We start from the raw sequence: 288,358 nt of genomic DNA, 5'->3' as shown, positions 1-288,358 counted from the left end.
TGGTTTCAACAGCATGGGTGGTCTTAATAACAAAGCTGGAGGGGATGAGCAAGAGCGAGTAAGATGTAGAGATCGAGAGCTAGCTCCAGCTTTGAATTTCCTGTGATATCTGTGTCACAAATTGGTAGAAAATCGAGCAGTCTTACCGTCAGAGGGAATGTGGATGACAAAGAACGTGTACTGACTGTATATACGGGCGCATCTCATTCCTTAATCCGATCTGACTTGGTCAACAGGAGAGTTGGTTGACCATGACATCAAGATCGATAAGCAGAGAAGGGTGATGCGTTATGAGAACCAGGATGTGCCACTTAACTTCAGTTTGGAAAAAGGGTTCAGCATTAATCAAGTGCTGGTGAAAGAGATTCGACGAAAACCGCAAAAGTCAAAGGCAGCAGATCGGGAATTCAGTAAATTCGTTACAATATGTACAATTACTAGAATTACTAGCAGAAAAAAATTCAAAAAGTTGATGTTGATGTTGTTGTGGTTGTTGATGTCCTCTGACGTTGCAGTCGCAAAAAAAATGTTGTTGAAATTATAGATGTGGCGTTTGATAGAAAAAGAATGATATGATCAGTGGTCGTAGGTGTTGCTGGTGAAAAATCCTCAATCAGGTGTTGTAGTTGTTGCTACTGCTGGGACTGCGTTTCGCCCAAAACACGCATCGCAGTTGTTGGCGTTGCGCCGCCAAATAAGAAAATGCTATATTTGTTGCTGCGCAGGTTCTTGCGTTGCAGTTGTTGTTGTTGTGTCGGATGCTCGTAATGAAGACGAATGTAGTTGTTGTTGTTGGAACGTTTTACCCCGCCAATGAAAAAAAGTGTTGCAGCTGTTATTTCTGCTACCAAAATTGTGTATCGCAGGTGTTGTTGTTGGGGCGGTTGGCCGTCGAATAAAAGAACGCCGTGGTTGTTGTTATTGGCGTCGGTCATCCAAGACTGGTGTTGTTGTTGTTGCGGCCCAGCGCCGCCGTTGAAAAATGCTATGGTTAAGGTTGCCAAGTTCTTGTATTGCAATTGTTGTGGTTGTGGTGTGCGCAGGCACGTGGGCTGTGTCCAGTGGATCCTTCCCAAGGAAAAATAAAGCGTGAAGTGTGCTCTGGTAAACTATATTTTGCTGAAAACCGCTTGCAGCTCTTGGACTCATTAAACGTATCGCGGACACTTTCGACGCGCACTACTTTTTTAAAAATCCTGCTAATTCGTGAACTATAATAATTATTTACTCTGCCACTTTCGGGTAGAAGCGCGCACTTCACTTTTACCTATCACCACTTTCACTTGACTTGCAGTGGGCACCGTTGAAACGAGACTTTGGCCCGTTGACTTATTTTTCCCCTTATTATACCCGACGCCGGGGCAAAGAACGTTACCCAGAAACGGAAAATTTTTACCCATACATGCAAAACTTTCTTTTCGGCTTTACCGTATTTTTCATCTATACGTTCGTACAATCATCACTCATACATTCACACGCTTACCCCTCCAACAAACAATTAAATACGCATACCCTCTATTTTTTTCTATTTTATCTCAAAAGCTCATACAATAAATAATTTTGTATTCGGGTATGGATAACCCGTGCCGACTTGACTAGAAACGTAAGATATAAAAATTTGGGGTCTGTTAGTATGCGAAGATAGTATAACCAAATGTAAACAAACAAAAATATGTCCAACTAACAATTGTTTATATTTAAGTTTTTTTTTATATATTATTTGTAAATTTTCTTTTGAAAGTTTGCTTTTTACAGTCGGGGTAAATCTTGCGATGCTCCTGTACACAACGTAATAAAAATTGTGTCTGTTCCTCCTGAACCGTGATCATACCATGAAAATCTTGCATCAGCTTGACCGCTCTTTCTGCTGAATCGCTAACCGCTCTAAGCGTTGAAACCTTCTTTTTGGCATCTTGATATGAGGGATTATTTGGCCACTTAGTAAGAGATTCGTGGAGAAAACTCGCAGCAATCTTAAAACGTTCGAAAAAGGACATGCTTTTTACCGATATAAAGTACGATATGTGTTTTTATGGCACAAAAAAGAAAAGTTAATGAAAAAATTGTAATAACTACTGAAAATGGAAGAAAAAACTTCTATATTTACTCGTCAACCTCACCGTATAAAGGACCACAAAGTTCTTCTTGCGATGGAACGTCACGTTTGCCATGGGAGGATACACTTTCATTGTTTAAATTTGCAGCCATTTTTGCTTTGGTTTTCAGGTCCACAGTACCGTCAAACAATGCCAAGATAGATATTTCATTAGTCAAAACCCATAAATTCAGGCTGAACTCCTGTAGAGCTGCTTTCGAGAAGCTTTTATCAATGCTCTCGTAAGCTTTTATTGACTTTAAAAAGCACAAATCTTGGTAAAGTGTTTTTACTGCCAAAACGCATTGAATCCAAGGCTTGACGTAGGACGTCACGATAAACAGTGACACGCTTAGCAGTGCTGAGTTATCCTTGCTCGTAATTTTCAATTGGTCACTATGTAATACCATTTTCAGGGAATAAATTGCTATTGCCATCCATCGTGCATGGTGCATTGCACCTGGAAGTGGAACTTTTAATTCTCGTTCTGGATCTCCTCCTAAAAATTTCACTGAAAACCCTATCAGCTCTCGATAGTCATCTCTGGTTGCTACTTTGGTCAGTTCAGCTGTAGAAAAGTCATCTAAGTTACTAATTTCGGAAACAGTGAGACACGAATGAGGTTCTTCTCTATAGCACTGTATTTTCTCAGGGTCGACACTTTTCCCGTTATCTCGCAACTTTTTGAAGAACGGACTATCGGGACTTTTGGTCACGTGACTGAATTTCGCTTCGAATACACTTTTTAACACCAATTCAGAGACATGATGACAGCAACCAAAAACTAACACCTCTTTATTAAGTTTTTGCTCAAGAAGTACACAGCCACCATTGAACGACCTGTATTTGAAGCTGTGGTATCACGGCAAAGAACTTGCGTTTTGTTTTCGAGGTGCCAGTCCACAATCGCGTTCCAAACAGCATGTGCGTGTTCACTTCGCTAAGAGTTTTCTAACCTCGAAACTGCAATGAGCTGCTCTTTATTTCCATAAGATATTACTATAGGAAGACGTTCTTCTTTATAACTTCGGGCATCTAAAGAAGGCAACAGTTTTCCGTCCCAGTGAACTATTACAACACTAGTACGTCGTTTTGAAAATCGACTTTTAAAGCTTCAGCACGTTCTTTTCTCTTTTCGAGACGAATCTTTTAAATTTAGGACTTATTAACTGAAAATTCATCGGTGTTATGTCCAAATGCCTCAATAACAGCTTCCGGAATAAACACAGCATTTCACATACTTAACTGGCACCTATCAACTGCTGCTACTAGCTTTGGACTAATGAAATTCATTCGATGCATTTTACTTGTTCCCGGTTGTGTGTCTTGGTTCAGTGTAGGCAAATCTGTTTCCACATCTATATCTGAAGTTGAATCGGAAAATGTATTATTTTGAAGTGGTTCAGATGGTAGTGCCAAAGCAGTTTTCGCGTTGATATATTTCGAATTCATTTTTTTCTCCTCAACAGCTCTAAGGCGTGCCTTTATCAGAGAGTTTCTGTCCACTCCAGATAGGTGACCAGGTCGACCTTTCTCCCTTTGGCTTTCCAAAAATGCTCTATCTTCAGTTATTTTAATTAGCAGAAGTGCGTCAGCGTGGGAAATATCAAAAAGATTATCTAAACTATTTACGAACTCTTGCCAATGCTGTTCAAATAGGTACGTTTAGCGTATTTTGCGCATTTTTTTGCAAGTCCCTCCAAACATGGTATAAATTCACAAGTTTTTTACACAATTCGGCAAAGATTTGGTGGGTATTCCCGCCTTTTCCCAAAATATGATTCACTTCACGAATATTATAAAATAAAACCGACAGAACTTGTCCATTTGAAGAAAGTTTTGAACCCATTATTTGATGCATTACATCTCCTATTAAATATAAATTTTTTTAGAGAGGCGCAATACCACTGACATGTTGACTAATTGATAAAGACGTTCTAAATGAAAAAATACCAAGAATTTGCAAGCACCCTAGCATGTCATGTCACATGCTGTTTGCCTCTCCAAATTCTCATCCAATGCGCTAACGCAATACATTTTTCCGCTGTTTCCAGGAAATAAAAAGCCTTTTGCGTTTTTAACCTTTCAGCATGTTATAAATTTTAAGTTTCAATTTCTATTATGCTTTAGCAGTTCACGTTTTATAACTTTTTACACTTTTACTTTTTACAAAGATAATATCACTTTATTTAAAAAAGACTTTGATATTCACAATGTAAATATACACATATATACGAGCGCGTCCACGGTTGCCGGATAATAGTTCAAGACTAGTTGACTGCGATCATGTTGGTGCCGATGGCTGTTCGGTGTTCGTTGACGCCTTTCATTCGCCGCGCACGGCTGCGCATAGGAAATGCCGCTGTCTAATGGTGATGGAGGCGGCTTAAACACCCTGCCCGCCCTGCAGGGAGGTGCTGGTAAGCACCTTCTGTAGTTTTTATAAGGCGCGGATAGTGGTATCTAAAGCGCCACTGGCCGTATTGCGCCGTTTGCAGACTTTGTGGGGTACGCGCGCTCGTGCGGTTAGCCGTCCTTGTAACTTTGGGAGATGCCGCTGTTTTCCTCGGAGTGTGCACCTTTTGGACTCTACAGGCGCAGGTAGGATTCTTCTTGCTCGGTCCGTAGCGCGTGGTAGCGGTGGTAGAGCCGACACTGAAGGCAGTTGTCGGTCTCTGCCGTGGAAGCCAGCTCGGTGTCGTCCTGAAAGTATAAGAACAGACAGAGAAACGAGAAGTAGTTGGATACAGCGGATGATAAACGGAAAGTTAGTTATACGAGGAAAACGTATATAAGTTATAGCGCTATGCGCGAAGAGTGCTCCATTATAAGAAAGCACAGTTTAACTAAGGGCGCATAACAGGCCCATTTTGAGTCCGAACCTCTACAACCCGAATATGGCTGTCAGGTCCGAGGCGAACGTTCTCGATTCGTCCCAGGCGCCACTCGGTGGGATAATGAGGTTAGAGGCTTCGAATTTCGAACTGCTTCGATACGCACCAACAACGTCGTGAATTCTTCGAATGTAAACTTGTGGGATGAAGCGGTTTTGTTGAAGTGAGTTTTAAAACTTTTTACTGCGGATTCCCACAGACCGCCCATATGAGGGGCACTGGGTGGAATATACTGCCAGTTTATTCCCTGGGAGGCATATTTCTGCACAATGTCCGCGGAGCATCCGTTAAGAAATTTAACGAAGTCTCGTTCCAGTGCACGTTGAGCGCCAATGAACGTTTTAGCATTGTCGCTCATCATCAGGGATAACCTCGTCTGCCAACGAATCGGACGAATACTACCCCAAAGGTTTCTATGGTAAGGTCCGAGCATAGCTCGAGGTGTACTGCTTTGTGGTAAAACAGACGAATACAGCCACGTACCCTTTTATGATAGTGGTCGACCTCAGAACCGATGCTTTTATTTGGAATGGACCAGCAAAGTCTACTTCTGTTGTGGAAAAGGTCAGGTGGTAGCACTGCCATTATTTGCGTTCGCGTTTTCTGTTTGAAAAGCGTGCACGATTTGCGTTGAAAAATGCGTTTCTTAATAAGAGGCTTTAGTTTTGGTATGTAGTACTCTTGCCTCACCATATGAAGCACCAACCTTCTTTCTGCATGAAGAATCAGGCGGTGAAAAACTCTAGATACAACTGGCATAGCCGGAGGAAGGATTACTGCATGCTTCTCGTTGTATTGTAATGTAGAATGTTCCAATCTGCCACCGATACGTAGGAGTCCGTCTCCACCTAGAAAGGGGTTAAGAGCCGGAAGGGAACTCTTTTTGCTAATTGGCATTTTGTTTTGTAGGGTGCTCTTTCCGCCCCGAAATGGCGAGATTGTGCCGTTGCAACAAGCCGCGTTTTTGCATGTTGCAACTCTTTGTGTTTTAGATGGGGATTATGTGTAGTTGCCACCGATTTGGATTTGTTGCAGGCATTGTTCGCAAAGCGGAACACATTTGCAATCACACGGAGAGCACGACAATATGAGGAGAAACGTTGAAGAATATCGTCCTCTTCCTCGAGTGCGTGATATGCGTCGACTTTGCGTTTCTCGGGTGGAGAAGCGCTACCTGCTTTCGGCTTTGGCCATGCCGAAATGTGTCAAGAAAGGCATTGTACGTGCCACGAAAGTGAGGAGCCTATCAAATCATGCGGCTTACAACCACGTGTGCCAAGATCAGCAGGGTTGTATTGGCTAGGCACATGGCGCCAGGTGCCGCTAGGAAGATATTCTTGAATTTGAGAGGTACGGTTGGCCACATAATTCTTCCAGGTCCATGGAGATTTTTCTAGCCAATGTAGTACAATCTCAGAATCTGACCATAAGAATGTGTTGCATGCTTGTAAGTCGAGCTGGTTTCGAACAGTTGAAGCCAGTTTGGCGAGTAGGACTGCACCACATAGCTCTAAGCGGGGTAAGCTTATAGTTTTTATGGAGGCAACTTTGCCTTTCGCAACCAAAAGTGAAGATTTTATTTGGTTGCCCAAATATGTGCGGATGTAAATCGCTGCGCAATATGCCTTTTCCGAGGCATCACAGAACCCGTGGATTTGGGTGTCTTGCCCTGGAATGACATTAACCCATCGAGGGATTTCGATGTGGCAAATGGCTGGCAGATTTTCTGAGAAATGTTGCCATTTTGATAATGTTGCGGGCTTGGCGCTTTCATCCCAATCGCTGCCATCCAGCCAGATTTCTTGGAGAAGCATCTTGGCCTGGATCATAACTGGCGACAGCCATCCTGCCGGGTCGAAAAGTTTTGCAACAGAGGATAAAATTTGTCGCTTTGTGACCGCATTTTGGGTGTGTTTCGGCAGAATGGTGTATGAAACTTTGTCCGTGAGCGCGTTCCATCGAATGCCAAGAGTTTTGGTATTGGAAGTGCTCTCAAATTTCAAGAAGTTGGGGTCTAGAAGATCCTCCTTCGGAAACTGTTCTAATATGGCCGGGTGATTAGCCGTTAGTTTCTTTAGTATGAAACCAGCTGATTTTAGGGCTTTAATCACTTGAACGAGTGATTCAGTGGCGTTATCGATGGTGTGACTTCCTGATAGGATGTCGTCAACATACGTCTGCGTCTTGAGAATTGTTGCAGCCAACGGGAATGTCGATTTCGTGTCATCGGATAGTTGATGCAAGGTACGAATAGCGAGATATGGTGCACAATTGACGCCGAATGTAACCGTTTTCAGATTGAAATCGCTAACAATGGAGTTGGCCGATTAGCGAAATAGGATTCGCTGAAAATCTTTATCGTCCTCGTGTATGAGGATCTGACGGTACATTTTTTCAATGTCTCCATTGAACACGTACTTATTCATACGCCACTGTTGAATTAGTAGCATGAGATCTGGTTGGAGAGTTGGATCTGTGTATAGCACGTCATTCAGGGATTTTCCTGACCCAGATTTTTTAGAGGCGTTGAAAACCACACGACCTTTGGTGGTGACCTTATTTGGTTTGACTACCGCATGATGTGGCAAGTAAAATGAGAAGACCTTGCCATTCGAAGTTATTTCGCATGGGTCGGTAGATTCCATGTGATCAAGGTCGAGAAATTCTTGCAACACATTGTTGTACATTGTACCTAACTCCCCCTTTTTCTGAAGCGATCGCTCCATGCTGAAAAACTGTTGCAGAGCAGCCGGGCGGGATTTGCCGAGGGCGAGTTTTTCAGGAAACTATTCCTTGAATGGAAGTCGCACAATGTATCGACAGTTTGGTGCACGTGCCGTGGTTGTTGCGTATATCTGCTCACACGCTTGATCCTTGGGGGATATCTGTGGAGGTTGTGGAATTTCCTCCTCTTCCCAAAATTTTCTCAGCTGAGAACTGAGTGTCTCGTTTGACGCTTGGACTTGCGTCGAGAATGACACAACATGTTCAAAATGGTTTGTCACGCAAGTATGCTACCGCACACCTTTTTTATACCTTCCAGCAGAATTTGTGGAAGTATGTCGCTGCCAATGACCATGTCAGTCTGACCTGGTATGTGGCAACTGGGATAAGCGAGCTCAAGGAATTTGAACTGCTGCCAGATTTTGCGACTAATGGTGGATGTTGGCAGATTTTTTGTCAGTTGCGGCAACACAATGGCATGAGCGTTTATCCTTTTCATGGCCTTGGATGGAACCAGTGTCAAAGGACAAAGCTTGGAGGACTTTTGTACGACTTGTCCACCCATGCCAGAGATTTCGAACTTTGAATGTTCGAATGGAAGTTTCAACCGTTTTTGAACTTTCGAGGAAATGAAAGTTCTTTCCGAGCCCTGATCAATAAGGGCTCTCAGTTGAAATAATTCCCCTTCGTGTTCGACTGCGACCATAGCAGTAGGAAGGAGAATTTGGTTATCATTGCCTGCATGCAATGATTGAACCGGTGCGTGTTTTGAACAACACGGTAGCTCGCTAGAATCGGAGCTATTCTGGGTTTGTCGAACGGGAGATGCTGACTCAACAGTTGTGTGCTGCACGTTTGGTGCATTCGTTCGCGGGGTGGAACGTTGAGCTTGTGGGCTCGCATGCAACAGCGTGTGATGCCGTTGATGACATGTCGAACATGACCACTTGCTCGTGCACTCATTGATGATATGAGTGCTGCTACGGCAGTTTTTACACAGCTTAGCTTGTTTTAAGAATTGTGTCCTGGTTTGCACAGACATTCGTTTGAATCGTGGACAGAATCTAATAAGGTGCGGGGAGTTGCAACATTGGCAAGTTTCCTTTTTAGATTCTGCTACAAGGGTTTGCGTCCTGTTGAAGGACCTGTTTTGCGCAGAATTTTGATGAGCGACTGATTTTTGTTTGCTTGGTTGAAGCCTATTGACCCTTTCAACGACTTCATATCTCGAGGTGAGAAAGTCGTTCATTTGTGACCATGAGGGTAGATCTCTTCGAGAAGAGAGAGATTGTTCCCAAAGTGACAGGGTTGTTTCTGGGAGCTTTCATGAACAAATGTACACCAGAATCGGATCCCAACTGTCTGTCGTAACTCCTTGGGAGTGAAGGACGGATAGGCAGTTGTTGATTGTATTTTGCAATTTCTGAAGTTGCTCACTGTTTTCGGATGGAATAGTGGCAAGAGTCAGTAAGGATTTTATCTGGTTGTCAACCAAGATACGCTTGTTTTCGTATCGTGACCGTAAAGCTTCCCAGGCAAGGTCAAAGTTATCATCGCTCAACGCATATTGTTTGACGATGGAGCCGGCTTTGCCTTGCGTTTTGTACCGGAGATGGTACAATTTCTGAGCACGGGAGAGCCTTGGGTGGTTAAGGTACACCGCTGTGAACATGTCACGAAAAGCGGGCTATTCTTCATATCCACCATAAAAGGTCTCCGTGTCGCATGCTGGGACTTTGAGGTAAATATTTGCCTCAGCCGGGGGTTGTTCCACGCGGGGTGGTGGACTCGGCGTTGCCATCATTTTGATCAAGGACAGTTGATCGGCAATCTTTGCTTTTGTCACTTCATACGTATCAAGGCAGGCGCATTGTTTGCCTTGTACTGAACTCTTAAAGTCTTCAGGGAAACTTTCGTCTGGTTTCGAAAATACCAGACCGTAAACCGATTGAAGTCGTGCCCAATAATCATCTAGTGATTTGTACTTTATCATGCGATACGATTCAGTGTGATCCTGAATCGGTGCTTTGTTGAATTTTGCACAGTATCTCATCAGATTGTCACTTTCCGCGATGAACTTTTGCGCGGATGGGTCAACTGATTTGGATTTCCGGCGGGGGATGTTGACCTTCTCTTGGCCGTTTCTTCCTTTGGGCCACCTTTTGGTTTTGTTCCGGTTTCGGACGTTTTTGGGGGACTGAGAGGCATTTTATGCAAACTTTTGGGTTTTCACCAAAAAAAAACGAATGAAATATTTGTCCGCTCAGAGAACGTTCGCAAAATTCGAAGATGGAAAACTCTTCGTGTCACAGAAATTTAAAAAAGGGAATTTAAATTGGTGGCGGTGCTTGTGTTTGTGTTTTTTTTTTTTTTTAAATAGAGTCAAGCACGGACAACGGGACGTTCCTTAAATGATTTAAATCCGCGAAATTCGGAATTTAATAGTATGTATAATGTTTTGTAAAAACAAAAAATATAAAATAAAAAAAAAATCACAAACACTTTTCACTTATATATACGTGTAAATATAAGTGTGGAAATAAACGTGTATTTGTAAATTACTGGTATATAATAGGTATGTATATATTAGAAAATAATAATATGTACTTGAATTTTGTATGGATATTTTTTTTTAAGTTCCTATAGGGACGAAAATATCTCAAACTTAGTTTTGTACCAGAATAAGTACAAATGTACGTGCGCAATATACAAACGTATGTATGTATATATTTGTTTGTGCGAACGTATGCACGAGAATCAGATGAGCTTTTCTGTTTATGTTTACAAACAGAAGAGTTTGTTTTGATTCGCTTCTTCGTCGCTTTAATGTCGCGTTTCTTTTGTGAAGCTGAGTGCGCTTGATTGCACTGTTGGAAGACTGCAGCAAAGAAAGATGAAAAACTTGCAAATATGAGCGAGGTTGAGAAATTTGATCAGCAGTACACAACTCTCGTTGCTAATGTAGCTATATGTGCCGGGAGAATGTCGCTGGAAGAGCGACTTGAACGTGTGAGTAAACACGTATGATGTTCTCAGAGTGGAGAAATAGGAATGTTGGAAAAGCAACTTGAAATTATTTGTACATGTATGTAGGTATGTACCTATGAATATTATGATTTTTATATATGCTTACAAGCAAGAAAAAATGACTTGGAAGAAGTTGAACTGTATCGACAATACATATATATATATATATATAATTGGCGGATTTTGCCTATTGGTATAGCGGAATATTTTCTACCAATTTTTGGTTGAAAAAAAGTTGCAGTAAAACCAACGGTAAGAAAATTTCGCAATATTCATGTATATATGTGGATATATATATATGCTTTTGCAGTTTACAAAAATAATATAACTTTTGTGGAAAAAAGTTGTATTATTTTCTATGTTTTTTATGAAAAATAAAAAAAACTGCCTACTCACCGATTCCTGTATTCTGTTCCTTATGGGGTTGTTGTTGCTGCCTGGTCGCTTGTTGTTGATTCTGCTTAGCTGGCTGTTGTTTTGTATATATATATTTTTTGTATGTTTTTGTATATAGGTAAATTTATTTTTAAGCACCCCTTATTTCACTTTTATGTTAAGTTTTTGTTTTAAATTGAGTTCTTTTTTATTTACGAACGAATATTCGATTAATAGAAAAAAATTTTTTTGTATTAATTTTTAGGGCGGGCCAAAGATGGCTGCGAAGGACCATGAATAAAACTTGGGTCTCTCTTCGCTACAGCCGGTCAATAAATTATTGTAAATATTTTTGTGTTATGATAGGCTTTTCTTGACCATAATGTTGCTTTTAGTGCAAGTAAAACTCCACTATTACGTCCCAACGTTTCGCTAAACACCTTAGCTTCCTCAGGGGCGAAACTGCATTTATTTAAATATTTTTTCAATTTACCAACGTAATTCTTATTTATTTATTTATTATTTAAAGTCGACGACAAACTATGGTCGACTGCATAATATAAAAGATATATAAATATACAACTCAAAAGATAAAATTTAAGATATATCGAGCTTTCAACAATGTTATATAACAAACAAAGAAATATTAATGAACATTACTATTTAATTTCAGAATATAATAATAATAAGAAATATGAGCAGAAATAAGATCTTATGCCGAAATCTTATACTGGCGGAATGCATCAGATTCCGCTCAGCATGATTTCGGAATGCAGTGGATTCCAATCTCCCTGTTGGAATGCAACAAGATTCCAATCAGCATGTCATGGGAATCCGGCAGTGCTAAGAGTAGTGTAATGAGGATACGCCATCACAAGGCATAAAAAAGTAACATGACCTGTGTTGTTGGAATGCACCGGATTCCAATCAGCTCGATGCCTGACCCATAAGATTATACTGCCGGAATGCATATGATTCCGGTCAGTGACTCATGAAAAAGTATGTTTTTTACGTTGTTGGAATGCACCAGATTCCAATCAACACAGTACTGTCTTGTTCCTTCTTAATGATACATGTTGATAAATGTTCCTCCATCCTTAAGCGAGATAGTTCCTGTGTTTTATCGAAGGAATAAAATGCCGGCAAATTAAATTAGCTTGTATCTCTTAAATTAGATAGGCAAGTATTGCATTACGTATAGTGGCAAAAGTACATTCAAGACTGATGCAGCTATACAAGTCATTGTAGTGCGCGCACCAGATAAGAAGAGGATTATTTTTAGCAAAGTTTCGTCGACAAAGTGGTAAATAGAAAGGAACGTAGTGTCTGGATACTCTAGGGGGAACCGCAAAAAACAAGCGGCTGAGGAGGTCCGCGGAATCAATTTCTCCAATAATGAGCTTATGGATGAACAATACCCCCAGTAATATTCTCCGATTTTCCAGATGGGTAAGTTATTAAGAAGAAGTCTACTTCTGTATGGAGGAAGGTGGAGACTTGAGTCCCAATTAAGGCCGCGCAATGCAAATATCAAAAATTGCTTTTGAACTGACTCAAGACGCTTTATATGCTTTTGAGAAACAGGGGACCAAACGCATGAGCAATACTCGAGTATTGGACGAACCAGCGATGTGTAAAGAACCTTAGTGAGGTACGGATCATCGAACTCTTTAGCCCATCTTTTAACAAATCCAAGTAAAACCAACGCTTTGTTGGCTATAGATGAAATATGCATGTTGAAATTCAATTTCGGATCAAAAAGGACACCTAGATCATTTGCAATAGATATACGCTCCAAAGGCGTACCATCTATTACATAAGATTTCAATGCTGGCTTCACTTGGTGAAATGTCATATGCTTACATTTAGAGCAATTTAAAGCTAGTAAATTTGTTGTGCACCAACATTGGAACGAGTCCAAGTCGGCCTGAAGAAGATCCAAGGAACTCAAATCGGTAGGACAGTAAGTGTAGCAAAGTTTTACATCATCCGCATACATTATAGTATGGGAATATAATATTGTCTGTGGCAAGTCATTAATGAAAAGGGCAAAGAGCAAAGGGCCTAGATGACTTCCCTGGGGTACGCCGGAGGAAACTCCGAACGATTCCGACAGATTGCACTTGAACAGGACTTTTTGGGTCCGGTTAGAAAGATAGCTTTTCAGCCACATTAATAGGTGAAACGGAAAGCCCAGTAAATCAAGCTTATGAATAAGCAACTCGTGGTTGACGGTATCAAATGCTTTGCTGAAGTCCATGTAGATGACATCCGTTTGCTTGTTCGCTAAAAATCCTTCCATAACTATAGAGGTGAATACAAGCAAATTTGTAGTGGTAGACCTTTGACGAATAAAACCGTGTTGACATGGAAATAAAAGACTAGAACACTGATATTGCAGTTGATTGGTGACAATCTGTTCAAAGACTTTAGGAATGACTGAAAGTTTAGCAATAACCCTGTAGTTTTCAACTTTTGACCTACTACCTTTTTTATGCAGGGGTATAATAAAAGACTGTTTCCAAAGTGCCGGGAATGACGCAGATCCCAGAGATAGCTCAAATAATTTTAAAATAGGCTCATACATGTTTTCGGCGCAGTACCTAAGCACGCAACTAGGAACACCGTCCGGTCCCGGAGAAAAGGTGGGCTTCAAAGATTGAAGACTCTGAAGAACAATATTACCATCAATAGCAGGATTCCTAATGTAATTCGAGCTATCTAAGCGATAGGGATATTGACCAGAATGAAAACCACTGGATGAATACGTGGACTTAAAGAACTCAGAAAATAGTTCAGCAACGTCGTCATCAGTGCAAGCTTTTTTACCTCCAAAGGTTAATGAGGAAGGATACCCAGAAGTTTTCCGCTTTGAATTTACGAAACTGTAAAACTTTTTGGGATTTCTAAAAAATTGGGCTTTACAACAACTCAAGTAATTTTTATAACAAAGCTGATTAAGACGGTGAAATTTAGAACGAGCTATTAGATATTTAGAGGGGTCTGCAGATGCTCCAGATTTCTTGAACCTCTTATAAAGCCTAGATTTGATGTTATTAAGTCTGATAAGTTGCCTTGAAAACCAAGGGGGCTTATTCGAACATAGGGTATAGCGAGTAGGAATGCAGGTATCAAAGAAGCTATCAAGCGTACTGTAAAATATAGAGATAGCCGAATCGACATCAGTGCAAGCATAGAGATCCGACCAATCATGAGAAGCCAACAGGTCATTGAGCATAATGAAATTCGCATTGTAGAAGCATCTAGATCGGGGACGAGACTGTACTTGAATCCTACGGGGTAGGCTGATATCAAGTGATATCTCTAGCGTAGGGTGAAGAGGGTCCTCTGGAAGGGATAAAGGTGGTATTTGCGTAAGGGCAGTACCCACCGAGCCATCCACAAATACTAAATCCAGCATTTTATTTCCACTATTTGGAACATTGTTAATCTGTAAAAGAGATGAGTCTAACAAGCAATTGAGAAACTCATGTTGAGCAGTGGGAGTTAAAAAGTTTGAATCACTTATATTAACCCAACTAACTGTTGGCAAGTTAAAGTCACCAACAACAACAAGTCGATCGTTATCTCCCAACTGCGAATGCAAATCACAGATGGCCGAGCTATGACTAGCATAAACATCCATATCCGAACGAGGTGGTATATACGAACAGCAAACAATTAGGCTATAGCTACCGAATGAAAGCCTAACTGCTATGAATTCGATATGAGAGATATTGTCCAGCGAAATCAACTCAGACGATAGGTTAGATTCAACAGCAATAAGGACACCTCCCGCTCTAGAGATGCGATCACGCCGATAAAAGCTCGCATGTCATTTTCTACGGAACGACAATCATGACATGTCCAGTTCAGTCCAATTTTGCTGGATATTAGGTCAACCACCCGACCACCTATGTGAGAGAAACCGGCACAGATAACATGAGCCATATTATCACAGAGCCAACAACAAACATAAGTATCACCACGGGAAATTTTCTTTTGATTGGTGCACTTCTTGACACAGCAATCCAACATAATTGCAAAGTTAAACAAACCCAAAAGAAAAATAGGCAAAAGAAACTATAAGTATAAGATAAATTGAACAGCTGTTCAAAAATTATGGGCAAGAGTTATTTTGGAGCACTGGATGCAAATCGCAAGACAGCGTATAGCTAGCAGCGAACACAACACAAAGCAAAAAGGGCACACAATGACTTGCTAATAGCAGCTACCAACAAAAAGGTATGCAGTTATCACAAATTTTCGTGAAAATCTATGATATATGAACACACAGACTGAATGTTTAAATTGCACAAAAAGCCACTATGTATATTGCACTGTGTAAAGGTTTAATACGAAATTAAACTTATAAACTGTTTTCTATTATATGAATAAATATTTATAAAAGACAAAACTTGTTTACAAAGTAAAAAGAATAACAATTCGAAGAGCGATCAAAAACACGTCCGCGCACGGCAAGGTTACCAGATCAATTTGACATGAAATTATAAAAATAGTTGTTTAAAATTTCAACAATGTCCAAAAATTAAAACCAAACAAAAAACAATAAACGAAAATGGACTTATATACATATACATATATGTTAAATTTTCTATTATAAAAACATATCGCTAATACCATATATATGTGGTACAATTGTCAAACTAAACAACAGAATTTAAAGGCATAACAAATAAGCCGCGGAAATGCAATTCGTGTCTTCTTTTATGTTTACTGTTTTGTTCCTTTTCTCCATTATTCGTAAGCTCTCTATAGTGTAGTGGCTAATAGTTAAGACTTTGTTGATAAGATTTTTTGCGGTATTTATTTTGTATTTGAAGGATTGGGCTGATAGGAAGTTTATCAGGCGGCCAGACGAGGTAGGTTTTGTGTGCCAATCTAATGTCAGAATGTTATTATATCTATGAACCCGTGTATCTAAAAAGGGTATGCTAAAAATCGTTTCGGTTTCAAGAGTGAACTTTAATTTATTGTGGTACTTATTTAGTGTATCTAGGATAGTATCCACATCATCTCTTTTCACTATCGCGAAGATATCGTCTACATATTTAACCAATAATTTTATCTCGATGTTGTGTAGTGTTTTTAGTTTAGATATGGATTCGTTGAGTAAGTCGTCCATGCCTATATCTGCGATGGTTGGTGACAGAGGGTTGCCCATGGGCATCCCAAATGTTTGGGCATACAGTTTTTCACCCCAAACGAAGGCGTTGTTTTCTTTAAGACAGAATTCTAGCATTTGTTGGAAATTTCTCTTTTGTATGTTTGTTGTTTTTTCTATTTCCCCCCACTTTTTTTAAATTATTTTTGTAGCAAGAATAGTTGGAATGTTCGTAAATAGTGATACTACATCAAAGGAAACTAATATATCTTCGTCATTGACCTTTATGGCATTCAGCCGTTCTTTAAACTCGAAGGAATTTTTAATGTTGTGCTCATTAGATACTAAACTTTTAAGTATATTTCCTACATACCTAGACATGTTGTAGCATGCAGCGTGAATTGATGATACAATTGGACGAAGTGGAATATCACGTGTGTGTATTTTAGGAAGCCCATAAATTCTTGGGGCAATTGCAGTGGAACATGCTAATAGTTGTTTTTCTTTTGAATTGATTTGTTTGTTTTTGTGAAGCTCTTCTACTATTTTGTTATTCTTTTTTTGGAGCTCATTCGTGGGGTCACTCCTCATCGTTTTATACGTACTTTTGTCGTCTAGTATTGTTTTCATCTTTGTCATGTAATCATCTTTATATAGTGCCACTGTTTTATTGCCTTTGTCTGCGTCGGTTATCACGATATTTTTGTGTTGATTTAAAAAGGTTTTTGCTTTATTAAAGGCATGAAGGATGAATTTTTCTTTTTCATTGTGTCGGCCATTTCGTTTAAACTGCAATACCCTATTACTTAATTTGTTACGGGCAACATCCTTAGCTTTGTCGTCTTTTATATTTTGTATTACCTGTTCCATTTCAGCTATGATATTTATCGGTGTGAAGTTTGTTTTTGTAGTAGGTATTGAGAATTTCCTACCTAGGGAAAGTAGCCATCTAACTTCGTCCGGAAATTCAATGTTGGTTTTGTTTACAAAAAAGTCGTTGTTTATGTGGATACCAATAGCGCATATTTGTTGGTATTTTAGTCTATTTAATTTTGATTTGTGTGTTTCTTCTCTTTCTTTTGTTATTCTTTGGCTTAAGAAGTTTTGTTTTTCGATAAAATTTTGAAAAATCTGTATTATTTAATTGTCGTTTTAACCTATTTTCCGCATGGTGTATGTTGTTGTTGGAAATTTGTATGTCTATATTTGTTTGTGTAATTTCGATGTTCAATACTTTGTTAAGAAATAGTTTTTTGGTTTTTTCTAGTTGCTTTTTTACTTGGTTGGACGTGGTGTTGATTGTGATATTTTTGATGGCATTGTTGAGATAGGTTGGCGTTATGCTCTAGCGCTTGCATTCTAATAAAAACTTGAGTTGACATTTTAAGTTGGCTAACTTTTGTTTTTGCTTGCTAAGATGTTTTAAGGTAATGCAAGTGGCTTCCCCGTATTTATACTTCATGTGTAGGTAGTAGTTCTTCATCTTTTTGTTGTTGTTGGTTCTTGAAAAACGTTTAAATTTATGCTGTATTCTATCGGCAGGCCTTCCGTGATGATTAATATTAGTTGTAGCCGGTCAATAAATTATTGTAAATATTTTTGTGTTATGATAGGCTTTTCTTGACCATAATGTTGCTTTTAGTGCAAGTAAAACTCCACTATTACGTCCCAACGTTTCGCTAAGCACCTTAGCTTCCTCAGGAGCGAAACTGCATTTATTTAAATATTTTTTCAATTTACCAACGTAATTTGACATGAAATTATAAAAATAGTTGTTTAAAATTTCAACAATGTCCAAAAATTAAAACCAAACAAAAAACAATAAACGAAAATGGACTTACATACATATACATATATGTTAAATTTTCTATTATAAAAACATATCGCTAATACCATCTATATGTGGTACAATTGTCAAACTAAACAACAGAATTTAAAGGCATAACAAATTAGCCGCGGAAATGCAATCCGTGTCTTCTTTTATGTTTACTGTTTTGTTCCTTTTCTCCATTATTCGTAAGCTCTCTATAGTGTATCTGATTTTTGTTCGTTTCTCTTTGCTTAATATTTTGACATTTTTCATATCAGCTGAGTGACCGCTTGATGTGGTGTGTTGCGATAGCGCTGTGTTGATTTTCTTTTTCCTTATGTCTGCTTCATGCTCATTTAGGCGTACTCCTAGACTTCGCTTAGTCGTGCCTATGTATATTTTATCGCAGCTTTCGTTTTCTTTACCTTTGCATGGTATTTCATAGACAATGTTATTTTGTTGTGAAGTTTTGAGAGGGGTTTTGGTTTTTGTGAAGATACTAGATAATGTATTATTCGATGTGTATGCTAAACATATGTTATTGTTGTCAGACGTAATGTGCTTGTAGAAGTATTCGGTTAATCTAGGTATGTACTTAACACTGTAATACTGTTTGGGTTGATCAGTTGTGGTTCTTGTTGTATTTGTATTGATATTATTTTCAACATTTGACATTTTCTCTCGAATTAGGCTGTCTATAAGTGTTTTTGGAAAGTTATTGTTTGTAATAATTTGTTTAATTTTTCTTATGTTTGCTTCCCAGAAGTTTTGATGGCTAATAGTTAAGACTTTGTTGGTAATGTAGGCGGCTTAAACACTACGTTACTAATCTAAGCTTTTTATGCTCTAATTAAAATAATATTCAACAATCGCACAAAGTTTGCAAAGATTTTTAAAGCAATTTAATTGCAATGTATAACAAAAAAGTATTTTGAATATTTGTGATGAACTTACCTGAAATAATTCTAAGTTTTTTCCTACGTTACTAATCTAAGCTTTTTATGCTCTAACTAAAATAATATTCAACAATTGCACAGAGTTTGCAAATATTTTTAAAGCAATTTAATTGCAATGTATAACAAAAAAATATTTTGAATATAAATATTTGTGATGAACTTACCTGAAATAATTTTAAGTTTTTTCCTACGTTACTAATCTAAGCTTTTTATGCTCTAATTAAAATAATATTCAGCAATCGCACAAAGTTTGCAAAGATTTTTAAAGCAATTTAATTGCAATGTATAACAAAAAAGTATTTTGAATATTTTGATGAACTTACCTGAAATAATTCTAAGTTTTTTCCTACTTTACTAATCTAAGCTTTTCATGCTCTAATTAAAATAATATTCAACAATCGCACAAAGTTTGCAATATTTTTAAAGCAATTTAATTGCAACGAATTTGTCAATAATTTTTAACCAAAAATTTATAAACTAGATGTATAACAAAATAGTATTTTGGATGTAAATATTTGTGATGAACTTAACTGGAATAATTCTAAGTTTTTTCCTACGTTACTAATCTAAGCTTTTTATGCTCTAATTAAAATAATATTCAACAATCGCACAAAGTTTGCAAAGATTTTTAAAGCAATTTAATTGCAACGAATTTGTCAATAATTTTTAACCGAAAATTTATAAACTAGATGTATAACAAAAAAGTATTTTGAATTTAAATATTTGTGATGAACTTAACTGAAATAATTCTAAGTTTTTTCCAACGTTACTAATCTAAGCTTTTTATGCCTAACTAAAATAATATTCAACAATCTCGTAAAGTTTGCAAAGATTTTTAAAGCAATTTAATTGTAACGAATTTGTCAATAATTTTTAACCAAAATTTATAGAATAGATGTATAACAAAAAATATTTTGAATATAAGTAATTGCTGATGAATTTAACTGACAGTACCAATTCCATCAACTATATTAAGTACTTATAAATATTGTAATCACATAATTCAAAAAAAAAAAATTACTATGAGTACCTACGTTTATTATTGCAAAATCACGAAGAAAGAAAATTGCATGAAGTACCCTCAATCTAAAATTATTCCACTGAATGTATATATCGCATTTTAAACTAAAAAATGTGAAAACTTAAAAAAATTTTAAATCGGTATTTAAGTGTAAATCGATCCGTGAAATCATAGTAAAATAACTTATGTTTTTTTTTGGTAGTTAACGTTATCGTTTAGCCTGGTTTTGTTAAGAATTTTGTTATTTTTGTGGTATAAATCAACATTCAACACAAAGTTACTCTGATTATGAGTTGAAATACTTTTTGGTTTAGGTTGCGATATGTACCTATTTATGTGATTGTCCATACTGCTCACACATATGCGGTATTAGGTTATCGAAATGTAAACAAACTATAGTGCTGTGCTGTACTTACATTCACGTTATGGCAGTAATTTTTTAAGTAATATACCTGGAACTTTACGAGTACTTTTACAGTATTTTTACGTTAATATGACAGCCTTTCCACTAGTATTATGACCGTTTTTTACTTGGATTATACTGCTATATAAATAAAACATTTCTTTAATTCAAATCCATTAACATTTCTTTTATTCAACATTTTTATAATATATTAGATTATTTATAATAGCTGTAAATTATTAACTATAAGTCTTAAGAAAGGAATAGTTTTTCAGTCTTGTTGGTGAGCCACAAATACAAATTTTATTGTATGCGATTGTATGCATACAAAGTTAAGGGAAACTTAAATAAATTAATTAATGATATATAAAACAAAAGGGAAGAACTATTGGTTGCAGTAAACCATCAAATCGCGAGTAGGCAATTCACAATTTGAGTAAATTGACTTGTAATTCGCCAATTTTAATACTATACCTATTTTATTTTAGTTCAGAAAGCTGCAATTGAGGTTCGAAAATTACAATTGAAGTTCAAAAATTTCAATTCAAGTTCAGAAAATTTAAATTCAAGCTCAGAATTTTTATTTGTAGTTCAGAAAATTAAAACTGAAGTTCAGAAAATTATAATTGAACTTAAATTGTAATTTTCTGAACTTCAGTTGTAATTTGCTGAACTGCAGTTGAAATTCCTGACCTTCAATTATAATTAACTGAACTTCTATTGAAAATTCTGACATCAATTGTAATTTTTTGAACTTCAATTCCCGAGCTTTCAGAGCTTCAATTGCAACTTTCAAAATTTTTTTACATAAAATGAACAATTTAACATTTTTTCTGACAATTAAAGTGGTGAATTGCCTACCAGAGGTTTGAAACCACTTGCATTCATGTTGGCGCTTCTCTATATCATTAATATAACAATATCTTTTTAATAATTTCATTAATAGACAAATATAAATTTTTTTCCTTTAGACTTTAGAACTGTGTACAAAAATATGTAATTTTACATATCGCAACCTAAACCAAAAGGTATTGCAACTCATAATCAAAGAAGCTTTGTGTTGAATGCTGATTTATACTACAAAAATAACAAAATTCTTAACAAAACCAGGCTAAAAGATAACGTTAACTACCAAAAAACATAAGTTATCTTACGATGCTTTCATGGATCGATTTAAGTTTTGACATTTTTTAGTTTAGAATAATTTTACATTGAGGGTAATTTATGCTATATTCGTAATTTTGCAATAATAAACGTAGGTACTCATGGTAATATTTTGTTTTAAATTATGTGATTACAATATTTATAAGGACCATTTAGTTGATGGTATTGGTACTGTCAGTTAAATTCATCAGCAAATATTTATATTCAAAATATTTTTTTGTTATACATCTAGTTTATAAAGTTTGGTTAAAAACTATTGACAAATTCGTTGCAATTTAATTGCTTTAAAAATATTTGCAAATTTTATGCCATTTTTGAATATTTTTTTTTAATTAGAGATGAAAAGCTTAGAATAGGAACGTAGGAAAAAGCTCAGAATTATTAGATTCTTAGATAATTTTTAACCAAGATTATTTCAGTGTGTGTTGTTCGTTTGTTGTACAAATTCGTTGCATATTAATGTTCAGATCAAGAATACTCAAAGGTGTCGTAGCATCGCCTTGTTGGTCAATCGCGCGCCGCAATATCCATTGATAGGAATTGACATTCATTATAAAGTAGCGAAGGCACGGTCCTGCGCAAACACATCGCCAACCTGTGTTGGCAAAAGATATGCTGAACTGTAGAGGAAGAAACATTTTTAAAATTTAATAAAATCAAAATTGTAGTTCTGCTAAAAAAGGGGTAAAGTATTGTATGTTAAAGTATAGCAAAGTCTCAGCGACCTTGTCCTGGTAAAAATTGAGTTTGAATAGGTCTCATTCTTCATTCTCAGAAACATGTACGAAGGTACCTGGTAAGATATTAAAAATACTCAACGCTTCTTTTGCAATAAATTCAAAAAAACTCACATTCAAACCGGTGTCCTATCCCTACTTCTGTTTAACTTCTACATATCAATAGCTATGTTCACCACCAGAAGGAGTCACTATTGTTTCCTACAACATATGGTCGCCAAGCCTAAAGATTACCCACTGGAAGAAGCTACAGGCCTGCCAAAATACTGCTCTCAAAATACTGCCGCCACGGGTTGTCTCCTTATGTCCCCAGAACACCATCTACATAATGAGGCGAGAATACTCCCAATAAGTGAAAGAAATGGAATGCTAACCGAACAGTTCCTGTTGGATACCCAGGAACCTGGGCATCCCAACAGACATCTGATTGATGAGCCAACACCGCCCAGGGTCTTAAGGAGTCACCTCCGTAAGCACTATGAGGAAATACGGCACCTGAGAACTCAGCCGTATGAAGCAAGGAAACACAAGCAGGTCCTTGGTAAACTCCATAAACAGGCGCCGGACCTCTATGTCAGGAATTGCCCGGTGAATTCAGTACTCAAAGAACAATACCCTAAACTTGCAGAATAGCAACGCACGATATCTAGGGAAACGCAAGTCACTCTAGCCCAACTTCGATCTGGATACTGTAACAGGTTAAACTCTTACCTATCCAGAATCAACCCCGACATACAAAATGTCCCTGCTTGCAATGTGTCCCCACATGACACCAACCATCTCTACAATTGTAATGTGTAACCAACTCCTCTAACACCCCTATCAATATGGTCCACCCCTGTTGAAACAGCTAGTTTCCTCGGACTCCCGTTAGAGGAAATTGACGACAATTTGTGATTGGTCAGACCTATTGGATGGGGCGAAGCACTGCTACAACAACAACATCAGAAGGCATTTGAAGACGATGCCTCAAAACTAACAACCAAAGCAAAAATTATCATTTCACTGTCACAGATTTTATAGTTTTTTCATCCGTAGTTGGACACAATCTTTTCATAATATTACTTAACAATTTCAGATTAGAAATTTTTTTCAAGTTGTATTTTGACTTACCAGCAACAACAGAATCATGTTTAATTGTACGCCGCACAATCACTATAGCATCATGTAACGAAGCTCAGTTTCTTCCAAAAATTGTTCGGCACTGTCACGTAAAATCAATGTACATGTTCTAGCATTAACGCAACCTTTAAATAGTTATAAACTATAAAAATAAAATTTATGTCAAACCCACTATCAAACCTTGGAAAATGTTGAAACGTTCACCGACGTTCTTCAAAGTAATCACATTGACCCAAAACACTTGAATAAATATCATTAGGTGAAGTCATAACAGCACCACCACAAGCTTTCATTGTACGTTTCAAATCTTCTTCTGGTACACTAACAGAACATATCACGATCTGCAAAATACTGTGTACCAACGTCACAAATTGGTAGTTAACACAACATTGGCTCCTTACTTAGACGGCCCATACATGACACAAAAACCATGCGCAAATATAAAACGACGAAATTTGTGCAAATGGAAATTTTGACATACACGGCTCAAAAACACTGCGCAATATTCATTTTTAAAGTAGCGCAACAAATGAGACATGTGTTTTAATTGTATAAAAAAGGCACTAATTGTATACAAAACCACTCTTTATTTTCCACAGTGCTGGTAATTCACAGTATAGGTCGAAAAACTCGCATCAGAAGCGTTTATTTTCCATGGTATTTATAAAATATATATTTTAATTGCAAGACCAGCTCAACTCATTGCAGCACTGCGCAATATTCATTTTTCAACTAAGACAACAAATGAAATGGTTCTAATTGTATAAAAAATTATTATGTATTATTGAATTAGTGTGAATTCCTGTTACAAGCTAGAGATGGTCCTTACGCCTTCGATATTACCATTTTTAAGCAAAATTTACTGATGTTATATTATTAGAAACCACAGGTAAACTCTGTAACATTCACCACACACGAAGAAAAAAGCATGCGCAATATTTGCAGACATGCGTAAATATCAAAGTCGTTTTGATTTTAGCGCAGTTCTCTGCGCAAATCAGGCATGCTTAACCAACGAAACCATATCATTTCGTTACGATAATGACTTCGTTTCGTTTATTAACGATAAGATCGTCAAATTAACGATGATGATATCGTTTCGTTGGTTAAGCATGCCTGGCGCAAATAGCGCAACCAGTGCACACACCGGGCAAATCCTTGTGCAAATTGGTAATTGGCACAAGGATACTTGAGCCATGTAATTGGCGTATTAGCTAGTTTATTGTACAGAATATGCCATTCATCATAAACAATTTTCTGATACTCTTGAACATTATCAACACTTACTTCAGCATTATCACGCTCAGCCTTCAATTCCAATTCTATATTTAATAATGCGATTTGAATTTTTTTGTGTGAGTTTGGGTCCATCAAAGAAAAGTACAGTGTCCAAAACCATTTTAGAAAAGAAATCTTTTTGTTGATGAATAAGTTTGGAGGACATTGCTGTGGCAGCGCGTTTTTCCAATAAAGCACGTTGATGTTCCTTTGATTGGCGCTTCGACATGTACAGCCTTTGGGCATGCATAATTGTAATGCTTTACGTATAGCTTTAATGATGATACGTGCATGCACGCCTTCCTCAACCTATGGCTTAACTTGTTTTAAGATTTCACCTGCTTAAAGTTCTACTGAAGTGGTGCCATGGCCGACCTGATAAGAGAAACATTTTTATTCTACACATTCTAATATAACAAAAAACTTACCTCAGCATCTTGAGATTTGGCGATGTCGACTAGAGTTTGACGGCTGGATGCACAATATCCAATAGTTTCATACTGGTTGCACGAACATTTGAAATTGTGGCCCTAACACTGCAATTAACAATATGCTTGTCCATACTGCGTTAACCCAATGTAGTGCGTACAGCGTCCACAATTGATTGCGAGGCATTGATGTCATTGTGAATGATAACTAAGTGTGATATCTTCTGCATAGACGTCAGAATTCCAAAGTGATTGGATCACCTGATTTGTATTTGACTATCGCTCTCTCATTCTGTATCTCTTTCTATCACCCGCTGAAGATAGGCGCCACCATATTGAACACCCTGTCAAAACGCTAAAAAGTAGCCATATTGAATAAACTGTCAGGCATTTGACAGATAAGATATCACACTTAGTTATCATTCACAATGATTGATGTTGGATATGAGTTGAGGTTTACCTTGAGAGCTATCGGTACCCACACATTTTTTACCTAAAAACTCATATGTACCCAATACAAGTTCAGGACGTTCATATTTATAGACACGCTGTCCGGTGTGGCCCGAATGCTGAAAATATTCAGTTGGCACTGTTGAAAAAAAATATGGATGAATGAACACAAGTAAAAGTGAAAGATTTCTTTACCATCTGTTGTTACTTTACACATTAGACATTAGAAACGACGACCAGTATCTACAAATCGCATTTTAGCCTTGCAAATGATTACATCTAATTGGACCTGATTCAGCAAAATTTACAATGGGTGGCTCATATTCACCCTCAACCGTTCGTGCCATTGGTCAGACGGTAAGTGTTATGGACAAAGCTGTTGTTTTTAATAAATCAGTTGTTGCAGGTATGCAATACAAAGAGGGCCTGCAAAGAAGAAAGATCAATGTAATTGCAAAACAAAACATTAATTTCGAATAGCGATACCTAGCGTAACGTGGCGTTACCCTGATCTTGTACCACATATTTTGTGGTCACCAATGGTAGCAATAAACCTTGTTGATTAGTAATAAAAGCACAACAAGCGCTGATTTTCAATGATAACACTTATCGGATTTGGCATCTGCTCGGGATCTAAACGGCGTCTAAACCTCTGTTGCGCCTGTTGATATATACCAGTACCAGGTGCAGGTGGTAGATAAAGAAAATAATACAAAAATAATCATCAGCAATATGAAGTACCAGTTACTTGAAACTTGTTTGCCAAATTGCGTTTTGATCATTATTTTTATATGAATGCAATCAAATTTACTCTGTATAAATTCTATTCTGTATATATGTTATCTACTATTAATTTGCTTTATTGTCAATTTCATAAATTAGAGCTTTTATGGTCGTTTTAAATAAGTGCACTTTGTTGTTTTTGTATTCTTTGACGCGTTTCGACGTTTACTGCGTCATCCTCAGAAAGCTGTTTTATTTGAAAATATATAAAATATATAAAAATAACTACTTTTTCCAACAATAAACATGAAAATTCAATCTTGACAATTGTTACTTACATTGATTATTTAACTAATTGTAATTTCATAGTATAAATACAAACAAACATATTTTCATATTATCAACTAGCACTAATTTGCGATTGTCTCTTCGCTCTTTGTACAACTGCGGTATAAATGTTGCTTATATTGTTAGCGTCCTCTTTGAAATTCCTAACCTGGTGTATTTTTTTTTGTATTCTTAAGCTCTCTAAAGTTAGTCGTGTTTTTTCACCTTTTTCTATGTCTAATATTTGTGCATGGAAAAAATCCGCTGTATGGTTACTCTTTGTAAGGTGCTGTGCGAGTGCCGTTGTCATCTTCTTATTTTTCGCATATATTCTGTGTTTATTTAGCCGTATACCCAGTTGCCGTTTTGTTGTGCCTATATAGTATTGATCACATTTTTCACCCACTTTGTCATTACTTTTTATTTGATATACTACGTTGTTCTGTTGCTCTTTTTCCACCGGATCCTTTGTTTTTGTAAAAATATTTCTTAAAGTGAAGTTTGGCTTGTGTGCATAGTTCACATTTTTAATTTTCATTATTTTATGCAGATTTTGGTTGTCCGTTAAACCCGGGATAAATGTTACTCCGATGTATTTTTGGTGAATTTCTTCGGATTTTTGTGTTTCCTTTTTATCTTCGCGAATTTTGTTTGTTACATTTTCTATCAATTTATCAATAAGCTTGTGTGGATAGCTGTTTTTGTACAAAATGTTTTTAATCTTGTGTTTGGTATCTGGCATAAACTCGTGGTCAGTGAGTAATATTGATTTTCTAATTAGGTTCTTCGCTGTGTTTAACTTTTGCTTCCATGGATGGTTCGAATGGTAATTAATTATTCTCCCCGTTGCAATGGTTTTCGTGTACCATTTCGTTGTACATTTTCTATTTTTATGGATTACTTTTAGGTCTAGGAAGGCTATTTTCTTTTCTTGTTATATTTCCATTGTAAATTTTATTTTAGCATGCTGTGCGTTCAATATTTTCAAGATGTCTTCCGCGTCCTTTTTCTTTATAATTGCGAATATATCATCTACATACTTTTTTATGTATCTGATATATATGTCATGGGTTTTAAGTTCAGCTATGCTGTCGTCAAGTATTTTGTCAAGAACTATGTCAGCTATGGTTGGCGATAGGGGATTGCCCATGGGCACGCCGTATATTTGCTGATAAAAAGTCGAGTTGTACATAAAATAATTATTTTCTCTTAGACAAAACTCGAGTATAGTCTGGAAGCGTTTCTTTGAAATTTTTGTGTGTTTTTCCAACTCTGGCCACTTTTTCATTATTGTTTGTATTGCTAAATGTATTGGGATGCTTTTAAATAATGAAACTACATCAAAAGATATTAGAATTTCGTCATCTTCCATATGGATATTTTTAAGATTTTCTTTTAATTGGAATGAATTCCTTATATTATATTCTTCAGATATTATATTCTTCAGTACAACTCCAATATGCTTAGATAAGTTGTAGCATGGTACTTTTTTCGACGATACAATTGGCCTTAAGGGCATGTTTTTCTTATGTATTTTTGGAAGACCGTATATTCTAGGAGCGATGGCTGCAACACTAGATAATTGAAATTCCTGTTTTAGCTCGATTTCGTTTTGCTTAAACATTACATTTATAATTATGTTGTTCTTTCTCATAAGCTGTTGTGTGGAATCTTTCTGTATCTTTTTGTATACTTTACGGTCATCTAACAATTTGTTAATTTTTTCCTCATAAATATTTTTGTACATCAAGACTGTCTTGTTTCCTTTGTCAGCCTGAGTTAAAACTATCTCATCTTTGTATTTAGATATGAACTCTTTTGTGTTCTCAAAAGTTTTTAGCAAAAGTTTATCCTTTGCATTATTGTTGCGCCTACTCTGGTAATTATTTATCTTCATTGCGATGTGGCTTCTTACACTGTCCTTAGTTCTGTCATCTTCGATTTCTTGTTTTCCTTGTTCCAGTTCCGCGATAACTTGCAATGGTGAGAAATTTTTGTTTGAAACCGGTAGCGAGAATTTGGTGCCTAGCGAAAGCAACCAACGATATTCTTGCGGTGTTTCGATTTTCGTAGTATTTATGAACCAGTCTTCATTGAATCGGATCCCAAACTTTTGAATGTTGCTAGATATTTGCCTTTGAAGCTTTTTTTGATGAGTTTTTTCCATGTGAGTGCCGATGTGTTTTATAAATTGATCTCGTGTCTCTACGATATTACTGTAATCTTCTTCTCCAAGTACCGCTATTAGTGTGTCTTTGATGCGTTTCAAATCTTTTTCTATTATTTTTATGGTTACATTTGTTTCTTTTGTCATATTCTTATTTTTCGCATCTGTTCTGTGTTCATTTAGCCGTATACCCAGTTGCCGTTTTGTTGTGCCTATATAGTATTGATCACATTTTTCACCCACTTTGCCATTACATTTTATTTGATATACTACGTTGTTCTGTTGCTCTTTTTCCCACCAGATCCTTTGTTTTTGTAAAAATATTTCTTAAAGTGGTTTGGCTTGTGTGCATAGTTCACATTTTTAATTTTCATTATTTTATGCAGATTTTGGTTGTCCGTTAAACCTGGGATAAATGTTACTCCGATGTATTTTTGGTGAATTTCTTCGGATTTTTGTGTTTCCTTTTTATCTTCGCGAATTTTGTTTGTTACATTTTCTATCAATTTATCAATAAGCTTGTGTGGATAGCTATTTTTGTACAAAATGTTTTTAATCTTGTGTTTGGTATCTGGCATAAACTCGTGGTCAGTGAGCAATATTGATTTTCTAATTAGGTTCTTCGCTGTGTTTAACTTTTGCTTCCACGGATGGTTCGAATGGTAATTAATTATTCTCCCCGATGCAATGGTTTTCGTGTACCATTTCGTTGTACATTTTCTATTTTTATGGATTACTTTTAGGTCTAGGAAGGCTATTTTATTTTCTTGTTCTATTTCCATTGTAAATTTTATTTTAGCATGCTGTGCGTTCAATATTTTCAAGATGTCTTCCGCGTCCTTTTTCTTTATAATTGCGAATATATCATCACATACTTTTTTATCATGGGTTCATGTCATGGGTTTTAAGTTCAGCTTTGCTGTCGTCAAGTATTTTGTCAAGAACTATGTCAGCTATGGTTGGTGATAGGGTATTGCCCATGGGCATGCCGTATATTTGCTGATAAAAAGTCGAGTTGTACATAAAATAATTATTTTTTCTTAGACAAAACTCGAGTATAGTCTAGAAACGTTTCTTTGAAATTTTTGTGTGTTTTTCCAACTCTGGCCACTTTTTCATTATTGTTTGTATTGCTAAATGTATTGGGATGTTTTTAAATAATGAAACTACATCAAAAGATATTAGAATTTCAATCAGTTTCTCCAACCCTTCTGTAATTTCAGACTTTTTTTCGCTTCCCAAGGCAGTCGGTTCTATGTACCGGAGCGACTCGGGATTTTTCCCGACCAAGGACTGTCATTTCAGTGTGACCCCATTTAATTTGTTTCGTCCCTCCCACAAATTGTCATCCTCCCAGCAGCTCCTTGCAGCAGGACTGCTACATATTCTCTTACTCCGGGAAGGTATCGAACCCAATCCGGGTCCGTCTCCTGACCCCGGTCCTGAGAAATGGTTTTGCTGCATTTGCCAGAAAAGAATCTTTTTAGGACGGTCATACTCTGTTCAGTGTGTCTCGTGCAAGGGATGGTTGCATCGGACAGGTTGTTCTGGGCTTGATCCCAAAACCCGACGTCCACGTAACTTTTATAAATCTTTTGTGGCTCCTTGCTGCTCACGCCCAAGGGCGTCCCGTAGTCTACGCCTAAGCGTATCCCCACTACCTTCCAGCAGCTTCGCTGCTCAGCAAGCCACAACAAGTACCCGCTGCTGCTCGCGCCCCACGGCGCCAGCAACTCAAACAGCTGATACCACTCATAACTACTACCTTCGTAGTAGAGCTGGTAGCAATGCTGAGCATCAGCCCCTGCCCCCGTCTTCTTCTCCCCCCTCTTTTCTGGCAGCAATCGTGCAGGTCAGGGAAACAGACTCTTAGTCCCTGCCTCCGTTTGCACCGTCTGCCAGCACAGAATATACAGGTTTGCGACATCCGCTCAATGCAGCTCCTGCCTTGGTTGGTGCCACTTTCCTAGATGTTCTGGTCTCCGTGACGGCAACCCGTCGACGGGTTTCATCGCGCCATGTTGCCAGGTCGCAAACCCAAATCATCCGGGTACCCCAATGCTTGCCCAAGGGCGCCCAGTCCCAAGGCCACAACAGCAATTGCGTCCTGGCCTTCCACAACCTAGGCGTAGTCACCCCTCACTTACCCCTAGAGTGGCGGCGTCACCCCTCATGCACTTCAGAATTCTGCAGTTCAACTGTAATGGACTAACTGGGAAGATTACGGAGATAGTCGATTTCATGAAGCGGCACAACATCCGCATTGCTGCGATTCAAGAGACTAAACTCACAGCAAGATGTGCATTGCAGACCTGCTCTGGTTATAATGTCCACAGGAAAGACCGCGAGAGCGGAAATGGAGGCGACCTCGCGTTTATTATACACCACTCTGTGCAATATCATATATTTGATCCTGGCATCGACCGCAGTGTCTTAGAACGTCAAGGCCTATCTGTCCGGTCAGGCGATGCAAATCTAGAAATCATCAACATCTACATCCCTCCTGTCACCTGTTGCCCCAGTGGATACCGCCCTAATATCGAGGCCTTACTCACTGGCAACAATCGCATTATCTTAGGCGATTTCAATGCCCATCACGACCTATGGCATTCAAACTTGCGGGCGGACGGTAGGGGTGAGATGTTGGCGGATCAAATAGACGAAACGACGTTCTGCACAATAAACGGAGACGCCCCCACACGTATGGTAGGAAGCTGTCATAGCTCGCCAGATATCTCAATCGTGAGCGCAGAACTCGTAAACTGCGTCAACTGGCAGCCGATGGTAACATTGGCATCCGACCACCTGCCCATACTTATTTCGTTCGAGCGTACCGCCGACTTCATCGTCACCGAAAAACGCACTTTCATAAACTTCAAAAAAGGAAAGTGGGAAGAATACAAATCTGCAACAGACAACAGCTTTGCTGCCCTCCCTATCCCGACTGATGCCCGCCAAGGGGAGCGTGCCTTCCGTAAGGTCATTGAATCCGCCTCGGCACATTTCATTCCCGCCGGGAGAATTCCCGAAATCGGGACCTTATAAGACAGCTTGATCCAGGCGACCCCCAAATAAGGGATATAAACCAACGCATCAGATTGCTTGTGGACGAACACAAGCTGGCGAAATGGGAAGAGCACCTAAGAGGTTGTAACCTCTCTACCGGTGTAGGTAAACTTTGGTCCACCGTAAAGTCCCTATCGAATCCGACTAAGCACAAAGACAAAGTTTCCATCGCCTTTGGCGATAAGGTGCTGTCGGATGCGAAAAAATGCGCGAGCGCTTTCTGCCGACAATATATAATGCATCCTACGGTCGACAAAGATAGACGGAGAGCCAATAGACACGTACATAAACACAAACTCAGCGCGTCACCAATCACCATCACCGCTAGAGAGGTTGAGGACGCCATTGGTCGCGCTAAACCATCCAAAGCAGTGGGCCCAGACGGCATAGCCATGCCGATGCTTAAAAACCTAGGGAAAGAGGGTTTCAAATATTTAGCGCATGTCTTCAACCTGTCTCTTTCCACCTTTGTCATACCCGAGAAATGGAAAATGGCCAAGGTGGTCCCGCTACTAAAGCCTGGGAAACCAGCTAACGTAGGTGAGTCATATCGTCCGATATCTCTCCTATCGCCAGTGGCAAAGACGCTTGAAGCCATTTTGCTCCCTTATTTCCAAGCATTTGCAGCTAGCCCCTCATCAGCATGGCTTCAGAAAACTCCATAGCACTACCTCCGCGCTAAATGTCATTAGCACCCAGATAAATTGCGGTTTGAATCAATATCCCCACCATAGAACAGTACTCGTAGCGTTAGACCTATCAAAAGCTTTTGATACGGTCAACCATGGCTCGTTACTGCAAGACCTGGAAGGGTCTACCCTTCCCCCATGCCTTAAAAGGTGGACCGCAAATTATCTGGGTGGTCGGCAGGCATCGGTGCAATTCAGAAACGAAACATCAAAACAAAGGAGAATTAAACAAGGGGTGCCACATGGTGGTGTCCTATCCCCGCTTTTGTTTAATTTCTACATATCTAAGCTACCTTCACCACCGGAAGGAGTCACAATCGTTTCCTACGCCGATGACTGCACAATAATGGCTACAGGCCCAGGCCCAAAGATCGATGAGCTATGCAATAAAATAAACGGCTATCTCCCTGATCTCTCCAGTTTTTTCGCCTCGCGAAACCTGGCATTGTCACCGACTAAATCTTCCGCGACCTTATTTACAACATGGACGCCCCAAATGTCGACCATATTGAACATCCACGTCGATGGCACTACGCTACCGACTGTCCTACACCCCAAAATCTTGGGTGTGACGTTTGATCAGGATCTACATTTTGGTGCGCACGCAACCGCAATTGTTCCAAGAATTCAGAGCCGTAATAAAATACTCAAATCCCTTGCTGGCAGTACCTGGGGAAAAGATAAAGAAACGCTCTTGACCACATACAAAGCAATTAGCCAGCCGATTACGTGCTACGCGTCACCCATATGGTCGCCAAGCCTAAAAACCACCCACTGGAAGAAACTACAGGCCTGCCAAAATACTGCTCTCAGAATCGCCACGGGCTGTCTTCTTATGTCCCCAGAACACCATCTGCATAATGAGGCGAGAATACTCCCCATCAGGGAGAGAAATGAGATGCTGACCAAACAGTTTCTGTTGAATACCCAGAAACCTGGGCATCCCAACAGACATCTGATTGACGAACGAGCACCGCCTAGGGGCCTAAGGAGTCATCTCCGTAAGCATTTTGAGGAAATACGGCACCTGAGAACCCAGCCGTATGAAGCGGAAAAACACAAGCAGGTCCTTGGTGAACTCCATAGACAGGCGTCGGACCTTTATGTCGGGAATTGCCCGGTGAATCCAGTACTTGAAGAAAAATATCCAGAACTCGCAGAAGAGGAACGCATACTCCCCAGGGAAACGCGTGTCACTCTTGCTCAACTTCGTTCTGGATACTGTAACAGGTTAAACTCTTACCTATCCAGAATCAACCCCGACATACAAAATGTATGCCCTGCTTGCAATGTGTCCCCACATGACACCAACCATCTCTGTAATTGTAATGTGGAACCAACGCCTCTAACACCCCTTTCCTTATGGTCCACCCCTGTTGAAACGGCAAGTTTCCTTGGACTCCCGTTAGAGGATATTGATGACAATTTGTGATCGGTCGCGGCTATTAGGTGGGGCGAGCATTGCTACAACAACAACATATTAGAATTTCGTCATCTTCTATATGGATATTTTTAAGATTTTCTTTTAATTGAAATGAATTCCTTATATTATATTCTTCAGATATTATATTCTTCAGTACAACTCCAATATGCTTAGATAAGTTGTAGCATGATACTTTTTTCGACGATGCAATTGGCCTTAAGGGCATGTTTTTCTTATGTATTTTTGGAAGACCGTATATTCTAGGAGCGATGGCTGCAACACTAGATAATTGAAATTTTTGTTTTAGCTCGATTTGGTTTTGCTTAAACATTACATTTATAATTATGTTGTTCTTTCTCATAAGCTGTTGTGTGGGATTTTTCTGTATCTTTTTGTATACTTTACGGTCATCTAACAATTTGTTCATTTTTTCCTCATAAATATTTTTGTACATCAAGACTGTCTTGTTTCCTTTGTCAGCCTGAGTTAAAACTATCTCATCTTTGTATTTAGATATGAACTCTTTTGTGTTCTCAAAAGTTTATCCTTTGCATTATTGTTGCGCCTACTCTGGTAATTATTTATCTTCATTGCGATGTGGCTTCTTACACTGTCCTTAGTTCTGTCATCTTCGATTTCTTGTACTCCTTGTTCCAGTTCCGCGATAACTTGCAATGGTGCGAAATTTTTGTTTGAAACCGGTAGTGAGAATTTGGTGCCTAGCGAAAGCAACCAACGATATTCTTGCGGTATTTCGATTTTCGTAGTATTTATGAACCAGTCTTCATTGAATCGGATCCCAAACTTCTGAATGTTGCTAGATATTTGCCCTTGAAGCTTTTTTTGGTGACTTTTTTCCATTTGAGTGCCGATGTGTTTTATAAATTGATCTCGTGTCTCTACGATATTACTGTAATCTTCTTCTCCAAGTACCGCTATTAGTGTGTCTTTGATGCGTTTCAAATCTTTTTCTATTATTTTTATGGCTACATTTGTTTCTTTATTTCCAATTTTAAAATTTTTTGTAGAAAATATTCCTCTATTTTATCAAATTGGCGACGTGTAGTATCAAGTTGGAAACAATGTAGTAATGCCTTTGTCTTGCCGCGTAGGTGTGGTGGTGTAATTCCATAGTTTTTACACTTCTGCAAAAATTTCAGTTTCCCCTTTTGTTTAACTATTTTTTTCGAGTTTTTGTTAAATTGCTTGATTGTATACTGTGTTTCCTCATTGTATTTTAGTTTTATGTGTCGAAAAAACTGTTTCATTGTTATGTTTATTGTTGGTTAGGTATTAATATTATTTCGGATTTGCTCACCGATTTTATACTTTTAGCTTTTTTGTTTAGACCAATTTGAAACTATATGGTTTGCTGGGTAGAGCTTTTATGGTCGTTTTAAATAAGTGCACTTTGTTGTTTTTGTATTCTTTGACGCGTTTCGACGCTTACTGCGTCATCCTCAGAAAGCTGTTTTATTTGAAAATATATAAAAATTAACTACTTTTTCCAACAATAAACACGAAAATTCAATCTTGACAATTGTTACTTACATTGATTATTTAACTAATTGTAATTTCATAGTATATGTAAATACAAACAAACATATTTTCATATTATCAACTAGCACTAATTTGCGATTGTCTCTTCGCTCTTTGTACAACTGCGGTATAAATGTTGCTTATATTGTTAGCGTCCTCTTTGAAATTCCTAACCTGGTGTATTTTTTTTGTATTTTTAAGCTCTCTAAAGTTAGTCGTGTTTTTTCTCTTTTTTCTATGTCTAATATTTGTGCATGTTCAAAATCCGCAGTATGGTTGCTCTTTGTAAGGTGCTGTGCGAGAGCCGTTGTCATCTTCTTATTTTTCGCATCTGTTCTGTGTTCATTTAGCCGTATACCCAGTTGCCATTTTGTTGTGCCTATATAGTATTGATCACATTTTTCACCCACTTTGCCATTACATTTTATTTGATATACTACGTTGTTCTGTTGCTCTTTTTCCACCGGATCCTTTGTTTTTGTAAAAATATTTCTTAAAGTGAAGTTTGGCTTGTGTGCATAGTTCACATTTTTAATTTTCATTATTTTATGCAGATTTTGGTTGTCCGTTAAACCCGGGATAAATGTTACTCCGATGTATTTTTGGTGAATTTCTTCGGATTTTTGTGTTTCCTTTTTATCTTCGCGAATTTTGTTTGTTACATTTTCTATCAATTTATCAATAAGCTTGTGTGGATAGCTGTTTTTGTACAAAATGTTTTTAATCTTGTGTTTGGTATCTGGCATAAACTCGTGGTCAGTGAGTAATATTGATTTTCTAATTAGGTTCTTCGCTGTGTTTAACTTTTGCTTCCACGGATGGTTCGAATGGTAATTAATTATTCTCCCCGTTGCAATGGTTTTCGTGTACCATTTCGTTGTACACTTTCTATTTTTATGGATTACTTTTAGGTCTAGGAAGGCTATTTTATTTTCTTGTTCTATTTCCATTGTAAATTTTATTTTATCATGCTGTGCGTTCAATATTTTCAAGATGTCTTCCGCGTCCTTTTTCTTTATAATTGCGAATATATCATCTACATACTTTTTTATATATCTGATATATATGTCATGGGTTTTAAGTTCAGATATGCTGTCGTCAAGTATTTTGTCAAGAACTATGTCAGCTATGGTTGGCGATAGGGGATTGCCCATGGGCATGCCGTATATTTGCTGAAAAGTCGAGTTGTACATAAAATAATTATTTTCTCTTAGACAAAACTCGAGTATAGTCTGGAAGCGTTTCTTTGAAATTTTTGTGTGTTTTTCCAACTCTGGCCACTTTTTCATTATTGTTTTTATTGCTAAATGTATTGGGATGCTTTTAAATAATGAAACTACATCAAAAGATATTAGAATTTCGTCATCTTCTATATGGATATTTTTAAGATTTTCTTTTAATTGAAATGAATTCCTTATATTATATTCTTCAGATATTATATTCTTCAGTACAACTCCAATATGCTTAGATAAGTTGTAGCATGGTACTTTTTTCGACGATACAATTGGCCTTAAGGGCATGTTTTTCTTATGTATTTTTGGAAGACCGTATATTCTAGGAGCGATGGCTGCAACACTAGATAATTGAAATTTCTGTTTTAGCTCGATTTGGTTTTGCTTAAACATTACATTTATAATTATGTTGTTCTTTCTCATAAGCTGTTGTGTGGGATCTTTCTGTATCTTTTTGTATACTTTACGGTCATCTAACAATTTGTTAATTTTTTCCTCATAAATATTTTTGTACATCAAGACTGTCTTGTTTCCTTTGTCAGCCTGAGTTAAAACTATCTCATCTTTGTATTTAGATATGAACTCTTTTGTGTTCTCAAAAGTTTTTAGCAAAAGTTTATCCTTTGCATTATTGTTGCGCCTACTCTGGTAATTATTTATCTTTATTGCGATGTGGCTTCTTACACTGTCCTTAGTTCTGTCATCTTCGAATTATTGTTTTCCTTGTTCCAGTTCCGCGATAACTTGCAATGGTGAGAAATTTTTGTTTGAAACCGGTAGCGAGAATTTGGTGCCTAGCGAAAGCAACCAACGATATTCTTGCGGTGTTTCGATTTTCGTAGAATTTATGAACCAGTCTTCATTGAATCGGATCCCAAACTTTTGAATGTTGCTAGATATTTGCCTTTGAAGCTTTTTTTGATGAGTTTTTTCCATGTGAGTGCCGATGTGTTTTATAAATTGATCTCGTGTCTCTACGATATTACTGTAATCTTCTTCTCCAAGTACCGCTATTAGTGTGTCTTTGATGCGTTTCAAATCTTTTTCTATTATTTTTATAGTTACATTTGTTTCTTTTATTTCCAATTTTAAATTTTTTTGTAGAAAATATTCCTCTATTTTATCAAATTGGCGACGTGTAGTATCAAGTTGGAAACAATGTAGTAATGCCTTTGTCTTGCCGCGTAGGTGTGGTGGTGTAATTCCATAGTTTTTACACTTCAGGAAAAATTTCAGTTTCCCCTTTTGTTTAACTATTTTTTTCGAGTTTTTGTTAAATTGCTTGATTGTATACTGTGTTTCCTCATTGTATTTTAGTTTTATGTGTCGAAAAAACTGTTTCATTGTTATGTTTATTGTTGGTTAGGTATTATTATTTCGGATTTGCTCACCGATTTTATACTTTTAGTATTTTTATTTAGACCAATTTGAAACTATATGGTTTGCTGGGTAGAGCTTTTATGGTCGTTTTAAATAAGTGCACTTTGTTGTTTTTGCATTCTTTGACGCGTTTCGACGCTTACTGCGTCATCCTCAGAAAGCTGTTTTATTTGAAAATATATCAAATATATAAAAATTAACTACTTTTTCCAACAATAAACATAAAAATTCAATATTGACAATTGTTACTTACATTGATTATTTAACTAATTGTAATTTCACAGTATAAATACAAACAAACATATTTACATATTTTCAACTAGCACTGATTTGCGAGTGTCCCTTCGCTCTTTGTACAACTGCGGTATAAATGTTGCTTATATTGTTGGCGTCCTCTTTGAAATTCATAGCCTGGTATATTTTTTGTTGTATTTTTAAGCTCTCTAAAGTTAGTCGTGTTTTTTCTCTTTTTTCTTTGTCTAATATTTGTGCATGGTCAAAATCCGCTGTATGGTTACTCTTTGTAAGGTGCTGTGCGAGAGCCGTTGCCATCTTCTTATTTTTCGCATCTGTTCTGTGTTCATTTAGCCGTATACCCAGTTGCCGTTTTGTTGTGCCTATATAGTATTGATCACATTTTTCACCCACTTTGCCATTACGTTTTATTTCATATACTACGTTGTTCTGTTGCTCTTTTTCCACCGGATCCTTTGTTTTTGTAAAAATATTTCTTAAAGTGGTTTGGCTTGTGTGCATAGTTCACATTTTTAATTTTCATTATTTTATGCAGATTTTGGTTGTCCGTTAAACCTGGGATAAATGTTACTCCGATGTATTTTTGGTGAATTTCTTCGGATTTTTGTGTTTCCTTTTTATCTTCGCGAATTTTGTTTGTTACATTTTCTATCAATTTATCAATAAGCTTGTGTGGATAGCTATTTTTGTACAAAATGTTTTTAATCTTGTGTTTGGTATCTGGCATAAACTCGTGTTCAGTGAGCAATATTGATTTTCTAATTAGGTTCTTCGCTGTGTTTAAGTTTTGCTTCCACGGATGGTTCGAATGGTAATTAATTATTCTCCCCGATGCAATGGTTTTCGTGTACCATTTCGTTGTACATTTTCTATTTTTATGGATTACTTTTAGGTCTAGGAAGGCTATTTTATTTTCTTGTTCTATTTCCATTGTAAATTTTATTTAAGCATGCTGTGCGTTCAATATTTTCAAGATGTCTTCCGCGTCCTTTTTCTTTATAATTGCGAATATATCATCTACATACTTTTTTATGTATCTGATATATATGTCATGGGTTTTAAGTTCAGCTATGCTGTCGTCAAGTATTTTGTCAAGAACTATGTCAGCTATGGTTGGCGATAGGGTATTGCCCATGGGCATGCCATATATTTGCTGATAAAAAGTCGAGTTGTACATAAAATAATTATTTTTTCTTAGACAAAACTCGAGTATAGTCTGGAAACGTTTCTTTGAAATTTTTGTGTGTTTTTCCAACTCTGGCCACTTTTTCATTATTGTTTGTATTGCTAAATGTATTGGGATGTTTTAAAATAATGAAACTACATCAAAAGATATTAGAATTTCAATCAGTTTCTCCAACCCTTCTGTAATTTCAGACTTGTTTTCGCTTCCCAAGGCAGTCGGTTCTATGTACCGGAGCGACTCGGGATTTTTCCCGACCAAGGACTGTCATTTCAGTGTGACCCCATTTAATTTGTTTCGTCCCTCCCACAAATTGTCATCCTCCCAGCAGCTCCTTGCAGCAGGACTGCTACATATTCTCTTACTCCGGGAAGGTATCGAACCCAATCCGGGTCCGTCTCCTGACCCCGGTCCTGAGAAATGGTTTTGCTGCATTTGCCAGAAAAGAATCTTTTTAGGACGGTCATACTCTGTTCAGTGTGTCTCGTGCAAGGGATGGTTGCATCGGACAGGTTGTTCTGGGCTTGATCCCAAAACCCGACGTCCACGTAACTTTTATAAATCTTTTGTGGCTCCTTGCTGCTCACGCCCAAGGGCGTCCCGTAGTCTACGCCTAAGCGTATCCCCACTACCTTCCAGCAGCTTCGCTGCTCAGCAAGCCACAACAAGTACCCGCTGCTGCTCGCGCCCCACGGCGCCAACAACTCAAACAGCTGATACCACTCATAACTACTACCTTCGTAGTAGAGCTGGTAGCAATGCTGAGCATCAGCCCCTGCCCCCGTCTTCTTCTCCCCCCCTCTTTTCTGGCAGCAATCGTGCAGGTCAGGGAAACAGACTCTTAGTCCCTGCCTCCGTTTGCACCGTCTGCCAGCACAGAATATACAGGTTTGCGACATCCGCTCAATGCAGCTCCTGCCTTGGGTGGTGCCACTTTCCTAGATGTTCTGGTGTCCGCGACGGCAACCCCTCGACGGGTTTCATCGCGCCATGTTGCCAGGTCGCAAACCCAAATCATCCGGGTACCCCAATGCTTGCCCAAGGGCGCCCAGTCCCAAGGCCACAACAGCAATTGCGTCCTGGCCTTCCACAACCTAGGCGTAGTCACCCCTCACTTACCCCTAGAGTGGCGGCGTCACCCCTCATGCACTTCAGAATTCTGCAGTTCAACTGTAATGGACTAACTGGGAAGATTACGGAGATAGTCGATTTCATGAAGCGGCACAACATCCGCATTGCTGCGATTCAAGAGACTAAACTCACAGCAAGATGTGCATTGCAGACCTGCTCTGGTTATAATGTCCACAGGAAAGACCGCGAGAGCGGAAATGGAGGCGAACTCGCGTTTATTATACACCACTCTGTGCAATATCATATATTTGATCCTGGCATCGACCGCAGTGACAATGTCTTAGAAAGTCAAGGCCTATCTGTCCGGTCAGGCGATGCAAATCTAGAAATCATCAACATCTACATCCCTCCTGTCACATGTTGCTCCAGTGGATACCGCCCTAATATCGAGGCCTTACTCACTGGCAACAATCGCATTATCTTAGGCGATTTCAATGCCCATCACGACCTATGGCATTCAAACTTGCGGGCGGACGGTAGGGGTGAGATGTTGGCGGATCAAATAGACGAAACGACGTTCTGCACAATAAACGGAGACGCCCCCACACGTATGGTAGGAAGCTGTCATAGCTCGCCAGATATCTCAATCGTGAGCGCAGAACTCGTAAACTGCGTCAACTGGCAGCCGATGGTAACATTGGCATCCGACCACCTGCCCATACTTATTTCGTTCGAGCGTACCGCCGACTTCATCGTCACCGAAAAACGCACTTTCATAAACTTCAAAAAAGGAAAGTGGGAAGAATACAAATCTGCAACAGACAACAGCTTTGCTGCCCTCCCTATCCCGACTGATGCCCGCCAAGGGGAGCGTGCCTTCCGTAAGGTCATTGAATCCGCCTCGGCACATTTCATTCCCGCCGGGAGAATTCCCGAAATCCGGCCCCACTTCCCGGCGGAGGCCGCGAGCTTAGCGAGGGAACGCGACCTTATAAGACAGCTTGATCCAGGCGACCCCCAAATAAGGGATATAAACCAACGCATCAGATTGCTTGTGGACGAACACAAGCGGGCGAAATGGGAAGAGCACTTAAGAGGTTGTAACCTCTCTACCGGTGTAGGTAAACTTTGGTCCACCGTAAAGTCCCTATCGAATCCGACTAAGCACAAAGACAAAGTTTCCATCGCCTTTGGCGATAAGGTGCTGTCGGATGCGAAAAAATGCGCGAGCGCTTTCTGCCGACAATATATAATGCATCCTACGGTCGACAAAGATAGACGGAGAGCCAATAGACGCGCACATAAACACAAATTCAGCGCGTCACCAATCACCATCACCGCTAGAGAGGTTGAGGACGCCATTGGTCGCGCTAAACCATCCAAAGCAGTGGGCCCAGACGGCATAGCCATGCCGATGCTTAAAAACCTAGGGAAAGAGGGTTTCAAATATTTGGCGCATGTCTTCAACCTGTCTCTTTCCACCTTTGTCATACCCGAGAAATGGAAAATGGCCAAGGTGGTCCCGCTACTAAAGCCTGGGAAACCAGCTATCGTAGGTGAGTCATATCGTCCGATATCTCTCCTATCGCCAGTGGCAAAGACGCTTGAAGCCATTTTGCTCCCTTATTTCCAAGCACATTTGCAGCTAGCCCCTCATCAGCATGGCTTCAGAAAACTCCATAGCACTACCTTCGCGCTAAATGTCATTAGCACCCAGATAAATTGCGGTTTGAATCAATATCCCCACCATAGAACAGTACTCGTAGCGTTAGACCTATCAAAAGCTTTTGATACGGTCAACCATGGCTCGTTACTGCAAGACCTGGAAGGGTCTACCCTTCCCCCATGTCTTAAAAGGTGGACCGCAAATTATCTGGGTTGTCGGCAGGCATCGGTGCAATTCAGAAACGAAACATCAAAACAAAGGAGAATTAAACAAGGGGTGCCACAGGGTGGTGTCCTATCCCCGCTTTTGTTTAATTTCTACATATCTAAGCTACCTTCACCACCGGAGGGAGTCACAATCGTTTCCTACGCCGATGACTGCACAATAATGGCTACAGGCCCAGGCCCAAAGATCGATGAGCTATGCAATAAAATAAACGGCTATCTCCCTGATCTCTCCAGTTTTTCGCCTCGCGAAACCTGGCATTGTCACCAACTAAATCTTCCGCGACCTTATTTACAACATGGACGCCCCAAATGTCGACCATATTGAACATCCACGTTGATGGCACTACGCTACCGACTGTCCTACACCCCAAAATCTTGGGTGTGACGTTTGATCAGGATCTACATTTTGGTGCGCACGCAACCGCAATTGTTCCAAGAATTCAGAGCCGTAATAAAATCCTCAAATCCCTTGCTGGCAGTACCTGGGGAAAAGATAAAGAAACGCTCTTGACCACATACAAAGCAATTAGCCAGCCGATTACGTGCTACGCGTCACCCATATGGTCGCCAAGCCTAAAAACCATCCACTGGAAGAAACTACAGGCCTGCCAAAATACTGCTCTCAGAATCGCCACGGGCTGTCTTCTTATGTCCCCAGAACACCATCTGCATAATCAGGCGAGAATACTCCCCATCAGGGAGAGAAATGAGATGCTGACCAAACAGTTTCTGTTGAATACCCAGAAACCTGGGCATCCCAACAGACATCTGATTGACGAACGAGCACCGCCTAGGGGCCTAAGGAGTCATCTCCGTAAGCATTTTGAGGAAATACGGCCCCTGAGAACCCAGCCGTATGAAGCGGAAAAACACAAGCAGGTCTTGGTGAAATCCATAGAAAGGCGTCGGACCTTTATGTCGGGAATTGCCCGGTGAATCCAGTCCTTGAAGAAAAATATCCAGAACTCGCAGAAGAGGAACGCATACTCCCCAGGGAAACGCGTGTCACTCTTGCTCAACTTCGTTCTGGATACTGTAACAGGTTAAACTCTTACCTATCCAGAATCAACCCCGACATACAAAATGTATGCCCTGCTTGCAATGTGTCCCCACATGACACCAACCATCTCTTTAATTGTAATGTGGAACCAACGCCTCTAACACCCCTTTCCTTATGGTCCACCCCTGTTGAAACGGCAAGTTTCCTTGGACTCCCGTTAGAGGATATTGATGACAATTTGTGATCGGTCGCGGCTATTAGGTGGGGCGAGCATTGCTACAACAACAACATATTAGAATTTCGTCATCTTCTATATGGATATTTTTAAGATTTTCTTTTAATTGAAATGAATTCCTTATATTATATTCTTCAGATATTATATTCTTCAGTACAACTCCAATATGCTTAGATAAGTTGTAGCATGATACTTTTTTCGACGATGCAATTGGCCTTAAGGGCATGTTTTTCTTATGTATTTTTGGAAGACCGTATATTCTAGGAGCGATGGCTGCAACACTAGATAATTGAAATTTTTGTTTTAGCTCGATTTCGTTTTGCTTAAACATTACATTTATAATTATGTTGTTCTTTCTCATAAGCTGTTGTGTGGGATCTTTCTGTATCTTTTTGTATACTTTACGGTCATCTAACAATTTGTTCATTTTTTCCTCATAAATATTTTTGTACATCAAGACTGTCTTGTTTCCTTTGTCAGCCTGAGTTAAAACTATCTCATCTTTGTATTTAGATATGAACTCTTTTGTGTTCTCAAAAGTTTATCCTTTGCATTATTGTTGCGCCTACTCTGGTAATTATTTATCTTCATTGCGATGTGGCTTCTTACACTGTCCTTAGTTCTGTCATCTTCGATTTCTTGTACTGCTTGTTCCAGTTCCGCGATAACTTGCAATGGTGCGAAATTTTTGTTTAAAACCGGTAGTGAGAATTTGGTGCCTAGCGAAAGCAACCAACGATATTCTTGCGGTATTTCGATTTTCGTAGTATTTATGAACCAGCCTTCATTGAATCGGATCCCAAACTTTTGAATGTTGCTAGATATTTGCCCTTGAAGCTTTTTTGGTGAGTTTTTTCCATGTGAGTGCCGATGTGTTTTATAAATTGATCTCGTGTCTCTACGATATTACTGTAATCTTCTTCTCCAAGTACCGCTATTAGTGTGTCTTTGATGCGTTTCAAATCTTTTTTATTATTTTTATGGCTACATTTGTTTCTTTATTTCCAATTTTAAAATTTTTTGTAGAAAATATTCCTCTATTTTATCAAATTGGCGACGTGTAGTATCAAGTTGGAAACAATGTAGTAATGCCTTTGTCTTGCCGCGTAGGTGTGGTGGTGTAATTCCATAGTTTTTACACTTCAGCAAAAATTTCAGTTTCCCCTTTTGTTTAACTATTTTTTTCGAGTTTTTGTTAAATTTCTTGATGGTATACTGTGTTTCCTCATTGTATTTTAGTTTTATGTGTCGAAAAAACTGTTTCATTGTTATGTTTATTGTTGGTTAGGTATTAATATTATTTCGGATTTGCTCACCGATTTTATGCTTTTAGCTTTTTTATTTAGACCAATTTGAAACTATATGGTTTGCTGGGTAGAGCTTTTATGGTCGTTTTACATAAGTGCACTTTGTTGTTTTTGTATTCTTTGACGCGTTTCGACGCTTACTGCGTCATCCTCAGAAAGCTGTTTTATTTGAAAATATATAAAATATATAAAAATTAACTACTTTTTCCAACAATAAACACGAAAATTCAATCTTGACAATTGTTACTTACATTGATTATTTAACTAATTGTAATTTCATAGTATAAATACAAACAAACATATTTTCATATTATCAACTAGCACTAATTTGCGATTGTCTCTTCGCTCTTTGTACAACTGCGGTATAAATGTTGCTTATATTGTTAGCGTCCTCTTTGAAATTCCTAACCTGGTGTATTTTTTTTTTAAAGTTAAAGTTAGTCGTGTTTTTTCTCTTTTTTCTATGTCTAATATTTGTGCATGGTCAAAATCCGCAGTATGGTTACTCTTTGTAAGGTGCTGTGCGAGAGCCGTTGTCATCTTCTTATTTTTCGCATCTGTTCTGTGTTCATTTAGCCGTATACCCAGTTGCCGTTTTGTTGTGCCTATATAGTATTGATCACATTTTTCACCCACTTTGCCATTACATTTTATTTGATATACTACGTTGTTCTGTTGCTCTTTTTCCACCGGATCCTTTGTTTTTGTAAAAATATTTCTTAAAGTGAACTTTGGCTTGTGTGCATAGTTCACATTTTTAATTTTCATTATTTTATGCAGATTTTGGTTGTCCGTTAAACCTGGGATAAATGTTACTCCGATGTATTTTTGGTGAATTTCTTCGGATTTTTGTGTTTCCTTTTTATCTTCGCGAATTTTGTTTGTTACATTTTCTATCAATTTATCAATAAGCTTGTGTGGATAGCTATTTTTGTACAAAATGTTTTTAATCTTGTGTTTGGTATCTGGCATAAACTCGTGGTCAGTGAGCAATATTGATTTTCTAATTAGGTTCTTCGCTGTGTTTACCTTTTGCTTCCACGGATGTTTCGAATGGTAATTAATTATTCTCCCCGATGCAATGGTTTTCGTGTACCATTTCGTTGCACATTTTCTATTTTTGTTGATTAATATAATAGCTCCTTTATGAGTACATTTTAACACATTTACAACATTTTAACTTTTGCTTACTTCTAAGTTTTTAATTGAAATTGTCAAGCGTTTAATTAAATACTGTTTAAATATTACTTTAAAATTGATGTCTGCTTATGTTGTTTATATCGTGTATTACATCTGAGAATTAAGTGTCGGCATATTTGGTCTTTTTTATTTTTTTTATTTATATTTGGTCTGTATAATTGTTTAATTTGTAGACTGATAAATAAATAAATAAATATTTGAAATGTATTAGTTGTATTAGCATACATTATAACCAGGACGTGCGGGTATTGGGGGTTGACCCGGCATGAGTGGCTGACTGGGCATTGGCGCCAGTCCAGGTTGTGTTGGTGGCATCATTTGAACCATGTACCCACCTGGTGCACCTGGTTGTTGTAGAGGATAACCTGGCTGTTGAGGTTATGGAGGACAACCAGTTGGACCAGTTTGTGGTGGATAGCCCGACTGTTTTGGCATTGGCATATAGCTTGTTGCTGCTGCTGTCGTGGCATTGCACAACCCGGTTGCTGTTGTGGTATATACCTTGGCATAACTGGATGTGGTGTCATTACCCCACCTGGTCCAGTAGATGCGGGCGGCATACCTGGAGGACCATCCCAGCAAAAATCTAGTGACCGAAAATTGCGACCAACAACAGCAGCTTGGATAAGCTATATATTTTGCGCTGGCAACCCCTTGAATCAATTTGGTATTTTAATCGCCTCTTTCGACAGGCATACCTGCCGCGGGTATATTCTTAGCCCCTAACCCACTGGGGGTGTACTTCGCGTCTCTCGGCCGTCGGTGGAGAGTCAGAACGAAATCATCCAAATAAACAAGTAGGCGGAAGAACAGTATTTATTTGGGTAATAGTATAGTTGAGGGGTCGACTGCTAATACGCGTCCAAGAATATCGAGAGCTGTGTCAAACGTCGCGTCTTGATATCAGTATTAATAATCCGAAGGCGGAAAATAAAAAATTTGACTCGTTAAAAAGATATTAACGAAAAACCGAAAAATTACCCGTTGGTACCTTCGTAATCATAGTATTTTGGCGTAAAACACCTTTCTCCGCTGGCGACCTTCGGCCGCGGTTATAATAAATTACCCTGGGTGGGTCCAACACCGGTGTGGAGACCAAAACTAAATCCGCGTAAAACACTAATGCTCACAATTTTTTTTGTGGGTACTACAACATTACAACAACTACATTAAAATCGCCAACTTCAACCGCAAATATCTCCGGATAGAGATTAAATTTTTATTTTCCGCCTTCGGATTATTGTTCTGGAGATTAATATGCGTCTTTTGACACCTCTTTCGTTATCTTTGGTAGCTTATTAGCAGTCGACCCCTCAACTAGACTATTACCATAGGGAAAAATATTCGCAACGACCACCTTCATCAAAGCAGCGATAGTCACATTTTTCGCAATGTTCATTGACATACAAAAACAATTACGCCACCTGATGCTGGGCGACTATTTTTTCTTGGCTTCCAATAAACATGCATTAAAAGACAACACAACAGTAATTGAAACATGTTATAACATATCTTTTCCGCAATCACAAAAGAAATTGCATGCACGAATTGAATTATTCACTGTGACGCAGATGCTACCAAAAATGCAATAACCTACATCCATTAAAACTTACTCGATTTTGGTTCCTTTGTGGAAAATATAAACACAACACTTAATTTAAATTTAGTTTTTATTATATCCGAAATTATTTGTAAATCAATTTTTATTACTCTGCTGTTGCTGCGCTTGTGGTTTCAAGCTGAAAACAATAAATGGCGGATTCGCAGAAAATTGTTGTGACGTATTTGAGGGTACATAGCATGTAAGAAAAAGGCAAGCATATATGGATCGGACATTTCAATTAAGCCATCTCATTCTGTCATACTACCAATTGTGGAACAATGTGGGATATTTTGTTGTTGGTCGCCATTTTCAGTCACTAGATTTTTGCTGGGTTGTTCTTCATGATGGAATCTTAGAAGGTGGCGCATTGCGCATGTTCGGCTATTTTTTATGAGCAATTTTTACGTCATTTTCCTTCAGCTCTTGTTTTTTTTCTCTCTTTCTTTCATTCGCTGAAGCAGTCAAGTGTGACGTAGATGCGAAGAACGAAGCAATTTTGAACTCGTGAATGCAAAATCTTCTGTGTGTGATTTGTGCTTGTTCTTGCATTCCACTACTATCCCGCAGTTGTTGATTTCTTTCACTGCTGTTACATGACATTCTGTTGATTCAATCACTGTTTTTAGCGCCACTTTCGTATGTTTGTTTTTCTTAGCTTTATATTTTGGTTTAATAACTATCCTATTTTAATTTAGTGCGGCTGCTTGTGCATATGTAATTTTGTTTTTAACATTTGTGTTGCTGTTGTTGCTTGCATTATTGCCCGATAAAACTTCGCTTAATTTTTCGTTATTTGTTCCTATTGTATGTGCCAACTCTGCTAATATGTCTTTTTCTCATTTCATTTATTTTAATTTCCACATTATGTTCTAAGAGTGAATTGAAGTCCGTCATTAGACTGACTTGCAACTGTTGAATCTTATTAAATAATGCTTCTTCAATAATTTCCTTCATTTCTACCTTTCCGAACCTCTTTTGGTCACAATTTTGTATCAAATGTTTGATTTCAACGAATTTGGTGTTTGTATCACATAACGATCATTGATTGCAAAACCACTTTATATTCGCATTTTCACTCAACAATTTAATTTCTTGTCTTTTCATATTGCTGAATTTTATGCAGAAAAAAGAACCACAGCCCCCGAACATGAAATTGAATCGTCTATTTGCACTAATTTTACCATGCACTCTTTCCACTCGGATGGCGGCATTTTGTCATCAATTTCTTAATAAATTTATTTAAATCACTGTCATCGCACTTTTTTACTTTAACTTTAGATTGATTGTTCATTTATTGCATGGGGAACCCCATTTTTGGTGCCAACTGTTGAAGCCACCGGTGATAATGCTGGGTATCTGGTTTGAACTGAACGCGTTGAATAAGTCTGATGATACAAGTCTCATATTATATGAGATGTATACTGAAAAAATGGAGAATTTAATTTTGGAATAGGTTATTGCTGATATTGATTAGAGGCATGTGTTTGTGTTTACTTCTTCATATTGAATTTTGTTATGGACCAGGAGTGCGACTCCTCCGTACGTAGTTGAGGAAAGATTTTTGTGCAATAAGGAAAAGTTTATGGGAATAGGAATATTATTTGTGGATTGAAGATGAGTATCCTGCCGAGATAGTATGTGTGGCTTATGTTTTTTAATTAAGATAAGTAGTTCATTATAGTGGTTTATTTTCCACTGTATTACTTTGAGTTAAATCAAAATTTAACAATAATTTAAACTAAGATGAATGTGGTTTTAAGATTAGGGGGTTTGATTAATGCTATTAGCGCGTTTGGGTTGATTGTTGATCTTTGAGTTGTTTATGCTTTTCAGCTGAGTACGAAGGCGTCTCGATGATTTTAGAGGAAGTAATTTGGCTGAAGATCTAGTTGGTTTTGACTCAGGTACGGTTTCTGAGTTCGACTCGCTTGGTGCATAGGTAACTTGATGTCGCCTTTCTTTGAACGGTCCCGGTAGATGTGCTGTTATTGTTTATGTGTTGTTAGTGATTGTTTTGTTATTGCTTGTGTCTTTTCCATTTATTGTAGTAGGTTGTTGTGTAGTTTGGTAGTTATTGCGGGCTATTGTAGCGTATTGCTGCTGCTTGTGCTGGTGTTTTTCTTTGTAGATGGCAACTGCAGTTTTGGAATCGACTTTTTGTATGACTTTTATTGCCTTTTGTTGTAAGAATATTGGGCACTTCTTGTCATTAGCTGAATGATTTTGAGGCTCTAGATATGATATGAGATGCAGTTAATGCAGGCATCTTCATTGTTGCACTCATCCATATTTCCTTCAAGGTGGTAAATAAATAAAAAAAAAAAAACTGGCGGATTTATTACGTATTTTTTCATTTTTGCATATTTTTGCTGTGTGGCCGAACCTAAGGCAGTTTTTGCATTTTAACGGGAGTGGAATATATGGCCGGATATTAACTTTTTCATAGCCGATGTTTAGCGTTGCTGGTAGAGTAGTGGTTTCGAACGTTATTATAAGTAGTCCTGTTTCGACGAGATCGTCGTTAATTTTCTTCAATATTTTTTTTATTTCGGTAACATTTTGGGGTTTCAATTCTGTTAGGATGAGTTCCTCTGACAAGCCTCTAAGGGCATTGCAATAGGTAACCCCTTCGGAATGGATGAGTGTTTTTTGTTGTGTAATTTCCACACTTGTGTTGTTTTCGAGTTGTGTTAATGTTACTAGCCTATTTGCTTGCAAATCGTTTGTTTTAATCAGGATTTGTCCACTTCTCCTTTTTTTCCACTCATCAATGTTGCTGCCGCATGTTGCGTCGATCGCTTTTTTGACTAGGAAGGGAGAAGTGTTTGCTAGGGTTTCCTCGCTGTTTATTCTTGCCATTATTAGATATACGTGCCCGCTGGTAGTTAAATTTAATGCTTTGGTTTTGTCCCATTTTATGAGGGTGTTATAATTTTTTTTGTCTGAGGGTTGCCCCTCTTAACCCTTCTTTGCATGGTGCTGAAAATTTCCATCACAACATATAGCGATCAAAAAATTTAGCACCAAACATATGTATTGTAGTTTTTTTGCATCAGGCATGTCTGTTGACATCTTATAAACAGTTGGTAACATCCCTGTTAAATATAAAGCTATCCACGCCATCAATATAACGGTTTAAGGTTGACATTCTATAGTTTTTTGTGGTTGGAAGCAAAGTGCAATTTCGTGAATTTTTTTTTAAAATAATTTGAAAGATATTTTCATAAAAAAAGACAATTATGAATGTGAAAAAGGTTTGTGTTTATGTTTTCATTACTTTCTGTAAATTATATAAGGCGTATCGCACATAATCTGACCAAAAAAAAAAGTTATTATATATATATATAAATCGATCACGTGAACAGGATTAGCCTTTAGTGCGAGTGAAATTGTGGTGTGCTATTATTATGTTTTATTTTTTTATTTTAGAGAAACCTAACCGATCGGGAGATTGAACTTTATTTTAACTATTTAGAAGACGGTGGGCTATCAGAAGATGATCTGGATGACGAAAATTCTGACGATGAGTGTCGCGATGCAGATGATGTAATAAGAGTCTTACAAGAGGAGAGCGACGATTGTGACGAAGCAGATGAAATTCTTGACGATGATCCCTCTTTTATACAGGAGAACAATTCGGAAGAACAAGAAACTATTCCTTCATCTTCATCTCTGACTAATTTGGCCATTTTTTCTTTTGATAAAAGGAAGTTGATATGGAAAAAGGGAAATATGATGCATCATAGAGATAATATCAATTTCTCTGGAAATTCTTCTGTTTCTAATGAGATATCACAACTGGAAACCCCATATCAATGCAGATTAGTAGAGCAAACAAATTTATATATAATTCAATGTGATCCCAATTCCACTACATCTGTCACAGACTCAGATTTGAACAAGTTCCTCGGCATTCTTTTATACATGTCGGTACATAAATTTTTTCAAACAGCATCTAAATGAGAGATTTAGCACAGTGCCTATGGATCAAAGACTATGTGTGGATGAACAGATGTGCGCCACAAAAGTAGGGTACTTTCTGAAACAATATATGCCCAATAAACCCCACAAATGGGGTTTTAAATTATATGTGCTTTGCGATTTGATGGGATATGCCCATAAATTCGAAATATACTCCGCGAAAGAAAATGCTGTCAAACTTGCTGGTGAGCCCGATCTTGGATCAACTGGAAATGTTGTTATTCGCTTGCTTCGTGAAGTACCAAAAATGATTAACGACATTATCTACTACGATAATGATTACACCTCCTTACCATTAGTGCACTTTTTAGCAAAACAAGGCAAACACACTGTTGGAACTGTAAAATAGAACTGAATTCCAAATAATAAATTGCCAGATCGCAAAAGTTTTATGAAGAAAGAGTATCTACAGTAGATGGTGTTGATCTGAGTTGCGTGGCGTGGAAGGATAACAAGGTGGTAACGCTATTATCCACATATGCTGGATCCTTGCCAGTCACTGAAGTTAATAAATATGATAAGTCAAAAAAGGAGAAAATTGGTATTACTTGCGCGTTCATCGTTCAATAGTACAATAAACATATGGGAGGAGTAGACCTTATGGATAGCTTTCTTGGAAAAAACCATATCACTGTGCGGTCTTAAAAGTGGTACCTGCGTATATTTTTTTATTTACTGGATCTTGCGCCAACAAATTCTTGGATTCTTTACAGAAAAAACTCTTTTCTTAGGAATGTACCTAAGAAAAATTTGCTTACATTGGCTCAGTTTCGAAATGAAGTCGCCTTGTGTTATGTAACAAAATACCCTATACAAGTGCTAAAAGAGGGCGCCCAAGCAACAGTACTCTTGAAGTGGAATTAACAACAAAGACAAAAAAGGGTTCTCCAGCTCCCCACCCCCAAAAGATATAAGACAGGATGGTTTCGATCATATGCCGAAAGTATGTGGCTCACTTCGGTGCAAATACCCTAAATGCAAAGGTTATTCTACAAAATCTTGCAGCAAATGTGGTGTTAATTTGTGTCTTAATAAGAAAACCCATTGTTTTGATAATTATAATCATCAGTAAAATGTGATACAAAAATATATTGGATACATAAGTTTTATATGTTTTGTACTAAGGTTAACATGCTTATTTGCATGATGATAGAAATTTCCATCATACAGTTTTTTTGTTATTTCAGAAAAAAAAATACACTAGGATTTTTTAAACATTTTTCCGTGAATATAGAGCTGGAATTATATCACCCAGATTTTTTTCACATAACAATAAAAAATCATGCAAAGAAGGGTTAAGGGTCTTAAAGCTTTAAAGGCCTTTTAGCAATTATTGGATATATCAATTACCAGATGTGAATTGAAAAAAAAAAATAAAATAAAAAATATCACACGTGGTTTATACATAATTTATGTATGTATTACGCGAATGTAGGTCAATAGGGAGTAGGTAAATTTTATAAAGTGTATAGGCACAACCGTTCAGTATGCTTGCTAGTTATCAAATAAATGAATAAACGATTTAAGCAAAGATCATTGTAGTTTTTTATCTTAAACAAATAACATAATAACATGTTTTTTATTTTTAAATAACAACAAATTGTTTTTGGCAACTCTGGCTAAGCAAGTTGAAAGTGTATTCGCTCGTCTATTTGAAAATTTAATTAATTAATTTAAAGAGTCAAACAATTGTGAGAAGTGCTAAATATATGGTTATATCTTTCCTATTGATCGGAAGTTAATGGACGTATTTTGATCTCTGGCGTTTTTCTTGTAAAATAGATAATCGTGAATCTAAAATTAAATTGCGTTGCAACAACAATAACTAGTGCTTTTAAAAACTGAATTGCACTGCAACAACAACTAGTTCAAGATCAATTTGTTTAAAATGGATGACTCTTGTGGTAAATGCGATAAGAGTTTTGGCCGGAATGACACTACTGTTGTACCGTGCAGTGGCTTCTGTAAGAAACGTTTTCACCGCGCCTGTTGTGAGGGCCAAATCACCGAATACGACGTGAAGATGATTAAGGCTAACTACCACATTCGATATTGGTGTGCTGAATGTGTGAATGTGCCTGATAAAATATCTAAGGCATTCGAATCCGTGCTTGCCTCGCAAAGACTTGGGCTGGAAGCCATCATGACCGCATTTGAGGGCAAATTCAAGGATTTGTGCATGCAGGTGGACGATTTGAAGAATATAATTGCAAGTAACAAATCATCAGCGAGTAGTGAAAAAGTGAAGAGTCGAAACAAAAACAACGCTAAAGAAAAGGCAAAAGCAAACTCTAACAGAGCCAATACTGAAAACAATAATAATATTGATGTACTCGCTGCCGAAATAAGTGCGCTCAAAACAGCTGTTAATTCATATGCATTCATTTCGGACAACGGCAACAATAATAACAATTGCAATGGTGCATTAGATTTAGTTGCTTTCTCGCCTTCACCTATTCCTCGACGTTCGCAGTCTGCTGTTCTTCCCCTCAACAGTTCTCGGCCTGGGTCGGTGGTACAGACAGCTAATAACACATCGTCTTTAACAACAACAACAACAGCTCCCGCTGCACCTATCCCTCCTTCATTTGCGTCTGTCGCTTCGTCACCGTCCGCTACCACCAGTGAGCGTGCTCGTGATAAATCTGCCACTGCTAATACCAATACCAATGCTTTTGAAAATAATTCTGCTGCCGCTAACACCAATAATGCACGTAAAGTTGTTGTTGGTACAAGAACAAGTTGTGAGCTTGATGTCGCTGCTCGTCTGGAATGGTTTCATGTAGGATCGTTCAAACCGTCCGTAGAAACTACTGACATCGCCACGTATATAGCAAAACATACTTGCATCAAAGAAAACTCTATATCAAAAAAGATGTAGCGGTAGAGACAGTAAGTAAAGTAAACTTCAAAATTGGAGTTCCGTCCTCAGATAGAGCAAAAGTTATGGACTCGGGGCTGTGGCCGTCAAATGTCAAAATCCGGCCGTTTGAGTTTTTTCAAAAGTTTGTCTCGACAGAGGGAGGACAGTGAGTGATGCGCCTATCACAAATCCAAAGCTCCTAATATATTATCACAATGCCGGTGGTCTGCGTACAAAAACAAATGAGCTATTTCAATCGGCAGCAACCCACGACTTTGATGTCATCATACTCGTGGAAACTTGGCTGACTGCAGATTTTTTATCATCAGAGCTTTTTGATCGTTTTTATAATGTCTATCGAAGGGACAGAGTACTGCAACCGGGGGTAACAAGAGGGGACGGTATTTTGGTGGCTGTAGCATCTTCTCTGGCAAGTCGTGAAGTGCAACTACAAGTTAATGATGCCAACATTGAGCAAATTTGTATTTCTGTAAATATAGGAGAAACGTTCCTTGATAGTATAAATGAAATTTTCTTTATTGCTAGTTACATCCCACCAAATAACAATTATGGAATGTACAAGTCACATATTGATAATATCAGCTTTATTATTGATTCTCTATTACCTCACCAAACGCCCTGTATTTTGGGTGACTTTAATATGGGTTCTATTCAATGGGTGAGAGATCCTGATGACGGATTTTTAACCCCTTTACATCTAAAAAGGATGTCGAGGACTTACTTTGTGATACATTGTACTCCTTTAACCTATCTCAAATTAACGACATTGGAAATGATTTAAACAGAGTGTTAGATCTAATTTTTATAAACAATGATATATCCTGTGATATTTATAAGTGTGATATGCCACTCACCTGTGAATCGGTTCATCACAAAGCAATCTCTATCCAGTTCTCTTTCTATAAATACGTTAATAACTCCATTGAACCCGAGTACTACTTCAATTTTTATAAGGCGAATTTTACGGCTCTGAATGCGTTTTTCGACTCCATTGATTGGAATTTAATCTTTGAGCAATTAGACTTATCAAATATGTATATAAAGTTCAAGAGCGTAGTAGAAGAAAGCCTTAACTTATACGTCCCAGCCCACAGAAAAAAGAGATCTTTCAATCTCCCATGGTACACAAAAGAACTTTTGAGGTTAAAAAACCAACGAAACAAAGCGCATAAAAAATTTAAGAAAACTGGCTCTGCTGATGACGAAGCAAATTTTGCTGAGTGCAGGAAGAAATTTGAATGCCTATCCAAGTTCCTTCATGATAAATATATTAATTCGCTTGAGACTAACCTAAAAGCCAACCCGAAGTCTTTTTGGGTTTTTGTTAACTCAAAACGAAAATATAACGGTATGCCGAAATCAATGGAGTTTGGAGGCAAAGTTGCTTCCTCAACCCAGGAAGCATGTGAGCTCTTTGCCGACTTCTTCGGGTCGGTATTTAACAGGTTCCGGACAGTTAGTACGTCATGTGATACAACTGCCATAGCGGAGTCTGTAAATATTGGTCAGTTCACGGTTACAGAGGAAGAAGTCCTGGAGTCCCTTATGAACCTTGATGTATCTAAGGGGGCTGGATACGATCTTCTGCCACCCTTGTTCTTAAATAATTGTGCGGTTTCACTCTATCCGCCTCTTACTAAAATCTTTAACAAGTCCCTTGAATGTGGTAATTTCCTTGACGAATGGAAAGTGGCATTCTTATCGCCAATTTATAAGTCTGGCCCTCGAAACAAGGTAGACAACTATCGACCCATTGCCAAGCTATCCATCATCCCAAAGCTGCTGGACAAAATTGTAAATGACCAGCTATTTGCAGTTTTTAAAAACTATATTGTTCCTCAACAGCATGGTTTTTATCCAGGGAGATCCATCAGCACAAATCTCACAATATTTGTTAATTTTGTGGTTAATGCGATTGAGGACGGCGAACAAGTGGACACTCTGTACACTGATTTCGTAAAAGCTTTCGATAGTCTCAATCATAATCTTTTACTTAATAAACTCGAGAAACTCGGAATCCACTCCAACGCCCTAAGTCGGCTTGAGTCGTATCTCCAAAACAGGAAATTAATAGTAAAGATCGGCAGCAATCTCTCCAAGCCTATAATCGTTACATCAGGAGTACCACAAGGTAGTCATCTGGGCCCTTTACTTTTTTCTTTATTTATAAATGATATCTGCCAATGTTTTAAATTTTGTAGTTGCCTGATGTACGCTGATGATCTAAAACTTTATTACAGAGTTAAACACATTAGCGACTGCATAGAGCTACAGCAAGACATTTTGGAATTGATAAAATGGTGTAATAGTAACGGTCTTTTCTTGAACTTCTCCAAGTGTAACATTATCACATTCACTCGGAGAAACGCATGCATAATGAACAGCTATTACTTTAACGATAGCGACTCATTCAATCGTACAACTACTGTTAAGGATTTAGGAGTATACTTAGACTCGAAGCTTAGATTCGACTTTCATAGGGAGTACATAATCAGTGCTGCCAATTCAAAACTCGGCTTTCTCAAACGTAATTCCAAAGACTTTTTTGATCCGCTAACGCTGAAAAGTCTTTACATTAGCCTTGTAAGATCCACTTTGGAATATGCCTGCATCATTTGGGACTCAGACTTTGTAACACATTCCAGCCGGTTAGAAAGAGTTCAAAGGAGATTCACTAAATTCGCGCTTCGACGAATGTTCACTTTTGAATCGATGCCATCTTATGCACTAAGATGTAGAATTTTAAATATTCAGTGCCTTAATACTCGAAGGAAAATTTGTGGTATTTTCTTTATCAAAGACATTTACGACAACAAAATCGATTCTCCGGAACTACTTTTTCTTCTCCCCTTCTATGCACCTGAAAGGTGTCTAAGGGACAAATACATTTTCTACGTCCAAACGCGTAGAACGAATTTTGGAAATAATGAACCTATTCACAGAATGATCTCCTTATGTAACTCTGTTTGCAATCATGCCGATTTTAGCTCATGTAAAGAACATTTTAAAGCTGGTGTTATTGATTACTTTCTTTTCAATTAATATGTTTCAGTATTCCTATTACTATATAAATGTTTTTACGTGTAGTTTTATTTAAGCCGTAGCGAATTTTTTACAAAAATTTTTGTTATAATGTCGTTGTATTTATAAATTGTTACCATATATTTTTCTATCTCGATAATTTTTGTTTAAGTTGTTACATATCTGTGAGGACTATGTCCGGTAGATAATAATAATAATAAATAAATAAATATTAATTGACATCGCCGTCACATGTGTGCGAATAAAATAACATACATAAATTTGAGTATACATTTTTACATTATCAGGACACAGGATCACTGTCAATTAAAAGTGTGTGCGGGTTAGTAAAAATATCAGCGTTTCTTGTAGGGGTACTTGCCAGCCCTGATCCAAGAAATTTTGTGGGAGTGAGCAGTACAACTCTATGCTTAATTGTTGCGCGATTTCACTATGTAATAGAGATACCAAAACTCACACATTTGAGCCATTCCCCTTAAACTTGTGATAGAAAGTTTGTTCGGATTGGTGATAGTTAAGTTGACAGTAATGACTATCTGATGTCGTCTCAAATGATAGCCTGTTATGATAACGCATCTTTGATGGAAGCAATGAGGAAGGCGGTCGGCATGATGTGGTGGTGCACAGTGGCTAGTTATTGTCGGCTGGGGCGGGTCCTTGCCAACCTTACTGTTCCTGCGCCATAATCAGAAAAAAATCCTATCATGCCTATCAAAACCAAGAGCTGTCAAATTCAAAAAAAAACCGACAGAAGCGCAGAGACCGACTCAAAACGCTTATCAATACAAATTAAAATGATATCCGGTCGAACCGGATGCCACGGACAGACCGTTGACATATTCAAAAATTTAAATTCAAATTCAAAAAAGACTGACGCAAAAAAAAAAAAATTACCGAACCGGACATGACCGGTTACCACTCTGAAATCAAGATTCAAAAAAAAAAAAACTGCTGAGAATTAAAATAAAAAAGCTGAAAAGGAAAACAACAAAAAGGCCGAATATACAGAGGGGCGCCGCGGGTGTTGTTGCGACGCCCGGTGCATTTGTCCCACCCTCAAAAACCATGGCCACCGACGCACCTAAATTTCGTTGGCCCCTTGCCTTTTAACCCTACGTGCCTTCTAAATGAGCCAGAACACCAGCATTCCCATTTTATTTACACATTTTATTTACAATTCATTTCTATTAACGTATGTATGCAACTTAAAAAATACGATAGTGCAGGTTTCTTAACCAGGGGTCTACAGCATAGGCTCCAAAGCCAAAACAAGGCTGCTTATAGCATCGTCCCAAGACAAATTCAGAATGAAAAAAAATGTTGAACTACGAATAGCTATTTTCACTATGAAAATGTATATAACTTAGTGTGGTGTATAAAGTGAGAGAAAAAAAAAATTATCCAACAGTTCACACTTTATTGGGCAGAAATCGAAGATGAAATCCTGGTTTTACCTAAACAGTGAAAATCTTTAATTGGTATAATTTACCATGATGACTCACAGGAACATTTCATCTTGACCTTGATTATTTAATGTATGGATATATGTGGGGACAATGGGAATATGAATACTTAAGTCTGGCTAAGCTTGTTCTGTTGGGTGTTTTTTTTTCTCTGATAATCGGTATAAACACTTTGTGTGAGAAAAAATATGTAAATAAATGTGTTTATGTATGGTAAATATACTACCTACAAAGTAAGAATTTGGTTGAATTTTTTTTCCATTCACAAAACATATTTTAGGACTATAAAGTTTGAATACAAATTTCGATAATTGGGGCTCTGCTGGGGTTTTGTTTTTTGTTATTAATTTTAAGTAAAATTTAATTTTTCTAAAACAAAATTTTTTTTTTCTTCTTTGTAGCCACGTATATTGTTAAATAATTTACTGTTTATTTCTCGTATTTATTTAGTTAATGTATTTATTTATTATAATTTAATTTTATTTTATTACAGTTGATTTGGATTAATTTAAAATTTTATTCTATTTTTAAATCTATTGTTTTATGAACTCTATTATTTCATTACATCTTATTTTATTATAGTTTAATTTCTTTTTTGGTATATTTATTTATTTTTTTGCAATTTCGTTTATTTCATTTCATTTCATATTAGTTTAAGTTGGTTTTATTTTTATTATTATTAGTATTATTATTTTTATTACTTTTATTATTAACTTTTCTTTGTTATTTCCCAAAAAAAAAAATGAAGTAATTATTTTTTGCCTTGTTTATAATTCATCTTACTTTAGTTTTCTAACCTCTACTCCCTTTCCTGTTTAGTTGAAATTAATTAGGTTTAACTATTTTCCTATTTCAAGTCTATTTTGAGCTTTAGTTTCATCACTTTAAATTTTCATTTTCTATGTATTTAATTAGGGTTACATCTATTTTAAATTTTAGATTCTAATTCTAAATTTTTCCATTTAAGTTTTACCAAATTAATGCTTGCTTTATCTTTTGTAACTATTATCATTTTGCAGATATTCGTTAAGTAACTTATACATAGCAAGTAATTACAAGTTAAATTTATAGGTATTTTATGTACGTATATAGGTATATACTAATTAGACAAAATCTTGGAAAGGCGCATTTTATAAAAATCCAATTATTACACCTTTTTCTTGAACACTTCATATGTAGGTACGTATGTATGTATCGTGGATATACCCCTTGACACGATAACCTTAATAGGAGGTTCTTACAAAATTTTTTCAAACAATAATTATATAGTATTTAACAGCTTTTAAACAAATGTAACAGTGCAAACTCAAACATTTATTGATTTGTGTAATTTTCGTTTGTGGGGAAGTGCATTTGAGTAATTATTGTAACTACAATACAACATTGAGTAAGGAAATGAATCTTATTAAGATTAAAAAAAAGAAATAAGTAAAATTCTAGAAGCATCTACAGAAAATCTGTTTCAAAAGCACCTACTTTAAGAGATATTTTCCGTATCCGGAACGAACTCACCGACTTCGTGCTGGTCTTGGTGTCACGGCTGGTCTACTGGTTGCTGTTGCCACGGTCGATACTACAGCAGGCCTATATGGGTTCGTTGCAGCAGGCCTATGGATGGGGCCCTGCTGTTGTTGTCTTTGCCAGTGGTTGATGGTTGTTGGCGCTGTTGGATGACTCAGTCGATGATGATAGCACGCTGGTTGTTGTTGCGCTCGAATATGGCGCCGTCGAGTATGGTAGCGTGCGCGAGGTGGTGCGCTGGTGGTGGTTGCGCAGTGGGTGGTTATTGTGGTCGCCAGTTATTGGAGATTCTTTCCCTTTTGCAATTGTTTATAAGCAGTACGACTTAGTGATTTCTCAATTTCGCGTTTCAAAATTTCTGACTTTCCATGCGAACTGTGTGGAAGGTGGTGCGTGGTTCTTTGGAATACCTTGCCACAAAAACCGGATGCATGTCCTACCAAACGACCGTCACAACAAAGTAGTCATATTTATTGCCAAATTTGCGTACAGTTTCAAACGGCTTGCACTCATTTCACAACTTACTGAATGGTATAATAGTTAGGCCTTCAATGCCGGCTTCACGGAATATATCCTCATAATGTTGAATTGTGGGACCATAATCAACTTTGGCGCCACGTTGCAGATCGGATACAATTATAGCTGCGTCATCGTCTTTATCCACCGAAGAATGCTTCAAGTTTGGCTTTACAACTCGTTTGGGTACATTGGGGATTTTAAAGCCAGCCACATTTAAGAAGTATTCTTAAGACCCTTAGCAATTTCCTTTTCTTATCCTCGTTTACAGTAGCATTGAATTTGTCTTCATCAAAAGGTGGGGCTTCATGTAAACGTTTTAGCGGCGACTTTATGGTTCCCTTTTCGTTACCCTCGCGTTTTACTTTAAGTTGGTGTCTTTTTTATAAGCCCGTTTTGCAGCGGCCTTCTTCCTCCAAATTTTTCCGGAAACTCGTGGCTTTTTTCTCCTATCAGCCCTTTTTGCAGCGGCCTCCTTTTTCGACGTTTTTCCCGGAAACTCGTGGCATATTTTTTTCTGGTGATCGCAGATCTTTTCTTTCTTGTTTTCGATACTTTTGCATCGCAACTTTTTGGTCCCATCACTAGTCACTAGGTGTGTTCGCACGAAAACGCTTCCAAGTGGACCGTAACCGTAGACCATAACAGCAGACCGTAACAAGCCCGGGGGTCATTTCACTATCTGTGAGTTTGAAAGTGTACACAAGAAATTGCATAAAGTTTGAAATTCTGATTATGTAAAGAAAAACTGTGAAAAAGAAAACTCACTTATAAAAACTTCTTGAGTTTTCTGGAAAGCCAGTGTACACTATTGTGATATTCAAAACTCATACGCAGAATTAATTGTTTCCTTTTATAGCGTTTGATAAGTATTTTCTCACTGACATATGACTGTTACTTTCAGCAAAACAATGTGCTCAATACTTTACAGAATCGCATACAAATTTAAAGCATAAATTTTGTGTGCAGATGAGTTTCCAATAACGGCCCTATGCTACGCGTAACCGGTAAAATTGTTATCGGCAAACAAAATTACCAAAAGTCGTAACCCCCAAATGAAACCGCGATTCTGAGCAGATGGTAACGCTGTCATGACAAAGAAACTCACCAGGATGTATGGTGGAATTGAAAAACATATGTTTTTGCAATCAAAAGAAGAAAAGAGGAAAATGGAAATGAACAAGTAAGTAAATTTTGGTAAATATTTTGTTAAAATCATTATTAATTGTTTATTTTAATATAGAAAATATGCACGCACCACCCCGTCCAGTTGTGACTATATGTGGCGTATTGTAGGGATCATCCCGAGCTCCTGCAGCGTAAAAACTGCCCCACATCGACAAATCATATTCAAAGGATGTGGGAGGGGCTTACATGCAAATTGAATGCGATGGTGGGGCCATCAAGAACGTGTGATACCTGGCGAGAGGTAAGCAAATTGATTTTTATATAATTAAGAGTTTTGTGTTGTTTTGTGTGTCAAAAATTTACTCCGGCTACAGCGTGATTGTGCGTTCAAACACGTAGCCGGGGTAATGCAATTTGCAGGATTTCTGTGTCTAGTACACATTTTAATGTCCAATAACATAGAACAGCGCACCTGTGTAATTAAATACTAAAATTCTTATTTATAAGTTATTAGTTGTTGAAATTTGTACTTGGCATAGCAAAGCATGTATGAACGCCACAAACACCAGAATAATACCATACATAACTACATACTACTATATTATTATTGGAAAGAGGGTAAGAGCTGATTGTTTTTCTTTATTTATAATTTCAGAGTATGCGAAACTGGCGAAAACAGTTGCGTTCCCGGGCCCGAAAATTTTCTGCCGAGAGGAGAAAGACAGGTGGTGGACAAAATCCTGTGGCAGAGCTGACTGACTTCGAGCAGCAAGCGTTAGACGTGTTTGGGATTGCTGCTGTGGAGGGCCACTCAACCCCAAGGTTCGGCTTCCAGGTAAATATATTTGTAATAAACTTGTGTAATACAATAGTAACCGCTGGTAGTGCATGTGTGTAATTATTATGCCCATGTACATATATGCATTTCTTGCATTTTTATTTAAGAATTGAAATATGTTTTCATAAACTTAAAATATACTGCCGATATTGTAGTATTACATTTTTATATTGTAAAAAAATGTTTGACGATAATACTTTTTTTATTAATAGAACGCCAACAATGCCGAAAATGTTCCTCCAACGCCAGAGGAATTACCACTAGAAATTCCACCACCTGCTTTTGCGGAAGATCCGAACGAGTTTGCCTCGTTTTGCTTAGTGGTAAGTGAATCGCCCAGTCGAACTTCCGCACGTCCTGTTACTCCCAATCCCGTGCCACGTAATCCTGCTGCGAGCAATTCTGCGGCGCCGAATGCTGATACGCCCAGACAAGTTTTGTTGCCAACGTCACGCAACAGAAGAAGGGGCGCTAGGGATGAAATTTTGGAATTGGTGCAACAGGACATGAGGAACAGACGTCATGAACAGTCAAGACTGGCTGAGTCCCTAGACAATTTGGGAAATGGGTTGATGTCGTTGGCTGCGGAAATTCAGGAGATGATGGCATTGCAAACACAACACTGGGACTAATAATTAATTTTTATTTGTTTTATATTATTTAATTTTTATTTCATTTGAAACGAATTTCTTTTAATTTTAAATGTATCAAATTATTACAGTTATTTTTGCTTTTTAAATAACCAATATGAAATGTGATAAATTATTGAGAAATTTAAAAACAAACTATTCTGTACTTTTGCTGTTTTATTTACTTTATAAACAAATGTATATTAGTTTTTAACTTAGCAATATGGAATGTGATAAAACTCATTACTATGAAACAAAATTATCAAAGAAGATACTCAGTACTATTTTTTTGTTATTGACTTATTTAGAAATAGATTAGATCAGATTATGTATTTATTACGGCCAGAAGCCTAATTCGTAAATTAGAAAATATTACAGTTGTTTATCTTATAGCTAAGGTTTTACAATATTCATACAATTTTGTTTTAAATACTGTTATTTGGTTGCAACTTTTTATATCCATAGGCAGATCATTGTAACTTTTCAGACCCTTGTAGAAAATGTTCTGTTGATCAATTTCAGTTCTAAAAAACGGCAATTTGAAATTATGTTTGCTCCTCGTATTTATGTTGTGAGTTTGCTCAACTAATGCTATATTTTTATTTAAATACTCAGGTACATTTCCATGTTTGATATTAAATATGAATTTCATGGAGTGGAAAAAAATCTTTTGTTTCACACTTAGTCGAAATTCTTCAACATGTCAGCCGTTCGTGTATCTCTAGGTTTCTGAAGAATAAATCTCATTCATCTATTTTGAAGCTTTTGGAGCTTGTCTACTTCTTTATCCGATATTATGAATAGAATGGACGGGCAGTACACGAAGTGCGGTTCTATAACTGATTTATATAAGATTATTTTGTACTTTTTTTGAATGAATTTAGCTGTTCTCTGCATCAATCCTATTTTAGTAGCAACTTTTTTAATGGTATAATTTATATGATCTTCAAATTTGAGTTTATTATCAATTATTATTCCTAAGTATTTTATACTGTTAATTCTTTGTATGATTTCATTATTTATTTTTAGCTCGGCTATATCATCCTCATTGATAATCCTCCTTGTTATTATCATATATTTAGTTTTATTTACGTTTAGTTTCAGTCTATCTATGGTTGTGTGGCCATTTATACAAGCTATTTAGTTCATGTTGCATTTTGGCAAGTGCAGTATTAATATTATTTTCACTTATCATAATTAATGCATCATCCGCAAAAAGTCTAATTTCACAACCTTCGATAGCATTTATGTATATAAGAAATAATATAGCTGCCAATACTGAGCCTTGAGGTAACCCTATGGGTACCTCTAATTCATCCGACGTCACAGCATTTATAACTGTTTTCTGCTTTCTCTGCTTCAAATAGTTGCGGAACCATTTAAGTTCAATATCAGTTATACCAATCCGCTGCATTTTTTTTATTAATATCTCTCAAAAGCTCTTTTGTGGTCAAGGAAAACTGAAACCACTACTTTTTTGTTGTTTAGCTCTTCTTTCCAATCAGATATCACCAAGTGCAGCGCTGTCTCACAGGAATGTTTTTTCCTAAATCCTGACTGTTGGTAGACTAGTATATTATTTACTTCAAGATGATTCACCAACTGATTCTTAACGACGACTTCGAGAATTTTAGCATCACTTGGCAGGGTATTTAGCTGTTATTGATTATTTGAGCATAGAAATATCCGGTATACGATATAAAATCTTTTAGTACACCTTCGGATAGCAGTTTTCTTCCACCTCTTTTATATTTAAAGTCTGTTAGGATATTAATAACATCATCGGTGGTTATTTCAGCAAACTTTAATTTTGAATGGACTTGTTTATCCTCTAGTGCTACTTGACAGATTTCGATGTTATTATTAATTTCAATCACACTGTTTACAAAAAATCTATTCAGACCATTCACCAGATCGGTTTCGTTTTCAACCAGTATGCCATCCAGTATCACCTTTTTTATCCCTTCGTTATCTTTAGTTTGGTTAACCGTTTGTTTGAGATATTTCCACATTTCTTTAGCATTATATTCATTCAAAATGATTTTATTCTCCATATACTTTATTTTTTTTAATTTGACTAATTTTTTGTATGACCTATTTATATTTTTATATTCATCCCACTCTCCAGTTTGTAACGCACGCGTGTACATATTGTATTTATATTTATTCATTTGTGCCAATTCTCTGTCATACCATTTATTCATTAACTTGATATGCACTTCTTTCTTGTAGGTTAAACTTTCCATAGCCTGAATCATTATATTATTAATTAATTCGACTTTTACATCAATTGATAACTTTATAGTAAAGTTGAAGTTAAATGATCTAAGGATGCTTATTAAAATATCACTATTATATTTGTCCCATGCTATGATTTTCTTGGTCAGTCTCATCTTGTATACTTTCGACGTTTTAATATTAAATTTTATAGTTTCATGATCAGATATTTTGTATTCCTGCAAATTATTACAGAGAATTTCATCCGAGTTTGAAAATAATAAATCAATTTTCGATTCACTTGTATCTGTGATTCGCGTATTAAATTCTATTTTTTGGCTCATCCCCATCACAGCAAATATCTCATTTAATTTAGTACTATATGTTGAAATGCAGTTCATGTTAATATTAAAATCACCGACTACTATATTATGGTTCCTTTTTTCATATTTATCAATTAGAATTTCATTTAGGTATTCAACAAAAGCTGCATCACTAGTGCTCGGCGAGTGGTACAGAACTCCAATCTGCCACTTTTTATCAACCTTATTCAGTTTTATTGCAATGCACCATACGTTTTGATTTATGTTATCATTATAGATTACTGATTCCAGGTTCGATTCGAGCTCAAGGCCAGAACAATAATATTTTTATAATGATAATTATTGTTATTTTTTAATTTTTCTAAATTTCAAAAATTTTATTTTGTTTTTGGAATAGTAAGTAGAAAATTTTTCAGACAACCTGCCATAGCTGCGCAGATAGATCCATTTCGAAATGTGCTAAGCCTTCATCATCAGTACGCTTTAGGCATGCTGCGCTAACCATTTAGCTATACATCCGTGGTTTGTTTGACTGGCAAATTTGCTACTTCTATTCCTTTTTACCAACTATATTTATTCAGTGTTGCGCCATCTGGTGCAAATCACTGATAATGCTGAATTTTTTTTGTTTATTGTCAATTACTTTGTTTGACATTCCCAAGTGCTCATGGTTTATTAGCAATTGTTTTTGTTTTTATCGGCCTATTGATAAATGATTCCAGGTTCGATTCGAGCTCAAGGCCAGAATAATAATATTTTTATAATGATAATTATTGTTATTTTTTAATTTTTCTAAATTTTAAAAATTGTATTTTGTTTTTGGAATAGTAAGTAGAAAATTTTTCAGACAACCTGCCATGGCTGCGCATATAGATCCATTTCGAAGGGTGCTAAGCCTTCATCATCAGTACGCTTTAGGCATGCTGCGCTAACCATTTAGCTATACAGCGGTGGTTTGTTTGACTGGCAAATTTGCTACTTCTATTCCTTTTTACCACCTATATTTATTCAGTGTTGCGCCATCTGGTGCAAATCACTGATAATGCTGAATTTTTTTTGTTTATTGTCAATTACTTTGTTTGACATTTCCAAGTGCTCATGGTTTATTAACAATTGTTTTTCTTTTTATCGGCCTATTGATAAATGACTCCAGGTTCGATTCGAGCTCAAGGCCAGAACAATAATATTTTTATAATGATAATTATTGTTATTTTTTAATTTTTCTAAATTTGAAAAATTGTATTTTGTTTTTGGAATAGTAAGTAGAAAATTTTTCAGACAACCTGCCATAGCTGCGCAGATAGATCCATTTCAAAGGGTGCTAAGCCTTCATCATCAGTACGCTTTTGGCATGTTGCGCTAACCATTTAGCTATACAGCGGTGGTTTTCTACTTACTATTCCAAAAACAAAATACAATTTTTCAAATTTAGAAAAATTAAAAAATAACAATAATTATCATTATAAAAATATTATTGTTCTGGCCTTGAGCTCGAATCGAACCTGGAATCATTTATCAATAGGCCGATAAAAACAAAAACAATTGTTAATAAACCATGAGCACTTGGGAATGTCAAACAAAGTAATTGAAAATAAACAAAAAAAATCCAGCATTATCAGTGATTTGCACGAGATGGCGCAACACTGAATAAATATGGTTGGTAAAAAGGAATAGAAGTAGCAAATTTGCCAGTCAAACAAACCACCGCTGTATAGCTAAATGGTTAGCGCAGCATGCCTAAAGCGTACTGATGATGAAGGCTTAGCACCCTTCGAAATCGATCTATTTGCGCAGCTATGGCAGGTTGTCTGAAAAATTTTCTACTTACTATTCCAAAAACAAAATACAATTTTTCAAATTTAGAAAAATTAAAAAATAACAATAATTATCATTATAAAAATATTATTGTTCTGGCCTGAGCTCGAATCGAACCTGGAGTCATTTATCAATAGGCCGATAAAAACAAAAACAATTATAGATTACTTTAACATCAATTGTACTATGTACATAAACTAACACCTGTCTGCCTGCTATGGGAATCACATCTTATCATTTTATAGGTTGCTATTTTTAATTTATTGTCTAGAATATCTTTGGTTGTCTGATGCCTGGTCTATGAACTTCCGCCAACACTTCCAACTCTGATTTGTTAGCTACTAGGCTATTTTTGTTTAAATAGATGCATTTAAAGTCATTGTTGATGTCCTTTGTGGATCTTTTTTGGTACTTTGATACTCTACGTTGCATAATATTAGCATGGTCCAGGTGAGCCAGTGGCCTGATTGTTCGTTGCTAATATCCTAGCCTTTGTTTTTTTACATTTAAGTGTTTTAAGTAGAGAGGGCAATGTCTGCTATTGCACGGGTGATTTGTATCAAGCCCTAGATTTAATTTCTCATTAGCTCTAATACAATTTATGCACATGTTTTTAGGTTGTTCCTTGCACTCCATGGGTTTATGTTTACCCAAGCATTTGCTACAAACATCTTCATTTTTGCATTCACTAGCTTTATGGTTGTATCCTTTACTTTTAAAACACATTGTTATCAACACCATCGTATAATTTGCACCTTTCCCATCATATATTCAGTTTATCTAATTTTAACGCTTCAGTAAATATTTCCACATCCACCTCAACATATAAACAACATATAAATTATAATAATTTTTGTGACTAACTTTAACATTATATTGCTTAATAATTTTTACTTCACCCTGTTCAAAGCATTTATTTTGTTTTCGTAGACATTTAGTTAATTCATCACCATTCTTTTCAAATTGCATACCTGTTATAAATAGTCTTGGTTTATATTCACGAGGTATCTTTATCTCATATTCATTGCTAATTTCTTTTCCATTATTTCTTTTATTTTGTCTCTTTCATTTTCATCAACACTATCGATCACCATAATACCATTATTACCAGCTTTAATATCTGTTATCTTTAGTTCCTTAGGATTAATTTTATTGTTTAGATCTTTCTTGGTTTTTTCACCCGATTGTTTTACTTTCGGTATAACAATAATAGGAGTACGTTTCTTTAATTCAGGCACTGTAGTATCTTTACTTTTGTTTTCACCTTTTTTATTATTATTTTCATTAATTCTGCATATACAGCCCTTTTTCCTTATTATTACTACTAATTTTCTTTATTTCGTTACATACCTTTTCATTGTCTTTACCAATTATTTCAGTTTCATTTTTCACTTCTTCTATCATTTCATATAAGCTTTTTATCTCACCATTTTTTTTTTTTTTCAAAAAGCTTTTATGATCTTTCCATAGTTGCTACTCTTTGAGTATATCGACCCTCTACAGCTTCCAATAAAGCCTTTATTTCATTTTGGCTTTTCTTCATCACCTCTTCAAACTAATATATATACTCATTTAATATTGTATTGTTTTTCTTCACACTCATTTGCATTTCTTGTAGCACCAAGTCTACATTTGTTATGGATTCGCATTTTCGATGGAAGCAGTAAGGAAGGTGGTCGGCATGATGTGGTGGTGCACAGTGGCTAGTCATTGTCAGCTGGGGCGGGTCCTTGCCAACCTTACTGTTCCTGCGCCATAATCAGAAAAAAGTTCCTATCATGCCTATTGAAGACTCAGCTGTCAAATTCAAAAAAAAAACCAACAGAAGCGCAGAGACCGACTCAAAACGCTTATAAATTCAAACTAGAACAACATCCGGCCGAACCGGATGTCACGGACAGACCGTTAAATATTAAAAATTTAAATTCAAAAAAACAACCGCAAAAAAAATTTACCGAACCGGACATGGCCGGTTACTAGCGCTGAAATGCAAAAAAAAAAACGCTGAAAATTAAAATCAGAAAAACAAAAAGGGCCGAATATAACTTGGGGGCGCCGCGGGTGTTGTTGCGACGCCCGGTGCATTGTCCCACCCTCAAAAACCATGGGCACCGACGCACCTGAATTTCGGTGGCCCCTTACCTGGTAACCCTACGTGCCTTCTAAATGAGCCAGAACACCAGCATTCCCATTCTATTTACAAATTTTATTCAATACTAATTTCTATTAACGTATGTATGCTACTAAAAAAAATTACGATAATGCAGGTTTCTTAACCAGGGCTATAGCATAGACTCCAAAGCCAAAACAAGGCTGCTTATAGCATCGTCCCAAGACAACTTCAGAACGAGAAGAAAAAAAAATGTTGAACTACAAATAGCTATTTACACTATGAAAATGTATGTAAGTGTGTGTAGTATATAAAGTGAGAGAAAAAAAAATTATCCAACAGTTCACACTTTATTGGGCCGAAATCGAAAACGAAATCTAATATGAATGCTTAAGTCTGGCTAAGTTTGTTCTGTTGGGGGTTCTTTTCTTATCTCTTACTTTTGCTCGTAATATTTCAAGTTATACATATATTTATGTCTCCCCTTTTTTTTGATAATCGTTATAAACGCTTTGTGTGAAAAAAATATATAATTAAATTTACTTATGTATTGTAAATATACTACCTACAAAGTAAGAATTTGGTTGAATTTTTTTTTTTTCATTGACATTCACAAAACATATTTTAAGACTATAAAGTTTGGATACAAATTTCGATATTTGGGGCTCTCTTACAAAATTATTATGTGGTCGTAGTAGAACTTACTTTTGAATGTACAAAATATCAATTTGGTGTAATGTGCATAGTATAATGATACTAATATGTAATATGTACTAAGAAAAGTGGTTACAAAAGCAAAAAGGATGACATTGCGATAGCAAAATTAATTACGTGCACGTATATTACTTTCGTCTTGTTGTTCGAAAGACATTGCCCGCAATAGGGATTAATATGTATATATATATATATATATTGCATTTGTATGATATAAGAAAAAAATTAAAGTCCTTTTGCCAATTTTTGCATAATCGACGATTGGCTGCTGTAGCAAAAAAATGTTTCTTTAAATTTATAGTTGAGCTCCAAAAATGCAACGCTAAAACTTTTCAAATGATACAGACCGCTTTTCTTATGACTAAAAACTTATCGAGCTAACTTCAATCATTGTGAAGCCAGAAAAAATATCATTAAAATGAAAAAAAAAGGAAATGTATGCTCCTTGTTGTATAGCTAACAATTTCGAGTATTCAATAATATAATTTGACAAAAAATCCACCCTTGTTAAATAGTTCAACCGGACTGTATAAAACTCTCTAAGTATTACTTAGAAGTTTATTTAACTACCCTGCAAAAAACGCTCTCGTCATTCCACGTCATTTGACTAGACTGTCATAGGTTATATTCATAGTCACATTTGCATGGGCGTGGGTAAGTTTTATGACCAAATTTTTTTGTAGGGTGATTATTTTGAAGTTCATACATGGCTGGTACTTACATGGCCGCCAGAGTACGTACCGTGGGCCTCTGCCGGCGTGGTTACTGGTGATGTTGATTTTGCTGGTGAAATTGACGCTGTTCTTGGTTGTGGTGCGCGGTCTTGGGCGCGCTGTGTTGGTACTGTTGGTGGTTGTTGCGCTCTGGTCCGAGGTGATCGAGTGAACCTGGTGGAAATAAAACTTCGTGTTGACTTTTACGACCTGTATGACTTGGGGCTAATTTTGCGCTTTCGTTGTATTACGCTGCAGCGTACTGCTGGCCCTGGAGGCGGAGGTGTTGGTTTAAGGGTCTTCTAGCAATTCGCTTGTGCCTGTACTACTATGAGATTGGTATGTGAATTCGGACTTGTCGATGCTGTCGTATCAGCAAGATTCGTTAAATGTTTCTTAAAATTTTTTTTTTTTTGGGTCCGCAGGAAATTTCAAAAACGAAGGTTCCAACCTGTTCAATACTAGTTAAAAGTTTCGCCACAATTAGAAGGCGTAAAGCTATTCACGAAAATTATTTTGCCAGTGTGCTGACCGGGCAGTTGGTTGATAAGTACGTGGGACTCAGTTAAACAGCAAGCAGTTTGCAATTAATAGGAGCACCTTACAATTCCGCATGGGTGGTTTTCACTGCTGCCGGCTTTATGGCGCTTCTCTTCCTTTTTTTTGGTGAATGCAGCTTTTCTCGTTACAATTTAAGGTTTCCTTGTCTTCTTCGTTTTTTTTAAGCCCGGAAACGCATGGCTAACTTTACTTTTCTCGTTCTTTAAAAATTTTCTCGTTCTCGTTTTCGCCTTGTTACTTTTTTTTTTGTTTGCCCGAAACTCATGGCAATTTTTTCGCTAGTGATCGCCGGTCTTTCTTTCATGTTTTTCGATACTTTTGTATCGCAACTTTCGCCCCATCACCAGTCACTAGGTGTGTTCGCACGAAAACGCTCCCAAGTGGACCGCAACCGTAGACCATAACAGCAGACCGTAACACATTCTGAATATATGTAACACATTCATGACACATAAATCGTGCCATAGGTTTTTCCTCAAACATTTTACAACAATATTTATCAACACCTGCACAAGCAAGGCTTAAATGGTACACTTTATTACACACACCCTCGCATCGTATACCTGTCTCTCCTCATATAGAGTGATTGCATTTCGCGCACATACTCATTTTGCTTTTGCCTTATTTCGAATTACTTCACCGTTTATTAGTATATGTATGTGTTTAAATTTGTTTATTAAAGAAATTTATTTGAGTCTTTTTCTCAAAGTTAACTCCTATTATATTAGGAATTCAATAACGTATTATTACATTATTTGTTACATTTTGTGAAGCTCGAACAAAACACTTTATTTTGCACAACTTTTTATTAATTTTTTAAAATGTTTTACCGCAATTCTCCTGCTCGAAAAATGTGTACAAAGCCTTCACGTCTGCTCGCTATATAGACCAATGGTCGCACTCCAGCAAACGCACAAATAAGAAACCTGCAAGTCAATCAAATAATTAATAAAGAGTTTTGAAAATTTTAAATTTTGTCTAAATTTTTATTCATTCTGCAGTATTTGTTTGTGTTTTGTTTACATATGTATATTATTTTATTATCCTATTCGAGGCACAGTCAGGGTATATGGTGGATTAACTGCTGGCGAATCCTTTCGCCTTGACGGTGAAGATGGGTGTTGGAGGCATTTTCTGGTGCAGTCGTTTCCTCGTCTGGCTCCACTTCTTCAATTTCCACTTCGTCACTCGGAAAATTTTTTCTTACAACATTGTGAAGGCGTTTACAATTATAGTTACTCTTTCGGGACTATAATTTAAAGTCCGTTGTTGTGCCAAGCATCGAAAACGTGACATAACCACTCCAAATCCTCTTTCAATAACATTCCTTGCCTTACAATGTACTTTATTGAATTTTTGTTCCCGAGGATTTGCAGGCTGAGCTAAGGGTGTGATAAGCCAAGGCTCTAGGGGGTAACCCTGATCACCTAGTAGAAAGCTTCCTCTCTGCCCGCTCATAAACGCACGCACGTTTGATGTTGTCCATATACCTGAGTCGTGGCATGACCCAGGAAAAGTTGCATCAATTGCCAGAAACTTTAAGTTGTCGTCGCAAACAGCTTCAACATTGACGCTGCAGTATCCCTTGCGATTCATGTAGAGGCTACACGGTCTGGCCGGAAAAGTTCTTGGTGGACAAATGAGCGCCACATGTGTGCAATCGATTGCACCGATAACACCCTGCAAACCAAATTTTGCGTAGAACCTAAACCACCCTACAAGAATACTGACTATCATATGACTATCATCTGATTGTCAGCAATGTCAACCTAACGATCAGCGCCTTATACAAACTTTCTATCACAAACTTAAGGGGACTTGCGCAAATGTGATGTAAACAACTGTGTACGTGTGTGTTTATGTCTCCTTCTTATACACCAACATGGCTTTATCAGTAGTATATAGCCGTACTGCTCACTCTCATTCCTTTTCCTGGATCAGTGCTGACACTATAACTATCAAAAAGTGTCATACATGATAGTTTACTGTAGATATCAGGTTTGACTGTTATGCTATCATAAATGACCATTGTTATATTCCGCCAAAAATGAAACAATGCTTTTTGCTTTTTATTTACTTTATTTCATTACGTTTTTCATTTTGTGCGTCATAAAAGCATACGCGTTTCTTATTTGTTTAAAATAAATAATTTTATAAGAATTCGACTTCAGAATGTTCAATTTAAATTCAGAAAATAATAAAACAACAGAATAGCGATTTCCTCATGCGGAAACACATTTAAAAATTAATCACCACTAACCACTATTATTTTTCGCGTATCAATTTTTTGATACATTCCGACAGCTTTTGGTATTTTTTAATATTATTTTCGATTTTTTTTCTTTTAGCATGGAGCTTTGAAATGCTCTCTTTTTCATTTTTTAAACTTATTTTTTATATGGTTTTCGTCGGTTGAAAATGGCCGAATTTTAAAAATAACAAAACAACCGTGATAATCATTTGATTGTCATATGACAGTCAGTAGTGACAACATGATTAAATCGGATAAACTGTTCTCGCATACATAAAATTCCGTTGAGAATTATGTATCTGTCCATGTGGTAGGAAAACTTACTTCAGATGCTTTTTCTTTCACAATTAAATTTGTAATGTATTTGATAGCTCGTGATGCAGAAGATTGGCTGAGCGCAGCATATATATTATTAGCAACACATTTTTGATACGATCCATGTGCTACACAAAAAAATCGTACTCCAAAGGGCGGAGAAGTAGGTTGGTCATCCTTTGGTCACAACTCTTCTATAAGTATTTTACAGGCTTCTTTTGGTAAACGAAAATGCTCTTTGAAGATACTACAAGGAAGGTTCAAAGGGTCACTACTGTCCCGAAGACTCACCTTCGCTTTATTTATTTTTTAGAGTAAACATCAGCGGTTTTATGTGGTTACGTCGAGTTTACCACCTATTTTAGTGGTTACGGTGTTATCCGGCAACTTTTGCCTTTAGAATACCAAAATGGTGTAAAAGTTGCCAGAAGATTTCGTAAACGGTAAAAAATTAAGTTGTTACCACTGTAGAATAGGGCCGTAAGTGTACATTTTTCAGGTTTTCACAGTTAGGGAATTGACACCCTGTGTTCTGTAGGGTACCTATAAACCTATATATACGATACGCGGTACAAAAGTATGTATAGAAAATAATAATTTTCTATTTAATTTTGATTAATATATTTTAAACTTTATTTTTTTTAAAGATATTTTTGATGACTTAAAATACTTTCATTTTTAATAATAATTTTCTATTTAATTTTGATTAATATATTTTAAACTTTATTTCTTTTAAAGACATTTTTGATGACTTAAAATATTTTCATTTTTTGATTATAAAAAATAAATAATATAAGAATAGATTTAAAATATAACAAGTATATTTGTTACAAGTAGATAAAGTATATCAACATTCAGGTTGATATTTAAAATTTATAAATACACTGACATTAAAATTTTCTTTATGAAATAATATTCAAAAATAAAGTAATTCAAAAAATAATTTATAAAAAAAAGTATATTTAAATAAAGTAGATAAAGTATGGACTACGAATTTTCTTGATATCTGGGGCCCTATTCAGTAACTGTGAGTTTTAAAATGTACACTTTTTCTTCATATAATTTGTATGAAAGAAAAATGTACATTTCAAAACTCATAGTAGCTATCACCCGGTGGCAAAATCCTGAGCCAGATAAATAATTTTGCATGTAAATGCAACAACAACGATTTGAGCCAGATAAATCCAGATAGAAGAGTGGTTCAATTTGTGAGCCAGATAATTTGTTAATTACTTCTTTTTAGGTTGGTAACGCGGCCTTTAACATACCTACTTTTTCAAAAATAGATGTCGCTGCTTAGCTTTTCGCCGTATGAGTTAAATGAAAAACAGCGTATCACATTTCGCGTGTGCGAAAATTTCACGACATCTGCTTCTCAAGTCTCTCTATGATCAGTAGCATTCCCGTAAGAATTGAGCGTGAGCCGGAACTGTAAAACTCACGGAAAGACGGCAAGTTACTGAATAGGGCCCATTGTTCAATTATGTACAGGTTGGCTCATCTCATCAGCTGATTTTATTTATGTCATTGCATGATCGAAGGGATTGTCATAAGGAGATGGCAAACTCAAAATGAAACCAACACATTGGCAAAATTTTACTTACACATACAAAAACTGCTAAGTTTTATGTTTCCATTCCATACCATTCGCACCAACCCCAATACACAGATTTTGACAATTTGAACAGACATATTTTGTTGCTTTACCGATGAGCCAACCTGTATATAGTTGAACCATGATAGGGCCCCAGACTATGATGGACTTATAGGAGGTGGCGCATTGCGCATGTAACCATTGGTTCAGCTGTTTTTTATGAGCAATATTTACGTCATTTTCCTTTAGCCCTTTTTTTTCTCTCTTTCTTTCATTCTCTGATGCAGTCAAGTGTGACGTATTTGCGCAGAACGAAGCAATTTTGAACTCGTGAATGCAAAATCTTCTGTCTGTGATTTGTGATACCAGACATAAAGCACAAATCATTCACAGAAGATTTTGCATTCACGAGTTCAAAATTACTTCGTTCTGCGCATCTACGTCACACTGGATTGCTTCAGCGAATGAAAGAAAGAGAGAAAAAAAAACAAGAGCTGAAGGAAAATGATGTACAAATTGCCCATAAAAAACCGCTTAACTAATGTTTACATGCGAAATGCGAGACCTTCTAAATTCAATCATGGGCCCAAAGTCTTGATAGCTACTATCGTGACATCCCTAATAAAAACACCAATATATGATGACGAAGTTTATGTCATTTTTCAATTTATCAAGAATCAATGATTCAAAAGAACTGCTGGGTGTATCTCCAGATTGTATAAAAGGAAATTTGGTAGTGACTTTAAGCCGTAATATTATAACTGTTGTCAAGGTAATAAGAAAAGAATTGGCGCTATCTTCTAAGCACATGGTTTTTAAATAATGTATAACGATTTTTAAATTTTTGGAGATTTTTATGCGCAGAATTAAAGAAAATTCTACGGCTCTTGGAAACCTTTAGTGAAAAAAGCTTGGGTAATAGTCTAGTTGAGGGGTCGACTGCTAATATGCTACCAAAAATATCGAGAGAGGTGTCAAACGACGCGTATTAATCTCGAGAACAATAATCGGATGGCGGAAAAGAAAAATTGTATCTCTGTCTGGAGATATTTGCATTTGAAGTTGGCGATTTCCATGTGGTTGTTGTGTTAGTACCCCCAAAAAATTGTGCATCACCGTGGCGGTAGCCACGGTTATACCACACACCAGGACTTCGCATGGCGTAGCCCAGGGTTATGTTTTATAATCGCGGCCGAAGGCCGCCAACGCAGAAAGGTGTTCTGCGCAAAAATACGGTAATAGTCTAGTTGAGGGGTCGACTGCTAATACGCTACCAAAAATATCGAGAGAGGTGTCAAAAGACGCGTATTAATCTCGAGAAAAATGATCCGAAGGCGGAAAAGAAAAATTTTATCTCTGTCCGAGGATATTTGCAGTTGAAGTTGGCGATTTCCATGTGGTTGTTGTTGTGTTTGTACCCACCAAAAAAATTGTGCATCACCGTGGCGGTAGCCACGGTTAAACCACACACCCGGACGTGGCATGGCGTAGCCCAGGGTTATTTTTTATAAGCGCGGCCGAAGGCCGCCAACGCCGAAAGGTGTTCTGCGCAAAAATACTATGGATCCGACCCCCGGTTTCGGAGGTACCCGCGGGTCTTTTTTCGGTTTTTCGTTAATATCTTTTGAACGCGTTAAAATTTTTATTTTCCGCCTTCGGATTATTAATACTGATGTCAAGACGCGCCGTTTGACACCTCTCTCGATATTTTTGGTAGCGTATTAGTAGTCGACCCCTCAACTAGACTATTACCAAAAATACTATGGATCCGACCCCCGGTTTCGGAGGTACCCGCGGGTCTTTTTTCGGTTTTTCGTTAATATCTTTTGAACGCGTTATTTTTGGTAGCCACGATGATGCACAATTTTTTTTGTGGGTACAGACAACCACAACCACTTGCAAATCGCCAACTTCAACTGCAAATATCTCCGGACATAGCTAAACTTTTTCTCTTCCGCCATCGGATTATTGTTCTCGAGATTAAAACGCGTCTTTTGACACCTCTCTCGATATTTTTGGTAGCGTATTAGCAGTCGACCCCTCAACTGGACTATTACACTGTCCGCAAATATTTACAGTTGAAGTTGGCGATTTTAATGTGGTTGTTGTTGTGGTGTACCCACAAAAAAATTTTGCATCACGGTGGCGGTAGCCACGGTTATACCACACACCCGGACTTGGCATGGCGTAGCCCAGGGTTATTTTTTATAAGCGCGGCCAAAGGCCGCGTCTCTTGGATCAAGCCGTCTTATAAGGCCACGTTCTCTCGCTAAGTTTGCGGCCTCCGCCGGGAAGTGGCGCCGGATTTCGGGAATTCTCCCTCTAATGACCTTACGGAAGGCACGCTCCCCTTGGTGGGCGTCAATCGGGATAGGGAGGGCAGCAAAGCGGTTGTCTGTAAAGGATTTATATTCTTCCCACTTTCCTTTTTTGAAGTTTATGAAAGTGCGTTTTTCAGTGACGATGAAGTCAGCGGTACGCTCGAGCGAAATAAGTATGGGCAGGTGGTCGGATGCCAATGTTACCATCGGCTGCCAGTTGACGCAGTTTACGAGTTCTGCGCTCACGGTTGAGATATCTGGCGAGCTGTGACAGCTTCCTACCATACGTGTGGGGGCGTCTCCGTTTATTGTGCAGATCGTCGTTTCTTCTATTTGATCCGCCAACATCTCACCCCTACTGTCCGCCCGCAAGTTTGAATGCCATAGATCATGATGGGCAATGAAATCGCCTAAGATATGCGATTGTTGCCAGTGAGTAAGGCCCTGATATTAGGGTGGTATCCACTGGGGCAACAGGTGGCAGGAGGGATGTAGATGTTGATGATTTCTAGGTGTGCATCGCCTGACCGGACAAATAGGCCTTGACGTTCTAAGACATTGTCCCTGCGGTCGATGCCGGGATCAAATATATAATATTGGACAGAGTGGTGTATGATAAACGCGAGACCGCCTCCATTTCCGCTCTCGCGGTCTTTCCTGTGGACATTATACCCAGAGCAGGTCTGCAATGCAGACCTTGCCGTGAGTTTAGTCACTTGAATCGCAGCAATGCGGATGTTGTGCCGCTTCATGAAATCGACTATCTCCGTAATCTTCCCAGTTAGTCCATTACAGTTTAACTGCAGCATTCTTAAGTGCATAAGGGGAGACGCCGCCACTCTGGGGGTAAGTGACGGGTGACTACGCCTGGTTTGTGGAAGGCCAGGACGCAATTGCTGTTGGGGTCCTGGGACTGGGCGTCCTTGTGCAAGCATTGGGGTGCCCGGATATTTGGGTTTGCGACCTGGCAACATGGCGCGATGAAACCCGTCGAGGGGTTGCCGTCGCGAAGACCAGAACATCTAGGAAAGTGGCACCACCCAAGGCAGGAGCTGCATTGGGCTGATGTCGCAAACCTATATATTCTGTGCTGGCAGACGGAGCAAACAGGTAGGGACTAAGAGTCTGTTTCCCGGACCTGCACGATTGCTGCCGGAAAAGAGGGGGAGAAGACGGGGCAGGGGCTGATGCTCAGCATTGCTACCAACTCTACTACGAAGGTAGTAGTTATGAGTGGTATCAGCTGTTTGAGTTGTTGGCGCCGTGGGGCGCGAGCAGCAGCGGGTACTTGTTGTGGCTTGCTGAGCAGCGGGGCTGCTGGAAGGTAGTGGGGGCGCTTAGGCGTAGACTACGGGACGCCATTGGGCGTGAACAGCAAGGAGCCACAAAAGATTTATAAAAGTTACGTGGACGTCGGGTTTTGGGATCAAGCCCAGAACAACCTGTCCGATGCAACCATCCCTTGCACGAGACACACTGAACAGAGTATGACCGTCCTAAAAAGATTATTTTCCAGCAGATGCAGCAAAACCATTTCTCAGGACCGGGGTCAGGAGACGGACCCGGATTGGAACCGATGCCTTCCCGGAGTAAGAGAATATGGAGCAGTCCTGCTGCAAGGAGCTGCTGGAAGGATGACAATTTGTGGGAGGGACGAAACAAATTAAATGGGGTCACACTGAAATGACAGTCCTTGGTCGGGAAAAATCCCGAGTCGCTCCGGTACATAGAACCGACTGCCTTGGGAAACGCAATTCTCATCTTCTGGCCTTGTGCTTTGTTGATTGTCATAGCATAGCAAAGGCTCACCGGGAATTGAAGACGTTTAAATCTAAAGGGAAAGTTGTTTGGTATAAGGGGTATAAGTGGTATAAAGACTCTCTCTCCTCTGCCACTGCCTGTCAAAATTTCTGCTTCAATTATATTTTGTTTTAGAGAAACAACTTTGAGCCTCGTTCCATTGCACAATTTTGGTGGGCTTAGGTTACGCAACCGAATAATTGGTGCGCCGATGGAAGTCCAGGTGCACTAAGGCTATTTAAAAACTCCACAGGGAAATTTGTTGAGTCATCTTGCTCCAAAACTCTTTTGATTGAAAAGTATTCGACCTCCTCTTCCTGAAAATCGTTGAGTATATACGAAAAGTTATCATGACAGACCCCTAGATCATTATAAACAGTAGAAATTAGTTCTTGCAAAGAATGTACGGTACGGCACAAATTATCGGGCAGTGTAATTTTGCCCTCTTCTTCGGGGTATTTACCATTTCCAATCTTTAGCAAAGTTTCGGAGAAGTTCTGCGCATTTATGTTGCCTCCGATTCGAGCGCGCATATTTTCTGTTAAATGCATTCTTTTAATGTCACACCATAAATATGAGCTCTTCAAACACGCTCGTATTTCATCTGCTCTTGTACCGCGTGGTATGACCTCAGCGTTCTGTTCACAGCTTCTACGGCTGTCCGGTTCGCCATGGTGCATTCATCCCATATTACTAACACACAGTCACGAATAACTCTGGCTTTTTCGCAATTTCTTGCTATGTTGTACATTGGATATTCATTGATATCTACGTGCATGGGGATTTTGAACATGGAATGGGCAGTTTTAGATTAGATTAGATTATTTATTTATTACGGCCAGAAGCCTAATTCGTAAATTTGAAAATATTACAGTTTTTTATCTTATAGCTAAGGTTTTACAATATTCATATAATTTTGTTTTAAATACTGTTATTTGGTTGCAACTTTTTATATCCATAGGCAGATCATTGTAACTTTTCAGACCCTTGTAGAAAATGTTCTGTTGATCAATTTCAGTTCTAAAAAATGGCAATTTGAAATTATGTTTGCTCCTCGTATTTATGTTGTGAGTTTGCTCAACTAATGCTATATTTTTATTTAAATACTCAGGTACATTTCCATGTTTGATATTAAATATGAATTTCCTGGAGTGGAAAAATATCTTTTGTTTCACATTTAACCAGTCTAAAGTCTTCAACATGTCAGCCGTTCGTGTATCTCTAGGTTTCTGAAGAATAAATCTCATGCATCTATTTTGAAGCTTTTGGAGCTTGTCTACTTCTTTATCCGATATTATGAATAGAATGGACGGGCAGTACACGAAGTGCGGTTCTATAACTGATTTATATAAGATTATTTTGTACTTTGCAGCTATACCAGATGAAGGCACTGCCAGAGCTATTTTGCCTTGAGCTCGCACCTTTGCCAAAACAATTTTAGTTAGGAAAGTTTTTCCTGTCCCACCAGGGGCATCTAAAAAAAAAAATATCACCTTCTTCATTATCGACACTATAACAAACGCGTTCGAATACTCCTCTTTGCTCATCCGTTATACGCTGAAAGCCATTACGTAGAGTGCCGCAAGTTCTGTAGGATTATACGAAATTTCGCTTGCGTATTCCCTGTTCACGCGTTCACCGTCTATAGATGGTTCGGGTAAGCCGTATTGGGATAGTAAGTAGACGATCGTCATGAGTGCGCAAAACAATATCGCGCCTTTCACATTCTTGGTCAACTAAAACAACTGCAACTTCATTTGTAGTAGGAGGATTGTACCTTCTTGGATGTTCTGTTGCGGGCCTTTTATCAGCACATATTACAAATTTATAATTATTATTTTGCTCTTCGGGAACGAAATCAAGGGCATTTTTAAAATCGCGAACGTAGCATATTTTGCAGAATAGATATCAGACTACGATTAAGTTGTGGAAAGTTTTCGTTTCTAATAGCCGCCTGATCTTCATAATTCGCTACGAAATATATTTGCAGGAACTTTGGCTCATTCTCGGGTAACAATGGACCAATAAGGTGACAAACCTGCCCTTGGACTTTGAAGGTAGGCATAAAAGGTCCTTCCGTCACTTGTTTTGCTCCAAAAGATGTCATTTGAAATGCACTGTTATACGCACGAATGTTTTCTAAAAAGTGCTTTGACTACGAGTGATCACCGTTGAGCAGAGCTTTCAAAATTTCAGGCGGATTTAGAAAAATTTCGTAACTGACCTTTCCATTGGAACAACACATTCCAACCGATTCTTTTTGGAATTTACTCGCCAATTAATGAGTATTTAGCATAATCTACTAAAGGGTTATATGCAAACGCACTTTTGTCTTAGTAATCCAGGAGAGTAAGCCGTTACCTACATCAATATTTGGGGGAAGCTCTTCAGAGTCATTTTGTTCCCTATTTAGCGTATGTCGCACGCGGCCAACATGCAGGTGAACTTGGCGATTTTCCTCTGCCTCCAACTGCCGTATTCCGCGTATTCTTTCCCTCTCGTTGGCCCTGTATGTTTCTTGATCTTCACGTAGGCGTTCGTAATTTTCTGCAGTCATAACTATACCGCTGTGTTGTTGGTTGCTACTTTCCAGCATTCTAGTAATGTTATGGCGATGTCGATCATTTATCAAACGGTCCTCACGATGCGAAAACGTTTCGGATGTCTTATGCTCACAATCGGCGTTCAACATATCGACCCTTTCATTACTTGTTTGGCATAACCTTGGACATGCTGAGCGGATGCGCTGCTCATTTAACCCGGACTCCCTTTCGACAACAGGTTCAGAACCTCGAGACAATATGTGGCGCTCTCGGTCATTGCTGAGTCGTATATGTTGTTCTTCATTTTCAAAGAAGCGATTTAAATTTGTCCTCATTTGCTGCGTACTTAAACGAATTTCTCTCTCAGGGGAGGTTTCTAACTCGCGCGACAGCGCGTGACGTTCATGATCAGCCAATTGCCTATTGGCCCTTTGGTCACTTGCTTCCTGTGACCTTAAGTTTGCTGAGCGGATGCGTTGATCATTTAAACGGCATTCCCTTTCGACAACAGGTTCAGAACCTCGAGACAATATGTGGCGCTCTCGGTCATTGCTGAGTCGTATAAGTTGTTCTTCTTCATTTTCAAAGAAGCGATTTAAATTTGTCCTAACTTGATGCGTACTTAAACGAATTTCTTTCTCAGGGGAGGTTTCAAATTCGCGAGACAGGGCGTGACTTTCACGATCAGCCATCTGCCTATTGGCCCTTTGGTCACTTGTTTCCTGTGACCTTAAGTTTGCTGAGCGGATGCGTTGATCATTTAAACGGCATTCTTTTTCGACAACAGGTTCAGAACCTCGAGACAATATGTGGCGCTCTCGGTCATTGCTGAGTCGTATAAGTTGTTCTTCTTAATTTTCAAAGAAGCGATTTAAATTTGTCCTAACTTGTTGCGTACTTAAACGAATTTCTCTCTCAGGTTTCTAATTCGCGAGACAGGGCGTGACTTTCACGATCAGCCATCTGCATATTGGCCCTTTGGTCACTTGTTTCCTGTGACCTTAAGTTTGCTGAGCGGATGCGTTGATCATTTAAACGGCATTCTCTTTCGACAACAGGTTCAGAACCTCGAGACAATATGTGGCGCTCTCGGTCATTGCTGAGTCGTATAAGTTGTTCTTCTTCATTTTCAAAGAAGCGATTTAAATTTGTCCTAACTTGCTGCGTACTTAAACAAATTTCTCTCTCAGAGGAGGTTTCTAATTCGCGAGACAGTGCGTGACTTTCATGATCAGCCATATGTCCCTTTGGTCACTTGTTTCCTGTGACATTAAGTTTGCGGAGCAGATACGCTGATCATTTAGCCGGGACTCTCTATCGACAACAGGTTCAGAACTTCGAGATAATACATGGTGCTCTCGGTCAGTGCTGAGTCGTGTATCTCGACCCTCACTGCTTTCAAAAAATCGATTGAAATTAGTCCTAACTTGCTGCAAACTAAAACGAATTTCTCTTTCGTGTGGTGCTTCCAATTCGCGCGGAAAAGCAAGGCGTTCCCTATCAATATGTCGGCGAGCATCACTTTCGGAAGGAGTTTCCATAGACCTGATAAATGCTATACGTTCTCTATTTGCCGAAAGCCTCGTTTCATAATTTTCAATCGATTCTTGTGATCGCATTAGTCTTAACCTCTTAGCAGCTTTAGTGCGTTTAGATAAATTTGAACGCTTTTTGGGCATATTGTTTCTAAAAATAATGCAATGAAAATTAAATGGGCACATAACAAATAACCTTTCCGACATTTGGCATTACAGCATTTACGAAAATTTTATTTAGTGTATGTGTACGACAACCAACTGCACACCTACCAAAGCATCGCAGTACACACGAAAACTTTGCGCCACCTGTCAGCGAATAGATAAATCGAATTGCACCAAAAGGTTTGAGTCCCTAATTGACGCGTGTAAAAGGTTTAAAATCTTAGCTAAAAGTATTTCATATTGTAGGTAAATTTATAGATTTTGGAGCAAATACATTTTGACCGATAACTCAGTTATCGATTAATTTATCGAAATATCACAAAACTCAAATGAAACCTGTGACCTTCCTCTATTGTTTGATGCCCATATTGTCGGCATATTTAGAGGTTTTAGGTAACCTCATTTTAACCGATTATCGTAATATGGCAGCATGAAATATTTTTTTTTGGTACGCCACTGTATCTATTCATGAATTTGATTTTTAATTCATATGAAATTGAAAAAAAACTTTGCAAAGGCATTCTTTGATATTTGTTTGGAAACTAAGTGCATTTTCCTTCGTTTTTCAAAAAAAAAAAAAATCCTTAAAAGTAGCATAATTATTGCTTAAACAACTATATCTTTTTTGTTTCTCACGCGATTTTAATGAAATAAGTTCTAGATTCCCTTCTGGATTACAGGCTATCCATCTGTGAAAGTCCCATAAAAATCCATTCGTTAGTTTCCGAGATTATCGATATCATACAGACAAACAGACAAGCCGACAAACAGACAAACAGAAAAAAGTGGTGCCGATGGATTCTACGACATTCCAAACGTCAATTACACTCATTTTTTTTTAGAAATCTTGGATGTACAGACACGATTTTCTAAAGATTTATTATAGTATAGATAAGTAGATAACTCTACATATACTCGATATAGATAAAGAAAATAATAATTTTCTATATAATTTTCAATAATTTATTTAAACTTTATTTTTTAAAAGAATATTTTTGATGACTCAAATATTTTCATTTTTTGATATAAAAAATAACTAATATAATAATAAATTTAATATATAACAAGTATATTTGTTATAAGTAGATAACTCTACAAGCACTATTAAATCTATCAAGTCATCATTGTAAAAACCCACTCCACGGGGCTCCTAAATCGTTGCGAAAGTCAGGCTCACTCCAAACTTGCTTTTCATATGTTGGAAAGTCTTTGTTTTTTACCATTCCCCCTCTAGAGGTGGTGTTTTCTATAACTTTATTACTTGGTCTTGATAGTATAGCTTCAATTGTGATAGAGATCGTTTTCATCACTATTGTGGCGTTCCAAACAATGGAAGCCTTCTTCTTCGTACGCCTTTACAACGCTCCTTCATTTTTGGGAGGACGCCGCCTCCAAACTGTTGCCATTTTTTTGGTTTTGGCAATTAAATCAACCAAGGGGGCCTTCTTTTGAAAAGCATCAAATATTTGTCACTTTAAATAAAATGAAAGAACTTAAAAATAATCTTTTTTTAATTTTTAATTTATTCACGAAAAGTTTCAGCTATACACGATGTCGGTCAAAATTGGAATCGCCGCTCGTATTTTATTTTTTCTTTCTTTTTCTTTTGTGTGACGTTGGCTGCAGTTGTACTTGCCATGCGTGTTGCCACTGCGTGTGCCTGTCAAGTACAATTAAAGCCCCAACCACATAAGATACCTTACTATAATGTTGCTAATGCTATATCACCCTTCCTTTGAAAAAAGAGGAATTTGGCAAATTGATAATTTTTGCCACATTCTTCTTTTTGCATTCTATAAGTTAATTGGTTCCAATGAACGAATATATTAGGGTGCACCTTCCTTTTGAATTCGTTGTTGTTGTTGTTGTTGTAGCAATGCTCGCCCCACCTAATAGCCGCGACCGATCACAGATTGTCATCAATATCCTCTAACGGGAGTCCAAGGAAACTTGCCGTTTCAACAGGGGTGGACCATAAGGAAAGGGGTGTTAGAGGCGTTGGTTCCACATTACAATTAAAGAGATGGTTGGTGTCATGTGGGGACACATTGCAAGCAGGGCATACATTTTGTATGTCGGGGTTGATTCTGCATAGGTAAGAGTTTAACCTGTTACAGTGTCCAGAACGAAGTTGAGCAAGAGTGACACGCGTTTCCCTGGGGAGTATGCGTTCCTCTTCTGCGAGTTCTGGATATTTTTCTTCAAGTACTGGATTCACCGGGCAATTCCCGACATAAAAGTCCGACGCCTGTCTATGCAGTTCACCAAGGACCTGCTTGTGTTTTTCCGCTTCATACGGCTGGGTTCTCAGGTGCCGTATTTCCTCAAAATGCTTACGGAGATGACTCCTTAGGCCCCTAGGCGGTGCTGGTTCGTCAATCAGATGTCTGTTGGGATGCCCAGGTTTCTGGGTATTCAACAGAAACTGTTTGGTCAGCATCTCATTTCTCTCCCTGATGGGGAGTATTCTCGCCTCATTATGCAGATGGTGTTCTGGGGACATAAGAAGACAGCCCGTGGCGATTCTGAGAGCAGTATTTTGGCAGGCCTGTAGTTTCTTCCAGTGGGTGGTTTTTAGGCTTGGCGACCATATGGGTGACGCGTAGCACGTAATTGGCTGGCTAATTGCTTTGGATGTGGTCAAGAGCGTTTCTTTATCTTTTCCCCAGGTACTGCCAGCAAGGGATTTGAGGATTTTATTACGGCTCTGAATTCTTGGAACAATTGCGGTTGCGTGCGCACCAAAATGTAGATCCTGATCAAACGTCACACACAAGATTTTGGGGTGTAGGACAGTCGGTAGCGTAGTGCCATCGACGTGGATGTTCAATATGGTCGACATTTGGGGCGTCCATGTTGTAAATAAGGTCGCGGAAGATTTAGTCGGTGACAATGCCAGGTTTCGCGAGGCGAAAAAACTGGAGAGATCAGGGAGATAGCCGTTTATTTTATTGCATAGCTCATCGATCTTTGGGCCTGGGCCTGTGGCCATTATTGTGCAGTCATCGGCGTAGGAAACGATTGTGACTCCTTCCGGTGGTGAAGGTAGCTTAGATATGTAGAAATTAAACAAAAGCAGGGATAGGACACCACCCTGTGGCACCCCTTGTTTAATTCTCCTTTGTTTTGATGTTTCGTTTCTGAATTGCACCGATGCCTGCCGACCACCCAGATAATTTGCGGTCCACCTTTTAAGACATGGGGGAAGGGTAGACCCTTCCAGGTCTTGCAGTAATGAGCCATGGTTGACCGTATCAAAAGCTTTTGATAGGTCTAACGCTACGAGTACTGTTCTATGGTTGGGATATTGATTCAAACCGCCATTTATCTGGGTGCTAATGACATTTAGCGCGGAGGTAGTGCTATGGAGTTTTCTGAAGCCATGCTGATGAGGGGCTAGCTGCAAATGTGCTTGGAAATAAGGGAGCAAAATGGCTTCAAGCGTCTTTGCCACTGGCGATAGGAGAGATATCGGACGATATGACTCACCTACGTTAGCTGGTTTCCCAGGCTTTAGTAGCGGAACCACCTTGGCCATTTTCCATTTCTCGGGTATGACAAAGGTGGAAAGAGACAGGTTGAAGACATGCGCTAAATATTTGAAACCCTCTTTCCCTAGGTTTTTAAGCATCGGCATGGCTATGCCGTCTGGGCCCACTGCTTTGGATAATTTAGCGCGACCAATGGCGTCCTCAACCTCTCTAGCGGTGATGGTAATTGGTGACGCGCTGAGTTTGTGTTTATGTGCGTGTCTATTGGCTCTCCGTCTATCTTTGTCGACCGTAGGATGCATTATATATTGTCGGCAGAAAGCGCTCGCGCATTTTTTCGCATCCGACAGCACCTTATCGCCAAAGGCGATGGAAACTTTGTCTTTGTGCTTAGTCGGATTCGATAGGGACTTTACGGTGGACCAAAGTTTACCTACACCGGTAGAGAGGTTACAACCTCTTAGGTGCTCTTCCCATTTCGCCCGCTTGTGTTCGTCCACAAGCAATGTGATGCGTTGGTTTATATCCCTTATTTGGGGGTCGCCTGGATCAAGCTGTCTTATAAGGTCGCGTTCCCTCGCTAAGCTCGCGGCCTCCGCCGGGAAGTGGGGCCGGATTTCGGGAATTCTCCCGGCGGGAATGAAATGTGCCGAGGCGGATTCAATGACCTTACGGACCCCATTTTTGAATTCGTTCATTAGAAGCAATTTTAAATTTTTATTGTTATCTAAACTTTACATTAGGGTTTTTGAATTTTCGTTTTGTTTTTTTTTTTTTTTTGTTTTTTTTTTGTACATACAATATAAATCTTTTTGTATGAATTTCCTCTTTTTACATTTATATTAACATATATATTGGAAAAATTTTACAAATTGTACATATTCAATTTAGTATAACGATTTGGTTCATATTAAATTTTTCATTTTCATAGGAAATAAATTTCTTAGATACTATTTAAATAGTTACCATTACATTATACATTAGTGATTATTTTTTTTGTTGTCATTTTTGTTAATACAATTTAACTTTGAATTTTCATTTTCTTGATTTTACATTAGAAAAATATAAGTATATACATTTTAAATTAGTTTTGTTTTTGTGCCTTCTTGGCTATTTAACAGTGCCTATGTACCTAGCAATTAAATTATTAGAATATTTTGGATTTTTTTTTTTTTTTCTTTTATAAAATATTACTTTATTTTTATAAGTGGGTTTTTGTGTACTTCTTTTTCCTTTTTATTTGTTTCATCAAAAATTGTTGCATTAGGCCCGTCTATTTTAGTTACCGTAAATGGACCTTGATATATATTTTCGTGTTTTTGATGAGGCTCTTTTTGTAAAAGAACTTTGTTGCCTACTTGGATAGATAACGGACGTGCCGTTTTATCAAAATGTGTTTTAGTTTGAATTTTATGCTTATTTATTAAATGTTTTGCCAATTCATGTGATTTTTGCATTCTAAATTTGACTTCTTTACTATAGTTTTCCACGTTATAAATGGGATCTATTTGTTCTTTTTTTAATTCGTGTGGCAATGTAGCCTTTTTCCCAAATACTAACTCAAAGGGAGTAAATTGGTTATTGAAAGCTGTATGTGTTGTTGTGTTATGGAAAAATGTGAAGTATTTCAGGTATGTGTCCCAATCGGAAAATGTTTCATCTAGGTATGCCCTTAAATATTCATTAAAAACTCTATGATTTCTTTCAATTGAACCAACCGTTTCATGGTGGTAGGCCGTTGAAAAATCATGTTTAATATTTAAAAGTTTGGTTAATTCGAAAAATACTTCATTTTTGAACTCTGTTCCTAAATCAGATCTAATGGATTTCATTATTCCGTAATTTAAAATGAAAATCTCAAAAATTGCTCATGCTACTGTTTTAGCTGATTTATCTGGTATTGCAACTGTTACCAGATATTTACTTAAATCACAAATCATGGTAACTGCGAACCTGTTACCATATTTGGATTCTGGTAAAGGTCCTATTGTGTCTATTATTAAAATATCAAACGGTTTGCAAGGTGTAGGTGTAATAACTAATTGTTCATTTGTTTTAGGTTTCGCTTTATTTAAAAGACATTTATTGCAATTTTTTACGAATTTAACTATATCACTACTCATATATTTCCAATAGTATTTAGTTCTCAATTTTGCATATAGTTTTTTCGTACCGCAGTGTCCGCCTAGAAGTGGGTCATCGTGAAAAATTGTCATCAGTTTCTGTTTTTTGTCGTTCTCTGTTACTGTTTCTACTGGGTCTGTTAGTATAATTTGTAAACTTTTTAAAATTTGATTTCCTCTATCTTTTAAATTTGTGATTGTGAAATATTTGAAAAATATATCATATTTTGGCCATTCTAACTGCTTAATCTTGTGAATGTCGGCTACTTTTTCAAGCCTCAAAAGTAACTCATCTAAATTCGTTATTTCGTTGGCATTCGCAAAATTAAGTAACTCGATTTTTTTGTGTTTTAAATGTGCACATAGTTGAAAATTTGAAATTTGGTCGCTTTTATCGTAGGTTATTTGTGTTTTCACTCGCGGTATTTTCTTCGAGAAGTCGTACGAAAATTTGTCGTAAACCTGTACTGCTTGTGTTTCACTACTTTCGTCTGTCTTGGGTTTGTCGTAATTTTGTGGTTTTGTCTGTCTTGACTTTGACCTTGTTGTAACCGCTAAAACATGTTTCGTCGAGTCTTTTATTTCGTCTATCGTTATTCGTGAAAGCGCGTCAGCCACAACGTTCGATTTGCCTTTAACGCATACTATTGTAAAATTATATTCTGCAAGTTCTAATCTTATTCTTGTAAGTTTGGATGACGGATCCTTCATATTAAAAAGATAAACTAATGGTCGATGGTCGGACTTTACTATAAAATGTGTACCGTAAACGTACGGACGAAATTGTTTAATTGCGAAATATATTGCTAAAAGCTCTAACTCAATGATAGGTTTTTTCTGTTCTGCTTTGTTGAAAGATTTTGAAGCGAAACAGATTGGTAAGTCAGCGTCTTCATGCTTTTGACTTAATATAGCACCGCATCCAACTTTTGAAGCATCAACTGTAATTATGAACTCTTTACTCAAATCAGGATACTGTAAAATTTGAGGAGACATTAGAGCTGATTTTAATTTCGAAAAAGCAACTTCACAAGCTTCGTCCCAAACAAAGTGCACTTTTTTTCTACTTAAACGATTGAGAGGTGCTGCCAGCAATGCGAAATTCGGAATAAATCGTCTATAATAGTTTGCAAAGGCGACAAAGCGCCGAACGGCATCTTTGTCAGTAGGCTTTGTATATTTTTTAATCGCATTTATTTTAGAATCGTCTGGCAACAATCCTTTCGAGGAACATTTGTGTCCTAGGAAAGTTACCTCGGAACGAAGAAAATTACATTTGTTGGGATTCAGCTTTAAGTTGAATTTTCTACAAGTTTCAAAAACGTTCTCTAAATTTTTACAATGATGTGTTTCGCTACACCCTATGACGATAATATCGTCGATATACATGAATGCTTGATTAGGCGCGATGCCTGAAAATGCTAGTGACATCATACGCGAAAATGAATTGGGTGCTACATTTAAACCGAAAGGTAAGACTTTCCACCGAAAAGCTCCTCTATCAGTACTAAAAGATGTTACGTCCCTGGAGTTAGGATGCAATGGAATTTGATGGAAACCAGAAAAAAGATCTAAAGTTGAAAAATATTTTGCCCTACCAAGGTTGTCAAGTATATCGTCCACGCGTGCTAACGGAAATTTGTCAGCGATAAGCTTTTTATTAACCGCTCTAAAATCTACGCAGATACGATATGCCTTTTGACCTGTGGGATCTTTTTTTGGAACTAAAATTAGTGGGCTATTGTAATTTGAAAAACTTGGCTCTATTAAATCGTTCTGCAGTAAATTATCAACCTCTCTATTTCTTCCCGTTGTGAATAAGGCAAACGATAGTTTTTAATGTAAACCGGATTTTTGTCAGTCAATCTAAGTTTCTGTTCGTAAAAGTTGTTAAGAGTCATACGGTCCATTTTTAAAGCAAATACATCGGCATATTTTAGGCATAAATCAAGCAATTGGCATTGGTCATATTTTGGCATTTGTTTTTGTAGAACACTTTTTAATTCTTCCAGACGTTTTGTATTTTCTGAAGTTTCACTGATTTTGTATACGTTGAAGTTGGTAATTTCTTCGGTTACTATATTGCATTTGTTGACATATTTTACCTCATCGGTTATATTTAAAACTTTTAAAATTGGGTTATTTGTGTCAACAATGCACTTTGCGGTAAAAACACCACTACAAATTTCTTGCGCGTCTACAAAAACAGGATTTTTAGATTTCTCCAAATTAAACAACCGATAAACTTCACATCTTGGAGGAATCACTAAAGTGTCTGTGGTCATACCATGTAAAATTTTTATACTATGAGTTTCTGTGCCAATGCTAATTGTTATGCTATTGTTTGCGTAGTCGATTATGCACTTATATGTTTTTAGAAAATTCTTGCCGAGTATTCCGAAGGTATGTTAAAATCGTCACTTACTACGTGTAATTTATGCGGAATGAAAAAATTTGATGCAATTAAATTTGTATTTACTGTACCTAACGTTGAAACCGAATCTGTTGTTACACCTGTTATGTTAATAATATCTTTACCGTTGATTTGAACTCTATTTGTTAAACTTGAAAATTTAATTAAGGAAATATCAGCTTGAGAATCTACGAGAAAAGTGCATGGCTGATGAGAATCACTACATTTTAATTCGATGAAATCGGAATAGTTGAGATTCAAACAGTAAACAGCGTTTTTAGGAAAGTTTTCATCTAGTATTCTAGCTCTTGCTCCCCCAGTGTTCGCTCCTGAGGGGTATCCGCGTTTAAAGCACGCACATTAGCATTATTACTCGCATTTCCACGTCTGTTACTATTGTTTCCCCGAGAACTAGATCGATTGCCCGAATTATTGTTATTAGAATTATTACTGTGGCCTCTTCTACTATTGTTATTAAACCTATAACTGTTTCCATTATTATTGTATCTGCTGTTATTGTTATTGAAACGGCTGTTATTATTATTGAAACGACTGCTATTGTTATTGAACCTATTACTGTAATTATGTCCCCTAAATCCGCCTCGAAAACTATTTGGCCTATTAATACGCGACTGAAACGCTAGCACTTGACGTTCTTTAACTTCATTATTACGCTCAACTATCATCTTTGCAACTACGTCCTTTGAGTCGCTGAAAGTAGTTGATGCTAAAATTGACTTAACTAATTCTGAACGAGTGTTCAGCCTACATACGTTAACTGTTTGCTCTACAGCCATTTCGTGAGCTTTCGCTTGCGTCATACCTTCAATGATCAGGGAACGTTCTAATGAGTCTGACAATTCTTCAACACGCTTGGCAAATTCCGAGTAGTTATTGTTTACCACATGTAAAGACGCGATTTTACCCGCGACAACTTTTGAATTGTCGGGTTTAATTCTACTTCGTAACGCGGCTTTAATTTGACTAACGGAATTTACCTCAGTTGGAATTGCTTCGCGTGCTTTACCCTCGAGTTTCGATTTTAGAAATGATATGAAAGTACCAGTTAAATTTTCATCAGCGAACTCTTCAAGTAATTCAATTTTGTCTATAAAGGACTCAAGCGCTAACGGATCGCCGCTGTAGTTTTCTCTAATAGAAGTAGCACACATGGTAATGAAAGATCTCTTTTGCTCGAGTGTTGCCATGATTTGATCGTTAAGATCTCAAGCTGAATTATAAGAAGTTGAGGCAATGTTTGGACTAATTGGATCGTTTAGATCTGGGTTTAAGTTAGAAGAAGTTGAAGTTAATTTTGCACTATTGGAATCGTTGAGATTTGACTCTAAATTAGAAGTTAAATTTTTGTTAGGAGAATCTTCGAAGCCTTGGAAATCTGATGATAAAGATAATTTATTTTCCTGTCTTGTGAATTTTTCGGTCGACGATGAAGTTAAGCTTTCCGAGCTTGACGTTAATTTGTTGGAATCTGTTTCTGAGTCTGAAGTTTTGTGGGCTCGCTTCCTATCTCTAAGGTTGTACATGTAGTTATAAGAAGAGCAAAAGAATTAAGTTTTAGCTACTATGAAATTAATGAAGGATGTATACTTGAAGTTGAAATCTCGAAAGGAGAGAAAAAAAAAAATTGGAAAGGGAACTGGTTTACAGTGAATTGTCGCTAACGAAGTATTTGTAATTTACTGGAGAATCTAATTGAAACAAAAATATTGATACTAGAAAGCTGAAAGAAGAAATTGAATTTAGAATGGGCTCAAAAATTTAAAAGTATGAATGGCAAAAAAAAAAAAAAAATCTCGGTAATGTGGTAATCACGGACGCACCGCTTTGTGAAAAAAAATCTCATTTGGTTTTTTTACGGGACCACCGTTTTTAAAAAAAATCTGAATTAATTTTCCATAAACCAATGTTTATATCAAAATTCCAAAATTTATGGATTACACGTGAACTGCTTATCCAGTTCACTTATATAGTGAAAAATAATTTTGGATAATGTAAGTATTAAAAAACTGAAGTATAATGAAAATTTGAAAAGTGGAAATATAGACATGTGCAACTTTGAAAGAAAAATGTGTGAAATGATTTGAAAATTTGAAATTAAAATTGAAGCTTGAGAGTATGGGAATTTGTGAAATGTGTTGAGAATCAGATCGCGGGTTCGAATCGAGCTCAAGGCCTAACAATAATTTTTTATCATTATTATTGTTATGATAAATTTTTTCTTAATTGAAAAAGTTTTTAAATTAGAATAGAAGAAAGAAAAAATTTAGACAACTGCCAAAGCTCGTTGTATAGATCCATTTCGGGAACTGCTAAATTCCTTCATCGGCAACGTTTAGGCGCCGCTGCTATAACCATTCAGCCATCACAGCGGTTTTTTGTTTGTCTTCATTAATCCTACTTCTATTCTGGTTCGTGCCAATTGATATTCACAACACTGCGACATCTGTTGCAGAATGGATGTGAAAATTTGACTTGTTTGATGGCAATACCGCCATAGTGTCATATTTTATTGACACTTTTTCCCCGTGCTCTGGGATGTATTAACAATTTTTGTTGTTATATCGGCCTACTGATTTTAAGATCGCGGGTTCGAATCGAGCTCAAGGCCTAACAATAATTTTTTATCATTATTATTGTTATGATAAATTTTTTCTTAATTGAAAAAGTTTTTAAATTAGAATAGAAGAAAGAAAAAATTTAGACAACTGCCAAAGCTCGTTGTATAGATCCATTTCGGGAACTGCTAAATTCCTTCATCGGCAACGTTTATTATTGTTAGGCCTTGAGCTCGATTCGAACCCGCGATCTTAAAATCAGTAGACCGATATAACAACAAAAATTGTTAATACATCCCAGAGCACGGGGAAAAAGTGTCAATAAAATATGACACTATGGCGGTATTGCCATCAAACAAGTCCAATTTTCACATCCATTCTGCAACAGATGTCGCAGTGTTGTGAATATCAATTGGCACGAACCAGAATAGAAGTAGGATTAATGAAGACAACCAAAAAACCGCTGTGATGGCTGAATGGTTATAGCAGCCGCGCCTAAACGTTGCCGATGAAGGAATTTAGCAGTTCCCGAAATGGATCTATACAACGAGCTTTGGCAGTTGTCTAAATTTTTTTTTCTTTCTTCTATTCTAATTTAAAAACTTTTTCAATTAAGAAAAAATTTATCATACCAATAATAATGATAAAAAATTATTGTTAGGCCTTGAGCTCGATTCGAACCCGCGATCTTAAAATCAGTAGGCCGATATAACAACAAAAATTGTGTTGAGAATCTTTTAAATTAGAAATTTGAAAATATTAAAAATTTGAAGAAAATGTGAATTCGTAAAATGAGTTGAAACTTGAGAGAAAAATTTAAATGTAAATTTGCAAGTGTTGAATTTTATAAAATGGTTCGAAAATTTTAGAATTGTTGATAAATGAAAAAGTATTAATTGTTAAATTTAGACGGACGCACCGCTTTAATCAAAAATGTATTTGGTTGTTCAACAGTACCGCCGTTTTAATCGAAATCCACAATATTTTATGTATATACGTAAATGTGTGTATGTCGAAAAAAATTTTTTCACAAAAACTACATATACATATGAAATTGATATACTTAAATGCTGCTTCCGAGGTTCTGTTTAGCCGCCGCTGCTTCCTCTGCTGCGCTGCTGCCCCGATGTTGGCCCTGCTGCTGCTACTGCGCTGCCAGTATTATGCGCTGCTGTTGTATAAATTTTATATGGCGTCGTTTTCGCGCCGTTATGCGTCTATATGTATGTATGTATATGGCGTGGTTTTTGTGCCGCTATGTGAGCAAGTGGAGGAGTGCCGTTATGAATTTTGGTGACTGGTGGTACAGTTTGCGAATTAATTCCGCACTTTAAATTATTTTCGTATTCGTAAATTAATATTGAAAATTTTTCTGCTTTTCCTAATTTTGTATTATCTCTGTTTGTTTTATTTGGTTTTATTATATCGATGATTTTGTGTTATTTCCGTATCAATTAAAATTTTGTATTATGGTTTTACTCTTTTGTTAAATTTTGTTACCTCCTTTCTCATTAAAGATTTCGTTTATAATTGTCTTATTTCTGCCGTACTTAAATTTTGTACTTTAGTTTTTAAAGTTTTGATTATCTCCGTAGACTTTAGGTTTTTTGTATATTACAAATTAATTTATATTCTTTTATTTCTGTAAAATTTAGTCTTGGTATTATTATTTTTGATTATCTCCGTAGAATTTAGATTTTTATATTACAGGTTAATTTATATTCTTTTATTTCTGTAAAATTTAGTACTTGGTATTATTATTTTTAATTATCTCCGTAGAATTTAGATTTTTATATTACAGGTTAATTTATATTCTTTTATTTCTGTAAAATTTAGTATTTGACGTTATTACTTTGATTATTTTAAATTTATTAAGTTGTGTTAAATTTGGTTGTATTTCACTGCACCACCACTTTTCACTTCCTCACTCCACTGTACTCACTTTTTGACTGCCAAAATAAAATTACCGAGGCTCCAGCCTCACGGTCGCCATGTGGCGTTCCAAACAATGGAAGCCTTCTTCTTCGTACGCCTTTACAACGCTCCTTCATTTTTGGGAGGACGCCGCCTCCAAACTGTTGCCATTTTTTTGGTTTTGGCAATTAAATCCACCGAGGGGGCTTTCTTTTGAAAAGCATCAAATATTTGTCACTTTCAATAAAATGAAAGAACTTAAAAATAATCTTTTTATACCTTTCATGAAAATGAAATGGTATATTAATTTCGTCACGAAACCGAAAATTGTAAGTCCTTAAAGGAAAATAGATAAACCCACCATTAAGTATACCGAAATAATCAGGTTGAAGAGCTGAGTTGTTTTAGCCATGTCCGTCTGTCCGTCTGTCTGTTTGTATGCAAACTAGTCCCTCAATTTTTGAGATATCTTGATAAAATTTGGTGAGCAGGTGTATTTGGGTGTCCGATTAGACATTTGTCGGAACCGAGCGGATCGGACCACTATAGCATATATCCTCCATACAACCGATTTTTCAGAAAAAGAGGATTTTTGTAATATCTTACCCAATTTAACAGATTGAAGCTTCAAACTTCACCATATACTTTCGTATATTGAACATATTGTTGCCTGAAAAAATTTATGAGATCGGTCGTATATATAGTATATATCCCCCACAACCGATTGTTCAGATAAGGAACTTTTCGTAATTACTGCCCTACTTTAAGAGCTAGAGGCTTCAAATTTCAGCGAATGCTTACGTATATAGCATATATTGTTGTCTGAAAAAATCATAAAGATCGGTGGTATATATAGTATATATATGGTGGTATATATAGTATATATATGGTGGTATATATAGTATATATATATAGTATATATATATATATTTTCGCAAATTTTAGCCCCATTTTATCAGCTAGAAGCTTCAAATTTCACCGAATATTTACTTATATAGCATATATTGTTGTCTGAAAAAATCATAGAGATCGGTTGTATATATAGTATATATCTCATACAACCGATTGTTCAGATAAGAAACTTTTCGCAATTTCTACCCCATTTTAACAGCTATAAGCTTCAAATTTCACTGATTGCTTACGTATATAGCATATATTGTTGTCTGAAAAAATCATAGAGATCGGTTCTATATATAGTATATATCTCATACAACCGATTGTTCAGATAAGAAACTTTTCGCAATTTCTACCCCATTTTAACAGCTAGAAGCTTCAAATTTCACCAACTGCTTACGTGTATAGCATATATTGATGTCTGAAAAAATCATTGAGATCGGTGATATACATAGTATATATCTCATACAACCGATTGTTCAGATAAGAAACTTTGCGCAATTTCTGCCCCTTTTTAACAGTTAGAAGCTTCAAATGTCACAAAATGCTTTCGTATATAGCATATATTGTTGTCTGAAAAAATCATAGAGATCGGTGGTATATATATTATATACTTCATATAAACTGTCATATTGACCCCTTTTTTACGGCTAGAAGCTTCAAGATTCATCAAATTTCATCAAATAATTACGTTTACGTCATATATTTTTGAAATACGTGATTCGTAGCCATAGTTTTTACATGCAGACCACAAAAAACGTGAAGCTTTGCATCCTCACACAGATTACCTACCTATTTTTTATTTTATATTTATCTTAAAAATCGTTTAGATATGTTCAAATTTCACCAAATGCTTACGTGTATAGCATATATTGTTGTCTGAGAAAATCATAGATTACGGTGGTATATATAGTATATATCCCATACAACCGATTGTTCAGATAAGAAACTTTGCGCAATTTCTTCCCCATTTTAACAGTTATAAGCTTCAAATTTCACCGATTGCTTACGTATATAGTATGTATTGTTGTGTCAAAAAATCATAGAGATCGGTGATATATATAATATATATATGATGGTATATATAGTATATATATAGTATATATATATTTTTTTTACGATTTCGGCCCCATTTTAACAGCTAGAAGCTTCAAATTTCACCAACTGCTTACGTGTATAGCATATATTGATGTCTGAAAAATCATTGAGATCGGTGGTACACATAGTATATATCTCATACAACCGATTGTTCAGATAAGAAACTTTGCGCAATTTCTGCCCCGTTTTAACAGTTAGAAGCTTCAAATTTCACAAAATGCTTACGTATATAGCATATATTGTTGTCTGAAAAAATCATAGAGATCGGTCGTATATATATTATATACTTCATATAAACTGTCATTTTGACCCCTTTTTACGGCTAGAATCTTCAAAATTCATCAAATTTCATCAAATAGTTACGTTTTCGTCATATATTTTTGAAATACGTGATTCGTAGTCATAGTTTTTACACGCAGACCACAAAAAACCTGAAACTTTGCATCCTCACACAAAGTACCTACCCGTTTTTTATTTTATATTTATCTTAAAAATCGTTAAGGTATGTAGATCTGTTCACTATATATTTCTTATCTTATACATCCGATTATTCGGAGATTACGAACGGGATAAGATTATTGTTCAGCCCCATTCATGAAAGGTATGAAGTCTTCGGCACAGCCGAAGACAGTCCCGTTCTTACTTGTTTAATTTTTAATTTATTCACCAAAAGTTTCAGCTATACACGATGTCGGTCAAAATTCGAATCGCCGCTCGTATTTTATTTTTTCTTTCTTTTTCTTTTGTGTGACGTTGGCTGCAGTTGTACTTGCCATGCGTGTTGCCACTGCGTGCGCCTGTTAAGTACAACTAAAGCCCCAACCACATAAGATACCTTACTATAATGTTGCTAATGCTATACTATCATCCAAATCTGATTCATCCTTACGCCTAAAAGATTCTGTTTTCAATTCACTACCACTTTTTCTTATTACATGATGGCAAATTATTTCCTGATAGATGATTTAAATCTCATTCAACAGTGTCGTCTTCATCACTTAACAACTAATTTTCGGGAGGGCAAATGTAGACAGCAGCATTGAAAATATCGTCTTTATTTTCTTATTTTATTTATTGATTTATTTATTTGTTTGTTAAAGTCAACACAGACACAAAGCGGTCGACTACTGGATATAAGATACAATACATATAACAAGGAAGGAAAACATAAGCGTAAACAACTGTAAAGTGGCATTCTGATGCCACTTATTTTTGGGCATTTAGCCACACGCACACATACAAACCTTCTTTACTTTCTTCTTTAGTTTTTAAATTAGTAAACTTAGTTTGTTTTATTGTTTAATTACACTTTATTTAAAATTCTTATTTCCTAACAATTTCGTCTCTTGTTAAGTTTCACTTTCATTTTTACAATGTATAATTTTTTATATTTTACACGCGCGGCTCAAGTGACGCGTTTGCCGGCTCATTTCAAACTGAAAACTGTAGAAAAATACTGAGGCTTCAAAGCGGCCCTGCCGCTATGCCAAAAGCGCATAGCGGTAAAATCGCATGATGCAGTGGCGTGATAGAGTCGAGTAACGGAAGATTCAGCCAATCAGAATTCTCTCCGTCATTCGACTCTCTCACCCAGTAACACCAAGTGCATACATGCATGGTTGCATGTGGGGGTGATGCCAGCTATTTTAGTTTTTAGTTTTATTTTAGTTTTTAGTTGGCTGGCACTACATGACGCTACATCATCCCCCTTTGGAAAAGAAGAATTTGGCAAGGTGATCAGTCTTGCCACATTCTTCTTTAGGCTTTACTAGGGTTAAGATATAAATTTATAAGAAAATGAAATATGTAAAAAATAATGTTTTTAGTTTGAAGTGAACCGTTACTATTTATATGCTTATTATTAAATTGAGTAAATATATATTTATTAAGTATTTCAATTTAACATATGAATTTTGTACATTAGGCCGTATTAAGAATTAACATTAATAGTTTGTTTAGTTTGGCTTTCATTGGCGTGTTCTTAAAGTAGGTTTATATTTAAAGATTATTTTCGGCTATCAATTTAATTAATTTTTTGTATACGATTTTTGTGTACAATTTTTTCAATTTTATTAATTTCATCAAAAATTTTTACATTTGGTCCATCGATATTCTTTATTATGTAGGGACCTTGATATATATTTCTATGTTTATTTCTCGGTTCTGTTTCCACTAAAACCCTATCATTAATTTTAATTTCTAAAGGCTTAGCAGTTTTATCGTATAATTCTTTATTTCTAATTTTATGTTTATTAATCAAATTTCTTGCCATTTTATGAGATTTTTGCATTCTATATTTTAGTTCTTTTGTATAATTTTCTACATTATAGATCGGATCGATTTGTTCCTTTTAGTAATTCATGTGGCATTGTAGATTTTCTGCCCAATATTAATTCGAAAGGAGTAAATTTATTATCAAAAACCGAACTACTTGTAGTATTATGTAAAAATGTAAAATACTTCAAATACGTATCCCAATCTGAATACGTTTCATCTAGATATGCACGTAAATATTCGTTAAAGACTCTATGGTTTCTTTCAACAGTACCAACAGTTTCGTGGTGATAAGCTGTTGAGAAATCATGATTAATTTTTAAAAGTTTTGTTAATTCCGAGAATAATTCATTTTTGTATTCCGTCCCTAAATCGTATCTAATGGCTCTCATTGTACCATATGTTAGTATAAAGGTTTCAAAAATAGCACATGCGATAGTTTTTGCTGATTTATCTGGTACAGCTACTGTTACCAGGTATTTAGAAAAGTCACAAATCATAGTAACAGCGAACTTGTTACCATAGTTTGATTCTGGAAGTGGACCTATTGTATCGATAATCACTATGTCAAATGGTTTACAGGGTGTTGGAGTAAGGACAAGACTTTCTTTTGTTTTTGGTCCCACTTTATTTAAAAGACATTTATTGCAATTTTTCACAAATTTCACTATATCACGTGTCATGTTTTTCCAGTAATATTTAGTTCTTAATTTGGCATATAACCTTTTTGTTCCGCAATGGCCTCCTAACAGTGGATCTTCGTGATAAATTGTCATAAGTTTTTGTTTCTGTTCATTGTCTGTTACGGTCTCTACAGGGTCCGTCAATATTATTTGTAATGATTTTAAAATTTCATTTCCGCGGATTTTAAAATTCGTAATTGAATAATTATTGAAAAAGATATCATTTTTTTGCCATTCTAATTGTTTAATATTGTGATTGTCGGCTGCTTTTTCCAGCCTCGAAAGTAACTCATCTAAATTCGTTATTTCGTTAGCAGTCACGATATTAAGTAAATTATATTTTTTATGTTTTAAATACGCATAAATTTGTAAATTGGAGATCTCCTTATGTTTATTATATTGTATTGTTGATTTTACTCGCGGTATCTTTTTTGAAAAATCGTATGAAAATTTATCATAAACTTGTACTTTATTATCGTTAGAGGTCGTATCATTTAAACTTATTTTTTCATTTTGTAATTCTTGTTGTTTAGTTTGTAATCGCGTTTTAACGGCTAAAACGTGTTTTGTCGAATCTTTAATCTCGTCTATACTTATACGCGAAAGAGCATCAGCCACAACATTCGATTTTCCTTTAATATATTCAATTGTAAAATTGTATTCTGATAAATCTAATCTGATTCTAGAGAGTTTCGAGGAAGGATCTTTCATATTGAATAGATAAATTAATGGTCTATGGTCTGATTTTACCGTGAAATGTGTACCGTAGACATACGGCCGAAAATGTTTTATAGCAAAATGTATTGCTAAAAGTTCTAATTCTATGATTGCCTTTTTCTGTTCGGCTTTATTGAAAGATTTTGATGCAAAGCAAATCGGTAAGTCATTATCTCCATGCTTTTGGCTTAATATAGCGCCACAACCACTCTTAGATGCATCTACAGTGATAATAAATTCTTTTGAAAAATCAGGGTATTGTAATAATTGCGGAGGCATTAATGATAATCTTAATTTTTCGAAAGCATTTTCGCAAGCATCATCCCAAACAAATTCAACTTTTTTCCGATTTAGACGATTTAAAGGGACTGCCAGTGACGCAAAGTTAGGTATAAAACGCCTATAATAATTTGCAAATGCAACGAACCGCCTAACAGCGTCCTTGTCTTTAGGCTTAGTGTATTTTTTAATTGCGTCTATTTTTGAGTCATCTGGCAGCAGGCCTTTGGAGGTGCATTTATGGCCTAAAAAAGTTACTTCAGAACGAAGGAAATTGCATTTGTTGGGATTTAACTTTAAATTGAATTTTCTACAAGTTTCGAAAACTTTTTCTAAATTTTTAAGGTGATGTGTCTCGCTACATCCGATGACGATAACATCGTCAATGTACATAAAAGCTTGATTTGGCGAAATGCCTGAAAATGCTAATGACATCATACGTGAAAAAGAGTTTGGTGCTATATTTAAACCGAAAGGTAAAACTTTCCAACGAAAAGCTCCTCGATCTGTACTGAAAGATGTAACGTCTCTAGAATTAACATGAAGTGGTATTTGGTGAAAACCAGAAAAAAGATCTAAAGTCGAAAAATATTTGGCTCTGCCAAGATTGTCGAGTATGTCGTCTACGCGTGCCAACGGAAATTTGTCTGCGATAAGCTTTTTGTTGACTGCTCTGAAATCAACGCACATACGGTAAGACTTTTGGCCTGTAGGATCCTTTTTCGGCACCAAAATTAAAGGGCTGTTATAATTAGGAAAGCTGGGTTCTATTAAATCATTTCGCATTAAATTTTCGACTTGTTTATTAATTTCTTCACGTTGTGTATATGGTAAACGATAATTTTTTATATAGACTGGATTTTTATCAGTTAAACGTAGCTTTTGTTCGTAAAAGTTATTTAAAGTCATACGATCAGTTTTTAAAGCGAATACATCGGCATATTTTAAGCATAAATCTAGTAATTGTTTTTGAGCATAACCCGGCATTTGATTTTTCAAAATTTTCGTTAATTCCTCTAAGCGTTTTTGATCTTTTGAAGTTTCATTGATTTTGTAGACATTGTAGTTGGTGATATCTTCCGTTACGATATTGCAATTGTTGACATGTTTTACTTCGTCAGTAATATTTAAAATTTTTATAACTGGATTATTTGTGTCAACAATGCACTTTGCCGTAAAAACACCATTACAGATTTCTTGCGAGTCTACAAAAACAGGATTATCGCATTTTGGTAATTTAAATAACCGATAAACTTCACATCTCGGAGGAATAACTAAAGAATCGTTACTTGTGCCGTGTAAAATTGGTATATTTGCGTTATCTAATCCGGTATTAATGGTTATGCTATCGCTTGCGTAATTAATAATGCATTTATTAAATTTTAAAAAGTCTTTGCCGAGTATTCCGTCTGAAGGTATACTGAAATCGTCGTTAACTACATGTAAAGTATGCGGTATTAAGATTTTATATGCAATTAAGTTGGTTTTTAAGGTTCCTAAAGTTGAAATTGTTTCAGGCGTTACGCCTGTTATGTTTGTTATTTCGTTAGTATTAAAGTTACAATTTTGAGATAAACTTGAAATTTTGATTAAAGAAATATCTGCTTGAGAATCTACTAGAAAAGTACATGGTTTGTAGGAATCGCTACATTGAAGTTCAATAAAATCTGAATAATTAAGGTTCAAGCAGTAGATGGATTTTAATATTTTTGAAGAAGATTCGTTTAATTGTCTAAATCGTGATTCCGATCCCCCAGTGTTCGCTCCTGAGGGTCGTTCACGTTTAAAGCGCGTACATTGGCATTACTTCGTGAATTTGAACGTCTATTATTATTAGCCATATCGTTACTACTACTAGGCTGATTGTTTCTATTAGTGCTATATCTGTCATTATTACCTCTATTAGAATTATTGTACCCGTAATTATTATTGTTGTAATTATTTCTATTTTTATTGTTGAATCTCGCATTTGGATTGTTGTATCTATTATTGAAATTACTACCTCTATAATTTCCTCGAAAACTATTTTGCCAATTACCACGAGTACGGAATGCTAGTACCTGTCTTTCTTTTACCTCATTATTACGTTCGACTATCATTTTTGCAACTACGTCTTTTGAATCACTGAAGGTAGTTGAAGCCAGGATGGATTTGACCAATTCTGAACGAGTGTTCAACCTGCATACATTCACTGTTTGCTCTACGGCCATTTCATGTGCCTTGGCTTGTGTCATACCTTCAATAATCAAAGAACGTTCCAATGCGTCGGATAGTTCTTCAACGCGCTTAGCAAAGTCTGAGTAGTTATTATTGATGACATGTAAAGACGCGATTTTACCAGAAACAACTTTCGAGTTGTCGGGTTTTATTCTATTTCTCAAGGCAGTCTTTATGTCATCGACTGAATTTATTACGGTTGGTAATGCTTCGCGTGCTTTTCCCTCAAGTTTGGATTTCAAAAATGCAATAAAAGTACTATTTAAATTTTCATCTGAGAAGACTTCAATTAATTTTATTTTGTCGATAAAAGATTTTAATGCCAGTGGATCGCCGCTGTAGTTGTCCCTAATAATTGAGGCGCAACTGGTAATGAACACCTTTTTCTGTTCTGAGGTTGCCATGATTGAAATATTGTTATTCGATTGTAAATCTGAAGAATTATTTGTTGAAGGCAAATTAGAAGAATTTGAAGTAGAGTGTGAATTGGAAAAGTCAGTTCCTGACTGAAAATTGGAAGTGCTAGTTAGTAGGTTGTCTGAATTATTAGACGAATTTGCTGAAGGCTGAGTGTTTATAATATTAGTTACTGACTGAAAATTTGAAGTATTATTTTCTGCGATATCTGAGTCATTAAATCCTAAAAAATCTTCTTGACGAGCTAGTGAACACCTTCCTTTAGGGCTTGATTTATCGCTGGAATTGCCGTCAGAATCGGACATGTGTTTGAAACAGGGTAATTTTATTGAAAATTATTTTAAAAGAAAAAAAAATTTTGTAAATCAGGTAAGAATTTTGTAAATCCGAGTATTATTTGAAAATCCTGTTAATATTTGTCGCGTTTGGTATGAATTTTATAAAATGGTAAGTCTGGTTAAGAAAATTATATAATTTGTTTTTTTGAAAACAAAGGAACATCCGGTCTGCGGATTTTCTCTAAATTATAGGCTAGAGAAATGCCTACCCCCCTTCCGTGCCGAACTTAGTCGGACTTACCGACTGTCCCCCACTAGGTTAGCCCCGCTAGCTAACCAATGGACAGGCTGTCCTAAAAAGGACACTTGGTCTGTGGTTTCTCGCCCCCCAGAATGGGCTTTGCAAAAGGAAATAGGCAAGCGTGTTCCGGTTTTCTTTTATTTTGTGAAAAACCGAAACAGGCTGGTATATTTTTTTTCGGACTATTGGAAAAAAATATAAAAAACCGCACTTGTTTTCACAAGCCTAACCAAAATTTTTCCGAATATACGGCGATGTTTACGACCACATCGCTTTATATTGAAGGTATGAAAAGTATAACGTATATTATATCACGGACGCACCGCTTTTAATAAAATTTCCAAAATGTTTCTATAATTCCTATAGCAATCGAACGAAATGAATGAAAATATTTTATTGTTTCCAAGTTAAATTCAATTTTTGTATATGAAGGCAAAAATTTCATTTCCTGGCATATCAGAGGACGATTTTATTATAAAAATAATAATAATTTTTTTTGATTTAAAGAGGCTTACAAACAGATTTGCTGTGTTAATATATAATAGCGTTAATTTTATATATAATAATGTTTCATTTTACTTTTTCCAAAACTATTTTATAGGCATTGAGGGAACTGTTTATGAATATTTTAACTGTGAAATTACAAAAAAAAGGGGAAAAACTATTGTAACTTTTTGACTTGGAAAAACAGAAGTTTAGAATTGCAGTTTTAATATGAAATTATTTAAAATATTATTTAGCTAAATGAAGTTACATTGTTTAAATTTATATATCGATATCAATACTATTTGAAATTGTAATTAAGTAATGGTAACTTTGTAAAATGTAGAATTCAGAAAGCTATTAAAGTGAAAGTTTTTTTTTTTTGTTTTTTGTAATGGCAAAATCAATTCGATATACATACATATATTAAAATGAAACTTTATACATACATACATACATGTGTACTTTACTGCGCTCCTCTGCCATCCTATGCTTCCGCTACTCTGCTTGCTGCTCTGTCCTCTTTTTCCTTGCTGCTGTGCCTGAGGAGACTGCATAAGTGCCGTTATTTTATGTATTAAAGATGATTTACGGCTTTATGCCGTTGTTTTATTTGCCTTTATCCACTTTTGGGTATGACTTTTTAGCAGGCTGTACGCACCAGCACATAGTCATATGTACATACTATATATATAATTCAAAATTATAAGTTTTTTTCTACTCAGTTTTGTATTTTAGAAAAACTTCTCAGTTTGTAGTTTTTATTTATTTCAATTGCAACAGTTTTGTAGATTTTAGGTTTTTTGTAATTTTTATTTTTGTAGATTTTGATGTAGAATGTAATTTGAACAGTTCTGCTTGTGGTTTATCTGTGTGCGCCTTAACTAATGTAAGCTATCACACTTTTTTCGATTGGTGATAATGATTATGTAATGTAATTAAATATAGTATACGGTTGCTGAATCTACGGCATTTATTTCATCACCGCACAACACTCACAAAGGAAACTGTTTATTTTAGTTTTTAAGTATAGAGGCGTTTATTTTATTTTAAACATAGTTCTTGTAAGTTCCTTTTTTTCACAATTTTGATTTTTTTCTTTCTGCCGCGTTCGGCTTCGGCTCACGGTCGCCATGTAAAGTGGCATTCTGATGCCACTTATTTTTGGGCATTTAGCCACACGCACACACACAAACCTTCTTTACTTTCTTCTTTAGTTTTTAAATTAGTAAACTTAGTTTGTTTTATTGTTTAATTACACTTTATTTAAAATTCTTATTTCCTAACGATTTCGTCTCTTGTTAAGTTTCACTTTCATTTTTACAATGTATAATTTTTTATATTTTACACGCGCGGCTCAAGTGACGCGTTTGCCGGCTCATTTCAAACTGAAAACTGTAGAAAAATACTGAGGCTTCAAAGCGGCCCTGCCGCTATGCCAAAAGCGCATAGCGGTAAAATCGCATGATGCAGTGGCGTGATAGAGTCGAGTAACGGAAGATTCAGCCAATCAGAATTCTCTCCGTCATTCGACTCTCTCACCCAGTAACACCAAGTGCATACATGCATGGTTGCATGTGGGGGTGATGCCAGCTATTTTAGTTTTTAGTTTTATTTTAGTTTTTAGTTGGCTGGCACTACATGACGCTACACAACAAAATTTAAAGTAGAAACTTAAATAATAAACAATCAAATTAATTCAGCTAAATTTTAATTAATACATAAATCAAATCAAAAATAAAAATTAGTTAAAATTAATATTGGAATAAAATTGACATCTTATTTAAAAGTCTTTAAAAATATCATGCCAGACGTGAGAGTATTTCCTTACGGATAGTAGCAATCGAATACTCAAAACGAATGCAGTTGTACAGTTCGTTATAGCGCGAGCACCAATTGCGAAGAGGGCTATATTTGGCAAAATTACGCCGTAGAATGGGTAAATGAAAGAGTACATAGTGTCTTGTAGTTCTCGCAGGAACAGAAAAATGCAGTCTGCTTACAAGGTCAGTGGAGTCTATCTCACCGATAATCAGTTTATGAAGGAACATTACCCCGAGTAATGTTCTTCTATTTTCTAAAGTTGGCAAACTAATGAGAAGAAGTCTATTTCTATAAGGTGGAAGATGTTGATTTGATTCCCAGTTAAGACCGCGTAAAGCGAAGATTAGAAACTGCTTCTGTACCAATTCAATCCGATCTATATGATTTTTATATTATATGTCGATTATATCAGCAAGAGTTAAGTCTGTATTATGGATTGCGGAGTCACCATAAAATTTTGAAAAAATCGAATGAAGGAAAGCGCAAATGCATGGATATATCCAGTAAATTTGAACAAATTTTCTTAAACGGTTTGTGCAAAATCATGTGAGCAGCTGTGCTCAGCGCCCCAAAAATGGGGCGTCGCAAACCAATGCTCACAAAACTTCACAAAAACGATAAACATATTTGTTTATTTTAGTTTAGCATTTTACATAGATAAAACTATTAGCATAAACGAAAAATATCACATTTATAAAAAAGAACCACACAAACTTACTTTTTATTTCGCAACATCGTAAATCGTACAAAACACCAATCACTCTTTACTATTTTTATGAATAAACTAAGGTAATGGCGAAAACGAAGCACGTGCTGGTGTTGCCGCTAATCACAAAAATACCAAACTGAAACACTTACTGATACTGCTTCGCTAGATTTTTAAATAACTTATAAATACAAGGCGTTTTAAAAATGGGGCGCTGGGTATATATGGGTTAATAATCCGAAGTCGGAAAATAAAAATTTTAACTCGTTCAAAAGATATTAACGAAAAACCGAAAAACACCCGCGGGTACCTTTGAAACTGGGGGTGGGATCCATAGTATTTTTGCGCAGAACACCTTTCTGCGTTGGCGACCTACAGCCACGGTGATGCACAATTTTTTTTGCGGGTACAAACAACAACAACCACATGAAAACCGCCAACTTCAACTGCAAATATCCCTGGACAGAGATAAAATTTTTCTTTTCCGCACTCGGATTATTGTTCTCGAGATTAGTACGCGTCTTTTGATACCTCTCTCGATATTTTTGGTAGCGTATTAGCAGTCGACGGTAATAGTCTAGTTGAGGGGTCGACTGCTAATACGCTACCAAAAATATCGAGAGAGGTGTCAAACGACGCGTCTTGACATCAGTATTAATAATCCGAAGAAAATAAAAATCTTTACTCATTCAAAAGATGTTAACGAAAAACCGAAAAAATACCGACGGGTACCTCCGAAACCGGGGGCCTTCGGCCGCGCTTATAAAAAATAACCCTGGGCTACGCCATGCCAAGTCCGGGTGTGTGGTATAACCGTGGCTACCGCCACGGAATGTCCTTCTGCGTTCACAATTTTTTTGTGGGTATAAATTACAACAACCACATGAAAACCGCCAACATCAACTGCAAATATCTCTTTTGACACCTCTTTCGATATTTTTGGACGCGTATTAGCAGTATCATGCTGTCGTATAGAATTATCAAACAAGGTTTTGTTTGATATATAAAACATCTATATTTAGAAGAAATTTCTATAATAAAATTATGCTTTTATGGGAAAATGATTGCTAACTTATCATAAATCGAATGACACTGCTAATTTTGTAATTTTTATTTTTGTAGATTTTGATGTAGAATGTAATTTGAACAGTTCTGCTTGTGGTTTATCTGTGTGCGCCTTAACTAATGTAAGCTATCACACTTTTTTCGATTGGTGATAATGATTATGTAATGTAATTAAATATAGTATACGGTTGCTGAATCTACGGCATTTATTTCATCACCGCACAACACTCACAAAGGAAACTGTTTATTTTAGTTTTTAAGTATAGAGGCGTTTATTTTATTTTAAACATAGTTCTTGTAAGTTCCTTTTTTTCACAATTTTGATTTTTTTCTTTCTGCCGCGTTCGGCTTCGGCTCACGGTCGCCATGTAAAGTGGCATTCTGATGCCACTTATTTTTGGGCATTTAGCCACACGCACACACACAAACCTTCTTTACTTTCTTCTTTAGTTTTTAAATTAGTAAACTTAGTTTGTTTTATTGTTTAATTACACTTTATTTAAAATTCTTATTTCCTAACGATTTCGTCTCTTGTTAAGTTTCACTTTCATTTTTACAATGTATAATTTTTTATATTTTACACGCGCGGCTCAAGTGACGCGTTTGCCGGCTCATTTCAAACTGAAAACTGTAGAAAAATACTGAGGCTTCAAAGCGGCCCTGCCGCTATGCCAAAAGCGCATAGCGGTAAAATCGCATGATGCAGTGGCGTGATAGAGTCGAGTAACGGAAGATTCAGCCAATCAGAATTCTCTCCGTCATTCGACTCTCTCACCCAGTAACACCAAGTGCATACATGCATGGTTGCATGTGGGGGTGATGCCAGCTATTTTAGTTTTTAGTTTTATTTTAGTTTTTAGTTGGCTGGCACTACATGACGCTACACAACAAAATTTAAAGTAGAAACTTAAATAATAAACAATCAAATTAATTCAGCTAAATTTTAATTAATACATAAATCAAATCAAAAATAAAAATTAGTTAAAATTAATATTGGAATAAAATTGACATCTTATTTAAAAGGCTTTAAAAATATCATGCCAGACGTGAGAGTATTTCCTTACGGATAGTAGCAATCGAATACTCAAAACGAATGCAGTTGTACAGTTCGTTATAGCGCGAGCACCAATTGCGAAGAGGGCTATATTTGGCAAAATTACGCCGTAGAATGGGTAAATGAAAGAGTACATAGTGTCTTGTAGTTCTCGCAGGAACAGAAAAATGCAGTCTGCTTACAAGGTCAGTGGAGTCTATCTCACCGATAATCAGTTTATGAAGGAACATTACCCCGAGTAATGTTCTTCTATTTTCTAAAGTTGGCAAACTAATGAGAAGAAGTCTATTTCTATAAGGTGGAAGATGTTGATTTGATTCCCAGTTAAGACCGCGTAAAGCGAAGATTAGAAACTGCTTCTGTACCAATTCAATCCGATCTATATGATTTTTATATTATATGTCGATTATATCAGCAAGAGTTAAGTCTGTATTATGGATTGCGGAGTCACCATAAAATTTTGAAAAAATCGAATGAAAGAAAGCGCAAATGCATGGATATATCCAGTAAATTTGAACAAATTTTCTTAAACGGTTTGTGCAAAATCATGTGAGCAGCTGTGCTCAGCGCCCCAAAAATGGGGCGTCGCAAACCAATGCTCACAAAACTTCACAAAAACGATAAACATATTTGTTTATTTTAGTTTAGCATTTTACATAGATAAAACTATTAGCATAAACGAAAAATATCACATTTATAAAAAAGAACCACACAAACTTACTTTTTATTTCGCAACATCGTAAATCGTACAAAACACCAATCACTCTTTACTATTTTTATGAATAAACTAAGGTAATGGCGAAAACGAAGCACGTGCTGGTGTTGCCGCTAATCACAAAAATACCAAACTGAAACACTTACTGATACTGCTTCGCTAGATTTTTAAATAACTTATAAATACAAGGCGTTTTAAAAATGGGGCGCTGGGTATATATGGGTTAATAATCCGAAGTCGGAAAATAAAAATTTTAACTCGTTCAAAAGATATTAACGAAAAACCGAAAAACACCCGCGGGTACCTTTGAAACTGGGGGTGGGATCCATAGTATTTTTGCGCAGAACACCTTTCTGCGTTGGCGACCTACAGCCACGGTGATGCACAATTTTTTTTGCGGGTACAAACAACAACAACCACATGAAAACCGCCAACTTCAACTGCAAATATCCCTGGACAGAGATAAAATTTTTCTTTTCCGCACTCGGATTATTGTTCTCGAGATTAGTACGCGTCTTTTGATACCTCTCTCGATATTTTTGGTAGCGTATTAGCAGTCGACGGTAATAGTCTAGTTGAGGGGTCGACTGCTAATACGCTACCAAAAATATCGAGAGAGGTGTCAAACGACGCGTCTTGACATCAGTATTAATAATCCGAAGAAAATAAAAATCTTTACTCATTCAAAAGATGTTAACGAAAAACCGAAAAAATACCGACGGGTACCTCCGAAACCGGGGGCCTTCGGCCGCGCTTATAAAAAATAACCCTGGGCTACGCCATGCCAAGTCCGGGTGTGTGGTATAACCGTGGCTACCGCCACGGAATGTCCTTCTGCGTTCACAATTTTTTTGTGGGTATAAATTACAACAACCACATGAAAACCGCCAACATCAACTGCAAATATCTCTTTTGACACCTCTTTCGATATTTTTGGACGCGTATTAGCAGTATCATGCTGTCGTATAGAATTATCAAACAAGGTTTTGTTTGATATATAAAACATCTATATTTAGAAGAAATTTCTATAATAAAATTATGCTTTTATGGGAAAATGATTGCTAACTTATCATAAATCGAATGACACTGCTAATACGCGTCCAAAAATATCGAGAGAGGTGTCAAACGACGCGTCTTGACATCAGTATTAATAATCCGAAACCGGAAAAGAAATGTTTTAAGCCGTTCAAAAGATATTAACGAAAAACCGAAAAATGGCCCACGGGTCCCTCTAAAACCGGGGGCGGGAACCACAGCATTTTTGCGCAGAACACCTTTCTGCATTGGCGGCCTTCGGCCGCGCTTATAAAAAATTACCCTGGGTGGGTCCAACACCGGTTTTGAGACCAATACTATATCCGCGCAAAACACTTATGTTCACAATTTTTTTTGTGGGTACGCCAACATTACAACAACCATATGAAAATCGCCAACCTCATCTGCAAATATCTCCGAACAGAGATAAAATTTTTCTTTTGCGGTTTCGGATTATTAATACTAATGTCAATACGCGTCTTTTGACACCTCTCTCGATATTTTTGGACGCGCATTAGCAGTGTCATGCTGTCGTATAGAATTACCAAAAAATGTGTTATTGACAAAATACTTTAATACTATCGTGTTGAAGATATTTTCAGTACCTTTAATTTGGTATATATATCTTTATATTAGAAGGTATAACTTGATTATTTAGGGGCGAGTTCAATTATTTTTATCGATGTAGGTATATATATGATGTTATTTATGTATGTATGGGTTTATGCATTGTATTAATTAATTGCAAAAATACATAATGTATAACATTGCTAATTTTTTTTGCTAAAATATACGTCAAAGGTAAACCATTTAAAATTTTGCATTCGTGAACGAGCTGATATTACCTTACAACTCTTATGTTTATTGTTATGTTAGCCGATCCAACACCTGCTGCGGCATGCAGAGTAATTCTGCGTAGAACACCTTTCTGCATAGGCGGCCTTCGGCCGTGCTTATAACAAATAACCCTGGGCTACGCCATGCCAATTCCGGGTGTGTGGTATAACCGCGGCTACCGCCACGGTGATGTCCTTCTGCGTAGTACGCATGGCGTAGCCCAGGGTTATTTTTTATAAGCGCGGCCGAAGGCCGCCTATGCAGAAAGGTGTTCTACGCAGAATTACTGGGCATGGTGCAGCCGGTGTTGTATCGGCTAACATAACAATAAACATAAGAGTTATAAGGTAATATCAGCTCGTTCACGAATGCAAAAAAGAGCTTTTTTAAAATTTTTGGTAAATAAAGACTAGAAAAGTTAAAGAATATATACATCAGATGAAAGGTATTTTTATAAGTTATTTTTTGGTTTTTTTAATTTTTGAAATCCATCCACTAGTTACGGAGATATTTTGATTTGAAAAATTCATAATTTCGCCTTTTGACATGGAAATACCCCAAACCTTTCATTTGCACCAAAAAAGAAATATCCAACGGCATCAGCATAAAAATCTCTATAAAGTCCGATTTTTTTTTTTTGACGAATGTATGTATTCTGCACTTGTTCCTAAAAAATTAAGTTCGTGCAAAATCCCATAGTACTTTTTACAAAAACCACATGAAAATTGCCAACTTCAACTGCAAATATCTCCCGAAAGAGATATAATTTTCTTTTCCGCATTCCGACTATTGTTTTCGAGGTCAATACGCGTTTTTTGAAACCAGTCGATATTTTTGGACGCCTGTTAGCAGTCGAGCCCTGTTCTACACTTTTACCCAACTCACAATTTTTGTTTTTCGTTTCGGATTCGCGGTCCTGGGACTGAACCCCGTCTTTTGACACCCGTCCCGATATTTTTGGCAGTAGTGCTATGCCCCATCCCATAGATGCGAGCAATCACAAATTGTCATCAATGTCCTCTAACGGGAGTTCAAGGAAACTTGCTGTTTCAACAGGGGTGGACCATAATGAGATGATTGTTTGAGGGATTACCCTCGCCTCATTATGTCGTTGGTGTTCTGGGGACATAAGGAGACAACCCGTAGCGGTTTTGAGGGCAGTATTTTGGCAGGCCTTTAGCTTCTTCCAGTGGGCAATCCTTAGGCTTGACCATATCGCAGATGCGTAGCATGCAACCGGCTGGCCAATTGCTTTGTAAGTGGTAATGAGCGTTTCTTTATCTTTTCCCAAAGTACTGCCAGCAAGAGATTTGAGGATTTTATTACGGCTCTGGATTTTCTGTACAATTGCGGCTGCATGCTCACCAAAATGTAGATCCTGATCCAACGTCGCACGCAAGATTTTGGGGTGTAAGACAGTCGGTGGCGTAGGGCCATTGACGTGGACGTTCAAAATGGTCGACATTTGGGACGTCCATGTTTTAAATAAGGTCGCCGATGATTTAGTCGGTGATAATGTCAGGTTTCATCGATCTGTGCGCCTGGGCCTGTGGCCATTATTGTACAGTCATCGGCGTAGGAAACGAAGGTAGCTTTGATATGTAGAAGTTAAACAAGAGTGGGAATTGGACACCACCTTATGGCACCCCTTGTTTAACTCTCCTTGGTTTAGATGTCTCGTTACGAAATTGCACCGATGCCTGCCCTCCACCCAGATAATTTGCGGTCCACCTTTTAAGACTTGGGGGAAGGGTAAACCCTTCCAGGTCTTGCAGTAACGTGCCATGGTTGACCGTATCAACAGCTTTTGATTGGTCTAGCGCAACGAGCACTGTTCTATGGTGGGGGTTTTGATTTAAACCGCAATTTATCTGGGGGCAAATGGCATTTAGCGCGGTGGTAGTGCTGTGTAGTTTTCTAAAGCATTGCTGATGAGAGGCTAGTTGTAAATTTTCCTTGAAAGGGGGCAGCAAAATTGCTTCAAGCGTCTTAGCTTCTGGCGATATGAGAGATATCGGGGGATATGACTCTCCTATGTTGGCTGGTTTCCCATTTTCCATTTTTCGGGAATGACAAAGGTGGAAAGAGACAGGTTGCAGACATGTGCTAAATATTTAAAACCCTCATATTTGTTTATTTTAGTTTAGCATTTTACATAGATAAAACTATTAGCATAAACGAAAAATATCACATTTATAAAAAAGAACCACACAAACTTACTTTTTATTTCGCAACATCGTAAATCGTACAAAACACCAATCACTCTTTACTATTTTTATGAATAAACTAAGGTAATGGCGAAAACGAAGCACGTGCTGGTGTTGCCGCTAATCACAAAAATACCAAACTGAAACATTTACTGATACTGCTTCGCTAGATTTTTAAATAACTTATAAATACAAGGCGTTTTAAAAATGGGGCGCTGGGTATATATGGGTTAATAATCCGAAGTCGGAAAATACAAATTTTAACTCGTTCAAAAGATATTAACGAAAAACCGAAAAACACCCGCGGGTACCTCCGAAACTGGGGGTGGGATCCATAGTATTTTTGCGCAGAACACCTTTCTGCGTTGGAGACCTACAGCCACGGTGATGCACGGTGTGCTAAATATTTAAAACCCTCATATCCTAGGCTTTTAAGCATCGGCATGGCTATGCCGTCAGGGCCCACCGCTTTAGATGGTTTAGCTTGACCGATGGCATCCTCAACCTCTTTGGCGGTGATGGTAATTGGGGACGCGCTGAATTTGTGCGCATGTCTGTTGGCCCTACGTCTAGCTTTGTCAACCGTTGAATGCATTATATATTGTCGGCAAAAGGCGATGGAAACTTTGTCGTTATGCTTGGATGGATTCGATAGGGACTTTACGGTGGACCAAAGCTTACCCACACCGGCAGAGAGGTTACAGCTTCTTAGATGCTCCTCCCATTTCGCCCGCTTGTGTTCATCCACTAGCAATCTGATGTGTTGGTTTATGTCCCTCATTTGGGGGTCTCCGGGGTCGGGCTGTCTTATGAGGTCACGTTCTCTCGCTAAATTTGCGGCCTCCGCCGGAAAGTGAGGCCGAATTCGGGAAGCGAGCCGCGGCGGATTCAATGGCCTTGCGGAAACCACGTTCCCCTTTGGCGAGCATCATTCGGGATAGGGAGAGCAGCAAAGTGGCTGTCTGTAAAGGATTTATATTCTTCCCACTTTCGTTTTTTAAAGTTTATGAAAGTTCGTTTTTCAGAGACGATGAAGCCGGCGGTATGCTCGAGCGATATGAGTATTGGCAGGTGGTCGGATGCCTATGGTACCATCGGCTGCCAGTTGACGCAGTTTACGAGTCCTGCGCTCACAATTGATACATCTGGCGAACTGTGAGCTTCCTACCATACGAGTGGGGGCGTATCCGTTTATTGCGCAGAACCTGCAAGTTTGAATGCCATTGGTCGTGATGGGCATTGAAATCGCATAAGATAATGCGATTGTCGCCAGCGAGTAACGCACTAATATTAGGGCGGTATCCATGGGGCAGCAGGGATGTAGATGTTGATGATTTCTAGGTTTACACCGCCTGACCGGACAGGTAAGCCATGACGTTCCAGGACATTATCCCTGCGGCCGATGCCGGGATCAAATATATGATATTGCACTGAGTAGTGTATGATAAACGCGAGACCGCCTCCATTCCCGCTCTCGCGATCTTGTCTGTGGGCATTGTTGTTGTGCCGCTTCATGAAATTGACATTCTCCGTGATCTTACCAGTTAGTCCATTACAGTTTAACTGCAGAATTCTGAAGTGAAACGGGGGACACGTCGTCACTCTAGGAGTAAGTGACGAGTGACTACGCCTGCAGCTCCTGCCTTGGGCGGTGCCACTTTCCTAGATGTTCTGGTCTCCGCGACGGCAACCCCCCGACCGGTTTCATTGCGCCATGTTGCCAGGTCGCAAACCCCAATCTACCGGGTACCCCAATGCTTGCCCAAGGACGCCCAGTCCCAGGGCCACAACAGCAGTTGCATCCTGGTCTTCCTCAACCCAGGCGTAGTCACCCGTCACTTACCCCCAGAGTGGCGACGTCTGCCCTTATGCACTTCAGAATCCTGCAGTTAAACTGTAATAGACTGTTGTTGTTGTTGTTGTTGTAGCGATTAGGTTACTCCCCGAAGGCTTTGGGGAGTGTTATCGATGTGATGGTCCTTTGTCGGATACAGATCCGATACGCTCCGGTAACACAGCACCATTAAGGTGCTGGCCCGACCATATCGGGAATGATTTATATGGCCACATTAAACCTTCAGGCCATCCCTCCCTCCCCACCCCCAAGTTCCATGAGGAGCTTGGGGTCGCCAGAGCCTCGTCTGTTAGTGAAACGGGATTCGCCGCTCGAAGGTGAGGTTGACAATTAGGTTGGAGAAGCTATATATTGCGCTACACAACCCCTTGAATCCCACTGTAATAGACTAACTGGGAAGATCACGGAGATAGCCGATTTCATGACATCCGCATTGGTGCGATTCAAGAGACTAAACTCACAGCAAGATCTGCATTTCAGACCTGCTCTGGGTATAATGTCCACAGCAAAGACCGCGAGTGCGGAAATGGAGGCGGCCTCGCGTTTATCATACACCACTCTGTGCAATATCATATATTTGATCCTGGCATCGACCGCAGGGACAATGTCTTAGAACGTCAAGGCCTATCTGTCCGGTCAGGCGATGCAAACCTAGAAATCACCAACATCTACATCCCTCTTGCCACCTGTTGCACCAGTGGATACCGCCCTAATATTAGCGCCTTACTCACTGGCAACAATCGGATTATCTTAGGCGACTTTAATGCCCATCACGATCTATGGCATTCAAACTTGCGGGCGGACAATAGGGGTGAGATGATGGCGGATCAAATAGAAGAAACGACGTTCTGCACAATAAACGGAGACGCCCCCACACGTATGGCAGGAAGCTGTTACAGTTCGCCGGATATCTCAATCGTGAGCGCAGAACTCGTAAACTGCGTCAACTGGCAGCCGATGGTAACATTGGCATCCGACCACCTGCCTATACTAATTTCGTTCAATCGTACCGTCGACTTCATCGTTACAGAAAAAAGGAACTTTCATAAACTTTAAAAAAGGAAAGTGGGAGGAATACAAATCTTTTACAGACAACCTCTATGCTGCCCTCCCTATCCCGACTGACGCCCGCCAAGGAGGGGCGTGCTTTCCGCAAGGTCATTGAATCCGCCTCGGCACGTTTCATTCCAGCCGGGAGAATTCCCGAAATTCGGCCCCACTTCCCGGTGGAGGCCGCACATTTAGCGAGAGAACGTGACCTTATAAGACAGCTCGACCCAAGCGACCCCCAAATAAGGGGCATAAACCAACGCATCAGATTGCTTGTGGATGAACACAAGCGGGCGAAATGGGAGGAGCACCCAAGAGGTTGTAACCTCTCAGCCGGTGTGGGTAAACTTTGGTCCACCGTAAAGTCCCTATCGAATCCGTCTAAGCACAATGACAAAATTTCCATCGCCTCTGGCGATAAAGTGCTGTCGGATGCGTAAAAATGCGCGAGCACTTTTTTCCGACAATATGTAATGCATTCTACGGTCGACAAAGATAGACGGAGGGCCAACAGACACGCACATAAACATAAATTCAGCGCGTCACCAATTGCCATCACCGCTAGAGAGGTTGAAGATGCCATTGGTCGCGCTAAACCATCCAAAGCAGTGGGCCCAGACGGCATAGCCATGCCGATGCTTAAAAGCCTAGGGAAAGCCGGTTTCAACTATTTAGCGCATATCTTCAATCTGACTCTTTCCACCTTTGTCATACCCGAGAAATGGAAAATGGCCAAGGTGGTCCCGCTACTAAAGCCTGGGAAACCAGCTAACATACGAGAGTCGTATCGTCCGATATCTCTCCTATCGCCAGTAGCAAAGACGCTTGAAGCCATTTTGCTCCCTTCTTTCCAAGCAAATTTGCAGCTAGCCTCTCATCAGCATGGCTTCAGAAAACTCCATAGCACTACCACCACGCTAAATGCCATTAGCACCGAGATAAATTGCGGTTAAATCACAACCCCCACCATAGAACAGTACTCGTAGCGCTAGACCTATCAAAAGTTTTTGATACGGTCAACCATGGCTCGTTACTGCAAGACCTGGAAGGGTCTACCCTTCCCCCGTGTCTTAAAAGGTGGACCGCAAATTATCTGGGTGGTCGGCAGGCATCGGGGCAATTTAGAAACGAAACATCAAAACCAAGGAGAATTAAACAACGGGTGCCACAGGGTGGTGTCCTATCCCCACTTTTGTTTAATTTCTACATATATAAGATACCTTCACCACCGGAAGAAGTCACAATCGTTTCCTACGCCGATGACTGCACAATAATGGCCACAGGCCCAGGCCCAAAGATCGATGAGCTATGCAATAAAATAAACGGCTAACTCCCTGATCTCTCCAGTTTTTTCGCCTCGCGCAACCTGGCATTATCACCGACTAAATCCTCCGCGACCTTATTTACAACATGGACGTCCCAAATGTCGACCATTTTGAACATCCACGTCGATGGCACTACGCTACCGACTGTCCTACACCCCAAAATCTTGGGTGTGACGTTTGATCAGGATCTACATTTTGGTGAGCACGCAGCCGCAATTGTTCCGAGAATTCAGAGCCGTAACAAAATCCTCAAATCCCTCGCTGGCAGTACCTGGGGAAAAGATAAAGAATCGCTCATGACTACATACAAAGCAATTAGCCATCCGATTACGTGCTACGCGTCACCCATATGGTCGCCAAGCCTAAAAATTACCCACTGGAAAAAGCTACAGGCCTGCCAAAATACTGCTCTCAGAATTGCCACGGGCTGTCTTCTTATGTCCCCAGAACACCATCTGCATAATGAGGCGAGAATGCTCCCCATCAGGGAGAGAAATGGGATGCTAACAAAACAGTTCCTGTTGAATACCCAGAAACCTGAGCATCCCAACAGACATCTGATTGATGAACCAGCACCGCCTAGGGGCTTAAGGAGTCATCTCCGTAAGCATTTTGAGGAAATACGGCACCTGAGAACCCAGCCGTATGAAGCGAAAAAACACAAGCAGGTCCTTGGTGAACTCCATATACAAGCGTCGGACCTTTATGCCGGGAATTGCCCGGTGAATCCAGTACTTAAAGAAAAGTATCCAAAACTTGCGGAAGAGGAACGCATACTCCCCAGGGAAATGCGTGTCACTCTTGCTCAACTTCGTTCTGGATACTGTAACAGGTTAAACTCTTACCTATCCAGAATCAACCCCGACATACAAAATGTATGCCCCGCTTTCAATGTGTCCCCACATGACACCAACCATCTCTTTAATTGCAATGTGGAACCAACGCCTCTAACACCCCTTTCCTTATGGTCCACTCCTGTTGAAACGGCAGGTTTCCTTGGACTCCCGTTAGAGGATATTGATGACAATTTGTGATCGGTCGCGGCTGTTAGGTGGGGCGAAGCATTGCTACAACAACAACAACAACATATAGGGTTTCTGCCGACAATATATAATGCATTCTACGGTCGACAAAGATAGAAGGAGGGCAGCTTCCCAAGGCAGTCGGTTCTATGTACCGGAACGACTCGGGATTTTTCCCGACCAAGGACTGTCATTTCAGTGCGACCCCATTTAATTTGTTTCGTCCCTCCCACAAATTGTCATCCTCCCAGCAGCTCCTTGCAGCAGGACTGCTACATATTCTCTTACTCCGGGAAGGTATCGAACCCAATCCGGGTCCGTCTCCTGACCCCGGTCCTGAGAAATGGTTTTGCTGCATTTGCCAGAAAAGAATCTTTTTAGGACGGTCATACTCTGTTCAGTGTGTCTCGTGCAAGGGATGGTTGCATCGGACAGGTTGTTCTGGGCTTGATCCCAAAACCCGACGTCCACCTAACTTTTATAAATCTTTTGTGGCTCCTTGCTGCTCACGCCCAAGGGCGTCCCGTAGTCTACGCCTAAGCGTATCCCCAATACCCTCCAGCAGCTTCGCTGCTCAGCAAGCCACAACAAGTACCCGCTGCTGCTCGCGCCCCACGGCGCCAACAACTCAAACAGCTGATACCACTCATAACTACTACATTCGTAGTAGAGCTAGTAGCAATGCTGAGCATCAGCCCCTGCCCCCGTCTTCTTCTCCCCCCTCTTTTCTGGCAGCAATCGTGCAGGTCAGGGAAACAGACTCTTAGTCCCTGCCTCCGTTTGACCCGTCTGCCAGCACAGAATATATAGGTTTGCGACATCCGCTCAATGCAGCTCCTGCCTTGGGTGGTGCCACTTTCCTAGATGTTCTGGTCTCCGCGACGGCAACCCCCCGACGGGTTTCATCGCGCCATGTTGCCAGGTCGCAAACCCAAATCATCCGGGTACCCCAATGCTTGCCCAAGGGCGCCCAGTCCCAAGGCCACAACAGCAATTGCGTCCTGGCCTTCCACAACCTAGGCGTAGTCACCCCTCACTTACCCCTAGAGTGGCGGCGTCACCCCTCATGCACTTCAGAATTCTGCAGTTTAACTGTAATGGACTAACTGGGAAGATTACGGAGATAGTCGATTTCATGAAGCGGCACAACATCCGCATTGCTGCGATTCAAGAGACTAAACTCACAGCAAGATCTGCATTGCAGACCTGCTCTGGTTATAATGTCCACAGGAAAGACCGCGAGAGCGGAAATGGAGGCGGCCTCGCGTTTATTATACACCACTCTGTGCAATATCATATATTTGATCCTGGCATCGACCGCAGTGACAATGTCTTAGAACGTCAAGGCCTATCTGTCCGGTCAGGCGATGCAAATCTAGAAATCATCAACATCTACATCCCTCCTGTCACCTGTTGCCCCAGTGGATACCGCCCTAATATCGAGGCCTTACTCACTGGCAACAATCGCATTATCTTAGGCGATTTCAATGTCCACCACGACCTATGGCATTCAAACTTGCGGGCGGACAGTAGGGGTGAGATGTTAGCGGATCAAATAGACGAAACGACGTTCTGCACAATAAACGGAGACGCCCCCACACGTATGGTAGGAAGCTGTCATAGCTCGCCAGATATCTCAATCGTGAGCGCAGAACTCGTAAACTGCGTCAACTGGCAGCCGATGGTAACATTGGCATCCGACCACCTGCCCATACTTATTTCGTTCGAGCGTACCGCCGACTTCATCGTCACCGAAAAACGCACTTTCATAAACTTCAAAAAAGGAAAGTGGGAAGAATATAAATCTGCAACAGACAGCAGCTTTGCTGCCCTCCCTATCCCGACTGATGCCCGCCAAGGGGAGCGTGCCTTCCGTAAGGTCATTGAATCCGCCTCGGCACATTTCATTCCCGCCGGGAAAATTCCCGAAATCCGGCCCCACTTCCCGGCGGAGGCCGCGAGCTTAGCGAGGGAACGCGACCTTATAAGACAGCTTGATCCAGGCGACCCCCAAATAAGGGATATAAACCAACGCGTCAGATTGCTTGTGGACGAACACAAGCGGGCGAAATGGGAAGAGCACCTAAGAGGTTGTAACCTCTCTACCGGTGTAGGTAAACTTTGGTCCACCGTAAAGTCCCTATCGAATCCGACTAAGCACAAAGACAAAGTTTCCATCGCCTTTGGCGATAAGGTGCTGTCGGATGCGAAAAAATGCGCGATCGCTTTCTGCCGACAATATATAATGCATCCTACGGTCGACAAAGATAGACGGAGAGCCAATAGATACGCACATAAACACAAACTCAGCGCGTCACCAATTACCATCACCGCTAGAGAGGTTGAGGACGCCATTGGTCGCGCTAAACCATCCAAAGCAGTGGGCCCAGACGGCATAGCCATGCCGATGCTTAAAAACCTAGGGAAAGAGGGTTTCAAATATTTAGCGCATGTCTTCAACCTGTCTCTTTCCACCTTTGTCATACCCGAGAAATGGAAAATGGCCAAGGTGGTCCCGCTACTAAAGCCTGGGAAACCAGCTAACGTAGGTGAGTCATATCGTCCGATATCTCTCCTATCGCCAGTGGCAAAGACGCTTGAAGCCATTTTGCTCCCTTATTTCCAAGCACATTTGCAGCTAGCCCCTCATCAGCATGGCTTCAGAAAACTCCATAGCACTACCTCCGCGCTAAATGTCATTAGCACCCAGATAAATTGCGGTTTGAATCAATATCCCCACCATAGAACAGTACTCGTAGCGTTAGACCTATCAAAAGCTTTTGATACGGTCAACCATGGCTCGTTACTGCAAGACCTGGAAGGGTCTACCCTTCCCCCGTGTCTTAAAAGGTGGACCGCAAATTATCTGGGTGGTCGGCAGGCATCGGTGCAATTCAGAAACGAAACATCAAAACAAAGGAGAATTAAACAAGGGGTGCCACAAGGTGGTGTCCTATCCCCGCTTTTGTTTAATTTCTACATATCTAAGCTACCTTCACCACCAGAAGGAGTCACAATCGTTTCCTACGCCGATGACTGCACAATAATGGCCATAGGCCCAGGCCCAAATATCGATGAGCTATGCAATAAAATAAACGCCTATCTCCTTGATCTCTCCAGTTTTTTCGCCTCGCGAAACCTGGCATTGTCACCTGTTGTAATATAATTTTGTAAGTGAGAGATACAATTTACACACATGGCAACCCTTTTCCTTTTATGTACACTTTGTCTATTCTTAAATAAATCCTTCTTCGTGGCAAACTATTCAAACTAGTAAGACGTGTTTTAATATAATTTCCACTAAAACTTCTACAGGTTATGGGCACCCACGTTTTATCCTTGAAGAAAATTTAATAAGCAAATTTGCCACCTTCTAATTGCGAAAAAGAATAACTTTTTGTCCAACATACGAAATTTGTGAACATATTATTGCGGCGAGCAAGTGGTGTGATTTTTGGGGTTAGAATCACGTGTTTAAACAAATAATAATGGGACTGGACAAAATCGAAAAGTTAAAAGGCCGGGAAAATTACGATTCCTGGAAATTCGCTGCAAAATCATATCTTGTATTGAAGGGGTACTGGCCTTGCGTTGAAGGTTCAGAAAATGATACAATAAAAAATTTACATGCCATATCTGCGTTAGGGCTGCTAGTAGAGCCGTCTAATTATCCGTATATACAAAATTGTGCAAATGCAAATACTGCATGGAAAGCGCTTGAGAGCGCATTTGAAGACAACGGGGTGTTGCGTCGAATGGATTTACTTAAATATTTAATGCGGCTGGAACTAACAGATTGTTCATCCATGGAGGACTACGTCAACAAGATGACTAGCACACATCAAAAGCTAGACAAATCCGGCACAAAGATTCCTGATGACATTGTGGCGCAAATTATGCTAAGCGGTTTGCCTGATGAATTTCGGCCAATGGTAATGGTAATTGCAAACAGCGGTAGAGCGTTAACTACTGATCTGGTGCGTACGAATTTACTTCAGGAAATTAGACACGATCCTGCTGGTGGTGAAGTATTGGCTTTAGTTTCAAAGAAACACAAAAATTTTCAGAAAAAATCAAAGGTTAAACATGTTGTTTGCTTTGAATGCAACCAAAAAGGGCATTATGCAAACAAATGTCCGCTAAAATCTAAGAAGGAAACTAAAAATGTATTATTGGCACAAACATCTTTAATTGCAAAAACAACAAAGAATGAATGGCTTATTGATTCAGGAGCTTCGTCGCATATGACTATGCATTCAGCTAATTTAAGTAAGCGCAATGTAGCAAATTCAAACGAAGTAATTGTGGGTAACAATGGGCGTTTGAAAGTGGAATGCGCTGGTGATATTAGTATGTCAATTTCAGCTGACGGCAAGTCTAGCGCGAATAAAGTTATTGTTAAAGACGTTTTATGCATACCAAATATATGCGCAAATTTGATGTCTGTAAGTCAAATGGCCAAGCAAGGTAAAACATTGATTTTTAACAGTGCAAATTGTCGTATTTTCGACCAAAATGGAAATTTATTGGCTACTGCTCCGCTAGTCGACGATTTATATCGACTAAGTTGTACTACGGAACAACGTGCAATGGCGTTAACAGTTGCGGCGACTCGCAACTTGTGGCACAGACGCATGGGACATGCGTGTGAATCAAATTTGAATCGTATAAAAGAATCGACCGAAGGTTTTGAGTTACAAAATGAAAAATTGGATTCGTGCACGGTATGTGCGCAAGGTAAGCAAACTCGTGCTCCATTTAAAGAGAAGGGTAACCGTGCCACTGAAGTTTTACAAATTATACATACAGATGTATGTGGGCCCATGTCAACAAAATCACTCGGAGGTTCGAGATATATGCTGACATTCATTGATGACTTCAGTCGCAAAGTATTTGTTTATCCAATGAAAAGTAAAGATGAGGTTTTCGATATATTTACAAATTTCAAGAAATTAGTTGAAAATCAACAAAACGCGACTATAAAAATATTGCGGTCTGACAATGGCAGAGAATTCTGTAATGGGAGGTTTGAAACATTTATCAAAAAGCATGGAATTATACACCAGCGTACGTCGCCTTATACGCCTGAGCAAAACGGTGTCGCCGAGCGTATGAATAGAACGTTAATAGAAAAAGTACGCTGTATGTTATACGATGCGAATTTAAATAAACAATTTTGGGCAGAGGCAGCAGCCACTGCAGCGTATTTAATTAATCGAATTCCCTGTAGAGATATGAAGTGTACCACTCCAGAAGAAATTTGGACAAAACAAAAACAAAACTTGTCGTATGTTAGGGATGTAAGGCCATGGTACATATACCAGAAGAAAAGCGGTGTAAGCTGGATTCAAAGTCCTAAAATTGCATTTTGTTAGGCTACTGTGACACAGCAAAAGCTTACAAATTGTATAACAAACATACAAAGAAGACTGTGGTAAGTCGTAACGTTATATTTTTTGAAGATCCAACATCAAATGTAAATAGTCATACCGATGATCGATATGCACAGAAACCAGTAACACGAAATAAAAATGCTGAACGGATCGCAATCATCAATGATGACGAAGACACGGACTATTCTGATGAAGATGAATCTATTGAATTAAGTGAGGGCTTGTCTCGCCTAGAGGGATACGAATCCCAGAGCAAATCAGAGGGGCAAAATGCAAGTGAAGACACTTCGCGGCAGGAAGTATTAAACTATCCTGAGTATAATATATCTGGTGATCAATCTGATTTTCTCGGATTCAGTGAGGGTGATGACGATAGCAGTGAGGTTGCGAATCCTCAACATCAATCACCAGGTGAGATATCCACTATTCAAATATCTGACGATGAAAGCAACGTGGCGAACGATGCAGAAACGCAGCTAGGGCTATTAGCAACAGCAGGTTGTGGTAACGAGCCATTGACCGTTCGGGAGGCGCTGGATGGCGCAGATAGTAAAGAATGGAAAGATGCTATGGTAAGCGAATATAATGCTTTGATACAAAACGATACTTGGGAGCTAACCGATCTTCCACCTGGAAGAAAGCCTATTGAGTATAAATGGGTGTTTAAGATCAAAAAGAATTCGGATGGTGTAGTTAGCCGATACAAGGCACGTCTAGTCGTGAAAGGCTACTCGCAAGTTAAAGGCATCGACTACGATGAGACATACTCTCCAGTCGCGCGATATTCTTCGATCCGCTTTCTTTTGGCTACCGCCGTTAAATGTGACCTGATTGTGCATCAGATGGATGCAGTATCAGCTTTCCTACAGGGCGAATTAGATGAGGAAATCCACATGCGCCAACCACAATGCTTTAAAGATCAAACTACTAGGGTATGTCGACTTCGCAAATCCCTATATGGACTAAAGCAGTCCAGTCGGATGTGGAACATGAAGCTGAATTCGGTCTTGATAAGTAAACTTGGATTTAAAAGGTCAAACTTTGATCAATGCATTTATTTCAAGAACTCAGCGCAAAATATTCTGATACTGGCTGTATACGTTGATGACATTTTGATTTTTGGAAGCAATATTGTAATAATTAAGAAACTTAAAGGATGATTTATCTACCCAATTCAAAATGAAGGACTTGGGACCCGCCACATCGGTACTTGGCATGAATGTCACGCGCAACAATGATGGATCGATCTCCATAGATCAGAAGCAATATATACTGGATGTGTTACAGCGATTTAACATGAGTGAATGTACTCCTGTGGGCTCGCCGATGGACCCAAATCAGCATTTATCAAAGGATATGAGTCCAAAGTCAAATGAAGAGCGACAACAAATGTCTTCGATTCCATATCAAGAAGCCATAGGCTGCCTCATATATGCTGCACAAATTAGTCGCCCGGACATTAGTTACGCCATGAGTTCATTAAGTCGTTTTAATTCAAATTACGGCAAAGCTCATTGGACCGCAGTGAAAAGAGTTCTTCGCTATTTAAAAGGTTCTTTAGATTTTAAATTAACATACAGAAAGATGCATAATGATCAAATGGTGGGATTTTGTGATGCGGATTGGGCTGGCGACCACCGGTTACGTGTTTGTCTTGCAAAGTGGTGCAATTTCGTGGGCCACACGTAAGCAACCCACTGTGACATTGTCATCGACAGAGGCAGAGTTTATGTCAATGGTAGCTGCAATACAAGAAGCACTTTGGCTGAAACGCTTTGAAAACGAACTTTTTGAGACTACAGCAACTTCAATGCAACTTTATTGCGACAATCAAGGAGCAATCAAACTAGCTTCGAACAACAACTATCATGCTCGCACCAAACACATTGATGTGAAGAATTATTTTATTCGTGAAAAGCTCGCTGATGGAATAATTAAACTAAATTATATAAGTACAAATGAAATGATTGCTGACATAATGACCAAGCCAATAAACTCTTCAAAATTATCTAAATTTACTAAACAATATGGTTTAAGCAAAATTTAATTTATCACACATTACTATTTGAATCACTTACATACATATACTTAATGTAGTATAGAATTGTTAACATTATTAATGAATTTTGAAATTGTTAATTGAAAAGAAAAATCAATTGAACCTCTAGTGAGGGTGTTGTAATATAATTTTGTAAGTGAGAGATACAATTTACACACATGGCAACCCTTTTTCTTTTATGTACACTTTGTCTATTCTTAAATAAATCCTTCTTCTTGGCAAACTATTCAAACTAGTAAGACGTGTTTTAATATAATTTCCACTAAAACTTCTACATCACCGACTAAATCTTCCGCGACCTTATTTACAACATGGACGCCCCAAATGTCGACCATATTGAACATCCACGTCGATGGCACTACGCTACCGACTCTCCTACACCCCAAAATCTTGGGTGTGACGTTTGATCAGGATCTCGATTTTGGTGCGCACGCAACCGCAATTGTTCCAAGAATTCAGAGCCGTAATAAAATCCTCAAATCCCTTGCTGGCAATACCTGGGGAAAAGATAAAGAAACGCTCTTGACCACATACAAAGCAATTACCCAGCCGATTACGTGCTACGCGTCACCCATATGGTCGCCAAGCCTAAAAACCACCCACTGGAAGAAACTACAGGCCTGCCAAAATACTGCTCTCAGAATCGCCACGGGCTGTCTTCTTATGTCCCCAGAACACCATCTGCATAATGAGGCGAGAATACTCCCCATCAGGGAGAGAAATGAGATGCTGACCAAACAGTTTCTGTTGAATACCCAGAAACCTGGGCATCCCAACAGACATCTGATTGACGAACCAGCACCGCCTAGGGGCCTAAGGAGTCATCTCCGTAAGCATTTTGAGGAAATACGGCACCTGAGAACCTAGCCGTATGAAGCGGAAAAACACAAGCAGGCCCTTGGTGAACTCCATAGACAGGCGTCGGACCTTTATGTCGGGAATTGCCCGGTGAATCCAGTACTTGAAGAAAAATATCCAGAACTCGCAGAAGAGGAACGCATACTCCCCAGGGAAACGCGTGTCACTCTTGCTCAACTTCGTTCTGGATACTGTAACAGGTTAAACTCTTACCTATCCAGAATCAACCCCGACATACAAAATGTATGCCCTGCTTGCAATGTCTCCCCACATGACACCAACCATCTCTTTAATTGTAATGTGGAACCAACGCCTCTAACACCCCTTTCCTTATGGTCCACCCCTGTTGAAACGGCAAGTTTCCTTGGACTCCCGTTAGAGGATATTGATGACAATTTGTGATCGGTCGCGGCTATTAGGTGGGGCGAGCATTGCTACAACAACAACAACATAGACGGAGGGCCAACAGACACGCACTTAAACACAAATTCAGCGCGTAACCAATTACCATCACCGCCAAAGAGGTTGAGGATGCCATCGGTCATGCTAAACCATCCAAAGCAGTGAGCCCAGACGGCATAGCAATGCCGATGTTTAAAAGCCTAGGGAAAAAGGGTTTCAAATATTTAGCACATGTCTTCAACCTGTCTCTTACCACCGTTGTCATACCCGAAAAATGGAAAATGGCCAAGGTGGTCCCTATACTAAAGCCTGGGAAACCAGCTAACATAGGGGAGTTGTTTTTGTTGTTGTTGTAGCGATAAGGTTGCTCCCCGAAGGCTTGTGGGAGTGTTATCGATGTAATGGTCCTTTGCCGGGTACAGATCCTGTACGCTCCGGCACCACCGCACCATTAAGGTGCTAGTCCGACCATCTCGGGAACGATTTATGTGGCCACATTAAACCTTCAGGCCATCCCCTCCCTCCCCACCCCCAAGTTCCATAGGAGAGTCATATCGCCCGATATCTCATCTATCGCCAGTAGCCAAAACGCTTGAAGCCATTTTGCTCCCCTACTTCAAAGCAAATTTGCAGCTAGCCTGTCATCAGCATGGCTTCAGAAAACTCCACAGCACCACCACCGCGCTAAATGCCATCAGCACCCAGATAAATTGCGGTTTAAATCAAAACCCCCACAATAGAACAGTGCTCGTTGCGCTAGACCAATCAAAAGGTGTTGATACGGTCAACCATGGCACGTTACTGGAAGACCTGGAAGGGTTTACCCTTCCCCCAAGTCTTAAAAGGTGGACCGCAAATTATCTGGGTGGTCGGCAGGCATCGGTGCAATTTAGAAACGAAACATCAAAACCAAGAAGAATTAAACAAGGGGTGCCACAGGGTGGTGTCCTATCCCCGCTTTTGTTTAATTTCTACATATCTAAGCTACCTTCACCACCAGAGGGAGTCACTATCGTTTCATACGCCGATGACTGCACTATAATGGCCACAGGCCCAGGCCCAGAGATCGGTGAGCTCTGCAACAGGATAAACGGCTACCTCCCTGATCTCTCCAGTTTCTTCCGCGACCTCATTTACAACATGGACGTCTCAAATGTCGACCATTTTGAACATCCACGTCGATGGCACTACGCTACCGACTGTCCTACGCCCCAAAATCTTGTTTATGACGTTTGATCAGGATCTACATTTTGATGAGCATGCAGTCGCAATTGTACCGAAAATCCAGAGCCGTAATACAGTCCTCAAATCCCTTGCTGGCAGCACTTGGGGAAAAGACAAAGAAACGCTCATTACCTCATACAAAGTAGCTGACCAGCCGATTGCATGCTACGCGTCCCCTATAAGGTCGCCAAGCCTAAAAACTACCCACTGGAAGAAGCTACAGGCCTGCCTAAATACTGCTCTCAGAACCGCCACGGGCTGTCTTCTTATGCCCCCAGAACACCATCTGCATAATGAGGCGAGACTACTCCCCATCAGGGAGAGAAATTAGATGCTAACCAAAGAGTTTCTGTGGAATACTCAGAAACCTGGGCATCCCATCTGATTGATGAGCCAACACCGCCTAGGGGCTTAAGGAGTCATCTCCGTAAGCATTATGAGGAAATACGGCACCTGAGAACTCAGCCGTATGAAGCAAAAAAACACAAGCAGGTCCTTGGTGAACTCCACAAACAGGCGTCGGTTCTTTATGCCAGGAATTGCCCGGTGAATCCAGTACTCAAAGAACAGTATCCAAAACTTGCGGAAGAGGAACGCATTCTCCCCAGGGAAATGCGAGTCACTCTAGCTCAACTTCGTTCTGGATACTGTAACAGGTTAAACTCATGACACCTTACTTAATTGGCGCTTAACCGTCTAAACGGTTATGGCCCTCCAACAAGGCACGCCAATCGCTCCTTCGCTCCGCCAACCGGCACCAATTGGTCACACCAAGGGAGTTTAAATCGTTTTCCACCTGGTCCTTCCAACGGAGTGGCGGCCGCCCTCTGACCTCTGCTTCCATAGGCGGATTCCGATAGAAACAATTTCTTGGCCGGAGCATCATCTTTCATTCGCATAACATGGCCTAGCCAGCGCAGCCGCTGCGTTTTAATTCGCTGGACTATGTTGATGTCTGCGTATAGCTCGTACAGCTCATCATTAAATCTTCTTCTGTACTCGCCATCGCCAACGCGTAGAGGTCCATAAATCTTTCGAAGAACTTTTCTCTCGAACACTCCCGAAGCCGCTTCATCTGCTGTTGTCATGGTCCATGCTTCTGCCCCATATAGCAGGACGGGTACGATAAGTGACTTGTAGAGTATGATTTTCGTTCGCCGAGAGAGGACTTTACTTTTCAATTGCCTACCTAGTCCAAAGTAGCATTTATTGGCATGATTGATTCTTCGCTGGATTTCAGTGCTGATGTTGTTGCTAGTGTTGATGCTGGTTCCCAAATAAACGAAGTCTTTTACTATTTCGAAATTATGGCTGCCAACAGTAGCGTGGTTGCCAAGGTGCGTATGCGCTGACTCTTTGCTGGATGACAGCAGGTACTTCGTTTTGTCCTCATTCACCATCAAACCTATCTTTACCGCTTCTTTTTCCAGTTTGGAGTAAGCAGAACTAACAGCGCGGGTGTTTAGGCCGATGATATCAATGTCATCAGCATATGCCAGTAATTGCACGCTTTTATAGTATATTGTTGCACTGCGGTTAAGTTCTGCAGCTAGTATAATTTTCTCCAGCATCAAATTAAAGAAATCGCACGATAGGGGGTCACCATGTCTAAAACCTCGTTTAGTTTCGAACGGCTCGGAGAGGTCCTTCCCAATTCTGACTGAGCTGATAGTGTTGCTCAACGTAATTTTGCACAGCCGTATAAGTTTTGCGGGGAAACCAAATTCAGATATAGCGGCATATAGGCAGCTCCTTTTCGTACTGTCTAAGGCGGCTTTAAAGTCCACGAAGAGGTGATGTGTGTCGATTCTCTTTTCACGGGGTTTTTCCAAGATTTGGCGCATTGTGAAAATCTGGTCGATGGTAGATTTACCAAGTCTGAAGCCGCACTGATAAGGTCCAATCAGCCGGCTCACGGTGGGCTTCAATCTTTCACACAATACACTTGAAAGGACCTTATATGCGATATTAAGAAGGCTGATTCCACGATAGTTGGCGCATTTTGTAGTATCCCCCTTCTTGTGAACTGGGCGCGATTCCAACCGTCGGGCATGCACTCGTCCGCCCATATTTTGCTAAGCATCTGCTGCATGCGCCTTACCAACTCCTCGCAGCCGTACTTGAATAGCTCCGCAGGCAATCCATCAGCGCCCACGGCCTTGTTGTTTTTCAATCTGGTTATTGCTATTCTTCGTCATAATCGGGCGGGGGGACATATATTCCATCATCATCGATTGCGGGATCGGGTTCTTCATCTCTGCGCGGTGAATTGCTGCCTTCATTTAGGAGAGCAGAGAAGTATTCCCTCCATAATCTAAGCACTCTCTGGACATCAGTTACAAAGTCGCCGTTTTCATTCCTACAGGAGTTTGCCCCGGAAGGTTTTAATTCCGTCTGTCACCGTATTTTTTGGTAGAATTTTCGGGCGTTATTCCTGGTGGCTACCAGCTCAAGCTCCTCGCACTCACGCCATTCTGCTTCTGCTTTTTTCTTCCTGAAAAGGCGTCTCGCTTCCCTTTTCAACTCACGATAGCGTTCACACACTCCTCTTGTCGCGCTCGCTTTTAAGGTAGCCCTGTAGGCAGCGTCTTTTCTTTCGGTTGCAACGCGGCATTCTTCATCGTACCAGTTGTTTTTTCGTGGCCGCCGGTAACCAATTTTTTCCTTGGCGGCAGTACGAAGTGCTTTGGAGATATGCTCCCACTGCGGGTTGGATTTTATATAAGGTGCCACGATTTTCAAACTTTTGCTGATTTGTAGGGGTAGAGGGGGTCCTAAAAATAACAAAATTATTATCCGCAACTCTAGGAAACTCTTAGTTTATGAAATATAAGCTTTTTAATTTCCAAATTTAGTAAAATTTCAACTTAAGTCCTGCACTTAAAATTCGGGTCGCACATGTCGATAGCGGTATCAAAAGACGCGTATTTGCGTCAAGATTCAGAATCCGAAAGCAGAAACTACATTTTTTATCTCGTTTAAAAGTTATTCGCGGAAAACCCGTCGGTACTATTGTCGCTTTTTTCGTTGTTGCAATTAATTGGGTATGACCATGTTTCGAGCACCGGCAAAGTCAATCAGCCTCAGTCCGTTAGGAGAAGTTTCATTGTGTAGGCTGAACTTTCCGACTGTAGCGCCAAAAACACCTTCTTTGCCCACCCTGGCGTTAAAGTCGCCAAGCACAACTTTTATATCATGACGGGGGCAGCGCTCGTATGTGCGTTCTAATTGTTCATAAAAAGTCTCTTTCACCTCATCGTCTTTCTCCTTTGTCGGCGCATGGGCGTAGATGAATTATATATTAAAAAATCTTGCTTTTATTCGGATAGCGGCGAGACGCTCGTCCACAGGCGTGAACGCCAGCACTTGACGACAAAGTCTCTCTCCCACCATGAATCCGACGCCGAAACTGCGCTTATTCGTATGGCTACTCCAATAGATGTCACAATTTTTGATCTTCTTTCTTCCTTGCTTCGTCCAACGCATTTCTTGGATGGCGGTGATGTCAGATTTTGCTTTGCCGAGGACATCAACCAGCCGAGCATCTGCACCATTTCCATTCAGGGAGCGGACGTTCCAGGTGCATGCCCTCAATTCATTGTCCTTCAAACGTTTGCCATGGTCGTCATCAATAGAGAGTGTATTTATCCGAGGCTTGTTGTTATATTTCATTGGAGTATGGTTTTACGTGGCGGGTCCCAAGCCCAGCGCACAACCCGCTCAGCGGGGGTGAAAATATTACTTGCACGTTTATATAGCGAGCCGCTTGCTCCAATACAGACGCCCGCTTGCAGCCGCACCTAGAGGTGTACAGACGCTGCCGATGAGATCTCCCCACCCCAGCGGGTTAGGGGATCAGAATATACCCGCGGTAGGTATGCCTGTCGTAAGAGGCGACTAAAATACCAGATTCAAAGGGCTGTGTAGCGCAACCTTTTAGGTTGCCAGCGCAATATATAGCTTCTCCAAACCCAATTGTCAACCTCACCTATCCGCGGCGAATCCTATTTCACTAACAGACGAGGCTCTGGCGACCCCAAGCTCCTCATGGAACTTGGTGGTAGGGAGAGAGGGAATGGCCTGAAGGTTTAATGTGGCCACATAAATCGTTCCCGAGATGGTCGGGCTAGCACCTTAATGGTGCTGTGGTACCGGAGCGTACCGGATTTCAAAAATTTCATTTCAATATCTAAAGCAACCAGAGGTGGTGCAAGTGTAGTATTCGAATCTGGTGGTAAACACGTTTACTTTATGAATGAAAATAATGTAATTAGCAAAGGTCAAATTGAGAGCGGCTTGTATCGTATGGACTTGAAACCAGAGGTGGCATCAGCTGCAAATGTTCTAACATCTGAGACTGCAATGTTATGGCATGAGAGATTGGGTCACGTGAACTTTAATACACTTCAAAAAATGTGTGAGAGGAGTGTGGTAGATGGGCTGAATCTAACCGATATACAAACAACCAATGTATTTTGTGAAGGCTGCGCATAAGGAAAACATCACAGACAATCTTTCCCAAAAAGCGGTGCGAAACGTGCCCAAGTACCCGGAGAAGTTTTTCACATGGACCTATGTGGAAAGATGAGTATTCCATCGGCTGGTGGGTCCAATTATTTTCTTCTTTTGAAAGATGACTACTCGCGTTATTGTTTTGTTTATTTTTTGAAAAATAAAACAGATGTTTATAAAAAACTTTAGCAGTTCTTGGTAGACGTTCGAGCAGACTGCCATTCTGTACAGCGCATACGTTCAGATGGTGGTTTAGAGTTTTGTAATGAACACATTAATCAATTGCTCCTGAAAAACAGCATAAAACACGAAGTTACTACGCCAAGAGCGCCCGAACAAAATGGTTTTATTGGAAGGCAAAACAGAACCATAGTTGAAAGTGCAAAATCAATGCTTCACAGCAGGCAGCTACCTTTGCATTTATGGGCTGATGCTACACATACAGAAGTTTATTTAAAAAATAGAACAGCTTCGAGCGTTATTGGTTGGCGTACCCCATATGAATTGTGGTTTGGTGAGAAACCGTCAGTGACACATCTTCGGGTTTTTGGTGGTGACCTGTATGTTCACATACCGAAAGAACAGCGTACAAAATGGGAGAGAAATGCTTTTAAAGGTATTTTAGTTGGCTACAATGAAGAGAGCAAAGCATATAGAGTATATGATCCTGAGACCAGAAGGGTCCTAATCCGGCGCGATGTTATTTTTAATGAAATACCTACAACAATCAACGAGGTATGTGAAAAGAAAATGGATGATAGTACAGTGCCAGAGGGAGTGGGCATAAAACCCACAGTATCATCCACATCACCTGAACGAAGAAACTCGCTAGAAAACGAAAAACAACAAACACTAATGAGAAGTCCATATAATACGAGAAGTGTAACAAAGATTAAAAAGCAAACTGCTAACACAGTGGTTGCTGAATTATGCATAGCATCTATAGAACCTTCATCATTAGAAGAGGCTTTGTCAAGTGAAGACTGCGACAAATGGACTGAAGCGATCCAAAGTGAAATTCAATCTTTGAGAGCAAATAATACATGGATTTTGGTACCACGTACGAGTGATATGCACGTTATCACAAATCGTTGGGTTTTTAAGAAAAAGTTTAAAAGCAATGGAGAGATAGACAAGTTTAAGGCTCGATTAGTGGTAAGAGGATGCTCTCAAAAATATGGCGTCGACTATGAAGAGGTTTTTGCTCCCGTTGTCAGACATGAATCAGTAAGAATGGTTATAGCCGTTGCAGCAGCTCGTGGTTTGGATATGGTTCAATTCGACGTCAAAACTGCTTTTCTACATGGGAATTTAGACGAAGTCATATACATGGAACAACCGTATGGTTTTGTCACAGATGATCGAGTTTGCTTATTAAAAAAGAGCTTGTGTGGCCTCAAGCAAGCTTCAAGGCAATGGAACAAGTGCATTGCAAAGTTTTTACTGAAGTTTGGGTTTAATCAGTCACGGGTTGATCCATGTGTATTCATCTACCAAACCGAAAAGGACATCATGTTCCTATTACTCTACGTTGACGACGGGCTAATATGTGGCAGCGATAAAGAAATAATGGAGAAGTTGTTACATAACCTACATCTTGAGTTCGAGATAACATACAACGAGGCAGATTTTTTGTTGGTTTTCAAATTGAAGTGAATAAACACAATCACATGTTGAAGTTGCATCAAAAGGTGTATGCAGAAAAGGTACTGGAACTTTTAATCATATGCAATGTTGTCCTGTGTCCACACCAGCTGAAGTTGGAAGATATTTTTCAAAGGATGATGCAACTGAACAGAACCCTAAAATACCATACCGCGAAGCCATCGGGTCACTAATGTACTTAATGGTGTGTACCAGACCAGACATTGCTTACAGCGTGGGTGTGTTAAGCAGATATCTCGAGAGGCCTTCCGAAACGCATTGGCAAGGCGTAAAAAGAATTTTAAAATATTTGAAAGGTACAGTAGACCATGGCATATGTTTTAATTTGTATTCTGAGCATTTGCAGTTGACGATGTATTCTGGCGCTGATTGGGGGGGGTGACTTAGACACAAGGCGATCTATTTCTGGATGGGCTGCTTTCTTAAATGGTGGTCCAATTGCATGGAGCTCACGAAAACAAACAATCACTGCTACGTCAACTACAGAGGCCGAGTTCGTTTCGTTATGTGCAGCAGCAAAGGCGTCGAAGTGGCTTAGGGAGCTTATGTATGAGTGTGGGCATGAACAGCAATCACCTACAATATTGTATTCCGACAATCAACGTGCTATAACTTTGGTTAAAAGTCCCTCGTCGGCAAGGCGAACAAAACATATTGACATTCAATATTTTTATACATGCGACATGCAAGCTCAGGGCGAAATCGATGTTCAGTATATGGAAACAAAGGAACAACTAGCCGACATATTCACCAAGCCACTAAGCAAAGAAAAATTTCTTCATCTTGTCAATAAGTTTGTTCTATCCTAACATATGTTTAATTGTAAAAGCGAGAGGGAGTGTTGAGGTTTTCACTTTTAGCAATTAAATTGTATCTTACAATGTGGCAACTACATTTCGTTTCCTGTATGTCATAATTAAAATTATTGCGAATTCTGTAATTCCTTTTCCGTTTTTGTTATCTCTCTGTTGTAATCAATACTCATCTATTAATTACTTGAATTAAATCATTTATCACATAGCATAAACCTTTGTCGTTATTACTTGGTCTGTTCTACGAGTTTATTTTGGGTGATCCTGAAAAATCTTCAATATCTTAACAGAGGTTTAATTAGATTTTGGCATATGGCGAAAGGCGAACTCAACTCGACGTGGCCGCCAGAAAATTGCTTTGCAGAATGAAAGCAGGCAACTCCGGCGGATTTTTTGTTGTTGTTGTAGCAATGCTCGCCCCACCTAATAGCCGCGACCGATCACAAATTGTCATCAATATCCTCTAACGGGAGTCCAAGGAAACTTGCCGTTTCAACAGGGGTGGACCATAAGGAAAGGGGTGTTAGAGGCGTTGGTTCCACATTACAATTAAAGAGATGGTTGGTGTCATGTGGGGACACATTGCAAGCGGGGCATACATTTTGTATGTCGGGGTTGATTCTGGATAGGTAAGAGTTTAACCTGTTACAGTATCCAGAACGAAGTTGAGCAAGAGTGTGTGTTATCCCGCCGTCTTCTTCTTATGCCCCTCTGTTGATGTTGCTGTGGCACCAATTCATTACTCATTTCAGTGAATACCACATGAAATGCAATAACGTGCATTGTTTATATCTTTTTTCTTAATTTGAAATAAATTCGCAACAATAATTAAACTTTTCAAATTTTTAAACAAAATAAGAAATGCGCAACGAAATTTCAATTGACAAAACAGCTGACTTCGAAAATTCGAAATTCCTATTCCCCAATTTTTCTTCTCCCTAGGAGAAAAGAATCGGAGGAATTTTTCCGCGGGAATAAAAAAATCCGCGAGAATATTTAGAATTGGTCTGATAATAGCAAGTACCCATACTCATATGTCTAAATACATTTATGTGCACGTCCTTGGAAGGTTGTAATGTGAAAGCTATCACCTCCAACCGATTTATATTCGCTCTGTCTTTTGATTTGTTTAAGCCAGAAAATTTTTGCCCTGGCTTTATTGAGGACATATTAGAATTGTTCGGTTTTAGTTTACTGGAACCCAATTTGAATAGGTGCCAATGAATGCATCACGAATAGGACAATGATGGGTTGCCTTCTGACAGGACTTCATACAATAGGGTACATAACGCACGACCCACAAGCAAAAGACAAAGTATCAACGCCCAAAGATGCGTACGCGTTTTAGAGCAAGAAAAAAAAAACGGACTCACCCAGCGTCTGGTACTTACATAGCCGGCCAGAGTACGTACCGTGGGCCTCTGCCGGCGTGGTTACTCGTGCCGTTGTTGTTCTTGTTGTTGCTGGTTATTCCTTTGTGCTTGTTGCTTCTGCGGTTGTTTAACATTTATTTGCTGAGTTCTCGATTCGTTGCTCCTACGCCACCTACTCGTTGCTGTGTACGACGCATTAGTGGCAATTGTGCTTGGCCGCGACTATTACTATTGCGGTTGCTACTAATGTGGTTGCATCCATTGCTCTGGTGATGCCGCACATCATTCGATGTACCCTATTTCCAGTTCTTACATATATTTGCCGCTAAATTTGCGGGGCTGTTTGCTGCTGCGGTTTGTGGTATCGGATGGAATGGCTGCTGCAAGGGCTGTAATAATTTCCTTTTTAACCCTCTCGTTTTAATTTCAGTTCTTGGCTTTTTCTTTTCCAGCCGGAAACTCGTGCATTCGTGGTTTTTTCCTCTTTTTCGCTCGACTTAATTTTATTTCTTCTCTACCTCAGCCGGAAACTCGTGGTTATCTTTTTTTCTAGTGATCGCCGATCTTTTTTTTCTTGTTTCGCAACTTTTAGGTCCCATCACTAGTCACTAGGTGTGTTCGCACGCCGACTCTCTCAAGTAGACCGTAACAGTAGACCATAACAGTAGACCATAACAAACCTGCTTCGCTTTGAAGACCTGACGATGAAGCGAACAGGAAACCGGACCATCTGTGGGAAGCCACTGCCAGGGACCTCCGACGACAAGCAACGTGGGGCACGACTCACCCCTGAGATAAGAGTCTCATGCTCTACCGACTGCTATCCGGGCAACATAGGTCCATCAAAAAAAAGTTAAGGCAATTTGGGAATTAATTCTGTTTCCTAGTTTAAAAGGGCTTTGCGGCAATTAGACATTTGGCGTTATTGCCCTGTTTGAAGTTACTTAAAGCAAAGTTTTTCCTGAAAACTTCTTGGCCTTCCTTGTAGTTGACTTACCTAGAGCGCTTGTTATAGGTGTTTATCCCCCTATCCTTGGCCTGATCTAAATTTCTACGGATCTGCTCGCGAATATTAGTCAACTTGTCCGTTCTGCTCACTATCGTAACCTGGTCTTCCCGAAGGCTGCCGAGTTTCTCTAATGTACTGTACGCTGAGGTATGTTGGACCATATTTTGGCCGTATAGTGCAAAGTATGGAGAGCACTGAATCGCCGTATGAAAATCACTTCTCAAAACAGATAAAATCTCGGGTATATGCTTATCCCAATCGGTATGGTCAGGTTTATCTTTCAGGAAAATCCTAATCTTCGAAACAATTTCTCTATTAACGCGCTCGGATGCTTTTGCTTGGGGAGAATATAACCCCGTCCTCACGTGCGTCACCCCGTAAATTGCTAACAATTGGTTCATTTCCTTCGAGATAAACTGCTTACCATTGTCACTATCAATAAATTCAGGGACCCCTACAGCTGGAGAAATTTCTGAAGCGAAGTATTTTATAACGTTGATAGTGGCGGCTCTCTGCATGGGCTTTAGGCAAACGTATTTTGAAATATGGTCTAGTACTATAAAAAGAAATTGATTTCGCCGCTTAGATCTCGGATACGGCCCGAGGAAATCGCAATATAATCGCTGAAATGGCCTCTCGGATGCAAATGTATTCCCTTTAGGTGGTCTCGACTGTTGATTAGTGGGTTTTACAGCTTTGCAGGTATCACAACGCTGGACGTAGTCCCTGGCGTCCTTAGCCTGCTGCGGCCAGAAGTACTTCTGCCTAACACGTTCTAAGTTTTTCTGCCACCCGCCATGGTAACTCCAGTTAGCGTCATGTGCTAATCTCACTGCTTCCTCAGTCAACCCTTTTGGTAACCATAATCGCCACAGCGAGTCTTCTTCCCCTTCCACCCCCTTACGAAATTTAACTCGTTTGAAAATTACCCCGTCCACCACTCGTAAATCCGCAAGCGATTCCTCGTTTTCGGTGACGGTCCGAATCAAGTCTAAATATTCGTTGCTGCTAAATTCGGGAGAGACTAAATCTATTTCCCCGGGTGTGGTAGTGAAAGTCAACTCATCGGCATCAAACCGCGAAAGCGCATCTGGTACTACATTCAGGGTGCCCTTACGATGTTCCATTTTAAAATCGTATCTTTGCAGTAAGAGCGACCACCTCGCCAACCTCCCGCCCAAGTCCTTTTGTGTCATTAACCACTTGAGATTGGAGTGGTCCGTGATAATCCGAAACGGTAATCCCTCAACATAGGGTCGGAAACCCTTCACGCTGATTATGGCGGCGAGACATTCCAGCTCGGTTACCGTATAATTGCGTTGAGCATTATTCAGCTTTTTCGACACGAACGCGATTGGATGCTCAGCGCCCTCGTCATCGACCTGGAACAACACTCCGCCAAGACCTATTTTGGAAGCGTCGCATTGTATTACGAATTCCTTGGAAAAGTCTGGTTGGGCAAGACAGGAGCGGAACTCAAGGCTACTTTTAGTTTTTTGAAGGCCTCTATAGTTTCAGGGGTAAGCTTGAACGGGCCTGATGACTTACGGAGACAGTCGGTCAAGGGACCTGCCAAGTCAGCAAAATTGGTAATAAACGCCCTGTACCAATTCGCCATGCCCACAAATCTACGCACCTGCCGAGGGGATTTAGGGATCGGAAAGTTTTGCATTGCTTCTATTTTTCCCGAATCCACTTTCAGACACCCGCTGCCTATCAAGTACCCTAAGTAGCGTATTTCCTTCTGACAAAATTTACTTTTCTTCACGTTTATTGTCAGCCCTGCCTCGGTTAAGACCTTTGCCACTTCCGCCGGCAACTCCAAAGTGGTCTTATGGGAACGGCATCACCGGTGTCGATGTGATGCTCCACTAATTTAGTTTGCCCTGGGCCTAACTTCTCGTACGAAGGAAACGTCTCGACGACCTTTTGCAATTCTAATTTCCGAGCTGGTGACAATTCATGAAGGTTAAGTTCCTCTTCCTTTTCAGGTCTAATCTCTATGCACTCTACGCATGGGAATATTTCGGGAGCTAACGCTCTTATCCTCTAGGAATTCTCTCTCCTGTGGTATCTCTTCCTGCACTTAAAAATATTGTCCGATACCGGGTATTGTTCAAAAATGGTATGTCTTATTTGTTCGTACCTATGTTCCCTTTCTTCAAGGTTTGGTGAAAAATGCGTTTGGCAAGCGACATCCCTGTGTTGGCGTCGCAGAATCTTGATCGGCTCGCCCATCGCGGATGAGGAAGTTTGACTCTCGGATTCAGAACTATTCGAATTGCCCGTACTGTCAGGGTAAGTTAGTATCACTTTTGAGGGTTCTTCCGCCAGGGTACTACTGCACCTCGGAAGCTCACCACCTCCATGCAGAGATTCACCCTCTGGTTCGGTGCACGGGACGACGCCTCGAGCACCGGCTGGTGTGGGAGCTATGAAGCCGAACGAGGTTCCCCCGCCTTCTCGCTCGGGTACTGGTTTCCCTGCCTGCGATGGTCCCTAGGGCATTTAGTAGTAAGTACTCACTTATACTCACATTTAAAACAAAAAGGATTCCTAATGGGTTCCTCGCAGTATATGTATGAGTGGCCCATTGCCTGGCAATTTCAGCATTGGATTCCCGAATAGTCCGGTCTCCTGCTGCGTCGGTATTCCAGCGCCTCTATCTGCGGATCCATTTCACAATCCTGGCCTTCCATCCTCATGTCCGGGGTTGTCACGCGTGCTTCGCTCACACATGCTTTTCAAAAGCCGTCGTGGGTAAGTGGCTCCCAACAGCTTGCTTTCTTTCAGCACTTGTTCACCTCTAGTGCTACATCGCGTAGATCATGAAGGGTCCTTACATCTGCGTTGAAAAGCATCAGCTTAAGGCTACTGTTGACGTTCCTTTTTATAATGTCAATCAGTAGAACCTCCGGCTCTCTTAAGCGCGCGTTCAAGGAGATTATGTCCGTGTGGAACACGTCATAGCACTCACTTGCTTTCTGCTTCCGCATGGAGATCTCCATCATGATCTCGTGGTCAGTTTTTAAAGTACCGAACTCTCTTTTTAAGGAATAGTGAAATGTTTGATTTAGAATAAAAATATGTGAAGGGTTTGGTAGTCAAACATTAATTCTCTTTATTAAATAAATTCTTTCCCTTTTATAGTTATTTACTTAACCTTTACATTCATAATTATCTTAATACTAATATACTAAAAGGCGGCCACCGTGGTGTGATGGGTAGCGTGCTCCGCCTATCACACCGTATGCCCTGGGTTCAACTCCCGGGCAAAGCAACATCAAAATTTTAGAAATAAGATTTTTCAATTAGAAGAAAATTTTTCTAAGCGGGGTCGCCCCTCGGCAGTGTTTGGCAAGCACTCCGGGTGTATTTCTGCCATGAAAAGCTCTCAGTGAAAACTCATCTGCTTTGCAGATGCCGTTCGGAGTCGGCATAAAACATGTAGGTCCCGTCCGGCCAATTTGTAGGGAAAATCAAGAGGAGCACGACGCAAATTGGAAGAGAAGCTCGGCCTTAGATCTCTTCGGAGGTTATCGCGCCTTACATTTATTTTTTTATTTTTTTTTTAATATACTAAAAATATGTACATTGGTAACGGGGTATGCATACATGTAGGTTTGTATACATGCTTTGTATACATGCAGATTTGTATGCATGCTTGCATACATGTAGATTTGTATGCCTGCTTGCAAAGTCAGCAGATCAATGTGAGTATTTGGTTAATTCACATTATTGGTTGTATGTAAGTAATAAGCAGAATTTATTAGCTGTGAACAGACAAGGGTTTCATATTCGGCATTCCATTGATGTTAGCTAACCGCTGTGTTAGTTCAATAATTTATGTTGTATAATATTGTAATATGATTGTTACTAAGAAGTATTTGGCGTAGAAGTTCATGATGCGTAATGCCGCAAGTGTATTGCACAGGTGACGCATAATGCTACACCATCCGCCTTAGAAAAAGAGGGTTATATAATTGTTTTGTGAACAATTGTATAAAACTTTGTCGTATTTTCAATGATTTTGATATTTTACTGTAACTTGATATTGTATTGAAAGAGGTTGTTTGCTTTTTTTCTGATTTGCTGACCTTGGTATTTTTATTGTTTACATTTTATTCATATCCCTTTTTTTTAAATTTTAAGTTTAATGATTATTTTACTTAATTTACTTATTGTATTTACTGTATATATTTTATAGCCGGATTTTAAATGTGTGCACTCACTTAAAATCCGCTTTTTTTGTTTTGAAATTATTTTCTAATATTTATATGGAAATATGAAGCAGAAAAAAAATTTTGTTTTCAATCGCTTAGATACGAATTATTATTAAATAACTGAGTAAGTTGGAATATTTATGTTTAGATTATTTTCAAGAGATATCTTAGATGGACTACTAATTCCTTATCTTTATTGCTTCTATTACTAGTTTCTAAATTATTTTTATTGTTCCTACCATTTTTATCGTACCATTATTTAGTAACTTATGCAAACTATTTTCCTATTAATATTTTCTAATCTATTGGAGCTAAAGTAGAGTACTTCCCTATTAGAAAAATATGACCTTATGAGACCTAGGTAATAAATTATTTTATTTTATATTATTCAAGGAAAAAGTATTTTTTTTTTCACTTGACATTTTTTTTTAGTTTATAATAAAGTAAATCTGTAATAAATTGTATTTACAATAGAGGGGGTTGCTGATGGAAGAGCGGGGTAGCTATGTATTGATAGTAGTTTTATTAATGGATAAGTGGAAGGTACAGTGGGTGTAAAAAAAAGATTTCGTATCTTTAAATTTTTAATAATTTCCCTATTTCCCAGCAATATCTTTCATCTTATGTGTCATGCGATTTCTGCGGCGGCCACCAAGACAGAATAGTCATGGCTTTTATGAAGAATATTTTTATTTTTATACCGGGATTGTCACATGCACAACCTCTTTGGTTAGTGCTATTATTTGATCTTAGAGAACTTGGTTAACAATTATTATTTTATAAATTCGCCTACTGCAGTAAATATTCAATTCTTTATCACCAATTTGTCCCTCAGGACAACTGTGTTTTTCCTGGATTGCCGGCATTTCTTTATGCCTGGTCGAAGATTGTCCTAAGTCAATAACTTCCTCAACAATCTGGTTACTTGAAAATTTTCTACGCTACCATTTTTATATCCTAAGATGAAAACGAGCGCGACTAGTCTTTTATTGCAAATTTATATAGCGCTTTAATATATCTATATTTATATATAGGTTCTCTTTGTGACTTTTCTTCATTATTTTTTTTTTTGTTGTTATGGGCTGGTTTTAATAGTTTTGTATTTTTTTTTGTCTTAGTTTTTGCCTATTTCCACTGTTCTAGAATTTCTAATTGCTTCATGACCATTTTTGTCAGGAGCATTCAGAGGTGTTATGCAAATTTTTGATTTGCTGTTCGCTTTAGGCAGGGCTGCCTTTACTGTCGATTTTGACATTTTTAGGTTTGCTATTTGAGATTTACTCGAATTGTTTATCGCTCTTCCTCAGCTTTGGTTTGGTTTAGGTAATGGGTTAGATACGAGTTGTGGCGGGTTTTACCTGCTTAAATTTATAGTTTTTGAGCATCATAGCTATTGTGATGATCAATAGCATGAATACACAACCTATAACTGCTAACCAAACATCTGGGATGTTCGGAGTATTTTCTGTATTTACCTTAGTTGGTGGCTTATACTTATTTATCTTGTTATCTGTTGTTTCAGAGCTTTCTTTACCTACCTCGTAGCCAGCTATGGCTACCATAATGCCTTGGGCTATTTTTGTCCACCAAGAAATCTTGAAAGTTCTCTAATTTTAATAAGAAGTTAGATATTTTGTTTTATGACTTTTTATTTTGTGGATATTGTTGATTAAAAATATTTTTGTAAAAAAAATTTTAATATTCCAAAAAAAAAATTTTCTTAGTGTAGTTTATAATATATTTGAAAATATTCTTATCTATTCGCATTAAACGAGCTTTTAATATATATATATATTTTTTTTTTTTTGGTGCTACTTAACATTTGGAATTTTCGGGGAACACTCTCCTAATCACACGCATTATTTCCTCTTCCCTGGTAGTGGGGTTTATAATGTCCTCTATTGTGGGTTCCCTTCCCATACCTATTATCTTCCACAATTTCTTTAATCCTTCTAACTCTTTTTGTAGGTCCCTAGTGTGTCGGGTATTTTCGTCCCACCAATAGAGAGGAAGATCTGAGTAGTTTCTTTGCATTTTAGTAGTTATGGTAATTTTAATTTTTAAACCTTGGCGGGTTGAATCATTTTTAAACCTTATTAAAATGTTCTATGGGCTTTCTTTAGAAGATAGGTGAACTGTCTGAAGTTGATTGACTATTTTACAGAAGTGTCCTAAACATTCCAATTTACTTGAATTTTTTTTCTTATAAAAGTTTAATTTAAGATTTTTAGCATTTTAGCCTTTTTTTTGAATAAGAAATTTTTAATTTTCCTGCTACTTCTTTTTTCCATAAAAATTTGACTTCAAATTAGATTTTTATATTATCTATTTTTTTTTTTTAATTTGTTCAACGTTTTACACAAATGTTTTTCCTATTTCTATTTTATTAAAATTTTTTTTTTCAACTAATTTTCCTTATTTATTTCAATTCCTATTTTAGAGAGAAACAAAATTTCCTAAGCAAAAACTCTCGTTTTTGCTAATGGCTTAGCGTCCTTAAAGGCCACTCAATTGATTCTAAAAATTTAAATAATTTAAATATACCTAATATACATAACATTCGCAACCAGTCGTATTGTCCATTATGTCCTGTTGGTTTGCTACTCTGCATTTATTTAGTGTCCGGCCACATATTATGATTATTCCACTCCATTTATGCGTATAATTTATTATTGAGCTTCCATTATTTTGCTTCAAACAAACCTTCATAACTAATTGATCCAGATAACCACCATGAGTTTATTCGAATTTGCCAAAAATTCCGTTAAAATATTATTGGTAGTTGTCATACCAAGTTACGTTGGGTTGATCTAGATTGCGATGTAATTATTGCTCCTTTTCCTCTGTGCAAGATTTTTATCCAACATGATCTCAAAACAAAATTTTTCTCTATGTTTTAAACTTGTCAGGACCTTTCAGATTTTTAGCCAAATCTGTCAGGATCTTTTCCTCCAGCAAGATCTAGCTAATTTTCAGCTAATTTAAGATCAGGCTGGCAGGATCGCCATGAAATGTTTGATTTAGAATAAAAAGATGTGAAGGGTTTGCTAGTCAAACATTAATTCTCTTTATTAAATAAATTCTTTCCCTTTTATAGTTATTTACTTAACCTATATATTCATAATTATCTTAATACTAATGAACTAAAAATATGTACATTGGTAACGGGGTATGCATACATGTAGGTTTGTATACATGCTTTGTATACATGTGGATTTGTATGCATGCTTGCATACATGTAGATTTGTATGCATGCTTGCATACATGTAGATTTGTATGCCTGCTTGCAAAGTCAGAAGATCAATGTGAGTATTTGGTTTATTCACATTATTGGTTGTATGTAAGTAATAAGTAGAATTTATTAGCTGTGAACGGACAAGGGTTTCATATTCGGCATTCCATTGATGTTAGCTAACCGCTGTGTTAGTTCAATAATTTATGTTGTATAATATTGTAATATGATTGTTACTAAGAAGTATTTGGCATAGAAGTTCATGATGCGTAATGCCGCAAGTGTATTGCATAGGTGGGTATGACGCATAATGCTACAATAGCACAAAAGGTACCAGTACCATTCTTCGGCGCGCCAGGAAAGAAAATGGTGGAAACTAGCCATTATTTGTTCGTCCGTGCATTGTGTGCGCTCACACAAGGTGTTCAGCTTAAGAAGAAAATCTGCCACGCTCCCAGTGCCGTCTAACGAGATTTTCCACTCCTGCGGTTTAACTACTATGCTGCTCGGAGCAGGGTACACCGATGGTGCTACTGTTGGAAGTGGGTTACGGTCTATTCTATTCGCGTTCCGGTTCTGATTCATTGCTTGCTGCGCAGATTCGAGAGCGGCGTTGAGCTGATCCATATTGTTTCTGATTGACCCCATCCCCCTCCGCATCTCTTCCTGCGAGGTCCTGAACAGCTAGTGTAATAGTTCTACCCACGAGTCCCACGAGGAGTTTCGTGATGGATCCCCGGAGTATTCGTCCGGTCACTTGAAGCTTCTCTTATATTTCCCATTCCATAATTCGGTGGTAAAGTACCAGCTCCATCTGGTGCGTAGGTCGACACATTGGTCATTAGCCCCGAGATATCATGCGCGTTTAGTAGGGGCGCGTTCAAATTACTGGTACCCCCGGGTCTATTCAAATTTTCGCGGTGGTCGTTCAGGCCCTGGGGTGTGCACCACCAAGGGACGCTTTGCCTTGGAAAAGGCCCCCCTATTATTAACACCCCGGTGCTGGTTACCTCGGAAATTTCCCGAACTCCGGAACGGAGTATTCTGGCCCGGTTGCTCAAAGGACTGGTCACGCGACATTATAATCTGGTAAAAAAAAATTGCGGTCGTTAAATCCTAGTATGGTAAAGAAAACTTCTGTTTCCAGACGATGGTTTGTTGAAAAAAAATGTATATGTCTATATAAAAAAAAATTGAGCGAGAATTAATGCAAACATTTATCGATAACCGTATCGAATAAAGAAAAATTTCCAAAAGCAAAAAAAAGGTGGTTAGTTAATAAAATATGCGATATAGGTTTTAATGGGAATGCTGACATCCCATCCTTAGAAGGCCGTAGGCTACAGGGGAAAGAAAAAAAAAATATAAACACAGATCCATTCATACTTGTCCCTAGTGCTACCAACCGCAATGCGATGGGGTCTTAAGGCCCCCCTCCGAGACTGGTTGGGGCCACTAGGGTCAGTTCCAGACACACACGGGTCTCAACACGCCCAGCCGCAACGCAGGGGCAGTCTCCAGGGGCTCGCCCCTGGGACTGGTTGAGGGTGTTGAGGCCTCCCGTCCATTCTCACTGAACACCCCTCCTGCCTCCGCCGCAATGGGTGGAGCGGTTTTGGAGCCGCTCCCCAGTCTGGTGGGACAGGAAGGAGTGCCACTTGGATCCCAGCTCAACCCGTCACAATCCAGGTGGTGTTCTGAGTTACCACCTGAGACGTGGGATGAGCTGGGGTTCTTGCAATTCACACACACACTCACACTGGACATCACAAATTCGGCAGAAAAAAGCGGAAACTAAAAAAAACTATAAAAAATTTAAACATTAGAAAAAAATAAAAACCCAATTATCGGACAAAATTATTCCAAAGCCGACTACGGATAACTTCCGGGGGGAAAAACCCCAATTACTAAAAAAAATAAGTGCTTGCAGCACTGCCTCTCCGGGTGAATACAAAAAATCCGGAGACTGACGTTAAGTCACATGGTGCCTTCGACTACTGCCCCCGATGACCAGTCTGGACAACCTGATCCGTCAACCATTCCACCGCAACGCAGGTGGCTGCTACTGCGGCTGCTCACCTCGGACTGGTGGAATGGTCAACTTCACACGTTGCCCGAACTGACCACTGAGACCAGCGCCTCAGGTGCCACGTTGGGCGCCATCTATTATGGAGTCGCATTTTCGGTGGAAGCAGTAAGGAAGGCGGTCGGCATGATGTGGTGCACAGTGGCTAGTCATTGTCGGCTGGGGCGGGTCTTTGTCATGCCTTAAAAAAACTCAGCTGTCAAATTAAAAAAAAAAAACCGACAGAAGCGCAGAGACCGACTCAAAACGCTTATCAATACAAATTAAAACGACATCCGGTCGAACCGGATGCCACGGACAGACCGTTAACATTCAAAAATTTTAAAATTCAAAATTAAAAAAAAAACTGACGTAAAAAAAATTACCGAACCGGACATGGCCGGTTACTAACGCTAAAATCAAAAATAAAAAAAATAAAAACGCTGAAAAATTAAAAGAAAACAAAAAGAGGCCGAATATACATAGAGGCGCCGCGAGTGTTGTTGCGACGCCCGGTGCTGATCCCACCCTCAAAAACCATGGCCACCGACGCACCTGTATTTCGGTGGCCCCCACCTGTTTTACCCTATGCCTTCTAAATAAAGGGCGACGTCAGCATTCCCATTCTAATTACAATTTATTTAAGATACATTAAAAAGTAATCATGGTTACAAAATTCATTTCAATTTTCCATCTACTCTACTAGCGAAACAGAGACTAAATTCTTATTGTACGCTCTTAGCTGTAGATTTTAGTTGTAAGCTTATTGCTAAGTACAATTATTAATAATTAATAAAGGGGGCTGAAGAGTATATAAACAAAAAAAAATTGTTTATTTTTTTAGTTTATTTTATTTAATTATAGTTTATTTTATTTTAGTTTACTTTATTTTATTTTTGTTTATTTTATTTACGATTTTCATTTAATTAAAACTACAAGTTATTTGGCAATTGATGGATTTGATTTCATTTCTCACAGAATATATAGTCATAAAATGGCTACGTTTTCTTTCCTTTAATTAACATTTGTTTGTATGCTTAATTTGTTTTGCAGGTTTGTGTTTCTAGTCTACTTAACGCACAGAAAAATTTGAACGCAAATTGCCAAACTCTTTAATATTGGACAGTGATTCAGAAGATATCTTATACGAGTAGTTATGTATTTAGTGGTAAATTTTTTATTTTTTTTTTTTTTAATGTAAATACTAAAGTAGATAACCGTTCTATAAACTAAAAGTACGTAATGGTATCTCATTTAGCTGATCATTATTATTATTAAACTTTGGCTTAAAATTTAATAATCCGAGACTTTCAAATTAGGTATAACGTAACTATTTACGCTTCTCAAACCATTTAAGTACTCCTTTCAATCATAATCTACGTTTTAAGGATAACGTTGATTGCATTAATATATAATTTAGTTGGATTTATATGTTGAAAATATATTTACGATTTAGCGAAGTCTACCGCCTTGATATGACAATCTTATTTTCTGGCAGATAATTCCAATGGTTCTTTTTTTTTTAAATTGGCTTATGCAAAAACACAGCATGGTAGTATGCAGAGAAAAATATACATAAATAGAAATTGCATTGAATCATGTTTCCGAAATTTTACTTAAAATCGCAACCCATTTTTTTTTGTTGGGTGTACATGCAAGTGAATATTTGTAGGAAGTTTATTTCAATTTCATAATCATTAATGCTGCCATATTATAATTATGACACATAACAAATAATAATTACTGGTGTCGTATTTGGATTGAATACATATAATAGCAAGTATGGGCGCGTATATGTCTAAATACATTTATGTGCATCCTTGGAAGGTAGTAATGTGAAAGCTATCACCTCCAACCGATTTATACTCGCGCTGTCTTTTGATTTGTTTAAGCCAGAAACTTTCTGCTCTGGCTTTAGTGAGGACATATTAGAATTGTTCGGTTTTAGTTTACTGGAACCCAATTTGAATAGGTGCCAATGAATGCATCACGAATAAGACAATGATGGGTTGCCTTCTGACAGGACTTCATACAATAGGGTACATAACGCACGACCCACAAGCAAAAGACAAAGTATCAACGCCCAAAGATGCGTACGCGTTTTAGAGCAAGAAAAAAAAACGGACTCACCCAGCGTCTGGTACTTACATAGCCGGCCAGAGTACGTACCGTGGGCCTCTGCCGGCGTGGTTACTGGTGCCGTTGTTGTTCTTGTTGTTGCTGGTTATTCCTTTGTGCTTGTTGCTTCTGCGGTTGTTTAACATTTATTTGCTGAGTTCTCGATTCGTTGCTCCTACGCCACCTACTCGTTGCTGTGTACGACGCATTAGTGGCAATTGTGCTTGGCCGCGACTATTACTATTGCGGTTGCTACTAATGTGGTTGCATCCATTGCTCTGGTGATGCCGCACATCATTCGATGTACCCTATTTCCAGTTCTTACATATATTTGCCGCTAAATTTGCGGGGCTGTTTGCTGCTGCGGTTTGTGGTATCGGATGGAATGGCTGCTGCAAGGGCTGTAATAATTTCCTTTTTAACCCTCTCGTTTTAATTTCAGTTCTTGGCTTTTTCTTTTCCAGCCGGAAACTCGTGCATTCGTGGTTTTTCCTCTTTTTCGCTCGACTTAATTTTATTTCTTCTCTACCTCAGCCGGAAACTCGTGGTTATCTTTTTTGCTAGTGATCGCCGATCTTTTCTTTCTCGTTTCGATACTTTTGCATCGCAACTTTTAGCTCCCATCACTAGTCACTAGGTGTGTTCGGACGCCGACTCTCTCAAGTAGACCGTAACAGTAGACCATAACAATTTGCGATTCTGAAGTCCTTTGTCCACGATGTCTCACTGTGTACTTCTAAGTTTGATCTACGAATGGATTTATAACTACTAACCTTTCTTACTTCTATAGACTTATCCTCTGTTTTACCTTGCATTTCACTCGAGTTTACTGTTGCCACTTTTGATTTGCGGTTGCTGCCGTTGTCATTCCTCTCACCACTCTTTTGTACAGATGCCTTTTATGACTTGCGATACATTTTCAGTTGCGGCATGTTATGTCCTTGGCTTTGCACTCGTTAGGATGAGTTATTTTCCATGCCTCGCCACAATTGTAACAGAAGCGATTGATCGTCCCACAGTGGAGGAGTCTGTTTGTTGATCAGACTTTTTTCATCCAAAATGCCTTTGTTCACGTTTGCTGCTTCAAAAGTTTTACATATTGATATAACGCGTGGTAGGTCCTCATCACGGCCATCCAAGAGTTTGAGCCGCAATTTTTTATCAAAAACTCCTACAACAATACGATCTCGTAGCATCCAATCTTCGTACAAGCGACCACACTCGCATTTAAAGTAATAATGGCGTGATTGCGTGCGCAATTTAGTTTCAAAATCATTGAACGATTGGTTTTCTTTTTGTACAATCATATAGAATTTGTACGACTCCATCGCTACATTCCGCTGGGGCAAACAGTGAGCAAGGATTCGTCTAATTTCCGTTGCTGAACTACATTTTCACTACGTGCTGGTTGTTGTTCCACCCCGCCAACCACTACGGCTGGTATTTGCCGTTGCAGATTGGTTTTTCCAAGCAATGAGTCTTGCGTCCCATCTTTAGGAAACAAGGTAGTATAGATATTGGCACCTTGTGTGCCCAGTAGCTCAATGAAGGTTGCAATTTTTGTTGCCTCCGGCTCTTTCGATTTGCCGCTGGCAATCAAATAAACAAGAAAATTACGACTCAAGTTGGGCCACTCTGTTGCCAAGTTTGCGCAATCCAGCTCTTGCGGAACGCGTTCTGCCATTTTCCCAATTTACTTCCGTTTGTGCGTCAAAATTTTAATGATCCCATTTCTGACACCATGTAACAAGCCAGTGTGCTTGTTATAAGAAATCAAAGAGATATGCGCACGATCCGTAAATATTTAACTTTTATTTCGTACACAACTAGTTTGGATGCACATGCATCTGCTTATCAATCGGAAGTGGAGGACTCTGCTTACGAATAATTACAAACTAGTGATGTGCTTATCGATAGTGACATATTCATGTTTGGCACTTAAGGCCATGTTCACATTACGCAGTTAATCGTTCGTCGACGATATTTATTACAATGGTCGGGCTAGCACCTTAATGGTGCTGTGTTACCGGAGCGTACTGGATCTGTATCCGGCAAAGGACCATCACATCGATAACACTCCTCAAAGCCTTCGGCGAGTAACCTTATCGCTACAGCAACAACAACAACAACATCCTATGGCATTCAAACTTGTAGGCGGACAGCAGGGGTGAGATGTTGGCGGATCAAATAGAAGAAACGACGTTCTGCACAATAAACGGAGACACCCCCACTCGTATGGTAGGAAGCTGTCACAGTTCGCCAGATATATCAATCGTGAGGGCAAGACTCGTAAACTGCGTCAACGAAAAACGCACTTGCATAAACTGCTGTCGCGACAATATATAATGCATTCTACGGTTGACAAAGTTAGACGGACGGCCAACAGACACGCACATGAACATAAATTTAGCGCGTCCCCAATTACCATCACCGCCAAAGAGGTTGAGGATGCCATCGGTCATGCTAAGCCATCTAAAGCGGTGGACCCAGACGGCATATCCATGCCGATGCTTAAAAGCCTAGGAAAAGAGGGTTTCAAATATTTAGCACATGTCTTCAACCTGTCTCTTTCCACCCTTGTCATTCCCGAAAAATAGAAAATGGCCAAGGTGGTCCCGCTACTGGGAAACCAGCTAACATAGGAGAGTCATATCGCCCGATATCTCTCCTATCGCCAGTAGCCAAGGCGCTTGAAGCCATTTTGTTCCCCTATTTCAAAGCAAATTTGCAACTAGCCTGTCATCAGCATGGCTTTAGAAAACTTCATAGCACAACCACAGCGCTAAATGTCATTATCACCCAGATAAATAGCGGTTTAAATCAAAACCCCTACCATAGAACAGTACTCATTGCGCTAGACCCATTAAAAGCTTTTGATACGGTCAACCATGGCATGTTACTGCAAGACCTGGATGGGCCTACCCTTCCCCAAGTCTTAAAAGGTGGATCGGGGCAATTTAGAAACTCAACATCAAAACAAGAATTAATCAAGGGTCCCACAGAGTGGTGTCCTATTCCCACTTTTGTTTAACTTCTACATATCAAAACTACTTTCGCCACCAGAAGGAGTTACTATCGTTTCCTACGCCGATGACTGCACAATAATGGACACAGGGCCAGGCTCACAGATCGATGAGCTTTGCAAAAAAATAAACGGCTACCTCCCTGATATCTTCAGCTTTTTCACCTCGCGAAACCTGATATCACCGACTAAATCATCGGCGACCTTATTTACAACATGGACGTCCCAAATGTCGACCATTTGGAACATCCACGTCGGATCGAAGTTGAGCTAAAGTGACGCACGTTTCCCTAGGGAGAGTGCGTTCCTCCTGTGCTAGTTTTGGGTATTCTTTTTGAGTACAGGATTCACCGGGCATGCAATCGGCTGGCCACTTGCTTTGTAAGTGATAATGAGCGTTTCTTTATTTTTACCCCAAATACCGCCAGCAAGAGAGGATTTTATTGCGGCTCTGGATTTTCGGTACAATTGCGGCTGCATGCTCACCAAAATGTAGATCCTGATCGAACGTCACACCCAAGATTTTCGGGTGTAAGACAGTCGGTAGCGTAGTGCCATTGACGTGGATGTTCAAAACGGTCGACATTTGGGACGTCCATGTTGTAAATAAGGTTGCCGATGGTTCAGTCGGTGATGTCAGGTTTCGAGAAGCGAAAAAACGAGAGATAAGGGAGGTAGCCGTTTATTTTGTTACAAAGCTCATCGATCTGTGGGCCTGACCCCAGCGGGTTAGGGGGTCAGAATATACCCGCGGTAGGTATGCCTGTCGTAAGAGGCGACTAAAATACCAGATTCAAGGGGCTGTGTAGCGCAACCCTTTCAGGTTGCCAGCGCAATATATAGCTTCTCCAAACCCAATTGTCAACCTCACCTATCCGTGACGAATCCTGTTTCACTAACAGACGAGGCTCTGGCGACCCCAGGCTCCTCGTGGAACTTGGGGTGGGGAGTGGGGATGGCCTAAAGGTTTAATGTGGCCATATAAATCGTTTACGAGATGGTAGGGCTAGCACCTTAATGGTGCTGTGTTATCGGAACGTACCGGCTCTGTATCCGGCAAAGGACCATCGCATCGATAACACTTCCCAAAGCCCTCGGGGGGAAACCGTATCGCTACAACAACAACATCTGTGGGCCTGGACCTGTGGCCATTATTGTGCAGTCATCGACATAGGAAAACTCCTGGTGGTGAAGGTAGTTTTGATATGTAGAAGTAAACGAAAGTGGGAATAGGACACCACCCTGTGGTACCCCTTGTTTGATTCTCCTTGGTTTTGATGTTTCGTTTCTAAATTTTTAATTTAATTTAATTTTAATTTATTTATTATTACGGCTGTTTAGGCCTAAAACTTATTCATTGTTATAATCACTTATTTCTGTTGAATATGCTGTTGGAATGCCATGTGATTCCGATCAGCATATTTACTAGCGTGACAAACGGACGAGTCTGGGACGAGGAGTAAGGGAGGTTGGAAAGGACGACTTTCCAATCCTCCAGTGCTCCCAGCTTAAGGCAACAAAATTTGTAACTTATATGTTTCAAATATATTTGTATTTTAAGCTGTCGGTATGTATTGGTCTCCGATAAACACAGCTAAACATGTCTTTGGATGTTGGAAATTGAAAGTAATGTGTATCCAATCACCCCTCATCTTTGTTTAGTAAAGACGCTGTCGGAATGCATGAAGATTCCGATCAGCACAGCTCAACATATAATGGGAGGTTGAAAAGGACGTATTTCCAATCCCCCTGCTCCAACTTTTGTTTGGCCCTATTTTCGTTATTTTCGTTACACATTATATAATTTTATTGTTATATTAATGCTGTCGGAAGGCGAGTGATTCCGATCAGCAACAATAAATATCGGCTGAAAATACCGAATTCCTGCGAAATTAGTTGTTGGAACTGTCTGGAGTTACAGGTGGCGACCGATTTTCTTTTCCTTAGGGCCACCGTGGTGTGGTGGTAGCGTGCTCCGCCTACCACACGGAATGCTCTGGGTTCACACCCCGGGCAAAGCAACATCAAAATTTTAGAAATAAGCCTGTTCAATTAGAAGAAAATTTTTCTAAGCGGGGTCGCCCCTCGGCAGTGTTTGGCAAGCACTCCGAGTGTATTTCTGCCATGAAAAGCTCTCAGTCAAAACTCATCTGCCTCGCAGATGCCGTTCGGAGTCGGCATAAAACAAGTAGGTCCCGTCCGGCCAATTTGTAAGAAAAATTAAAAAGGAGCACGACACAAATTGGAAGAGAAACTCGGCCTAAAATCTCTTCGGAGGTTATCGCGCTTTACATTTATTTATTTATTTATTTAGGGCCGGATGCATTGTATTTTGCTGCTTCCGATATTTCCATTCCCTTTTCGCGCTCCAGTATTGGATATATCATGTATAAAAAAGGAGAATAACTTTATCTTATTGGAAGGGTTTTACAATGCTCCAATAAACTTTTTTTTTAAGTATTGAACTTATTACTACTTTTTATGTGATTAGGAAGTTCATTGAAATACTCCAGGCCCTTATAAAATATATTTTGCTTGTCCACTTCTGTTTTATATCATTTATATATATGTATAAGCTTTTCGCTGAGGTATGTATGTACGATATGGCAACGCATATTAAAGGAATGCAATATCGATAGCGCGCTGGCAATGCCTTCATTCCGAATGGAATGCATATAACGGCATAGCGAAAATTTGGAAAGCCAATTATTATAGATACGCGCTTGAATAGAAAAGGTCACTCTCTTGCCGTTGCCGAGTATATATATAATATATAATAAATGCACTTTAATTGAATTAGCACTTAAGTTACTAAAGTTCCAATAAAAGTTTGTAATACACAGTGAGTGTGGAAAAAAACAAGAACTTATTTCATTTTGTTGAACAAGTGTGAAGTTACACACTGACATCGGTGCTCAATGTTCTGACGCCAGCAATCGCAGCGTAAGTAGCAAGATCTCAGGCGTGAAACACCACGAGTGTTCATATGGCGACCGTGAGCCGTGCCAAAAAATTGCGGCCACCCGCATGAAAAGTGCAAAGTGGAAGAAAAACTTAATAAAATCTGAAATAAGGGTAACTAAACCCAAATAATAAATTCAATAAATGAATTACTTCCTAATTTTATTTCTATATGCACCGCTACGGCAAAAAAAGCCGCTTCAAAAAAATATTAAATTCTAAATTCTATCTAAAGTTATAAAAAAAAATACAAAAAAATTATAAAAATTCAAAAATAAACAAAAACATTCAAAAAACCCTACAAAAAAAAACTTTAAAAATGTGAAAAATTACAAAAAAAATGTTGAAAAGGCAATTGAATTAAAATCCAATTTTCTACATACGTACCATCACCAGGTAATATATTGGCAATGGTGTTACAGTGCAGCTACGAACATAATACATATAATTTAATATGGAAATTTTAAAGTAACTTATGCAGAGATAATACTTACTTAATTGGCGCTTAACCGTCTAAACGGTTATGGCCGTCCAACAAGGCGCGCCAGTCGCTCCTTCGCTCCGCCAACCGGCGCCAATTGGTCACACCAAGGGAGCTTAAATCGTTTTCCACCTGGTCCTTCCAACGGAGTGGGGGCCGCCCTCTACCTCTGCTTCCATAGGCGGGTTCCGATAGAAACACTTTCTTGGCCGGAGCATCATCTTTCATTCGCATAACATGGCCTAGCCAGCGCAGCCGCTGCGTTTTAATTCACTGGACTATGTTGATGTCTGCGTATAGCTCGTACAGCTCATCATTAAATCTTCTTCGGTACTCGCCATCGCCAACGCGTAGAGGTCCATAAATCTTTCGAAGAACTTTTCTCTCGAACACTCCCAAAGCCGCTTCATCTGCTGTTGTCATGGTCAATGCTTCTGCCCCATATAGCAGGACGGGTACGATAAGTGACTTGTAGAGTATGATTTTCGTTCGCTGAGAGAGGACTTTACTTTTCAATTGCCTACCTAGTCCAAAGTAGCATTTATTGGCAAGATTGATTCTTCGCTGGATTTCAGTGCTGATGTTGTTGCTAGTGTTGATGCTGGTTCCCAAATAAACGAAGTCTTTTACTATTTCGAAATTATGGCTGCCAACAGCAGCGTGGTTGCCAAGGCGCATATGCGCTGACTCTTTGCTCGAGATAATACTACGTAAAATAAAAAGAGTCGAACAAAACAATTTGTTAATAATTTATACGGAGATAATAAAAAAACTTTATAGCTAAAGAACTTTCAAAAACAAAATGCAGAGATAAAATACAAATTACTAAACGCGGCAAAAAGTTTATATTATAATCAACAACACTAACAAAAATGAAAAATCTACAAATTTAATACAAAACGGAGATAAATCATAAATTAAAAAAAGCAGAGATATACAATACTAAATACGAAAAATCTACAAATTTAATACAAAACGGAGATAATTTATAATAACGGAAATTCTACAAATTAATAAATGCGGAGATAACTATAAAACACTTCACAAACTGTACATAACGCCATCAATAATTACAGCTACGTGTACAGTTCTAGACCTACATAGCGCCGAAAACCAGCAACAACATATCATACGACTACCTACTGGCAGCGAACAGCAGCAGCGTCAGAGGAGGTTATTATAGCAGCAGAGGAGGTTATTATTCAGCAGCGAACATTTGGCATCACAATTGGCAGTTCAAATATTTTACATGGGTATGGCGTACAGTGTGCACAAAACAAAAGTAGACAATTAAAATTTTCTTTCAACTTACTTTCTTCAAAAACATCGTAGTTTGAATTTTCTTAGTATCAATTTGCTGTATTTTAATTTACCTTTTCTAAAAATACTACATCAAATTCCTATGATATCACACTGTAACATTATCCATATGTAGCTATGTAGTTACTTTTACTATTTCCAAACAAAATTTATTTTTATTAAAACATTACACAACATACAAAAAAAAAAAAAAAAACAAAAAAATGAGAAAAGCACAACACAAATACATTTATAAAAATTTTCTATGAATTTTTTTTTTAAATTAAAATGGGTCACAGTTAGACAAAACCAAACTTAAAATTTTCCAATTAATGCATCTAATCAAATAAAATTGTTTTTTTCTACTTTTTCACATTCAGTATATTTCAACTGTCAATCACAACTTCATAAATACGTAAAAATTTAATTTCGCTGATTCTAATCTAATTTATAAAAATTCTAATCATTGTAAACTTTCACAAAAACATAACTTTGTAACATTTTCATTATAAAATTTTTTTTTTTTTGTTTTTGCCCAACTACCCCATATACGTATGTATGTATGTACGTCTTCCAGCGTAACAATTTATTTTGCAAACATAATACCTGGGATACTTCATGTGAATTAACTTTCGAAAAACTTAAGCGCAGCCTAATGTCACGCAAACTATTGCAATATCCAGACTTCACTAAGGAATTTTTAATAACAGTAGATGCTTCAAAGAATGGTTGCGGCGCGATACTTAGTCAAAATCACAATGGTAACGATTTACCAATGTGTGTCGCTTCAAAAGTGTTTAAGCCGCCTCCAATAAGATCCAGACGGCGGCGAAATTCTTATGCGCAGCCGTGCGCGGCGAGTGGAAAGGCGCAAATTCACAAGCACTGCCATCGTCAGCAACGATCCTTTTTTCATCAAGTTAGTCTAGCACTATCAATCGGCAATCGCGGACGCGGTTCTATTTTAACGTGCCATAAGCATATATATATATACAATTATAATATATATTTTTTATATGATCAGCCAAAGTTGTTTTTTAAAGTTTAAAGTTAATTTACTCAACCAAGTTTTCTGTGCAAAGTGAATTTTGTAAAATCATGGACAACTAAAGGAGAAATTAAAAATTTAAAATTTATAACGTTTTAAGAAAAACCCAACAGCTTTTTATTTAGCGAAGTGAAGAGTGTAGCGAAGGAAGACTCGGTGAATTTGTTCATGGTCCTTCGCAGCCATCCTTGGCCCGCCCTAAAAACTTAATTTTAATTATTAAAATCGAATTTTTCGTTCGACAAAAACATTCAAACAAAAAAAAATATACTTATATATATAAATTGAGTGCATACTAAAAACCACACAAAAAGCAAAAAAAAAGTGACAGTGTGTGTTCAAAACATATATTGCAAAAAAAAAATATTGACAAAACATTATAATCGAAAAGTCGTACAGTCTCTGAGGGGTTTCACAGTGCTTAAATATATATATACACATACACTCGTATTCAAAAACAAAAAAATTGCGAGAGCACAAGCACTTACATATATTCACAAAAAATTGCGAAAAAAAATTTTAATTTGTTTAAACAAAAGAAAGAAATCATCTTTACCCAGGAGCTGAGCAGCAGCATCATCAACAAGCAGACCAACAACAACAATATAAGCAGCATAAGAATACAGGAATCGGTGAGTAGGCAGTTTTTTATTTTTCATAAAAAATATATAAAAAATAATAAAACTTTTTTTCCACAAAAGTTATATTATTTCTGTAAACTGCAAAAACATATATATATATATCCACATATATACATGAATATTGCGGAAATTTTCTTACCGTTGGTTTTACTGCAACTTTTTTGCAACCAAAAATTGGTAGAAAATATTCCGCTATACCAATAGGCAAAATCCGCCAATTATATACATATATATGTATACATATTTCTAGTGGTATTTAACCAACACAAAATTGCAGTTTACTTGCCTACTCAAACCCACTGTGCAAGAACAACATCAGCAAAAATTTCTTCTACAGCTGAGTTTACCCCGTTGTTCGCACAGAGCGTTGAACTTGTCGATACAGTTCAACTTCTTCCAAGTCATTTTTTCTTGCTTGCCAGCATATATAAAAATCATAATATTTATACGTACATACATACTTACATACATACATGTACAAATAATTTCAAGTTGCTTTTCCAACATTCCTATTTCTCCACTCAGAGAACATCATACGTGTTTACTCACACGTTCAAGTCGCTCTTCCAGCGACATTCTCCCAGCACATATAGCTACATTAGCAACGAGAGCTGTGTACTGCTGATCAAATTTCTCAACCTCTCTCATATTTGCAATTTTTTCACCTTTCTTTGCTGCACTCTCCCAACAGTGCAATCAAGCGCACACAGCTTCACAAAAGAAACGCGACATTAAAGCGACGAAGAAGCGAATCAAAACAAACTCTTCTGTTTGTAAACATAAACAGAGAAGCTGATCTGCACAAACAAACATATATACACACATACGTTTGTATATTGCGCACGTACATTTGTACTTATTCTGTCGTACAAAACTAAGTTTGAGATATTTTCGTCCCTATAGGAACTTTCCAAAAAATATCCCTACAAACTTCGAAGTATTATTTTCTAATATATACATACCTATATATACCAGTAATTTACAAATACACGTTTATTTCCACACGTATATTTACACGTATATATTAGTGAAAAGTTTTTGTGATTTTTTTTAAATTTTATACTTTTTGTTTTTACAAAACAATATACATCCTATTAAATTCCGAATTTCGCGGTTTTAAACCATAAGGAGCGTCCCGTTGTCCGTGCTTGGCTCTATTTCTCAAAAAAAAAAAAAAAAAAACACAACCACCGCCACCAATTTAAATTCTCCTTTTTTAAATTTCTGTGGCACGAAGAGTTTTCCATCTTCGAATTTTGCGAACGTTCTCTGAGCGTACAAATATTTTATTCGGTTTTTTTGGTGAAAACCCAAAAGTTTGCATAAAATGCCTCTCAGTCCCCCAAGAGCGTCCGAAAGCGGGACAAAACCAAAAGGTGGCCCAAAGGAAGAAACGGCCAAGGAAAGGCCAACATCCCCCCGCCGGAAATCCAAATCAGTTGACCCATCCGCGCAAAAGTTTATCGCGGAAAGTGACAATCTGATGAGATACTGTGCAAAATTCAACGAAGCACCGATTCAGGATCACACTGAATCGTATCTCATGATAAAGGACAAATCACTAGATGATTATTGGGCACGACTTCAATCGGTTTACGATCTGGTATTTTCGAAACCAGACGAAAGTTTCCCTGAAGACTTTAAGAGTTCAGTACAAGGCAAACAATGCGCCTGCCTTGATACGTATGAAGTGACAAAAGCAAAGATTGCCGATCAACTGTCCTTGATCAAAATGATGGCAACGCCGAGTCCACCACCCCGCGTGGAACAACCCCCGGCTGAGGCAAATATTTACCTCAAAGTCCCAGCATGCGACACGGAGACCTTTTATGGTGGCTATGAAGAATGGCCCGCTTTTCGTGATATGTTCACAGCGGTGTACATTAACCACCCAAGGCTCTCCCGTGCTCAGAAATTGTACCATCTCCGGTACAAAACGCAAGGCAAAGCCGGCTCCATCGTCAAGCAATATGCGTTGAGCGATGATAACTTTGACCTTGCCTGGGAAGCTTTACGGTCACGATACGAAAACAAGCGGATCCTGGTTGACAACCAGATCAAATCCTTACTGACTCTTGCCACTATTCCATCCGAAAACAGTGAGCAACTTCAGAAATTGCAAACTACAATCAACAACTGCCTATCCGTCCTTCACTCCCAAGGAGTTACGACAGACAGTTGGGATCCGATTCTGGTGTACATTTGTTCATCAAAGCTCCCCGAAACAACCCTGTCACTTTGGGAACAATCTCTCTCTTCTCGAAGAGATCTACCCTCATGGTCACAAATGAACGACTTTCTCACCTCGAGATATGAAGTCGTTGAAAGGATCAATAGGCTTCAACCAAGCAAACGAAAACCAGTCGCTCATCAAAATTCTGCGCAAAACAGGTCCTTCAACAGGACGCAAACCCTTGTGGCAGAATCTAAAAAGGAAACTTGCCAATGTTGCAACTCCCCGCACCTTATTAGATTCTGTCCACAATTCAAGCGAATGTCTGTGCAAAACCGGACAAAATTCGTAAAACAAGCTAAGCTGTGCACAAACTGCCTTAGCAGCACTCATATCATCAATGAGTGCATGAGCAAGTGGTCATGTTCGACATGTTATCAACGGCATCACACGCTGTTGTATGCGAGCCCACAAGCTCAACGTTCCACCCCGCGAACGAATGCACCAAACGTGCAGCACACAACTGCTGAGTCAACACCTCCCGTTCGACAAACGCAGAATAGCTCCGATTCTAGCGAGCTACCGTGTTGTTCAAAACACGCACCGGTTCAATCATTGCATGCAGCCAATGATAACCAAATTCTCCTTCCTACTGCTATGGTCGCAGTCGAACACGAAGGGGAATTATTTCAACTGAGAGCCCTTATTGATCAGGGCTCGGAAAGAACTTTCATTTCCTCGAAAGTTCAAAAACGGTTGAAACTTCCATTCGAACATTCAAAGTTCGAAATCTCTGGCATGGGTGGACAAGTCGTACAAAAGTCCTCCAAGCTTTGTCCTTTGACACTGGTTGCATCCAAGGCCATGAAAAGGATAAAGGCTCATGCCATTGTGTTGCCGCAACTAACAAAAAATCTACCAACATCCACCATTAGTCGCAAAATCTGGCAGCAGTTCAAACTCCTTGAGCTCGCCGATCCCAGTTGCCACATACCGGGTCAGACTGACATGGTCATTGGCAGCGACATACTTCCACAAATTGTGCTGGAAGGTGCAAAAAAGGTGTGCGGTAGCATACTTGCGCAACAAACCATTTTTGGTTGGATTCTCAGTGGTCCAATAACTAAAAATGTTGTGGCATTCTCGACACAAGTCCAAGCGTCAAACGAGACACTCACTTCTCAACTGAGAAAATTTTGGGAAGAGGAGGAAATTCCACAACCTCCACAGGTATCCCCCGAGGATCAAGCGTGTGAGCAGATATACGCAACAACAACAACACGTGCACCAAACGGTCGATACATTGTGCGACTTCCATTCAAGGAAGAGTTTCCTGAAAAACTCTCCCTCGGCAAATCCCGCCCGGCTGCTCTGCAGCAGTTTTTCAGCATGGAGCGATCGCTTCAGAAAAAGGGGGAGTTAGGTACAATGTACAACAATGTGTTGCAAGAGTATCTCGACCTTGATCACATGGAATCTACCGACCCATGCGAAATAACTTCGAATGGCAAGGTCTTCTCATTTTACTTTCCACATCATGCGGTAGTCAAACCAGATAAGGTCACCACCAAAGTTCGTGTGGTTTTCAACGCCTCTAAAAAATCTGGGTCAGGAAAATCCCTGAATGATGTGCTATACACTGGTCCAACTCTCCAAGCAGATCTCATGCTACTAATTCTACAGTGGCGCATGCATAAGTATGTGTTCAATGGAGACATTGAAAAAATGTACCGTCAGATCCTTATACACGAGGACGACAAAGATTTTCAGCGAATCCTATTTCGCAAATCGGCCAACTCCAAGGTTAGCGATTTCAATCTAAAAACCGTTACATTCGGCGTCAATTGTGCACCATATCTCGCTATTCGTACGTTGCATCAACTATCCGATTATACGAAAGCGACATTCCCGTTGGCTGCAACAATTCTGAAGACGCAAACGTATGTCGACGACATCCTATCCGGAATTCATACCATCGATAACGCCACTGAATCACTCGTTCAAGTGATAAACGCCCTAAAATCAGCTGGTTTCATACTAAAGAAACTAACGGCTAATCACCCGGCCATATTAGAACAGTTTCCGAAGGAGGATCTTCTAGACTCCAACTTCTTAAAATTTGAGAGCACTTCCAATACCAAAACTCTTGGCATTCGATGGAACGCGCTCACGGATAAATTTTCATACACCATGCTGCCGGAACACACCCAAAATGCAGTCACAAAGCGACAAATTCTATCTTCTGTTGCAAAACTTTTTGACCCGGCAGGATGGCTGTCGCCAGTTATGATCCAGGCCAAGATGCTTCTCCAAGAAATCTGGCTGGATGGAAGCGATTGGGATGAAAGCGCCAAACCCGCGACATTATCAAAATGGCAACATTTCGCAGAAAATCTGCCAGATATTTGCCACATCGAAATCCCTCGATGGGTTAATGTCGTTCCAGGGCAAGACACCCAAATCCACGGCTTCTGTGATGCCTCGGAAAAAGCATATTGCGCAGCGATTTACAACCGCACACATGTGGGCAACCAAACAAAATCTTCTCTTTTGGTTGCGAAAGGCAAAGTTGCCCCCATAAACACTGTAAGCTTACCCCGCTTAGAGCTATGTGGTGCAGTCCTACTCGCCAAACTGGCTTCAACTGTTCGAAAACAGCTCGACTTACAAGCATGCAACACATTCTTATGGTCAGATTCTGAGATTGTACTAGCCTGGCTAGAAAAATCTCCATCGACCTGGAAAACTTATGTGGCCAACCGTACCTCTCAAATTCGAGAATATCTTCCTAGCGGCACCTGGCGCCTCGTATCTAGCCAAGACAACCCTGCTGATCTTGGCACACGTGGTTGCAAGCCGCATGATTTGATAGGCTCTTCACTTTGGTGGCACGGACCACAATGGCTTTCTCGCCACATTTCGGCATGGCCAAAGCCGAAAGCAGGTAGCGCTTCTCCACCCGAGAAACGCAAGGTCGAAGCATATCACGCACTCGAGGAAGAGGACGATATTCTCCAACGCTTCTCCTCATACTCTCGAGCTCTCCGTGTGATTGCATACGTGTTCCGCTTTGCGAACAATGCCTGCAACAAATCCAAATTGGTGGCAACAACACATAATCCCCATCTGACGTACAAAGAGTTGCAACATGTGAAAACGCGGCTTGTGGCAATGGCACAATCTCGCCATTTCGGGGCGGAAAAGAGCGCCTTACAAAACAATATGCCAATAAGCAAAAAGAGTTCCCTTCTGGCTCTTGACCCATTTCTGGATGGATACGGGCTCCTACGTATCGGTGGAAGATTGGAACATTCTACAATGCAATACAACGAGAAGTATCCAGTAATCCTTCCTCCGGATTCAAGGCTCTGCCAGTTGTATCTGGAGTTTTTACACCGCCTGTTTCTTCATGCAGAAATGCGGTTAATGCTCCAAATGGTGAGGCAAAAGTACTACGTACCAAAACTAAAGCCTCTTATAAAGAAATGCATTTTTCAATGCAAATCTTGTACGCTTTTCAAACAGCAAACGCGCACGCAAATAATGGCAGCTCTACCACCTGAGCGCTGCAATTTCTCACTCCCCTTTTCCACAACAGGAGTAGACTTTGCAGGTCCATTCCAAATAAAAGCATCGGTTCTGAGGTCGACCACTATCATAAAAGGGTACGCGGCTGTATTCGTCTGTTTTTCCACAAAGGCAGTACACCTCGAGCTATGCTCCAACCTTACCACCGAAGCCTTTCGCGCAGCATTCGCCCGATTCGTTGGCAGATGAGGTTATCCCTCAAAAAGATGAGCGACAATGGTAAAACGTTCATTGGCGCTCAGCGCGCACTCGAACGCGACTTCGTTAAATTTCTTAACGAATGCTCTGCGGACGTTGTGCAGAAATATGCCCCCCAGGGAATAAACTGGCAATATATTCCACCCAGCGCCCCTCATATGGGCGGCTTGTGGGAATCCGCAGTAAAAAGTTTTAAAACCCACTTCAAAAAAACCGCTGCATCCCACAAGTTTACATTCGAAGAATTCACGACGCTGTTGGTGCGTATTGAAGCAGTTCTCAATTCGAGGCCTCTAACCTCACTATCCCAGGACCCAGCTGACTTCACAGCGCTCACTCCGGGTCACTTCCTTCGAGGTGCACCCCTATTAGCCATTCCTGAGCCAAACGCGGAAGACCTCTCCTCGATAAATCGATGGGAAAAACTCAAATCGCTTCATCACCAATTCAGTCGACGCTGGAAAGAGGATTATCTGAAGGACCTTCAGAAGCGCTATAAATGGCAAACGCCACAGCGAAATCCTCAACCAGGCGACCTCGTCCTAGTTAAAGAAGATTCGCTCCCACCCACCGAGTGGCGTCTGGGACGAATCGAGAACGTTCGCCTCGGACCTGACAACCATGTTCGGGTTGTAGAGGTTCGCACCCAAAATGGGCTTGTTATACGCCCCTTAGCTAAACTGTGCTTCCTTCCAATGGAGCACTCTTCGAGCACAGCGCTCTAACTTATATACGTTTCCCCTGTATAATTAAATTTCCGTTTATCATCCGCTGTATCCAACTACTTCTCGTTTCTCTGTCTGCTCTTATACTTCCAGGACGACATCCATCTGGCTCTCACGGCAGAGACCGACAACTGCCTTCAGTGTCGGCTCTGCCTCCACTACCACGCGCAGCGGACCGATCGAAGAAACCAGCGGCAACCCCCAAACCGGAACATATGGCCAAGCGCACGATCACGCGCACCCCACGAGGCCTGCCAACGACGTAATATAGCCAGTCGCGCCTCAAAAATCACCATCCGCGCCTTGCAGGAACTGCAGAAGGTCCTTACAAGCACCTCCCTGCAGGGCGGGCAGGATGTTTAAGCCGCCTCCAATAAGATCCAGACGGCGGCGAAATTCCTATGCGCAGCCGTGCGCGGCGAGTGGAAAGGCGCAAATTCACAAGCAATGCCATCGTCAGCAACGATCCTTTTTTCAACAAGTTAGTCTAGCACTATCAATCGGCAATCGCGGACGCGCTCCTATTTTAACGTGCCATAAGCATATATATATATACAATTATAATATATATTTTTTATATGATCAGCCAAAGTTGTTTTTTAAAGTTTAAAGTTAATTTACTCAACCAAGTTTTCTGTGCAAAGTGAATTTTGTAAAATCATGGACAACTAAAGGAGAAATTAAAATTTTAAAATTTATAACGTTTTAAGAAAAACCCAACAGCTTTTTATTTAGCGAAGTGAAGAGTGTAGCGAAGGAAGACCCGGTGAATTTGTTCAAAAATCATTTAGCAAATCAGAACAAAATAAAGCAATTATAGAACTAGAACTTTTGGCAATATACTTTGCAATTAAATAGTTTCGACCATACGTCTATGGTACACATTTTAAAGTTAGATCAGACCATCGGCCGTTAGTTTATTTATTCAATATGAAGGACCCTTCATCTAAATTATCGAGAATACGTTTAGAACTCTGAACATAATTTCACAATCGAATAAATAAATGGTAAAGCAAATGTAGGCGCTGACGCCCTATAACGTATAACAATAGATGAACTAAAAAACTCCGCAAAAAATATATAGCAGTACAAACAAGATCTATGGCAAAACAAAAAGAGGAAACAGTTACAAAACGATGACCAACAAATACAAACCGAAACATTACAAGTTTACTATAAACACGCTTATAATTTTTCAAAAAGAATCCCGAGGGCAAAATCAAATATAAATTATGATAGAAATGGTAAAATTAAAAATATACAAATATGCGCACATTTAAAACATAAAAAACTCGAGTTACTTAATTTTGCGGTTGTTAACAAAATAGCGAATCTAGGTGAGCTACTTTTGAGGTTGGAACGAAACGCCGGCAATCACAATATTAAGAAAATAGAATGGCGAAGGGATGATATAATTTTTCATCAATTCAGTATTGCAAAATTTAAAGATACCGGGAATAATATTTTAAAACATTTAACTATTATGTTAACAGAACCAGTTGAAACAGTAACTGACGAAGACAAGAAACTTAAACTCATGCAAATTTACCACAATGATCCGATATCAGGCGGTCATTTCGGAAACAAAAAATTATACGCGAAAATACGCACTAAATACTGCTGGAAAAATATGACACGCGACATTTCCAAATTTGTTAAAAATTGCGAAAAATGCCTATTAAACAAATTAAAACCAAAAATAAAAGAGAACATGGTGCTCACACCAACTCCTTGCAAGTCTTTTGAAACTATCGTTATAGACACGATAGGACCTTTACCAGAATCAAACAATGGGAATAAGTTATCTGTTACCATGATGTTCGATTTAACCAAATACCTAGTTAGAATAGCTATACCAGATAAAACTGCAAAAACAGTTGCATCTGCAATTTTCAAAGGCTTTGTCTTAACCTATGGCATAATGAAATCAATAAAGTCCGATTTAGGGACAGAATTTAAAAATGAAATTTTCTCGGAATTGACCAAGCTTTTAAAAATCAATCACAATTTTTCTACGCCCTACCATCACGAAACCGTTGGTACCATTGAAAGAAACCATCGAGTATTTAATGAGTACTTACGAGCTTACCTTAGTGATAATTTTCCTGAGTGGGATGTTTATCTAAAATACTTTACTTAATAATTTGGGAAAAATTTAAACAAGGCGACAGCTGTTTCCCAATTGCCTTTCGCATATATTATCTTCTACACATGACATACTTCGTATGTAGTTATGTGTTGAAGTTATGCATGTTTGTAAGGCGGTTTCAGAGAAACTTGGTATTATTGCTGTTTTTTGTTCTATTTATAGAACTACAACGAATTAACCAAATGTTGTCTGTTTATATGAATTAATCGGGGATTGCCCGCCCGTATTGCTTTAAATGTGTGAAAACATTCATTTCAAGCAATTTTTAATTTTTATAATTTATTTAATAATTTGCGAAAAATTTAAACAACGTGACACCAGGACGGACAAGGCGACAGCTGTTTCGATTATACCTTGTAAATCTCTTCAAAGCCTTTTCTCCTGGGAGTGGGAGTCGAACCCGCACTCCTACGATAGTTGAAATGGTTACAAACGCATTCAGCTACGTCATGCCTTAGTTGTTGTAAAGTTTTTCCCAATTGCCTTCTTTCGCATATATTATCTTCTACACATCACATACTTCGTATGTAGTTATGTGTTGAAGGGACGGACAAGGCGACAGCTGTTTCGATTATACCTTGTAAATCTCTTCAAAGCCTTTTCTCCCGGGAGTAGGAGTCGAACCCGCACTCCTACGATAGTTAAAATGGTTACAAACGCATTCAGCTACGTCATGCCTTAGTTGTTGTAAAGTTTTTCCCAATTGCCCTCTTTCGCATATATTATCTTCTACGCATCACATACTTCGTATGTAGTTATGTGTTGAAGTTATGCATGTTTGTAAGGCGGTTTCAGAGAAACTTGGTATTATTGCTGGTTTTTGTTCTATTTATAGAACTACAACGAATTAACCAAATGTTGTCTGTTTATATGAATTAATCGGGGATTGCCCGTATTGCTTTAAATGTGTAAAAACATATATTTCAAGCAATTTTTCATTTTTATAATTTATTTAATAATTTGAGAAAAATTTAAATAACGTGACAGCTGTTTCGATTATATCTTGTAAATCTCTTCAAAGCCTTTTCTCCCGGGAGTGGGAGTCGAACACACACTCCTACGATAGTTGAAATGGTTACAAACGCATTCAGTTACGATATGCCTTAGTTTTTGTAAAGTTTTTCCCAATTGCCTTCTTTCGCATATATTATCTTCTACACATCACATACTTCGTATGTAGTTATGTGTTGAAGTTATGCATGTTTGTAAGGCGGTTTCAGAGAAACTTGGTATTATTGCTGTTTTTTGTTCTATTTATAGAACTACAACGAATTAACCAAATGTTGTCTGTTTATGTGCATTAATCGGGGATTGCCCGTATTGTATAGAACTACAACGAATTAACCAAATGTTGTATGTTTATATGAGTTAATCGGGGATAGCCCGTATTGCTTTAAATGTATGAAAACATTTATTTCAAGCAATTTTTAATTTTATAATTTATTTAATAATTTGGGAAAATTTAAACAACGTGACATCAGGACGGACAAGGCGACAGCTGTTTCGATTATACCTTGTAAATCTCTTCAAACCCTTTTCTCCCGGGAGTGGGATTCGAACCCGCACTCCTACGATAGTTGAAAATGGTTTCAAACTCATTCAGCTACGTCATGCCTTAGTTGTTGTAAAGTTTTTCCCAATTGCCTTCTTTTGCATATATTATCTTCTACACATCACATACTTCGTATGTAGTTATGTGTTGAAGTTATGCATGTTTGTAAGGCGGTTTCAGAGAAACTTGGTATTATTGCTGTTTTTTGTTCTATTTATAGAACTACAACGAATTACCAAATGTTGTCTGTTTATATGAATTGATCGGGGATTGCCCGTATTGCTTTAAATGTGTGAAAACGTTGTCACGATATACCTCCGAAGAGAATTCAGGCCGAGCTTCTCTTCCAATTAGAGTCGTGCTCCTTTTAATTTTTCCTACAAATTGGCGGAAACCTACATGTTTTACGCCAACACCGAAAAGCATCTACAAGCCGGATGACTTCTTTGAGAAGCTTTTGATAGCAGAAATACACTCGGAGTGTTTGTCAAATAACTGCCGAGGGACGACCCCGCGTAGACAATTTTTTTTTTTAATTGAAGAACTTGTTTCTAAATGATTGATGTTTCTTTGTCCTAGAATTGAACCTAGGAGGTGTGTTAGGCGGAGCAGGCTACCTACCACTACACCCCGATAATTTAACGCACTAAATAATTTGCTATGCTTTGTCCTTGGCTAAGGATGAAAAAATAAAAGTTCGTACCCCTCCCAACTGTGGCGTTGAGTGACTTGAACTATCCTACAACCGGTGAATAAAAAGCGATTATTTGTTATCGAGTGTAATATGCTAACTTAAAAATAGCTTTAAGATTAAGCAAAAACCTGCAAAACGAGTTTAACGGGTTATTTGCTTCAACTTAATCGCAATAGCAAGCAACAGTACAAAACGTTTCGAATCCTCGCACGATGTGGCGATGTTGAATTCTCTGAATCTACCTAAATTAAAATTTCTGAACTATTTTTTTCAGATATCATCACAGAAACAAATAATAAGTTGGTCAACTCAAGAAAAACTTTCAACGAAAGTTATCTACGATAAAAGCAGTAAAAAGTATGTTGGTGTTTTCGGGAATCGTTTTATTCGTTGTTGGGATGCCTGTGACTTAGATATAAATACTATTAAGAAATATAGGGTAAGTTCAATTATAACTTCTGTATAAGGTTTACATTTTAAACATCAGATAATCTTGCTTAGAATGTCAAATTAAATATTTTATTCCTTAAATATTATTAATATTATTATTTATTATTATTATTGATTATTTTTTATTGTTTTGTGTTACGTGTAAGAAGGAAATGCTTTACGCTGCTGTTGTTGTAGTTGTAGCAGTGCTTCGCCCCATCCAGTAGGTACGACCGATTACAAATTTTCACCAATGTCCTCTAACGGGAGTCCAAGGAACAGTGTTGCATTTTTGGTGCTTTTGGAGCCAGATCTAGCCCTTTTTTTGCGTTTAGCTCCAAAAATTCTGGTTTAGCTCCTAGCTCTTTTTTTGGCCCCCTTTAAAATGTTTTCCCTTTTTTGGCTCCAAATCTATTTCGGCAATACGTATTGTGAAATTTTTAATGTGTTTTGTGTGTATCGAAATCACTATTATTAAATGTATTATAATTAAACTTACTTACTTACTTAATTGGCGCTTAACCGTCTAAACGGTTATGGCCGTCCAACAAGGCGCGCCAGTCGCTCCTTCGCTCCGCCAACCGGCGCCAATTGGTCACACCAAGGGAGTTTAAATCGTTTTCCACCTGGTCCTTCCAACGGAGTGGGGGCCGCCCTCTACCTCTGCTTCCATAGGCGGGTTCCGATAGAAACACTTTCCTGGCCGGAGCATCATCTTTCATTCGCATAACATGGCCTAGCCAGCGCAGCCGCTGCGTTTTAATTCGCTGGACTATGTTGATGTCTGCGTATAGCTCGTACAGCTCATCATTAAATCTTCTTCGGTACTCGCCATCGCCAACGCGTAGAGGTCCATAAATCTTTCGAAGAACTTTTCTCTCGAACACTCCCAAAGCCGCTTCATCTGCTGTTGTCATGGTCCATGCTTCTGCCCCATATAGCAGGACGGGTACGATAAGTGACTTGTAGAGTATGATTTTCGTTCGCCGAGACACGTAAACACGGTTTCGTTAATTCATTCCAAAATACGGTATTCCTGACAGTTTCAGAAGCGGGCTCTGGGAAGGAAAACGCATTTCTCATAAACTTTGGTTCGTTTTGAGAAAAACGAGAAAGGCATACGTTCATACACACATTTAATAAGCGCAACGCATAACGTGTTGAAAATGAGTGAGAAAGTTAAAATTACAAAATTGAAAGTTGAGCAATTGAAGGGTATTTTGGCACAAAATAATTTCCCCACAAGGGGATCTAAAGCGGAACTCGTACAACGCTTAATTGAGTTTTTGGGTACGGACGAAATTGTTGAAGTTGATGCGCCAATAAGCGAAAACGATTCATTGCAGGCACTGTTGGACCAACTACTATGTATGATGACTACAATGATGGATGCTATTGGATCAGTACAGACGCCTGTTGCGCAGCAGCAGAGAACAGACATGCAAATACCAGTACAAGAAACGCCGACGACGACGCAACAAGTAACAGCTTCTATTTCCCAATTAGAAGGTGAACGTTTGTACGAGCGAGAAAGAAAACGAACAGATTCAGTTAAAGAAATTGCAGAAACGCTGCCTGAATTCGATCCATATGCAGAAGATTCGGTTATCGTTGAACAATTTATTATTCGTGTTGATAATTCGTTAAATGCATATAACTGGGATGAAAAGTGTATAATGTGGGCAGTTTACAGCAAAATGCCTGGTGTAGCAAAAATGTGGTTACACTCGTTACCAATGTTATGTTCTAATTGGAATGAATTTGCCAAATGTTTAAAAGAAGAATTCAGTCAAGAAATGAATGAAGCAGACATAAATTTTAAAATGTGTAATGCCAGTAGGAAAAATGACGAGAGTGTTACTGATTATTGTTTTCGTATTTGTATCCTGGGTCGACGATACAAGTTATGCTGTTATCGTTAAATATACGCGTGAAGGACTTAACATCGTGAACTACAAATGGCTATTGCACCGTTAAAATTCGATTCGGTTAAACATTTACGCGAAACTATTGAAAACTATGTGCTAAATTTAAAATCTCAAAATAATAAGGTGAATATGCAAAATGAACTGAAGCAAAAGTTTGAATTGAAAAACAATAAGTCAAGTGCTAGCGATAAAGCGGATAAAAACCCGGTTGTATGTTATAATTGCTCTGAGAAAGGTCATATCTCTAGTCAGTGTTCGAAACCACAACAAAAACAAAGTTGTGCAGATTGCAATAAAGTACATGGCCGAGGTGAAGCTAGAAACTGTGGTAAGAAAAATGTGAATGTACAACGTGCAGAAATTAATGAATTTGAGGAAAACTTTATGAAATCCGTTATCGTGAATGGACAAAAATGTATTGCTTTTCTAGAGACAGGTAGTCAATGCCACATGGTTCGTAAATTGGTTGCAAATAAATTGCGAAACAATCGTGAAAGCTGTAAAATTTCAATTAATGGAATTTGTGGTGGTACGCAAATCGCAAATGAAAAAATTTAATTTAAAATACAAATTAATGAACTAGAGCGCGAAATAGTGCATACGTGGTAGACGACGAATTAATAAATGCTGATTTGTTTCTTGGCGGCCACCGTGGTGTGTTGGTAGCGTGCTCCGCCTACCACACCTTATGCCCTGGCTTCACACCCCGTGCAAAGCAACACCAAAATTTTAGAAATAAGGATTTTCAATTAGAAGACAATTTTTCTAAGCGGGGTCGCCCCTCGGCAGTGTTTGGCAAGCGCTCCGGGTGTATTTCTGCCATGAAAAGCTCTCAGTGAAAGCTCATCTGCCTTGCAGATGCCGTTCGGAGTTGACACAAAACATGTAGGTCCCGTTCGGCCAATTTGAAGGGAAAATCAAGAGGAGTACGACGCAAATTGGAAGAGAAGCTTGGCCTTAGATCTCTTCGGAGGTTATCGCGCCTTACATTTATTTTTATTTTATTTATTTCTTGGTCAAAATATTTTCAAGAATACAAGTGTAAGTGCTTGCAACGGTAATTTCATATTTGGCAGAAATATTGAAAAACGATCGGTTTAGAAAAATCTCTATGAAAAAAACGATATTAAATGTAGTGGTGATGATGGACAATTTCAAACAAGTTTAATCAATCTAGTCAACGAATATCATGATGTTTTTGCAAGTGACTTGAATGAAATTGGAAAACCAAATGCCATTGAAATGCAAATTGAATTGGATACAGATGTTCCTGTAGCACAAACACCATATAGAATTCCGGAACCGAAAAAGGCAATCGTAAGTAAAATATTAGAAGATCTTTTTGAAATCGATATTATTCAAAGATCAGATTCAGTTGATGCTAGTCCAATAACGTTGGTGAAAAAGAAAGACGGTACAGACAGAATGTGTGTTGACTATCGTAAAATTAACGCCCATATGAAAAAAGAAAATTTTCCTATGCCTAACATTGAAGAAACGTTACAAGAAATTTCCCATTTTAAATATTATACGACACTCGATTTAAATTCGGGCTATTAATTATCAGGTTCAAATAGCTCGTGAAAGTCAGAAATATACAGCGTTCATTACAACTGACGGTCTATATCAATTTAGGTGTATGCCATTCGGGCTTAAGAATGCGCCGGCTGTTTTTCAGAGGCTCATGGCGAAAATTAAAGACAAAGTTAAATCATCAGATATGACAAACTACATGGATGATATTTTGAGGGAGTGATACAACTGATGAGATGATCGAGAAATTAAAGCGTATTTTTCAAGCGATGCGAGATCTAAATCTAACACAAAATGTTAAGAAATGCGAATTTTTGACAACAAAAGTAGAATTTTTGGGCCATGGTCTTGGTTCTCGTGGTATTAAACCAGGGTCAAGGAAAACTATTGCAGTCGAACAATTTAAAATTCTATGTAATGTTCATGAGGTACGTCGGTGTTTAGGCCTTAGCGGTTATTTCCGACGATTTGTCCCAGGACACGCTATTTTGTCCGAACCATTAAGAAAACTTCTACGAAAAGAACAAAAATTTCAATGGACAGAAGAACAACAGACAGCTTTTCAGATACTTAAAGATGCATTGTCTTCGCAACCTGTCATGGTTTCATACGACGCTAATGCCAGCTCAGTTGGTTTAGCCGGCGTACTTTTGCAACAAGAAGGTCATAGCTTCAAACCCGTACTCTATTACAGCAGATCAACAAACGACAATGAAAAAAGTATCATAGCTACGAGTTGGAGACGCTTGCAATTGTAGAAGCTCTTGAACGTATGAGGTATTATGTTTACGGAAAGCGAGTAAAGGTAGTAACAGACTGTAATGCGATTAGTACAGTAATGCAAAAACGCGAACTTATACCACAAATTGCGAGATGGTGGTTAAAGGTACAAGACTCTGACATCGTTATTGAACATCGAGCTAGACGGCGAATGGAACATGTACATGCGCTTAGTCGTGACTGTCATGACAAGGCCGGACATTTGAGCATAGATAAGACTATCGACCGTATTCAAAACTTTCTTTGGTTTCCACGAATGCGAAATTTTGCGTTGAATGTGCCTACAATAAAATACCTAGTGGAAAAAACAAGGGAGTATATAATTTTAATGAAATGAACCATTTAAAACGACCCATTTAGATCATATTGGTCCTTTTCCAAAAAGTTCACGTAGAAACGAACACATATTGGCTTTAGTTGACTCCTTTACTAAGTTTACAATAGTTCGTGCTGTTAAGAGTACTGAAACTAAACATGTGATCGCGGTTCTCGACGAAGTCATCAGCTACATTGGAGTTCCTCTTCGTTTTGTAACAGACCGCGTCATTCACTTCTAAAGAGTTTGCTAAATACTGCAACGATTACGATATTAAACATATTCAAAACGCAGTTCGTACACCTCGTGCGAACGATCACGCTGAACGCGTTAACAGAATATTGCTTAGCATGTTACGCACTATGACTCAAACTGATAAGAAATGGGACGAAAAGCTACGTGATATTCAATGGGTTTTTAACACAACACGTAACCAGACAACTGGACAGACTCCATACGAGTTGGTGTATTCACTTAGACCACGAGATATCCTCAAAAATAAGTTAACAACGATTTTACATGACGAATCGCAAAGCACCGTCGACATCAATGATCTTCGAAAATTAGTAGCCAAACGAGTTACGCAACAACAACGGCAAAAGGCTAGGATACGTTTTGATCAAAAACATGCAACCCCCAACAAAATATAACGCCTACGATTTGGTATTAGTCGAAAACGAACCTGCCAGCACGGGTGAATCCCGGAAACTAGAACCCCGTCACAAAGGTCTTTTTATCATAAGTAAGGTCCTTGATCGACATCGGTACGTTATCACTGATCTACCAGATTCTTCGCGAAAGAAACGCCATTACACATCAGTATATTCTTCAGATAAACTTCGACCGTGGTGTAATATTTCTTCTCTCGACGAAAAAGTGTACGATATTGGCGACGATCCCGATAAAGATCTCGACAGCGAGGACGCTGGTATAGTCAGGAGAGGCCGACTGTGAACGTGTGGCATCTCGAAGGCAAACAATAACAACCCTTCAGCAATTCCATACATGCAACCCTGCTTCGAACTTGAGAAGACCAGTCAAATAGTTAGTTGGTTCCGAGAGATTAAACAACGAGCTGCAAAACTTAATAACTATATTTTAGAATAAACTAATATTCTCACATCATTCATTAACTCTGTTAAATAATTAATCACTATTATTAAATGTATTATAATTAAACACGGTTTCGTTAATTCATTCCAAAATACGGTATTCCTGACAATTGTAAAATCTCACAGGTTTTCATATTTCACAAATGAAAAAAACAAGTATAGCACTGATGAAATAACGAGATCACAAATGCAGTGCAAAACTATCTATCTCCAAAATCGGAAAAAAGTGACTTCAACATTAAGTTTTTGGTTTGATGTTAAACTGTATAATTCCACAAACTTGTCGATTTTGTGCCGCCACTAAGTAATGCTGAAGTTGCAAGAACGTTTTCAAACATGAGTTTGATTAAAGGCAAACACAGAAACAAAAAGAGTTAAGTTATGTTGAATTCGCCTCTGATAATAAGAAGTGGTCTTAAACGGCTGAATAAATGCTGTCATGACTTTGAAATAAACAACGGTTTCTTAAAATTAATGTACACAAAAAATATTTATCAGTGTAGCAAAAATAATAATTCACCTTCTGAGGACGAAATCATAGATTTTGAATTCTAAGGCCTTTCAAACATATCTCGTTCCAACATAAACTTAAATATCGCACACGTATATTTTAATGGTGATTCGTACATCCGTAGGACGTTAAAAATTGAAGAAAAAAATTGGAAAAAATTTAAATTAATTTTCATCGGCCAACATTTTGGCAAGTCGTATTTTTGGCGAACCTATAGCCGTGCCGTCATTGTAGTTTTGGTGGTTAACCAAATATTAAAAATATTAATTTTAGGTTTGAAGTATAAAAGTATTATTTAATTTATTTGATATTTTAAAATATAAAGATCAAAAATTTTCTTTTTGAAGTATTCAAAAATTTTCATTTACCAAAAACTAATTCGATAACGAAATATTTAAAATTCAAAGTATAAAATACAAAGTTAATAATTTAACAACAAATAATAAACACTATAGTAGTAGTGTGAAAAATACTTCTTACTTTTTAACAATACCTTACCGCCAAATGGCAAAACAAAATTAAAAAAAAAAACGTATTTTTGTTATTAAAAAATATCAAATGAACTATAAAAACAGTATTATTTATATAGTACCTCTCTTGTACCAAATTTTTTTTTGTGTTTTTTTTTTTGTTAGTTTACTTTACCTTTTTTATAACTTTGTTTAAGTTTGATTTGAAATAAATGTGAAAACTTACATTGAAAAACATACATATACTTTTAGCTCTTTTTGCAAAGGGTTTTGGATTTTCTTGAAGAAATTTAGCTCTTTCTAGCCCTTTTTTTCTGGCAACACTGCTAAGGAAACTTCCTGTTTCAACAGTGAGAGGGGTGTTAGAGACGTTGGTTTCACATTACAATTGAAGAGATGGTTGGTGTCATGTGGGGACACATTGCAAGCCGGACATCCTTTTTGTATATGGGGGTTGATTCTGGATAGGTAAAAGTTTAACCTGTTACAGTACCCAGATCGAAGTTGAGCTAGAGCGGGTTTCCCGAAGGAGAGTACGTTCCTCTGCAGCTAGTTCTGGGTATTTTTCTTTAAGTACTGGATTCGCCGGGCAATTCCTGGCATAGAGGTCCGACGCCTGTTTGTGGATATCACCGAGGAAATGCTTGTGTTTTTTTGCTTCATATGGCTGTGTTCTCGGGTGCCGTATTTCCTCATAATGCTTACGGAGATGACCCCTTAAGCCCCTGGGAAGTGTAGCCTCATCAATAAGGTGTCTGTCGGGATACCCAGGTTTCTGGGTATTCAACAGAAACTGTTCTGCATTGCATTTCTCTCCCTAAAGGGGAGTACTCTCGCCTCATTGTGTAGGTGGTGTTCTGGGGACATAAGAATACAGCCCGCAGCGGTTCTGTGTTTATCCCAAGTGCTGGCGGCAAGAGATTTGAGGATTTAATTACGGCTCTTCATTTTAGGAACAATTGCGGCTGCATGCTCTCCTAAATGTAGATCCTGATTGAATAACACGCCCAGTATTTTTGAGTGACAGACAGTCGGTGGCGTAATGCCTTCGACGTGGATGTCTATATGGTCGTATTTGCCGTGACGATGTTGTAAATAAGGTCGCCGATGATTTGGTCGGTTACAATGTCAGGTTTCGCGAGGCGAAACAACTGGAGATTTCAGGTAGATAGCTGTTTATTTTATTACAAAGCTCATCGATGTGTGGGCCTTGGCCTGTGGCCATTGTTTTGCAGTCATCGGCCTAGGAAACGATAGTGACTCCTCTGGTGGCGAAGGTAGCTTCGATATGTAGAAGTTTAACAGAAGTGTGGGTAGGAAACCAATGTGTGGTACCTCTTGTTTAATTCTTCTGGGTTTAGATGTTATGTTCCTGAATTGCACCGATGCTTGCCGACAGATAATTATCGGTCCACATTTTCGTCTTGTCTTGCAGTAACGTGCCTTGGTTGACCGTATCAAAAGCTTTTGACAAGTCTAGCGCAACGAGTACTGTCCTGTGGTGGGGGTTTTGATTTAATCCGCAATTTATTGGCGTGTTAATGGCGTTTAGCGCGGTAGTGGTGCCTTGTAGTTTTCGAAAACCTTGCTGATGATTAGCAAGACGCAAATTTACAGTGAAATAGGGAAGCAGAATGGCTTTAAGAATCTTGGCTACTGGCGATAGCAGAGATATCTGACCATAAGAATCTCCTATGTTAGCTGGTTTCCCAGGATTTAATAGCGGAACCACCCTGTCTGTTTTTAATTTTTCGGGATGGCGAAGGTGGACAGGGACAGGTTGCAGACATGCGCTAAATAATTAAATCCCTCTTGCCTAATTTTTTATGCATCGGTATGGCTATGCCGTCTGCGCCTACTGCTTTAGATGGTTTAGCATGAAGGATGGCATCTTCAACCTCTTTGGCGTTGATGATAATTGGGGACGCGCTGTATTTATGTTTATGTGCTCGACTGTTGGCCCGCCGTCTGAGGTTATCAATCGTAGAATACATTATATAAAAAACAAATAAATGCATCATATACTGTCGGCAAAAAGCGCTTGCGCATATTTTCGCATCCGACAGCACTTTATCGCCAAGGCGATGGAGATTTTGTCATTGTGATGGATTCGATATGTACTTTACGGTGGACCATAGCTTACCTACACCGGCAGAGGTTACAATTCTTTAAGCGCTCCCATTCCGCCCGCTTGTCTTCATCCACTGGCAATCTGATGCGTTGGTTTATATCCCTTATTGGGGGTCGCCGGGTTGTTGTCGTTGTTTTAGCGATAATGACACTCCACGAAGGCCTTGGGTAGTGTTATCTATGTTGATGGTCCTTAGCCGGATGCAGATCCGGTACGTGCCGGTACCGAGCCCGACCATCTCGGGAACGATTTGTTATGACCACATGCGACCTTCTAGGCCATCGCGCCCTCCCTCCCCCTAGATCCATGAGGAGTTCGGGGTCGTCAGAGTCTCGGTTGTTAATGAAACAGGATTCGCCACCGATAGATGAGGTTGACAATTGAGTTTGGAGAAGCTATATATTGCGCTGGCAACCTGGAAGGTTTGCACTACACAACCCCTTGAATCTATTTGGCATTTTAGTCGCCTCTTCCGACAGGCATACCTACCGCGGGTATATTCTAACCCCCTAACCGCTGGTGGGGGGGGGGGGGGGTCGCTAGGTCGTGTTGTCTCATAAGGTAACGTTCTCTCGCTGGAAAATGTGGCCAGATTTTCGGAATTCTTCCGGCGGGAATAAAACGAGCCGAAGCAGATTCAATGACCTTGCGGAAAGCACACTCCCCTTGATGGGCATCAGTCGGGATAGGGAGGGCAGCAAAACGATTTTCGGTATAAGTTTTGTAATCATCCCACTTTCCTTTCTTAAAATTGATGAAAGTGCGTTTTTCAGTGACGATGAAGTCGGCGGTACGCTCGAGCGAAATAAGTATAGTTTGAATGCCATAGATCGTGATGGGAATTGAAATCGCCCAAGATAATGCGATTGTTGCCAGTGAGTAAGGCGCTGATATTAGGGAGGTATCCACTGGGGCAACAGGTGGCAGGAGGGATGTAGATGTTGATGATTTCTAGGTTTGCATCGCCTGACCGGACTGATAAGCCTTGACGTTCTAAGACACTGTCCCTGCGGTCGATGTCGGGATCAAATATATGCAGCCCAATTCTAAACGAAAATTCCGTGCGAGTTTTTTCCCTTCTCCCATTCCTCGTATTCTAAATAAAAATTCCTTGAGAGTTTTTTCACTTCTCCCTTTCCTCCTATTCTGAACAATGTTCGAAAAAGAGGAAACCGGTTATGGGAGAAAAGTAGGTATTATGAATGTGAGGGAGAGGGAGATTTCTTTGCCATTTCATAGCAGTTTTTTCACTAGTTAAATTAAAGGGAATGCATCAAAATAGTTAAAGGAAATTGGTTCTTTTAAGAAAGAAGACTTATTTGTACAAATTTGCGCTAAAATATGTATTTACATTCTACCACAATATTCTCACTGTTAATACAACAAGAACAGCAACCACAATATTCTTTATTCTAAGTCGAAAAGTATATCATAAGCAACGGAAGACCTCTTTGTATATTTGATGCAGCCATCAAGAAATTGCACAAGGATTTTTTAAGAAGGCTAGCTTAGATTTTGGCATATGGCGAAAGGCGAACTCAACTCGACGTGGCCGCCAGAAAATTCCTTTGCAGAATGAAAGCAGGCAACTCCGGCGGATTTGTGTTAACCCGCCGTGTTGTTGTTGTTGTAGCAGTGCTTCGCCCCACCTAACAGACGCGACCGATCACAAACTGTCATCAATATCCTCTAACGGGAGTCCAAGGAAACTTGCTGTTTCAACAGGGGTGGACCATAGGGAAAGGGGTGTTAGAGGCGTTGGTTCCACATTACAATTAAAGAGATGGTTGGTGTCATGTGGGGACACATTGCAAGCGGGGCATACATTTTGTATGCCGGGGTTGATTCTGGATATGTAAGAGTTTAACCTTTTACAGTATCCAGAACGAAGTTGAGCCAGAGTGACACGCGTTTCCCTGGGGAGTATGCGTTCCTCTTCCGCAAGTTTTGGATACTTTACTTTGAGTACTGGGTTCACCGGGCAATTCCCGGCATAAAGGTCCGACGCCTGTTTGTGGAGTTCACCAAGGACCTGCTTGTGTTTTTTCGCTTCATACGGCTGTGTTCTCAGATGCCGTATTTCCTCAAAATGCTTACGGAGATGACTCCTTAAGCCCCTAGGCGGTGCTGGCTCGTCAATCAGATGTCTGTTGGGATGCCCAGGTTTCTGGGTATTCAACAGGAACTGTTTGGTCAGCATCTCGTTTCTTTCCCTGATGGGGAGTATTCTCGTCTCATTATGTAGATGGTGTTCTGGGGACATAAGAAGACAGCCCGTGGCAATTCTGAGAGCAGTATTTTGGCAGGCCTGTAGCTTCTTCCAGTGGGTAATTTTTAGGCTTGGCGACCATATGGGTGACGCGTAGCACGTAATCGGCTGGCTAATTGCTTTGTATGTAGTCATGAGCGTTTCTTTATCTTTTCCCCAGGTACTGCCAGCAAGGGATTTGAGGATTTTGTTACGGCTCTGAATTCTCGGAACAATTGCGGCTGCGTGCTCACCAAAATGTAGATCCTGATCAAACGTCACACCCAAGATTTTGGGGTGTAGGACAGTCGGTAGCATAGAGCCATAGACGTGGATGTTCAAAATGGTCGACATTTGGGACGTCCATGTTGTAAATAAGGTCGCGGAAGATTTAGTCGGTGATAATGCCAGGTTTCGCGAGGCGAAAAAACTGGAGAGATCAGGGAGGTAGCCGTTTATTTTATTGCATAGCTCATCGATCTGTGGGCCTGGGCCTGTGGCCATTACTGTGCAGTCATCGGCGTAGGAAACGATTGTGACTCCTTCCGGTGGTGAAGGTAGCTTAGATATGTAGAAATTAAACAGAAGTGGGGATAGGACACCACCCTGTGGCACCCCTTGTTTAATTCTCCTTGGCTTTGATGTTTCGTTTCTAAATAGCACCGATGCCTGCCGACCACCCAGATAATTTGCGGTCCACCTTTTAAGACATGGGGGAAGGGTAGACCCTTCCAGGTCTTGCAGTAACGAGCCATGGTTGACCGTATCAAAAGCTTTTGATAGGTCTAGCGCTACGAGCACTGTTCTATGGTGGGGGTTTTGATTTAAACCGCAATTTATCTGGGTGCTAATGGCATTTAGCGCGGAGGTAGTGCTATGGAGTTTTCTGAAGCCATGCTGATGGGAGGCTAGTTGCAAATTTGCTTGGAAATAAGGGAGCAAAATGGCTTCGAGCGTCTTTGCTACTGGCGATAGGAGAGATATCGGACGATACGACTCTCCTATGTTAGCTGGTTTACCAGGCTTTAGTAGCGGGACCACCTTGGCCATTTTCCATTTCTCGGGTATGACAAAGGTGGAAAGAGACAGGTTGAAGACCTGCGCTAAATATTTGAAACCCTCTTTCCCTAGGCTTTTAAGCATCGGCATGGCTATGCCGTCTGGGCCCACTGCTTTGGATGGTTTAGGGCGACCAGTGGCGTCCTCAACCTCTTTAGCGGTGATGGTGATTGGCGACGCGCTGAATTTGTGTTTATGTGCGTGTCTGTTGGCCCTCCGTCTATCTTTGTCGACCGTAGAATGCATTATATATTGTCGGCAGAAAGCGCTCGCGCATTTTTTCGCATCCGACAGCACTTTGTCGCCAAAGGCGATGGAAACTTTGTCTTTGTGCTTAGTCGGATTCGATAGGGACTTTACGGTGGACCAAAGTTTACCCACACCGGTAGAGAGGTTACAACCTCTTAGGTGCTCCTCCCATTTCGCCCGCTTGTGTTCATCCACAAGCAATCTGATGCGTTGGTTTATATCCCTTATTTGGGGGTCGCCTGGATCAAGCTGCCTTATAAGGTCACGTTCTCTCGCTAAGTTTGCGGCCTCCGCCGGGAAGTGGGGCCGGATTTCGGGAATTCTCCCGGCGGGAATGAAACGTGCCGAGGCGGATTCAATGACCTTGCCGAAGGCACGCTCCCCTTGGCGGGCATCAGTCGGGATAGGGAGGGCAGCAAAGAGGTTGTCTGTAAAGGATTTATATTCTTCCCACTTTCCTTTTTTAAAGTTTATGAAAGTGTGTTTTTCGGTGACAATGAAGTCGGCGGTACGCTCGAGCGAAACAAGTATAGGCAGGTGGTCGGATGCCAATGATACCATCGGCTGCCAGTTGACGCAGTTTACGAGTTCTGCGCTCACGATTGAGATATCTGGCGAACTGTGACAGCTTCCTACCATACGTGTGGGGGCGTCTCCGTTTATTGTGCAGAACGTCGTTTCTTCTATTTGATCCGCCAACATCTCGCCCCTACTGTCCGCCCGTAAATTTAAATGCCATAGATCATGATGGGCATTGAAGTCGCCTAAAATAATGCGATTGTTTCCAGTGAGTAAGGCTCTGATATTAGGGCGGTATCCACCGGGGCAACAGGTGGCAGGGGGGATGTAGATGTTGATGATTTCTAGGTTTGCATCGCCTGACCGGACAGATAGGCCTTGACGTTCTAAGACGTTGTCCCTGCGGTCGATGCCAGGATCAAATATGTGATATTGCACAGAGTGGAGTATTATAAACGCGAGGCCGCCTCCATTTCCGCTCTCGCGATCTTTTCTGTGGACATTATACCCAGAGCAGGTCTGCAATGCAGATCGTGCTGTGAGTTTAGTCTCTTGAATCGCAGCAATGCGGATGTTGTGCCGCTTCATGAAATTGACTATCTCCATAATCTTCCCAGTTAGTCCATTACAGTTTAACTGCAGAATTCTGAAGTGCATGAGGGGAGACGTCGCCACTCTGGGGGTAAGTGACGGGTGACTACACCTGGGTTGAGGAAGGCCAGGACGCAATTGCTGTTGTGGCCCTGGGACTGGGCGTCCTTGGGCAAGCATTGGGGTACCCGGATGATTTGGGTTTGTGACCTGGCAATATGGCGCGATGAAACCCGTCGGGGGGTTCGTCGCGGAGACCAGAACATCTAGGAAAGTGGCACCACCCAAGGCAGGAGCTGCATTGGGCGGATGTCGCAAACATATATATTCTGTGCTGGCAAACGGTGCAAACGGAGGTAGGGACTAAGAGTCTGTTCCCTGACCTACACGATTGCTGCCGGAAAAGAGGGGGGGGGGGGGAGAAGACGGGGGCAGGGGCTGTTGCTCAGCATTGCTTCCGACTCTACTACGAAGATTGTAGTTATGAGTGGTAGCAGCTGTTTGAGTTGTTGGCGCCGTGGGGCGCGAGCAGCAGCGGGTACTTGTTGTGGCTTGCTGAGCAGCGGGGCTGCTGGAAGGTAATGGGGGGGGGGGGCGCTTAGACGTAGACTACGGGGCGCCCTTGGGCGTGAACAGCAAGGAGCCACAAAAGATTTATAAAAGTTACGTGGACGTCGGGTTTTGGGATCAAGCCCAGAACAACCTGTCCGATGCAACCATCCCTTACACGAGACATACTGAACAGAGTATGACCGTCCTAAGAAGATTCTTTTCCGGCAGATGCAGCAAAACCATTTCTCAGGACCGGGGTCAGGAGACGGACCCGGATTGGATTCGATACCTTCCCGGAGCAAGAGAATATGGAGCAGTCCTGCTGCAAGGAGCTGCTGGGAGGATGACAATTTGTGGGAGGGACGAAACAAATTAAATGGGGTTACACTGAATTGACAGTCCTTGGTCGGGAAAAATCCCGAGTCGCTCCGGTACATAGAACCGACTGCCTTGGGAAGCGCCCGCCGTCTTCTTCTTATGCTCCTCTGTTGATGTTGCTGGGGCACCAATTCATTACTCATTTCAGTGTATACCACATGAAATGCAATAATGTGCATTGTTCATACCTTATTTCTTAATTTCAAACAAATTCGCAACAATAATTAAACTTTTCAATTTTTTAAACAAAATAAGAAATTCGCAACGAAATTTCAATTGACAAAACAGCTGACTTCGAAAATTCGAAATTCCTATTCCCCAATTTTTCTTCTCCCTAGGAGAAAAGAATTGGAGGAATTTTTCCGCGGGAATAAAAAAATCCGCGAGAATATTAGAATTGATCTGATTATATTGCACAGAGCGGTGCATGATAAACGCGAGGCCGCCTCCATTTCCGCTCTCGCGATCTTTTCTGTGGACATTATACCCAGAACAGGTCTGCAGAGCAGATCTTGCTGTGAGTTTAGTCTCTTGAATAGCAGCAATGCGGTTTTGTGTCGCTTCATGAAATCGACTATTTCTGTGATCTTCCCAGTTAATCCATTACAGTTTAACTGCAGAATTCTGAAGTGCAACGGGGGAGACGTCGTCACTCTGGGAGTAAGTGACGGGTGACTACGGCTGGGTTGTGAAAGGTTAGGACGCAAGAAGACATAAGAAGACAGCCCGTGGCAATTCTGAGAGCAGTATTTTGGCAGGCCTGTAGCTTCTTCCAGTGGGTAATTTTTAGGCTTGGCGACCATATGGGTGACGCGTAGCACGTAATCGGCTGGCTAATTGCTTTGTATGTAGTCATGAGCGTTTCTTTATCTTTTCCCCAGGTACTGCCAGCAAGGGATTTGAGGATTTTGTTACGGCTCTGAATTCTCGGAACAATTGCGGCTGCGTGCTCACCAAAATGTAGATCCTGATCAAACGTCACACCCAAGATTTTGGGGTGTAGGACAGTCGGTAGCATAGAGCCATCGACGTGGATGTTCAAAATGGTCGACATTTGGGACGTCCATGTTGTAAATAAGGTCGCGGAAGATTTAGTTGGTGATAATACCAGGTTTCGCGAGGCGAAAAAACTGGAGAGATCAGGGAGGTAGCCGTTTATTTTATTGCATACCTCATCGATCTGTGGGCCTGGGCCTGTGGCCATTACTGTGCAGTCATCGGCGTAGGAAACGATTGTGACTCCTTCCGGTGGTGAAGGTAGCTTAGATATGTAGAAATTAAACAGAAGTGGGGATAGGACACCACCCTGTGGCACCCCTTGTTTAATTCTCCTTGGCTTTGATGTTTCGTTTCTAAATAGCACCGATGCCTGCCGACCACCCAGATAATTTGGTCCACCTTTTAAGACATGGGGGAAGGGTAGACCCTTCCAGGTCTTGCAGTAACGAGCCATGGTTGACCGTATCAAAAGCTTTTGATAGGTCTAGCGCTACGAGTACTGTTCTATGGTGGGGGTTTTGATTTAAACCGCAATTTATCTGGGTGCTAATGGCATTTAGCGCGGAGGTAGTGCTATGGAGTTTTCTGAAGCCATGCTGATGGGAGGCTAGTTGCAAATTTGCTTGGAAATAAGGGAGCAAAATGGCTTCGAGCGTCTTTGCTACTGGCGATAGGAGAGATATCGGACGATACGACTCTCCTATGTTAGCTGGTTTACCAGGCTTTAGTAGCGGGACCACCTTGGCCATTTTCCATTTCTCGGGTATGACAAAGGTGGAAAGAGACAGGTTGAAGACCTGCGCTAAATATTTGAAACCCTCTTTCCCTAGGCTTTTAAGCATCGGCATGGCTATGCCGTCTGGGCCCACTGCTTTGGATGGTTTAGCGCGACCAATGGCGTCCTCAACCTCTTTAGCGGTGATGGTGATTGGCGACGCGCTGAATTTGTGTTTATGTGCGTGTCTGTTGGCCCTCCGTCTATCTTTGTCGACCGTAGAATGCATTATATATTGTCGGCAGAAAGCGCTCGCGCATTCTTTCGCATCCGACAGCACTTTGTCGCCAAAGGCGATGGAAACTTTGTCTTTGTGCTTAGTCGGATTCGATAGGGACTTTACGGTGGACCAAAGTTTACCCACACCGGTAGAGAGGTTACAACCTCTTAGGTGCTCCTCCCATTTCGCCCGCTTGTGTTCATCCACAAGCAATCTGATGCGTTGGTTTATATCCCTTATTTGGGGGTCGCCTGGATCAAGCTGCCTTATAAGGTCACGTTCTCTCGCTAAGTTTGCGGCCTCCGCCGGGAAGTGGGGCCGGATTTCGGGAATTCTCCCGGCGGGAATGAAACGTGCCGAGGCGGATTCAATGACCTTGCGGAAGGCACGCTCCCCTTGGCGGGCATCAGTCGGGATAGGGAGGGCAGCAAAGAGGTTGTCTGTAAAGGATTTATATTCTTCCCACTTTCCTTTTTTAAAGTTTATGAAAGTGCGTTTTTCGGTGACAATGAAGTCGGCGGTACGCTCGAGCGAAACAAGTATAGGCAGGTGGTCGGATGCCAATGATACCATCGGCTGCCAGTTGACGCAGTTTACGAGTTCTGCGCTCACGATTGAGATATCTGGCGAACTGTGACAGCTTCCTACCATACGTGTGGGGGCGTCTCCGTTTATTGTGCAGAACGTCGTTTCTTCTATTTGATCCGCCAACATCTCGCCCCTACTGTCCGCCCGCAAATTTGAATGCCATAGATCATGATGGGCATTGAAGTCGCCTAAAATAATGCGATTGTTTCCAGTGAGTAAGGCTCTGATATTAGGGCGGTATCCACCGGGGCAACAGGTGGCAGGGGGGATGTAGATGTTGATGATTTCTAGGTTTGCATCGCCTGACCGGACAGATAGGCCTTGACGTTCTAAGACGTTGTCCCTGCGGTCGATGCCAGGATCAAATATGTGATATTGCACAGAGTGGTGTATTATAAACGCGAGGCCGCCTCCATTTCCGCTCTCGCGACCTTTCCTGTGGACATTATACCCAGAGCAGGTCTGCAATGCAGATCGTGCTGTGAGTTTAGTCTCTTGAATCGCAGCAATGCGGATGTTGTGCCGCTTCATGAAATTGACTATCTCCATAATCTTCCCAGTTAGTCCATTACAGTTTAACTGCGGAATTCTGAAGTGCGTGAGGGGAGACGTCGCCACTCTGGGGGTAAGTGACGGGTGACTACGCCTGGGTTGAGGAAGGCCAGGACGCAATTGCTGTTGTGGCCCTGGGACTGGGCGTCCTTGGGCAAGCATTGGGGTACCCGGATGATTTGGGTTTGCGACCTGGCAATATGGCGCGATGAAACCCGTCGGGGGGTTGCCGTCGCGGAGACCAGAACATCTAGGAAAGTGGCACCACCCAAGGCAGGAGCTGCATTGGGCGGATGTCGCAAACATATATATTCTGTGCTGGCAAACGGTGCAAACGGAGGTAGGGACTAAGAGTCTGTTTCCCTGACCTACACGATTGCTGTCGGAAAAGAGGGGGGGGGGGGGAGAAGACGGGGGCAGGGGCTGTTGCTCAGCATTGCTTCCGACTCTACTACGAAGATTGTAGTTATGAGTGGTAGCAGCTGTTTGAGTTGTTGGCGCCGTGGGGCGCGAGCAGCAGCGGGTACTTGTTGTGGCTTGCTGAGCAGCGGGGCTGCTGGAAGGTAATGGGGGGGGGGGGGGGGGGGGGCGCTTAGACGTAGACTACGGGGCGCCCTTGGGCGTGAACAGCAAGGAGCCACAAAAGATTTATAAAAGTTACGTGGACGTCGGGTTTTGGGATCAAGCCCAGAACAACCTGTCCGATGCAACCATCCCTTACACGAGACACACTGAACAGAGTATGACCGTCCTAAGAAGATTCTTTTCCGGCAGATGCAGCAAAACCATTTCTCAGGACCGGGGTCAGGAGACGGACCCGGATTGGATTCGATACCTTCCCGGAGCAAGAGAATATGGAGCAGTCCTGCTGCAAGGAGCTGCTGGGAGGATGACAATTTGTGGGGGGACGAAACAAATTAAATGGGGTTACACTGAATTGACAGTCCTTGGTCGGGAAAAATCCCGAGTCGCTCCGGTACATAGAACCGACTGCCTTGGGAAGCGCCCGCCGTCTTCTTCTTATGCTCCTCTGTTGATGTTGCTGGGGCACCAATTCATTACTCATTTCTGTGTATACCACATGAAATGCAATAATGTGCATTGTTCATACCTTATTTCTTAATTTCAAACAAATTCGCAACAATAATTAAACTTTTCAATTTTTTAAACAAAATAAGAAATTCGCAACGAAATTTCAATTGACAACGACAGCTGACTTCGAAAATTCGAAATTCCTATGCCCCAATTTTTCTTCTCCCTAGGAGAAAAGAATTGGAGGAATTTTTCCGCGGGAATAAAAAAATCCGCGAGAATATTAGAATTGATCTGATTATATTGCACAGAGCGGTGCATGATAAACGCGAGGCCGCCTCCATTTCCGCTCTCGCGATCTTTTCTGTGGACATTATACCCAGAACAGGTCTGCAGAGCAGATCTTGCTGTGAGTTTAGTCTCTTGAATAGCAGCAATGCGGATTTTGTGTCGCTTCATGAAATCGACTATTTCTGTGATCTTCCCAGTTAATCCATTACAGTTTAACTGCAGAATTCTGAAGTGCAACGGGGGAGACGTCGTCACTCTGGGAGTAAGTGACGGGTGACTACGCCTGGGTTGTGAAAGGTTAGGACGCAACTGCTGTTGTGGCCCTGGGACGTTACGTCCTTGGGTAAGCATTGGGGTAGCCGGTGTATTTGGGTATGCGGCCTGGCAACATGGCGCAATGAATCCCGTCGGGGGGTTGCCGTTGCGGAGACCAAAACATCTAGGAAAGTGGCACCGTCCAAAGCAGGAGCTGTATTGGGCGGATGACGCAAACATATATATTCTGTGCTGGCGAACGGTGCAAAAGTAGGTAGGGACTAAGAGTCTGTTTCCCTGACCTACACAATTGCTGCCGGAAAAGCGGGGGGGGGGGGGGGGGGGTGGGGAGAATACGGGGCAGGAGCTGATGCTCGGCATTGCTCCCGACTCTACTACGGGGATTGTAGGTATGAGTGGGAGCAGCCGTGTGAGTTGGTGGCGCCGTGGGGCGCAAGCAGCAACGGGTACTTGTTGTGGCTTGCTGAGCAGCAAGGATTTATAGAAGTTACGTGGACGTCTGGTTTTGGGATCTAGCCCAGAACAACCTGTCCGATGCAACCATCCCTTATACGAGACACACTGACAAGAGTATGACCGTCCTAAAAATATTCTTTTCCGGCAGATGCAGCAAAACCGTTTATCAGGACCGGGGTCAGGAGACGGACCCGGATTGGGTTCGATACCTTCCCGGAGCAAGGGAATATTGAGCAGTCCCGCTGCCAGGAGCTGCTGGGAGGATGACAATTTGTGGGAGGGATGCAACAAATTAAATGGGGTTACACTGAAATGACAGTCCATGGTCGGGAAAAATCCCGAGTCGCTTCGGTACATAGAACCGACTGCCTTGGGAAGCGCGCAGATCGTCGTTTCTTCTATTTGGTCCGCCATCATCTCGCCCCTCCTATCCACCTGTAGATCAGAATGCTACAGATCGTTGTGGGCATAAAGTCGCCTAAGATAATGCGATTTTAGCCAGTGAGTAGTGCTCTGATGTCGGCAGTATCCACTGGGGCAACAGGTGATAGGAGGGATGTAGACGTTGATGATTTCTAGGTTTGCATCGCCTGACCGGACAGATAGGCCTTGACGTTCTAAGACTTTGTCCCTGCGGTCGATGCCAGGATCAAATATGTGATATTGCACAGAGTGGTGTATTATAAACGCGAGGCCGCCTCCATTTCCGCTCTCGCGATCTTTCTGTGGACGTTATACCCATAGCAGGTCTGCAAAAGAGTTCTTTATGTCAGGGAAACAGACTCTTAGTCCCTACAACCTTGTGCACCGTTTGCTAGCACAGAATATATGTATATGCTTGCGACATCTGCCCGATGCAGCTAATGCTTTGAACGGTGCCACTTTCTCACATGTGTTCGTCTCAGAGGCGGCAAGTCCCGACGGGTTTCCTCTCGCCATTTTGCCAGCCCGCTAACCCTGCGACATCAGGTGGTAGTACCGGAAAGAGAGGGAGAAAAGTACGGGCGTGGGGGTGATGCTCGGCATTGCTATCTACTCTGCTGGTCTGGCCCAGAATATGCCGTGCGGTGTAACCATCCCTTACATGTGACACACTGGCAAGAGTGTGATCTCCCAAAAATATTCTTTTCCGGCACACGCAGCAAAAACATTTTTCTGGACCCTGATCAGGTAGTGGCCCCGGAGTGCGTTCGATACCTTCCCAGAGCAGGAGAATATGGCGCAGTCCCGCTGCAAGGATTTGCTGGGAGGGTGACAATTTGTGGGATGGACGAAACAAATTAAATGGAATTACACAGAAATTGCAGCCCTTCTTAGAGAAAAATCCCGAGTCGCCCCGGTACATAGAACCGGCTGCCTTGGGAAGCGCGAAGAACCACTTCATTATCTAGTTTAAGAGATCAGCTTACCCCGAAAAAGAATTAGACTAAAATTGCTGAAAAAAGTAAGAAAGATACTTATATACAAGAAATAAACCGATGTAATTTGTATTTTTGTGCATTTTCAGCTGCCAGTATCAGACTCCAGATGTCATCAAACAGCAAAGAGCAACATCCACCTTTCGTAATAAACAAGTTTTCAATCAATTAAGAGCAAATAATTTAAAAAAGTGGTAGTGGAAAATGTTTCCCCTGTCACTTTTTTTTTTGAGAGGGTAGAAAACATTTTCTCTGCAACTAAACAATTTAGTGGTAGTGCAGTCGTTATTGCACGATCAATTTCGACCGTTTTGTGCAACTACTTTTCCAAAATAATTTGAATGTTTTCACTGCAACTAAACAATTTAGTGGTATTAAATGTTCTATTTTTGAGTGCAAAGTGCCTGAGATGGTATAAGAAAAACAAAAACCCACCGACACCTTTAAGTCACTTCAATTTTTTTTATTTATTTACTAGAAGACCCGGCAGACGTTGTCCTGCCCTAAATTTGGCCTATCTGCATACATTTTAATAAGCTTTTTCCGTCTGACTGCCCTCTCCCCCTCTTCACTTTTTCCTAATCCTTTTATTCACTCCTCCGTCTTTTTCGCTTCATATATTTCCATCTTCGTCTCATTCTATCTCTTTCTCAATCTCCTCTCTTTTCTCTTCTCTCTATTTCTTCTCATTCTTCTGCGTCCCTTATTGCCTGTCCCAGAGGGTGTTATGTATTTTATTCCAGTCCCAGTCCCATTCCGAGTCTCAGTCCCACGGCCATTCCGAGTCTCAGTCCCAGTCCTAGTCCTAGTCCCAGTCCCAGTCTCTGGATAATATATTACTATATACTAAAGCACTCATCAACAGCTTTCATTTGATATCCATATTGTATAAACACTGTCTAGGCATTCACTGGCACACGTTTTGGCCCATATCTCGAGACCCTAGCCACCCAGGGGTATGAAAATTACCCTCTACGCAACTAAAGACTCTCCTGAATTAAAAAAGAATGTCATAGTACCTCTAAATCGCGGCCCCCCTCAGAAAGTGGATAAATTCCGGTACGTAATATTGCATTATGTAAGTTGATAGGTCTGTGTTTTATTTCAATAGTCAGATGCTTTAGCGTTTCGTATGAAACTTTGTCCGACCCCGTTTTACGCCGTTTCGCTTCATAGGAGGGCGGCGGGATGTCGGTGACCAAGAACTGCCCACCCCGTAATCCAGGGTGTTATGCGGACCGTGCCTATTGGACGGTTTACAGCCAGAGGATATATTCGGCTGTATTTCATATTTAATATATTTTTATTAAATCAAATGGTAGCAACCTTACTGACTAGATTACAGGTTAACTTAGTACTAGTTTAACAATTTTAAAATGAGGTTTACTGAGATAAGTAATAAGACTCAATGCGTGCCTTAAACAGAGACCTTGGCATGGCAAAGTCCAGATCAAGGCTGCTGGATAGCCGATTAAATTCTACAATACCTCTTATAAGAGGTGCGAAACTAAATTAATTAGAACGCAGCATTTCAACGCGGAATGTACTGTGGAACCGGGGAGCTCTGTTAGGGACATTGAAAGTCAACTTCCCAAGTAGTTCTGAACAGTCAATGGACAAACCGCCTAACTTCAAGTGGCAAGACATTAATAAGCATGCATCTAGCATTGTAGGATGGCAGAGGATTAACAAAGTGTAGAGGTTGAAGAGTAAATCGTATGAACTCTTAAAGAGTGTGAAGAGTATATCAGATTCCAGATAACTGAAGCATACTCTAGCTTTGAACGGAGCTATCCCGATACCGGGCCGCTTCGGGATGTTATGATGGCGTTACCACAGCAAGGGGCGCTGTTGTGGCGGACGGTTTTTCCCCATTTTTAACATTAGACCGCTGAGCCCGCCTTGTTGGCAGGTGGTCGTACGACCAAGATGAACTCAAAAACTTTAAGAAAAAGTAAGGATGATGTTCCACGCAGGTTCCACTGAGTTCCACAATAGTTTGACACTGACCGAAGTGCCAAACGGCAGTGTGTTAGAAAGAGAAAGGAATTGTTTCCTTCTCATACATATCATACTTGTAAACCTGTACTATGATCGGATTGAATTGCAAATAATGAGGTACTAAAAGTAATTTTAGATGCGGTTTTGAACGCTTTTCATTTGCCTGTATTTATGTTTCATATAATTTTTAATCACCATAGCTATTGCAATGATCAATAGCATGAATACGCCAGAGAAAACAACTAACCATGCATCTGGAATATTTTGGGTAATTTTCGTTTCTTCTTCAGTAGGTGGCTCACATTTGATTATTCTGGTCCTTGATTTTTCAGAGTTTTCTCTTCCTCGTATCCTGCTATACATATTATGATACCATTTAGTATGTTTTCCACCATGACATTTTCAAAAGTTAACTCGTTATTTTTCTTTTTATTTTATTTTGTTTTATTTATTTAATTTATTTACTAAAAAGAAAATTTTTTATTATGTGTATAAATAAGCTATTTCTGACCACAAATTTGCTTTAGTGCAAAGTAAATGAAATTGCACTATTTCGGCTCAACGTTTCGCTAAGCACCCTAGCTTCTTCAGGAGCGAAACTGAATTTACATATTTTATTTGGTAATTTTTAACACAAACAAGAACAATGAAAACATGAAAATTAAATTTAAAATTAGGTACAACGATGAAACTTTTGTTGGATACAATTATTAACACATATTTAAACATGTGTTGCACTAGCTACATCAAGGCGTCAAAATAATAAGATTTTTTACTACAAATTGTATACATTGTGCAATGTATCGTAAAATGTTAAATAAAATAAATAAATAATTATGGTACTTAATGTTGGCAATACACTTGTCCAAAAACAACTTGGATTCATCTACATTCGTTTGTTAGTACAAGAAAAGGTAAATAATGGATTATAAGCATAAACAACTTGGATTCATCTACATTCGTTTGTTAGTACGAGAAAAGGTAAATAATGGATTATAAGCATAATATGGCTGAGATGTCAGCTGTGTCTTCTTTTCTGTTGACAGTCCTGTATCTCATTTGAACTATACGTAGGCTTTCTGTTGGGAATCGCACTTTATCCCTCGTTTCTTTATCCAATATTTTCGCATTGGACAGATCAGCTGAATGCCCGCTTTCGGTAGTGTGCTGAGAGAGAGCTGTATTGTTTTTCTTTTTGTTAATGGCCGACTCATGCTCTTTGAGCCGAACAACTAGGGTACGTTTAGTTTTACCTATATATATTTTGTTACATTTTTCTTTATCATTCCCTTTACATGCTATTTGGTAAACGATATTGTTTTGTTGTAAATGTGGGATAGGGCTTTTTGTTTTTGTGAACACGCTTTGTAGAGTGCGATTGGATTTATAAGCCAAGCATGTGTTGTTGTTGTGTGTTATTTCAGAGCCGAAGTTCTCTGTTGGTTTCGGTATATAAGTTACGCTGAAAAACTTTTTTGGCTGGTTTGTAGTGTTTGTTGTTGGGATTCTGGTATTTCTATTCTCTATTTGTGCTACCTTTTATTGGATTATATTTTGTACTAGGGTGTGCGGGTAATTATTGTTTTTTAAAATATTCCGGATTTTATTTAGATTAGTGTTCCAAAACTGCCTGTGGCACTTTATTTACGATATTCGACGCGGCATTCACCTTGTATTTGAAGGGTTGGGCTGATAAAAAAGTTGATAAGGCGTCCCGAAGATGTGGGTTTCGCATACCAATCTAGTACTAATTTTCTGTCCATTCTGTGGATACGTGAATCTAGGAAAGGAATGTTACCGTCCCGCTCGATTTCAAAAGTGAATTTTAGTTTGTTATGGTATTTGTTTAGCGTGTTTAATATGGTGTCTAAATCTTTTCTTTTTATGACGGCAAAGATGTCATCCACGTATTTAACCAGCAGTTGTATACCAATCTAGTACTAATTTTCTGTCCATTCTGTGGATACGTGTATCTAGGAAAGGAATGTTACCGTCCCGCTCGATTTCAAAAGTGAATTTTAGTTTGTTATGGTATTTGTTTAGCGTGTTTAATATGGTGTCTAAATCTTTTTTTTTTTATGACGGCAAAGATGTCATCCACGTATTTAACCAGCAGTTGTATGCCAATGTTGAACTTTTGTTTCAGCTCCGATGAAGTGTCTGTAATACATCGTCCATGACTATGTCGGCTATCGTAGGAGAGAGTGGGTTACCCATGGGCATGCACTAAACTCCTGCAAAGTCTCGTCGGATTTTTAGTAGCGGTTTTGCAATTCTATTTGGTAGATTTGTTTCCTGTGTTTGCTTCCGTAACGGCGTTCTACAGCAGCCATCAATGCTTCATAATCGTTCCGCTCTCCTTCAGGATCCTTCTGTAGGATATCGGTTGCAGGCCCTTCAATGCTACGAATAGAGCTGCAACTTTATCTTCAGCATTCCAGTTGTTCACTGCTGCGGTCTTCTCAAGCTGTAGTTTAAAGACCTAGAAAGGAACAGAACCGTCAAAGGATGGTGCTTTTACATTTGGATTACTCGCTGAAACTGCTGGGCGATTTATTTGCAACTCCGGTATACGTCCTCTCAAAGCTTCTATCCCGGCAACAATTTTGTCCTCGAGCTGTACAATTTTTGTATCCTGTGCTTCTAACGGCGAAGACATTTGTGCCACCTGCAATGATAAGCGCTCCTCTTGTGCTTCCATCTTGGACGTAATCTGTGTCGACATTTCTGAAATACGCGTTTCTTGTGCTTCAACCTTTGATGTTATTTGTGACGACATTTCTGAAAAACGTGCTTCTTGTCGTGTCTCCTGTGATTGCAGTTGGGATGCCATATATGTCTTCTGTTCTGCCAGCTGATAAGTTATATTTGTCTTTTGTTCTTCCAGTTGAGATGACATTTGCGACGACATTTCTGAAATTGGTGACTCCTGTGCTTCCATCTTGGATGTTATGCATGTCTCCTGTGATTCCAGTTGGGATGTAACTGTCGATGTTTTAGCATATATTGCAGCCAATATCATGTTCAAGTCTGTGCTCGTAACTGTCTGCGATGTTTCGTTTTTCTCTTCCATTTTTGTTGTTGTCTCGTCCCCATCAGGATGAAAGACATACTCGTCCATATTCATTCCTTGCCATATTCATTCCGATCTTATTCCCGGTTGTAATCAATCCACGGTTCTCCAACTCCTTTTTCAGTTGCTGGATCCATGCCCAAGTTGTATTCGAAATCTTCGGAATTTATTCAAAAATTCCTCTTCTGATACCAATTGTAACGAATTTAGGGAAATTCCGCTTATTCCAAACCTTCTGCTAACGTTCGAATCGCTAAACTGTTGAATAAATCACCCAATATTCAGTAGTGCAATCTGGTCTTTATTAGTCTACTTGGGAGTATCACAATTATACTTCAAAATCACGTACTGCACAACAGCGTGTTTAAATCAAACTGACTAATCATGCCTCAGCTTGCGCTGCTTTTATACTCTCGGTTTCCTCGTTCACCCATTTCTCCTAAGGTCTAGTAATTTCGCGAACTTCATGCTTGGTTACCAGCCATGTACATGTATATTTGTAGTTTGTAGCCATATGCGTGTGTATATGTGAGTACTACTTCGGCTGATGATTACATGTGTTTGTGAGTATCTCTTCGTTGCCTTGTATGTATGTGTATAAATGATGATTGATTTGTTTACGTACATACGAGTGGCTGCTTAGTATCAGCTTAGTGATGCTATATAATATTCTTCACACTGCCTTCCACCTAAGTTTGATCGTCCCGATCAGAAAAATATCTTGATCTAACCGCTGCTAGCCTCTCCAAATGAACCACCATTCTATTTCGTGGTTTCCCAATGGTTTGTAAGCGGTAGATGGTATCACTGATCCTCCATCCAAAATTTAGATGGAACACCTTTTCGCCGATGAGGGTTGTATAGCAGTACCAAATCTCCCTCCAGGAAACCTTCCGAATTATTGTTCTTGTCTTACCTGTGTTTCATCCTACTACTCATTATCCTGGACCGTTCCCTCACACTCTGTTGTTTGGCCAATGAACTACTTCGTAGGGCTTGATCTTGACGGACTGACTTTGCATCATCAGTATCGTCTTGACGGTTCACAACAGTAGTGCGCCCTGGCTGGAAACCACACTTGCATTCTTTCTGCGAAATTCTTTCCTTCATTTTAGTTCGTCTATTTCGGTTTGTCAGTGCAAGTGTTATTTCCGCAGGTACCTTCGGTATTGATTTGTGTGTTCCATTCCTTCCACTAATGAAATTGTTGCTGCACGTAGTCAGCTCAACGAGCTTGAGAGCAATGCAGTCGCCACTGATATGATAATTAATGGAATTCCGTATGCTAGCGAAGAGTTTACCTGATTTATTTGCCAAGATAAGCAAAGCAATAAATCTACGCCCACCACCATTGCGCGATGCCTTTAGGTTACGGAAAAGGCAAAACAGAATGCAAAATAATATAAACAGCAACATTCCTATTGTTGTAAAGCTGCACTCTGCGCGTGAGCAAAGCCAATTTTTTACCTCTATTGCTGCATTTTGCAAAGAAAAGAAGAAATCGCTTGCGCTGTCTGATGTTGATGTACCTGGCTACGGATCTGTATATGTGCATGAGAGTTTACCAAAGAGATTAAGAGAAATAATGTCGTATGCGACGGAAATGAAGAGAAGGAAGCACTTGGCATCAGTGTTTTCAATACGTGGAAAAGTGCGTGTACGACGAAGCCAAATGAACAGCCTAAACTGGTGACCACCATAGTGGAAGTGGATTATCTTTTAAGCACCAGAAACTAAGGAGCTGATAATTAAAATGAAATATATATATATTGTTTTATTGGTTTAGAACTTAACGTTAGTCTAATATTTGTCATCATTTACTCTTATTTTCTTAGGTTTTTTTAATGTATACTCTTAATTTTTTCTTTTTCTTTCGCTATCATACTTATTTTTTAATGCTCTTGCTCTAGCATGTATTTTGAAGTGCATAGATATGTTTATGAATTCAAATAATTCAGTTACCGGCTCTAACGAACTGAACACTAAAATAGTTCTGAATCTTTTGAGTGATTGCACCCTTCATTTCAGCTTTGCCATTTCAACTCTAGAAGTCTGAATCAATGTAAGCTTGAATATTTGAACCACATATTTAGCTCTGTGAGTGTTGATGCTCTGTGTGTCACTGAAACTTGGTTTCGAAATGACATGAATGATAATGATAACCAGTTTGTTGACTATTGTCTGGTTAGACATGACAGACAGTAAGGTGAGCGGGGTGGAGGTATTGCGATATACCACAAGAGGACGTTGCAGTGTAAAATAATAAATAAATCAGGTAATTCCGATCTTGTAGAGTTTTTGATGGTGGAATTTTACAATAATTACGAGCGTTGCGTTGTTGTGTGCGTGTATAATCCAAATAAGTCGTCCCAATAAACATTTTTGTCAATTCTCAGTTTGAGATACATTTGAGAATCAGTCCATTTCTCACATTTCAAACGTTAGTTTTCAAATGCATTTCAAATAACCGTTGATAGCACTCTCAAGCTAAAAGGCACATTTTTAATATGGAATTTTTCTTTATTTTCAAATTGAAAATTTTTGGATTCTCAACTTTTTCTCAAACGAGAATAAAGCGGAATCTACTGTTGTGCCACTTTCGGTAAGCAAATTTATTATTTGCCTCACTTCACTTTTAACTCTTTTAGGTTTATGCATAATGTAGTACAATATAACTTAATATTATTAAAATGTATAAATACTTTCTTATATTTTCACTTTATGTCCAACTTCACACAATAAAATCACTTGTTTACATTTCCAGCTAAAGTATGCAAATTAGAGATCTACGAATTATCAACGGCACTATCGACGACACTATCGATAGCATTGATGTAAAATAAGCATCACAAAGCACACACGGAATATTGCGCATTGCGCATGTAAACAAAAGATCAGCTTTTTTTTATGGGCAAGTCATACGTCATTTTCCTTTAGTTCTTTTTTTTCTCTTTCATTCGCTCAAGCAGTCAACTGTGACGTAGATGCGCAGAACGAAGCAATTTTGAATTCGTGAATGCACAATCTGGGTAGGTGATTTGTGAATAAGAATGTTGTACTATGTTTTATTTTTTTTCGGTTTCATGAACACTTATTATGAACTTTAAAATTTAGACACATTGGCGCAAAAAGTATTCACATTATTATTAACGAAAATATTCTATGATATCGATGGTTTTCAACCAGAATGGAACGAAATGCAAGTAATCTCAAACCATTCTCAAGTTGAATAACAACGTTTGAGAAAAAGTCGAGAAAATATTTTGTTTCAAATGATAAATAATGTTAAATATCAAACTGAGAATCAATGTTTTTCTCAAAAATTAGAGATTTTTGTTTTCAGTGTTTGTTGGGCTATGACTTAAATAACCTCTTTCAATGTATACATAAATATAGTGACACTTAGGAACATATACTACTGTCTGGAGATTTAAATATAGATTTGCTTGTTGAAAATGATCGTTCAAAAAACTTGCTTGAAGATATGTCAGGCTTAGGGCTTAAAATTGTAAACCAGCTTCCTACTCGTTTTGGTGCCCATTGTAGACCAAGTTTACTAGACGTGTTTTGCGTTTCTGATATGAGTAATGTCTTAATTTTGACCAACTTTCCCTGGGTGGTGTTAGCGACCACGACTTAATTTTTCTAAGGTATAATTTAGCTATACACTCAGCATTTAATGTTTCAGAAAACTACATAAATTGGCTGTTTATTACTCTTAACTTTAATAGCGCAGTACATCAGGTTATAAAAGCAAGAAATAAAAGCCATGCGCTTTGGAAGAAAACTTCTAAATTCGAACATTGGCAGGCTTACAAAGTATTGCGAAATAGAGCTACTAGTGTCACCAGGGAAGTCAAGAGGTGTTATTTCCACCTTGATGTAAGCCTGGGACCCAAGATTCTCTGGAGTAACTTAAAACAACTTGGTGTTAAGCCCAATCTTAACTCCGAATGCTTGGTTGACGCTGATGTTATGAATGACTTCTTTGCTGTGAAATTACCAGAAGGGGATAATCCATATATATACTCGAGTGAAGATTCTTCTAATGATCCTGGTCGAATATTTAATTTTTCAAATATAACTGAGGCTGAAACAATACAAGCCATTATTTCAATAAAATCGAACGCCACGGGAGAGGATAAGATCAGTTTAAAATTCATTAAATTAATTTTACCTTATATTATTGCGCCTTTTACGCATATTCTTAACTTTTCACTAACTTCCTTAAATTTTCCCGATGCTTGGAAAGTAGCTAATATTGTACCTCTTCCGAAAAAAGTTAATGCCTCCCAACCATCTGATTTTCGGCCTATCAGTATTCTATCAGAGATTTTGGAAAAACTTTTATTGAACCAAATTATGAACTATCTGACAAAAGAAAATCTGCTTTTACAAAACCAATCAGGTTATCGTAGGGGTCATAGCTGTTCAACCGCTATGCTTAAGGTAATGGAATATATACAGCCTTCCTCTGATAACGGTGACCTGACAATTCTTGCATTGTTGGATTTCTCCAAGGCTTTTGACACTGTCTGCCACAAAATTCTTATTCGTAAGCTTAAGACATACTTTGTTTTCAGTAGGGATGCTTTAAGGCTCTTGACAAACAGGTATCAGAGGGTAGTGTGTAGAGATAGTAAATCCAGCTCATTGCTGGTGAAATCTGGTGTACCTCAGGGCTCTATTCTTGGTCCAATTTTTTTTTTAGCTTGTATATAAATGACATAGAGAAATGTTGTCAGAATGTATCTCTTCATCTTTATGCTGATGATGCGCAAGTATACCTCTCGGCACCTCTTGGGTTAGTGGAGGATCTTGTTTGTCGAATAAATGAAGACCTAAATGCTATAAATCAATGGTCTAACAATAATAAGCTCTGCCTTAATTCATCTAGAACACAGGCGATTGCCATTTCTCATTATTCTTATAATTTGGATGAAGTTTTTCCAATAATACCTAATGGGAATGTGGTGAAATTTGAGAGCGTAATATGTAAAAACAAGGATTAGGTGAAAAGCCGATGTGTAGCGTTAAAATGCGATTGTTTTTATTTTAGAATTGTCTTTCCTTTTATACAAAATTATCTATTCTACATATACGTATGTACACTAACATTAATACACAACATTCTTAACATTTATATATTGAGTCAGCATATTAGTTCGACCTAGTTTAACAAATTATAATTGTAGAAATATTGTGGCAGGCGCGTTGACGAATTGTCATTGACACGCGGTCACGCTATTAACGCATTGGTCAATGCGCCAGTAGAAATGTAACCGGATACAGGTCTTGCTGTCGGCATTAGTAAGTGATGTTGAACTCCCACTGCGATGGGGCAATGAAATGTATTTCGGTCGATATTGTAATGTGAATGCAATATGTGTGGTCTGCATGGAAAGTGCATTGGCGTAGTAGAGCATGCTGCATAGTACTACAAACGTATTGACATAAGGCGGCACCATGCAACTTAAAAAAGAAAAAGGCATGTATGACTTTCTCAGAGTCTTAATGACCCACTTGAGTTTTGCTTGAATTAGAAAAAGATTTTAATTGCTTTTGAGTTATGCTATAATTTATTGCATAGCGGTTACTTGATATAGGAAACAAAGAGTCTGTTTACTTTATTTTCTGTTTTTTCTGTTTCTAATATGCTGACTTTTGTTAATAAAATTTTTTTTTTTATGTTTGTATGTTTATAAATATGAGTAATGTTGCGCGTCAAGTGTTGACATTTGTTTTACATATCAGAATTTTAAGTGTACGACCCACTTAAAATCCGCTTATGTTTACAAATTATTATTTAATATTTATGAGGTAGCGGTAACTTGATGCTAAAATGAATTTGTATATTTATGTGTGCTTTGTTTTTGTTTAGTGAGTAAAGTGGAATGCTTTGTGTAGAAAAATTTTTTTTTTTTGAATTATGTGACTTAATAGCAGGTTGTTGTTGTTGTTGTTGTAGCAATGCTCGCCCCACCTAATAGCCGCGACCGATCACAAATTGTCATCAATATCCTCTAACGGGAGTCCAAGGAAACTTGCCGTTTCAACAGGGGTGGACCATAAGGAAAGGGGTGTTAGAGGCGTTGGTTCCACATTACAATTAAAGAGATGGTTGGTGTCATGTGGGGACACATTGCAAGCAGGGCATACATTTTGTATGTCGGGGTTGATTCTGGATAGGTAAGAGTTTAACCTGTTACAGTATCCAGAACGAAGTTGAGCAAGAGTGACACGCGTTTCCCTGGGGAGTATGCGTTCCTCTTCTGCGAGTTCTGGATATTTTTCTTCAAGTACTGGATTCACCGGGCAATTCCCGACATAAAGGTCCGACGCCTGTCTATGGAGTTCACCAAGGACCTGCTTGTGTTTTTCCGCTTCATACGGCTGGGTTCTCAGGTGCCGTATTTCCTCAAAATGCTTACGGAGATGACTCCTTAGGCCCCTAGGCGGTGCTGGTTCGTCAATCAGATGTCTGTTGGGATGCCCAGGTTTCTGGGTATTCAACAGAAACTGTTTGGTCAGCATCTCATTTCTCTCCCTGATGGGGAGTATTCTCGCCTCATTATGCAGATGGTGTTCTGGGGACATAAGAAGACAGCCAGTGGCGATTCTGAGAGCAGTATTTTGGCAGGCCTGTAGTTTCTTCCAGTGGGTGGTTTTTAGGCTTGGCGACCATATGGGTGACGCGTAGCACGTAATCGGCTGGCTAATTGCTTTGTATGTGGTCAAGAGCGTTTCTTTATCTTTTCCCCAGGTACTGCCAGCAAGGGATTTGAGGATTTTATTACGGCTCTGAATTCTTGGAACAATTGCGGTTGCGTGCGCACCAAAATGTAGATCCTGATCAAACGTCACACCCAAGATTTTGGGGCGTAGGACAGTCGGTAGCGTAGTGCCATCGACGTGGATGTTCAATATGGTCGACATTTGGGGCGTCCATGTTGTAAATAAGGTCGCGGAAGATTTAGTCGGTGACAATGACAGGTTTCGCGAGGCGAAAAAACTGGAGAGATCAGGGAGATAGCCGTTTATTTTATTGCATAGCTCATCGATCTTTGGGCCTGGGCCTGTGGCCATTATTGTGCAGTCATCGGCGTAGGAAACGATTGTGACTCCTTCCGGTGGTGAAGGTAGCTTAGATATGTAGAAATTAAACAAAAGCGGGGATAGGACACCACCCTGTGGCACCCCTTGTTTAATTCTCCTTTGTTTTGATGTTTCGTTTCTGAATTGCACCGATGCCTGCCGACCACCCAGGTAATTTGCGGTCCACCTTTTAAGACATGGGGGAAGGGTAGACCCTTCCAGGTCTTCCAGTAACGAGCCATGGTTGACCGTATCAAAAGCTTTTGATAGGTCTAACGCTACGAGTACTGTTCTATGGTGGGGATATTGATTCAAACCGCAATTTATCTGGGTGCTAATGACATTTAGCGCGGAGGTAGTGCTATGGAGTTTTCTGAAGCCATGCTGATGAGGGGCTAGCTGCAAATGTGCTTGGAAATGAGGGAGCAAAATGGCTTCAAGCGTCTTTGCCACTGGCGATAGGAGAGATATCGGACGATATGACTCACCTACGTTAGCTGGTTTCCCAGGCTTTAGTAGCGGGACCACCTTGGCCATTTTCCATTTCTCGGGTATGACAAAGGTGGAAAGAGACAGGTTGAAGACATGCGCTAAATATTTGAAACCCTCTTTCCCTAGGTTTTTAAGCATCGGCATGGCTATGCCGTCTGGGCCCACTGCTTTGGATGGTTTAGCGCGACCAATGGCGTCCTCAACCTCTCTAGCGGTGATGGTAATTGGTGACGCGCTGAGTTTGTGTTTATGTGCACGTCTATTGGCTCTCCGTCTATCTTTGTCGACCGTAGGATGCATTATATATTGTCGGCAGAAAGCGCTCGCGCATTTTTTCGCATCCGACAGCACCTTATCGCCAAAGGCGATGGAAACTTTGTCTTTGTGCTTAGTCGGATTCGATAGGGACTTTACGGTGGACCAAAGTTTACCTACACCGGTAGAGAGGTTACAACCTCTTAGGTGCTCTTCCCATTTCGCCCGCTTGTGTTCGTCCACAAGCGATCTGATGCGTTGGTTTATATCCCTTATTTGGGGGTCGCCTGGATCAAGCTGTCTTATAAGGTCGCGTTCCCTCGCTAAGCTCGCGGCCCCCGCCGGGAAGTGGGGCCGGATTTCGGGAATTCTCCCGGCGGGAATGAAATGTGCCGAGGCGGATTCAATGACCTTACGGAAGGCACGCTCCCCTTGGCGGGCATCAGTCGGGATAGGGAGGGCAGCAAAGCTGCTGTCTGTTGCAGATTTATATTCTTCCCACTTTCCTTTTTTGAAGTTTATGAAAGTGCGTTTTTCGGTGACGATGAAGTCGGCGGTACGCTCGAACGAAATAAGTATGGGCAGGTGGTCGGATGACAATGTTACCATCGGCTGCCAGTTGACGCAGTTTACGAGTTCTGCGCTCACGATTGAGATATCTGGCGAGCTATGACAGCTTCCTACCATACGTGTGGGGGCGTCTCCGTTAATTGTGCAGAACGTCGTTTCGTCTATTTGATCCGCCAACATCTCACCCCTACTGTCCGCCCGCAAGTTTGAATGCCATAGGTCGTGATGGGCATTGAAATCGCCTAAGATAATGCGATTGTTGCCAGTGAGTAAGGCCTCGATATTAGGGCAGGTGTTTTATATTGGTTTAATTCTATTTTTATGGACTATTATCTCCTTATCTTTATTGTTCCTATCCCTATTTTCTATTCTATGTGGTATTAGAGTGAAATTTTTATTTTTATCAATATTCTTTACTCTATACTGTCCCTTATATTTATTATCTAACTTATGGCCCGAAGGCGAGGCTTCCTAACTGAGGCCGGCTAAACTTAAATTTATTTCCTTATTTTGTAGATAGGTTCAAGTAAAATATTTTCCTATTAATATTTTCTATTCTACTGGGGGTTAAAATGAAAGTATTTTTCCTAAAATTATGACCTCGTTAATTATGAGGTTTTCTTAAATGAGACCCGGGCTAATAAATTTATAATTATTTCTATAATGTGATATTGCTGCTAACCAAAGATTAATGATTCTTATATTAACTATTTTTATTAAACAACGATATTCATTGTTAATTGAGTTCTACTAAACTAAGAACATATAAAGTACGGAATCTGTCATTAATTATGCGAAAAATTTAGGGGTTGTGATTGATGGAAGAGCAAAGTAGTTATGTACTAGTAGTAATCCAATTAATGGGCAAAAGAATGGTAAAGTGGGCGCAACAATTTTTCATATCTTTATACTTTTTGGTTTTTTCGTATTTTCCAGCAATATATTTTTTATCTTTTACGTCATGCGATTTCTGCGGCGGCCACCAAGACGGAATCGTCATGATATTTATGAGAATTATTTTTATTTTTTACCGGGATTGTCACATGCACAAAATTTTGGGTTAGTGCAATTATTTGATCTTTGAGAACTTGGGTACCTACTATTATAATTTTAAATTTTCCTACTGCAGTAAATATTCAATTCTTAGTCACCAATTTGACCCTCAGGACAACTGTGTTTTTATTCTTTACAAGTCCTAGATTGCAGGGACTGCCTGATAAGTAATTGTCCTAAGTCAATTTTATCAATGACAATCAGGTTGCTTGCTTTTCTTACGCTACCATTTTTCTATGAAAAGGAGCGCGACATGTCTCATTGTTGCAATTTTATATAGCGCTTTGTATATTTTTATATGTTCTCTTTGTGACTTTTTCTTCATTTTTGTTGTTCTTATTGGCTGGTTTTTAATATTTTTTTTCTTAGTTTTTGCATATTTCCACAATTATGCAAATTTTGATTTGCTATCAAACTTTGGCTGGGTTAATTTGTTAAGAGTTATTAAACATTTTAAGAGTGGTTAAACTCTTACCTGTCTAATCGAGTCTCATATGTTGAAATTAGTCATACTAAATCGTACCCCTACGTTGCACTTCTGGTGTGCCTCAGGGTAGTATTCTTGGCCCATTGCTATTTCTACTTTTTATTAATGATATTAAAACTTGTTTTAGAACTTCAAAATTCTTACCATATGCGGATGATTTAAAAATTTTTAATGAAATAATCTGCTTGTCAGATACATTATCATTGCCAAGCGATCTAAATAAGCTATCTGATTGGAGTGTGAGAAATAAACTGTTGCTCAACACAAAGAAATGCTTCCAAATGACTTTTGCCAAAATTGTAAATCCAATTGTCACTACATACACTATTTCTAACACTCCCCTATCTAATGTACATGAGTATCGGGATTCAGGTGTGGTTTTTGACTCAGGCTTCACCTTTGTCAATCACATCAATCATATTGTACCTAAGGCAAATTCTAACTTGGGTTTCTTGCGTCGTCATGCGCGTGATTTTAAAGACCCATACACTAGAAAAGGGTCCTACGTACTCAAGTTCCGTTTCACGTTAAAACGCTTAGATCTAACTATTTATTGTACGCACCCATTACAAGGTCGCTTGCAGAATTCAATCGAATTTTTATAACTCTCAATCTAGATTTTGCTCAGTCCAGATCCATATTTTTGGCTAATTTGCAATCAAATTATTTTTAAGTGTTATTAAGTTTTATCTTTAAGAAATTTTGTATTTCTAGTCTGTAAGGTTTTGTACCATTAACTGAAAATGATGAAATAAATAAATAAATAAAATAAATTATTTGGAGGTGTATTTTTAATTGTCTATTGCTCTTCCTCAAATTGGATAAAAGAATTTTAGACACGGTTTGGTACGGTTTTCAGCTGCCTATATTTAATTTTCATGTAATTTTTGAGTAACGTAGCTATTGCAATGGTCAATAGTACGATTACGCAGATCAAAACTGCTAGCCAAACATCAAAATTTTGTGGTCAAAGAATAGCAAACGAAATACGAAAAGTACATACAAGAAAAATAGATAATCTAAAAGCGCAACAAGTACGAAACTTAGGAATAGAAATTAACAATAACTGGTTCGTAAATAAAACCGAAATACATTTCCCGAAGGCGTGAAATGGCTCTTATCGTTAGGGAAAAAGTTCTCTCTACCAACCACAAAAACCAATTTCTCAGCAATTCATACAATAGCAGAAATTGAGCAAGCAATTCAAGCTTTAGGCGACGAAAATGCCAAGGAAATGGGAAGAAACAAAGTCAGCAATAGGATTCTCCAGTTTAAGCGAAACATGAAAAATAACTCAGCCGAAAAATTTATCTTAGAAACATACAACAAAAGCAAAGCATTCTTAGGTTAGGTTGAACTGGCCGGTCCATGAGGACCTCACATAGACTGATTGAGGCCGTAGTGTTACCAGAAGTTTGTTTTAACGACCAAACTGAAAAACCCTATCAAAAACCAGGACCTATGTTATAAAATAACTCCGCCCTCTTGGCAAATTTTAGAAGCCTCCTAGGACTTAAGCCACTTGCTGATTCTAGATCTGACAGCTGTATCACTCCTAATAGCTGGAGTCCTAGCCTGACACGAGCACAGAACGTGCTCGATCGTTTCCTTCTCCAACCCGCACTTCCTACATCTGCTATCACTGACCAAGCCTAACTTAAAGGCATGTGACGCCAGAAGGCACTGTCCAGTCAAAATACCCGTCATGAGTCTACAGTCCTCTCTTTTTAATGATAGAAGCAACTGTGTTAGTCTAAGGTTGTAAGACCTACACATAATCTTCGACACTTTACAGCCCCGCGCTTGAACCCACGCCTTTCCCGCTTGGTCGATCATGTGCACCTCTCGCCTTCGCTTCGTCCGCCATTTGCGCACCCTTGCGCCAGCCGTCCACCTTTATTGTGGCCTTAAGATCTCCCTCGAAGCGCAGATAGGGAATCAGGTAGTCTGTTCGTCTTGTGATTGATGACGCTATACTACTATGGCCATATAGTCGGCGCTCAAGCTGCCCCGAAGCACCGAGCCTGGTTGCGGTCGTTAATGCTTTGTTCTTTGCTACCAGGTCTACAGGTGGAATGTGCAGAATGGCATATAGTGCAGCCGTCGGGGTTGTTTTCAGGGCTCCCGTAATGCTAAGCATCGATAATCTGCATACCCCCTCTAATTTTTTGAGGTATGTTGTTTTTTGTGTGGCTTTCCACCAAACAAGAACTCCATAGTATAGAATAGGGCTTACAATCGCTATAAAAAACCAATGAGAAAGAGAGGGCGATAGGCCCCACTTACACACCAGCATTCTTTTACACGCCTAGAGTGCCGTTGAGGCCTTCTTGACCCTCTCCTCCACCTTGAACTTCCATGACAGCTTACTGTCTAGGATGATTCCTATATATTTTGTGCAAGGTTTCTCCTGTAAGGTCACCCCTCCTAACTTAGGCCTGGTCCAATTTGGGACCTTGTACCTCTTTGCAAACAAGACCATATCCGTCTTCTCCGCATTGACTTTCAACCCGACATTAGATGCCCAGGTATGAATGCCCCGAAGCGCTCGATCCATCAAAGAACCAATCGTTGGAAGGCACTTTCCACTTATGACAATTGCAACGTCATCTGCGTAAGCCGTAAGTTTTACGGGTCCCTCATCTAATCGCCTGAGCAGTTGGTTGATCACCAGCGTCCACAGCAGAGGTGATAGCACCCCTCCCTGCGGCGTGCCCCTGTCCACTGATTTCGTGGCCTCGTACAATCCCCATTGTGATGTAATCTTTCTGCAATTTAACATGTAGCCGATCCATCTGATTAAGGCAGGATGTACTTTAATGTAATTAAGACCATCCATAATCGCCCATTTTGCAACATTATTGAAAGCCCCGGCAATGTCCAAGAAGACTCCTAGAGCATACTACTTATATTCCAAGGCTTTCTCTATGCTTATTACCACCCTATGCAATGCGGTGTCTACCGACTTGCCTTTGGTGTACGCATGCTGTGTTGTGGAGAGCAGCTTTTCATCAACGTTGGACTTTATGTACACATCTTTCAGCCTCAAAGCATTCTTAAACACACAAAAATAATATAGTTACAACAGACACGGATAAAGGTAATAAGACGGTAGTAATATACAAAAATGATTACACAGTAAACATGGAAGAACTATTAGAAGACAGAAGCACATACAGAAAACTGAGAACGGATCCAACAAGCACATTACAAAAGAAAAACAACAAGTTAGTAGATGAGCTTTACAAACAAAAACACATAACCACCATAGAGAAACAAAAACTATCATGCTCAGCAGCTAATGCACCCAGGCTCTACGGGCTGCCAAAAATACATAAACCAAATACACCCTTGCGCCCCATCGCGTCATCCATGAACGTACCTTGCCATCAACTATCCAAATATGTAGGAAACCTAATACAAAATATAGCATCAGAAGAGTACAACATCAGAAATGTATTCAAGCTTAAAGAGAGACTAATTGATCTACTAATCAGCAAAGATAAAGTGTTAGTGTCTTTCGATGTCGTGTCAATATTTACGAACATTCCCACTAATCTAGCTATAAAAATAATAATGGATAAATAGGATAATATAAAATCCATGACTAATGTACCCAGATGCAAATTCCATGAAATTTTAAGATTTTGTCTACTCGACAACAACTATTTTATCTATAACAACGAGGTATATACTAAAACTTATGGAATCCCCTATCCCCAACAAATTTTAGGCGATCTTTTAGACAACACGCTAAATGTACTAAGGCAAAAACATAATATCGAAGTAAAATTTATAGTAAAATATGTTGACGATATTCTCGCAATATTAAAACGTAAAGACGTAGAATTAATACAAGAAAACTTAAATAGTTATCACAAAATAAAATTCACTACTGAGATGGAGAATGATTACAGCATCCCTTATCTGGACGTCAGAATATTCAAAAACAAAAATAATGGAAGTCTGTCCTTTGATTGGTTCACAAAGCCCCTAGCATCTGATCGTCTTATAAATTTTCATTCTTGCCAACCAATGAAATATAAAATAAATACGGCGAAAAATTTAATAAACAAGGTACTAACCATAAGCGACCAACAATACTGGAACAAAAACCTGCAAAAAATACACGAAATATTAAAAAACAATAGCTATCCACACGCCCTAATTAAAAATCTAACAAAACAAGGAATAAGAGAAACAAGCACGACACGAAACCAAACAACAATACATAAAGAAAATCAAATTAAGCAATATTTCGGTGTAACCTATATTCCCAAACTCTCTCAAAATACCAGTAAAGCAGTAACAAAAAAAAACCAAAACATATCCCTAGTATGCAAATCCAACTCCTCACTAGCGAATATATTTACGCGAACAAAAAGCCCAATCGACAAACTCGAACAACATAATATAATATATGACGTAACATGTCAAGGTAAAGAACAAGAAAGCTGCAACAGGGTATACATTGGAACCACGAAACGAACGCTCGGCGTCAGACTGAAAGAGCACGAAAGCGATATGAACAAAAAGAGAAGTGCAACGGCCTTATCACAACACATCACGGTAAGTGGCCACGCAGCTGATCTAGCAAACACAAAGATAATAGACCGCAACAAATATGGGAGAACGCGATACACATTAGAGAGTTTGAGAATATTAGAAAAAAGAGAAAATACGGTAAACAAAAAAGAAGACACACAAAACATTGCAGCAGCTTACCTTTTATGTTTATAATTATAATTTAGTATGACGATGATACCAAACGATGATGGTACTATTTTTTAATTTTTAGATCCTAACTAAACATATTGGGTAAGTGTTGTTTCTTCTTGTTTTTAATGTTGTTACAGGTAAATTTGTTAATAAGTGTCTTATATAAGGTTTATTATTGTTTTTCACGGTTGTTTATTTTTTGTTGTCTTTTAAATAAATAGATCACCCTGATAATGCTAGGAAGTCTTGCGAAACGTTGGGTTGAAAAACTGGAATAAATTCTTTTATATGCACTTCACAATTAATGGTCAAAAGAGCCTAACTCAAAAATTTAAATTAATATAAAATTGACCGGAAAACCTCTAAAAATTTATTCTATTTTCTGTTTCTTTATTTTCTGAGTTTCCTTAATTTTCTTTTTCTAATTCATATCCGGCTAATGCTATCATTATGCCATGTGCTTTCTTTGTCCACCAAGCCATGCTGATTTTTTCCTGTAAGTATTTTTCTGCTTCTGTGAGAAATGAACTAATTTTAATTTTTAATAAAATTTTTGATTTTATTCTTTAGCCTATGCATTCCATTTTACTTGTTTATTTAGTTAACATTATTAAAGTATAAGATACATTTTGTCCTTAACGGGAAAATTTGTTTTTAAAAAAATTGTTTAGCATTTTAATATAATTTATTTTTTCTTCGACTTTTTTCTTTAAATTTTAGTAAAACATAATTGACTTAAAATTTCAAACATCCTTTCCATTATACTAGTCCTACTTTAAAAAAATTCCTAAACAAAAACAAAGTTTTTGCGCATGATTTAGCGTCCCTAAGGCTGCTCAATTGATTCTAAATATACTTATAAAAATTAATTTTTCCGCTTGCTGCTGGTCAGGATTGTTTCCAGTCAATTTTTATCCGCCGTGCTGCTATATGTTCTGTTGTTTGCTAGTATGGCTATGTTTATTCCACTTCGTTTATTCGCCATTCACATTTGTTGTTGAGATCCTGTCTTATTCTTTTCTCTTCTTCTGCTACTCGTCCAGTATGTGTATTTTAATATTCCACTCTACTATGCCGCTGAACCTTCAGTCATTAGCTCGATTGTTCCGTCTGTGCCAGGGCTTTTTGATAACTTAGTACCATTTTTGTTGTCCAGATGTCCTGGGCTGTTTACTGCGTAGGCTGGCTTTGCTCGCATGTATGAATATTCGCTTACTTTTGAGCGTGTAGATCAATGGAATTGTTACTTTTGCCTTACTCTCAGGACTATTGAACTTTACTTTACAGGATCTCTTCCATTACGATCTTTTTAACGTTGCTGGTTTAGCAACTTTTAATGATCGAACTGGCAGGATCTCCCTCCAACTAGATTTTTAGCAGTTTTGCCAATTCCTAATCTAGTCTGGCAGGATCGCCATGTAATATGTAAAAACAAGGATTAGTTGAAACGCGATGTGTAGCGTTAAAATGCGAATGTCTTTATTTTATAATTGTCTTTCCTTTTATACAAAATTATCTATTCTACACATACGTATTTACACTAACACTAATACACTACATTCTAAACATTTATATACTGAGTCAGCATATTAGTTCGACCCAGTTTAGCAAATTATAACTGTAGAAATATTTTGGCAGGCGCATTGACGAATTGTCATTGACACGCGGTCACGTTATTAATGACTGGTCAATGCACCAGTAGAAATGTAACCGGATACAGGTCTTGCTGTCGGCATTAGTAAGTGATGTTGAACTCCCGCTGCGATGGGGTAAACGAAATGTATTTAGGTCGATGTTGTAATGTGAATGCAATATGTGTGGTCTGCATAGAAAGTGCATTGGCGTAGTAGGACATGCTGCCTAGTACTACATACGTATTGACATAAGGCGGCACCATGCATAATACTACAAGAGGAAGACTGTTAAACCGCTTGGATTCATACTAAATAAGCGATTTACTTGTGGTGATTATGTAAATTCATCAATTAGTAGGTTATATTATATATTGAGACATTTATGGAAAACGGCAAATTTTATTAGTGAAGATACTAAACTTAAACTTGTTAAAACTATTACTGCCAATAATATCGTACCATGAGCTGATATATGGTTGCCTTGATAAAGGTTCCATGAGGAAGTATCAACTTATAATTAATAATTCCGCCAGATATATTTTTCTTAGAAGGAAACACGATCATATTTCCAGCTTCTCAAGAACGATTCTTGAATGTAGTTTATCTTCGTTCTTTGATCGCCGTCTACTATTTTTTATACATAAAATTATTTACTCGCGTTCCCAAGAATATCTGTTTTCGAAGCTTTCGTGTGCGCAGTCAACCCGTACACACACAATTTTTTTCGTTAGAGCTGTGCAATTGTGAAATGCTTTGCCTAATAAAGTAAAGTTAGAACCAAATCCTAAGCGCTTCAAGTTAGCTGTACACCAGATCCTTTGTTAATGAACTTACGAGAAATATCTATGCTTTTGTCTTACTTCATCTCACTTTTTGAATTTACGCTCTGTTAGTAAGTAATACTAAATATATAAATAAGTAATAAATTTGTACTAGTATTTAGTAAACATTTCAAATATGACACTGTAAAAGACTATGTCTTATATGTGCATTAAATAAATTGAATTGAATTGACTTCATCAACGATCTCCGCCACAACGAATTTGTGTAGAACCGTGACCTTTCCAATTAAGACTTCACATATCACTTCTCCCTGGACTTGGTTATACTCGCCAGTGACCGTACGCAACCTTGCTCCAGGTAATGGCTTTACTCTCCTGTTGACCAAATCAGATCGCATTAAAGAATGAGATGCGGCCGTATCTACAGTCAGTACACGCTCCTTGCCATCCACATTTCCTCTAACGGTAAGACCGCTCGATTTTCTTCCGATTTGTTATACAGAGATAACGGACATTTCACAGCTGGAGCTTGATCTTTACATCTGACTCGCTCTTGCTCATCGCCTCCAGCTTTGTTCTTAAGGCCACCCATGCTGTTGAAACCACTAGGATATGATCGCAATGAGGTACAATGTGACTTGGCTTCCCGCATTTGAAGCATTTGACTCTTTCACTCCGCTTTTGCGATCCTTTCAGTGCCTCCAATATTGTGTTCACCCATTCTGGTCTTTCTACCTCCACACGGCGTGCTTTGAAAGCTGGCTTACACAGAAGCGATGCTGTTTCCTGAATCAGTGCATGTGATACCGTTTCAGCAAATGTTCGCTTTGGGTTTGCGTATGTAGCTCGCTTCGTTTCGACGTCCCGTATGCCATTTATAAAACTCTAAATCTTTACCCTTTCAGTGTATTCAATGGGTGCGTCCGCATTTGCAAAATGAGCCAATCTTTCAATATCTGAAGGAAACTCCTGCAAAGTCTCACTAGATTTTTAGTAGCGGTTTTGCAATTCTATTTGGTAGATTTGTTTCCTGTGTTCGCTTCCGTAACGTCGTCCTACAGCATCCGCCAATGCTTCATAATCGTTCCGCTCTCCTTCAGGAATCGTCTGTAGGATTTCGGCTGCTGGCCCCTTCAATGCTACGAATAGAGCTGCAACTTTATCTTCAGCATTCCAGTTGTTCACTGCTGCGGTCTTCTCAAGCTGTAGTTTAAAGACCTGGAAAGGAACAGAACCGCCAAAGGATGGAGTCTTTACAATTGGATTACCCGCTGAAACTGCTGGGCGATTTATTTGCAACTCCTGTATACGACCTCTCAAAGCTTCTATCTCGGCATCAATTTTGTCCTCGAGCTGTACAAGTTTTGTATCCTGTGCTTTTAACTGCGAAGACATTTGTGCCACCTGCAATGATAAGTACTCCTCTTGTGATTCCATCTTGGATGTAATCTGTGTCGACATTTCTGAAATACGCATTTATTATGCTTCAATCTTCGATGTTATTTGTGCCGACATTTCTGAAAACCGTGCTTCTGTCGTGTCTCCTGTGATTCCAGTTGGGATGCCATATATGTATGTCTTCTGTTCTGCCAGTTGATATGTTATATTTGTCTTTTGTTCTTCCAGTTGAGATGACATTTGCGACGACATTTCTGAAATGCGTGCCTCCTGTGCTCCCATCTTGGATGTTATACGTGTCTCCTGGGATTCCAGTTGGGATGCCTGCCACTGTCGATGTTTGAGCAGATATTGCAGCCAATATCATGTTCAATTGACGGCCACCGTGGTGTGATGGTAGCGTGCTCCGCCTACCATACCGTATGCCCTGGGTTCGCACCCCGGGCAAAGCAACATCAAAATTTTAGAAATAAATTTTTTAAATTAGAAGAAAATTTTTCTAAGCGGGGTCGCCCCTCCGCAGTGTTTGGCAAACGCTCCGGGTTTATTTCTGCCATGAAAAGCTCTCAGTGAAAACTCATCTGCCATGCAGATGCCGTTCGGAGTCGGCATGAAACATGTAGGTCCCGTCCGGCCAATTTCTAGGGAAAATGAAGAGGAGCACGACACAAATTGGAAGAGAAGCTCGGCCTTAGATCTCTTCGGAGTTTATCGCGCCTTACATTTATTTTTTATTTTTTTGTATCATGTTCAATTCTGTGCTCGTAACTGTCTGCGAGGTTTCGTTTTTCTCTTCCATTTTTGTTGTTGTATCGTCCCCATCAGAATGAAAGACATACTCGTCCACATTAAATCCTTGCGACTCCATTATGTCTCGTAGCCGTGCTTGAAGTTCGATCTTATTGCCGGTTGTATTCAATCCCCGGTCTCCAACTCCTTTTTCAGTTGCTGGATCTTTAATTCACTTAACTTTGCCATGCCCAAGTTGTATTAGAAATCTGCGGAATTTATTCAACAATTCCTCTTCTGATACCAATTGTAACGAATTTAGGGAAATTCCGCTTATGCCAAACCTTCTGATAACGTTCGAATCGCTAAACTGTTGAATAAATCACTACAATATTCAGTATTGCAATATAGTCGTTATTATTCTACTTGGGAGTAGTACAATTATAATTCAATATCACGTACTTCACAACAGCGTGTTTAAATCAAACTGACTAGTCATGCCTCAGATTGCGCTGCTTTTATACTCTCGGTTTCCTCGTTCACCCATTTATCCTAAGGTCTAGTAATTTCGCGAACTTCATGTTTGGTTACCAGCCATATACATGTATATTTGTAGTTTGTAGCCATATGCGTGTGTATATGTGAGTACTACTTCGGCTGATGATTACATGTGTTTGTGAGTATCTCTTCGTTGCCTTGTATGTATGTGTATAGATGATGATTGATTTGTTTACGTACATACGAGTGGCTGCTTAGTATAAGCTTAGTGATGCTAATATTCGTCACAATACTTACATGTTGCTTACTTAAACTGTGGCTTTTTACCCAAATAATTATGGCTATAAAAAAATTGTACCAGCTAGTTAACTTCTTATCACCTTATTAGTAGGAAATTTAAAAGGCGGTTTAAAGCTAGCTTCCTTTCACTGGAAACTAAATACTTACCTGTTGCTCATTTAAATTTGGTTTAGCACACGTCACATAATACCAGTTTTCAGTCTTTAAAATACACTTTATTAAATAAATTCAATTCACTTTCCCTTTGGGAGATATGCTTATATTAGCTGTATTTCGTTGCTAACTATTACAATTAAAACACTAGCTGGCTTACCAAATTGCATGGAAAGCAACAATAACAAGTAATCGAGTTGAGTTGGCTAAGCGGTTTCAACTGAAATAATTGTTGACCTGATTGATAGTGTTGTATAGTGTTGCATATTCAAAAATAGGGCACTATTTTGAACAATCCCATGAAATGTACCTAAAAATATTCATATAAACGTCAATACAATATATAGTGAAACAAAATGGAGCAAACCTAAGTAAATATGCGCTTTTTTTATAAAAAAAATATTAATTTAGTAATTGTTTTATAGATTTCAGGAAAAAACGGAGAAAGTGGAGCCGGGAACAAACCGCAGGATTTTTGAGATGCTACCTTCCGCGGAAGGAAGAGTTCATGCATCCAAGAAAAAAAGAGGTCTACCTTCTCAAATGTATTGGAGGATATGGTGTCCATTGGTATTTGGGTACGTTAGAAAATATATTTAACCATCATATAAATTGCATGGTATATCAGATTATTATACATTCGTTTTAGGATGCGGATATGACACCATTATGTTTGGAAGAGAAAATGCGTACATTGGTTAACGCATACAAAGCAGCAAAAAACAACAACCGCAGAACTGGCGCTACTCCATGCTTTACTCCATATATGGAAATTGTGGACGAAATATTTGGGAAAAGCCCAATAATTTCTAATACCCACACCGTCCACGTTGTCTGAAGGCCGGTTGAAAAACTGCTGACTATCGTCAACGTCTCAGTCGTCGGTAGTTTCACCATCGCTTCCCTCATCAACGCCAGCAGTACTGACAGTGTTGGTGCCATCGCCATCACCTTCTCCATCAGCAATACTATCACCAACACAAACAGCTTCACCAATAATGCCATCACCAACGCAAACACCTTCACCGATCATGCCATCATCAACGCAAACACCTCCACCAATTACATCGCCATCACCAGTGCCATCCCCGTCCGCATGGCATATCAGATTAATATAGGTACATTCGTTTTAGGATGCGAATATGACACCATTATGCTTGGAAGCGAAAATGCGTACATTGCTTAACGCATATAAAGCAGCAAAAGACAACAACCGGAGAACTGGCGTTACTCCATGCTTTACTCCATATATGGAAATTATGGACGAGATATTTGGGAAAAGCCCAATAATTTCTAATACCCACACCGTCCACGTTGGCTGCAGCCCGGTTGAAAAACTGCAACTACCACTATCGTCAACGTGTCAGTCGTCGGTAGTTTCACCATCGCCAGCAGTACTGACAGTGTTGGTGCCATCGCCATCAGCAACACTATCACCAACACAAACAGCCTCACCAATAATGCCATCTCCAACGCAAACACCTTCACCGATCATGCCATCATCAAAGCAAACACCTCCACAAATTGCATCGCCATCACCAGTGCCATCCCCGTCAGCTAATACATAATCACGCAAAAAGCGTTCCACACGGGAGCTGTACTATGGAAAAAAATGCGAGCTGAAGAAAAAAATGGCAGAAGAAAAAGTGAAATCGCTAGCCGAATCCCTGCAGTACTGCGAAGAGTTGCTGAGGCAAAAATTTGAAAAGGATATGCAGATGGAGCAGAGGAAATTAAAATTAATGGGAAAATGGGTGAATAAGTGAGACTATCTCGAAAAGGATATGATATAACTACATTGAATCTTCTAGGTCATTTTCTGCAATCCACCCGCTTTGTAAAGTTTTACCATAATTTCTAATTTCGTTTATTTAATTTCTTTCGATTTGTGTTCGAATTTATAAAGAAATTTGTGTGATAGGTTTGACACGACTTTGTTCCTAATAAAAATCGGTTATCGAAAAATACAGTTGGAATCGATTTTGAATCCAAATCAAGATAATTTTCGGAATATTTTCGTAATAACATGTACAAATACGTAATAAAGTCGATATAAACTTAAGCTCACGATCTTACGCAAAATTCGTATTCGAAACACGCATCTTCAGGCAAATTTAAAAATAGTCACTAAGAATTTTTTAGAATATTTCTGAGTATACAGTTTTTTCAGCTGAGTTGGGTATATTCTTTTGAACTTATTATCTTTATAGGGAAGAAATTGCTCCAGCTGAGTGGACAAAAAAGGTGTCAAAAAACAGTAGACTTTTTTTGCATTCGGATTAACGATTTGTTATACTTAAATTCAATAAATAAATACAAAACTGCAAACTCAGAAGAATTATAAAAATTCTTAGTAACAAATTTTAAATTTTACTGAGGATTCATGTTTCGAATTCGAATTTTGCGTAAGGTCCATGAGCTTTCGTTTATATCCTTTCTGCGACGTATGTGTTTGTACATGTTTTTATAAAAAAGCAAAATTAGGTAAAACCGCAAAAGTCATCCGTTTTGAAAAAACCCTTAACTTTAATTTTTGCAATTTTTTTAAAACGTTTTTCAATGCTTGGTTTTGCAATTTTCACTTGAATTAGATTTTTCTCATATCGGCAAACAATTTACAAATTAAACGTTGTTTATTAACTTTGAACTTTACTGAAAAAATCGATTTTCAATATGTCAGATAGGAATTTAAATAATAGTTCTTTAGTTAAGGAATATTAATTTGAATGGATTAACTTTAATAAATCGATATAAAATGTTTTAGAGTTGTGACTCTTTTTGATATAGGGTGCGATCGAATGATTGAAGATTTCATAGCCATGGGATGTTAAAGCACCTTGGTAATGAGGGAAATTTTCTGGCATCCCATTATACGTGCAAGCATTGGTCGAAGGAAAATGAACGTGTTATCTTCAGATGTTTATACTAATTTATTCATCCAAGTCCAAAGGTTATTTTAAATTAAATTGTGTTGCCTTGAATAATTAAAAAGATTTTCCCTTCTATCTAAGTTGGAAATGGAATTCGACTCCTCTATTTCCTCTTCAAGCTGAAAGGGAGCTGCATCGTCGATTTCATTTTCTTCAGCGTCACACAAATCGTCATGGGTGATGCAAATATTATGCAAAACACACGCACTGACCACGATGTTTCCAAATCTGTTTGTTCCGTAAACTTCATAAGTCTTCGAAAACGTCCTTTAAAAAGTCCAAACATATTTTCAACAACCATTCGCGTTGAAGAATGTATTTCATTAACTTTTCGCTGACTGAGTCAAATTGCCGTAGTCTTTATATGGAGATACCAACCAATTCGTCGTCGGGTCCCCAATTATAAAATATGAACCTGCTAACATTTCTTCGTATAGTCTGTCGGCATCGTTAAAGAGTTTGGATCTTCTCAAAACTCTGTAGTCATGAAGTGACCCAGGCTCGCCACAGGTTACATCAATAAACTTTTTATCGGCATACACTACAGCTTGCGGCACTATACTATAGGGTTTTTTACGACTGAAGTACATTTTTTTTAGTCCTTCGGGCCTTTAATACCAATGTGCGTACAGTCTATAGCTCCAATAACACCAGGGATACGTTGTTTTTGGTAAAACTTTTCAGTCGTTTTTTGTAGCTGAATGCCTTCTGCCCACTTGATATCTTCAACACTAATAGATACCAAATAGCGAGAAATGCGTTGGACAACGAACCATGCGCTTGATTCGGCTACACAAAACAAATTCCCTAGTTGGCGAAATGTCACGGTGTTGCTAATATACCATGTATACATGTAAATGGATTTCTTGGGTGTGATACGTGATCTTCCACCACCAGACTGGTCAGCAACAAAAGATGATGTGTAATACCTCACTAGAGAAATCAAACCTTTTTTTTTAGTTTATAAAGTATTTATTAATTAAAAAAGCTTTTGCTATTACTGGTAAGATACACCACTGTTTCACGCTTGAGCCTCATGTGCGCTTTGAAGTCCATCCCGCTCATTGCATCAAGCTTGCCTTCGAAGTTGTTACACCTCTCATGCTGTTCCTTTTCGCTTTTCGAATCTTCAGAGGATGAACTGGAGCTGGCATATACGGCCTCCAATATTTCGTTCACCATTTCGCATACATCATTTTGCTGGGCAACGGGCAGGGAAACAAACTAGACAATAAATAAACACTCTTTATTTCATATTTACAATCAAATACAAGTATTTACCAATGAATCGACAGGATTACTCTTTTTTTTTGTTGTGTTTCTTTTAAAATTTTCACAAACACAACATTTATTTCGACACCTGACACCAGTGCTGTGAAGCAACATAATAAAATTGTTTAGCTAGTTGGAGCGTTTTTTTCGAGCTCGCTTAATTAAAAAAACCCTATTATTTGAGTAAATTAAAACTTTAATTTTTTTAAATTTTTTAATTCAGTTTTCCATTTGGTAGAGTAGTTTACATTGAATTATTAAAAATAAAATATAAAAAAAAAAAAACATCTGAAATAAATGTGGATAACGTTAATTGCATTAAGTTACATAAATTTAATTCCTTTTGTCCATTTGGTAGATAAGTTCGTATTGAATTATTTAAAATAAAATTTCAAAATATATCATACTTGGGGTTATAATATTAATGATAATATTTCAGCAAAAAAAATTGATCTCCTTAGCCTCTTTTTCAGAACAAATAAAAAAAAATTGTAGTTGGCAACTGTTGGCAGGTTTTCTGAGCAACTGTTCGTTGAATACTTGCTTTGTGGAAATATCTTTTTTTTTTATGACAACTAATGCGTTACAGAGCACATTCATAGGATCAGGACCATCAATTGCTTCTGTTTATGTCATATGAAAAGAAAGAAAATAAGATAAATGTACATATCCGTGGAATTGCTATGAAGTGATAAAAAATTTGCATATATTTGAACTTTTTTTCGTTCGTTTTGTATGAATCTTTTTTATACTCAGCTGAGAAGAGCTCACAGAGTATATTAACTTTGTTCGCATAACGGTAATCCGTAACGGCATAAACTAATCGAGATAGATATAGACTTCTATATATTAAAATGATCTGGGTGAAAAAAGAAATTCATTTAGCCATGTCTGTCCGTCCGACCGTCTGTAAACACGATAACTTGAGTAAATTTTGAGGTATCTTGATGAAATTTGGTATGTAGGTTCCTGGGCGCTCGTCTCAGATAGCTATTTAAAATGAACGAAATCGGACTACAACCACGCCCACTTTTTCGATATCGAAAATTTCGAAAAACCGAAAAAGTGAGATAATTCATTACCAAAGACGGATAAAGCGATGAAACATGGTAGGTGCGTTGACCTTATGACGCAAAATAGAAAATTAGAAAAATCTTGGACAATGGGCGTGGCACCGCCCACTTTTAAAAGAAGTTAATTTAAGAGTTTTGCAAGCTGTAATTTGGCAGTCGTTGAAGATATCATGATGAAATTTGGTAGGCACGTTACTCCTATTACTATATGTGTGCTAAATAAAAATTAGCGAAATCGGATGACGAACACGCCACCTTTTAAAAAAAATTTTTTTTAAGTCAAATTTTAACAAAAATTTAATACCTTTACAGTATAAAAGAAAGTTATGTCAACATTCCACTCCAGTAATGATATCGTGCAACAAAATACAAAGATGAAAGAAAATTTCAAAATGGGTGTAACTCCGCCCTTTTTCATTTAATTCGTCTAGAATACTTTTAATGCCATAAGTCGAACAAAAATTTACCAATCCTTGTGAAATTTGGTAGGGACATAGATTCTATGACGATAACTGTTTTCTGTGAAAATGGGCGAAATCGGTTTGAAGCCACGCCCAGTTTTTATACACAGTCGACCGTCTGTCCTTCTGCTCGGCCGTTAACACGATAACTTGCGCAAAAACGATATATCTTAACTAAACTTAGTTCACGTACTTATATGAAGTCACTTTATCTTGGTATAAAATATGGCCGAAATCCGACTATGACCACGCCCACTTTTCCGATGTCGAAAATTACGAAAAATGAAAAAAATGCCATAATTCTGTACCATATATGAAAAAAGAGATGAAACATGGTAATTGGATTGGTTTATTGGCGCAAAATAAAACTTTAGAAAAAGCTTTGTAAAATGGGTGTGACACCTACCATATTAAGTAGAAGACAAAGAAAAAATTCTGCAGGGCGAAATCAAAAGCCCTCGGAATCTTGGCAGGAATACTGTTCGTGGTATGACATATATAAATAAATTAGCGGTACCCGACAGAATATGTTCTGGGTCACCCTGGTCCACCCTTATTGCGATATCTCGAAAAGGCGTCCACCTATAGAACTAAGGCCCACTACGTTTTAAATAATCATTAACATCTTTCATTTGATACACATATCATACAAGCACATTCTAGGGTTACCCTCGGTTCATTTTGCTAAATGGTGATTTTCCCTTATTTTGTCTCCAAAGCTCTCAGCTGAGTATGTAATGTTCGGTTACACCCGAACTTAGCCTTCCTTACCGTAAAGTCCCTATCGAATCCGTCTAAGCACAAATACAAAGTTTCAATCGCCTTTGGCGATAAAGTGCTGTCGGATGCGAAAAAATGCGCGAGCGCTTTCTGCCGACAATATACAATGCATTCTACGGTCGACAAAGATAGACGGAGGGCCAACAGACACGCACATAAACACAAATTCAGCGCGTCACCAATCACCATTACCGCTAAAGAGGTTGAGGACGCCATTGGTTACGCTAAACCATCCAAAGCAGTGGGCCCAGACGGCATAGCCATGCCGATGCTTAAAAGTCTAGGGAAAGAGGGCTTCAAATATTTAGCGCATGTCTTCAACCTGTCTCTTTCCACCTTTGTCATACCCGAAAAATGGAAAGTGGCCAAGGTGGTCCCGCTACTAAAGCCTGGGAAACCAGCTAACATAGGAGAGTCGTATCGTCCAATATCTCTCCTATCGCCAGTAGCAAAGACGCTTGAAGCCATTTTGCTCCCCTATTTCCGAGAAAATTTGCAGCTAGCCTGTCATCAGCATGGCTTCAGAAAACTCCGTAGCACTACCACCGCGCTAAATGCCATTAGCACCCAGATAAATTGCGGTTTAAATCAAAACCCCCACCATAGAACAGTACTCGTAGCGCTAGACCTATCAATAGCTTTTGACACGGTCAACCATGGCTCGTTACTGCAAGACCTGGAAGGGTCTACCCTTCCCCCATGTCTTAAAAGGTGGACCGCAAATTATCTGGGTGGTCGGCAGGCATCGCTGCAATTTAGAAACGAAACATCAAAACCAAGAAGAATTAAACAAGGAGTGCCACAGGGTGGTGTCCTGTCTTCACTTTTGTTTATCTTCTACATATCTAAGCTACCTTCACCACCGGAAGGAGTCTCAATCGTTTCCTACGCCGATGACTGCACAATAATGGCCACAGGCCCAGACCCACAGATCGATGAGCTATGCAATAGAATGAACGGCTACCTCCCTGATCTCTCCAGTTGTTTCGCCTCGCGAAACCTGGCATTATCACCGACTAAATCTTCCGCGACCTTATTTACAAGATGGACGTCCCAAATGTCGACTATTTTGAACATCCACGTCGATGGCACTACGCTACCGACTGTCCTACACTCCAAAATCTTGGATGTGGCGTTTGATCAGGATCTACATTTTGGTGAGCACGCAGCCGCAATTGTTCCGAGAATTCAGAGCCGTAACAAAATCCTCAAATCCCTTGCTGGCAGTACTTGGGGAAAAGATAAAGAAAGCCTCATTACTACATACAAAGCAATTGGCCAGCTGTGCTACGCGTCACCCATATGGTCGCCAAGTCTAAAAATTACCCACTGGAAGAAGCTACAGGCCTGCCAAAACACTACTCTCAGAGACGCCACGGGCTGTCTTCTTATGTCCCCAGAACACCATCTACATAATGAGGCGAGAATACTCCCCATCAGGGAGAGAAATGAGATGCTAACCAAACAGTTCCTGTTGAATACCCAGAAACCTGGGCATCCAAACAGACATCTGATTGATGAGCCAATACCGCCTAGGGGCTTAAGGAGTCATCTCCGTAAGCATTTTGAGGAAATACGGCACCTGAGAACCCAGCCGTATGAAGCAAAAAAACACAAGCAGGTCCTTGGTGAACTCCACAAACAGGCGTCGGACCTTTATGTCAGGAATTGCCCCGTGAATCCAATACTCAAAGAAAAGTACCCAAAACTTGTGGAAGAGGAACGCATACTCCCCAGGGAAATGCGTGTCACTCTTGCTCAACTTCGTTCTGGATACTGTAACAGGCTAAACTCTTACCTATCCAGAATCAACGCCGACATACAAAATGTATGCCCCGCTTGCAATGTGTCCCCACATGACACCAACCATCTCCTTATTTGTAATGTGGAACCAACGCTTCTAACACCCCTTTCATCATGGTCCACCCCTGTTGAAACAGCAAGATTCCTTGGACTCCCGTTAGAGGATATTGATGACTATTTGTGATCGGTCGCGGCTGTTAGGTGGGGCGAAACACTGCTATAACAACAACAACAACAACGTACACATCATATTTCCTATAGTATATCAAAACTATACAATACTTTAAGAAACCTGTGGCATACTTGTTTTTGTCTACCTCATAACATAAAACTTAAATTAGTTAAGGCTCTCATTGCGCCTCAAATAAGCTATTTTGAAAATGTCTATGGAGATTTAGACTGCGAATCTAAAAATAAACTAAGTTTGACTATTAACAAGGTGGCAAGATTCATTTATTGTAAAAGAAAGTTTGACCACATTTCACCATACTCAAAAAATATACATACTTGGGTTTAGCATGGAAGTCTATCTAAATGTCCGAAATGTTTTGTTTTTATATAAAATAATTAAATTTCAACAACCTAGATACCTTTATGAGAAACTGAAATTTGTACAATCTTCGCGAACTCACAACATCTTAGTGCCCAGGTATAACACAGTAGCGGCTTCTAGATTATTCATTGTTAGTGCTGTGAAATTCTCTACCTATTCCAATAAAATACATTATGTCGTATGGATGCTTCAAAACGGCAGTAACAGATCTCTTCAAACACTAACCCTCTCCTCCTGTTCAACCTACCTACATACCACGCCTGTGTCGTATTGTCTAAAACTAATGTTAGCTTAAGCTTAAATTTAAGAAGAAAAATTTTAATTAACCTCTTGAATATGTGCAATGAAAAGACTCCACGTCTTAATGTACTTTGAGATAAATAAATAATAATAAATAACAAAATAATAAATAATAATAATAAATGCGCGGCTTATTGCTGTTGCCGATAACTTGCTGTTTTTGTTGTTGGTGTTCTTGTTGTAGCGATAAGGACACTCTCCGAAGGCCTTGGGAATTATTATCGATGTTGATGGTCCTTTGCCCCTTGAATCAATTTGGTATTGTAGTCGCCTCTTACGACAGGCATACCTGCCGCGGGTATATTCTAAGCCCCCTAACCCGCTGGCATGCTTGTATTTTTTCCAGTGAGTAACCTTTAGACTTGGCGACCATATCGGGGACGCGTAGCATGCAAACGGTCGGCCAATTGCTTTATAAGTGGTAATGAGCATATCTTTGTCTTTACCACAAGTGCTGTCGGCAAGACATTTAAGGATTTTATTACGATTCTGGATTTTAGGTACTATTGCGTGCTTGCCAAAATGTAGATCCTGATCGTACGTCACCCAGTATATTTGGGTGTAAGACATGTTGTAAATAAGGTCGCCGATGATTTCGTCGGTGACAATGTCAGGTTTCGCGTGGCACAGAAGCTGGAGGGATCAGGAAAGACCTGTGGTCATTATAGTGCAGTAATCGGTGTAGGATACAATGGTGACTCGTTCTAGTGGTGAAGGGAGCTTCGATGTGTAAAAGTTAAACGAAAGCGGGGAAGAACATCACCTTGTCGTACCGGTACCCCAAAAGAAAAAAAAAATGGATGACAATAGAAATGTCTCCAAATGCCTTAATTATTTTAAGTCTAGATTATGCCTCACGAATCTTATCAAATCTTGTATATTACAGTTACAGAAATCTGTATTGGATATTGCAACATACGAGGATTACGGAATAATTCTTTACATCGATGGCAGTTTTGATCAACTTTCCGACGTTATTTCAACACAAAATCGGTCATCTACAACAACAAATTTTTGGAGTAACTCGCATTTGAGACATGACAATGTAAAGAACATCGAGATAAAATGTCTAAATAGTGTCCAAATTTTAACATATTTTGAAGTAGATGAATACAGCAAAGAGGTTGATCTTGTTATGAAGGCATTAAATTTTAGTGCTTCACAAAGAAGATTTAAAATCAGGCGTAAAGATATGGCCGTTAATTTGTCTGGATATGCTATTGTTGAAGGAGATACACGTTTTATGTTGCTAACTATCTGTAAGTATTCATTTTATTTTATCTTCAGAAAATTTATTTACAGTACAATTATCTTTGATCAGGGTCAGATCACAGGTTGTTCTTGTTCAGCCTCGACGAGGATGTTGAATCGGAAAACTTGCCTGGAAATTTCATATCCTTAATTTCCGCTCTGAAAGTGGATTCTCCAATAACTATTGCAGGGGTAGCTAAAAATTGTGTAGCAATTTACGGCGCTAATAGTAGTCAGGAAGGTGCTTCTTTGCTACTTTACAACACACAGTTCAAAGTCGTTAAAGCGCAACAATATTTTAAAGTCTATTTTGATTCTTGCCGCATTTGGATCAACGATGATAACATACTAATAGCTATGGGGCAAAATTTATCTGTGGTATCTTTTCGGATGTCCCACGACCTCTTAGTAGATCTACTTGGGACATATAATACCGAACAAGGCGTAGCAATAGAAGGTGATCTTATAAATGAAGAGTGCCAGTTGCAATCATTTTGTTCATTGAAAGAAAACGAATTGAGGAAATCAAATGTGTCTCCTGAGAGCAATCAACACTATAGTGTCTGTTTGAAATCAGAAGAAAAAGGACGCAAAGTTACATATTCAGATGAACTGAATCAAACACTTGTATCTGTTGGTCAAGAAAGATCACTTATAGATGATATAGTGCATATTGTAGAAAAGCCTTCTGAAAACAATTTGCTATACGAAACACTTCTTGAGTTTTATATTCATCAATTAGACAATTGTGGAGCTACCGAACAAGAGATATTAGAAAAACTACTTGCAATGAGGAATAAAATGAAGAATTGCTCAATTATTATGAACGTCGTTAGTCAATTTTCGTGCGCATCGGAGTTCGTTATTGCCAAAGCCTTTTCTTTCATTATTGAAAATTATACACTCCCAAAAGACTCAAATGTGGTGTTCTCTTCGTTAGGCATATTGGAGCCATTTATTCTAAAAACAGTTTCTCAACCTCTCAAAAAGATAGCGTTTATCCAGAACTATCGGAATGATGCGAGCTCGTTTCGTTTGCTTTTTCTCCTAGACTCTTTTTACGTGTTATTAACAGAGCCATTTTGCTTTGAACCATTTTGTGTGGAAAATGTAAAGCTAGAAATGCAAATACTTTGTTGGTTCGATTTTTTGCTAAGTGCTCATTTTCAACATTTAGTTCTTTCGAGAGAAGTTGAAGTGCTTAACTTGCTTTATAAATGGATAAAATTGATAATTGCATACAAAAATCAAATGAAAAAACTCCAAGAAGTATTGAGACTGCTCTATAATGTTATTCAAAACGAACGCATCAGTGAGAAATCAAACACTTATATGTGGTATTGCATTGAAGATATATGTTTTTGAATAAATATAAAATGGAGGAATTTGTTTATGAAATTGAACGATTAGTTATTATTAATTAAATTAAATTGCAGAGTTTAGTTTTCAGACATGTAAAACGTTAAAGCTGTAAACACGGGGCGGAAAGATGACGAACTTCGCCCCACCGGCACTGGCATTTCCGAAAATTTTACCAGCTATTTCTCCTACTCAAATTGATTGAAACTACGCTTTTAAAATGTACTTAATTTGAAACCTAATTATCAAAATCTTACCTATGCATCAACTGAATTATTATAAATTACCTTATCAATCAGTAATGCTGATTTCACACAGAAACTTTATCTAATCACAATTCTTTATGTAGTTGTTGTTGTTGTTGTTGTAGCAGTGCTTCGCACCATACAATATGTGTGACCGATCACAAATTGTCATCAATATCCTCTAAGGGGGCGTTCAAGGAAACTTGCTGTTTCAACAGGGGTGGACCATAATGGGAGCGGTGTTAGAGGCGTTGGTTCCACATTACAAATAAGGAGATGGTTGGTGTCATGTAGGAACACATTGCAAGCAGGGCATACATTTTGTATGTCGGGGTTGATTCTGGATAGGTAAGAGTTTAACCTGTTACAGTATCCAGATCGAAGTTGAGCTAGAGTGACTCGCGTTTCCCTAGGGAGTGTGCGTTCCTCTTCTGCAAGTTTAGGGTATTGTTCTTTGAGTACTGGATTCACCGGGCAATTCCTGACATAGAGGTCCGACGCCTATTTGTGGAGTTCACTGAGGACCTGCTTGTGTTTTTTGGCTTCATACGGCTGTGTTCTCAGGTGCCGTATTTTCTCATAATGCTTACGGAGATGACTCCTTAAGCCAATTTTAATCCCATTTAATTTGTTGTGTCCCTCCCACAAATTTGTTATGTAGTAATTAAGTATACCTTAGCACACTTCATTAAGCAAACGTCAGGAGCCCCAAAAAAATATTACGCCTTTAGAAACAATTGTTAAAATGAATAGCAGCCGTTTCCTCCATAACTATGTGAGCAATCCAAATAAAATTCATGCGCAACTCATACATGTTGCACCTAACCAAATATGTGACTATTTTTGAAAAAGCCTATTATCTTTTCCTGCAAATGCAGCTAAAATAAAATTTTTATTTTTTCGTAAGTTATTGAAAATCATTTATTTTTGATTGTCATTTGTTACATAGACAATAAAACCCGACCATCAAGCAAAACTTACTAGATTTTTGATTCCATTAGGCACTCAATAGACTACTGATTATAATAGCACAGATATGTAATTACAAAGCCAAAACTTAAAGAATTAAAATGATAGAGAGATTGGTGTTAGAAGCGTAGGTTCCACATTACAATTGAAAAGTTGGATGGTGTCATGTGGAGACACATCGCATGCAGGGGTTGATGCTGGACAAGTATGAGTTTAACCTGTTACAGTATCCGGAGGGAAGTTGTGCCAGGCTGACTCGTGTCTCCCTTTGTAGTGTTTTTTCTTCTTCTGCAAGGGTAGGATATTGCATATTAATAACGGGGTTCACCGGGCACGTCCTGGCAAAATCGTTTACCGATTCTGTGTGGATTTGGCTTAGGGCCTGATTATGCTTGTCTGGATCGGCTGTGTTGGCAGGTGCCGCATCCCGTCATAGTGCTTATGGAGATGTTCCCTTAACCCCCGTGGAGGCGGTGCAAGATCAAGCAGTTGTTTGCTAGGATGTCCTGCTTTGTGACAACTTAGCAAAAACTGCCTGTTCAGCATTCCGTTGTGCTTTTTAATATTGAGCTCTTTGGCCTCACTATGTAGGTGGTGTTCGAGGGTCATAAGGAGACATCCGGTGGCAGTTTTGGTTGCAGCCTTTTGACATGCCTGTAGCCTTTTCCAGTATGTCTTTTTAAGACCAGGCGACCAAACTGGTGACGCGTAGCTCATGAGCGGCCGGTCAATTGCTTTGTACGCGGTTAGCAACTTTTCTTTATCTTTTCCAAGGTGCTGCCCGCAAGCGACTTGAGGATTTTGTTGCGACTTAAGATAAAAGTTCGGGGAGGAGGGCCTTGAAGGTTAGAGTTTCATCGAATTTTGCCCCCAATATCTTTGGGTGACTGGTAGTCTGTACTGTGACACCATCGACGTGAACGTCCAATATTTGCGACATCTGTTCATTCCACGTAGCAAAGAGGGTGGCCGTGGATTTTGTCGGTGATAATTACAGGTTTAGCGAGGTGTGGAAACTGGAAATATCGGGGAGATAGCTTTTTATTTTAGAAACTTACTCATGAATTGAAGAGCCAGGTCCTGTTGCCATAATCGTGCAGGAGTGATATTGGTCGATATAACTCGCCTCCGTTAGCTGGTTTGCCGGGCGTTGGTAGTGGAATTATCCTTGCCATTTTCCATTACTCAGGAATAGAGATATACGCCGCCGCCGCGCTGATATGTTTGACATTCGGCGGCGGCGTGCAAAAAACGACGAAAATCGGCGGCGTCCGGCGCGGTAATCATTTAAGACTGTCTAGGCCATTTATTGTTCATGTCGAAAATTGGACGGATATAGTCGAAAGGGGTATCAACGGATGGGCATCACTGCTAGTTATAAGAATCCAATTCCGTAATGTAACTCTTTCTACCCGTTCAAAAGTAATTAAAAAAACAAGCGCTTTCAATGCCAGCTTAACACGGATTTTGCATCACCCAATTCACCAAGTTATTAAAACAAAACACTAAAAGAAAAATTTTATAAAAAATTTAAATGCTCACTTTGCATAATTTTTTAAAAAAATTAAGAAGGAACAATGAATTCAAATCAAATGACCCAAGTCGAACTTGTTTTCAAATTGTCCTTATGTTGTTAGAAAAACAACTTACCCGAAATCAGTTATGCAAAATCCTTTAATAAGTGGGGCACACGGGTTTAAACTCTCCTTTGAAATGATTCTCACCTCATACTTAAGTTGAAGGTAGAAGGATTTGAAAAATCACTTGGCCTTATATTTAAACATCTGTTGTTTATTTGCGAAACTTTAAAATAGCGACTGATGTGTTAATTTTGATTTTCACGCTTCATCATTCAACATTCAAGCCTCTCGTTTTGACATTTCCTAAAGTTGGCGGCCCTATCCCAACTATTCCCTTGGAGTGAATCACAGTGATTCTAGCCTATCAACCAAGTTTCAATATCACCTACACGTTTCGGCTTCTTTTACATATGTGAGAATTTGTCCTTCGCAAGAACACTAAAAGTGGTGCAGCAAAAGTTTTGCCTAGACAGTCGAACAAATGCCCGCGTGTGCTACTATAACGTAGTGGACAGTGGAACTAGTTTAAAAACTGAAGCTACGCGGTTATTCATAATTAGCGGTGGGCACCACTACATATACACGATTACCAAATTGAGAATGGGATAGTATACACGAACGCGTGGCGAGCACGAATGCAAAATCTGATATTTATTTAGCTTGATTTCAGCGCTTGTACTGTAAGCACGTATCACACTCACTATTGGTACAGTGTTTGGTCGTACAATACGGATGTATGAATGAAAATTTTTTATATATTTTATATACTTGTGCTAAATATAGTTATATATGTATATGGGCATACACGTCCTTAGAAATACACATCTATAAATAATGATAAATACATACCTGCTTATATACCTGTACTAAATATAATTATATATGTGTAAGCATTCGCATACTTAGAAATACACATGTATAAATAATGATAAATACATACCTGCTTACATACATGTACTAAATATAGTTATATATATGTATGGGCATATACATACTTAGAAATACACATGTATAAATAATGATAAATACATACCTGCTTATATGCTTGTACTAAATATAATTATATATGTGTAAGCATACGCATACTTAGAAATACACATGTATAAGTAATAATAAATACATACATGCATATGTACTTATATCAAATATAACTATATGTGTGTATAAGCATATGCATTCTTAGAAATACCCCCGTATCAGTAATAATAAATACATGCATGCAGATGTACTTCTATCAAATATATCTACATATGTGTATAAACATATACATTCTTAGAAATACACCCGTATAAATAATGATAAATACAGAGCCGGCCACACAAATACTAAAACAATTGCATAAGTGTGTGTAAAAATTGAGTGACAACTCCCCACAGTGTGCTAAAAGAAAATGTGGAGTGTGAAGTTCGAAATTAAAAAGGACTCTGTTTATTTGATTTCAAGCTAATCCTAACAATATTTACTTATATTCATAGGGAGGTAGAGCTAGCCAGATAAAACTTTTTTATAAAAGAAGGTATGGCGTTTCTTCAATGCAAAATTTACTTAAAAAAATCACTTTTTCATTAAGAAAGAACTATAAAACAAAGTAAATGTAAAGATAGAAATATATATTTTCAAAACATAAAGTTATTCAATAAAAAAAATGTATAAAAATTAATAAAACTAAGTAGAACGTATAAAAAGTTACTTATATTAAATTGTCAATATTTATTAATAATTAATTATTATTAATTATTAATATTTAAATCTGACTTATCTTGTTTGGTTGATTTTCCGACAGGGTGGATAAATGATGTATATTGGAACGATTTTCCGTCATCCCTTGTCAAATTTGGTTTTGAGACAAACCGGTTTCGGCGTTGTGCCATCATCAGTGTCGATTTTCGTTCTGATCTGTTGTTGTCATTTGTCCTGTATTTATAGTTCGTAGGTATATGAGCAGGTATTGTCAAATTGTTGCTTGTGTATATTTAGTTATGTGTATGTGCTGTGTGTTCGTTCAGAACCGAGGGTGGTTTACTAATCGATTTGTGTGGCTGACTGGGGTAGGTAGAAATCTGTGATTTTAGTCGTTTGACCTTCTTTGTCGGTTTTTTGTTTTGGTGTGTTAATTGTTTTGTGTTTATTTGTTGTTGTGTGTTTGTCTGTTGTACCTGTGTGATTAAGTTGTTTCCTGTAAACAAGTTTTAAAGGCTCGAATATTGTGTCAGAAATTGTGTTTATCTGTTCGTTTATTATTCTACCGTCGAATGTTTTCTGTTTGTAGATTTCCATGTTTTCGAGTACGTTGAGACGTCGGCCCTTTTCTTGTATGTGAAGAACCCTAACTGTTTTGTTGATGTTTGCTCGGGAACATTCATTTCGACCATGTGATTCGCGAAGTTAGACTCGGGTATAATGTTTGGATTCCGTATTTTTTTGTTGTAATCTCTAATATGTTCTCTGAACCTCGTTCTTATTTGCCGTCCTGTTTGTCCTAATCGAAAAAGAGCAATATGTATCCAAAACCGAGGATCTCATAGAGGAAATGAAATGTCGTAGAATGAGAGAGGATCCCACAGATGAATACCAAAAACAAATCAAAGTTGCTATAAAAAATGCAACAAATATAGTAGATTCTAACATGGCATGTTACAAACTGTCCAAATATTTAAAAACGATATTGATAGATACTCTGGAGCTAAGGAACGAATATGCAATAGCTAACACAACAGAACTAATAGAGAGACTCGAGACCGTAGAGCTAACAAGAAACAGCAAATTGGTATCTTTTGACATAAAAGATTTATACCCATCTATACCACTATCGGAGACTTTGGACATAGTTAGCTCAACAATAGTTCATAACACAAAAAACAAAGTGAAAAGTATGCAAATCACAAATACGCTAAGAACCACTTTACGTCAAAACTATTTTAAATTCAACAATAAAATATATAGACAAACAAACGGTCTTGGAATGGGAAGCCCCACATCAGCAATTCTTATGGAAGTGTTCATGCAAAATCTGGAAGAAAAGTACATACAGGAGCTGAAGTCCAAATTAGGCGTGTCATTTTATGCTAGATACGTGGATGACATAATATGCGTTTTAACTACTAATAACGAAGAGATGACATAATATAACGTGGATGACATAATATACGTTTTAACTACTAATAACGAAGAGCTCGTACTGGAGTACCTCAACAAACAGCACGGCAATATAAAATTTACAATGGAAACCGAAAAAGACGGAGGAATCAACTATCTAGACCTCACGCTAAATATTGATAAAGAAGCCAAAAGATTTAACTATGACATATATAGAAAGTCAACGGCCACCGACACAATAATACACAATACCTCAAATCACCCTCAACATCATAAAAATGCAGCATTAAGGCACTTGGTACATAGACTTGAAAGAACACCTCTTACACAAGAGGCATATAAGAGAGAACTTGAGGTCATATATAATATCGCTGCAAACAACGGATATAAAAAAGCACTAGTAGATAAGCTCAGAAGGACAAATGGAGAACCAAAAAGAAATAATGAAAAGGAAAATAATAGCTGGACGACTATGACATATACTGGAAAAGCAACATATAAATTGGCAAACTTCTTTAAAAAATACAACATTAACACAGCATTCAAAACATCGAACAATCTAGGGCGAAAACTAAGAACTAACATTAACTCAGAGGATCCGTTTAGCAGCCACGGCGTATACAAGCTTACCTGCGAATGCCAGCATAGTTACATAGGACAAACAGGACGGCAAATAAGAACGAGGTTCAGAGAACATATTAGAGATTACAACAAAAAAATACGGAATCCAAACATTATACCCGAGTCTAACTTCGCGAATCACATGGTCGAAATGAATGTTCCCGAGCAAACATCAACAAAACAGTTAGGGTTCTTCACATACAAGAAAAGGGCCGACGTCTCAACGTACTCGAAAACATGGAAATCTACAAACAGAAAACATTCGACGGTAGAATAATAAACGAACAGATAAACACAATTTCTGACACAATATTCGAGCCTTTAAAACTTGTTTACAGGAAACAACTTAATCACACAGGTACAACAGACAAACACACAACAACAAATAAACACAAAACAATTAACACACCAAAACAAAAAACCGACAAAGAAGGTCAAACGACTAAAATCACAGATTTCTACCTACCCCAGTCAGCCACACAAATCGATTAGTAAACCACCCTCGGTTCTGAACGAACACACAGCACATACACATAACTAAATATACACAAGCAACAATTTGACAATACCTGCTCATATACCTACGAACTATAAATACAGGACAAATGACAACAACAGATCAGAACGAAAATCGACACTGATGATGGCACAACGCCGAAACCGGTTTGTCTCAAAACCAAATTTGACAAGGGATGACGGAAAATCGTTCCAATATACAATATTTAAATCGTCAATATTAATATGTATGTTCAAAGGAACTTAATAATACTAACTAAAACGTATTAAAAGTCAATTTAACCTTGCAGCATATTGTCTTTATTATGTGCCCAAAAAGTAGCATGGACTTTTCCTTTTGCATTCACTGTTGATTTTAGTGAGTGACAAGCGAAAGCAAACGATCGTAATCGCACATCGTTAGTATCTGTGTGAAAACACGAACTCAAATTGCACAATGTGCAACTTTTGGCCGGCTCTGATAAATACATTCATGCATATATACTTGCATCGAGTTTAATTATATATATATGTGTAAGCATTTACCTACCTAGAAATACCCGTTTATATACAATGATACATGCATATATGCATATATTCTTATATTGAACATGGTTATGTATAAGCAAATACATACCTAGAAATAGATATATATATATATATACCTTGACCTATACCTACATGCGTATATACTAATTGAATATATTCAAATATAAGCATATACATACCTAAAGTACACACGCATATACAATGACCTTACTTACATACACTTGTAATTAGATACTTGTATTAAAATAATGTAAGCAAACCAACCCCAATTTTAAAGATCACTATAGTTATAGGTACGGACGAGGCCTAAACCTCTAAAAGGGTGTAGAAAAAAAGTAGAAAATAGTCAACTTTATTTTGAACGTTGCAACAAAACAAAAAGAGTACATGGGAAAAGTAAAAGGAAATAAACGCAGCAAGCTTGGTAAAATCGTTAGGTTTTTCTTGGTTGGGAAATCCGAATTTTCCATTGACTCATCTAATGTGCCTCAGCCGACTTGCGACATATTTATTATTTGTTTTTATTATTTTATTAGGCGTAAAGAAAAGAATTTTTTTGCAAAATATAGGGTAAGGGTATAAATTAACCAAAACACGTCACTTCATACTACCTGTTGTAACACACAAAATTAGAGAAATTTTCTATGCCTTGTAATTAGATACTTGTATTAAAATAATGTAGGCAAACCAACCCCAATTTTAAAGATCACTATAGTTATAGTTACGGACGAGGCCTAAACCTCTAAAAGGGTGTAGAAAAAAAGCAGAAAATAGTCAACTTTATTTTGAACGTTGCAACAAAACAAAAAGAGTACATGGGAAAAGTAAAAGGAAATAAACGCAGCAAGCTTGGTAAAATCGTTAGGTTTTTCTTGGTTGGGAAATCCGAATTTTCCATTGACTCATCTAATGTGCCTCAGCCGACTTGCGACATATTTATTATTTGTTTTTATTATTTTATTAGGCGTAAAGAAAAGAATTTTTTTGCAAAATATAGGGTAAGGGTATAAATTAACCAAAACACGTCACTTCATACTACCTGTTGTAACACACAAAATTTGAGAAATTTTCTATGCCTTAGGGTTTTCCTTAGGATATCGTAAGTAAATTTATAGCATAAGTTTAGCTAAGTTGTTTGTGAGGAATATTGTCCTATAAAATCAATATCAAAACAGATTAAAACCATATTCATAGATTAAACCTTTATCGTCACTAACAATTAGGCGAAGAAGAGATCGAACCCAGTTAACTATCCATGAAGAACAAGTTTTTTTCTCTTTTGATTTTGCTTTCAGAAGACTGACCAGTACCTAGCTTTAAATTTCTGAGGGTTACCAAGTATTTGGTAAATCTATATACTGTTGCTTTTCAAATAAGTTGTTTTTTTTTTCTGAAATGATCTTTGTAATGAAGTTTAAATAGAAGTCTGTAATAATGGGAATGCTGACTTCTCTAATTATTTAGAAGGCACATAGGATATACAGTTAAGGGGCCACCGAAATATAGGTGCGTCGGTGGCCATGTATTTGAGGGTGGGAATAAACACCGGGCGTCGCAACAACACCCGCGGCGTCCTTATGTTTATTCGGCCTTTTTATTTTTCGTTTTCATTTTCAGCTTCTTTATTTTTCTTTGGATTTTCAGCGTTAGCAACCGGTTATATCCGGTTCGGTAATTTTTTTTGCGTTAGATTTTTTTTGAATTTCTTTTTGAACTTTAAATTTTGAATGTTAACGGTCTGTCCGTGGCATCCGGTTCTGCCGGATGTCGTTTTATTTTGAAATGTAAGCGTTTTGAATGAGTTCTGCGCTTTTTGACGGTTTTTTTTTAAAGGGATGATAGGAATTTTTTCTGTTTATGGCGCAGGACAGCAAGGTTGGCAAAAACCCCGCCCAGCCGACATGGCTAGCCACAGTGCAACAGCAGATCATGCCGACTGCCTTACTGCTCCACTGTAGATGCGTATCCATAACAGATGGGTCACATGGCTCCTTCAGCTACTGCCCGCGATGACCATTCCGGACAACCTGATCCGTCCAACCATCCCACCGCAACGCAGGTGGCTGCTCCTGCGGCTGCTCACCTCGGACTCGTGGGATGGTCAACTTCACAAGTTGACTTCGACTGACCCTCGCGGCCAGCGCTTCAGGTGCCAGGTTGGGCACCATCTGTTATGGATACGCATCTACAGTGGAGCAGCAAGGAAGGCAGTCGGCATGATCTGGTGTTGCACTATGGCTAGTCATGTCGGCTGGGCGGGGTTCTTGCCAACCTTGCTGTCCTGCGCCAAAAACAGAAAAAATTCCTAGCATGCCTTTAAAAAAAAAACCGTCAAAAAGCGCAGAACTCATTCAAAACGCTTACATTTCAAAATAAAACGACATCCGGCAGAACCGGATGCCACGGACACAGACCGTTGATCATTCAAAATTTAAAATTCAAAAAGAAATTCAAAAAAAACCTAAAGCAAAAAAAAAAATACCGAACCGGATATAACCGGTTGCTAACGCTGAAAATCCAAAGAGAAATAAAAAAGCTGAAAATGAAAACGAAAAATAAAAAGGCCGAATAAACATAGGGGCGCCGCGAGTGTTGTTGCGACGCCCGGTGCTAATTCCCACCGTTGTTGTTGTTGTTGTAGCAATGCTCGCCCCACCTAATAGCCGCGATCGATCACAAATTGTCATCAATATCCTCTAACGGGAGTCCAAGGAAACTTGCCGTTTCAACAGGGGTGGACCATAAGGAAAGGGGTGTTAGAGGCGTTGGTTCCACATTACAATTGAAGAGATGGTTGGTGTCATGTGGGGACACTTTGCAAGCGGGACATACATTTTGTATGTCGGGGTTGATTCTGGATAGGTAAGAGTTTAACCTGTTACAGTATCCAGAACGAAGTTGAGCAAGAGTGACACGCGTTTCCCTGGGGAGTATGCGTTCCTCTTCCGCAAGTTTTGGATAATTTTCGTTAAGCACTGGATTCACCGGGCAATTCCCGGCATAAAGGTCCGACGCCTGTTTATGGAGTTCACCAAGGACCTGCTTGTGTTTTTTCACTTCATACGGCTGGGTTCTCAGGTGCCGTATTTCCTCAAAATGCTTACGGTGATGACTCCTTAAGCCCCTAGGCGGTGCTGGTTCATCAATCAGATGTCTGTTGGGTTGCCCAGGTTTCTGGGTATTCAACAGGAACTGTTTGGTCAGCATCTCATTTCTCTCCCTGATGGGGAGTATTCTCGCCTCATTATGCAGATGGTGTTCTGGGGACATGAGAAGACAGCCCGTGGCGATTCTGAGAGCAGTATTTTGGCAGGCCTGTAGTTTCTTCCAGTGGGTGTTTTTTAGGCTTGGCGACCATATGGGTGACGCGTAGCACGTAATCGGCTGGCTAATTGCTTTGTATGTAGTCATGAGCGTTTCTCTATCTTTTCCCCAAGTACTGCCAGCGAGGGATTTGAGGATTTTGTTACGGCTCTGAATTCTCGGAACAATTGCGGCTGCGTGCTCACCAAAATTTAGACCCTGATCAAACGTCATACCCAAGATTTTGGGGTGTAGGACACAGTCGGTAGCGTAGTGCCATCGACGTGAATGTTCAAAATGGTCGACATTTGGGGCGTCCATGTTGTAAATAAGGTCGCGGAAGATTTAGTCGGTGATAATGCCAGGTTTCGCGAGGCGAAAAAACTGGAGAGATCGGGGAGATAGCCGTTTATTTTATTGCATAGCGCATCGATCTTTGGGCCTGGGCCTGTGGCCAGTCATCGGCGTAGGAAACGATTGTGACTCCTTCCGGTGGTGAAGGTAGCTTAGATATGTAGAAATTAAACAAAAGTGGGGATAGGACACCACCCTGTGGCACCTCTTGTTTAATTCTCCTTGGTTTTGATGCTTCGTTTCTAAATTGCAGCTTTTAAGACATGGGGGAAGGGTAGACCCTTCCAGGTCCTGCAGTAACGAGCCATGGTTGACCGTATCGAAAGCTTTTGATATGTCTAGAGCTACGAGTACTGTTCTATGGTGGGGGTATTGATTTAAACCGCAATTTATCTGGGTGCTAATGGCATTTAGCGCGGTGGTAGTGCTATGGAGTTTTCTGAAGCCATGCTGATGAGGGGCTAGCTGCAAATTTGCTCGGAAATAAGGGAGCAGAATGGCTGCAAGCGTCTTTGCCACTGGCGATAGGAGAGATATCGGACGATACGACTCACCTATGTTAGCTGGTTTCCCAGGCTTTAGTAGCGGGACCACCTTGGCCATTTTCCATTTCTCAGGTATGACAAAGGTGGAAAGAGACAGATTGAAGACATGCGCAAAATATTTGAAACCCTCTTTCCCTAGGCTTTTAAGCACCGGCATGGCTATGCCGTCTGGGCCCACTGCTTTGGATGGTTTAGCACGACCAATGGCGTCCTCAACCTCTTTAGCGGTGATGGTGATTGGTGACGCGCTGAATTTGTGTTTATGTGCGTGTCTATTGGCTCTCCGTCTATCTTTGTCGACCGTAGAATGCATTATATATTGTCGGCAGAAAGCGCTCGCGCATTTTTTCGCGTCCGACAGCACTTTGTCGCCAAAGGCGATGGAAACTTTGTCTTTGTGCTTAGTCGGATTCGATAGGGACTTTACGGTGGACCAAAGTTTACCCACACCGGTAGAGAGGTTACAACCTCTTAGGTGCTCCTGCCATTTCGCCCGCTTGTGTTCATCCACAAGCAATCTGATGCGTTGGTTTATATCCCTTATTTGGGGGTCGCCTGGATCAAGCTGTCTTATAAGGTCACGTTCTCTCGCTAAGTTTGCGGCCTCCGCCGGGAAGTGGGCTGGATTTCGGGAATTCTCCCGGCGAGAATGAAATGTGCCGAGGCGGATTTAATGACCTTACGGAAGGCACGCTCCCCTTGGCGGGCATCAGTCGGGATAGGGAGGGCAGCAAAGCGGCTGTCTTAAAGGATTTATATTCTTCCCACTTTCCTTTTTTGAAGTTTATGAAAGTGCGTTTTTCAGTGATGATGAAGTCGGCAGTACGCTCAAGCGAAATAAGAATGGGCAGGTGGTCGGATGACAATGTTGGGCAAGCCAGTTGACGCAGTTTACGAGTTCTGCGCTCACGATAGAGATATCTGGCGAGCTGTGACAGCTTCCTACCATACGTGTGGGGGCGTCTCCGTTTATTGTGCAGAACGTCGTTTCTTCTATATGATCCGCCAACATCTCACCCCTACTGTCCGCCCGCAAGTTTGAATGCCATAGATCATGATGGGCATTGAAATCACCTAGGATAATGCGATTGTTGCTAGTGAGTAAGGCCCTGATATTAGGGCGGTATCCACTGGGGCAACAGATGGCAGGAGGGATGTAGATGTTGATGATTTCTAGGTTTGCATCGCCTGACCGGACAGATAGGCCTTGACGTTCTAAGACATTGTCCCTGCGGTCGATGCCAGGATCAAATATATAATATTGCACAGAGTGGTGTATGATAAACGCGAGACCGCCTCCATTTCCGCTCCCGCGGTGTTTCCTGTGGACGTTATACCCAGAGCAGGTCTGCAATGTAGATCTTGCTGTGAGTTTAGTCTCTTGAATCGCAGCAATGCGGATGTTGTGCCGCTTCATGAAATCGACTATCTCCGTGATCTTCCCAGTTAGTCCATTACAGTTTAACTGCAGGATTCTGAAGTGCATAAGGGGAGACGTCGCCACTCTGGGGGTAAGTGACGGGTGACTACGCCTGGGTTGTGGAAGGCCAGGATGCAATTGCTGTTGTGGCCCTGGGACTCGGCGTCCTTGGGCAAGCATTCGGGTACCCGGATGATTTGGGTTTGCGACCTGGCAACATGGCGCAATGAAACCCGGGGGGTTGCCGTCGCGGAGACCAGAACATCTGGGAAAGTGGCACCACCCAAGGCAGGAGCTGCATTGGGCGGATGTCGCAAACGTATATATTCTGTGCTGGCAGACGGTGCAAACGGAGGTAGGGACTAAGAGTCTGTTTCCCTGACCTGCACGATTGTTGCCGGAAAAGAGGGGGGGAGAAGACGGGGGCAGGGGCTGATGCTCAGCATTGCTACCAACTCTACTACGAAGGTAGTAGTTATGAGTGGTATCAGCTGTTTGAGTTGTTGGCGCCGTGGGGCGCGAGTAGCAGCGGGTACTTGTTGTGGCTTGCTGAGCAGCGGGGCTGCTGGAAGGTAGTGGGGGGCGCTAAGACGTAGACTACGGGACGCCCTTGGGCGTGAACAGCAAGGAGCCACAAAAGATTTATAAAAGTTACGTGGACGTCGGGTTTTGGGATCAAGCCCAGAACAACCTGTCCGATGCAACCATCCCTTGCACGAGACACACTGAACAGAGTATGACCGTCCTAAAAAGATTCTTTTCCGGCAGATGCAGCAAAACCATTTCTCAGGACCGGTGTCAGCAGACGGACCCGCATTGGATTTGATGCCTTCCCGGAGTAAGAGAATATGGAGCAGTCCTGCTGCAAGGAGCTGCTGGGAGTATGACAATTTGTGGGAGGGACGAAACAAATTAGATGGGGTCACACTGAAATGACAGTCCTTGGTCGGGAAAAACCCCGAGTCGCTCCGGTACATAGAACCGACTGCCTTTGGAAGCGTCAAATCCATGGCCACCGACGCACCTATATTTCGGTGGCCCTTCTAAATAACTAGAGCAGTCAGCATTCCCATTATTACAGACTTTTATTTAAACTTCATTACAAAGATCTGAAAAGGTTTAAATATTCAAAAATAAAATATTTGCTCACTTTGGGAGTCAGATAGTAATTGTCTATATTAAAACAAATTCTTTCCCTTTTATACATAATTTATTAAACTATACACTCATAATTATTCTAATACTTACGACCTAAAAATATGTAGATTTGTATTAATGGTATGCATATATGTAGATTTGTATTAATGGTATGCATATGTGTAGATTTGTATTAATGTTATGCAAAGTCAGCAGATTGATATTTATATGAACCATGTAAAATGTTTGTATGTGAATATTTGGGTAATTCACATTAACAAAGTAAACAATGTAAATTAGTTGTGTGTAAATATTTTGGTGACAAACTAACATTGACGATCGGCAAGTGTATTGACCGGGGTGAGTGACTGAGCAAAAATAGTAAGGTGTGAACTGAAAAGGGTTTCATATTCGGCATTCCATTGATGTTGGCTTACCGCTGTGTTGGGTCAATGTAATTTATGTCGCAGAATATTGTAATATGATTATGATATGACTGCGTGTAGTCGGTTCCCAAAAATGCATTGGCAAAGAAGTTCATGATACGTAATGCCGCAAATGTATTGCATAGGTGGGCATGACGCATAATGCTACACCATCCGCCTTAGAAAAAGAGGCTTATATAATTGTGTGAACAATTGTGTAAGACTATTTGTTTGAGTTTTGAATGTTTTGGTAACTTGATATGAAAGTGAAAGAGTTTGTGTACTTTGTTTCTAATATGCTGACCTTGATACTTTTATTATTTTTACATTTTATTTTATTTTTTCTAACAATGTAAATTGTTAGGTTTATTGAGCTAAAAGGCTTCAAGATGAATAAAGCTTATTTTTTAGTTTATATTCATTTATAATTTATTTGGTCGATATTTCAACTTCAATCTGAAGTCATCATCAGGACTGGGGACAAAACAAAACAATAATAATTAATTCAATATATACTTAAGTACATATTCAAAACAAAGTCACCACTTACACATATGGATATGTATGATCGACTGATTGGAGGAATCACAGAAAAATAACAAATAAGGTAAAAATGCAAAGAGATTAAAAATAAACAATTTGGAAAAATCCCGTAAGTATAAACAATTTTCATGAACCGCAAGTATAAACAAAGAGTACAATAACAACATACATAACAACATGACTTAGTTTAACAATTATGTGTGTCTGCATTTTCCCCTGTTTGGATTGTTGTGCTGCTATCAAATGACCGCCTTATGATGTTGTTTCAAAACCAAATTTCTGTAGGCTTGTGCACAATTTTCTGTGTCGATTTTAAAGTTCATTCTTTGTTCATTAGGGGTGTTCAAAATATGTAGCATTTCTAAAGTGAATCGTTTATTATAATGTTTTTCATTCTCTAGAATGGCTACGTTTTCAAAGTCAGGGTAGTGTCCTGTGGCCTTGCAATGGGAAGTTAAAGCCGTCTTGTTGTTCGAAGCATTATTCCTTAATTTTATAACCTATGGACCTATGAGCGGAAATCCTTGTCTTGAGTTTGAGTTTTGTTGTCCCAACATATACTTTGTCGCATACGTAGGACCCGTCACCATTGCACGGGATTCTGTAAACAACACCAGATTTCTCTTCGCTATCAAGTTTCGATAATTTCAAATCTCTGGCCAAGTTGTTGTTGTTGTTGTTGTTGTTGTAGCAGTGCTTCGCCCCACCTAACAGCCGCGACCGATCACAAATTGTCATAAATATCCTCTAACGGGAGTCCAAGGAAACTTGCTGTTTCGACAGGGGTGGACCATGATGAAAGGGGTGTTAGAAGCGTTGGTTCCACATTACAATTAAAGAGATGGTTGGTGTCATGTGGGGACACATTTCAAGCGGGGAATACATTCTGTATGTCGGGGTTGATTCTGGATAGGTAAGAGTTTAACCTGTTACAGTATCCAGAACGAAGTTGAGCAAGAGTGACACGCGTTTCCCTGGGGAGTATGCCTTCCTCTTCCACAAGCTTTGGGTACTTTTCTTTGAGTACTGGATTCACCGGGCAATTCCTGACATAAAGTCCGACGCCTGTTTGTGGAGTTCACCAAGGTCCTGCTTGTGTTTTTTTGCTTCATACGGCTGGGTTCTCAGGTGCCGTATTTCCTCATAATGCTTACGGAGATGACTCCTTAAGCCCCTGGGCGGTGTTGGCTCATCAATCAGATGTCTGTTGGGATGCCCAGGTTTATGGGTATTCAACAGGAACTGTTTGGTTAGCATCTCATTTCTCTCCCTGATGGGGAGTATCTCCCCTCATTATGTATATGGTGTTCTGGGGACATAAGAAGACAGCCCGTGGCGGTTCTGAGAGCAGTATTTTGGCAGGCCTGCAGCTTCTTCCAGTGAGTAGTTTTTAGGCTTTGCAACCATATAGGGGACGCGTAGCATGCAATGGGCTGTGAGTATGAGTGGTAATAAGATTTGTGAGTGGTAATGAGCGTTTCTTTGTCTTTTCCCCAAGAACTGCCAGCAAGAGATTTGAAGATTTTATTACGGCTCTGGATTTTCGGTACGTACAACTGCGGCTGCATGCTCACTAAAATGTAGATCCTGATCAAACGTCACACCCAAGATTTTGGGGTGTAGGACAGTCGGTAGCGTAGTGCCATCGACGTGGATGTTCAAAATGGTCGACATTTAGGACGTACATGTTGTAAATAAGGTCGCGGAGGATTTAGTCGGTGATAATGCCAGGTTTCTCGAGGCGAAAAACCTGGAGAGATCAGGGATGTAGCCGTTTATTCTGTTGCAAAGCTCATCGAGCTGTGGGCCTGGGCCTGTGGCCATTATTGTGCGGTCATCGGCGTAGGAAACAATAGTAACTCCTTCTGGTGGCAAAGGTAGCTTTGATATGTAGAAGTTAAACAAAAGTGGGGATAGGGCAACACCCTGTGACACCCCTTGTTTAATTCTTCTTGGTTTAGATGTTTCGTTTCTAAATTGCACCGATGCCTGCCGACCACCCAGACAATTTGCGGCCCACCTTTTAAGACACGGGGAAGGGTAGACCCTCCCAGGTCTTGCAGTAAGTGCCGTGGTTGACCGTATCAAAAGCTTTTGATAGGTCTAGCCCTATGGTGGGGATTTTGATTTAAACCGCAATTTATCTGGGTGCTAATGGCATTTAGCGCGGTGGTGGTGCTGTGAAGTGTTCTGAAGCCATGCTAATGACAGGCTAGCTGCAAATTTGCTTTGAAGTAGGGGAGCAAAATGGCTTCAAGCGTCTTGGCTACTGGCGATAGGAGAGATATCGGGCGATATGACTTCTATCCTAGCTGGTTTCCCAGGCTTTAGTAACGGGACCACCTTGGCGATCTTCCATTTTTCGGGAATGACAAAGGTGGAGAGAGACAGGCTGAAGACATGTGCTAAATATTTGAAACCCTCTTTCCCTAGGCTTTTAAGCATCGGTACGGCTATGCCGTCTGGGCCCACTGCTTTGGATGGTTTAGCATGACAGATGGCATCCTCAACCACTCTGGCGGTGATAGTAATTGGAGACGCGATGAATTTATGTTTATATGCGCGTCTGTTGTCCCTCCGTCGATTTTTGTCGACCGTAGAATGCATTACATATTGTCGGCAAAAAGTGCTCGCGCATTTTTACTTTTGTCATTGTGCTTAGACGGATTCGATAGCGACTTTACGGTGGACCAAAGTTTACCTACACCGGCAGAGAGCTTATAACCGCTTAGGTGCTCCTCCCATTTCGTCCGCTTGTGCTCATCCACAAGCATTCTGATGCGTTGGTTTATATCCCTTATTTGGGGGTCGCCGAGATCGTGCTGTCTTATAAGGTCACGTTCTCTCGCTAAATTTGCGGCTTCCGCCGGAAAATGAGGCCGAATTTCGGGAATTCTACCGACGGGTATGAAGCGAGCCGAGGCGGATTCAATGGCCTTGCGGAAAGCACGCTATCCTTGGCGAGCATCAGTCGGGATAGGGAGGGCAGCAAAGCGGTTGTCTGTAAAGGATTTTTATTCGTCCCACTTCCCTTTTTTGAAGTTTGTGAAAGTGCGTTTTTCTGTGAAGATGAAGTCGGCGGTACGCTCGAGCGAAATAAGTATAGGCAGGTGGTCAGATGCCAATGTTACCATCGGCTGCCAGTTGACGCAGTTTACAAGTCCTGCGCTCACGATTGATATATCCGGCGAACTGTGACAGCTTCCTACCATACGTGTGGGACGTCTCCGTTTATTGTGCACAACGTCGTTTCTTCTATTTGATCCGCCAACATCTCACCCCTACTGTCTGCCTGCAAGTTTGAATGCCATAGATCGTGATGGGCATTGAAATCGCCCAAGATAATGCGATTATTGCCAGTGAGTAAGGGCGGTATCCACTGGGGGAACAGGTGGCAGGAGGGATGTAGATGTTGATGATTTCTAGGTTTGCATCGCCTGTCCGGACAGATAAGCCTTGACGTTCTAAGACACTGTCCCTGCGGCCGATGTCGGGATCAAATATATGATATTGCACAGAGTGGTGTAAGATAAACGCGAGGCCGCCTCCATTTCCGCTCTCGCGATCTTTTCTGAGGATATTATACCCAGAACAGGTCTGCAGAGCAGATCTAGCTGTGAGTTTAGTCTCTTGAATCGCAGCAATATTTATGAACAGAAATATCCGCACATAAAGGGTCACCTGATCTCTTCATATTTTCTTTTGTTCACTCCAAATTTGATGCGCTTCAGCATAACATGTAAAATAATAATCCGTACATAAAATAAAACACCGTTCGTAAAAAATTCTTAAATGAAGCGTTTTAATATACAGTCCGCTGGTTTAGTATCGTACAATGAGTAACTTCGATATCTCTGTGAATGTTCAACAGTGCCAATCCATTCAAACGTTCTTCTTCAGTTTTATTACGTAAATAGGTTTTTACTCTTCGTAAAGTAGAGAGTGAACGTTCGCTTAAAGCTACCGTAACTGACAGTGTAGCACCTATACTGAGAAAACTGTAAATTTGTCTATAAAACTGCATATCACAAACTTCCAGAGCTTCAATAAAGGTTTTCGGCTAGTTTTCCCAGGAATGGAATAAAAATAGAACGTCGATAGTACTCTTCAGTATTTCCATCATAATTATCACGATTCATCTGACGAACCGCTCTACGGGGAACAGTAAACGCAGTACCAATCAAATTTTCAAACGAGTGGCTGATTTGAACTTCTCTCCGAAAACTTCGTCAGCTTTGGAACGCATGATCTTGATTTCTTCATAAATATCATTCGTGTATTGAACACATGGGCTCAGATCACACTCTTCTTTTTGCAAATTAACACATAACCTCTTCGTCAAGCAGAAGATTGGCTGCGGCCATTGTTTACTATATAGTTTGGCAGCTTAAGTAGAGGTTATGTTGCGAATAGAGTGTAAGGCAGTGGACTAGGCAGTCGAATGTCATATAATGAAAGAATGGTGTTCGGAGATTTTTCAAAGTTAAAAAAAAAAATGATAAAAGCTTTAATATAAATAAAACTATTGTTTTAATAACAACAAAAACACCATATATATTCTGTATACATGAATTTGTAAGGATTATCTCACTTTAAAATTTGAATTAAATAATCTAAAGTTTTTTTTTGAAACTGAGTCGAGAACTGTGCGTGTGAATGTGCGAATTTTTACCGATCAGCTGTTAGTTGCGCTACTTGGTAAAATTTACAATGGCTGCGGCACTGTCTACGAAATAACGAATTGCGGCGTTCGGATAGAAGCGAGCAATTCATTCGGCTGTACATCATCTGATATGACTTTAAGCATGTCCATTTCTTTAAGCGCTGAATCGATAAATGTCAAGCAATCATGGAACAAACTCATTGATACCAGGTGTTCAAGGCAATGTGTTGCACAGAATTTCAACAGTCGGGACTGTTTAGCATCAGATTTTGAAGCAAGAATGTGTTCTTTCAGCAGATTAGCAGTCCTGTTTGATTTACGAAAAAAATTCAATACCTTTTTTACTGTTCGTAATCGGTTTCGGATCGGCGGAATGTCACACTCGTGGCAGATGGCCTGATTTAGCTAGTGATTGGCAATTCACGAATAATTGCATATGCAGTTACAAAATAATGCTATTGTATAAAAAATCAAAAAACAACCCGACTAACAGAATAATTATTTAGTAAAAAGAAAATTATTTTAAACAACTCATACATCGGTAAATGGCTGGAGAAAATGCATGCTCAAAGTGATAAAATTAAAATATGATCATGCGCATCTGTGCACACCTGCATACAATTATCAATTCACGCGTAAAAAACTCATGAAGCTTGGTGATCCGACGAAAGTGTTCTTGCAGGGAATATCAATCAGCTGTTCGTAATGTTGCTTTGCTCAATGCAAATTTTGTAATGCTTGACAGGTCCCTACATGCTTTGGCCGCTTCGCTGGTGTTAATTTTTCTGGTTCAACTGATTCCATTGTTTGTTCTGAATTTGTGATTTTCGGCTTGAAAAATTATTTTAACAGGTGCCATGTCTATGTTGATTACGAAATACGGGTTTGAGTTGTAAACATTAAACAACGAACCAATCGTTCGCGTACACTAATAGTCTGACATTTTTTTCTATATTCCCGTTCGTAAATGTGAATGCGGAATAAATTTTCTAATATTAACGTTCGTGTGTAAATTAATAGCGAATGTAGGTACATAAATACATTTTTCCGAACCTTGGTATTTTCATTTATATTATAACTAAACAATATTTTAATACACAGAAAATTGATACGCACGGGAAATCTGGGAACAACAAAAGTTAAACCGCTAGCGCATTACTGCCTACCCTACAAGAATACTGAATGAAAATATTCACAAATTATGTGCGTCTATTGCAAATTTCGGGGAATTTTGAAAAGGGAAAGCTGTGATAATCATTTTATAGTTTATATGACGGTCATTACTGATAGAGTCGAAATTACGTAGTTACTTAAAGTTAATAGCAGCTTTTTTGATATATGTATACTCCATATGAAATTATATCTAAAAGCTGTAACTAACTTTAAGTACACACTTAATTTTTACTATGAGTAATTAAATCGTATAAACAAAGCTCACATACATTCTTGTAGGTTACACATGCGCCGCGGTCATGAAGAGAATGTGAAACCGCTTCAAGTAGAAGCATGACGTTAATATGGGATGAAAAAGTCATAATATTTATCTGTCATCACTCATCATGTAGAAATTACTTCTAGTGGCTCGAGTGTATTTGATATAAAATAAGTTGAAGCTTTTTCAAAAGGCGGAATCCGCCTATGTAAATGACCGTGAATAAGTCGCGGAATGTTGGCCATGACAAATAATCTCCCTTAAAAACCTCGGTATCGCGAGGCGGAAGCCTAATATTGCGTTCCCTAACCTAGTCATAGCTTGATTTTTAATAGGCTTTATCTTTTTGCTTTGTAGCTAGGTCACCTATGAACCCTATGAACCCTATGTACTTCATATAAGTCGTGTACGCTAACTTATACTTTTTCTTCGCTTCACTAGCATCTTTGGAAGATGTTGCAGCATCTGATCCCTGAAACCCACATAGCTGCGTTTGATTTTGTTCCACAGCTCTTTATCCTCCTCCCTTAGGTCTCGATGACTGATTGATTGGGGTTCGATCAAATTTTCGACCAACAGATTAAAAGTTGCCTTTTTTTATTTATTTATTATTATTATTATTATTAAAAAAAAAAAAACTTGGATGAAATCCGAATAATGCACGCAGTGATGAAGTGCTTTGCAATCCAAAAGTGCTAAAATTGGCATAAAACCCAAATAGCTTGCTTTTCCGCTAAAAATGTTAAGCTTTTTAACAAAACAGCGCTGTGGTGCTTCAAGTTCCTTTGTTTTTGTGTGTTTTTTTGGTATATATATTTAAGAGTTTACACTGAGCAAAATCCCGAAATTTATCACCAAAATCTAGGAAATATTAGTATAATTAACCAGCCAGCAGAAAAATGGAAAATCTGAAATTTCGTTACAAATATATTTATTTATTATTCCTAAAATGATGACAAATTATTTGAAAAGTAATTGCACACTTTATTTCATATAAAAAAAATCTATTTTTAAACTTTCTTTTTCAGGTTTTGGGATTCGCAGTACTAGTATCGGGATTTGCACTCCTATTTGAAAGTTGCTCACCACCCACCACTATCTGTATGCACGCAAGGAGAATTCAGCACCAGGTGCTGCTATCCCAACAGCTGATTGCTTCTGCTTGGTCAATTTCCATACAACGCCTTGCACAACAGTATATCAGTTAATCGAAATTAAAGAAAATTTTCTTTGCTTTTATGGATTCGCCTTGGTATGCAAGTATGCAGCTTCGCCGTGATTGGTTTCCTTCTTTTCTTTGCTTTCGGTCACTTGTTTTAAATAATGCGATCGCAAATCGCTATTATTTTTTGCAATTGGTCTCTAAATATTGCCTTTTTGTTGCTATTCCTTTATTCACCATTTAGGTGTATACTAATTCTATATGCTATTTATAGCCGCGCTTTAAAGCTTAGTAACATTGGATTTTTATAGTATTGCTTTTATTACCAGTACTTCCGCTGTTCATTATATATCAATAATATCATCTGTATTTAATTAGCGAGACATGCTCTTATTGCTTTATACAGTTGTTTTTGTTATTGATATTAAAGCAAATTTGCAAAGTTTACAAACGACGATGGTTACTAGGACATGTTTCTGAATTTCACTTCATCAGCTAAGTATTGATCTCGAAATTTCCAACATTCATACTTCATACTAGGGTAAAGACAGATGCCTTTAATGACTCAGCTATATGAATGCCCCGCTGCCATCGCCGTTTGTAAACTTTACAAATTTTCTCTAATATCAATAAAGCAGTATGAGCATATCTCGGTAATTAAATACAGATGATATTATTTTTAAATTTTATAAATTAAAACGATAATATAAGTTAAAACGAAATAAACGCGGTGGAAATGATTTTGGTGTTTTTCTAAACTTATTGGTATTAAATTAGTTTAATTGAAAATAATAGTGTAGTGCTGGTGCCGCCAACAAAAATTCAATTGGCAAATAATGCAGAGCGTTATAATGATAGTGAGATCTATTAATTTGGACACTTTCTTATATTTATTTGAATTAATTTGGGAAACCCCAATAAGCACTAGCTGCAAAATAATTAAATTCCCACTTTTTATTTTGTTTATGTCCTTTCGGACGGACACAATAAAGTAGTATTTGTTTGCTTAAGTTTTCCTCTTTGATATTAAAGCTCTTTATTTTTGTGTAAATACTTGTTCGTAGAACAGCTACCAAGGACCAACGACACAATTGGCAGGTATGAAACAAATTGTGTTTTGCGTAAAGGAAAAACACGATAATTAGTATTCGTAGAAAGAAATACGTATAACTAAAATCTATGTTTATTTTGTCAATATGTATTATTGTAATATCACAACAAAAGGATTTTAGGAACTTAAGTATTGTTTGAATTGGAACTCCAAAATCGAACGCAGAAACAGATGGTGATTTGTTGGCATGCAAACTAAATCAGGGCCGACGGCAACTTCCAAATCAGCACTGAAGCCCGAATTTTTTCCCCTAACGAAATAAAATGCTGGATGAAGAGGACATTGGAAGTAAGCAAACAAGCAAATAGTTAAGCAACGAACAAAAAAAAATAGTTAAGTTGAGAGCGGCTACCCGGTAGGAAATTAATTAAGCCACTGGCCTAAACACCAACCCTTCGGCTCAATTGTGGTCCCAAGATCTCTTTCGAAGCTCAAGCACGCGATCATATATTCCATTTGCCCGATGTTAAATGGCGCTATACTACTATAGTCATAGGGCCTGTACTCAAGCTGCCCCCAGGCCCTAAGCCTTGTTGCAGTTGCTAACGCGAGCAATGCTGTTTCCGGGGGTAGTTTTAGGGCATCGATTTTTCCTAGTAAATAATCAAGATCGGGTTTCTCCGCGTTGGCCGACTGAACATCCCAAAGTGATCCATCAGAGAGCTGATTGTTGACAATTTGTTAAAGCTGGGTGAACTTCAATCGGGTTGAGACTGTCCATTATTACTTTTTTGAGACATAGTTGAAAGCTCCACCAATGTCCATATTGGTGGTGTTCCAGGGCTTTCTCTATATTCATAACCACCATATGCAATGCAGTATCGATTGACTTGCCTTTGGTGTAATTATGTTGTGCTGAACAGAATAATTCCACGTACATATTTTATTTTATATACACATCTATTAATCTCTCTAGGGTTATGAGCAGAAAAGATGTCAAACTAATAGGTCTGTAGTTTTTCGGGTGCAGATTACTGGCTTTTCTCGTTTTCGGTCTGAATAGTACTCGAGCCATACTCCAAAATGGCGGGACGTGATTCAGTTTTATGCAACCCTCAAAGATTATTATTACACGTTCTATAATCGTTCCAAAAATAATAACTTCTCATTTATTGCTATATATGTACTCGTGGATGTCGAGCATTGTGGCAAATTCTAATGCTTGTGTTTGAGGTCACTACAATAGTTGTAATTCTTTGCAAGCAACTTTCAAAACAACGATCAAGTGGGATATATTCAGTTATCTTATAATTTTCATCAACTTCACTAATATTAACTATTAAAACATCGAAAATAAAACATATGTGACAGTTGTAGGTAAAAAGCAAAACAAAACAAAACAAGTTGAATAAACTGCGAAATTAAGTTAAAATACGATAAATAATTTGCCAACGGTGTTGCTGTGGACTGATAAGTGGCAATTTTAGTGAGTGAATAGCACTTGGTTGGGGAAGTGCCCAATGTAAAGTGCCAAATCATCTTCCGAAGATTAAAAAAGTGAAGATTAGCACTAAAATAAAAAAACCTACCAGCACACCGCTTCTTATATTTGCGTATGCCCACCAGAGATTGCTCAAGTTCCTTCCGAGCTAGATATCACCAAAAATGTCCTACGATTGCAAATAATTCGCTTTTTCCATAATGCTGAAATCCAAATCTTTTTTGTTTTTGATTTGTGATATTTTTTTTTTGTTTTTGTTTTTTTCTCTGATGTTTGTACGAAATTTCCCGTGATTTGACTTTAAGCTGGAATGTTTGAAGCTTTTTCGAACGCCCCATTCACAGTTGCACCGATTTTATGCTTTGAAATGTCATTTTGTTGCTTATTGTTTAGGTGTCTTTAATTCAATCCGCTAATATCAACTTGGTAGTAATTTTTTTGTTGTTGCCTCCCATGTAATTTGATAACCTACCCAGCGTTCTTTTCAAGGTTGCCTGCAATAGAATACAGCTTACATATCAAATTAGTTTTGGGAAGTATAAAGTACTACTTTTGCGAAAAAATTTGTTCAATCTCAAAAAAAACTATTTGAGGTATAAAACAAGGGAGTTCATTAAAAACAAAAGCGTGCTATAGATTACTATTTTTGCCCATTTTTAGTATAGAACCAAAACAGTGTGCGGCGCTTCTCCGAAAATCGAAGGGCGTTTCCCCAACCCGCAGGCATGCCAATTACAATTTTATGCTCTTATAATAGATTATAGTAACGCGTTTAAATCTACTGCTGGAATATTATTCTCCAGGTAAAAAAGACGCACGAATGGCAGTAGCTCAGCATTATTATTAAATTAAAGTGCACTTGCTCAGTATCAGGTTTTTCTGTTACTGTTTCTTTATGTCACGAAGGGACATTCAATCCAGTGTTGTCTGAACTGATTCGTTTCCCAGTTACTTATTGTTTCCCTAGTGTGTACTTTAGTGAGCCGGCAGAAGGTCTCTGGACGATATAATATTACTATAGCACACTGCTGGGCTAGATAGTAGGCAAGACCTTAACAAAATTCGTAAATATTCATTCGGCTATTTCACTAGATTTGTTATTAACGTAATGAAAAATACAGCAACGTTACCAACGTACATATAAAGCAAGGACGAACTATAGATATATTGCAACAGCAGATGATTGGTTGAATAATTGTATATTTCTATAATATTATCTACCGGATATCCGAATCCTACATTTCTCTATCCGGTGACCCGTCATAACCCCCTCTGTAATTTGCAGAGGATTATGTGCATTTTGATTTTAACTTAATTTGTTTATGTCAGCTTCCGGTCCGAGCAAAGTATGTGAACACCATGGTAAAAAAAGATATTTCAGCTTCACAATTTTTGAAGTTCCGTACAAGTGTTGTTTTCTTCGTAGCGTTGCCAGATTTTCACTAGTGAAAACCAATGATGGTGTTTCATTATAACAATTTCCTTCACAGTAAATGGGTAAAATATATAATAGTATCCTTAGACTACACCAAGGGCGTATAGTATATTTCGCACGTTTTATGTAAACATAAGTAAACCATAATTTTAGTTTTTTGGGAAAACGCAACAAAAAAATTATTTTTTCATAGAGTTCCACTATCTATGCATCTACGTTCGCTATTGTAGTCTTATAATGTCAGTATAATCTCGTAAGTTGGTTATATTCGTGAGTCATAGAATCCAAAAAAAATCATAGTTTTGAGTTGAATCAGTTTAAAAGAAAACTTGCGATTTGTTTACATGTATTTTTTGTATGCTCAGAAGGATCTTAGCTGTTAAGAATTAATTTAAGAAGTGTGAAAATTAAGTTTAGAACTATATACACAAGCTTTCGCTGTTAAAAGTTGATATTATAGAACCTCGTCCACCCTATTCTCATTGCAGGAAGACCATTAAAACTTGTAAACGACACGAGTTCCCAATTTATACACAATGTGTCAATAGCTGCGACCACTCCCAAATTGTCATCAAAGTCATCTAACGGGAGTCCAAAGAAACTACCAGTCTCAACAGGGGTGGACCACAGGGAAGTTGCGTGCAAGGCATACAATACGTATGTCGGGGTTGATTCTGGACGAAGTTGGGTCAGAGTAACTTGTGTCTCCTTCGAAAGTCATTTTTATTCTTTTCCAAGGTTGCATAGTGTATATTAGGGTAGACCCTATACGGGTCAAAAGTTTATTTTTCTAATTTTTTGGCATGGAACCATCTCAGTTGGTTCTCTATCCTGAGAAACTATTTCAGTATTTTTCTCGTGTTTTTCTTTTTTTGTTTTTTTTTTTGTTTTTTTTGTTTTTTTGTTTAAGAATATTTAGATGTCGCTACTGAGGATTGAATTTTAAATGGTCATTGCTATGTGTGGCGCATTCTCCTTTTACGGTACTATTTACTATTTTATCAAAAAAACTAAGATAATCTTTAAAGTTATAAGCAGACCCTTTGGAAAACCTATGTATATAAAATTTATTTTCCGTTTTTTGCTGTTTTATCCGTTAAATAAAGATGTGTTAAGCATGGCGTTAAATTAAAATATTTAAAACATCCGCATATGTAGTTAAAAGGAATTTCAGATTTTTTAGTGAGTGTTGTGTAACTGACAAGAGGGCATTTCTATAATTTCCACGATAAAGGTTCGTGCGCCAAAATACTAGATATTACTTTGTTTACTTAAGCCTAAATCTTTACAAAAAAGTGGGTTTTGTCCAATACCCAGAAAAAAAGTTGATTTTTTCGCATAGCGTTATTATTATAAATACGAAACTACAGGTTTGACTCACTTATTTACTTTGACTTCTCCTAATTCCTGATATTTGGCAAATCTTTATTAACTTTTCAATCTAAGCCCTGCAATTTTTCCTACAAAAATATCATGAGTTTCAGGTCTAAGTATAATAAGAATCAGGTAAAATAACAGTTGCAATAAATATTGAAAGTGCTACAACTTCTTTGTGTATTATTTTAATAATATGGTTTCAAAGCAACATTTTCTTGAATTTTTAAGTTTCGTTTGGTAAAGAAAAAAAACATGCATTAAAAAGGACTTTAAACGGAAATGTGGAGCTTCTCAAAGCCAAAATAATAACATATCAATTTTAAAAATCGGTCGTCAAATAACCAAGTTACAACGAAAAAACCTTTTTGGCTGATTTTCGAAGGATCAAAAAAAAATAAAAAATTTTTTTCCGAAACCCTCTCAACATAATCTTCAAATTTAGGGGCGGATATGAGCAACTTTTTTTTCGACCCAGTCTACTAGTCAGTGTATTCAACATCAACATACCAGTTGGCATACTACTCAGTCTATGCATCAATGTAATAACAGTTGACATACTAGTCGATATTTGCATCAGTATCCTACTATTTAATATACTAGTCTCAGTTGGGTTGAAAAATTACTTGAAAATTGATAAATTAGCTCAAATTTATGTTATTCATTATATTTCATATATATAAAAGGTATGTATATATATACATATGTATATAACTTTAAAATTTATCACTTCAATACATTATACTTTGGAATAAATTTTAATAAAAATACGTACATATATATGAAAACTAAAAAGTAACGGAATAACACACGAATGTGACGCAATCTTAAGACGCAGGGCTAAGTTAATGAGTTCACCATGGCCAGAACATTCCCACATTAAATTCCTCAAGCCAAGAGAACTGCTAGGGTTCATCATGGAAGTCGGATGGGATGAGGTGCTGACCAAAGGTCGTAGTGCAATCCTCAATAAATTATCTATCTATCTAACGGAGAAGGGACGAACCAGTAGTGGTTGACTGTGTAAAAACAGGCCAAGCTGCACTAGCGCCGTCCTGTTATGAGTGTTAATGGAGTTCAGAATGGTGGTAGTGATATGCACTTTACGGAAGTCATGCTTATGGCTGGATAACCGAACAATTTCATTTAATTGAGGGAATCATAACGGCTTTAAAAGTTTTCGTTACTGACTAAAGGGATAATATCGGTAGATACTGGCTGGGTTTCCGGTCTTTCTCGTTTATTCTGGAAAGGCATAGGTTTTTAACGACTAGTAGAAAAAATGTCCTAGGCTACTGATGCCCTCATGGCACAGGTGTTTTGGCATCGGTATAGGTCTTCCGTCTGGGACTATTGATATGCATGGCTTGGCCTTTTCAATAACATCTTTAACCTCTGTTGAGGTAACGGTGAGGGTTGACTCGTCCTGCTTGTGTTTATGTGCCCGTTGATTTGGACGATATCTAGCATTGTCAACTGAAGTATGCATTGCAAATTGGCTACAGAAAGCACTCGCGCATTTCCTCGAGCCCACAGACAAAATTCTAGTCAAATGAATTATTTAAATACTAACTAGTATTAATAAAACCACAAAATTATAGCCAATGAACCATTCTAAAACTGACCAGTATGATGAACGCCACACAATTCTAGTCAATTAACTACTAATACACTAACTAGTATGAATAAAACCACACCACGCATATATCTCCAAGGGTCTAGACTATTCACTAACAGCCTTCTCGAACAGTTGCTTATCACATATTCGCGTTTGTCTTCTTGTTGTATGCGTGTACATGTGTGAGTGAAACTTCTGCGCTTTTAGCTGTTGTTTACATGTATGTGCTATAGCGTCGGAGCTCTTATGCGCTCTCGCTGGCTTCTTCGCATATGTGTGTATATGGGTCAAAACATATGCTGACGATACTCACGCCCAATAGGACGTAGGGAAGATCTTGTCTTTAGGCTAAACGAAGATCTTGATAAAATATCAGTTTGGGCAGAAATAAATAGCCTTTGCTGAATGCGGAAAAAACACAGGTCCTGCCAATATCGCACGATTCGGTTGACCTAACTGCGCTATCATCCATAGTCCTCGATGGGCTGGGTTCTTGCCAACCTTGCTGTCCTGCGCCATAACAAAAAAAAAGTTCCTATCATGCCTTTAAAAAAAAATGACAAAAAGCGCAGAAAGAATTCAAAACGCTTACAAATTCAAATTAAAACAACATCCGGCCGAACCGGATGTCACGGACAGACCGTTACAACATTCAACAATTTAAAATTCAAAAAAAAAGAAACTTCAAAGAACTAAACGCAAAAAAAAATTTACCGAACCGGAAACGACCGGTTACCAAACTCTGAAAATCAAAAGAACAAAAAAAAAGCTGAAAAGTAAAGAAAAGCGAAATGGGCCGTCGTTACTAGTCTCGGCTTTAAAGTCAACACCCGCTTAACACGTACACATCATCAATCGTGTAGGTCAGGGAAACATACTCTTAGTCCCTAACCCCGTTTGCACCGTTTGCCAGCACAGAATATATATGTTTGCGACATCCGCCCAATGCAGCTCCTGCCTTGGGCGGTGCCTCTTTCCTAGATCCATGTTACCAGGTCGCAAACCCCAATCTACCGGGTACCCCAATGCTTGCCCAAGGACGCCCAGCCCCAGGGCCACAACAGCAGTTGCGTCCTGGCCTTCCTCAACCCAGGCGTAGTCACCCGTCACTTACTTCCAGAGTGGCGACGTCTCCCCCTATGCACTTCAGAATTCTGCAGTTAAACTGTAATGGAATAACTGGGAAGATCGCGAAGATAGTCGATTTCATGAAGCGGCACAACATCCGCATTGCTGCGATTCAAGATACTAAACTCACAGCAAGATCTGCACTGCAAACCTGTTCTGGGTATAATGTTCAAAGAAAGGGGCAGCCTCGCGTTTATCATACACCACTCTGTGCAGGGGCAATGTCTTAGAACGTCAAGGCCAATCTGTCCGGTCAGGCGATGCAAACCTAGAAATCATCAACATCTACATCCCTCCTGTCACCTGTTTCCCCAGTGGATACCGCCCTAATATTAGCGCCTTACTCACTGGCAACAATCGCATTATCTTAGGCGACTTTAATGCCCATCACGATCTATGGCATTCAAACTTGCGGCCGGACAGTAGGGGTGAGATGTTGGCGGATCAAATAGAAGAAACGACGTTCTGCACAATAAACGGAGACGCCCCCACACGTATGGTAGGAACCTGTCGCAGTTCGCCGGATAACTCAATCGTGAGCGCAGAACTCGTAAACTGCGTCAACTGGCAGCCGATGGTAACATTGGCATCCGACCACCTGCCTATACTTATTTCGTTCGAGCGTACCGCTGACTTCATCGTTACAGAAAAACGCATTTTCATAAACTTTAAAAAAGAAAAGTGGAACGAATACAAATCTTTTACAGGAACCTCTTTGCTGCCCTCCCTATCCCGACTGATACCCGCGAAATTCGGCCCCACACAAGCGGGCGAAATGGGAGGAGCACCTAAGAGGTTGTAACCTCTCTGCCGGTGTGGGTAAACTTTGGTCCACCGTAAAGTCCCTATCGAATACGTCTAAGCACAATGACAAAGTTTCCATCGCCTTCGGCGATAAAGTGCTCTCGGATTCGAAAAAATGTGCGAGCGCTTTCTGCCATCAATACGTAATGCATTCTACGGTCCACAAAGATAGACGGAGGGCCAACAGACACGCACATAAACATAAATTCAGCGCGTCACCAATTACCATCACCGCCAAAGAGGTTGAAGATGCCATTGGTCACGCTAAACCATCCAAAGCAGTGGACCCAGACGGTATAGCCATGCCGATGCTTAAAAGCCTATGGAAAGAGGGTTTCAAATACTTAGCACATGTCTTCAAACTGTCTCTTTCCACCTTTGTCATACCCGAAAAATGGAAAATGGCCAAGGTGGTCCCGCTACTAGAGCCTGGGAAACCAGCTAACATAGGAGAGTCGTATAGTCCGATATCTCTCCTATCGCCAGTAGCAAAGACGCTTGAAACCATTTTGCTCCCCTACTTCCAAGCAACTTTGCAGCTAGCCTGTCATCAGCATGGCTTCAGAAAACTCCATAGCACCACCACCGCGCTAAATGCCATCAGCACCCAGATAAATTGCGGTTTAAACCAAACCTCCCACCATAGAACTGTACTCGTAGCGCTAGACCTATCAAAAGCTTTTGATACGGTCAACCATGGCACGTTACTGCAAGACCTGGAAGGGTCTACCCTTCCCCCATGTCTTAAAAGGTGGACCGCAAATTATCTGGGTGGTCGGCAGGCATCGATGCAATTTAGAAACGAAACATCAAAACTAAGAAGAATTAAACAAGGGGTGCCACAGGGTGGTGTCCTACCCCCACTTTTGTTTAATTTCTACATACCTAAGCTACCTTCACCACCAGAAGGAGTCACTATCGTTTCATACGCCGATGATTGCACAATAATGGCCACATGCCCACAGATCGATGAGCTCTGCAACAGAATAAACGGCTACCTCCCTGATCACTCCAGTTTTTTCGCCTCGCGAAACCTGGCATTATCACCGACTAAATCTTCCGCGACCTTATTTACAACATGGACGTCCCAAATGTCGACCATTTTGAACATCCACGTCGATGGCACTACGCTACCGACTGTCATACACCCTAAAATCTTGGGTGTGACGTTTGATCAGGATCTACATTTTGGTGAGCGCGCAGCCGCAATTTTTCCGAAAATCTTGCTGGCACTACCTGGGGAAAAGATAAAGAAACGCTCATTACTACATACAAAGCAATTGGCCGGCCGTTTATGTGCTACGCGTCACCCATATGGTCACCAAGCCTAAAAATTACCCACTGGAAGAAGCTACAAGCCTGCCAAAATACTGCTCTCAGAATCGCCACGGGCTGTCTTCTTATGTCCCCAGAACACCATCTACATAATGAGGCGAGAATACTCCCCATCAGGGAGATGAAATGAGAATGAGGAGTCATCTCCTTAAGCATTTTGAGGAAATACGGCATCTGATAACCCAGCCGTATGAAGCAAAAAAACACAAGCAGGTCCTTGGTGAACTCCACAAACAGGCGTCGGACCTTTATGACAGGAATTGCCCGGTGAATCCAGTACTCAAAGAAAAGTACCCAAAGCTTGTGGAAGAGGAACGCATACTCCCCAGGGAAACGTCACTATTGCTCAACTTCGTTCTGGATACTGTAACAGGTTAAACTCTTACCTATCCAGAATCAACCCCGACATACAAAATGTATGCCCCGCTTGCAATGTGTCCCCACATGACACCAACCATCTCCTTATTTGTAATGTGGAACCAACGCTTCTCACACCCCTTTCATCATGGTCCACCCCTGTTGAAACAGCAATTTTCCTTGGACTACCGTTAGAGGATATTGATGACTATTTGTGATCGGTCGCGGCTGTTAGGTGGGGCGAAACACTGCTATAACAACAACAACAACAACGTACACATCATATTTCCTATAGTATATCAAAACTATACAATACTTTAAGGAACCTGTGGCATACTTGTTTTTGTCTACCTCATAACATAAAACTTAAATTAGTTAAGGCTCTCATTGTGCCTCAAATAAGCTATTTTAAAAATGTCTATGGAGATTTAGACTGCGAATCTAAAAATAAACTAAGTTTGACTATTAACAAGGTGGCAAGATTCATCTATTGTAAAAGAAAGTTTGACCACATTTCACCATACTCAAAAAATATACATACTTGGGTTTAGCATAGAAGTCTATCTAAATGTCCGAAATGTTTTGTTTTTATATAAAATAATTAAATTTCAACAACCTGATACCTTTATGAGAAACTGAAATTTGTACAATCTTCGCGAACTCACATTAAATCATTAAAAACAAAAGCGTGCTCTAGATCACTATTTTTGCCCATTTTTAGTATAGAACCAAAACAGTGTGCGCTTCTCCGAAAATCGAAGGGCGTTTCCCCAACCCGCAGGCATGCCAATTACAATTGTATGCTCTTATAATAGATTATAGTAACGCGTTTAAAACTGCTGCTGGAATATTATTCTCCAGTATTAGGTAAAAAAGACGCACGAATGGCAGTAGCTTAGCATTATTATTAAATTAAAGTGCACTTACTCAGTATCAGGGTTTTCTGTTACTGTTTCTTTATGTCACGAAGGGACATTCAATCCAGTGTTGCCTGAACTGATTTGTTTCCCAGTTACTTATTGTTTCCCTAGTGTGTACTTTAGTGAGCCGGCAGAAGGTCTCTGGACGATATAATATTACTATAGCACACTGCTGGGCTAGATAGTAGGCAAGACCTTAACAAAATTCGTAAATACTCATTCGGCTATTTCACTAGATTTGTTATTAACGTAATGAAAAATACAGCAACGTTACCAACGTACATATAAAGCAAGGACGAACTATAGATATATTGCAACAGCAGATTATTGGTTGAATGATTGTATATTTCTATAATATTATCTACCGGATATCCGAATCCTACATTTCTCTATCCGGTGACCCGTCATAACCCCCTCTGTAATTTGCAGGGGATTATGTGCATTTTGATTTTAACTTAATTTGTTTATGTCAGCTTCCGGTCCGAGCAAAGTATGTGAACACCATGGTAAAAAAAGATATTTCAGCTTCACAATTTTTGAAGTTCCGTAAAAAGTGTTGTTTTCTTCGTAGCGTTGCCAGATTTTCACTAGTGAAAACCAATGATGGTGTTTCATTATAACAATTTCCTTCACAGTAAATGGGTAAAATATATAATAGTATCCTTAGACTACACCAAGTGCGTATAGTATATTTCGCACGTTTTATGTAAACATAAGTAATCCATAATTTTAGTTTTTTGGGAAAACGCAACAAAAAAAATTATTTTTTCATAGAGTTCCACTATCTATGCATCTACGTTCGCTATTGTGGTCTTATAATGTCAGTATAATCTCGTAAGTTGGTTATATTCGTGAGTCATAGAATCCAAAAAAAATCATAGTTTTGAGTTGAATCAGTTTAAAAGAAAACTTGCGATTTGTTTACATGTATTTTTTGTATGCTCAGAAGGATCTAAGCTGTTAAGAATTAATTTAAGAAGTGTGAAAATTAAGTTTAGAACTATATACAGTTTTCAAGCTTTCGCTGTTAAAAGTTGATATTATAGAATCTCGTCCACCCTGTTCTCATTGCAGGAAGACCATTAAAACTTGTAAACGATACGAGTTCCCAATTTATACACAATGTGTCAATAGGTGCGACGAATCCCAAATTGTCATCAAAGTCCTCTAACGGGAGTCCAAAGAAACTACCAGTCTCAACAGGGGTGGACCACAGGGAAGTTGCGTGCAAGGCATACAATACGTATGTCGGGGTTGATTCTGGACAAGTAAGAGTTTAACCATTACGAAGTTGGGTCAGAGTAACTTGTGTCTCCTTCGAAAGTCATTTTTATTCTTTTCCAAGGTTGCATAGTGTATATTAGGGTAGACCCTATACGGGTGAAAAGTTTATTTTTCTAATATTTTGGCATGGAACCATCTCAGTTGGTTCTCTATCCTGAGAAACTATTTCAGTATTTTTCTCGTATTTTCCTTTTTTTTTTTGTTTTTTTTTTTTTTGTTTTTTTTTTTTTGTTTTTTTTTTTTTTGTTTTTTTGTTGAAGAATATTTAAATGTCGCTACTGAGGATTGAATTTAAAATGGTCATTGCTATGTGTGGCGCATTCTCCTTTTACAGTACTATTTACTATTTTATCAAAAAAACTAAGATAATCTTTAAAGTTATAAGCAGACCCTTTGGAAAACCTATGCATATAAAATTTATTTTCCGTTTTTTGCTGTTTTATCCGTTAAATAAAGATGTGTTGAGTATGGTCGTTAAATTAAAATATTTAAAACATCCGCATATGTAGTTAAAAAGTATTTCAGATTTTTTAGTGAGTGTTGTGTAACTGACAAGAGGGCATTTCTATAATTTCCACGATAAAGGTTCGTGCGCCAAAATACTAGATAGTACTTTGTTTACTTAAGCCTAAATCTTTACAAAAAAGTGGGTTTTGTCCAATACCCAGAAAAAAAGTTGATTTTTTCGCATAGCGTTATTATTATAAATACGAAACTACAGGTTTGACTCACTTATTTACTTTGACTTCCCCTAATCCCTGATATTTGGCATATCTTTATTAACTTTTCAATCTAAGCGCTGCAATTCTTCCTACAAAAATATCATGAGTTTCAGGTCTAAGTATAATAAGAATCAGGTAAAAAAACGTTTGCAGAAAATATTGAAAGTGCTATAACTTCTTTGTGTATTATTTTAATAATATGGTTTCAAAGCAACATTTTCTTGAATTTTTAAGTTTCGTTTGGTAAAGAAAAAAACATACATTAGGGGGGGGGGGGGGGGGCATTAAAAAGGACTTTAAACGGAAATGTGGAGCTTCTCCAAAATAATGACATATCAATTTTAAAAATCGGTCGTCAAATAACCAAGTTACAACGAAAAAACTTTTTTGGCTGATTTTCGAAGGATCAAAAAAAAAAAAAAATAAAAAAATTTGTTTCCGAAACCCTCTCAACATAACTTCAAATTTAGGGGCGGATATGAGCAACTTTTTTTTTCGACCCAGTCTACTAGTCAGTGTATTCAACATCAACATACCAGTTGGCATACTACTCAGTCTATGCATCAATGTAATAACAGTTGACATACTAGTCGATATTTGCATCAGTATCCTACTATTTAATATACTAGTCTCAGTTGGGTTGAAAAATTACTTGAAAATTGATAAATTAGCTCAAATTTATGTTATTCATTATATTTCATATATATAAAAGGTATGTATATATATATATATATGTATATAACTTTAAAATTTATCACTTCAATACATTATACTTTGGAACAAATTTTAATAAAAATACGTACATATATATGAAAACTAAAAAGTAACGGAATAACACACGAATGTGACGCAATCTTAAGACGCAGGGCTAAGTTAATGGGTTCACCATGGCCAGAACATTCCCACATTAAATCCCTCAAGCCAAGAGAACTGCTAGGGTTCATCATGGAAGTCGGATGGGATGAGGTGCTGACCAAAGGTCGCAGTGCAATCCTCAATAAATTATCTATATATCTAACGGAGAAGGGACGAACCAGTAGTGGTTGACTGTGTAAAAACAGGCCAAGCTGCACTAGCGCCGTCCTGTTATGAGTTTTAATGGAGTTCAGAATGGTGGTAGTGATATGCACTTTACGGAAGTCATGCTTATGGCTGGATAACCGAACAATTTCATTTAATTGAGGGAATCATAACGGCTTTAAAAGTTTTCGTTACTGACTAATGGGATAATATCGGTAGATACTGGCTGGGTTTCCGGTCTTTCTCGTTTATTCTGGAAAGGCATAGGCTTTTAACGATTAGTAGAAAAAATGTCCTAGGCTACTGATGCCCTCATGGCACAGGTGTTTTGGCATCGGCATAAGTCTTCCGTCTGGGACTATTGATATGCATGGCTTGGCCTTTTCAATAACTTCTTTAACCTCTGTTGAGGTAACGGTGAGGGTTGACTCGTCCTGCTTGTGTTTATGTGCCCGTTTATTTGGACGATATCTAGCATTGTCAACTGAAGTATGCATTTCAAATTGGCTACAGAAAGCACTCGTTTATTGCTGTGTACATATATGTGTGTCTGTCTTCTCTTTCCTCTTCGCTCTTAACTTTGCTGTTGTTGTTGTTGTAGCGAGAAGGATACTCCCCGAAGGCCTTGGGGAGTATTATCGATGTTGATGGTCCTTTGTCGGATGCAGATCCGGTACGCTTCCAATTGTAACGAATTTTGGGAAATTCTTCATTATTTTGCCCTTCTGAATCTCTAAACTGTCGAATAAACAACTCAAGTATTCAGTATAGCAAAATGTTCTTTATTTACACTATATTCAGTATAGCAAAATTTTCTATATTTACACTACTGCAGTAGTACTTAACAATTAGATTACTCGCGTATTTCAAATATAGCGTGCCAAAGTCGAACTGAATTATTTTTCCTCAGCTTACGCTGCTTTATACTTTCTGTTGCTTCGTTCGCATATATCTCCAAGGGTCTAGACTATTCACTAACAGCCTTCTCGAACAGTTGTTTATCACATATTCGCGTTTGTCTTCTTGTTGTATGCGTGTACATGTGTGAGTGACAACTTCTGCGCTTTAGTTGTTGTTTACATGTATGTGCTATAGCGTCGGAGCTCTTATGCGCTCTCGCTGGCTTCTTCGCATATGTGTGTATATGGGTCAAAACATATGCTGACGATACCCACGCCCAATAGGACGTAGGGAAGATCTTGTCTTTAGGCTAAACGAAGATCTTGATAAAATATCAGTTTGGGCAGAAACAAATAGCCTTTGCTGAATGCGGAAAAAAACACAGGTCCTGCCAATATCGCACGATTCGGTTGACCTAACTGCGCTATCATCCATAGTCCTTGATGGAAAAATATTACGGTATCAATCCGTCGTTACTAGTCTCGGCTTTAAAGTCAACACCCGCTTAACACGTACACATCATCAATCGTGTAGGTCAGGGAAACATACTCTTAGTCCCTAACCCCGTTTGCACCGTTTGCCAGCACAGAATATATATGTTTGCGACATCCGCCCAATGCAGCTCCTGCCTTGGGCGGTGCCTCTTTCCTAGATCCATGTTACCAGGTCGCAAACCCCAATCTACCGGGTACCCCAATGCTTGTCCAAGGACGCCCAGCCCCAGGGCCACAACAGCAGTTGCGTCCTGGCCTTCCTCAACCCAGGCGTAGTCACCCGTCACTTACTTCCAGAGTGGCGACGTCTCCCCCTATGCACTTCAGAATTCTGCAGTTAAACTGTAATGGAATAACTGGGAAGATCGCGGAGATAGTCGATTTCATGAAGCGGCACAACATCCGCATTGCTGCGATTCAAGAGACTAAACTCACAGCAAGATCTGCACTGCAAACCTGTTCTGGGTATAATGTCCAAAGAAAAGATCGCATGAGCAGAAATGGAGGCGGCCTCGCGTTTATCATACACCACTCTGTGCAGGGGCAATGTCTTAGAACGTCAAGGTCTATCTGTCTGGTCAGGCGATCTATGGCATTCAAACTTGCGGGCGGACAGTAGGGGTGAGATGTTGGCGGATCAAATAGAAGAAACGACGTTCTGCACAATAAACGGAGACGGCCCCTCACGACCACCTGCCTATACTTATTTCGTTCGAGCGTACCGCTGACTTCATCGTTACAGAAAAACGCACTTTCATAAACTTTAAAAAAGAAAAGTGGGACGAATACAAATCTTTTACAGACAACCTCTTTGCTGCCCTCCCTATCCCGACTGATGCCCGCCAAGGGGAGCATGCTTTCCGCAATGTCATTTAATCCGCCTCGGCACGTTTCATTCCCGCCGGGAGAATTCCCGAAATTCGGCCCCACACAAACGGGCAAAATGGGAAGAGCACCTAAGAGGTTGTAACCTCTCTGCCGGTGTGGGTAAACTTTGGTCCACCGTAAAGTCCCTATCGAATCCGTCTAAGCACAATGACAAAGTTTCCATCGCCTTCGGCGATAAAGTGCTCTCGGATTCGAAAAAATGTGCGAGCGCATTCTGCCGTCAATACGTAATGTATTCTACGGTCCACAAAGATAGACGGAGGGCCAACAGACACGCACATAAACATAAATTCAGCGCGTCACCAATTACCATCACCGTCAGAGAGGTTGAAGATGCCATTGGTCACGCTAAACCATCCAAAGCAGTGGACCCAGACGGTATAGCCATGCCGATGCTTAAAAGCCTAGGGAAAGAGGGTTTCAAATATTTAGCACATGTCTTCAACCTGTCTCTTTCCACCTTTGTCATACCCGAAAAATGGAAAATGGCCAAGGTGGTCCCGCTACTAGAGCCTGGGAAACCAGCTAACATAGGAGATTAGATTTAGATTAGATTAGATTATTATTTATTTCATTATTCTCATAAGCGTATGTACATATTCGATAGCTTAATTTTACATGTCTACAATATCATTACTTAGAGAATAGTTAGTAACATCTTTATTTTATATAATAAAAATAGTGTTGTATGTCACATCATGTTTTAACAAATTCCATTGTATAAATAGTAGTAGTGGGGTGAGCAAAAAAAAGAATACAAGATATATATATACAAAAAATTATTTAAAATGAGAATAAGATATTTCAAAAATAAATTGACTAAATTAAATCATGAAACAATTTGAAGAAAGAATACAAAAGCTAAGTTTACAGAATTCCTCATAAGAAAACAGCAAAAACAAAATTCAAAACTATACAATGCATATATAAAATTAAAGACTATATTATACAACGTAGTGCATCAAAATTTCTATCTGGTTGGTATCAAACTCAAGAAGCCAAGTTTTTATTTTTTTTAAAAACACAGATCTGGATCTAATGTCTCGTATGTTTTCTGGAAGGGAATTAAAAAGTTTGCAGGATAAGACAGTGTAGGAATTTCTAAACAATGTTGTTCGAAAAACTGGTAAAGAAACAAGTGTGCTATGGTTACTACGCAGGCTGTACATTCCTCGTGTGGGATTTTGCAAATAGCCACCTCTCATGTAAAAAATTTTTAAAACTTTGTAATAGAACAAATGCCGAACTGGGAATATTTTTGATCTTCTAAATAAGTCAAAGGAGTGAGTCCGACGTGGACAATTAAAATTTTTTCTTACTGCACATTTTTGCAGTACAGTTAATTGATTTATTTTATTGGAGTGAGCACCACCCCAGCAACTTATTCCATATTCTAATTTTGAATGAAATATACTATAATAAGCTGTTTTCAGTGTATGGTTTGGAACGTATTTTCTAAGACGGTAAAGTATACGATTGGTTGAAAGTAAGTATTTTCTTACAGTTGCGATTTGCTCATTCCAGTATAGATTACGGTCAATTGTGACTCCTAGGTATTTGAAGCTATTCACTTTTTCAATTTCAAAGCAGTTAGAGTCACATGCTGTATTATTTTGAAAAGAATACTGATAACGATGGTTGGAGCACTTGTTACTATATAGGATATTACGTTTGCATATTGCACTGTGAAAAGTTATATTAAGATCTTGTGCTTCTTGAAGTTTTGGACTAAAGCACATTAATTTGGTTTTATTGCTGACAACCAGTTTATGTTCCGCAAACCATGACCGAAGTATGTGTATATCGTGGTTCAGATCCGCTATCAAATTTAAAGGATCTGTTGAGTTATATGCAATTCCTAGGTCATCCGCAAATGCTTCGACTTTGCCCTTAAAAGGTTGAATAAATAGTGAGTTCACATAGATAAGGAATAATATGGGACCCAGAACCGATCCTTGTGGTACACCAGAGTTTATGACTTTGGTCTCACTAAGAGTGTTGCCTATTTTCACTCTTTGGGTTCGATTTCCTAAATAAGAAACAAACCAATTGTATAACAAGCCACGAATTCCCAAATTATAAAGCTTATTTAAAAGACGGCCATGATCAACCATATCGAATGCTTTTGTAATGTCCACAAAAACCCCAGCACAATCTTTTTTTGAATCAATACCCTTGTATATAGTTGAACAGAAGTCCAAAAGAGCATCTTCCGTAGAAAGACCATCCCTGAAACCAAATTGCAAAGGACTAAGAAAATTTATTTTTTCAAAGCAGGATAACATCCTTACTTTTAAAATTTTTTCAAAAATTTTAGTAATTGATGACAAAAGTGAAATCGGCCTATAGTTAGCCATATCTTTTTTATTACCTTTTTTGAGAATCGGTATTACAATTCCTAATTTTAATTGTTCTGGGAAAATCCCAGTTGTAACACTCAAGTTAAAGATATGTTTTAAAACATCAACAATATTGTATGAGATTTTCTTTAACATAACGTTAGAGATTCCATCATGACCGGAAGAATCACTATTTTTCAAAGATTTGATTGCAGTTAAAATTTCCGATCCTGAGATTGGCTCAAAAAAGAAGCTGTTGCTTCTGAAAGAATCTTTAGCTACTCCAAAATCAGAGCAACAATCGCAAAGGGGTGTCACATTTGGCGGAAAGTTTGACTTCACAATTGAAGTAAAGTATTCATTAAAATCATTAGCTATTTCTATGGGAACAGAAATATCAACGCCTTCTTTTTGTAAAACAAAATGAGAATCTTGCCTTTTTGTGTTTTTATCAATAATCCTATTTATTACTTTCCACTCTTCTTTTGGATTACCTTTGGATTTATTGACTAAGTTATTATAATAAGCGTCCCGATATTTACGAATTTCTCCATTGATTCGTTTGCATATTTGCTTAAAACGAGTATTCAAATTGGTGTCACATGGATGTTTGTTGCACTTTTTTTAAATTTATTTTTGAACCTAATTCTATTCAAAAGGCATTTATTTATCCACGGTTTGAGTCTGATTTCTGATGCTTTTTTGTTAACGCAGTATGTTGAGGAGTTAATGCATTGCATTAAATTATCTAAAAACAAGCCGTATGCCCTTGATACATTTTCTTCGGCGTATACATTGCTCCAAATATTTAAGCGAAGTTCAATATTTAGTTGATCAAAATTAATTTTTTCCACAACATGCCTATTTCTTTTTCTAACGTCTTTCTCAACCATTGTGTTTTTAAAGAGAATACCACTCATACAGTGATCCGTGATACCCAGGTCCGAGTTAATAGTGGAACAGGCAGACCAAGAAGAACCAAAGAAGCAGCACAGTACGTGATCAAGACACGTACCTGCCACTGGTCTAGTAGCTTCGTTTATAAGTGAATATAACCCACGATCTGACAATACCATGTTATAATTATTAAGTACAGGGCTTGTACTTAATAGATCCAGATTAAAATCGCCCAAAATTACAAGATTCGTCGTTGATACATTACTTAATAATGAATTGAACTCATCGATAAATAATTGAGCAGGTTGCGAGTGAAGTCTATAAATACAGACAAATACAAAGTTTATTTTGCAAATGCAGCACGAAACCTTTATAGCGTCAGCACTAGTGAGACTAAGTCGTTCAATTTTGCTACAGTCAAACGAATCATGAACAAAAACCCCTACACCGCCAGCTGGATATGAATCATTAGCACTTGCATAGAATTTATAATTAGGTAAATTATATTCGTCAATCTCAAAAGAATATATCCAGATTTCTGATACAAAAATAAAGCTAGGTAGGTTCAGGAAAGCATCAAGAGTCGTATAGTCCGATATCTCTCCTATCGCCAGTAGCAAAGACGCTTGAAGCCATTTTGCTCCCCTACTTCCAAGCAAATTTGCAGCTAGCCTGTTATCAGCATGGCTTCAGAAAACTCCATAGCACCACCACCGCTCTAAATGCCATCAGAACCCAGATAAATTGCGGTTTAAAACAAAACTTCACCATAGAACTGTACTCGTAGCGCTAGACCTAACAAAAGCTTTTGATACGGTCAACCATGGCACGTTACTGCAAGACCTGGAAGGGTCTACCCTTCCCCCATGTCTTAAAAGGTGGACCGCAAATTATCTGGGTGGCCGGCAGGCATCGTAGCAATTTAGAAACGAAACATCAAAACTAAGAAGAATTAAACAAGGGGTGCCACAGGGTGGTGTCCTATCCTCACTTTTGTTTAATTTCTACATACCTAAGCTACCTTCACCACCAGAAGGACTCACTATCGTTTCATACGCCGATGACTGCACAATGCACAATAATGGCCACAGGCCCACAGATCGATGAGCTCTGCAACAGAATAAACGGCTACCTCCCTGATCTCTCCAGTTTTTTCGCCTCGCGAAACCTGGCATTATCACCGACTAAATCTTCCGCGACCTTATTTACAACATGGACGTCCCAAATGTCGACCATTTTGAACATCCACGTCGATGGCGCTACGCTACCGACTGTCCTACACCCCAAAATCTTGGGTGTGACGTTTGATCAGGATCTACATTTTGGTGAGCACGCAGCCGCAATTTTTCCGAAAATCCAGAGCCGTAATAAAATCCTCAAATCCCTTGCTGGCAGTACCTGGGGAAAAGATAAAGAAACGCTCATTACTACATACAAAGCAATTGGCCGGCCGTTTATGCGCTACGCGTCACCCATATGGTCACCAAGCCTAAAAATTACCCACTGGAAGAAGCTACAAGCCTGCCAAAATACTGCTCTCAGAATCGCCACGGGATGTCTTCTTATGTCCCCAGAACACCATCTACATAATGAGGCGAGAATACTCCCCATCAGGGAGAGAAATGAGATGCTAACCAAACAGTTCATGTTGAATACCCAGAAACCTGGGCATCCAAACAGACATCTGATTGATGAGCCAACACCGCCTAGGGGCTTAAGGAGTCATCTCCTTAAGCATTTTGAGGAAATACGGCACCTGAGAACCCAGCCGTATGAAGCAAAAAAACACAAGCAGGTCCTTGGTGAACTCCACAAACAGGCGTCGGACCTTTATGTCAGGAGTTGCCCGGTGAATCCAGTACTCAAAGAAAAGTACCCAAAGCTTGTGGAAGAGGAACGCATACTCCCCAGGGAAACGTCACTATTGCTCAACTTCGTTCTGGATACTGTAACAGGTTAAACTCTTACCTATCCAGAATCAACCCCGACATACAAAATGTATGCCCCGCTTGCAATGTGTCCCCACATGACACCAACCATCTCCTTATTTGTAATGTGGAACCAACCCTGTTGAAACAGCAAGTTTCCTTGGACTCCCGTTAGAGGATATTGATGACTATTTGTGATCGGTCGCGGCTGTTAGGTGGGGCGAAACACTGCTATAACAACAACAACAACAACGTACACATCATATTTCCTATAGTATATCAAAACTATACAATACTTTAAGAAACCTGTGGCATACTTGTTTTTGTCTACCTCATAACATAAAACTTAAATTAGTTAAGGCTCTCATTGCGCCTCAAATAAGCTATTTTGAAAATGTCTATGGAGATTTAGACTGCGAATCTAAAAATAAACTAAGTTTGACTATTAACAAGGTGGCAAGATTCATCTATTGTAAAAGAAAGTTTGACCACATTTCACCATACTCAAAAAATATACATACTTGGGTTTAGCATGGAAGTCTATCTAAATGTCCGAAATGTTTTGTTTTTATATAAAATAATTAAATTTCAACAACCTAGATACCTTTATGAGAAACTGAAATTTGTACAATCTTCGCGAACTCACAAGATCTTAGTGCCCAGGTATAACACAGTAGCGGCTTCTAGATTATTCATTGTTAGTGCTGTGAAATTCTCTACCTATTCCAATAAAATACATTATGTCCTATGGATGCTTCAAAACGGCAGTAACAGATCTCTTCAAACACTAACCCTCTCCTCCTGTTCAACCTACCTACATACCACGCCTGTGTCGTATTGTCTAAAACTAATGTTAGCTTAAGCTTAAATTTAAGAAGAAAAATTTTAATTAACCTCTTGAATATGTGCAATGAAAAGACTCCAAGTCTTAATGTACTTTGAGATAAATAAATAATAATAAATAACAAAATAATAAATAATAATAATAAATGCGCGGCTTATTGCTGTTGCCGATAACTTGCTGTTGTTGTTGTTGGTGTTCTTGTTGTAGCGATAAGGACACTCCCCGATGGCCTTGGGAATTATTATCGATGTTGATGGTCCTTTGCCCCTTGAATCAATTTGGTATTGTAGTCGCCTCTTACGACAGGCATACCTGCCGCGGGTATATTCTAAGCCCCTTAACCCGCTGGCATGCTTGTATTTTTTTCAGTGAGTAATCTTTAGACTTGGCGACCATATCGGGAACGCGTAGCATGCAAGCGGTCGGCCAATTGCTTTATAAGTGGTAATGAGCCTATCTACCACAAGTGCTGTCGGCAAGACATTTAAGGATTTTATTACGATTCTGGATTTTAGGTACTATTGCGTGCTTGCCAAAATGTAGATCCTGATCGTACGTCACCCAGTATATTTGGGTGTAAGACATGTTGTAAATAAGGTCGCCGATTATTTCGTCGGTGACAATGTCAGGTTTCGCGTGGCACAGAAGCTGGAGGGATCAGGAAAGACCTGTGGTCATTATAGTGCAGTAATCGGTGTAGGATACAATGGTGACTCGTTCTAGTGGTGAAGGGAGCTTCGATGTGTAAAAATTAAACGAAAGCGGGGAAGAACATCACCTTGTCGTACCGGTACCCCAAAAGAAAAAAAATGGATGACAATAGAAATGTCTCCAAATGGCTTAATTATTTTAAGTCTAGATTATGCCTCACGAATCTTATCAAATCTTGTATATTACAGTTACAGAAATCTGTGTTGGATATTGCAACATACGAGGATTACGGAATAATTCTTTACATCGATGACAGTTTTGATCAACTTTCCGACGTTATTTCAACACAAAATCGGTCATCTACAACAACAAATTTTTGGAGTAACTCGCATTTGAGACATGACAATGTAAAGAACATCGGTATAAAATGTATAAATAGTGTCCAGATTTTAACATATTTTGAAGTAGATGAATACAGCAAAGAGGTTGATCTTGTTATGAAGGCATTAAGTTTTAGTGCTTCACAAAGAAGATTTAAAATCAGGCGTAAAGATATGGCCGTTAATTTGTCTGGATATGCTATTGTTGAAGGAGATACACGTTTTATGTTGCTAACTATCTGTAAGTATTCATTTTATTTTATCTTCAGAAAATTTACTTACAGTACAATTATCTTTGATCAGGGTCAGATCACAGGTTGTTCTTGTTCAGCCTCGACGAGGATGTTGAATCGGAAAACTTGCCTGGAAATTTCATATCCTTAATTTCCGCTCTGAAAGTGGATTCTCCAATAACTATTGCAGGGGTAGCTAAAAATTTTGTAGCAATTTACGGCGCTAATAGTAGTCAGGAAGGTGCTTCTTTGCTACTTTACAACACACAGTTCAAAGTCGTTAAAGCGCAACAATATTTTAAAGTCTATTTTGATTCTTGCCGCATTTGGATCAACGATGATAACATACTAATAGCTATGGGGCAAAATTTATCTGTGGTATCTTTTCGGATGTCCCACGACCTCTTAGTAGATCTACTTGGGACATATAATACCGAACAAGGCGTAGCAATAGAAGGTGATCTTATAAATGAAGAGTGCCAGTTGCAATCATTTTGTTCATTGAAAGAAAACGAATTGAGGAAATCAAATGTGTCTCCTGAGAGCAATCAACACTATAGTGTTTGTTTGAAATCAGAAGAAAAAGGACGCAAAGTTACATATTCAGATGAACTGAATCAAACACTTGTATCTGTTGTTCAAGAAAGATCACTTATAGATGATATAGTGCATATTGTAGAAAAACCTTCTGAAAACAATTTGCTATACGAAACACTTCTTGAGTTTTATGTTCATCAATTAGACAATTGTGGAGCTACCGAATAAGAGATGTTAGAAAAACTACTTGCAATGAGGAATAAAATGAAGAATTGCTCAATTATTACGAACGTCGTTAGTCAATTTTCGTGCGCATCGGAGTTCGTTATTGCCAAAGCCTTTTCTTTCATTATTGAAAATTATACACTCCCAAAAGACTCAAATGTGGTGTTCTCTTCGTTAGGCATATTGTAGCCATTTATTCTAAAAACAGTTTCTCAACCGCTCAAAAAGATAGCGTTTATCCAGAACTATCGGAATGATGCGAACTCGTTTCGTTTGCTTTTTCTCCTAGACTCTTTTTACGTGTTATTAACAGAGCCATTTTGCTTTGAAGCATTTTGTGTGGAAAATGTAAAGCTAGAAATGCAAATACTTTGTTGGTTCGATTTTTTGCTAAGTGCTCATTTTCAACATTTAGTTTTTTCGAGAGAAGTTGAAGTGCTTAACTTGCTTTATAAATGGATAAAATTGATAATTGCATACAAAAATCAAATGAAAAAACTCCAAGAAGTATTGAGACTGCTCTATAATGTTATTCAAAACGAACGCATCAGTGAGAAATCAACCTCTTATATGTGGTATTGCATTGAAGATATATGTTTTTGAATAAATATAAAATGGAGGAATTTGTTTATGAAATTGAACGATTAGTTATTATTAATTAAATTAAATTGCTGAGTTTAGTTTTCAGACATGTAAAACGTTAAAGCTGTAAACACGGGGCGGAAAGATGACGAACTTCGCCCGCCGGCACTGGCATTTCCGAAAATTTTACCAGCTATTTCGCCTACTCAAATTGATTGAAACTACGCTTTTAAAATGTACTTAATTTGAAACCTAACTATCAAAATCTTACCTATGCATCAACTGAATTATTATAAATTACCTTATCAATCAGTAATGCTGATTTCACACAGAAACTTTATCGAATCACAATTTTTTATGTAGTTGTTGTTGTTGTTGTAGCAGTGCTTCGCCCCATACAATAGGTGTGACCGATCACAAATTGTCATCAATATCCTCTAACGGGAGTCCAAGGAAACTTGCTGTTTCAACAGAGGTGACCATAATGGGAGGGGTGTTAGAGGCGTTGGTTCAACATTGCAATGGAAGAGATGGTTGGTGTCATGTAGGAACACATTGCAAGCAGGGCATACATTTTGTATGTCGGGGTTGATTCTGGATAGGTAAGAGTTTAACCTGTTACAGTATCCAGATCGAAGTTGAGCTAGAGTGACTCGCGTTTCCCTAGGGAGTGTGCGTTCCTCTTCTGCAAGTTTAGGGTATTGTTCTTTGAGTACTGGATTCACCGGGCAATTCCTGACATATAGGTCCGACGCCTATTTGAGGAGTTCACTGAGGACCTGCTTGTGTTTTTTGGCTTCATAAGGATGTGTTCTCAGGTGCCGTATTTTCTCATAATGCTTACGGAGATGACTCCTTAAGCCAATTTTAATCCCATTTAATTTGTTGTGTCCCTCCCACAAATTTTTCATGTAGTAATTAAGTATTCCTTAGCACACTTCATTAAGCAAACGTCAGGAGCCCCAAAAAAATATTACGCCTTTAGAAACAATTGTTAAAATGAATAGCAGCCGTTTCCTCCATAACTATTTGAGCAATCCAAATAAAATTCATGCGCAACTCATACATGTTGCACCTAACCAAATATGTGACTATTTTTGAAAAAGCCTATTATCTTTTCCTGCAAATGCAGCTAAAATAAAATTTTTATTTTTTCGTAAGTTATTGAAAATCATTTATTTTTGATTGTCATTTGTTACATAGACAATAAAACCCGACCATCAAGCAAAACTTACTAGATTTTTGATTCCATTAGGCACTCAATAATGAGATAATTAGGAATTTGTATTTTGTGTGGAAGATTGGGTTCAATAAGGGCTTTAATCTATAACAATTTACTAGTTACTTTTTTTATTTATTTTATTTTATTTAAAGACGGCACAAACACAGAGCGTCGACTGCTGATTATAATAGCACAGATATGTAATTACAAAGCCAAAACTTAAAGAATTAAAATGATAGAGAGATTGGTGTTAGAAGCGTAGGTTCATGTGGAGACACATCGCATGCAGGGGTTGATGCTGGACAAGTAAGAGTTTAACCTGTTACAGTATCCGGAGGGAAGTTGTGCCAGGCTGACTCGTGTCTCCCTTTGTAGTGTTTTTTCTTCTTCTGCAAGGGTAGGATATTGCATATTAATAACGGGGTTCACCGGGCACGTCCTGGCAAAATCGTTTACCGATTCTGTGTGGATTTGGCTTAGGGCCTGATTATGCTTGTCTGGATCGGCTATGTTGGCAGGTGCCGCATCTCGTCATAGTGCTTATGAAGATGTTCCCTTAACCCCCGTGGAGGCGGTGCAAGATGAAGCAGTTGTTTGCTAGGATGTCCTGCTTTGTGACAACTTAGCAAAAACTGCCTGATCAGCATTCCGTTGTGCTTTTTAATATTGAGCTCTTTGGCCTCACTATGTAGGTGGTGTTCGAGGGTCATAAGGAGACATCCGGTGGCAGTTCTGGTTGTAGCCTTTTGACAGGCCTGTAGCCTTTTCCAGTATGTCTTTTTAAGACCAGGCGACCAAACTGGTGACGCGTAGCTCATGAGCGGCCGGGCAATTGCTTTGTACGCGGTTAGCAACTTTTCTTTATCTTTTCCAAGGTGCTGCCGGCAAGCGACTTGAGGATTTTGTTGCGACTTTAGATAAAAGTTCGGGGAGGAGGGCCTTGAAGGTTAGAGTATCATCGAATTTTGCCCCCAATATCTTTGGGTGACTGGTAGTCTGTAGTGTGACACCATCGACGTGAACGTCCAATATTTGCGACATATGTTCCTTCCACGTAGCAAAGAGGGTGGCCGTGGATTTTGTCCGTGACAATGCCAGGTTTAGCGAGGTGTGGAAACTGGAAAGATCGGGGAGATAGCTTTTTATTTTAGAAACTTACTTATGAATTGAAGGGCCAGGTCCTGTTGCCATAATCGTGCAGGAGTGATATTGGTCGATATAACTCGCCTCCGTTAGCTGGTTTGCCAGGCGTTGGTAGTGGAATTATCCTTGCCATTTTCCATTACTCAGGAATAGAGATATACGCCGCCGCCGCGCTGATATGTTTGACATTCGGCGGCGGCGTGCAAAAAACGACGAAAATCGGCGGCTTCCGGCGCGGTAATCATTTAAGACTGTCTAGGCCATTTATTGTTCATGTCGAAAATTGGACGGATATAGTCGAAAGGGGTATCAACGGATGGGCATCACTGCCAGTTATTAAAACAAAACACTAAAAGAAAAATTTTATAAAAAATTTAAATGCTCACTTTGCATAATTTTTTAAAAAAATTAAGAAGGAGCAATGAATTCAAATCAAATGACCCAAGTCGAACATGTTTTCAAATTGTCCTTATGTTGTTAGAAAAACAACTTACCCGAAATCAGTTATGCAAAATTCTTTAATAAGTGGGGCACAAGGGTTTAAACTCTCCTTTGAAATGATTCTCACCTCATACTTAAGTTGAAGATAGAAGGGTTTGAAAAATCACTTGGCCTTATATTTAAACATCTGTTGTTTATTTGCGAAACTTCAAAACAGCGACTGATGTGTTAATTTTGATTTTCACGCTTCATCATTCAACATTCAAGCCTCTCGTTTTGACATTTCCTAAAGTTGGCGGCCCTATCCCAACTATTCCCTTGGAGTGAATCACAGTGATTCTAGCCTATCAACCAAGTTGAAATATCACCTACACGTTTCGGCTTCTGTTACATATGTGAGAATTTGTCCTTCGCAAGAACACTAAAAGTGGTGAAGCAAAAGTTTTGCCCAGACAGTCGAACAAATGACCGCGTTTGCTACTACTCTAACGTAGTGGACAGTCGAACTAGTTTAAAAACTGAAGCTACGCGGTTATTCATAATTAGCGGTGGGCACCACTACGTATACACGATTACCAAATTGAGAATGTGTTAGTATACACGAACGCGTGGCGAGCACGAATGCAAAATCTAATATTTATTTAGTTTGATTTCAGAGCTTGTACTGTAAGCACCATAGTGTGCAAGTACAAGTGTATTGACTTATCTGTCAAGCATTCTGACAGGCACTCGCTGGATTCGGAATGACAGCGAATTCAAAATGGATACCATTACCGAGTGCGCCGAATGATTGAAAAATTGAAAAAGTCGATACGATTGGTAGTCAAAAATGTTGTCGTTGAGACCAAAAATGCGACTCTAGACCTGAGATTTCCATCAGGTGAGCGAGGCTGTTTGTAGTTTTGACGTTTATCGCTTAGTGAACACACTTGTATAGGTACACTATGGTAAGCACGTATCACACTCACTATTGGTACAGTGTTTGGTCGTACAATACGGATGTATGAATGAAAATTTTTTATATATTTTATATACTTGTACTAAATATAGTTATATATGTATATGGGCATACACGTACTTAGAAATACACTTGTATAAATAATGATAAATACATACCTGCTTATATACCTGTACTAAATATAATTATATATGTGTAAGCATTCGCATACTTAGAAATACACATGTATAAATAATGATAAATACATACCTGCTTATATACTTGTACTAAATATAGTTATATATATATATGGGCATATACATACTTAGAAATACACATGTATAAGTAATAATAAATACATACATGCATATGTACTTATATCAAATATAACTATATGTGTGTATAAGCATATGCATTCTTAGAAATACCCCCGTATCAGTAATAATAAATACATGCATGCAGATGTACTTATATCAAATATATCTACATATGTGTATAAACATATACATTCTTAGAAATACACCCGTATAAATAATGATAAATACATTCATGCATATATACTTGCATCGAGTATAATTATATATATATGTGTAAGCATTTACCTACCTAGAAATACCCGTTTATATACAATGATACATGCATATATGCATATATTCTTATATTGAACATGGTTATGTATAAGCAAATACATACCTAGAAATACATATATATATATACCTTGACCTATACCTACATGCATATATACTAATTGAATATATTCAAATATAAGCATATACATACCTAAAGTACACACGCATATACAATGACCTATACTTACATACACTTGTAATTAGATACTTGTATTAAAATAATGTAAGCAAACCAACCCCAATATTAAAGATCACTATAGTTATAGGTACGGATGAGGCCTAAACCTCTAAAAGGGTGTAGAAAAAAAAGGAGAAAATAGTCAAGTTTATTTTGAACGTTGCAACAAAACAAAAAGAGTACATGGAAAAAGTAAAAGGAAATAAATGCAGCAAGCTTGGTAAAATCGTTAGGTTTTTCTTTGTTGGGAAATCCGAATTTTCCATTGACTCATCTAATGTGCCTCAGCCGACTTGCGACATATTTATTATTTGTAATACACACCATTTGACGTAAAGAAAAGAATTTTGTTTTGCAAAATATAGGGTAAGGGTATAAATTAACCAAAACACATCACTTCATACTACCTGTTGTAACACAAAATTTGAGAAATTTTCTGTGCCTTAGGGTTTTCCTTAGGATATCGTAAGTAAATTTATAGCATAAGTTTAGCTAAGTTGTTTGTGAGGAATATTATCCTATAAAATCAATATCAAAACAGATTAAAACCATATTCATAGATTAAACCTTTATCGTCACTAACAATTAGGTGAAGAAGAGATAGAACCCAGTTAACTATCCATGAAGAACAAATTTTTTTCTCTTTTGATTTTGCTTTCAGAAGACTGACCAGTACCTAGCTTTAAATTTCTGAGGGTTACCAAGTATTTGGTAAATCTATATACTGTTGCTTTTCAAATAATTTGTTTTTTTCTTTCTGAAATGATCTTTGTAATGAAGTTTAAATAGAAGTCTGTAATAATGGGAATGCTGACTTCTCTAATTATTTAGAAGGCACATAGGATATACAGGTAAGGGGCCACCGAAATATAGGTGCGTCGGTGGCCATGGATTTGAGGGTGGGAATAAGCACCGGGCGTCGTAGCAACACCCGCGGCGCCCCTTATGTTTATTCGGCCTTTTTATTTTTCGTTTTCATTTTCAGCTTCCTTATTTTTCTTTGGATTTTCAGCGTTAGCAACCGGTTATATCCGGTTCGGTAATTTTTTTTTTGCGTTAGATTTTTTTTGAATTTCTTTTTGAACTTTAAATTTTGAATGTTAACGGTCTGTCCGTGGCATCCGGTTCTGCCGGATGTCGTTTTATTTTGAAATGTAAGCATTTTGAATGAGTTCTGCGCTTTTTGACGGTTTTTTTTAAAGGGATGATAGGAATTTTTTCTGTTTATGGCGCAGGACAGCAAGGTTGGCAAAAACCCCGCCCACCCGACATGGCTAGCCACAGTGCAACAGCAGATCATGCCGACTGCCTTACTGCTCCACTGTAGATGCGCATCCATAACATTATTATTAATTCCTTATCTTTATTGTTCCTATTACTAGTTTCTTCTCTATGTGGTATTAAAGTAAAATTGTTATTTTTGTCAATTTTATTTACCTCATACCTTCCTATATCTACTGTCTAGCTTATGCCTAGCTTCTTCTCTAACTAATACTAGATCACCTATCTTTATTTCCTTACTGGTGCTACTTTTATCATACTTAACTTTTTGTTTTTCTTTAGCTTCTTTCACTAACTTTCCTATGCTATTTGAAGTCTATATTTAACTTCCTTATCATATGCTTCGTGGTTATACACTGGGCTTATTTTATTCTCATCTAGGAATTCGTATGTCGGTGGATTTTTCGCAAATATAAGCTCGTAAGGGGAACACCCGTGTACGGTCGATGGGGTCGTGTTGTAGCAGTACGCGAAATATTTGAGGTATTCATCCCAATCATCTTTGTCACTGGATATGTATGAACGTACATATTCGTTGAACGTTCTATGACTGCGTTCTACGGTGCCCAAAGTTTGATGATGGTATGGTGTTGAGGTTTTATGCGCAATTTTTAACAGTTTGCATAGTTCTTCGAATAAGCAATTTTGTATTCGGTTCCCATGTCTGTTAGGATTGTTTTCATGCAACCATAAATCAGAATGAAGTGCTCGAATACAGCTTTAGCAACTGTTATCGCGTGTTTGCTCGGAACTGGAATTGCTACAAAATATTTTGTGAGATCGCATATGATGGTCTCTGCGTATTCGTTTCCATTTATCGATTTCGGTAATGGTCCGACCGTATCGATCTGTACTATATCAAAAGCCTTCAGAGGTGTCTCCGTTATTGTCATTGACTCTTTTATATGCTTATTTATTGTGTTTTTCTGACAGTGGATGCAATTATTTACGTATTTCTTTATGTCACCTCGCATATTTTTCCAGCTATAGATTTGTTTGATTTTCTTTATCATGCGATTTATTCCTGGGTGGCCCCCACTAATAGGATCGTCATGATATTTCTGCAGAATTTCTTTAATCCCGGGAATAGTCACGTACATAACCTCTGGAGTTAGTGCAATTGTTAGTTTTTTGAGAACCCCATTTCATGTTTCAATAAATTTGCCTACTCGAGTATAATTACTTTTAAACAATTTGTCCCCTAAGGACAACTGTATCTTTTCAAGTCCTAAATTGGCGGCTTCTTTTTCAAGCCTGATAAAGAATTGTCCTAAGTCAATTTTATCATCTATAATTATGGTGCTTGTAGTCACAGTGCTACAAATTTTCTTTCCCTCTTTGAAATATAATTTCGGAGGATTGAAAATGAGCCTGACATGTCTTATTACTTCAAATCTATTTAGCGCTTTATATATTTTGGGTTTCTCTGTGTGACTTTCTTCAGTTTTTACATTATTTTTGATATCTTTAGCTGCTGATCTAGTTGTGACTTTCCTTATTTTGCATGCTTCCACTGACATTTCTTTTAAATTTGTAATGTTAATGCGAGACAATGCGTCCGCTACATGATTTTCTTGACCTGCAATGTACTCCACTTCGAAATCGTATTCTTCTAACTCAAGTCTTACTCTTGTTAACTTATATGAAGGGCTCTTCATCGAGAAAAGGTATATTAAAGGACGATGGTCGGTTTTAATTAGGAATTTACTGCCATAAACATATGGTCTGAAAAAGGTTATGGCCCAATGGATTGCTGGTAATTCTCTTTCTATTGTTGCTTTGTTTGTTTCACCTTTTGTGAATGATCTAGGAGCGTAAGCATTTGGTAACTGTTTGCCATCGTGTTCTTGGCTGAGGACTGCTCCGCAAGCATACCCACTAGCGTCTGTTGTTATGCAGAATTTAGAGTTGGGTCGTTTCGTTTTGAACTTGTTCAATTGACCGGGTCTCTAAACTGAACAAGTGAACTAGATCTTCGATTTCGGTTCTATTTCTTCTTTTAGTTGGTTAGTTCTTTTAGTTCGTTTTATCTAATGTTATTCTTTATCTCTTCTCGTTCGCGAACATTGTAAATTCATACATATGTACATACGCAGAAATTCACAGTAAGCACGAATGTCGATGATGCCAGATATGTGTGGTCATCTTTGTGTGTGGCACTGCTACAACAATATATGTATGGGCTATTTATGAAAAACATGTTTTGTAAGAAACTAATTATTACATTTATTAAACTTGAAAAGTTCATATTTACAATTTGTGTCTGTACTCTTTCAATTTCCTGGATCTTCCGAAATTTGTAACTTTTTTGAAGTTAATTATACATATATATATTAACTTATTTATTCATAACACATTTAAATGTACCTACACAAAGCATTGCTGCATACACACCCCCATCTATACTTGTTGGCTTTTTTCGCGGGTGCGAGCAGCAGTGAACAAATTTGCTTGAAAAAAAAAGAACAGATGAACAAAAAGAACAACTTGGTCGTTCATCAGAAAAAGAACGAAAGATTCGAATCTCTAAAAAGAACGAAAAAGCACAACTCAAGCAGAATTCTTTATTGAGATCGGGGTATTGCAAAAATTGTGGGCTGATTAATGCTTCCTTTAAGTAGACAAACGCTTTTTGACATTCTTCTGTCCAGTCGAAGGAAGCATTCTTTTTGCAAAGCCTAGTTAATTTTCTTGAGTACTCTGCGAAATTCGGTACAAATCTTCTGTAATAGTTGCAGAACGCTACGAACCTTTTAACTTCATCTGCTATTTTTGGTGTTGGCTAGTTTTGAACTGTTTCAAATTTGCTTGGGTCAGGTAGTATTCCCTTGCTTGTGTTTATGTCCTAAATAAGTTACTTCTTCACTGAAAAATAGGCATTTATCTGGATGTAATTT

The 288,358-nt window shown here is 38.9% G+C and overlaps 2 protein-coding genes and 1 pseudogene across 3 annotated transcripts; 2 read left to right on the top strand and 1 right to left on the bottom strand.

Moving 5' to 3' along the window:
• Positions 1-21,986: 21,986 nt before the first annotated feature.
• Positions 21,987-25,956, bottom strand: LOC137254243 (T-complex protein 1 subunit eta-like; annotated as a pseudogene).
• A 51,168-nt stretch (positions 25,957-77,124) lies between these two features.
• Positions 77,125-231,688, top strand: LOC137253148 (nucleolar protein 11-like). Of its 2 annotated transcripts, XM_067789599.1 has the most exons (4): positions 77,125-77,289; positions 173,485-173,649; positions 229,921-230,293; positions 230,356-231,688. In XM_067789599.1, the coding sequence occupies exons 1-4, from the start codon at positions 77,155-77,157 to the stop codon at positions 231,648-231,650; spliced, it is 1,968 nt and encodes a 655-aa protein (XP_067645700.1). In that variant the 5' UTR covers positions 77,125-77,154; the 3' UTR covers positions 231,651-231,688. The 2 variants fall into 2 exon arrangements, with proteins under 2 accessions (XP_067645700.1, XP_067645701.1); XM_067789600.1 differs by lacking the exon at positions 173,485-173,649.
• Positions 231,689-254,260: 22,572 nt separating this feature from the next.
• On the top strand, positions 254,261-279,630 carry LOC137253149 (uncharacterized). The gene is made up of 3 exons (XM_067789601.1): positions 254,261-254,281; positions 277,922-278,294; positions 278,357-279,630. The coding sequence occupies exons 1-3, from the start codon at positions 254,276-254,278 to the stop codon at positions 279,049-279,051; spliced, it is 1,074 nt and encodes a 357-aa protein (XP_067645702.1). The 5' UTR covers positions 254,261-254,275; the 3' UTR covers positions 279,052-279,630.
• The last annotated feature ends 8,728 nt before the right edge of the window (positions 279,631-288,358 follow it).

This window comes from Eurosta solidaginis, chromosome 5, assembly GCF_040869045.1.
Source record: "Eurosta solidaginis isolate ZX-2024a chromosome 5, ASM4086904v1, whole genome shotgun sequence".
Classification (NCBI taxonomy): domain Eukaryota; kingdom Metazoa; phylum Arthropoda; class Insecta; order Diptera; family Tephritidae; genus Eurosta; species Eurosta solidaginis.
This window is presented reverse-complemented; position numbering and strand designations above follow the sequence as displayed.

Bases quoted from the DNA above. Each gene is read 5' to 3' on its own strand.
- LOC137253148 (XM_067789599.1), top strand. From the start codon at position 77,155: ATGATGACGAAGTTTATGTCATTTTTCAATTTATCAAGAATCAATGAT. The intron at 77,290-173,484 runs GTAATAAGAAAA...TATTTTTTTCAG, and splicing joins ATATTATAACTGTTGTCAAG to ATATCATCACAGAAACAAAT. The intron at 230,294-230,355 runs GTAAGTATTCAT...ATCTTTGATCAG, and splicing joins TTTTATGTTGCTAACTATCT to GGTCAGATCACAGGTTGTTC.
- LOC137253149 (XM_067789601.1), top strand. The intron at 278,295-278,356 runs GTAAGTATTCAT...ATCTTTGATCAG, and splicing joins TTTTATGTTGCTAACTATCT to GGTCAGATCACAGGTTGTTC.